The sequence below is a fragment of the Gymnodraco acuticeps genome, unplaced genomic scaffold (assembly GCF_902827175.1).
Source record: "Gymnodraco acuticeps unplaced genomic scaffold, fGymAcu1.1, whole genome shotgun sequence".
NCBI lineage: Eukaryota > Metazoa > Chordata > Actinopteri > Perciformes > Bathydraconidae > Gymnodraco > Gymnodraco acuticeps.
The window spans coordinates 1,137,743-1,373,183 of NW_022990270.1; the positions used below are offsets into that span (position 1 = coordinate 1,137,743).

A 235,441-nucleotide genomic window follows, 5' to 3' on the forward strand; every position below is an offset into this window, starting at 1 on the left:
GAGTCAACTGCAAGAAATATATCATTTTAAAAGCAGTTTGTCGACTAGATTATGTTATTGATTACACTTGGGTCTCTTTCTACTATGATATGCCAAATATCTGCTTTAAAAAAACGTCTATTATGTATCGTCTATCACCCTGTGGCCATCCTGTCGTGTTGACCACGTTTTAATTCATTTGCTAAGAGAAAGCCAATGTAATTCAAAGTCTGTGTCTACTTGCATCTAGCTACCTGATCAATTTCCCCTCATTTGTATTGACCAGTTTCTTAACCTCTCTTCTTCTTCCTACCTTGCTATTTCCCTGGGATGAGCCACCCATCAAAATACTTAACTTTATCTTAAAGTCCAAAGTAGGATATCTTAGCTTTCAAAGAGGGTTTTTGTTGAAAATGTAAATTATTTTAGCTTCCAGATCATGTGCTTTCCAAATGTTTTTTAATAAGAGCTTTATACATAGAATACATATTCTAGTATAGAACAGTCAGTCAGTCTTTCTGGTGGCACATTTTTAGTTTTGTTTTTACATATCATTTCATACTGTTCATTATCTATGTAGTTTGTTTACAGAGGTAAGTCCCCCAAAGAAAGGCACCCTGATAAACGTGAAAATAATACTCTTGTGTTACCTTCATTTGAATGTTTCAGTGTACTGCACAGGAAGAGTCCCTCGAGGGTAGACACATCCAAGCCATCTGTGTCACACATTTCTTTAGTTTTGACCACGCTTCATTGGCAGTTCATCCTGCTGATTGATTGATTTTCTAACAATTACCCCTAATTATTTTTTCTGGGTGAGAAAAAAAACTAATTTAATGCATGGGTGGTTGCATTAATTGGGAGGAATGACATTGTCCAAGTTTCAGAGTAAATACAAATGATTGACTCTATTATTGTTATCTGATTGTATATTGTCCCGAGTACACTTCACTGACAAAGGTAATTAGTGTCCTGCTTCTCTAGTGGGGCGCGGAACAACACAAGGTCACCATCACTCTTTTGACATGTACAAATCAAAGACCACCTCAAAACAAATAAGTTTATGCCTGCTTTGCCTTCATCGACTTTGAGATAAACTGTGTGACACAAACAAGGGTGCAAATATCCACACCATTGCTTTCGTAATGAGTTTTTTGTCTTTGCCATTGATTCTATATCTAATCAGCTATTGTGACCTTGTTTGGTCAAACAAATATACTAATGAATGTAATTAATGTATGGAGATTAGATTAACTAATTGAATATGTGACTCGCTGGAACTGGAGTTTCTTTTATGCTGGAAATGTTACATCAACTTTAATAGGAGGAAGGTCAAATAGTATACCCTTTCTTGGCTTTAAGTTTATTTCAATTAAATATGTTTGTGTGGAAAGATACAAAAATAAATCTAAGGTGCAGCTGAGAGCTACGATAAATACAACGAATCTAGTGCACACATTTAAATAGTAAGCATCATATCAGCATGAGATCTTTTTATATTTGCGATGTAGATCAGTGATGTTTTATCGTCTTATTGTTCCTGTCGCAAAGATTTATATAGTGTGGTTCCAGCAGCAGCATTTTCCAGCTACATGCCGTCAGCCAGAATTCAAATGTAACATGAAATATGTTCTCCTCTGTCGGTCTATTTCTTCAGAGAATTTTAGTCCCACTGATTCAGGTCTACAATTTGGTTTAAATGACAGTTAAAAATTACAATTGGCAGTCCCTGGTGAAACCTGTCTTGACAGCGCAGACATAAAAAAGTGGGAAAAAAATGACTCCGCGTCCAGATAATATCTAATAACAATGTTAGTTTGAATGAAGAAAGCCAAATCTAGATTCAAATGTAATATTCATTTTGGAAATATGAACAACTGGGGAGTAAAGGATACAAAAAAGACATCAGGCAAATCCTTCATATAGCAATAGTCTTTCCTTATCCCTGAGGCTATGGCCTGGCTAAAACCTCAATGCAGCAATTATTTGCTGTAATGACTGCAGTTCAAATAAGCCTGGAGATTTTATTAAACCAAATGAGAGAATCATCTGTGTATTATCACCTTGTGATTGACAGTGACAAGTGTTGGGCCGACTGGGATGTGAGCATGATGAAGAAGCTCTTGGCAAAGCTCTCGATAATGTTACCCCGATAAAGTTCCCTGGAATACCTCAGCCAACAAATGGAGAGGGAAAGCTCCACGCATATTAATACCAATTGTCAGATCCTTCCAGTGGGGGAGAGGGGTAATCTGGCAGGCTTCCCCCCTCTATTCACTGAGTGGCATTTTACACAACTAATGAAAAAGAAATCCATTGTGCTGATCATATGCATAGATTTAACTCTAATATAACGATGAAATCGAAATATTCATAATAAAAGGAAAGGTCACTCGCTGCTGCAGCTAAGCTTCCTAAGCTGCAATCTTTGCAATAGCAGTTGTCAGGTTACAGCGATAAAACAGGGAAAAAAGGGAAAGACGTGAAGTTTTAACCCCGCAGAGGCCGAGAGGTGAGACACTGCAACCAAACTACTACTTCATATTGTACATTGATCATGTATTTATCTCCCTCCTCTAACAAACAGTGCAGAGTTCGGTTCAAAGATGGATCCGAGGTCAGTCTCCTCCAGCGTCCAATGGAGAGGTTAAAGGTCAGCCACATTTGTGATTTACATAGTCCTCTCTGTGACGTGCAGTACCAAAGCTAGTGTCTACATTCTTCAGGGATTTGTCTATTCTAGTTAATAAAATACATGGAAATATGAACAGCCGCGTCTCCTCTCTCCAGCTCTCCCATCCTGCCTATCTCCATATGTAGGTCACCTGGGCTTCTGAGGCATATGAGCATCGGAGTACAGGGCTGGAGAGAGTCATATCTCACCTCTGAACAACATTCACAGCATTATTATTGCCCGCTGCGACTTCCACACTGAGCCCCGTCTTCATATGCATCATACATTGGCATTTATTAGTGCCATGCACTAAGTACAGGCCATGTTATTGAATTTGAATATCAGCTCCTAGCCACATTCACAGGCCATGGAAATATATTAAGATGAAGCAATCTCATTTAATAACACCCAAACTAATAAAAGGAGAGCAGATTGGAAATTACATTTATGAATATTGCTTGGCTGCAGAAGTGATCCTAAAAAAGCCCAGCTTGGTTTGTCATATGTAGATATTTCTCTTTCTAAGCCCAGGTGTAAGAGACATTTCCAACGGTCTCCCCATGAATGTAATGTTAAGGCAGCATGTATGTTTTGGTCATTTCTTCATTTTTACATTATTCAAAATCAGAATAAAAAACCGCTGTGTGATACTTCAGTTGAAGTATTTTGATCAAATAAAACAACATTTACATTTTCATCCTTGATATGGTTACAAATCAGGACCCTCATAGGCCCAACTGCAGTGCAAAAATGAACAATGCAAAACTAAAGTGTGTGTATGTGTGTGTGTGTGTGTGTGTGTGTGTGTTGTGTGTTGTGTGTGTGTGTGTGTGTGTGTGTGTGTGTGTGTGTGTGTGTGTGTGTGTGTGTGTGTGTGTGGTGTGTGTGTAGTGTGTGTGTGTGTGTGTGTGTGGTGTGTGTGGTATGTGTGGTGTGTTGTGTGTGTGTGTGTGTGTGTGTGTGTGTGTGGTGTTGTGTGTGTGTGGTGTGTGTGTTGTGTGTGTGTGTGTGTGTGTGTCATAAATCAAATTGCTGGGAAGCATATTTGTTTTCCCCATGTTGAACTGAGTGTCTACATCCTTGATAAACTTATACCACAAAAGTAATTTGAAACCTACAGTATAACCAAATATATAAAAGCTTTTTGAAAAGCCCATGCCCTTTTTTTTAAAATCTTGAAACACTGTCTTTCTGAGATGGCGTTCATCCAACAGCAGTCATATCACTCAGTGCCAGGGCTCAAATTATGGAATGCCACTTCTTCACTTTACTGACTCCTCGCCTCACACAGACCCGTAATTTCCCCTCTTGTGTCGTTGATGGACAACATAATGTTGGTCAGTGTTTCACTGTTGTGTGCGTGTGTGTGTGTCTGTGTGTCTGTGTACAGCAGCCTTTTGCCAAGACATGCGAGGGCCTGGTCCATCTGTGTGTAAGTGTTGACTCCCGGCGGAGCTCTGACTGTCACTCACCGCCCAGTCAGTGTAGTGCCAGGCATTGATCGCTCCATATATCTTGTTCTGTACTTCCCAAACCTTCATCAACAGATGCGGCTGCAGAATTGATTAGCAGCAAGTCAATGACCAAATCTCTTTGGAAACATTTTTATTTATGTGTGTGTTTATGTGGATAGCTTAGAGGGCCATTAGCGGGATTACCTTTGAGGCTTGGCGGAACAACAGATGTTCAAGGACGACTCAATCAATTTGACTTACAAGAGGCAGCAGTTGCCGGAAACAAGTGATAAGTCTGTGAGACAGGAGGGGGGGTTAAAAAAAAACACTACACTGTGGTAACACACAGGTACAGCATACAAACAGCAGAATTACAACTAAAGTAGGTCCATTATTTAAAGTGAAAGCACTCGAAGGTTCCTAACAACACACAGCTAATGTATTGAAATCCTGACGTTTTTAAACGATCACAAGATTTGGCGGTTCAGCTTTAAGCCCATATAAGTTATTGCTTTTACATGTTCAAGTTATTATTCACCCCACATTTGTTTTGTAGAAACAAAAGTTTTTATTTAAGTAAACACATTCTGAATGACTGTATATCATAGTTATGTGCTTGGGTCTATATTGGAAAGATTTGGCTGACTCTTACACAAACAAAGTTAGTTTGGCCATTTAATATAATAAATACGTATATCACAAAACATGCTAATTAAATGGATTTCAGTCCAAGCAAAACTGCATGGGTGTAAGGAAAACATTTTTTAATATAAGCAGCGGCAGCCTTCACAAAGGCCTGTTTTAATTTGTGCAGAGTAGTGCATTCAATTATACAAGCATCTATATTGAATTCAAATGAATGTTGGATATGGATATTTTTATTATATTTAAATAATTTCGATTCAGCACAAAATGTATTATTTCTCAGAGAAGATCATGTTCTTTCATTCTTTTCAATTTCCCCCGTTCCTCTCGTGAATCGAATAGAGAATAAATGTGTTGCAGAGACTCGCGATCTGCCTTTCAAGTCAGACAGTGCTTATGCTTCCTTATCTGCAAACTTATTAAAATTAAGTCAGAACACAAATGGTATTTAAAAAGTTTAAGTGAAACAATTTGCATTGGGAGTGTGTGAAAATGCTAATGCAGTCTCTCACTAAGCCTCGCAATCACTGTCATCCATTTCGAGCTCTGATTGTTTTCCACATGGATGCCTTCACTCATTATTGCAAAATTATAAACATAAAGAAGATCTCTGTATTAATATTTCTGCTTTTTGTAAAAGCTCAATCAACCATAATGTTCTAATTTTTTCTCTGTGAACCTCATTTTATATTATCTCTCTACTCAAGGAATGGATGTCCCAGAAGGGATTTATTTCATTTATCAGGATTATTGAATTAAATTAAACGAGACACTTACCGCAAGCAGAACAGAGGTACCTTATCCACTTAAAAGGTAGGGCTGCTCTTCACTGCTATTTAGGCAAACACATTAGGCAGCAAATGCCTTTTGTTGGCTGAGCCTTGGTTACTGCATTATTCATTTGTTCATTAAGGAAAAGCGTTGAAAGTGCTTGAGGTAAGTGGAAAAGGTCATGAATTGAATGGATCTTTAATTAAGCTACTTTACAACGACAGTTACACGACTGTTGACATATGCGTCATGTTTGTTTACACACAGAATTAGTGTGTGCAAAGACAATAAGTAAGGGAGAAATGATGCACAAGAGGTAGGCAAAGTTGAGTTGACCCAAATATTTTAAATTCAATCGATTTACCTCCAAATATAAATGTTAAAAATGAAATATGTTTATGATTGTGTTTGTAATATGCATTACAGTTTAGAATCATTTTGTATCTATCTTTTTAGATTTTGGTCTCCCTTTTTAACATCCAGAAATTGCATATGTTGGTCTTAAATTATTTCAGTAGAGCAGAGGTTTGGAAAATACATTCCAAGAGCCTGTCTGTGATTCTTGTGTCCAGCAGCAGATGGCAGGCTGTTTCCACTGATCATCTGTCTCCTGACACAAGCACATGCTGAACTTCTGCACCCCGCCGCTGTGATGTTGGCTTCCCAGACCCAGTTGCTCTTGCCTGTGAAATGCATTCCCATTAAAAAGGCATTTTTAAAGCCAACACCAGTGCTATAACAATCATCTCCCCAAAGCCAAGCCTCCACACCCAGGAGCTCGGCACTGCCACACAGGCAGACATGTGGCGGCTGCCACAAACAAAGACCCCGGACTCTCCTCCCCATTCCTCTTCCATAAGCTTCCACATGGTTACAGGCCGGCCTGCCATTGGCAATTACACCCACAACCCAGTGTGTGAGGTCTCTCAGAGTCCCCAATCACCACTAACAAGATCAAGGCTAACTCCTTATCACATGCACAGTGTACAAACACCCATACACTCGCATATGTGCAGCAAACCGTCGGTCCCCTCGTCGCTCTTTCTGTCTGGCACGCTCTGAAATCATAACACATTTTGAGTGGTTGTGGAAAGTATATAGCTTTTTTAAGAGCAACAAAAATAACAGGGTGACAATCACGCTGTCAGACGTGGCTGTCTCATTTCACTGCATGTCATTAAGTTCAGGACTTTGTCTTGGTGACACTGCTGCAGAAATACATCAACATGTTTCGTTGTTATACATGAAACATTTATATTTAGAAAAAACAGTCACATGACTAGCTGACACCAAAAAAGAGTAGGGCTTGGTTTTAGGTTTTATGAAAAAGTATTTAAAAGTATGGACATATTTCCCCCTCTGCTAAATAAAGAGTGTCTGATCTGCAAAAATATCCCAATGTTGCCCATCAGACACTTGTGCCGCTCCCTGGCATGTCTATAACTATCTATAACATTTGTTCAGACCCTGTGGAATCAGTTCTCCTGATGTGGTGTCTTTTTTTCAAACATAGGTATCTGATTTTGTAAGGACACTTTTTATTTTGTTACATCTGAACCCTTTGCTGTTCGTAACAAGGTTGTATATTCTATCCTCCTTATCTGGCCCGCTGCTGGATGGGTGACCAGTGGAGGAAACCATACCTTTGTACTCTGATACAGCCATCAATACCCATGAGGCTGTGTGTCATGCGGCAAACAGCCTGAGCGGAGGTTCACATGCCTCCTATGATACCTCAGTGAGAGCCCATGCTTCATGTCCTCACACCAAGCGCTGATGTGGCAGCTCGCTAAATAATTTGTGCTTCTTTACCGGGGTCATTGGATAAAGAATCTGCTTGTTGAATAATTAATCGAGACACAATCTAAGCAGCCGACTTCTGTTTCCTTCTCGTTTCAGCCAGATTGTCTGCCACTGTCACCGCAGTCATACTACTTGCCGTCTAATTCATCTGGATTGGAACCTCCATCTTAATATTTGTGTAGGCAGACTGGTGTCAGGAAGAGCATGTCCCGAGCGTGACCCACAGAACCTCGAAAAAGAAAACCACACACAGCCGCAGAATCTATTTTTCATTTTGTGGATAAAAATAAAACAAAAGCCTATTACCGTCTTGGCTTTGTTTAGCTACATAATTGCTTTTCATTATTCAGTGCACAATTGATACCCACAGTGTAGGTTGAAAGAGGCGCAGTTGTTCGCGTGCGGCTGGAAATTAGATCTTTTATTGATACTGCTGTGTCTCAGATCTGATTCGTACAAATGCTGAGTGATAAAACCAGAGCCTGATTGTCTGTCTGTCTGTCTCTGTGAATACTAATGTCACTCTTCAGACTGTTACATGGGCTCATGGTAGCCACGAGGTTGGACCAGCAGACTTGTTACTGAAACATTTCCCACTCACTCAAACTGGCTGCTAAATATGGAGCAGGCAAAAGGAAGAAAATCACAACTCTTGCTTTGAGGAATTGTGTAACATTTGAGGAAATACGTTTATTTATAACTGATATATAACTGTGGGTTTTCTCCGTAAGTTTTTCCTTGTACGATGTGAGGGTCTAAGGACAGAGGGTGTCGTATTGTCATACTGATATTCTGTACACACTGTGAAGACCACTGAGAGAAATGTAACATTTGTGATATTGGGCTATATAAATAAACATTGATTGATTGATTGATTTGCTTTCTGGCAGAGAGTTAGAGGAGAAGATTAATGCTATACTCTTGTGTCGGTAAATGTTACCACAAGCAGCTAGTTAGCTTAGCACAAATACAGGAAATATATATGATACAACTAGCCTGGCTTTTTCTTATCGTAATTAAATCCATCTTTTATCGGCACTTTACTATCGGCACCATTTAACATCACATGTTTTGTTATTTTGAAACGAAAAACAAATTGTTTAAATGATAATTCACTTTTTACTGGGTGTTATGTGCTCTGCTATTTGTTGGCTAGTTAACGCTACAAATATAAGTTGTACCTCTTCAAATACTTTTTATAAGTGCGATTTAAAGGGGCTCGTACATGTATGTGGATTGTGTTACCTAAGGACAGAGTCAGGCTAGCTATTTCTCCCTATTCCCAGTCTTTGTGCAAAGCAAAGCTGCGTCTGGCTGTGGTAGCCTACTGCTTATTATCAAACGGACAAGATGATGGGCCTATGTTGTCATCTAAGGCGTTGAGAAAAAGCTTTATTTAATACCACTTTAGGTTCCTTAAGCAATATTTTGCAATAACATTCAAGTTCTGTACATTTTCTTGGAAGAATTTCTTAAAATTGTTTGTATCCAGATGGAAAAAATAGATCACAACTAGGCACCTTTGACTAAAAAACACACAGTACCTTGAATGCCAAATATGTTGAGCAAGAGGGGATTTCACTTCTAAATAAGGTCATTTTAGTTGCAGCAGAATTGTCATTGTGGAAGGAAACACCAATAGCCAGTTCCTTGTCAACGTGGCTTATCGACATTATATTGGACCCCAGAACCAAAGCTCTGTATCTTGTGCATGCATTCCTCAAATACTTTCCCATCACTGGAGATCCCACTAGCTGTCCCTATAATCATCACTGAGCACATGTATGTAAATCTTCACATTGATTTCACTCCCAAATTTCATCTTTGGTTGTTTTGAGGAGAAGTACAGTGCATAACTGGGGCTCAGGATAATGTCCCAACATGGTTGTCATGGTCTGTGTCCATTCAGAGCACGCCTGAGGGATCGGGCAATAAGTCTTAGGTGCACGTTAAAAAGGACAGTAAGAGATAGAGCTCTTTAAAAAAAAAAACCAAGACAGGAAGAATGACACTTAGCCCTTAATCATCTCTGTGTCTGCAGGGATCCCCTGTACTTTTGTGTCTATTGCAGATAATGGTCTTTCCTTACTTGACAGCATGTCTTTGCTGAGCCAGAGCTCTGTAACCAATGCTTAAGTGTATCAGGGTGACAAAGCGTTGCTAGATTCGGTGGTGTCACGGCTCATCATGTAGTGACATTGCTGACAGCTGTGGTGTTAAGACAGGGAGTCTGTTGAATGGAGTCAGAATATATTCTAGTGTAGACCCAACTTCCATAACAATGCCTTCCCTGAGGATCATGCTGCAATATGCAATCCAACAACACCAGCTGGAACCGCTGGAAGACAGGGAGGGGAAGTAATGGAAATCTTGGAGTACAAACCAAGATGCTGCTTCAGTTATTGGAACGCATCAATGCTTGTGTTTTCAGGAGAAAAACCAGAGGCATAAGGAGTACAAGAATGACAATGTTTTTTTGTGGGATAGATCTCTCATGCGCTATTGTGGCTGGCAGGCTGTCCTAGTGTGCTGGCTCCTTATTGAGAAAAACTGGGAGGGAAAAGTCCCAGCCATCAGATATAAATGCAGCATCTTGAAACTGTCCAATCCCATCAGTCCTCTTCCACGAGCCTGTCGGAGGAGACGCGTCCTTGCCAGTTCCTTCAATAGTTTAAAGGGACTTCCTGTTTGTTAAAAACAGAAGAGACACATTGTATAATGACAAATGGTGGACCAAACATCAGCGGAGCGTGCTGTCCCAGAACCTCAAACTCAGTTGCAACTAATTTAGCCTCAACCCCAAAACAAGCGGAACAACATGACAATGACCAGGCTTTGTCTGTTTCTACACAAAAATGTTCCCGGAGGTTTGGCGAGATGTGAAGAGAACTACACTTGTAGTTATCCACTTTCTGCTAGGCTGTGAACAGCTTTTTAAAGGATTGCATTCAACATGACAAAACAAATATTTCACCTTTTTGCATTGAGGTCATTTGTATGAACTGAAGCGGAGGCTAAGGCACTCAGTTTGGCGCCATAGTGGGTGTGAGAGACCACGCTAATAACTGGATGATAGTGTTCATACTGCTGCTCAGGACCCTGGAATAGATTACTGTCATCCTCTCTTAGAGGTCAAGACGAGAAGAAATACTAATGTTAAACAGCAATGTTCTCAGTCATCTTTCAATCCATCTGTATCAAATGATACAGTCTTGCCTGTGTACTCTGTTGTTGATATCTTGAACTTTATCCTTATTTAGAGTCTGTTGCAGTTCCAGTGCGTTTCATACTCGCATATTTCTAAGAACTTAATTGATACATGACGTATGCCAGTCCAAATGCTTTCCACGTCGTATAATATCAAGTTCGTATGCTGTCAAATTGTCAAATGTTCAGTTATCACGCAAACTATTGTTTCATGTTTTGTTTTTTTAAACGGGTGATCACGCCATCCATCATTTTCTCAAAGGATGGTACCACTCTCGTGTCTGTTATACATAAGAGGCTTGAGCCAGGAGGCAATTAGCCTAGCGATGTGATAACTTTCTTCAGTAACTGCTGCACATGCTGAATGTGATACATAATTAATGACCATAGGTTTTGTCAGTCTCTCTGGATGACAGTTTAAGCTAAATGCCTGAAATTCAAAAGCCATTTAATGTTTGAATATAAATCATCCTGATTTGAATGTATTGTATCAATGGCAACAATATAGCGGTATAAGCTTCTCCTCAGCCCATCGCACCAGGACCTCCATTTAATCGTCCGTCGTCATGTATGTTTAAACAGGCCTCTGTAATGATGGTGCTGAGCGGGTGCTTATATTTGGCTGCTCAACTTTGTCGCTGAACTGTAATGAATGTTGTGGAAATCTATTTCATCCCCCGACCATTAGCAGGCTGTGAACACTCGCTAATACCAGTGCGGGCCTCATTTTCCAGGCCCCTGACTGCACCCAGCAGTGGGCACCTAATTCGCTCAATGAAATGGGGCTTCTGATTACTGAGGCAGAGATTTGATATATCATGGAAAATTAGGTCGATTTCAATAAATTACCCATCCCACTGAATACTCTACATATGCTTACGGCGGGGGAGGGGCTGCTTTGTCAGTGGGAGGCCTAGTTGTTTTAATATGAGCATTTAAGGATGCGGATAAGTGACGGAGGAGATGGAGTGTGGGTTGGCTTGGGGGTGCCCTCAACCAAATAAGGTATATTAGCTCTTTCTTGTTGGTTAGTGACTTTAGAGTATAATTTTTTTTAAAAGGCCCTATTATGCTTTTGGGGGTTTCCCTTCCCTGTCATGTCTTATATAGGTTTGTGTGCATGTAAATGGTCTGCAAATGCAAAAATCCCAAACTTCCGTCCAGAGGGAGTTGCTCTCCCTGCTTGAAAACGCCTCGATTTGACTCCTTTGTTTACTTCCGGTACACAGTGACATCACTATGTAACACTAGCACTTGGTTAGCAGTTGACCAATCACAACAGAGCAAACCAGCTGACCAATCAGAGCAGACTGGGCTCTGGTTTCAGACAGAGGGTGAAAAGAGGTGCTGCAGCACAGGCAGTATGATAAAAATAAAGACCTTTTTGAACATTAAAGCATGTAAGCATCTTACAGTAGAAGCACAACATACAAATATATGAAATTGAAAATGTGCATAATATATCTTCTTTAAGGATTTGGCTTAATCTTTAGTCACCTAATGGACTGCGTAACCTCCACATCTAAGTAATGTATATTTATAGTTTCCTGGACCTCCCAAAAAGCCAGTGGACCTTCCATTGGCACACAGCAACTTGTCACACAATGCACGAGTAAATAAAATATGAGTTAGTACATTTTCACCATGTAGCACAGGGTGTATTTTACTTTTACGGCAGCATATTTTGCTCATGATGGAGGGTGAGCGCGAGAGAAGCCGAAATGCCTCTATAAATCATTCCCTGCGTTCCACCTCAAAAATAGTGCTCTCATGATAAATGCGAGTTTACTGGAAGCATTTTAACTCTGAACAATGAGTCTGTGTGTGTGTGTCTGTGTGTGACAAATCTGGAAGCATTTTATGGTCAGCCGCAGAGGCCTCTGTGATTGGACAAACTATGTCACTCCTGGTCTTAAAAGGCTTTGCACAACAGCGAGGGCATCCGCAAGTCATCCCGCCATTTGTGGGATGAGAAATTCCACAGGATTCACCACGCAATTCGTTTCTATCCAAACTGCTTATTCTATCTGCAGGCTGTTATAGACGATTCAGCTCGGTAATTTGTGGTCCATAATCAATACCCCTGGCTTTCTGGAGCTTCACACTGGCTAATCTGGAAATGGATTTGTCAGTGTTACAGGAGCACTGAATCACATCTGATGTGTGTATATTATTGTGACGGAGGCACTCAGGTCTGAATGACTTAGACAGGGTACAGTATATCCTGTGGCAGAGGTTGCACATTAGCTAGCTTTAATTCAGTAATAACAAGATTTACAGTCCCATTATCTATTATATCTAAGACTTCAATTGTAGAAGATTTAAATTGTAACTCTACTGTATGTGCCACTTAGTGAACCTCGCTTTAACTTTATCCTTTCGCTGATAACTCACCTTTTCAAGAACAACCTCACATCATCGGCATTGTATTAAAACTAATCTAAGATAAGGATTTATCCCATGGTAATTATTACTCAGATTCTTGTCTTAGCACTTACCATTAATATGTTTGCAAAGACGCTGTAAAACTTCATAGCAATGCGGGGAATTACATTTTCTGAGAGCGACACTTTTCACATTACACATACAATTGGATCCTTTTTTAAATACAATTCTACATATACAGTATGAACATATTATAAAGGATTATTGGGTTGTGTTTAGATGTAGCAGTCAACAACTTCAAAATGACAGCAAAAAAACATGTATTACTACCATTCAAACATAGATGTATTAGAAAAACAAATACATGGCATTGTAGATAGTATAATAGTGAACTTCACATATAACAACAGTAGATTATACAAAACTGCATGATTATGTAAGATCAGGTATAAGAGAAAATTATATCTCAAGTACTTTTTTAAAGATACAGTTTTGACATAAAAAGTCATTAATATGTTTACACATTCCCGATTGCTAGTTGTTGTTGGGGGGTTTGTTATAAGCTCTGTGAAAGACACGCAGGGCTCCCACATTTCTTCATATCACCACACATTGCTCCTTCTGTATTTCACAAGCCCATTCCAAACAACCCCCCTCCCCCTCTCCATTCAAGATAAATATGAAACCAAAAGGAGAAATGCATGCTTGAAGCAAGGGAACTAATCTCCCTTCTGCCTGTTTCATTCCTCTGTGTTTAATTGATAGAAATTGCACGCATCAAAGAAAACGCACACTGAGATTTAATGGGCATAAAATGGACATTAGCATTTTAAAGAGGTGGATTAACACATTAATCCGGGCAATTTTCATCCAGCACTTCCAATGAGATCGTCACAGCGCGCGGGCTCCTAATGGAGCTTAACTGGCTTTCTGCTTTAGTGCTGCTCACAGGGATAACAGCAAAACTTTTAGTTTTTGGAAAGGGGAAACGAAGGGGCTTAATTTGTGTGATGGCTCTTTCAGAACTGAGCTTTTACTTCTGAGCGAACAGACGTCCACATGACACGTTCCACAAGTTGCAACAGTGCCATGGGTGTACTCTGGAACACTGCGGAGACGTGGGTTTCGGACGGTGAAATTGCCCGTGCTTGAAAAGCAGTAATCAAAGGGCCTGTTTAAGATGAACATCATGGAGTTGACTTTTCATTCATGCTTAACACATGTGGTTTTGCAAGGAGAGGCGCACTGGGTAGTTGAGCAAAAATATAACAGAAAAGAGTACATGATTTTACCACGATGTGGGACGTTGGGTCTTGCATTATGATCAAAGCATGTCCAAGATGCTCAACATCGAGCCAGATGAAACTCATTTGGGCTGATTTTCTGTGCATCAGATACACAGATGCACATCGGTATGAGACTCCCACATCTATCCCCAAAGGTAAAAGACTCGCTGTGGATTGTTGTTACATATAACTTGTCAAACCCGAGGAAGGAAGTGGCTGCCAGTTGGTCCCAGAGGAGCGTTGGCTGTGTTTCAAGTGTGAGGGACGAACTCATGATGAGCACACACACGGGCATGTTCCCACATACGTCCTAGCAGCGCAAGCCATCATTAGTGACACAAACCCTCAGTGGCGGTGTTTAGACTACACTGAGCTCTCTTGATGCGATGTGTCCCCTACAATGGTACACACTTTCATTTCAATCCCCGCACGGCTGCTCCTCCCTTTTGTTCGAGTCATTTACACTCTCAGTTTATGCACACACAACATGTAAGCCCGCTGTACCTCCATGCAAAGAGAATGTAATGTAGGTCATCAAACAGAGCCGACTGGGAGAGTGCTGTTGTTTTGTGAGCGGCGAGGCAGCCTCTAGAGTAAAGGACTGATGTGGAAGGAGGGGTGTACAAAAACAACAGACAAAAAAACACAATGGAACAAACAAAAGCTTCTTCGACAAACTGTTAAAATGTAGAGTGCATCTGTTTTGGGTGTCATCGGTGGGTAGAGGTACGGAAATACAGAAACACTGCTTTCTCTCACTCCCTCTCCTCCTACCTAATGCGCCCTGGTGAATAGTTTATGCTACGTATACCTTCTATTCACCTACGCCGTACTTTCCCGTCCATTATCGCTCCAACATGAGATTGCACTCAAGACAATGTGGGAATTTTTGATAACATGGATTGTGAAACTGAAACACCGTTTTGAATTAATAAACAACACAGTCTGGAGCTTTTAGTGCGGAATCCACCCTTTTCCCTGCTGCTTGCTGTATTATTAGCATTAATATTACTTCTTAATCCTTGGCTTGTAGTCCGGTACCATCTGAGGAATATCCGAGAAAGCTCTCAGCTTCCTGGATGGGGATCAGAGACGAGTGTTTCTTGTAACATGCTCTGGCAGGGTGCTGTGATTTGAGTAACCCTTGAATCTGCAACACAAATGACACCTGAAAGGACACTCAAAGCAAGGTTTCCCCATTCTCTCTGCTATCTTTGTCTGAAAGCCAGCGACATCTCCATACACAGGTGCTGGGCTGTAAGTGACGGAGTTGTGCTCTGGCCTAGATTGGGAGCAGAGTGGATACACGGCAATACCATCCACGGAGAAAACTTTCACTGCAGTGTATTCGGGTCAAAATACTCTTTTGCCAGCCATACATTTGGCTGGCGGTGGTGGCGAAGTCGATAGGGACTTGGCTTGCCAACTGGAAGGTCACCAGTTCAAGTCCCGGCAAGACCAAGTGCTACCGAGGTGTCCCTGAGCAAGGCACCGTTCCCTACACTGCTCCCCGGACGCCGTTCAAAATGGCAGCCCACTGCTCCTAACACTAGGATGGGTCAAATGCAGAGAAACAATTTCCCCACGGGATTAATAAAGTATATCAAAATGTATGGCAGTTTTTTATAAAGCTCTTGCCACAACCTCGCACTTTCCTGAACAAATACAGTAACTCAATCAGACTGTTATTTCCAACACATGTTTACCAGATTAAGAAAAACAGACCCCCTCGACCTCCTCTGTGAGAGATAATGTTCAAATTCCTAAGGCAACCGCTCTGTCAGTGGTTTCTTGCCAGACAATAAAACACACAAATATAGCATGATGACCCAAAATGTCAGTAACAACAAAAACTCTAACCACTTTCCCCCAAAGTACACATCTAACCTCGCTGATCACGATCCACTTTTGTTGCCACCTTTTCCATGAAGTTCCCAACAAGGAATCTCTTTATGCAAACTTATTAAATGTTTGAACCTCAAAATGGAAAGGCTTCAAATGTAAAAAGAGGTCTGGTATGGATTTGATCAGGGAAAGAAAACACATACACACACACATGAAGATGATGCCCAGGGGCTAACTATGGTCAGTATTTGAAACACCATCAAAGATCTGGTCTTTTCTTCATCCTTAGAGGAAAATTACACATACTGTATCTGCTACTCAGTCTGATTCATGTTAGCAGCTTGAGGGACAGCCAAGGCACTTGGACGAAAAGGACAGAAATGTATAGTGCAACGCTTGTCTTCTCGTTTGCCTTGGCCAGGCTTTCGACAGCCTCAAAAAGCTGGTAAGCTCAGTCACTTTGATGATAAGTATGATAAGGATCAGCTCAAGTCAGACAGACGCTATACTAAGAAGAATCCAATTTTACACAAGGGCTTTCAAAGAAGTGCGACATCCGTAATTGAATATAGAGTACCCCGATCAAGTGATCAAAGCGGGGAGCTTGCAGAGTTAATAAAAATAAATAAAGCAAAAAAGTGCATTTCTTTTCAGTGACAGAAGGTTTTAAAAGGATGGTGTTTTATCCTCAGTGCTGAGACCTGTCTTTTAATAAGGATCATAATGAGGGGTTTCCTTTCTATTTAACAAAAAAAAACACAGCCTGTGAACAGCAGAGAATTTGATTAGGACAGCCAGCTCAGTTCGTGTGCAAGTGTTCGGATGTGAGTGTGTGGAATAGATCCATCCATTCCTGATGTGGCTCCCAGCAGTCGACAGCTCTGCCAACCGTTGTCATTTTCTGGCAGCCAGATTACTCTTGGGGTGGCATTTTCACAGTTGTCAAGTGAGGATTTAATGGCCAATTATCCTCAGATAAATATATCTCTGCTGAGGAGAGGGAGCCATGGTAGGAGTGGGAGACTATCGCTTCTAATTGTGGGCTAAAGAAAGAGGGAAACATGTCTGGTCAAAGCCTCCAGAGACTGCACAACTTCCTATATTCCAACGCTGCTACTTCATCATCACCCGAGAAGGCAGTTGGATGCCTCAAAATAAATTCCACTGTACTGTAAATCACTTATTACACTTGCAGCACAAAGTACACACTGTCGTTAAACAGGGTGTCGCCATCCTCGCTTTAACCAGAGCGGTGCTGTCGATAGCTTTTTTCCTCGCCACTGGTGTTCATGACAGGGAAGGAAATCGCACACTGAGGAGAGTGTTTAGGCCAGGAGGATGACTGAAGCACAAGAATGATGGGATTATTGAACAAAAACACAGGAAACCAAAGCACCTTGCTGCTGGGCTATGACTCCAAGAGAAACACTATAAGATGACATGTATATGTTTTACAGTTAAAGGGAGGGAGATTTCTTACATAATATTACACTTTTTATCAAAAACCTAAAAAATCCCATTATTTTGGATAAAAATGATTCATTTAAAAAAAATGATCTTCACTGAAATCTGTGTATGCCTTTTACTTATGCAAATGAAGCAATATACTCAGAGTACCAAAAGTAAAATTAATCAGGCTCATTTCACGTATCTTAAATTATTTTATTATAACAATGTATTAATTAATGGCTTTATCAAAAAGGGGGGCTGTGGCGCAGTGGACTAGTGTGTTGGTGTTCGGGGGAGCACAGGTTCAAACCCCACTGCAGTCAGCATGTCGTTGTGTCCCTGGGCAAGACACTTCTCCCCAAATTACTCCTGTGGGGATTGCCCACAGTATTGAGTATGTGAGTCGCTTTGGATAAAAGCGTCTAACAAGTAACATGTCATGTAATCAATTCAATGTTTCACTTGTAAAGGTGGCAGGGTTTTGTATTCTTTATGGGTAGCTTGGTCTATAATCATAATTTGAGTTTATTTTGTATAATAACCTATATCTGCAAAGTACCTAGAAGTTTGAGCTGTGAAATTGTGAAAATTGCCTACTAAATGTAGTGTAGTTAAAAAAGGAAGTAATCATCGTATGAAGACACTCAATGTGAAATACAAGTACCTCAAATGTTCACACTGTAGGCTACTTGAGTAAATGCACTTAGTTACAATCTAACACTGGCGACTCTAGAGGGTTTGGCTTATACTACAAGCAAAGAAAAGTTTTGCTGGAGAGAAAACGTGACATAATAAACAGGCTGGTTTCAGTCCTGAGCATTAGACAGACAGACGTCTCTGTTGCTGGCAGGTTAGCAGTGTGTAGATGTCACCGGGGATAGCGGCTGAGCGGCCTGCACCGACGTCACCTCAGGTTAATGACAGTGACAGTCTCAATCGCCGGGGTGGTGCAGAGGATTTAATGCTTCCCCTTTGGCACCAGGAAGTGCTGATAATGATGCTGGGTGGCATGGAGCGTGTCCCTTCTGACATCAGCAATGATTTAAACTCCTGCAATGGTGAGCAAGTTCATATACACACACACATTCACACACACACACATCACACACACATCACACACACACACACACACACACACACACACACACACACACACACACACACACACACACACACACACACACACACACAGCCATACAGCCATACAGGCAGTTATTCTGTCCAAATGACGCCTCACATAGCCTATTATTGTATTTATGTGTTACAAGGACAGCACACTCTTAAAAAAAGTATTTTTTGTCTTGCCACCACAAACTAATGCATGTTACACCTGATCATTACCATATTGTTGCTTGACTTGAAATACACAAACCATAGTAATTACAAACATCAAAATGACAATGAAAAATAAACATGATTACGATTTCAAATGCTGTTTTATGTTATACATAGCATTTACAAGCTACATTTGTAATAGGACTATTCTCCAGTAGTGCTTTACCAAGTGTTAGTAAGCTAGCTCTGACATACTGTTGCGGCAGGAATATTGATGGTAAGAATGTGATGGCTCTTTAGATAGATTTTAGTCGGAGTAATTGGCTTTGTGACAGGAGTCTTCCGTTTTGGTGCAGCATTTTTTTGCTAATAGCTACCTTGCTAACCAGCTTTCAGATACAACCATGTGCAATGACCTGTGCTACACATGCCACGCTCTAACCGTGTCAAACCACGAGTCAGACATATTTTATGCACATAGCTCATTATTTCAGATTGTAACATACATTCAGTGGTGTGTTAGAAAAGACCAATTACAATTCAACTTTAGGCTGTCCCAATGCACGTCAATAAGCTATTAGATACTGCTTCTGTCAATTATTGAACATCGTATAAGTCATATAATAGTAACCATTGCTAATATTAGCTTGACTGTAACGTATAACATTGATTTATTAAGGATGAAATCTCAAACTTAGCCCTATTTGCATCACTTAAATATGTTTTTCCAAAAAGAGAATGAAGCACGCACAGTAAATCCACTTTATTTCAGTAGCCGTCATCTAATGCTGACATGTTTGCTAAAAGTTACACCTAACTTAAAATGTAACATGGGATATTTTCTTTGGCACAGGTGCGGTGTGTGTGCTTTTCCCACCTGATGTAAATTAACCTCCCTGTAACTGATCAAAATGAAACTGAACATTTTCCTCACCACTGCTGCATTGTTCGTGCTCACAGTTACTATTTCTTCCCTCTAAGCTGGTGCTATGCCCAGCGATCTTTGCTACACTTATTTCCTCTTCTTTCCTGCCTCCACTCTTTATATTTACATTATCGTCATTGACACTGTAATGACTGGTGTGATTATGCATGCGGACGGGGCTGTGAACGGGTGTGTTGACACGGTGTTGACAGGCTGGCGCGGTCACATCTCTCCCACTGTCTCAGGTGGGAGCTCTGGTTATGCACAGCCTTCATTTAGATTCGATTACAGTGATGCACGCCTTATGGGTGTCACTTCTCTTCCGCTTCACAATTTAGGGAGAGAGGATGGGGCAGTAATTGTGCTACCTGGGTGCAGAAGCCCTGGTGGCAAATCAAGCAGCGGGTGCTCAGTGGCATATCGTCTGGCTGCCTTTTCCCTGCTCATTTATTTGCCTCCAGTTGTCAACGCGGGAATATCACTGTGTGCAAATTAGCTAGCCGGGCTTTCAAGGACCGGCTCCTTCTGCCCACCCCGCCCGAGTGACGCCTGTTATGTCCAATTACACAACCAGTAGCTGTGATTAGCATGTAGAACTAGCAACTCCAGCAAGAGCACATGCACACATAGAAACCACACGTGCATACAGGCACAAACAAACCTCATCTGCACCTGCTTCATTAACACTGCAGATGCAGAACAGCGTCTTCTTCAAGCTTCCTAGACTCCTGGTGGTGGTCCGATGGAGGTTTCTACTCCTTCAGGTACTGGGCAGGACCTTGTAGGTTCTAAGGTTTGTGTGGCTGCAGCTTTCGACAACTCTGGAAAATGGGTGGCCGCGGACTGTGGGTGTCTTCATTGTGCTCTGCAATAAGCTCAGAGAAGCTAAGTGACATGCTATATAAATATATATTTTACATTACATCTGAGGCGAATCATTTTCTTGAAGGCAATGCAGAAGAGCATACAGTAGATATCACACTTATAAACAATACTATTATTTGACACATGCCACTATGACACATATTCCCAAAGTAAAAGAATCTTCTGGGAAAAGAGGATCACAGTTTCTTTGCTAGCATACAGAGTGAATTCTCATCTTACCAGCTCCAAAGCCTTTGGGTATTGCATATTGCAAATAGCCTACAGCAGCGCAGTTATGTGGAACAGAACAGAAAAGCATGCTGGTTTTGGTTGGTAAAAAGTGAAACGTTAGATCTGCAGCGTTTACTGTCGTACAGTTGTTGTTATTTCAGTCTGGGGATATTTGCGGTGCGTCTCTCGACATGGCCTGACCAAAGAAGCAGCATTACTCAGGCTCTGGCCACATGTGAGCCGCACATTACGCCGAGCTGCGCTGCCCTCTGACCGCCCCCGCTGTTAAACTGCAGCGAAAACAAAAGGAGTCAGAGAGTTCAAAGTGGTGTCTGTTTTGTGTGTAGTCATGGTGGCCTGCCTTCGGATGCTTTCATCATTTCTCTCAGTGATGCCACGGTGCCTAGAGGGGGTGATGTCACGGCAAGGTCAATGTCAAATATGAAAGAAGGAAAAGTGGCTGCCAAGGACTTGTGGGGAGAGAATCATTTCAACAGAAGTGTGGAAGGCACCATGTGGCAGTTTCGCCTAAACGCCTGCACATCATGGCCTTGAGGTCAGGGGATGCAGATTGTAAACCACATGCTTCTGTTTACGTCTCTGTCACTCTTTGTCTCTTCTCTTAGTCTATCTGGAACATAATGTGGACAAAGTGCTCCATGAACAAAGGGAACATTGGTATCCTCAGTTCCACGCTTACTGCTCGGAGCAGCTGTGGAAATGTCAAACAGGGCTGAGATGAGAGAAGTGTCGCGAGTGGAATGAAACTGCTGACACCTCATTTCCTTTCATTCCCAGTTCTGAAGCTACTTTTGTCACAGAATGTTTTATATATGTGTAGATCCTATCTCTCGTCACTTGTGCTTTTCACCCGACATCAACCATAGAAACACAACACGTGCTATCACGCAAACGGCTTCTTGTGAGCCATTTGTTCTGCCGTGGCAGCATGCTCTTTGTTTGAACCATTACCGTCTTTTCCTCGTCAAATCTACTTTTTAGAGGGAGACGCTGTTATTCAGACCGGCTAAAGATTGCTCTGTATGAGTGTGTTGTGATTGCTGTCTCTACTATCACAATCCTTTTCTTCCCGAAACGTAAATCTCATGTTTTAAAGATTCCTTTAATGGGAATCAAAGTCTAAATATTTCAATACAGCTATTTTATTATTCAGTAGACTCACAGGCATTTGCAGCCATCTGACTGCAAGAAATCCATGTGCCTCACGTCTTAGCGGTGCAGGTACATGGCTTCAGCTGGCAATATTACAAGGATTAGCATGGCATATGAAATATTTAGTGGATTTCTTCTTCCCTCCCTCTAAAACCTAATAAATCAAATGACTGCCAAATGTCATTAAAGTGATGGTCTTTGACTGGGTAAAAGAGAGTCCCTTTTCATATTCAAATTTGGGGTGGAAGAAATGAAAGCGCGGAAAGGTTACTTGGTTTAGCTGACAACCCCCAGTGCCCCGACGCTGGTGGGTGAAGACTCGACGAAGGGCAGATGGAAGGAGGAAGAAGGAGATGTGGCGCTCTGTGACAGGGAAGGTATTGTCTGACATGCCAGCCGGGCGTCCTCGTGGCATTGGTCTCCTGTTGGCGTCTGGCCTGCTGTTTTGATTAGTGAAAGATGTTTTTTTCGCCACTTTTCTTTCCTTTTTTTGGGCGAGTTGTCACCTCACAGTGGATCACAGGCAGGGGCTAGTGGGACAACCAGCTGTCTCTGTCACCAACTGTCACCAGCATTGTCTCTCCTCCCTCACTGGCTTAACAGATGACGGACATCTGAATGGCAGGCACCGTTCTGCCCCCCCACCTTTTCCCCGAACTCGGTATACAGAGGAATCATCGATATTCATCCCCTCGCCCACCTCCAGCCTCCCTTTCTGTGTTTTGAGTCATTCATATGTAAACGCGGAGATAAAACATATGGTGCTAATTTGCGACAAATCAACAGTGACCCAGGCCGACTTTCCACTCTGGATATTCATAGTGAGAGTTAGCCTACTAGACGCCCAGCACCTGTCTGTGTTTGAAGCCTTGCCTTATTCATTACCAAAGTGTGTTGGCAAAGAGTGTCAACAAAGGCACAGCAGGCCTATAATTTGCATACTTCCTACAAGGTGACATAATGATGTAAATTATCAAAGAAAACTGATTTTGTGTAAGACGCTACAGTTGTTGTAATGCCATTGGCGTTGGTCTCACGAGACTATTTGAAAAGGAAATTATAATAGATACACAACGCACTGTTTGTTACCTTAACTCCAAAGGGAAATCAGCTTCAAAATCATCCGTACATGAACTCATTGAATGGCAGCTGTCCTCATGTCGACACCTCATCAGAAATGACAACATTGATCTAAGAGGGATACAATGAGCCAAACAAACTTTGATTTCACTTCACTTACATCATTAGAGCCACTCATAAGGTCACAGCATAAGGAATGAGATGGAGGAACATCATGAAAAACATAGCTGGATTCAAAGGAAACAGCGTTGACAAAGTTAATATCCATTATACATCAAATTGATAATGTTAATTTTGAATAAGACGGAGGTGTGAAATATTCATGTGGAGCTGTCCAAAGTTTTTTTTTAAATTCCTTTTCTCTCCTCCTTCTTCTTCTCTTCCAGTTGACTTGTCTTTCTTCTCCATTAATTATCATGCCCAGGAGGTTTTTCAGGGAGAGGAGCAGCCATCAGGCTGAATCATCTTGACAAGGCGGCATGGCCCAATTACACCAGTGCTCCGCCGGGCTTTGATGTGGCGGAAAAGCAGAGAGATAGGGGCAAATTGCACAGCCATATTATGGTAATGATCTGATTTAATCCTGCCACTAAACTTTATGTAGCTTGTTTAAAGAAGATGCTAACGCTAATTACAGAGGTGCACAGAGGTGCTGGGTGGGATCGGCTACAGAGGGCTGAGCCGAGGGGCCTGTGGCTGGGGGAGTTTCGAGTCTACAAAGTACAGCTCATAAATGTTGTAAATGAAAATGAGACAAAGTGGACTTATTTCCGTTTAATTATACATCCGGCACAGGTGAAAAGGTCAGGGGTATAGGAGGGCATGTACGCCAGCTCCGAACCTGTTGGGCTACCGTTGTTAATTAACACATCGGAGAATGGAAGTTGAAACAGGTTTGAGAGAACGGGAAAGAGATGAAGACAGGAGGAAAGGGAGAAGCGGGGAGCGGGTTACAGAGGGGTGTTACAAGGAACGTACGATAATATCAGCCTGTAATTAACTTGTCACTTCAATTACAGCCCCTCAGATTGGAATTGTCTTGGGTTATGGCGCTGGGCCCTGTCTGTTTGGTTAATTAGTCTGACGAGTAGCCACCATGCTCCTCTCCGCTCTCCACGCCTGCAGCGGAGAGCGGATCAAACTCCAGAGAGGGAGCGCGACTGATCAGCTGTCATAGGTAAACAGACTTCATACTGTCCTCTGTTATTTTTTAGTTATGACTTTAACCTCTTTGCTTGCTTTTCTGTATCAATTATTAATGTCTGTGGAAAATGTAATATGATCAAGAATGTGTTTGGAATAAAGTCAAGTTGATGTAATGTTAATACAAGAGTACACAGACAGAGTGGCTACCCAATCAGGGCCGGTACAACTTAAAGCTTATTTAAAGAAACACGATGTATTTTTTGTGATTTGGTGTCCTAACAGTCTCAGGGTGTAATTCGCTAATACACCATTAGCATGAATGTATTGTTAGTACACATGCATTTGTTAAATAATACCATTACTATGGATCAAAAACTAGCGAGTGTGCAACTTCAAGCAAGTGCAGCAACTAAAGACATCAGATTCAGATTTCTTACTAGTCCAATAGCAGGAAGACCAGCTCTGTATCTGTCCAAGATTCATTCTTATCCGGCGGCGTCTAGTTCAGTCCCTCTCTTGCTTTCGCTTGTTAGCATCCTTCATCAATGATCTCTTCAGTCTCTTTTCCTCTGCAATTATGTTACTGCCTGGCTCCAGCATTTGCTTCCCGGCAGCATTCCCTCTACCCGAGAGATAAAAACGTCCCTTGACAGATGTCTATATCTCTTGTGTTAACAGAGTAAACACCAACAATCCCCTAGGCACCATGCTATCGGTCCTTGCAGCGTAGCTAACTGAGCTAACAGCTAACTAGCTCACGGCAGCTAGAATTAGCAGCAGTCAGAGGTTAGTAAAGCTTTCTCAGACATCAGATGCAAAACAAGAAAATAACACCTTCCAGTTTTACCAAAAATCTACTTGGCGTCGTCTTCCAGGAGATTGCACAATCAGCTCATTGAACAATTACATTAAATACACAATAACAAGGCACATAAACATCAATGTTCATCACATCAATTCACAAAAACAGCTCACCAAAGTTACAAAGTGAAAGCACAGGTGTTTGGGGCAAAGAGTTGGACATCAATCTCACTATTACAAATCAGTATACTATGAAAAAATATGATTTTGCAGCTGGTATTTTAAAGTAAAATAGTTACATAATGTTGTTGTTTAAAGTTTGAATGGAGCGATCATTCACAGCTTTTGGTTCAATAAAGGAAGAGGCTGACCTTGATGTGAACCCACCTGTGGACAATGAGATAATTAAAAGAAAGAAATAGCTAAACTAATACATTCATTCATATAGAAGTGTATTGATAGACCACAAGCCATTAGTGCAAGTGGAGATGTGAAAGCGAAAATAAATATCACACTGACAAATTGAAGACTAGAGAGCTGTAACAAAGCTTCCTTGTAGAAACAGATTTTTCTTTGATACTGTCTGTTATATTCATAAAGAAAACTGTGTACATATCAATAGGAAGACAAAAGTAAACACAATTATCTCTTTGCATTATGCTCAGGAGGAGATCAAAGATATTTAGCATTCTCAGATAGGTTTTTAAACTTTTTAAATGCAAGTGAAGTGCTATAAATATACATTAGAGAGCTAGTTGCAGTATCTGCGATGGTTTGTCCTCTGCGTTACCTCTCTCCGCGAACACGAGGACATCTCCAGGGACGCTGAGGGCCTCTTTGTTAGGATTCATCACTTACACAGGCAGTCGTGTGTACTATCACAGCTCTTGGTGTAAGTCTTTGAAATGTCACTGTTAAGCAGAGTTTTCACTTTTGAAGATGTATTGAGCATTTTGACACAGGTAATCCGCACTGGGCCCGAGTGGATCCGTGTGTTTTATGAGGAATTATTCTCGGAGGAAACTTTGACAGTTATTGTTTCATCGAATACTATGCACTTTTTCTAGAAACAAATGTTTGAAAAAGATTCAGAACTTGCAGTTGCTTGACATATTCAAATAGTATTGGGCTTTACCTAATGGCAGCAAATACTTACCGTACAATCAGGGCCGGCCCTGCCTACACGCAGATCACGCAGACTGCATGGGGCCTCACCTCGCGGAGGGGGCCTCACCTCGCGGAGGGGGCCTCACCTCTCGGAGGGAGCCTCATCTCGCGGAGGGGGCCTCACCTCTCGGAGGGAGCCTCATCTCGCGGAGGGGGCCTCACCTCGCGGAGGGGGCCTCACCTCTCGGAGGGAGCCTCATCTCGCGGAGGGGGCCTCACCTCTCGGAGGGAGCCTCATCTCGCGGAGGGGGCCTCACCTCTCGGAGGGAGCCTCATCTCGCGGAGGGAGCCTCATCTCGCGGAGGGAGCCTCATCTCGCGGAGGGAGCCTCATCTCCACTAGCGACACAGAGGGCCTCATCATATAACTTTGCGTGGGGCCACAAGTTGGCCAGGGGTCGGCCCTGTGTATAACAGTACATGTCACGTTTTAAATTTTTTTATAATATTACGTTTTTTGTTCCCTGCCTCAGTTATCTGCATTTCATACTGTGGTACTGCATAATCTTTATGTTTGTGCTACTTCTGTCTTGTTGCAGATTAAACAACATATTTTAAACTCTCGACAACATAGTCCTTGGCAATCAGATCAGTTTTTTGCCCAGAACCCAGAATATTGCTGAGCTGCAACCACCTTGCCGTCCACCATTATTACAATTAGTTGACATTTTGCCAGTTTGTTCAACCCCTTTTCCCACCAATTTTATTATAATTGTGCTACTCTTAACATCCTATGGCCCGTCCACACACAGGCATGAAAAAAATCTTGAAAAATCTTGATACTGGGCGTGTCTGAAGCTTGGCGATTTTTTGCGAGCAACGCGACCAACAACCAATCACATGAATCTCCCGCCCCGACATACAAAGCAATAGCAATGTTAAAACGAAGTAAACTGGATATAAAATCGCCAAACAGGCGAAAACCTACCAGTTTCACCTCCCTCCATGCCTGGTTCCTCCGGTTTGTATCCCGGTAAATAGTCTGGTCGTAAAGAACCGGGTGATTTGCTACCGTAATTTCTCGTTTGGAATATGAGGAAATTAACTGCGGTCTGGCTCTCCCAGCTTGCACGCGGTTTGATTGGCTAGCGCTTGTACTGGCGGGATTTGCATAAACGGGATTTGATTGGCTGATGCCAGCTTCGAAAGCATCAAAAGTTGAACATTGCTCAACTTTTGATGCTCAAAATGCTTGCAAAGCATGCTCCGCTCCCCACAATGCAGTTCGGCGAAGATTCAAAATCTTCTACGTCACCCCATTCAAGTGAATGGGCGAAGCTTTGAAAGATTTTTTTCATGCCTGTGTGTGGACGGGCCGTAACTGTTGTAAAGCATGTTGAAGTGCATTTGATTTGTTCAATAGGTGCTTGATTGAAGTTACAAATTCTGATTGGTGGGGGACATGATTTGGTGGATTAAATCGTCATGTCATAATGTAATATCGTTGCCTTTAATTACATCGTTTTTGAAATATTTAAGTATCGACCAAAATGGTGGACCAATGACCAACTAACTGACCGACAGACATTTCCATCCTCGGAGCCATGCTGCTAGCTTGGCTAAAAACAAGCATATACTTTAAAAAGCATAATTTAAATCTTGCTCCAAGACCCTTAGCTAGCCAGTATTGTTTAGTACTTCATACATGCCAGGTGTCAAAGCACAAGAAGAACCTATAAGACACATATTCAGCCATTTACATTTTTGCACTAGGCTACTTTATAACACCTAAACCAGGGGTGGGGCCATTTCAATGTTTTCAACATCCTCCGAGGGCCGTACAAATTATTGACCTCTGCTTAAAAAAACTAAAATCACAGCCCATTCATTTGGCCTTTCTTTCATGCTGTGCAAAGAAAAAGCAACCTCTTAATCCAGATATCTTGCCATGACTCACGCATGCACGTGCACGGTTGTGGCATGACCACCAAAACAGAAAGATATGGACACTAGATGTGTGCAAATGTATTTAGTTTCCTATCCATGTGAACATGATTTAAGTGTGGGGGGGGGGGACCTAACCTCCTCTAGGGGAGTCCGGGGGCTTGCTCCCCCGGGAAGGTTTGTTTTTAAATGTTGAAGTTAAAAGCATCAATCTGGTGCACTTTGAGAGCAACATTAGGAGATCTATGGAAACATCTCTCAACACCCATATGAAACAGAACTGTAAGCAGATTTAATTTTTCTTTATGGATATTTTACAAATCACTCTTCTTTCAAACTGTATTCCTGTTTATTAATAACAACTTTTTTGTTACTGTCATATAGTATTTTATACCTGTTTACTTTATTCTCTTATTTTTTTATAACTATAATGATCATATAAAGATGTGCCTTTACCTCACTGGTTGTAGAAAAAGCTTCTTATATTCGTTAGCATAGCTAGCTAACCAGATGCTAATAACAACAAAGTTATTGACTGTATGATCAGTATGACAGATCGCCACTGGGCTTTCAACTAAAGACACAGATACGCAAAAACTGCAGCATGTGTACGGCTCCTTATGGGTAGGCCTACTGCAATTTTTGGAAGTGCCGGAGCGGAGCGGCGTTCTGGTGCTCCCAGTCAGAACTACACCCCTGTCAGACGAGACATATACCACGTGATGACACGTTAGGTTTGTGTTGTGTTCAAGGACCCTGACCTTGGCCAGGAAAATCAGGCACTGGCTTGTTTAATTATTTTGCGGTCTAGATTTATTTAATTTTTTTCTTTTTTGCGTGTGTTTATAAATTACCTCGAGGGCCACACCAAATGGTCTCGCGGGCCGTATACGCCCTGGGGGCTGGAGGTTCCCCACCCCTGACCTAAACAGACATTTATTTGAACTTTAATAGCCATGTTCTTTGCTTAAGTAATGGAAGCAATACTTGACATTGACATTCATCTTTAAAACCAATTACAACAGCAGACACAAAACAGTTTCACAATACTTAATCAGCTTAAATTTAAAGCAAAGATTTAGAGGTTGATATATTTCAGTCCCTGTGGAATTGCCGGTGATAGAAACGAGCTGTTACACCCTTGAACACTAACATTGCTTTTCTGTGAGCGTCTGCCATCAGAATATGTCATCCTCTTGAGGTTACGCTATCCCGGTCACTGAAGAAGTCTTGGCTTTGAGGGGCACGGGCGGTGGTTGCTCGAAGCTGTAATGAGGCTTCCTCTCTGCCTTGTTCTCCTTCATGTATCCGTCAGCATGTGGCCTTCAGAACTCGAGCCCAGAAAGCCCGCTGAGGCCCGTTCTATCTGACATTGTCATTACTGGACGACATACAAATGTCGTAGTTTACACGATTGACAACACAAATAAATTGTGTTTCTTTGTGTGAAATGATCCATGAAAAATGGCCGACCCATCGATCAAATCTGAAAACAGCAAGTAAATAAAAAAAGGCTTGTTGATTGGACTCAAACCGAAGAAAGGATTTATGATTCTTAAGACCCCATTGCAAACTCTCGGTATCATGGTTTAGGCTTTTTTATTAGGACAATCTTTGTTTCTTTTTTTAGCAACTTTCAGTTCAAAGAAAGCATAAGCCATCAGCCCTAACAAGTGATGATTGTCATAATGCTCTGGTTCTGACATGTGACAGCAGCAATGGAGAATGCACACCTCGTGAATAAGCTGACTTCATTTAAATGAGCTCTGTTATCAAGCTTTTCCATGGTGGCTCGCCAATGGCTGGACTGCTAGCATGGCTGTTACCCAATAGCACAAACCCTTTGATCAGTAATAACCAATATTACAACAGCTAACTCAAGCTCTTTCATTTCTGTTCATCTCACAACTTGTTTACAAGTCATTATAGGGAGCCTTCTCCCTCTTTGTTGCCGTCAGTCTGTGTAATTGTCATTGACAACGTAGTTTGGCCCACGACACTTGGGACATGCCTACAAAACATGATGAAGACAAGGCTTTGGAAAAACTCAGCATTTGCAAGGGAATTGGGTTAAAAGGCAAAATTAGTCTGACAATTACTCTGTGACGTTGCTGTTGAGTCCATGCAACAAAAAAAACACAAGGTATTGAACTGATTAAAGTGTTACCCTCTTTTTTACTCCCTGGGAGGATCAAACATAGGAGTTCAGCCAGCTTCTTTTAGTGCTGCCATAAAAGTGTCCCTTCCTCGCAGACATGATGTGAAGCTGGAGAAGTTCAATGCTTCATATTGTTTGAAGATTACAGTATCTTTATGAGCATGTAGCAAATGTGCGTGTGCCATAACAAAGGTTTATCCTTTATATTGAAACCGCCAATGGCATTTGAACCTGCCTCATGTGAATTTTGCTCAACACATGTTGGTACTTTTAAAATTAAGATTTTTATGCATTGTTTCCACATCAGAACATTGTGTTAAAATTAGGGTAGTATGTTCCTACAATACAAAAGTAGTTAAAGAACAAAAGGGTATTCTAGTCTTGTCCGAGTCCAGTCTATTCTCAGTTTGTTATTATGTGATGTGAGAGTATGTTCATATTGAAAAGTTATCCTATGGAGAGAATAAATACAATCATAAAGTTGTCACAGTTCACAAACTCTGCAGAGCTGCTTTAAGAGATGACGCCACAAATACCAAATCTGTCTGTTATTGCAAGTGACATTGTCATTATGCACTGACACAGCATCCCTGCTCTAGTGGGGCATAACAATGTCCTACTAAATCGGCAACATAAACACGCTGATAAATTACATTTATATGCCATCAAGCTGCGACATTTGCTGACACCAAAAATATTTCTCCAGATCTGCCGAGGCGATGGTTCTCATTATCCAGCTGAGGAGTGAGCAGCGGTGGGTTGTTAATGAAAAATACATAGACAGTGACCTTTGTCAAGTCTCCCAGCAAATGACAGAGTTAACTAACTCCAGTCTGGGCGCAGGGAAAGCTGGAAACAGAGGGAAGGGGCCTTGCTGCTCAGGATACATTAAAATAACATTTTATCCATCTGAATCCTCAGGTTGTCGCGTGTGATGGACGTTGACAGGGTCAGAAAGGTCAAGGTGGTCCCTAACTCCTGTCTTTACTCCAGAAATCACAGCTGCAGACGGCGAAAACCTCAGGCTTGAGCTCTGCACAGGCATCAGGGGAGTTGGCACAAGTCGAAAGGCTATGGTTTAACTCCACTAAGAGTGTGGAGGAATTTCTATAATGGCTATTGTCTTAATTAGCCAATAAGAAATAATAGAGGCCAGGACTGAAACACAGCCCGCCAAATGGTGACAAAATGGTGGTAACGGTTCACTTGGATTCCTATAAAGCACGCAACTCATTAAACTTTGGAGTAACAGCCTAATTTCCTCTTTTGCAGACAATTCTTTATTGGGCAAAATCAAATGCAACATTTTATTAAACATAGGTGTGTCTAGCAGACAGCACATAAAATTATATTTTGTTTCCTTTTATGTTTTCAGATATGCAAGCTAGTATTCTTGTGGTAATATTGTATAACTGGGCGCATTGAAAAATAATTAGAGGATTTACTGCCAAGTATCAAATTAAACCGCCTGTGACCTCTGGGTTCACTCAGTCATTTTCATAAATCCTTACTTGGACTGATTTATTGAAAGACCTTAAGACGGGTTACCAGACGAACTGTGAATTTGCTGAGTTGATGATGGCACCATGTTTTCTACACCACAGCCTATTTGGCTCCTTTGGAGCTTAGCTGATCACTGCTGATGAAGGGGTCAACACAATGACAGTTGCTATATGAGATGCAATCAGCCTTGGGACCATTAATGCTGTGGTAATCATCCTTTATAGTGGTACCGGTTTATAAAAGATGTACACAGCAATACTAGCACACTGCGCAAAATGAATATTGTGAATGCAATCAACTTCGACAAGCCAAGGGTGGAGCTCACCACATTAGGATAATAAACAAAGTGTCGTCAATCCAATGCAATATTCTAAAGTTACATTTAAATTGTCTTTATTCTGTCACACATTATCAATCCAATCCATCTGGAGCCCCAAGGAGATTCAAACAAACTCTAAAAGTTATTTTTTAAATCCTTGCCATTGCACTAACACCACCTCAGAAGTGCTGGGGAAATGTTTCAGCTCTTTTTCGGGTTGTTCTTTGCTCCTTGGCAGGTGCCCTTTCTCACGCTCTCACTGGGACCATATGGGCCGTCCAGCCTCAGCCTCAGCTTGCACCAGGCTCGCTGCCTGCCAAAACCCTGTCACACCTGAGTACTGAAGATCAAAGAACCCTGCAGTGCCTACAACCACACAGCTGCTGCACGTGCCAAACTTCCTTCTTTGCTCCACTTCCTTTGCTCTCAGCACATGTGTTTCCAAGGTTGACCACTAATCCTCCATTTATGTGCATTCTCGGGCCTCTAGAACTCACTGGAGTGACAGCCCTGGAAACTGTCGGCCATGTCGTTGCGTGTTTGGCGTTGTTATCCCCTGGTTTGTTCAACTTTTTCTCTCTTTGTCTGTGTGTTTGTTTGTTTGTATGCCTTAAGTGCTGAAAGCCACATTCGGAGAAAAGCAGCATGCGGAGAAGGCTTCTGCGATCTCACTCGGCCAAACCGTAACCAGAAAGGCATAATTGTCGTTGGGGTTTCCACTTGTAAAACAATGGCTTTGGCCAGCTTTGGATATTCATACCAGCCATCTGTAAAGAGGAGCTCTTTCTGCTCAGCGCTGAATATAAGCTCCACATTGGGACTGTCATTAGAGAATTCCACAGGGACTGCTAACGATGCAAAACGCTGACTCAAACCAAAGCAAAAGAAACCCCTGTTGCACACATATTCTAATAAAGTAATGTATCTGAGCAACAAACAAACAGATTACAGATATTGCAGTGTGATTAAACAGCACAGAGAAAGCTATTGATTGTAACTTGGCTTGCAGAGTTTTTATAAATGTGTGTCCACCACTTAACGGAACGGACATCGGCACGAGACGAGCGACTGGAGATTAAGTTCATGTCTCCTGCAGCTCCGTCGTCATCTAGTGTTTAAGTGATCTTATTGACTTCTGCAGATGCACTAAGTTAACTTTTTTTTTTGCTGCCAGGATTGATTTTGAGAAAAATCACCAGGGGTCCCTTTAATGTTCTAAGCCCGTTAATTTCCACTGGGAAATCCATCTTTGTCCTTTTACATCAAGTGAAATGGAGATGAATTTGTACTCGGCTATCCCCTTAATGAAATTAACCCCGAATATAACCAAGTCTGAATGGTGTATGTAGTTCTACTGAATCAAGACTGTTGTACATAGGTCTATGTAATTGTCATACAGTTATGGTGAACAGTAATAGTTTACTGTTTTGTATACGCAATTTAGGTAACTGTGTTAAATTATCATTCATTACTGTATTTATCGGATCTTAAAGGGGTAATTTAGAAATCTAATGCAAAATTGTAGGACCCACAAAAGACGAGAGACCTTTAAATCCTACATTTTACCACAATGCAATTCCATAGTGCCTTTCCTCGTCTCTCGAATGACAAATTCTTGTCACACTGAGCAGGTTTTACGTTAAAAACGTTCCTTTTTTATGAATATTACCAACCCCAGTCGGATATTTGTACAATCAGGTTTTTTTTGCTCCCTCTTAAAACATATTTTATTACACAACATGTTTCCTTTTAATTAAATTAATTATCAAACTTGGTTGCCGAGTGTCACATTTGAAGATGTAGGATACATGTGACTGGTTAATGAATTAAATATGTGACTTTAAAACCTCCTCCAAACACAAATATCAATAGTCTTTTCCGCACTCTACGCACTGACTAAGGACAGATGCTGACCGGCTTTATGATCAACAACTAATTTTGTTTTGTAGGAAGAAATGTTGCTCAGATGTTTGGAAGAAATGAAGTACATCATAAAACCCAATCATATGTATTGCTATTGTAGACAATGGCAGCAGTGTTTATGGAGCTGCGTAAGAAATACTGTAATTACACTGATAATTTACTAATCAGCCCATGTAAAATGTGGAAACCATGACAGAGCTCACTCAATATGTGCCCAATATTAGTATCAGATGTAGATGTAAGCTTTGAATTAAACCATAATTCGGTGAAAAGAATTGCTTGCTCGCATAACTGATACTCACTGTACCATAACCGAGACGCAAGCAAGGCCACGCTTTTATTTTACGGTGCAGATGTTTATCAGAAATGAGTCACCGCTCCTTGGCACTAAAAAGCAGCACTGTGATGTACCGGCGTTGTTGTCTGACTGCCAGATGCAGCGGTCTCAATTTTAATCTTTTCATGACAACTGTTAAATCCCCGGCGTTAGCATAGCCCCAAGGTCAGATATGGACCATGGTTGCAGAGTTTATTTCCGTTAAGAGTCGCATTCAAGATGTTGCAGTTTTATTCTGAAATGAGATATCTGGTATTTAAATGAAATGATGCATAACCTTGATCTATGTGCCTGCATCTCTGCATAGGATGGAGACAATATGGTGTGATAGCTAGTAACTTTATATAGATTAAAGAGGTTTGGATTGTAAAACTGATTTACTTAAAGGTCTGTATTTTTTCCTTTTTCATGACCTTTCAAATGTAATAGATCCCAGGAAAGGAGTGTATATTTCTGACTGATTTACAGTTTATCACTTCAAAACTTCAAAAGCGTACACTTTTACAAAACAACTGAAAAGCAGCATGGTCACTTTTCCAGGGGATCATTGGCAAACTACAGCAGCCCCACTGATTCGTAATATGTGACCATAAATCTGCCGGGTGAAGGCATTCCAGAGAGCACATCTATTCAAATACCAGAAACATGACGGACAAAAAGGAACAATAAAGTTGTTTAGGAAGAAGTTTTGATGCATACATTTCAGCAAGTTTGGAGCTTTCTTCAAGAAGAGTGTCGATACAGGTCACAAGCCATGTTTCTGTGTCCTTATTAAATACTCTTGACCGAATCTTGGATACATGTAGCAAAAATCACTAATTGCCTCTCATTTGGTAAATTTAAAGTGACATAATAAAGTATTTTAATAGTGTATTTTGAAATGCTATAAAATTGGAAGGGAGTATTTGGAGCCGGGTTTTATTGGGGATTATAATATTTTATATAGACAATGTTCACTTACATTGCAAAATCCAAACCACAAACAATTCTTGGAAGTACTGGATGCGTGCATCATGGGAAAATTGGAAACCAACATTTACAGCAGTGTTTTTAACATCATTTATGTACATTTTAAGACTGATCAATGCCTTGTGAAAGCTGACAGGACTTTTTTTTTTATATAAGAAAGACTTGCTGCAAGAAATATAAGTAAATATAATTGTATCTGGTCCGTCAAAAACATGTTTCTTGTGTTTCTACAATATGCGGCTTGTCGTCTAAGCTGTGACGGGGTGGGATGTGATGTACCAATAGGAACCAGAGGGTTTAGGGTTCATTTGAGGAGCAGTGACAACATGCCACTCACCAAATCATCTCTCTAATGTAAAAATTAACCATCCCCTTTGTGCCGACCACAGCGGATTTGAGAGTGGCTGAGCTACACGGTTGTCCAATGCTTCCTTCACGATTCAATAAGGATCGGTTTCACTACAGAGAGCACAAGAGTCAAAAGGGGAGTAATCTATAGATCAACGCACAATGAAATGCAAATGCTGACTATTGCCGAAAGGTTTGGATTTTGGTTGTCATGCGCTCTGTGTTAGACTTTGGTTTACAGCATTTGGTCCGTCGTCTAATGTTTTCGTGTTGGCACTCGCCTTCTCGCCCGAATGGGTGCCAGATGTCTTTTTTTTCCTGAGCTGAGGACCTAAAGCAGCGGTGACTCGGTGGGCCCTCGTGCTGCTCCAAAAACCACCGGCAATGAACACGCAAACTGGCACCACTTAATGAGTCACACAATTGCTTCAAAGTGAAATTACATCCATTTAAACCTGTCTTACACATCACCCAAAGAGGCAGAGAAAAAAGTGTCTACCTTCAATTTATAGCCGAATGAAAACCACAAAGACAAAAGTGGGACATGTGCAAGTTATTATGCATACACTCCATTCTCAGTGATGAGAGCAGCATGTATAAAAAGGGGAGGGGAAGGGAGGGGTGGCATAATCTCTGCCCGGCATATTTGTATGATACCAGACTTTGAAATGGAAAAATCAAAGGAAAGCTTTTTAGAACAAAATGTGAACTTTCTTACCGTCTCTTCATGACCAGGCGTGGTATATAATCATAATTTCAGCTGTTGGTTCAGGCCATCAAAGGCTCTGCGCTCGATTACTATATCACAGGTGATCACAGGAAAGTTGGGAGACATGCTCTGTGAATAAAAGCAGCACAGGAAAGTACAGTCTGAGCTGCTGACAGAGTACAAAGAGGGCAGATTGCTTTGGCATGTAAAGTCTATGCTCACATATATGTGAATATAGGGCAATAAAGCCTTAATACAACACTTGGGAGTTATGGAAAAAGTTGGTGTAAGGCCTATAGTTAGAGACACAGGGCCGCCGTGTCCCAACAGCTGTCCACAGCTGTGTGGGTGGCTGAAACAGTGGCGACAGCACCCACACTGACATTGGATTTATCTGGCATGCTTTTCAAAGCCAGAACACGGATACAGCCAGGGTACTGTCAATAGCCTGAAAGCTTGGGTGTGTGCGCAGTGGTCGGCCTTGTAACCGGTGTCAAAACGGTTTCCAAGACACGGATAACATGCTAAGGCAATATCTATTATTACCAACTGTGTAGAGCTAACATGTGAGAACACCCGCTGGTACACCACACCCAATAAAACCATTTAATAAAGACTCAAATGTACCGAAAATAAAACAACCGAAAGGTCAAGCCAATGGAGGAGTGCCATCTCTAGACACACTATAATTTAGTTGCCCATGACACAATCCAAGGGCCTGGTGCCCAAGTTACATATTCCCCAACTACTAATACCACCACCAACCTCTTTACAAAATATGTTTTATACAAAAGAGGAAACTTGTAAGACTAATTCTGTTTGACCTTCACCTAAACATATTTTTTATGTTCTCAGCATGGCTATTCCAGTAGAAGCTGTGGCTCCTTTTCGACAAAGGAAATAGTGTAATAAATGTGCTGCTATGCTTTTGATGTGACTTCTGATTTCCTGGTTCTCTCATGTTGAGCAGCTGGGCAAATGAGTTAACTTGAAGGCCTTTAATTCCTTCCATCCCAGCGACCAGCAGTGCAGCCTCCGTCGTCCTGCAGAAGAAGAGAAAGAGCTGGAGGAAGTAACACCTGGTTCCCTGGAGCCCTTTTAAGGCCCCTATAGGCATCGCACATGCAACGCTACACTGAGTGGCCCGGGTGTCGCTCAGCTGCCGCTTGAAAGACGTTGAAGTACGTTACCAGAACAACAGCTGAGCAGATGATCTGAAGCAAGAGGCACTTAGCAATGACATTTGAACATCTAGGTGAGAGGGGAACATGGGGAAGTGAGTGCGTGTCTGTGTTTTAATTGTGTGTCGGGGCGAGCAGGGTGAAATCAGGTAACCTGTCACTAATAAATCCTTGTGTCCCTAGCATATGCTCTGCAGACAGCCCATCTTTCTCTGGCTGTTGCTGTAAAACCATCAGACACTAGAAGAAAAAGTCCAGCCAACACGTTCTCCAAAAACACACGCACATGCGAGTTGAAATATTTGATCAAGAAGGTGGTACCATCACACAGACACATATGGGAGCACACGCTGGACTTGGCGCATCAACTTCACAGAACGTGTTCCTCTCCCACCGTGTTTAAAGTGGAACCACACAATGCTGCGGCCCCCGTCTGCACATCTGGAGGCGCTGCTGCACAGTCCTCCTCCCCATCTCACTGTGTCCGTAATTATTCCACACATGCTTATGCAACATACCAGTAGTCAAGCCAAATGACAAACAGACGAGTCATAAATTAAGACTTATTTCTCACTTTAATGGCTTGCACTCTCATAATGTTTGCCACTAATTCTGTGCTGCAAAAGTGGCAACAGTGCACTTTTTTCTTCCCCGTGCATCCCTCTTAACACCACGTATCTAAGCAACAGAGCAAAAGGTGTGTGTTTTGTGGGATTGCGAAGAAAAAAACATTTGTTTCCCCTTTCGTAAATTATTTTTCTTCATTGGTTTCAACGGCTATAAAGACACAGTTACCCGTGCAATATTTTTATAATTAGTGTCGTGAATCTTCATACACAAATATCAGTCATCTCACTTGAGACTTAGAAAACCAGCCAAAAGAAAAATAATTCTATGTCTAAGTGGCACTATAAATCCATATCAAGTGTCAGGCACTTTCTCAATTATGTTCAATTACAGAGCACCGCATAAATCCTTTAAAATCTCTCTATTATACCACTTCTTCTCATGCCATGACGTATCCTGTGAAAGAGAATTTCCCCTGTCATGCAAGCCTTTTCTGACCCTCCTCTCAAAAAGGAAATCTATCAGACCACTTGACAACGTGCACCGGTTAACCTCTTGATTACATCACCCGACATCTGAGAGAGCAGCATGAATGGGACCAGGAGAGCAGAGAGAGGAGAGGAGTTTCTTCCCTCAGCTCGGGGCTTGTCACTCAGCCGTAACCAGCACTCACTTAATCAAGCAGGCATGTGGCATGGTGTGGCAACTGCCTGGGTGCATAAGTACATGTCTTGTGGTTTACGCTGGTTTAAGACAGGATGGATGTGGCACTAGTGGCAGCCTGTCTCAACTTGTTCCTGGTATGTTTGTTTTGACAGTCAGCTAAGACCCCATGGGCAGACCCTCTTCTCTCCAGATGATCCAAACACATAATACATTTGGTTTTTCAGGGCCAGAAATAGAAGCCACATTATCCTTCAAATATGGAAAGCTGTTGCCCAGAGAATTAAAAAAAAAAGAAGAAAAGAAAGTCATTTAATTTGCTTTTATTTCATTTATTATTATCCCCCTGCCTTCTGGCTTTTTTAGAATAGAGCGGAAATACTCACACGGCCTCGCACACCATATGTATGAGCATTAATCAAATGTTCCTGGGCCTTGCCTGGCCTAGTACCCGACTCACAATATAACAAATATTCCTCCAAGCAGCACATCTGTAGAGGATGTCAATAAAGGACTTTGAAATGTACACCAACGCCAACACTCTGCAGACAAGAAAAGGGGGATTTGAAACAGTTCCCAATGGATGTGCTCGCTGAAAGAATGACCAGCGGGGTATTGAAAATATGTCAGTTTCCCCCAACTTTTTCGATATGTAAATCCACGTTCCCTACGGCTTCCGTTTCTCAGCGAGGTATCTATATATGGAGCCACTTTACGGACAAATCCTCTTTAATGTTCTTGTCGTTGGGAGAACAGCTGGAGCGGAGATAAAATGAGGAAGCAGTCTGCACCAGCTGTTGAAGTATTAATACAAAAATTAACTACTGTGTGTTGGTTAATTGCTTTCTGCTTAATGTGCTTTCAAAAGCCTTGATTCCTCTTTTCTGTTACACAATCGCAACTGCGGCGGGATATCAAGAGGCCTGTGAAATTAAAGATTCCATTTAAAAGAGCAGCCGTCCCTCCCCCCCATTCTTCTCACGGCTCAGCGGCCATAATGGACTCATGTGTTGAATAACCAAAATAGCCACATTAGACACCTGCTACTGGGGTCTTGGTAGACACGGATAGGGAACTCTTTTTAGACAAACACAAGTGCAGCTCATCCGTCAAGAGTTCATGCAAACATTTCCATAAGTGAGACTGTAAGTTTATCACACGCCTACACAGCCGGCTGAGTGACGACGAGAGAATTCAAACAGCACAGCTGGCGCTTTAACTGCCATGCCTTTTATTTGCCTTATTATCTGTTGCCACCTCACTCCTCAGATCCACACTGACGGAGGCCACATGGAAGCAGTTAAGACCGACGTGTCCCTTCGCAGAAAACAAAGAGACGTTTTTTTTTCTTTTCCTCTCAAGAAGTCACAGCTCTCCTCCTCTGGGGCCCATACATGCACGGGTCGTGTCTCCAGCACATTTAATTCCATGCTGTAAAAACATTAATCAGAGCCAGATGAAGTGGGAAGAATTCTAAGACATTAGGTTTTTATGGATAATTTGAGGTTATTTATGCAGGATAAAGAAGAAAATAACGATCCCCAGACAGAGGACAGTGCTTGCTGTTTTGGACATTCATTCACAGCAATTACTCCACATCACTAATCTTTATAAACCCTATAAACCCAATAAAACTCTAGGAACCCTGTGTAGAAGATAGATGGAGATGTAGAGATAGATAGATAGATGGATAGATAGATGGATAGATGGATAGATAGACGGATAGGTAGATAGATGGATAGACAGACAGATAGATAGACGGATAGATAGACAGGTAGATAGATAGATAGATGGATAGATGGATAAACGGCAACATTGTTTCCATTGTTGTCCATTAGATGGCTTACTTGTACTACAAACTCCCAGCAAATTGGTGAGGTTGGAGGCTCATAGTTCATGATCAGGCCACGGTCGACATCTTCCAGGAAAACAATGCTGGAGAAGAGGGCTGTGTGACATATGAGAGGTCAAAAAGAGGGCTGCCACTGCACAGCAAGAGCCAAAAGACAAGGAAGGGGGCGAGCCAATTTGACACACATTATTGCTCTCTCACACAGACACACACACATTAACACACACTGGAGCATTCTCATGTTCGGCACTGTACGGCATGTGCATGCAATGTCTGTCTGTCTAGGAGGGCAATTCTCAATAGAGATTTTTAAATGAATTCGCCATCTTTATTCATCTAAAAAAAATCTGAAAACAAGCAATTCAATAGTTAGAAGCTTTTTGGTATTAATATTGTCAAACTCTTTAGTTTGTTTTATAAAAATAAGCACATTCAGATAAGTGAAAGTGATGTGTTCAAGCCTGAAAAGTCTAAAGGAACATTTCTGAGGTAGAAAATGATCCCAGAAAAAAATTCAATTTTGCTGTTGATCCCAGACTGGTGATTAAAAACAGGATAAGATAGAGAGGAACCCTAACCTTATCATACAACACAAGTTTTAAATGGAGAACTCCCCTCCTCCCCTCTGCTTTGATATTGCATGTGTTGTGAACATGGAGTGTGTATCTCTGTTCCAGCGGCACCACCCTCAAACTGTCATTAAAGCGCATGTCCTCAGGTGGAAAATGACTTCTGTGGGGGAGCTTCTCCAATGATAACATGGATTTGCTCTAAAATTCGTTGCTTTTTCTCAGAGCATCATGAATAAGTAAACGTTGATGAAAACCCTTTGCATTTTCGCTATCATTTCTTATGCTTTTGCTTTTAAGATGCATATTGAGGCATGCATAAAACATCCTCTTTCCCCCTCACCACAGCCGCAATGAATGATGGAGGAAACTCGTGCACACAAAATCCTCTTCACGGCAAAAAAAGAAAAACAGATGAACAAACAAAACAAGTAAATAGGCGCAACGCCGAGGCCTAAAATGACATGTCTCTCCTTTTCCATTTAGCCAGGCGTGTCTTCATGAATTGCCCTGGCGTCACTGGAATTTACTTTGGTTGAATGAACTTCATGCGATCTTTAAGTTCATCCGTATCGTCGCTGTTGCCCTGGAAAACGGGGCTGTAATTTTGGTCCCAGGCATTGATAAGTTTTTCACTTAGCATTGAGAGGATTAAATCAATTATGTTGATTCTGTATTTACTGCTTGCATGCCCACAGTCGTTTGTAATTAGCTTATTGCTTTTGATCTGATGTAATGTGATGAAATGCCTGGAAGCAGCTCTGGGAGCCCGCTTGGCTGGAGCAACTGGGGTGGGCGCCACGTCCAGGGCCCCCACTGAAGCCCATCCGATTGTCCGGCCTCGGAGAGAGGAGGGGGACGGGGCGACTCGCGTGAGCAGCCTCAGACAGAGGGGCAGGGGGATCGGTGTCAAAGTGGAGGGAGGGACCACCCGCTGAGATGGCAGCGTCCTCCAAACCTCATTACCCTCAGAGGCCTTTCCTTCACATGCATGTGTAATTACACCCCACCCTGCCCCGCCCCACCCCCCGCCATCGCTCTCACAACACCTGATACCTGCAGGTAGATCGCCACAGGGGGGCTTTTGCAATGATAGGGCTCCAAGGCCCGAGGGCCCGCTTATAGAGTAACTAGCATTCAACTCTGGCCACCCACATCAATCAAAGAGCCATAACACAGAGACTGATCATCTGTTTGGAGAGAAAGAGCTGTTTATTCATGGAAAGCTAATTGTTCTACCTAGCCACTGTTCTGCATCCAAGACTTTACTACAAAGCACAAAGGATACAGGGTTGGATTTAGTCCAATATATTTGGACTCGCCTGAAGGACTGGATGCTGCCTGACAGTTTAAGGACAGGGAATCCTTTTCAAGTTAATTCTGTCAACCTTCTGGTAAACAGACGGATGAAGTATTTGGCTAAGCTAATACAAGAATGAGCTGGACCTCAGTTAAATACAGAGCTTCAAGTGCTGCCCATCTTTCCTCAAAGGGGAACGGCTCCAACATGACTTCCATTCAAACTGCCCCGACTGAACCCCTCCCAAAGCGCCCCTCTATCACCCCCTTCTCTTCCTCTCCCAAACGGGTGAAACAGACCCATGATGCACTGCAGACTGTTCTGTTTATGAGAGAGGTCAGGGTGCCACATATGGCCGGGCTCCTGCCGCGGCTGCTAAAAATGTATTGCGGCTGTCTGTACACGCAGGAATAAAATAAACTCTGAATGTTTCAGCCAGCAGTGCTGAGAATTTAATGATTGAGTATTTGAAACTTTGGTCAGTTTTGAACATGAAAAAGCAGAAAAAAGCACACGTCTTTAAAAGTCCAAAGATATTGGGTTAGACGTCAGCAATATACAGAGATGTTTGACTTGGCAGGAGGGGACGCGCAGATTCACCCGGGATAAGTGTGTGTCACACGCCATCTGAGAGGATAGCAGGGGCACAGTAAGCCGTAGGAAACTAGCGGTGAAACTAAACACATGCAATGACAGCCACAGGCGGTTGATGTGCGCCAAGGAGACTTAGCTCCCAAAAGACTGGCCCGAGGGAAGAGAGGAGGACTTCTGATAAGTGGAATAAAGAGCAGAAAATATGAATACCTTCCCCTTCAAAGCAGACCATTATGCACCACTAAATTCTGATTATTTTCTCTGCGATTCAGATGCTTATTTTTCTTGGCTCCACAGAGCCTTTCCCTGGCTCTGTATCAGATTTGTGGCTCTGTTTCACCTCTCCAGCAAATAGACTGTGCTTAATAAGACAGAGGTTGGAGATTACACTGTAGATTGTGTGGGCATTAGACTTCTCGTGGGTTTTATGATCGTCTCGCCATCATAAAGCCTCCTCTCACACCAGAGACAAAACTCTAACACTGCGCGCTTCTGCAGGCGCCAGTATATGTGAAGAAGAGGTCAAGAAGGCATCGTGGCATGTGCTGGGTGTTCTTGCTTTTTATAAAATCACGCCTAGAAACAAACATTGTAAGGTTGCAAGTTTAATTCCAGATATTCATCCATCAAGATTCAGTATTCGCCGAACTGCTTCAGCTGGCTGCCGCATTAAGCCACTGTGGTGAAAACACAAAATTCCTATTCCTAATTGCATTCTGTGATTAAAGTGGCGTACATTTAATACAAATATTAAAGCAGTGAAACTCTCCAGACAGCAACAAAACACTATCCCTGATATTTGGCGCCAGTGAGCGTGAATGCAAGTTCAAGAGGGCATCGCTGGGTGTTTCTCTCCGACACCCTGTCTTTACGAGATCAGGCCTGCTTCTGGGTAATCTGCTGTGACCTGTGGCGGGAAAACTGTGTCCACCTCTCAGCTCTGTGATCCTTCCTTACACCTAGCAGTTGTGGGTAATAACCAACCATAATCTATCTCTTGTGGGGCAATGAAAAACCTCCACCGTTGCTCTTTGGTTTTTCCAGTTGCAGGGTCATGCACTAGCAAAGCATTGTGGGAAGAGAAGGGTGATGGAGGTGGAAGAGGAGGAGGAGGAACGCTTTAGGGGTGTGGGTTTGGGGGGTTTCTTGTATTAAAAAAAACATGTGTAATGAGAAAACATGTGGTGTGTAACTATTGGAAGTCATCAACAACAGAAAATAATAATTAAAGTGCAGGATGGAGAAAGAAAAGTGAAGCTGTCTTTTCGTGGCTGGGAGACCACTGTCATCATGTCTCAGGAATTAGGCAAACATATGCTGGTCTGCTGCTGTTGAAACCGAGGCGCCTCGCTCAGGCTGCGGTTTGGGAACATGAAAGGCTTTGTGGGATGAGCAGGAGGACTGGCCCTAATTCAGGGCCTCTTTGCCAGGGAAGCTGGCAGCAGACTCCGATTGTGGGACAGGGAAAGGAATTCGGTTACATATTCCAGCAAGGACCGCAGCTCCAAACAAACCAAAGCAACAGGCTGCTGAGCAAACCATTCTGTCCGCATTCAAACCCCCCTCGCTCGCTGCTGCTGTAGAAATGAGGGGCTCCGTCCCACCTGACTGAACCCCAGAGGAGGGTGAGCGGGCACAGGTTAGGTGTAAAGTTGAACTTGTAGCCCCTTTTTCTTGCTGAGATCCTATCCATGCTATGCATGCAGGGCTTAGGAGACTTTCTTAGTTTGATGGAATACAAAGCTGCCATTGTGTTGTTTTATTGCAGCCAATTAAGTTTTAGAGGATGCACAGAGGTCAACATGAGATGTGAGAGCGAAACAGAGAAAGGGCAAGAGTTAACTGGTCTAAATAATCCCCATAGACTGGGTTAAACGCAGCATGCCCTCACTGTAACCTGATCAATTTAGCAAATTGGATAAAAACTATTTTGCTTCTATCTTTTCACAGCTGTTGCAATGTATATCCACAGGGCAAGCCCATCTTGATTTCTTTCCAGAAAAGGGACGGTTTCTGGCATTTTCAGACACGCAGGGATTAGATTAATCATGTCTCCGATCAGGGTACATATGATTATGGTTGACTGTTTACAAGTTTTCTCAGATGTGCACATCATGCCAGGACATGGTGGTAGAGCTCAGAGCCTGAAACTCATTCACGCATGTGGTGGTCTTGTTTAAAATGGAGCTGCAGTGAAAAATCATTCATTCTCTGTCAGTGGAAAATACAGATGTGAGACAACATTGGATTTACACCCTCTTGTTAGCATTTATTTAACTTCTTGGAGTTCCAAAATGGTTGAGGCTTTCTATTTTTGAAAGTGATTTATTACAGATCAGTGGCATCTGATGTGTGTTGAAGCAGCTAACTCGAAGCAGGTCAACACATATTCAAAGTGAATTACTTAGTTAAGTTCATTTGTCTTTCAAGAGAGGATGCTGTGTCAGTATCATGCCCAGCCAGTGGGAGGCAGCACAGACTGGAGGATTATAGGATGGCACAAACACACTTTTGAATGCATGTATACACAATGCTACATTAGTGGTTTTAAGGTGACCATATCACACATCTGGAGAGCAGACCCAAATGGCCGGTGGCAGAGGAGAGGATCAGCGGACGGAGGAGCGGTGACATGTGGCACGCAGAGCAGCGAGCCGACCGCATGCAGTCTCTGTCTGTAATCCTGCGCCCCAGAGAAACGTTTGGTTATGGTTAAAGGCACTGTTGTCCCACATTTCCATCCACTTCTAATTACAACATAGCTGAGGCTCAGTGGCAGCCAGCGTAACTGTTGTTGTTGTTGTTTGTTGACATTACACAGTGCTCCCCCACAACACACTTGTCACACGCACACGTTCAGACGCCTACAATCAAGGCCAAGTCGTTCGCACCCGTGTGCAACACCGCTGTGTGTGCACGCAAACAGGAGCACTCAAAATACACACATATGCTACAGGCGTGTTTTACATACACACCAAGAAACACACATCCTTCCACAAAGTGATCAACAAAGTAGTGGTAACCATTGCAGAGCCAGATATAGAGTAAAACAAATGTTTTGGTGCCACGCAGAGATTACTACGACCACACTGAAAAACACAATGTGTAGACGTTTCAGTGTAACAGATATCCCAACTTGTACATATGTGAGAGAATTTCAGAGCAGTGAAAGGAGTGAGTCACTTGGAGGCCACATGCTAACTGTACAAGACAAATGAGTTACCACTAAGCCATAGGAGCCAGACACGGAATAACCTAAACGCACGGTTGGGAGGGTGACTTTAAACATTTATTTTGTTATAATTACCAGAAGTACCACATGTAGTCAGTAACCTAATCTAAATAACAACATATAGAAGTCTTTTTATCTGGCTATTTCCCGTTACTTTTGGATTGCTATATTATGTAAGACAACATGACCTTAAAAAGAAGCAACAAGAGTATCAACAATAATTGTATTTATAGGCCTTTCATTCAGCATATTCAGGCCTATACACCAACAATGAAACACATGAGCACATACAGATATAACATCTGAAATAATAGATAACGTTTTAGTTTAATACACACAGTTAAGCTCACACACACCTTTTATGAGAATATAGGTTCACCTGCTGAATTACAAGAACAAAGAAAGCCATAAAGCAGATTCAGGCAGTAGGCGTATTGATTCAGAACAGTACAGTTTACAGAGAAGAAATATAATCTGATCCTTTTACAGCAAACACTATAGGCTCTTTTCAGTTTTTAGTAACATTGTAATACTGCTAGTGATCACCAATTATTTTAAATCTAACAATTCAATTCAATTCAAAACCTTTATTTATCCAGGTAAAATCCCATTGAGATCAATGATCTCTTTTTCAAGGGAGACCTGCAGCAGTAATCTGATTACATATTTTACAGCTACCCTTTTTTGCATCCTCAATACGTAATCTTGCTATATGTAATATGTCCTCCCCAAGCCTGGTGAAATGGTTTAGTGGGATAATTCATCAATAATAAAGCTGCCAAATAAAATACTTTTAAATATTCCTCAGGAAAAAAAGGCAAAACAAGCAAAAATAAAAAGTTAGATAACATCCAATAACCCTTATTTGAATTAAAAGGTATATGGCATTTGAAACAACCTGAAGATGTTTCAATAAACTAAAGTTTATTCATTAAAGCATGTTTTTATAACAAAAAAGTTACCTAAATGATATACAAAAAACGGTAAAATCTGGATGTATCATTGTTTTATTTGTTGTAAAAATTACTTACAAATTGTTTGTGTTTACCCGAACACATTTGGATAACAGTCATCACATCGATGTCTTGATGACGCTGACACTTATCAGGACCAGAGCAACAGCTGCAAGTCTGTCTAAACACATACTGTACTGAACACGCCACAATTTCTCAGTCTGTAATTTAATGTTTGCAATTAAAAACTCCTGTGCTGCCTCTCAGAGCGCGTAATTTACTGAATCAACGCCTTTAAATCAAGCGTTTCCTTCTGTGACAGACTTGTGTCTCCCGGAGGAATTTGCCATTCCAAACCACAGTCTGCGATCCCCACGTTGTTTTCACTCCCAATCACACGCTTTATCTCCAATTGCTGACTAATTACCAAGAGCTAAGGGTTATGGGAAAGGCCCCAAAATGGCAGACTGATGTTTGTGTGGTTTTGCATTTGGATTGCTGCTTCTTTTTTAATTGTCTGTCGATTTACAGTGTGTGAAACTGGGGTCAGATGTGAGATGGGTCAAAAATAGGGACACGTTTATTTTCTTCTCTCATAGAGGATCTTGTGCAGGCAATGAGCATCAATCTAAAGAAGTACATGAATGCATGTTTGCTGGAGACTTTTGCATACCTGAAGCGTACAACTAATTTGCAAGACATGTTTCCACTATGTCTGTTAGCATTCCCATTTAGTCGTATGTCATCGGTAGGGGCAGACGTATAATTAAATCATTCACTTGAATGAAATAATGACAGGTTCAGGAACAAGACTTTTAAATAAATTCACCGCCAGTCTAACAAGATGTGGTTTGGGTATAAAGTTGAGGCCTGGGGGCCAGATTTTACCTTTAGCATGGCTGTAAGACATTATATTAAAGTGAGTTAGCCAATGTTAAAAATCTAGCAATAGCTTACATCCCTTTTTCCAAGGAGTTTGTTTTCTGGCAGGGTGTGAAATGTAGTTTTTGAGCACTAAAACAAAGAAACACTTAATTGAAATCTTAAAAATGTGTCAGTCGTAAGATCCTCAAGGAACAGGAGAACCTAACCCAAGTTTTTAGCGGTGAGGGAAACTCCACGACAAAGTGAAGCATCATTGCTCGGCATTATCAATCATATCTATTTCTCTGTGATCTCAGATGGATGAAGTAATCTGACGACATGCCATGCCTTCGCTGATGTGCGTGCGAAACACCTGAGGTGACTGACTCATATAGAGGCACTGTGCGGTGTGACATGTACGATTCTCCGGAGAGAGAAAAAGGGGGGCGCTTAATGCCTCTGTTCATGATGAAGCAGCGAAATTATGGAGACAGGGTGTGTCATCTCATTCTCTGCTCCTTTCATCATAATCTCCCCCACTACGTTCTGAGAAAAACCCCACTGGAGGCCATCAGCCCCGAAACCGCAGCGGAGAACATCACACACAGATCTACCTATGGCCTATTTCAGCAGTTCACCATACAGACAGCTTATGGATTAACAGCCACCAGTCTTAAAGATGGAGTGGATAGTAAGTCAAATGTACAGAAGTAGAAGGGACTGTGTGTGTGTGTGTGTGTGTGTGTGTGTGTGTGTGTGTGTGTGTGTGTGTGTGTGTGTGTGTGTGTGTGTGTGTGTGATGTGTGTGTGTGTGTGTGTGTGTGTGTGTGTGTGTGTGTGTGTGTGTGTGTGTGTGTGTGTGTGTGTGTGTGTGTGTGTGGTGTGTGTGCTGTGTGTGTGTGTGTGTGTGTGTGGTGTGTGTGTGGTGTGTGTGTGGTGTGTGTGTGTGTGTGTGTGTGTGTGAGTGAGAGAGATTCTGACAGGAGGGTCACCTGCCGTGAAGCTGTTATGTTGTGCACCAACTGAAGACTGACATGTTACACACACACACACACACACACACACACACACACACACACACACACACACACACACACCACACACCACACACACACACACACACACACACACCACACCACACACACACACTCACACTCCATGCTAACAAGTAAATCCTGTTAATTAAATGTTAAGTCTGACCTGAAATTGAATGTGAAAATAAAAAATGGTGTTGTCTGGTTTTGACAAAAGAATGATACTAGAACTCACAGGACAATTGTTTTCTGTGACACTTGAAATATGTCATATCATGTTAATTGACTTGAAACTAAAACAGTGGTGATAAAGTACTTAGAAACTTAACTAGTAACTACTCAGAACAATGTTTTATCTGCAAAATATAAGTATCAAAAGTAAAATTAAAACATTATGCTGGTTAATATATTTTCAATTATCATCAATCATGCTTTGATTTGTGCACAGCTTTTTACTATTAGCTGTCTAAATGGAGCGGAGTTCAACTACTTTTTTGAGTGAAAAACTAAAGTGATCTAAAAACACTTAAAACAAATTATAATCTGATAATAGTAATACATGTTAAATCAAATCTTCAATAGCAGCTGTGGCTGCCAGATAAATATAGAACAGGACTACAAAAATACAGCATTTCCCCCTGAAAAGTGGTGGAGTATGAATAAGCATTGAAACACTCTGAATTAGGCCTGCAGTACGTGGGTTATGTAATTTGCCGTTGCCGCACAGTAAAACTACAGTTTCCCGCTTCTTGTGTGTGTGTGGCAGCACCTTTATCAGCGAGTTCAGTCTTAAACTTGGCCACTATCCATTACAACAAAATTGTTGCCTGCTTTTAACATAATTACATTTCTGTTGCTTTGATTCCAGTCCGAAGTAATAAAACACTTCTAACCCAAACCTCAAAATCTATCCCCAAGTACAATTAAAGTTAAAAGTGCAGTTGTTTTATGATCTGCAGGGGCTGAAGCCACCAAGCCCTACCACCTGCTTCTGATTGGCTAGTGGCATGTTATTTTCCCCTCACACATACCCCAGCATGCACTGGGGTTTATTTATTAGGAATACAAAAATGGAGTCACTAATCTGTGTTCGGTTCAGACAGCGGGCTCCCCCAACACACTCGCTCTCTCTCTCTCACACACACACACACATCTGCGCACCAGCTGAGCAGGGAGCAGTCCCACTGTTAGGCTTTCACATATCAAAGAGCCCGGGGTGCTTTGGCACTGCCGGGGTAGTTGTCCTTTTTTACAAAAGACAAACAAGCAAAGAGCTCGGGATGCGGTCCAGAGACGCCTTTGACACGGTGTTGAAATTGGGACTTGGCACCGTGACATATATGATCTACATGTGTAAAAAAGCTGTGGTGTTCTTTTGTTTTTTTAAAGACATTGTCAGTTGCTTATCCCCAGCCCAGAGCAAAGCGGTCCACATTCTCTATTAATCTGCTTTAACCATGTACCACAAAACAACATCATTTGTGGAATTGTTCGATGGTAAACTTCGCCTTGAGGCTGCTTTTGTGTCAGAAGTGCATGGAAAGTATTACCTCTAGGTGTGTGGTAAATTTGTGATGAATTGTATACAGATTTCCAGAGGTCAGGATGTTAGTCTGACACCGTGACATCACCAGAACATAAGCAATTACACATAGTGTGGTGACTGCACCTCAGAGAGATCATCAATTGACAGGCTTTATGAATTATCCTACAATCCCCACATATTCCCTTAGAGACTAATGTTCCCAAAACATCCTTATTTCTTTCATCAGGGGAAACAGTTATTGATGAGGGTAATAATGAGAACAAGGACATGGAGAGGGATGACGGCAGGCCTTTTGTGTCTCACTATGATCTTGCACGACATTGTATTTAACACGTATTAACAAATCGCAGAGGTCCGATTCATGTATCCTAGCCCAAATACAGAACACTATTTTAAGCAAATGGAAACAAGGCCCATTTGGGATCAAAGCATCTAATGGGTTCTGGATAACCAGAAGCTGCTGTCAGTTGCTGGCCAAACCAAACAGACATGCAAACACATGCGGCGCTGCGTCCAGAAGATTTCCAATCCTGCTCGGAGAATTCTACATTATATTAATCACAGTCCCCCGTCTTCAAGAACTTATAGCTGCAGGAAAGGACATTTCTGCCTGGAGATTTGACTGGATACAAAAAAGGCTAACAACCTCTAAAAAAAATGACTGGACTGAGTGTAACAAGAGGTTGTGCAGCTGACATTTTTAATGCAAAATGAAAAGATTCCATATATTTTGTTGCGATGACGGACATTTTTCCCAATATGCCTTTTTCACTTCTTATTCTGTCGTGAAACACACCTCATGTGAGAAAATAAAACAAGGTTAACAAGGAAAACAAATGAGAAGTAAACCAACGAAGAATGTATGATACACAAACAAATTAATTTGACCTTTGAGGGTGGAGTGTAAACTGTCCCGCTGTAAGTCAACCTGCCATTCAGTTGACAATACAGTAATTACATGTGAAGGCGGCCTCCAGAAGAATGTAAAAAGCTCTGTATATAGGAAGTTGGGTGTGATTTAAACTTTTCAGCCAGTGTTAAATGTAACTGTCACCATTGGCACGCTCCGTAATGTCAACTCATTTGGAAACGAGGAGAAATGTGCGTGGATAAATAAACACGTTTCAGTGTTCATGTCAGTGGTCAGGCTGCTGGGTTTGGGTACAGTTTGGGCTGTCAGATGAATTCTTGATCCCTTGCCAAGTTGAAATCAGTTTCACATTCATCAGCGTGCACTTTTAACATTTATTAGTAACAGATTAACTCAATAAATGTGTGTAGCGGCGTCAATGCACCAGTGAAAATGGCATAGAATAGATTTTTATGGACGCAGAGTGGATTTTGATTTGCACATCAAAAGGCTGTTAGTTTCCTAAAGAACCAATATATGTCCCGAATGTGTACTAACAATCAATATGGGCGCCGTATGTGCGTCCTTCAGCGACTGGTCACACAACAGAAACGTGGTAACACTGACTCAAGGGGGAAAACATGCACATTAAAGAGCAGAAAAACCCTAGTAAAAAAGCCTCTAACGTGAAACAGTCCCCATCAAAGAAATCCCTCCCAATATTTGTTGAACTCTTACATATACCATTAATGCCATTTCAGCCATTGTTCACTCAGGCTGCGTTTGATCTCCTCTGGGGTAATAGGAGCGCTAATGAGAGGAGTTGGCACTTTATAAACACTGTCAAGCAGGTGGAGTGAGGGGTCACACTGGGCCATTGTGTCCACCTCAGCTGGTCCTATTCAGAGCGACTTATTTTCTCAGATCTTGGGGGTATTTTGACAAATCAGCATATTCCAAGCCGACGTCTTTGTTAGAAGTTAAGTCCGGGCCTGTGCGATTGTATCGTGCTGAACAAATGTGTGATTAATCTGCAGCACAGGCTTCTCCAGAAAACAGGTCATCTCTACAAAAGATATTCCCTCCTGATGGTGAGCGAGGCAAGGACACACACCGCGGATGTGTGCTTCCGTATGGAGTTTTATTACGTCTCTCAGCCTGACATTGTGCGTGAGATTTAAAAAGGGGCTCTTTTGTATGTCAAAACCTCACTTTTAATACGTTTCTTATAAAAGTGCTCAGTGATCATGGCATTCAAATCACAGAAAGGGCAAAGCGCTTCCTCATTTCGGTGTCTGGAAGTGATCCCAGCCCAGGAGGTGTACCACATCTTAGGCTAAGGCTGTACGCTCTTTCTGTTCGCTAACCAAAGGGCTCTTTCCTGCGGTGCTATACAATCATTTATTGAGGCTTAATCAACATGTATTGAATAGTGTATGTACTTTTTAAAGCCATTTTAAAGGCCCCTCTGTGCATTTTAAGCAGCGGCCATGGGGTTAAGGTTTTAACGATATTCCAGCTATAAGGGCTACAGAGGCAATAAATAACTTCTGTCCCCGAAGAGCTTTCACTGTGGCGAGAAACAAGTCTTTTCCCTGAGAATTAAAGAAGGTCTTTATATGAGCTAGACGGCAGGTGCTACAGGTCTGCCACTTCTGTCCCTGAAGGATTGCCAACTGAAGTTTAAGATTATTTGCACTGATCCAGTCTGGGCCTCTCTGTTAACAATCCTTATAAGTCAAAACTGTCACATGTATGATACAGAGGAAATGTAGAAAGAAAGCACCTTTTATAAAATGGTAAAACAAATATTTCGAACATGGGTCACAGTAGTTCTGTCTAAATATGCAGAGAAGAAAAATATTCAATCCAACATGGAACCTCAAGCAGGCTTTAATAAGCATGAAACACAAAGGAGGTGTTAGCATAAAGTGTGACAGAAGAAAATAAATCAGTAACAGTCAGAGCTGGGACCAAGTCATTGTTTTGCAAGTAAGTTTCAAGTCCCAGGTCCTAAAGTCCTTTAAGTTTTGAGTCCTAAACATGTTGTTGTGCAATTGTGTTGCAGTACCATATCCTTGAATCTAGAGTCCTTTAATATCCTACAGAAAGCCTATCTTCCGGCGCAGACTGAAAACACATCTCTTTCGACTCCACTTTGAGCGATAGAATTAATTTCTAAACAAAGCACTTATATACTAATAAAGGACTGGCTTATCTAAAGCCAGTTGAGTAGCACTTGAAATGTTTTGGCTCTACAGTATGAAACCTGATGTACTTTTTTTCTTCAAGTTTGTATCTTCCTGGTCGAATGCACTTATTGTAAGTCGCTTTGAATAAAAGCGTCAGCTAAATGCAATGTAATGTAATATTAAGTCAAACATGTTCACTTTACCAAATGGTATTCAATTTTTTATAAACACCAACTTTGCATTCTGCAATTCAATTATAATAACCATTGCATAGTTTTTATTGGCACACTTTTTAAATAACATATGACTAACCCTAACCCAAATAAAGGATTTGAATCGCTTCGGGGAGGTATCAAGTCTTTTCATATCAAAAGGCTGAAGTCCATGTGGAGTCACAAGTTATGGGTGCTAAAGTAAAGTCTTCTTAAATCATCAAATGTGTGACATGAGTCCATATGTCCTCTGGGAAAACAAGATAACATTATTTTCACAGTTATCAAAATGACATAACGACAAACAGTTCTGATTGTTCAAATGTAGTATATTTTTTTTAGTAAAGTATTAATTTATTTCTATTACATTTAATATGCAATTATTTACACAAACAATACGTTTAGGAGATTCCCCACGTCGTCAGGTAAGCTGTCCCAAGCTGACCCCCACACACTGAAATGATTTAGATCTAATACAACCATGTATGTTATATCTGAGTGAATACTGACTGTGACCATTTATTCACATAACTTGCTACTAAACAGTTCATTGTTCAAATTGTCCTAGACTTAATAGGGCTCTTCAATGCAATAAAAAATGCGACATATAAGTAGTTGTGTTTCTCCACAGAAAGAAGAAAAAAGGTAAGAATATAAATGACATGTGGGTTCACAATCCGATGAAGGACTGTCATCATAATATTATTCAAAGAGGCAACTCTGATGCAACACTTTTAATGCTTATTCTCAACTTTGCACCTTTGACACATTCTTAATTTTGCCAGTGTTCATGTACTGCATGTGGCAGGACCTTCAGGACCTTCAGGACCTTCAGTTATATGTGGCTCCAGTGAGAAATAAATAGCAAAAAGTTTGGAGAATTTCCCAAATCTATCAAGTTCTACCCACATAGCTACACAGGACATTTAATCTTTGCCATCAATATGGTAGTGCCTCTTTTAATGCCCTGTAACTAATAGGCCACCGGGTGTGAGCCACACAGGTACCCTGGTGCTACAAAGAGACCAAACAGGGTGATGTGGGGGCGCTTCAAAGAAAGAGGGCAAGGCGACAGAGAGTATGGAATGGAAAAAGTCAGCAAGAAAAGAACGAGGACATAATCGTTCGGAGGACCCCAGCACATAAACTAAATAATACATTTCAGGTTTTGATATAACTATTACTGCCTGCGAAGAGCTCTTTGATGTTAATTGAAACCACTGGGCAGCAATCTGCTTTAAAGCACTGACAAATAACAGTTTCCTTGGGCTAAGCATTGAAGGTTACCAAGCGCATACTTGCTCCATATGCTCATTCGATATAAATAAAAATCAAAAAAACGAGCTTGTCTTCGCCGAGGCGGCACAAAATGCTGAGGATAGATCCTAGCTCAAGTTGTGGTGAGTGGAAAATGTTTACAGTTCTTAACAATACCTTCACCAGGGGTCCCGTGGTGTGCAGGACAAAGCCTATTGTTTTCAGTTTGCTTCCTTTATTTCATACAGGAACCGCAGCTTAACTTGATAAAGTAATAATACAAATCTAGGTGGCCCAACAGAAACTCCTGCATCGGAAAGATATCATTATTCACAAAGAGGCCTGTCTCTTGTATTTCTGATTTTTCAGGCCATACAATAGTTTGAAGCACAGGGGGAGAGATGATTGTGGGCTCTGGTTTTAATACAACACAATGGTCTCTGTCTTCCTTTGTGCTTTAGTACGTTCTGGCACCGTGCACTTCTCATCTTTTATTCTTCACCAGCATTTTTAGACGCTCATTATATCACAAAAAAGAAGCCTTGTCAAAGGGTCATCCGGATCTGATGCAATGCACAATAATAGAAAACATACTCTCTCGTGAATACGTGCACATTGCAGCGAGGACCAGGAGAGAGGGATATATAATGATAGAAGAAGTTCAAAGTGTTTTTTCCCCCCTCCATCCCATATGATACCACATCAGAGTGTGTACAGGGATGACCTTGCCTCATGCTGAGCCCCACAGGTCGGACATGAGAGGAGAGGTGCCTGTTTTAGGGGCTGATTCACTGTAGGACAAATGACAGGCATTGTTGAAGGAGGTAATTGGCTTGTTTTCATGTAAAGAGCCTGTACATTATGATTGTTCACAGAGCCTCGGATCTGACCGGGCGGACGAAAAATATCCAGAAAGAAAATCTCCTTTTTGACATGTTCCCCATCACAATGATTGACAGTGAGAACACATGAATATGGTGTGACCACAGGCATTTATAAAGAGTGTGACGCGCTTCCTGAAGTACTGTAGGCTGACATCCTGTAATTATGGTTAGAATCGAGTGGTGTGGATTAAAAAAAGATTGCGACTGACAAAAAAAGGGGATGGTAATCTGAAAATAACAAGAAGGAATAGTCTGAAAACATATTTCCAAAAAAAAGTTGTTAAAAATGGCAGTGTATGAGAGGACTGAATCTGAAAGGGTATTAATACCTACGGTGGCCGACTCGTGCAAACGCATTATGCTGGTCCAAAATAGTGTATTTTCCACGATAGCTTATTATCAATGTAATCAACTAAGGAATATATTTATCATCACATGACCAGAAGGTTTAATAAGATAACATGTAAGTGTATTAAAGTGCTTTCTTAAAGTAATGCACTTAATTGTGATCAAAGCCTTTCCCTTTACCCTTGCTCTGAATGACTCCACAAACCCCCATTACTGAGAACTACATGATTTGAACGGTTTATATACTTTGTGAATAATTTAACAGGACCCACAGTGCACGTGTGATTCTTCAGACATGGGGGTTTTGAGGACACCATCCCACCATCAGGCCACCAGCGATGGAATAAAAAACCAAGCTACTGCAGGGGTTTGTTGGACAAGGTAAAGTGGCCTGTCTGCCATTAAGAGCCCTATACATTATTTGAACATAATGTACACTCAAAGTCCCAGATCTCACAGACTCGGCCAAAAAACGTCAAGCAGGGAACCCTCTGTTCCTTGAAATGTTAACCATACAAATGATTGACAGCGGGAATATGTGAATGATAGTTTGATGCATAAAAGGAACATAGTGTAACGATGGATCGGGGTGACAGAGGTCGGATAAAAGCGGATTTTGACATTAAAAGATAAAAAAAGGGAAATTATTTACAACATCATAAGATTTGTTTTCATGATAGTAGCACTCAAAAGGCACTATAGGCTGACATATGTTAATGTTCAAAACGATATAGCTATGCCTGCACATGGATCTAGTTTTCACAAGATGATTCCAAGGATATTTTTCAAACATACTCTCCCCTCGTAAGACCAGAACAGAGGAGAGGAAATGTACGTTATAAATAGGACTCAAAAGAACCCCCTCCGTTTATTAGTAAGGGATGCCATGACACCGACATCCTTGAAAGTGGGAAAGCTTTGGAGTATTTTACAAGACAGGTGAAAGAAACATGTGTGTTGAATCATTGTAGCCGCCTCACTTGGGTCAGCTCTACCATAAAAGAAAAGCGATTACAAAGGAAACTAATGAAGACACTGATCAAAGTCTGTAATGGTAATATGTAGCAGGTGTTTTAGACCCCAGCAGTCCGCTCCATGCACCACCCTCCCACCACCACTGCTGCCCCATCTGTAAAACTCCCTTATGTATATCACATGTGCTTTGTTAGGAACAATGGACAGAACACATTTCAGCACTATTCAAAACATGTTATGAGCAATGTGGATGAACTCTGGGAGGGTATTTCAACCGTGGGTGATACATAAAGGCAGCCACATGGAGGCTGTACGTTTATGGTGCACTTTCATGATGGGTAGTGAGTTGAAAAGGGCTGACGTGGTTGAAGCCCACACCGGCAGAAAAGCACCTGGAGTTGAGATCCATGCAAAAGTTGAAAGAAGGATGGCGAGACTTGTACTGGAGCACGTTCAAAGCATGATTGCTATTTTTACACATAGTCTAAGATGAAAGTGTAACTGCTATTGATTACCAAAAGGGGTAAGCATATGGAATATCTAAGCTAAAGAACAGGATATGTTGAAGAAAATATTTAGGATTCGTTTTCAAAAAATAAAGATGTTTGAACTGCAGGATTACCACCTACTACTACTACAACTACAACTACTACTACTACTACTACTACTACTACTACTACTACTACTACTACTACTACTACTACTACTACCAATAATAATGATAAAAAAAAAAAAAATCTAAATAGAATCAAATTGAAAAAACATTTTTTCTAATAAAATAGGAAAAATAAAAAATAAAAAGTAACATCAAAAAAGTGTATTTGAAATAAAAATGTAAAAAATTAAATTTAAATTAAAAAGTTGTGCAGAAGCAGTTAATTCTGATTATAATGTTTCATATTCTTCGTTTTATTTAAGAGTTGTAAGGTCTTTCTTACCCACCACAGATGCATTTTGTATATCTGTAGATCTGTACCTGCGCCGCATCTGCGCAGTGCAACGTGTAGAGCGTGATGACGTACCTTCCGCCGCGAACACTTGTCCAATCTGGGATTTGTAGTCCTCAATGCTACTCGTGTCGCGTGTTCTTTTTAAATATCTCCACTAAAAAACAATTTGCACCGAAAATATTAACCATTGGGCTCTCACTTTAACAACACGTAAGTCTTCACTGCCATGTGCCCTTTATAATATGAGAAGGCATTAGTACCGTTTTTTCGAGTACTACAACAACCACCGTCGCATCTAATAAAAGCGAGACAGTGTAAACACAAGTCCAGGAACATGAAAAGATCGGGTGACAGTGAGGGGGAGAAGAGAAGAAAGGTATTGATAGCGTTTTTCTCCGTTAGGGCTGATATATTTCTAAGCCCTGCTGCTGGTTGAATATCTAATGCTCCTTATGTGACACTGCTGGAAGCATTTTGGAGGCTAGCAAGCCGCTAATGTCAGTGCATACCTCACCATGCCTGTTTCCTTTATTGTGTTTTCTATTCCCCCCCCCCTAGTCTTCCACAATGAAGAGCGAATTACAGTTGCAGTATAACGGTGCTTTATCACGTAAAGCTGTAGCTTGCAGGATAACGATGTTGCAACATTGCATATTAAGTGGAAAAGGGTCTGTTGGAGAAAATAGTAAAAGTGAGGACTCTACCGGAGGATGGATTCATCAGCATTTAAATACAAACCAACACATGGCAACACATTAGGCATTACAGCCTTATTCAGGATGTCATGCTGTGAAGACTGAACAATGAATCAATTGTTTATTGTAGCAATGAAACAGCCCATTATAACTGTACAAAACAAATGGTAAAGTTTGTGTGTAGGGTCTCCAGATTTGGCATGGTGCCAGCCCACATCTGCTTCAGTATTTTCTATAGATACATGGATACTAACTAATGCTTTACAGTAAACATTTGAACTTATTGGTTGATGTAGTGATTATTTTTCTTGAATAATGCTGTAATTGTCCATAAGGCATGCAAGTGAGTTCAGGATTGTTTGCAAATAGAGATGGGTGTGTCTATAACCTGGGATGACCATGTTTTGTTTGTGCAATAAGCTAGTTCGTGCTGTCCTGTGTTTAATAGGGCTTTTTCTGAATAACTTTGCGGTTAGTTGAGATTCCTAAGCAGAGGAAGGAAAGGGCTCAGCTGTGCCCATGGCATCCTGGGATGTGTTACGCCTACAGTCATTCTGTCTGTCTGTCTGTCTGTTCCTAGTCTTATCTCCTGACTTGGACGCCGTCTGCTGTGGCACATATGTTTGGGTCATGTTAGACAGCAGTGAAACTATGTAAGACGTGGTTCCTCCTGTTTATGAAAGCAGCCATGGCGGCCAGATGAGCGGCTCAGAGAGAGAACTCATTCCAGCTGGCCCTCGGGCACTAAGGCAGCACTGCACAGACCTAATGGCTTAGCTTCCTTTCTCTTTAGATAAATAAAAGGATGAGCAAGATGGAATTGCAATTTAAAAAATGACTAAGACTTTAGAGCAGCCAAGGGAGGAGCTGCATGCATTGTCAGTAGCCTACTTTTATAACATAATATCAGAGGGTTGTATAATGATACAGATACAATGATAACAAATAACTTGGATTCATCCAGTATGTGAGTGTGTCTGCAATGCTGCACAAAGTGAGAGATGCGCTATGATAGGTCCACTGTCATTCTGAGTTAGGGAATGCAAGCACCAGCAGATTAGTGCCAAATGAATACACAATCTCCTTAGAAAATCCCACCACAGCAAGTCACTATAGCAAACTGACAGGTGGGATGCCATAGTTTATATTCTTTAAGTGAAATAGAAGGATATTGGCCTAACAACCCAGGAGGAACTACTTTTTTTACACTAGCTATTTTTCCAGCTACAAAAATGCAGACTATTTTTAAATGTATTCATTGCCTTAGGTTCTCAAATTGCTACTTTTTTCATTAATATCTCAGCAATATCAACATTCCACCCCCTTGTCTTGTAATTAATTGAAAAAATCTTTATGTTTATCAAAATTGTCATCACAGGATGAATTTCCACTCATGCCTTGGCAAGTGTGAAAGCGACACTCACCCTGTTCCTTAACCCGATGTTCTAATGCTGTCTTTGATGCAAGCTCGCCATTTGGACAGTGATGACAAGTATAAAGTGCTGTGTCGAAACAGGAAGTGTGTGTGTGAGCGGCAGGCTAAGTAATGATCACACAGGGTCACCAGATGTTGTGAGGTCCTGGGCTCAGCCCGGCCCATTGCTTAGATCAGCCTCATTGGTTTGCTCTGGTTGTGGCACATAGTGCAAGCTGTTTAGTGTATTTAATTTCTGAACACTCATTAAAATGGTTTGTGTTTCCCTTGGCAATTCTGTTAAATTAACAACTAGCGAGGTAAAAGCTGATTATGTGGCCACACATCCAGACATGGTTAATCAATTCTCCCACACAAAATGTGAGCTTGTGAATTAGTGTAGAGGAAACGATTTATGGCGACTAATGCCGACGTCCTGTCATGTCAGGCCTAGTGTTTTAGCAAGAGGGGGGTGTCAGATTCAGCACATTCAGCAGCTTTGTGCTCTGCCGGCCATCTTTTTCTCCCTTTTAACCCAAGCTACATGCTGCTTGCTCTATTAATGAGCCAATAATAGAGAAATAGTGTTGGGTGCTGACATAAAACATGGATATGGATACCTAAGGCAGGGTAGCACATAAGCTCCAGCAGAGCTAGATTTACACCTAGGCTGTAGAATGGTAGAAATGGGAACGCTCTGCATGGGGGCCCTCACAGCTTCATCAGACCCCCGTCAGTCGAGCCGTGGAAAAGCCAGGGCCCAGAAAAATACGGCTGTGGCAGATAATGATACCATTACACTAATGGAGCTGGCAAATGAAGGAGAACCCAGATGCCCTGCTTTATTACCGGAGGGGGTCATTTCCTCACTGCATTCCTAATGGCCTGAGTACACAGTATTGATCAGGCTATCATTCTGCTAATCCTCTACAGAATTACTTATCGCTGGCTAGGTGTCGATCCACCGCATGCCCTGCTCTGGCCTTGCCGCTGTGTGTCCAGCAGGGACCCACCGGGCAGTTTATCCAGGCATGATTTAGGGCCATGCTGGGATGGCGTCTGGGAGGTCTTCACTATAGTGGTCTGGCCAGTTCAATGTGTAAAAAAAAAAATGGCAAATGAACCTTTCATTTAATTAAGGAGCAGGCAATGATGTGGTTCCTCCCTCTTTATGGCCCCATTGGCCGCTGTGGAGCAGGGGAAGCTGTGAGGTTGGGTGTCGTTCTCACTAATTGTGTTGTGCTGTAAATAAGAACAGGCAGCTCTTGTGCTATCAGCAGAAGCAGCAGCAGGCAATACTTTTACCACGCCATTGGCCTGATTTGATTACTTAATGCTCTACATATTTAACTCCACTTCATTCTTGCTTTATGTGGCTGAAAACTGGGGAATTCAACATGCAAATGTGTTTCTTCAGGCCCAATTATACTGGACCCTCCGAGCTCCAATTCTTATTACTACAATTAGAAAAGTGGCTTTATTTCTAAATTATTCATGGTATGCATTATTTGAACATGACCGAGTATGATTTAGCCTTGGACCATCATCATTACAAATGAATAGGAGGGTCAGGTAGCACAGAGCACTTTGCCCAGGGCTTGTGACCTGTGATATCCTTGGCCCCTTTACTAGGCCCCTGTGTGCATTAGCATCCTCAGGCCATTGGAAGCGTGGCATTGTAGCATCAGCAGAGCCCTCTTGTCACCTCCGGCCTTGGCTAATCAAAGAGTTTACCTTAAGGGGGGCATTTAGCCCTGTTCGTTAGGCCCACTGCAGTGGCCATAAAAAAGTATTTATACATTTCCATCTGGAACAACCTGTCGTGGCTATTGATCCAGATATTTAGTCATTTCTTTCTGCATGCGCCATCAATATTGTGCAAACATCCGTCCATGTGAGTGTTGACCTCAGCCCCAGCCTCTATTTTCCCTCCCATTGGAGTTCAATGATATACTATTCTGAAAAGTAAAATCAATGAATGAATATGAAGTGTTGGTGTGTAATATAGCGCAGGCACCGAGGCCCAAGGTCTTTCATTGATCTGCTATGTGAGCGTTGGAGGGGGCTGATTAGTCTGCTGCTGAGCTTTTCCTCTACATGTCTTTACCTTGTCTCGCCTATTTGATCTTTGGCTCATATATTTGGACTGAGGTGTTTACAGATCAACTTGGTTATTGAAGCCTCTCTTTAAACTACTTCAGCATACTTCTTAGAATGTAATGCAGTCATTTTCCTGCCCATATGGAACAAGAATGTCAGAACTGAGATTATATGAAATGCATATGTGTTGCACACTTGCAATATTACATACTATGTTGTGAGTGCCTTCATGTTTTAGTGTAGAAGATATGCCCTTAGCCAACTTAAGTGCAACAGGAAGTGTGATGGTGGGGAATTGTTTGTTTTAAAGTTGTCATTGATAGAAGGATGGGATGGGTTTCTGTATGTTTTCTGCCGTTCATCTTTGATTTGCAAATTCATTATATGTTCTGCAACTTGTGACATAAGCAAGATGTTTCCATGAGACAACATGAAGCACTGAGTTACTTTTAAAGATGGGTCTGTATTAATGACAGTGGTTATCATCCATTTAAATGTTGTGTAAGCTTCTCACAATCAATCTAAGAAACTCTGCATGTCGTTGTCTCACTTCCTACCACTTGTTTTATAGAGGTCTGTGTTGAATGCATAACATTTTAGAGGTGCATGATGTCTGCATTTGGTTTGCATCTGGAATGGTATCAACTTTTATGGCCCTGCCTGCATTGTCTCAGGGAACATGACTCAGATGACCTGTTATGGACTCCCATATGTTCCTAAGAGGACCTGTGATCTTTCTAGACATCTAAATGGAAAAACAGATATAGCCGTATGCTTGGCATTGCATATTGGTGTGGCCATAGTACTGTAACTGAAAGGTACATCTGCAGAGGTTTCTTTTAAGAGCTAAGCTGAAATGTTTTCACTTTTGACTAGTTGACTATATGGCATGGAGCAAGATGCGACATGGAAAAAAAAGGTTCTACCAAAGGCAAAAATCGGACACATTTCCACAGACATAAGGCAGCAGAAAACATGCTATTCTGCTTATATTCATTTCCTTTCGCAGTTTTCATTCTTCCAACAATTATATGTAATAAAAAAAAAAAAAACTGCTTGTGAAATACCACTTTAGGGAACCAATAATTGCTACATGCCACCCGGATGGATTCTCCTATGGATGCAGTCACTAGGATTGTCCAAACAGCCCTTGACAGCTCACGTGTCTGACAGCTACTACCGAGCACCTCATATTAGTGTTGAGGCATTAGCCACAGATGTCAGCGTACTCGCAAACAAGGCCGCAGTGTGGATCATGCAAACTGGCCGACCAGATCCGCTGTCAGATTCAATGAGATTACATCGAATATGACCTGCCCAAGTAGGGTTCATCTGTCATGCATGTGTCCCGTCACAAGAGAGACATAGAATAATCAGTTCAATCAATAGATGGTGGTGGCTCATTGGACTGGTGCTGAATAAACATGGGAATGCCCCTCTCAACTCAAACACAGAGGCTACCGTCTCCAGGGGGTTCATTAGCCACTCGAGGCTATGATCCGGGCAAGTCGTTATTTTTCCTTTTCTATTTGTTTGCATTTTGGTGGTTTGTGTCTGTCTCTGTGTGTGTGTGTGTGTGTGTGTGTGTGTGTGTGTGTGTGTGTGTGTGTGTCTGTGTGTGTGTGTGTGTGAGGATGTGTCTGTGTATACAGTATATATGCAGGCCATCTGTGCAAAACGTGAGTCTTTTTTTGTAGGTTGATAGGTATAAGATTATATTAGTTTAATTTAGATTAAATAAACGTTGTATTCCCGAATTGGAAAATTATTTTCATTACAGCAGCATGTAAAAAAGGCAGTGCACATAAAAAAAGATACAATAAATATATGTACAAAAAGATGTATGTATAAAGAGTACACAATATAGAAATATACAGTATAGCATATATAAGATATGGGTATCTTTGATAGCACATACTTCTCTTCTCTACGTCTGTGTGTGTTTCTCAATGTCGAGTACGCTTGCTTGGTAGCACACTGTCTTCCGAGTCACTTGCTTCAGAAGCGAGGCAAGAATCCTTCCTGGCATTCGGAAAACGGAGAGTGGAACAGGCGAGCAAGTGTGCGTCATATGAGAGGCCTCGCCTTACATTTTCCGCCACAGATTTGGGGAAATTGGTCCGTGCGCAAAGCATTGTGGGGATTTTAAGACCGCGGAGTCTACACATGTGCAGCCTCGAAATTTCTCGCTAAGAAGAATTCCAAGTATGCTGGACATTGGAACAGGCCTTCGGCGGCACTCGATGACGTAGGATGCTTGAAATAGTGGCTCTGGAGCAGCTTTACTCGACATTGAGAAACACCCTACGTGTGTGTGAATGCTGGTTGCTGCTAGTTTGAGCTATCTCTAGTTAAAAAGATTCCACCATGCACAGCCACCTGCTTAGGACATAACACTGCTCGTGCTGTTTATTTGTGAATTTATTTTCCTTTGTAATGACTCACCTTTCCAATAAAGTAAAAGGGCCCACTGTTACGGTGTTGCCTAACATCTGGTTCCAATGGAAAGTCCAAAGCCCTTCATTCACAAAAGCTGCAGGAGACCAGGTTCACAAGGCGCTGTAAATACTAACTGTTAATTTGTACATCATAAGCTCTTTTCCATAAACAGGAGCAATGAAAGTGTGTTAAAATACCTGGCGTTCAGCTCGTTGCTTTGTAGACGCTGAACACACGAGGTGCCTTCTTTTAGCCAGTGCCAGGTTTTAGCATTGCAATTAGCTTAGCCAGCTGGAGGTACACTTGCAAACCACCAACAAAAAGAATACCACAGGTGTATACTACTTGTAAAAAATATTGGTAATATGGGTTTTACTTAATAGGAAGGACATATGGTGTCAGATATATCGGGTTCAATTATGTATCTTTCAATTACCAAAGAAAGTTTGCATTTCAAAGGTTATAAAGAAAAAAAGAATTAGATTTTTTTTTTTTAATACTATCTAATGGAGCGTATCAAATCTTTAAAGCTTTTCGAAAAAAGTGCCAGTAAGGGTTGCCTTTTTTTCAATAATAAATAACTAATTGCCATTATGTTGACAGATTTTGCAGTTGCAATAGGATTTATTATATTGGAGGGATTTTTAATTGTTTGATCATTGTTTGACCCATGTCATGCTTTTCTGGTTAGTACCCGTCCCCTTGTGTGTTATGAAGGTTTTTATGCATGTAAACGGTGTGCAGAGTCAAAACCCTCAAAGTACACCCTCAAAGTACACCCTCAAAGTAAACCCTCAAAGTACACCCTCAAAGTACACCCTCAAAGTACACCCTCAAAGTACACCCTGTAGCGAGTAAAACTCGAACACAGAAAATACCTCCCCAAAACGCCTCGTTGGAGATACGTCATTGTCCATTTGATTCTTCCGGGTACGCATGATGTCAACCGTACCCGGAACGAAATGGACCAATCCGTGGAGCCGTTATGTTACGCCCCCGCTGATTGGTCCAAATTGACCAATCCACGGACTTCCTCACACACTCAGTGCATGTAGCTCTGCTGATCTCTCCTCCCTGCCTGCAGGCTGATAACAGACAGTTGGGATCGCGGCGAAATTCTCTCTGCAGACCCATTCTCTCTGCAGACCCATTCTCACAGCGTTTATCAACCTTTTTCTTACTCAATATCAAGCCACACTTATTGTTTTTACTTCGGCTGTGACTTTGTGTGCTCAGGGTGAGTTTGGCTGTGTATCGCTAAACAAGGAAATCACACCTCCACGGAGCTCAGTGCGATTCACAACGTCCCGACCAATCGGAGCACACTGGGCTCACAGGGAGGGGGGGGGGGCAAGAGCTGCAACGAGCCGTTTAGTGGAGAGAGTGAATACTGCTGAATACACATACTTTACAGAGATGCTGTATGCGAAACCAATGTGAGTTTGGAAAATTGCACAGTATAAATCTATTCTAGTAGACCTCAACAATGGAATTATGATCAGTGGAAATGGCCATGACATGGGACCTTTAAATTGAAATGTAATTTAATGATTTTTTTTGTGATTCTTTTAAAGAGAATCTGTACTAAACAAATATGTGTTGGATATTTTAGGCTGGGATATCTCTGCAGCTTCCAAATACTCTCGTATTTAGCATCGAAAAATATTGTGCTTCTTGCAATTTGAATATTGCAGTAGTCCATGTTATGAGTTCGATCATAATTTGATTAATTGTGCAGCCCTTTAGTCCGTGTGGCATCAGGTGCTTTGGTTTCCACCTGAGGACTCTAGCAACCATACCAACTCCCAGTCTGGCGTAGGGGTCCTGGGTATCCTGGATTTTCTTTCATGGATCTTTTTGTACTGCTCGTTCCAGCATTTACTCTGCATCAAGCCTTTGAGAAGTGTCTCCTCACTTCAGGTAGCCTGTTCATGTCTCAGGGATTTTTCCTCTGAGCCCCGTGTGTTTTTTCTTCATCAGCCTAACTTTTCCTTGCATATGCGAAGGAGCCAACGACAGCTTGACTGGCATGCTGTCAGACAGGCGATGCCTTTCCAACGGTGGAGCATCAGCCCTCTCCTGTGCACGTGTATGAGTGTTGATCTAGGTGTGTGTGTGTGTGTGTAGTAAAGTGGGGGTATTGTCAGGACGTGACCGGCACACTTTGCATGTTCTTCTCGAGACAGGTGCTTCTGGGCGAGCACTGGTGCATGACAGTTGCCTTTCATCGCTGTCTTCTTTACACTTAACCCCTGACCAGCCCTCCCTCCTTCCTCTTCCTCCTCATCTTCGTCTCCTCTCTCCTCCCACCTCTTTTCCTCCACGTCTGACCTCTTCTCACGGCACTTCCCTCGGCCGTCCTGAGTGATGGACTGCGAAAGGCTGGTGGGCGGGTTTGTATGTGGTGGTGTGGCGTGGCAGGCTTGTCACGAGCCTTACACTGTCAGGCCACGGAAACCCAGCTGTCCAGACTGAGCTGCACACACACCCTCACACACACCCACACCACAACTTTTTGTTCAACAGTCCGTAATTCCATCCACTGGCGCTGTCAAGCACTTGATCAAACGTGCATAAAGAAAGGCGCCCCTTGGCTGAATCCCATCTTCTCTCTTCCTATCATAATGTAGGCAGATTTTCCCTCCTCTGCCTGTTTCTCCAGCTCTGTTTATTCAGATGAGCCTGACTGGGGGGCAGCGGGTCACATCCACTTGCCTGGCTAAAACGTTCCTGAATTGAGGGTTGTCTCCAGTGAGATGGAAAGAGAAAAAACACAAGGAGGGGTTAGAAAGGGCTGCTGAGCGGTCATGTCAGGGCTGTTTTCAGGGCTTTGTGTGTGTGTGTGCGCCATGGCAGGGGTAGGGGTTAGGGAGTTTGAGGGTTCACTTGTCAACCCCTGTGTCATGCTTGCCCTGTTCCTGTTATGTAGAGGGCATCCACTGTCATTTGTTGCAGGACTGCTTGAAGTGGAGTGAGCCACAGAAGCATAAAAAGCAGCCGGCACACTGCGAGCTCTCAGGTGCTCGAGTAACACACATTCATTTCAAAGTACAAACCCTACTCTGCAGGAACTAATCCCTTAATAATTTGACACCCTAAAGTTTTCTTTGTAGAGATTTATTTTAGGGTCGGCCTTTTAATCTCCGCCATACGAGTGTTTGTTTAAGATGGATCCAGATGTTTTCCATAGGGCGTCATTCATTTTATGTTGTTTTCCCCTTTTATTCTTTGAGCCTTATCATGTTAAGTGAAGTAGGTGGATTAAAGTCGTGCCAACTTTAGGAAATACATAAACTAGGTAAGCTAACAGCCATTCTTCACTTTTTTTGAAGTTTATCCCTGTATGTGTGTATCGGCGTGTTTCAGTGTAGGCATCTCCCACATTCTCTCCACTTTGGAAAAACAGCGATTGGTTAAGACTCCTTAAACTTGTTGTTGGAGTGTCATCGAAGCACAGCGCGCACCATGAGCTTAATCTAACAACAGCCCGTCTGCCATACTGTGCGCGCTATGTGCCAGCGAGAGGACCCCTTCCTTGCAGCCATTGTCACATATAGGGGGCATTGTCACTTATGAGATGGACTCATGTAAATGTGGTGACAGGCTACTGTCTCGGCTGACTGACAGCACAGAGGGATTGGGCTAATCTGAGTGACTGATTTGAGGCGCGCAGCAGCTCGGCTGTCCCCATAACTCCTGAGAAATAGACAGCTTCAGCGGAGTTATCTGTGTTTGTAAGTCCTTCTGCTGCACTGGGATGACAATAGGGATTAGTGCCAAGGTTCTTTAAACTGTTTTTTTATTTTATTTTTGGGAGGGGGGAAGGGGGCCTCTTATCGGTGTCTCGGCAGGATGCTGCCGCAGCCAGTTTTCCTTGACTGTCAATTAAAGAGGGGATCATTAACTTCAAGGGTATAAATGTTCTAACACTGGTATTACGTTGGGAAGCTAAGTCGCTGACAGATGTTCCAACTTTAATTCTCCACTTGTTTTTTTGTCCTTTAATTAATTTATGTATCACTATTCGGGTTTTAAATATTTTCTCCCCCTGTCTGCTCTTTGTTAGCCTGTAATCTCAGTTACCATGGTAGTCGCAAAGACGATTGGGCCTTGTCACTCGCCTGTGTTTCTTAGGAGGTTCAATCGGCTAATGTATTCAATATCACCCAAACTGAAAGGTAAACAGTATCTAATGGCGCGTGTATTCCTGCACTGCCTCAATGCAGCCTGGAGGCGCTGGGCGGGCGGAAAGCAGCGCGCCTGCCTCGAGTTCTCCCGGCTTTTCAGGAGGAACCAGCTACTTAGAATGGCGCTTGATAAAAACAAAACGAGTACCTCTGTACATGTGTGGGATTTTTGGGCAGGTAAACAAAAGTAGTGTACTACTTTGGGGGTTTGGAGGTTGTGAAGCGTAAGTATGACAGCTGTGGTTGAGATTTCCTCAGAGTGGTGGAGCTGCGACTGGGTACAGTAAGGTGTACTGCAGGTAGTGAAAGAAAACAAGAGGAGGAGAGACGTTAAGGGGAGTGGGAGAGAGATAGGCGACGGAGACTGCTAATGGGCAAACTCTCTTCATCCACTGCCACTGCCATCAGCACCACCACCCTGTTCTCTCATGACAGCTCTTTCCCTTTGTTCTCCCCCTCGGCCCACTCTCTGCCGGGGATTCGTGACAAGTTTTCGCGGGCTGATCAAACACCGCAGTGACACCTGATTAGGATATAGTGCGTGTTTACAGCCGTGCATGGCGAGGACCCTCCCCCCACCCTTTCCAGACAACAAGGGAGACTTCACCTTGACTAATTAAATTTGCACCTGCAATGCCAGCTGTGACAGCCACTGCAGGGTTGCATTTATTTATGTCACTCTATACATACTTCCTGTGACGTTCATGCAGGCTGAGTTTGCAGTAGCTCCTCTGTTTACCCACAGTGTGGGGTTTTGAAATTTCTGCGTGTAATATCATGGCTTTCAAAATTGCTTCTGACTGATAACTAAAGAAAATATTTTCCCTTGCATATTTTGGTGGCGTTATTTGAATATTTATGATTTCCGGTTATATTTCTGGCGATTTCTGCATAAACATTGCGCTCCTCTGAAATGACAAAATTAAATGCAAGGTTGACTTAGGGATAGCAGGTGGCACAACATGCCATATCAAATTAATTTGCAACATTATGGCATTCGGTTGGAATATATAAATAACTTTTGTTTTTGCTTATACATTTTATGAATTATTTTAAAGTGTTAAGTGGTCGGGAAGACAGTTATAGTTGATTTATTCTGTGTTATTACTTGCGGAATCAATTTTTGAAATGGGTTTTGAACCCTTGTTTAACATGTGATTTGTGTCTTCCTTGCTTAATGTGTGTATTTATTAAATCATGGATTAATTTGCGTACATATGTGTGCTTGTACATGATCTGCCTTTCAGAGCATGCGTGTGTGTGTATCTATCTAAATCAGTGTTGAGAGTGTAAAAGGCCACAGCTGAAGTGAGCAGGACATCAGTCACCAAGGAGCAGGAGACAGGGCCTGGTAATTTGTGGCTCTCCCCCCTTTCTCCCTCACTCCCTCACTCTCTATCTGTCCCCCCCCACATCCTCCCTCCCCAGCCTCAAATTGACCAGGCTCGACTGCTGGTCATGCTGTATTACATGGGTTAGATGGAGTAATTATTTCTAGGCCACTGACTACAAGCAAGATTAATAGTTTTTGAAACGGCCATAATGGAGGGCTGACCCGGCGTGACATAAGCATTATTTCAAGCTCACCTCCACTCTCATCCCTCTCACCTCTGGGCACTGGCAGAGTGTGATTTATACCTGGGTTAATGAGGGGGAGGGGACCTATAAGAGCCCAGGTCCAACAGCATACCAGTGCAGTGCGACAGGCCCACTCCCCCGACTCAAGACAGCGGGGTCACTGGAGGAAGTTTTTGCATGATTGGGTTTTGAAACAAGATGTAGAATGATTAAAATCTACATTTAATGTCATATTTTTACTGTAAGTTGTAATTGGATTTGAAACCTAAATGGTTTAGGCTGTTCATTGCATGATACATTGATGAAAGAATGAAACATATGCCATGATATCCGATCCTATAATATCCCGGGTCGCGTCATCTGTCTAATCCCCCCCCCCCCACCTCACTCCTGACGCTCCAGAGAGAAGCTGGGATGCTGTCACTAGGTGGCACTTGGACATCATGTTATCAGATGCTCTCTCCCCTTCACCCCACCATCCTCTCCCTCTCCCTCCTTTCTTGCCTCCCTCACTTCCTCCCTGTGCTAAGTACACCTCAGATGTCAGGGTGTTTTATTTTTATTGGATGAGGGCAGTGTGTAATGCATTCACCTCCGTTCCTGCCAGCTGTTAAATGCCCCAGAACATGGTCTGGCCAGGCTCCGCCCCGTTAACCCCTCTGATTGGCTGTAATAATTAGCAGAAGTGAACAGTAACTATGGGGCCTAGCGAGGGTTTGGGACAGCTTGCGACTCGCTTATTCGTACGTGACAGAATGGTCCGTCCTTAGTTGGGCTTAGTTGACTTGGGTCCGGCCCAACCTGGCCACATCCCCCCCCCCCCCTGACTTTGTGTGTATTTTAAGCTTTAATATTAACCCTCAACACATGCATGCGGTGTGGCACCAGCAATTACATTTTCAAATGGCTGGGTTTGTAAACCTCCAGTATGTTAATCTGTCACCATTCAAGCTACTGGGAAGAGTGAAAAGAGGATTAGGCTATTCAATTCCTGGTAGAATATTTCCCTTTGTTCAGAATGAGTGAAGGAAAAATAAATAAAGAAATGAGGTGGCTTCTCAAGCAAGACAAGTGCCGTCTGCTATACCTCAGGATTTAGCTAATGCCATTATAGCAAACTTATCTGCCTCAGGATTCCAGGAAGACAGACTGACGACAGTGTAAACAGCCACAAATGATATACAGCCCTTAATTTAATATTAATCTGAGGTCCCATCATAATGCCAGTTTATCTGGGTCAAAAACTACATGAGATAGAATTAGACCTGTCCTAGATGTTCACCACACATCTGTTTTGTCCCATGTGTTTTTCTAGTGGCTTAGGTGATTGTTAGTGTTTAAACTTATGCCACTGCTCTAGCTTGTTATTTAATACCATATTCAAAACCAGTTCCAACAAATAATTCAAGAGGTTGTCTATCTAGTTATATTTATATGATATAGATGATAGCAGAAAACTAGTCACACACTGGACAGGAAAACATGTAATAGACAGGATCTTCTCTATTTTATGTTATATTTTTTCCCCCTACAAATGGCTCATTTTACGTGTCGTGTGTGTGACTGTGACACACACTTTACTTGATGGTAAAACATCCTTGAAGTGTTTTGTCAAGCAATATACTTTATCAAATCTTATGTTTAGCATAAGGTTATAATATACCACTTGATAATTGTCACAGCTGTCATCCAATCCGGCACAGTACCCCAGCCTCAGCCCCTCGTTTACCCTTGACTCCCAGCCCCTCCGGTCGGATTGCACATCATCTTTATCCCAGATGAAGTACCAGACTCGGTAGTGTCAGAAGATGATCTAATATGGAGCCGGAAGGACACAGAGCTGGGAAATCATCGTCATTTGAAGAGGTTGCTTGTCACATGATGGGTTTGATCAACCCGTGCTGCGGTACACAGAGCCGGGTCTTTGCACAGTCTAACAGTGGTACTGGATTAGAGACACAAGCCACTTCCACTGTGTTCAGTCACTCACACACGGAGACACGCGGCAGGACTGAAATCCTCCTTGCACACTTCATCCACATCATGTACAGACGTCTTCGTCAAGCCTACTGTATGGAAATGAGGAACACTGCTGTTGACAATGATAGTGTGCCAGTTTTCCCCTTTTTTTAAGGCATATTTCATGTTTTATAAAAGCTGAAGCCTGCAGAAATACTGAGGAGTTACAGTTCCAGTTGGTCTGCCTGAATGCTACTGATCTGTGACATGTTGAGACAATGGCAGTGTGTGTGAAGAGTCTGGCTCTACACCCCTCAGACACTGTGTATGGCTAAGTGCTATTGAATTGTTTATTGTCACAAATCACAAACCTTTCAATGACTAGGTGCGACCAGCCCACTCATCCATCCATCCAGCTGCTCTGCCCTGAGCCGTGTATTGGTCTGCTCGGGCTCTGAGGAGCGTAACGCCGGCCTCCGGTGCTGCTGGGGATTTTAAATGCTCCACCTGCTTATCGATCTCTTCTGCCCCGCTGAGCCAGCCAAGCCTGGCCAGCAGAAAGAGGGAGAGAGAGGAGAGGGGAAGGGCAATCTGGTGGCCTCAGTCCTCTGGTACTCAGGTCTGTCCTTGACACTGCCTGTGGGACGCAGGCCTGGAGGACGCCTCTTGTCCTCCCTGTAAGCTCTGTATCCAGCTAGCCAGCCCTCCCCCTAGGCCAAGCTGCACTTTGCACAGCTATATTGATTTTTTTGGATGGGCAGGAAAAAGTGTGGCTGGATGGTGAGAGCGAATGAGAGCGGGAGGGGGAAATTGAGGGAGCTTTCTAAAGCACTGACTTCTCCTTGACTGCACCTCGAGACGCGACAACCCTGTTAGAACAACTCAGTGGCCCCGGTGCCCCGCTGAAAACTGCTAATCACAGTCTTTCAATCAACGTTCTCCTTCCTCTCTTCTCTTTCCTCCCTCCATCCCTCTCCCCTTCCTCAATTTCTCACTCTTTCCATTTACTTACCCCTTGCTGAACTGCTCCTTCCCAGAATACCAAGGGACTGCGTCTGCATTAAAACTGGCCATTCCACATGGAAAACAGCTGACCTCATGAAAGCATATTTGAAGGTGAAAACTAAAAAGCTTTTCTCTATCGACGTAATCTTAATGGAAACATAATGGCCTGGCCACAAACTAACAATTAAGGCAAAACTGCAAAATGGCCCTTGCATATCAGTGGTGGTGACCAAGAGCTCACATGGCTTTTGTGCCAACAGGGCTGCTGGGTGGAATCCTGCCCTGGGTGTAAAGCTGCCATTAAACAAGACATTTAACCTCAGGGTCCTCCAGCGGATTTTTTTTTTTATTGTCGATCAGAAATCTTTAGATGTTCTGGGCCGCTCCTGTGTGTGAAATTGTGTAAGTGTGTGACTGTGAAGCTGTGAGTATGTTTCTAATAAAGAGCATGCTCAGTCAATCTCTCCCGGATAAATAAAAAGGTTATGTAAGGCGTACATCGACAGATCTCTTAAATTGCCCTTCTTTCTTTCTCCTCTCTTCTTCTCTCCAGATTTGACACTTGGTAAAGGTCACAGAAACATATTTTTTCCCCATTTGAGGTGTAGATAAGTGTGAAATAGATGTTGACACCACAGACACATTGAAAAGCACTTACACAGAGTGGCCATGTGCCAACCTGTCTGTGGCTGGCTTTGTGCATTTGTAAATACTTTTGAATGATTGATCCGGAGACCGGGTCTCTCTGTAAGGTGCGGTGAGAGAGATCAAAAAATAGATGAGGTCCAGGCTTTTTTTTTTTCTCCATCTCTTCCTCTTTCACACGCATGGACACATACTCTTCCTCTGACAGAACTACATGCACCCTGGGATGACTGGGAACTTTAAGTAAGTGTTCATGTGAAAAAACTGCACACAAAGTTCAAAATACGACAGGACTTTTGAGGCTTAGTTCAAAAGGCACATCGGATGTGTGTTAGTGTACCTTATCTTGCACCTGTGACATTTTTCAAATGTGACCGGCAGCCAATTAAGTTGTGTGTGTGTGTGTGTGTGTGTGTGTGTGTGTGTGTGTGTGTGAATGTAATTAATGAGTGGCAGTGGTCCCCCACAGCTCTGGTAATGTGCTTGGATCAGTGTTATAAACAGGGCGTGAAAGGTCTGCCCAGCGCCAGCCCTTTAAGTGACTGGCCTCGTGTTCAGGTAGATGGATGGAAATGTTCTAATATTAATGATCACGTCCCCTGCCGACCTGTCGCGAGGTGAAATGAGCAGCGAAGCCTTCAGCCTCCAACAACAATTAACGGTCCCGAGCCATCCTGTCTGCCATTTATCATCACGTACCCAACCTGTGGACTCCCACTGAACACATGCTGAACGTGTCTGTTAATACATACTCAATGTTCACGTCATTGATTTGATAAAAAGATGGAATGGTTAATGGCATAGCTTTCATCCGCAGTTATTTCTGGACATATTTCCTTTTTTTGTTTCCGATCCTAAAAAGCAAAACAAATCATTGCTTCTGGATTTAATTTATGAATAAGACCCTTTCTTGTAATGATCCTGCAATATGTCTCAATATGTGAAATATGCTAAGGATTATATTCTTAATAACTGACCTAAACATCTGTTTTGTGTTATTTGCATGATGATCTTGGATGGATGACCTTGCATTAAATGTGATTTGTGAATGTAGGCTAGATCTACATGCCAAATGTAATCTGTAAATACATCTCAGGATAATACAGATTACCCAGAAAAGAATTGATCAACATGAAAGGATCTGAAGCAATTGTTTTTAAATGTTTCTGGTGACGTCATCCTGATTGACCTTTAGCTCTCACAGTCTAATTCATATTCATGAGCTGGTCCTGAGCATGAGAGTGGAGACATGAGGTTACACATTACCAACAACCCTGCACTGAGGTCAACTCCCACACATTCCAGTTAGCCATTGACTTACCCAGTTAGCCGTCACACAGTCACAAACATCTTGTCGTTATTCTTCAAATAAATGAGTGTGGCTGTAAACACAATGTCAGAAGTAAGAAGTGGTGAATTTTTGCCTTGAATGATTCTTTTTATGCATTAACAAACAAGATGTGTGAAAATAGTTGAACATTTCATTTCCAACATTGTGACTAGTGCTAGGCTTCTGTTTTTTAGCATGTGTATAAGGTAGACACAGCTGTAAAAGTGGAAACTCTGCGTGTGTGCTTGTGTCTCTCTTGTGTGTGGTGGCACCTAGGTGCTGTGTTATCTCACCATAGTTCAAGTCAGTGGCATACTCTGAAGATGAGGTAGACCCCGAACTGCGGCGACCTTTATGAACACCTGCAGGTAGCTGAAGAGCCTTGGGTTTTTGATTAAAGTGTTTTCTTAAGTTCCTCTCAGTTCAGGTCAAAGCTGAATTCTTTTGAAGACTTCCTTTCTAGCTATGCATCACACATGCAAACACAAATGTTCTGATGGTGTGGGCACTCCCTGCCCTTCTCTACGCCCTGTGTCGCTTCACACAAGCTCCCGACATTCTGCGATCCGGTGCAAAATGGACCGGGACGGAAGCGCCTTTGATGTACACGGTGTAGTCTATGTGTTTGAGTTCAACGTTTTACAGCCGACTTGTCAAAACTGTTGATTCACCATCACTTTTGCAGAAGAAGACCAGTTCTGAAATGGGTGTCACACAAGTACCAATAGCTTGCTATTTCAACATGGAGCTCCATTACACAGCTATCTCTCATCACGTCATCCCGGAGCCAGACAAGTCCTGTTCCAGATCTGAGGTTTATTTGTCCGTCTGAACTTTTGGCACCTGCATCAAAAGGGAAAGTGCTGCCTTACTTTGGATGGAGGTCTTAAAGAATTGTAAATCGTAAATGGTCTGCTTTTATATCATAGTTTTCCGATCTTTGCGATCCCTTCAAGTCCTTTAACATATACAGTACTAGTCAGCATTGACCCATTCATACTTGGGGTTGAGTATCTCGCTCAAGAACAAATCAACATGTTGAATGCAGGGATAGAAGCTACAGCCTTTCGATGGAGGACGACCATCTACCTTCTGAACCACGGCCGCACTTATATAAGAAGATATGGTGTACCTCTTGCCCTACACAAAAAGGAAATGTAACTAGTATACACCATGATGGTAATAAGAATATATTCATGCTGGAAAGCACAAGAAGAGATTTCACATGAGGTGACACGTCTACTTATCAAGCCATCGTAAGGGCTTACTCTACATTGTAGCTTCCATCTAGTTTAAGACACATCAGCCAAATCCAGATAAGTCCAATGGGACACATTTGTCCTCCCTCAGCAGTCGTTTCACACACAGCACTTTCCAATGCACACTCTGGGGCAGACACAAGTTAGGCTGCAAGTGTTTTTATCCCCATAGCGGCACAGTTATCTGGCTTTTTTGAGCTATTGATGCTAAGCGCTGGACATTAATCTACTCTGCCAAGAACGCTTTGAAGAAAGTGTCCGTTGAAGTGTCACAGATAGGGAAATAAATGAAATTAATAAATATATGGTACACAGTTTGATATCTCTTATAGGCCAAGATCAAAGCAAACCCATTGAGTTCTATTCTACCTAATATGTTTTTCTGTGATAAACAGTCCGGCTGAGGGAATAATCCCATCAAGGAAGAGAGAGATTAAAAAAAGCATCAGATATATCACTCAGCGCAGACTGTTGGCGTGGCTACCGTGTTATTATGGGATTGGTAATCTCGTTTCCCGGGTCTGAGTGGAATCGCAGACCTTTTTTTTGCGCCTCGTGGCTTTTCCTTCTTGAATCAGGTGCAGACACAGAGACAGCAAGACAGACACAGCGGCCCTCTGATACTGAGAGAGTCCATCTGCTTCAGAGGGCTCCGGTAACTTCTTGTCTCTCCTTTTTTCTGTGGAATTTCTGAGTAGCTTGATGTTTTTGACATGTGTGTGACAGCCCTGGTTGTGTGCGATTGGCGTTGAGGCATCATGCTCCCTACCCCGGCTGCGCTTTTTTTTTTAGGATGGGCCTGTATGTTTGTATATCTGTTGGAGCCTCACACACATACAGTATGAAGGCACACTTTCATGCTTGTGTACACAGTAGTGGTTTGCGCAGTGTGACTAAAGCTGACTGTAAGGTTTTTACTTATGTGTGTGCATCTACAGTAGATGGATGCCAGGATATGGATCTGTACAGACTCACAGCGGCAAACAGATAAACACACACATATACACACAGACACACACACGTACAACACTAGCCCAGAGCCTCACCTTGATATCTTGAGCTTCTGTCATGAGTTTGAATTTGACACCAACGAATGTATGTCAGCTTGTCAATTTCTTCCAACAGCCTTTGAATGCAGTCTGGCCATGAATAGTGCATGTTGTTTTGTTTTTTAAGATTCCAACTGTCTGCAAGTCTGTTTTTGTTTGTTCCGGGAAAAAAAACTTGGAAGGCCTGTATACTCAGGTGCGTCCTTTAAGAAAACTTTCAGCAGGTGTTGTGTTGTTTAGCCTAAGGTAAAGATTCATCCCTGAAGGTAAATTCACCAAACTTGCTTCTGATCTGATGCCCTCCCATTTCTTCCAACTGCGTTATTGGGATCTGTTTTCCTCCCTCGTGTCTTTTAATGCACATACTTTTCACCACTTGCCCTCTTTTTGATCCAGCCCCCTTCAGAGTCGGGAGGACACACATCTTTTTATACCTGGACTTTAATATATTAACGGGACATTTTATATCACTCTAAAAGTCAGGACATGTTTTGGCAGCCGGTTCCCATATTGCCTGCAGTGTGCCACATGAGGTCTTTGGCATTATTAGGGCAGTGGAAATATGAGACGCCTGTTGTAAATGTCTCGGAAATATACACAGGGTCGGTTCTCCTTCAACCGCATAGTGGTTGAAGCACAGGCCATTCATGCAAAACTTTTAAAGATGTAAAAAGACAGTGGCATGTCGGTGACATTTCTCCTTCCCCTGCTGTGGAGACTCCATGCAGAGACTGTGTGTGCACCTGTGGGGAATGAATATGAGGTTCTAAAACCACAAACGCAACGCCTCCACCTACACATACCATCGCAGGGAGGGAAAATAGTTGTGAAATTTATTTGGGCATATATTTTTTATGCCAGTTGCCATTGGATTTACAGGTCGGAATGGAATGCATCCCAGTGAAAAGCACTTTGATCCCCCCACCAGGTTGACATTTTTATGGAGGGAGCGCTGTATGGCACAGGGCATCTTTTATAAGGTTGTGAGGAACCCCATGGCAGCCTTCACAAAATCATAAAAACGTGAGACGTCAATAAAAAGGACCAAGCACCATAGATGTCTCGGCTCAATCTGAGGGCAACGTTTGTTAAGATTAATTTAATAATTGTATTCCCAAATAGTTTGTTTGATTTTATGTGAGTCCTGCAGTTTGTTATTGTTAGCCCCTAAACTTCGGAGTGTAATATAACTCTGCTTTTCACACTTTTTGTTTCTATATATAAAGTGAGGCAGGGTGGGATGTATGGAAATGTTTTCACGTCAGCAAATACTATGTTCCCGCAAGTCAAAGATAATGTTTCCAGTACTTTAAAGCCAGACTGGGAGTGGCGGTATAACCAGACTCTGCCTTACTGTATGTACTGTATGTATGTACATGCCTATTAGACATTTGCCTCTCAAGCACTGCATACTTTTGTAAAAACGATCATCCCAGGAAGTACATTTAGTGCCTAATCAAAGCATTTGGGCGATGTATTACTCATATTTATTTCCATGAATTCAGTCGTATACATTTTGAACTGCTACTTATCAGCCTATTTACTGTGTGTTGTCTTCTACAGAGGCGGAGGCTTCTGCAGGAGTTGGGAAACAAGAAGATTCCCTTTCTCAGACCTCCCGATCGGGGCTATCAGCAACTGGTGAGCCTGCCACAAATAAGAATGATTCAGATTTCTTTTGTATGTTTCTGTACGTCATGATCCTGATGAGAAACGTCTTGTGTTTCCAAGTGGGACTCCAGTTACTCAGGCCTGGTTCTGAGGAGATCCTGCTCGGTGCCTGCTGAGCTCCATGTCCGGGTGCAGGCCGCTCTGCTCACCCTGAGGAGAAAGGGCTGCCTCCTGAGGGATTTGGTTCGCATCCGAGAGCGAGATGTATTCACCGCAGTTTCACGGACTCTTCTTGGTGAACCGGGCCACACCTACCGCTATCTGGACACACGGCTGTTTGCCATCCCCTGGCACAGCGAGGACCCTGAGGTTAAAGGACAAAACTGTTGCGACTCTGACTTGAGTGCGGCTTGCAAGGCATTGTGGGAGCTTAACACCTTCTTCAGTTCAGATGTGTCTCAGCGGAAGGAAGGGGACAGGCTAACACAGTGTTTGAAGGAGGAGGTGGAGGTCAAACTGAGCGATGAAGGGGACACAGGGTCTAAGAACAGTGAAGACTCCAAGAACAGTGAAGGAGGGGACTCGGAGTCCAAGCAGAGTGAGGAGGGGGAAACTGAGTCCAAGCACAGTGAGGAGTGGGACATTGAGTCGAAACACAGTGAAGAAGGCTGTTCTGGGTCAAAACAAGAAGGGGAATGGGAGACTAAGTCAAAACCCAGCAGTGAGGAAGGAGAGTCCTCTGAGGATAAACCAAGTGGAGTCTCAGCTTCAGAGCACAATGAAGGAAAATGTCCCAGCTTGGCCCCTAAGGCCCTCAGTGGCACACAGAATAAAGGTGTGGGACTCACGGCGCAGTGGAAACCTGTGGCCAAAATGAAGCACATCTCCTCCGATCACCACGTTGAGGACAGGGAGGAAGCAGCCAGCAGGCAGGGCTGTTCGCAGCCGAGTCCTCCGCCTGTATGCACCGGTCCCGTTAAGTTCAATGTCACGTTGCTTAACTACATGGACCCAGCAGCTATGAGCCAGCTCAAAGAAGAGCCTTACTATGGCATGGGGAAGATGGCAGTAGGCTGGCACCACGATGAGAACCTCATCAGTCACTCTCCAGTGGCTGTTTACAGCTATAACTGTCACAACGACAAAGGTAAGGGTCAAATCTAAAGTAGGTTACTTGTCGTTATTTTGCTAATTGGATACCAATTGTCGAGAGGTGGATTTTAAATCCAAAGTTTATCATGCCTTTTGCATGTTGTTTCAGAAATTAAGATATCTTTTTCTCTTCCACTTCAAAATCCCATCAACTTATCTCAGTTGCTTTATTGTAGATCAGATACAGCTAACCTTGTGTATTATGGCCCTACAGCGGCGCGGCAGCAGCTGTAGACATGGCCTCTGGTGAGGCAAGCATCAGATCCATCTATGTGATAGTGTCAGGGCATTATCAAATGTCATCACTGGCTTGCTGCTGACAGCCTTATCGCCGACCGTGCGTTGGGAGATCACAGACATTTGGATCTGAGCTCTTAACATGAGCTCAATGCCACAGTCTAACCAACAGGCCTTATCACAGACGCCGCATCTCATCTAAATCATTTCCCCAAGAAATGATCGATGTGCAATTATCTGATATGGAATAATGAGCCCTGCTTTGATAAGTGTTCCTAGACTGTACTGTATGGATGATACGATGGCTCCTAATTAAGGAATGTGCACTCTTTCAAGAGCTGATAGCGCTCGCTGATCCAAGTGATAGAGAATCTCAATGAGAGGAACTTTAGCTAGAGCAAATGCAAAGCTACCATGGAATCAAGATTACTTCCCAATTTGTCTGTCTTGTTTTACATTCCAGACTTAAATACAAAGCAAAACACATCCTTATTTTTATTGTAAAAACAATATTGTACACTTAATTGATAAAGCTCCTTTTTGGGAATTACATTTTTACAACACTAAATCATTCCTTGCACCCTCCAAAGGCTGAAGGAGGGTGATAAAGGTGCAGCTGTAGTTCAAGTGTTGCTAAGAATGGGAGCTCTACACAGTCTGTGTCTAGAAACGGTTCTTCTGCCATACAGTATATAACAGGTGAAATGCCAACCGCTCTGACATCCCACCCCACTTTACAGCTGGGCTTTCTTCATTGGTGTTTGTTAACCAGAAACACCTGCTACAGCGGTCTGTTTCAATGATTTGTTCTAGGCCATTTCAACTCTGACCCTGTGAACACGGGCTTCAAACACCATGGCGTAACACCTTGCAGTGCTTAGCAGCTCCAGACTTGAAAGAAACGTGTGTATAGAGCGCTGTGGTGCTGTATAGTGGCTGACGCAGAGGACTCCCAGAACTAGCTAATGAAATGATTACCTTGGGACATTTTTACAATAACTTGCTGTATCTTCCATTGTTCCTGAGACAAAGGTCCACATATGACACCTGCTTTCATTGGTAGACTGTTTGCTCCTTGAGCAGCCTCACCTTGTTTGTATGCTTCAGCTAGAGATTTGTTCAGAGTGTTTTTCCCAGCTGCGCTGATCCAAAGGAATCTGCCACGACTGAGCGTTTTCCGGCACGGAGGATGATATTCCCCCATTCCTGAGGCCTCGGGGAGTACTGTCATTAGCTGGCTCTCAGAGCACAATGGCTGGAAATTAAGTTACTATTTATCCGTGCTGAGCAAAGGAAAAGGCAGCTGTGGGGCAGAGAGGCCCGGAAAGACTTTAGTATTGATTTTGCTGAAGGGTGTTGGCCAGCCAAGCCAAATCTCGTTTTCTTAGTTTGCCGTGTAAGAATGGAAGGAGAGGGGAGGTGGTTACAGTGAATGGGTTCAGAAACTGGAATATCATAGGACTCCTGCTGTCCAATAACACACTCTCACACACTCACTAAACAACATCAAGGGCTTTTATCAAACTATTTCCTCTTGCACGGCATAATGACGGTATAACGATCCTGTGCTAACAGCCAATCTGACCACGGCAACACATATCATCTTTGCTCTGCTGTTAAGTGATTCTTACTTGCTGGAGACAAAGGCTTACATCTTACATCCTTTGTTTGGGAGCTATTGATTTAATCATTGCACTCCTTACTTTTTATTTAATTTTCCAGGGCATTATCATAGTGTTTTAGAACTGCATTACCTGGCCAGCACTTGTATTCGAGATGTAAAGTGTTTTAAACTAATATTGTGTTAAATAGCCTTCATTATATAGTGATATATATATATATATATCAGATTCTTTACTACTAAAAGTACTAATACCACACAAAAATACTCAATTTCAAGTAAAGGTACTGCATCAACAATGGTACTTAAGTATCAGAAAAATGTACTTAAAGTATTAGGAGTTAAATTACTCATTGCAGAAAAAACTAAAACATATAATATTTAAACATTTTTAAATATTTTAAAAGCAGCACTTCTTCACATTCTTGAAGCTGGAACTGTGAAATATTTTTAAATAAAAAACCTCTTAGCAAAATTGCTGCTGCATGTTCTGTTAAATATAATTGTGGATGGTTTAATCAATACCAAATAATCACATTTTATAATTATTTCCTAAGTATTGTGTGTCAAAATCTGTATTTGAAGAAGTAACCAGTAAATAAATCAAACAATAAGTGTAGTCATATCAAATAAAAATACTCTGGTCAAATTTAAGTACATAACTTGAGTACATGAGCTTTGTTACTTTCCACCCCTGGATAAATGCTACCCCTAGAAAATGTGAGGACTTCACTTTTCCACTTAGCTGAAGTCACGCTGGGTGAAACTGTCAACCCAAAGGCCTGAAACGTGAATATAAATGTGAAATGCAAATGTTACAGTGAGTCTGGCTGTGTGTGACTGACAGGTGAGAGCAGTGAGGGAGGCAGCGAGGAGCGGCCATGCTGGAGGATCGGGCTGAAGGTAGCCTGGGACATCCACACACCTGGCCTGACACTGCCGCTGGAGTCTGGAGACTGCTACTACATGAGAGGTACTGAATCTCCTCCACACACACGGACATACACACATGTAAACACGTCGCTCTCACAACTATGTCCGACTTTGGAGGAAGGAACACTTTTATTACCCTGTGTTTTAGTGTTTCTTGTCCCAGATGACCCATGTGAGCAGGATACTCTTCACTCACACACTCTTCTGGAGAAGTGGAGCTGTGTGTGTGTGTGTGTGTATATGTGTGTGTGTGGCAGGGGGGAGAAACTTGGCCTGAACACAGAGCTTTAAGGTTCCATGAAATTGTGTGCATTAGAGAGGTTAGAGAAACCAAATGTTATGTTTTGAAGTCCTGTGACCCACTACCGACTATGTCTCTATGGAGACGCCAGCCAGCGGGCCACAGGGGTGTAAATCACAGCTTAATGCTCTGGGCTGCAGCGGACACCTCCACCCTCCTCTCTCTGGGCCCTCCTGAGCTTTCTCATATTCTCCGAGTGTGAGGACGTGTATCCATGTCGCAGCAGGAGCTTGTGTTTGGATGTAGAAGAAATTAGGGCCTCTGGTTCAAATGAACACTATAATGTTTTAAAGGCACTCCGATTTCATTAGGATATAAAGATAGACATGCAGTACACTCTTGAGTCAATATTACGGTATCAGCTGGATACATTACTGTTTTAAAAAATAAAACAATCTGTGATTTATTTATGTAATTTGCCATTTAAATCGAATTAATTAAATATTTTAGCTGATAATGATCAGCCTGAATGCCATATCTGTCTATGGTTTCTATTTAAAAAATGACAGGACTGTAAGTTTTCTGTATGTTTGATAATATTTGTATTTGACCTAGTGATTAAAGAGATTTTCTTGTGATTAAAGGATTATTATTTTGATCCTACCAACAGTAAATACTTATATCAATCTAGTTCACAATCACACATGCTTTCAGTGTTTTTTCTATGAAGACGCTGAAACCCTTCCTGTGTACTTTAAAATCATAAATACATTGCTAAGATTTACAGCTGCGTTCCGCTCAGAACAAAGTTAGGAGTCAAGTATGAGACTGACTTGACCTACTGTACAGGCATATATCAATTTTGGAGGAGATACGCTGTATTTTAAGCTTTCTTTTTTGTATTTCTTTTATGTTTTTGTTAGGTTAGGTACGAGGCCCATTCTACAACATCAAAACAGAAAACCAAACTACAAAATGTGCATTTACTCAAGAAGTGAATTTGGTTACCGAGAAGAGATTTTCTAAACAATATTTAGCCTCTATTTCACTATTTTTCTATGGATGTGCCTTCACTGTTTTCCTAGGTAGGACGTCACATGGGAACTTATGGAACAAAAACCTTGACAAATGAAAAAGAGGACTGATTTAATTTTTTTATTTCAGTATGGATACATCATATATCAACTCATGTAGGCAGACAAAGGCTGTGATATAAGTAATTGTTTCTAGATTAATTGCTACAACATCTTCTGCTCTTTTTATAGCATCATGGTAATATGTTAAATCCAAACATGTTTTTGTTTAACAATCTATTTTGACCTCCATCCGTAAGCACAAAGCTTACATCTAATCACAATCTAAAACATCTTTCTCACTGAATATTAAATTACTTATCCACCGTATCTCCGTTATGTCTAAGTGATCTTTTTACAAGTAAGGAATAGGAAGGTTTTAATGAATTCCTGAAGTTGACTCTTTGAAGCTGCTGTGTTTTCATCTGAGAGCAGCGATGTCTGTACCTAATATTCAGCCTGACAGGGCTTGAAGCCGACCTCCTTTAGCTGCATAAGATTTACAATAGAACAGTCAGTTTCAGGCCAGCCATGATAATAGAGTGATGGGCTGTTGTGCAGACCACTCTAATGGGACTTGACTGTCGCGGATCAGTGGGGATTTATGCTCCACTTGGTGAGTACGCCCTTGAGAGGCCAACTGCTGCACCACGATAGCAGCTCACACAGTCCTTGGCTGTCTGTCGCTTTGTCGGTCCACCTGAATTAAATACTTGGCACAACATATGCACGCACCTATAAACTCACATGCACAAAAACACACACTCTGCTTATTGTAGAAAGCACATGCCCTCCCTATCCTGTTTCCACATCACTGACAGCCACCACTGAACCATGTGTTCAAATATATTGTACCAGCGTTTGAGTGACATACACCATACGATAGACGTTTCGCGGTATTAAAAGAAAATACAACGTTGTACAACCACAGACACCATAATGTCTTTTCAGCACCATTTGTCGCCGGCTGGCCCTTTTGAACGGCTAATGTCTAAGCTGCTGGAGGCAAATTGAATCACCATCATTTCCACCCAAATGGAATTTCAGTGGTTAAAAAAACAATGCAAGTCTTGACACCGGGCCTGTTCAATAATCAGATTTCCTGCTCCCAATGCACAGGGGGACTGGAGAAAAAGAGTTGACCCAATATATTTAAAAGCCTGCTTCCTGGAAAAGGAGGACAAGTGGCAGCAGGCGCAGGGGTTGAAAGAAAGATAAATATTTATTACTGTTATCGAGTTTGCCTCTACTCCCTCCTGATCCCCACTGACGCATCAGACGCGCCAAGAAAAGAGCAGATTGATGGAGATAATTTGTTATTGGATATAAACAGTTTTAAAGACGCAGAGTAATTCTGCCCAGAGACCTAATCCCTCACAATCTCATCAGGATGAAGAAAACACCGGCAAGTTGTTTTGTTTGTCACCATTTTTTTCCCCCTCCTACCAAACAATAATATCTTCCTCCCAAAGCATTTGGCTGTTTGACTTTCAAATCACAGGCATTAGCCAGTGTACTCTTGCTCAAGGCGGGTGTAAATATGCACATGTGCTGTGACTGACAGCTCTGTCATGGCTAAATTAATTATTGGTATGAGGCAAATAATGGCAGAGCTGCGAAACATCTATTCACACAAAGAAACACATGGAGGGATACACAGGAAACAGCAGTAAGGCCTCTTTGTAAAGCTCCTGTGATATTGGACAAATGTTTGTTGGTGTGCCTCTTCCATCTTGACAGATTGAGTGCGATCTGGTTTTGTTTGGTAATTAAAATTATAGTACAATGCCGCTCATTCTATTTGATTGGGAGCTGGACCGAGCGCAGTCTGTCTGAGCGAACAAGATGATTTAGTTGTCATGTTTCTCTACGCCTTGCTTTTCATCTGTTTTTCTTTTGTAATCAGTTCTTTTGCCTTTTGATGAGCTGCTTTATTCCTGATTATAATTAATTAAAAACACAAGATCACAACATGACAACTTATTTCATTCCGCAGTGCCTTTGTGCTCTACAATGTTTTATTAAAGAGTCTGATGGATGAATATTCTCTTCTTTCCCAGGCTGTGCTCTCGTTTGATATTGATGAGTGTTGTGGGTATTGTAAGCATGTTCTGATAGATTTGATCTTTTCCTTTGTTCCTCAGATGACCTGAACAGCACCCATCAGCACTGTGTGCTCGCTGGGGAGAGCGCACGCTTCAGCTCCACACACAGAGTGGCCGAGGTGAGGAGCCAACAATCCTAAAATGGGAATAAAAAACGTTTCAAATTGTAGTAGAAATGCTGTATAGTATGCCATGTATATGTTTCAGTAAGAACTCCTGCTAGTACTTACACGCTATATTAGAGAAAGTCTGTATATAATGAAAACTTTAAACACTGTCTGATAAATGTTGAAGAAATCAAATGGAAGGTTTCTGTGTAATAGGCAAATTAACAGTGTATAAATGGTCATCCAATCGAAGGGTTGGTGGTTCGACCCCTGTCAACATGTTGAAGTGCCCAAGTGGCAGGATAGAGAACCCCACATTGCTCCTGAAGGCATGGATAAAGGTGTTTCTGATATCCATAGAAGTCTTTGTAAGTTACTGTTGATAAAAACAGTAGGTCAATTAAGTTTAATAAAAAAATGGTTGGAAATAAAGTTTGCCTAAATCATCCACTGACACCAATAACTGAAGAACAAACGCAACAAATCAATTGCATATGCAGTACATAGCTTATGACAAAATGAAAAGAATATGTATTTTTGAAAACAAAATAAACGTGGAATACAATGGATTAATGGATAGTTAGTCTGTTGATTGACAGACCTTAATATGTGTGTAACTATGGGTCCCTGCCTCTCCTGCCAGTGCTCCAGTGGGACCCTGACCTACATCCAGTCTCGGTGTGAAGAGGCGCTGTCCAACCTGCGCACTGACCTGGAGACCGGCTCCCACAGCCTGCTGGCCCTGCTGCCCACCACGCTGAAGCACTGTGAGGAGATCCACAATGAGGTGGGGACATGGCGATGAGTGCACCTGCATTTACACGTGTGTTATCATGTGCGTTTGGGTATTTAGGTTATATTTTTGGTCTAGTGAGCAGCATCCCATGTTGACAACGTGTGATCATAGACCTACCCTAGCCCTAACCGTAACCCTAAAAACTAAACGCCATTTCAACAAATACCCTCAGCATTACTGTGTGGCCAAACATGATCAATGGAATTTATTTGCGGATACATGCAGTATACTACATACACCTGGTCTACATTTCCTCTACATCATGGGACTAACAGAGCAATGTGTTTGTCCTCTGATAGCGGGTTAAAACTCTGTAAACATCACAATATGAGCTTGCCAGCTTTCTACCTTGTTACCTTGTTGTTTCTGCTCAGGGAAATGCCTCCAATATGAAATCCAGGTTGTTCTCATTTGTCTTGGCCTGTGATGGATTGTGAGGCAATAGCCTCTCCATATGTTATCTAAAGATGGAGTCATGCCCCGCTCCCCTCGCTAACCCCTTTTCACACACAAGGAGTGATGCTGGCTTGGGGTATTGAGGGACAGAGCGAGGTCAAAGAAGAGGGACATGAGGGGGCCGCCTGCAGAGCCACGAGCCCCCTGTGCTAGCTTGCCCGCGGGCCAACAGTTAATATAGCACTTCACCTCTCCCCCTTTACACCCCTGGCCCCAAAGCACACATCCTAGCCGACGTTAGCACCCAAGACCCTCAGCGGGACGCCATGACAGATGAGTCTGACGTAAGGTTGTTTAAAGGTTGTCGACAATATTAATTATTCAGCTCTGCCAAACAATGGGGCTGTCTTTGTTAGGAGGAGCTCTGCGCTAGTTGAACTAGCAACACCTGCTAGTTTGCCGCATAGCGCCACAGGATTAGCAAGCATAAGCCCCCACCAGCAGGGCAAATCAGGTTTATTTAGGAAAACAGTATGCTATTTATAAAAAGCAGGTGTGTATGTGTGAATGTTTAAGGAAGGAGGGGGGGCTCTCGCGGGCTACACCCTACCCTCACTCACAATGATAGATGTGGCCATTTGTTTGGAGTTGCCCACGAGAGCAGAACACCCACTTATATGATGTATTGTTGGTGGGGTTATTTATGATGGCGGCCCACTTTGGTGCTTGGCGGGTGCATATTGCGCAGGTCGTGTTTGACATGGATGACCGGGGAGAGAACAAGCCTGAGACGTGCTGGCAGTCTGACCCGAGCAGTGCCTTATGGGCCTTTTCTTAAAAAGTGCTAAACAGCAAGCTAGCACGGGTTGACATGCCACGGATATATTGTGCAATGTGGTGCAACGAGGGGGGGGATTGGAGGTTGACACTTGTCAGAAGACGTGGGTGGGTCTGACGATGATGAAGCAGAGCGTCTGCCATCTGAGAATGAGTGTTCAGGGATGGGGCGGGATGTCGAGTTGAAGTAAGGGTTGATGGGAGACAGAAATGAAGAAAACCGAAGTTCCCACCTGTTTGTTAAGCTCGGTCCCTCTCGCTGTCTCGTTTTAATCTTTCCTCCTGTCTTAGGTGGCGGAGGGGGTAGTCGAACATAGCATCGCCACACGGCCCCCGTGTGCATGTTTGGCTTTGAAATGCTAATCCCAGATGCAAACGTCTTGTCTCATTTAAAGCCACTGTGTCACTTCCCAGGTGGGTGTGTGACAGAGTGCCCTCAGGGACCCCCTCTAATGATGCTAGTCCCCCCACAGTAAATATTGGAGGGAGGGACAAGGTTTCCCCACATGTTCTGGCAGAAAGTAAACTGTGTGGAAGCAGGTGTGTGTGACCTTCCAGTGTCCTGCTTTGAGGGCAGAAATGTCTCCACAGGCTCTAGGTGTTCGCTTGGCTTTCAAACACCTCTCTTTCGGGCCTTATGCTGGCAATATCATTGTAATCTTTCAAATCACCTCTCAAAACACATTTCTGCCAGCAGATCTGTGCAGCGTGTAGTTTGAAATTGTGTGTCCTTTTGTGTTTACCAGTTGTATAACCCTTTAAAACGGTTTTCATTTATGTGAGACATTTATACTTTTGATTTTAAGAGTTCCTTTATTGTTTTGAATCTCTGGGTAGCTCAAAAGGGATAAAATGTGTTTCTCTTTCTGAGCTCAACAAATGTTGTTGCGTTTTTTAAGTGTGTGATTGATTAAACTGTTATTTAATGACACTAGTCACATTGAGATTTAGGTGTTTTTCTCCAGTGGCAGCTAAGACAGGAAGACCACTTTTAGCAATTTTTAAGGCCAGAGACGTCCAAAAAAACGCTACTATTTTATGGACAAAGAAAGAAATGGAAATGTACAGCAATATGTGCATGTACAGTGTAACCTAGCTTGTGTGTGATGAGTGTTAAATGCGTGTCTGCTTGCTCACAGAGGCCTGGTGGCACCAGTCCTCCTGGCTGATGTGTGAGGAGGCCGGGAAAGGTAAACAGAGGACGGCAGAGTGGGATCGATCCCACTCTCACCAGCTCCCACCTCTGGGCCATGGCCCGGAAATTGATTGGACCCGCTCAGGGAATACCATGAAGGTGTTAAAAAAAAAAAAAACGTGCCTCATTAAATGGGAAAACAGGGAGCTACTTGGCTCTAACTCCAGAGCCTCCACGGTGGGCGGACAGTCGACTAATGTGGGGCTAATGTGTAGTTAGTGTGTCCATCACCTGGAGAGATGACAGCGACTGCCGCAGGGGAGCCACTAGCTCCCCTCTCGCTCCCCCATGTCGTCTCAGAGAAAAACTAGCCCTAACAACCACTCTCTCTTTCGCACAAGTTTCGATCTGTCTGCCTGGAAAGGTGGCATTTAGTCCGAGTTCCCCTCTTGGTAACTCTCAGCTGGGCGGCTGGACTCCAAATGCCACATAGCCGGCGCTCCTCAGTCGCTTCAGATGGCCGGCTTTGTGGCGGCAACTGGCCTGCACAGTGGGGGCCGGGCAGCCATGTCGGCTCAAAGTGGAGACACAGGTTGGTTTCTTCTCCATAAAGGACAGGCAGACAATCAGAGAGATGGAAGGAGAGACTGACATAGAGGAAAGGATGTCCGATATCGGCGCTTGGCGGCTTTGTTGTGTGTTAGTGATCGAAGGGGAGTGGATTTGGGGAGTGTTGAGGGGAACATAAAGGATGACATTTCTTTGAAGGGTAGGGTTGTATGGAGTGACTGAGAGGCTGCTGAGCAGTGCCACTGGCTGTGTATCCTCGCTGACATGCCCCAGTCCTTGCATGTCATCCCCGCTGTGATCAGAGCCTTTTGGAAGCAAATGGCAGGATGATTCCATGCACAGCTTCTATCCAACGCACACCTTACTCAAGTTGTTTGTGCACATAATTCTTGCCCTTTGTTTGAACTTTCTACAGGGGCAAGATCGTAGGGACTTGATTCATAACACAGAGCTATGACAACATGCATTCATTTCAGCAAGAAAGGATGTCGGGAGAGTTGTAGCGTTTTAAAATGCGTTCACCACAACACTTTTGCAAAGTTCTGAAGCTTTGTGACCGTTTGAGAAGCAATTCTGACGGAGTAAACTCATACAATGTTGACAATAGACCTGCTACCATAGAATTTGCTCAAATACGTAATAACATTGTCTTTTGGAAGTAAATTTGATGCTACCCAAGATGTATTTGCTGTTAATCTGTTATCCCCATGATGGATGATCAAATCAAATCAAGTTTTATTTATATAGCACATTTATAAACGATTTTTGGTCGAGCCAAAGTGCCGTACATATAATAAAAATAGCCTACAGTAGAGACACTTTACAGCAAATACAACAGCACAGATTGTTCAGAATATCAGTATGAGAAAAACGACACCCTCTATCCTTAGACTATGATGGATGCCACGCTCAATAGAGACCTATATTTGCTCATGTCATTGACACTATTTACTTTTTTACCTAAACAAAGAAGACAAAGAAGTGATATGTTTCATGGTACCCAAAAAAACGAGCTAATGCTAATTTATTACGTTATTCGTAAGATACAGGGTTAAATGAGTGTGGCTTTACACAAGCACCTTTCCCATTGGAATTAGACTTGTTAGGTATAATTCACGTGCTTTAACCGTGTTGCCACTATGTGAGTGCGGCTCTAAGACGGGCCTGTTGACGGGCTAATGCTCTGTTAGAAGAACAATAAACTAAATAGTTTTCAGAAAAGGAACAATAGCTCTCTCTGTCCTATTTGATATGCGACTCCTTTGCATGCAGCGACTTTTTGTGTCGTACAGTTGTCGGCGTCAAAATGAAATGGAGCGCGCATTGTTTTCGCTGGATGATTCTTTGTAGGACGTTTTGGGGGAGGGCAACTCGCAGCGTCTCGCGTCTACGTTGGCGGCAATTGGGGCAATCTTTGACACGCACATTGGAAATTGTATGCACAGACGTTAACAAAGCCACTCACACACCTATGTAGACAGATACGCTGCTGCACATAGGTACAAACGCACAAACAGGCACATGGAAAGACACACTTAGAAATAGATAGGCTACACCTGGCTACATGAAACATCCTTGCAAGGATTAAATCAGCACTTCAAAAGAGCAGGAAACAAAAACACTCCAGCGGAGGAGAGGGAAGAGGCTCGGCAGCCGAGACTGTCATCTCCAGACGGAGCGAGGGAGTGGGAGAGGAGGAGGGGAAGGAGGGAGGAGGGTGGAGTTTTCAGGTGTGCTGACTGGGAGGTGTGTGTGTGTTTGTGTGTGTGTGTGTGTAGACATTTATATGTGTGTGATGAACTGTGGGTCTGTTTTCTGTTTGGTAAGGGTGTGATTGTATTTTACCGATTGTATTATTGGTAAAACAATGTACACATTTAATTAAAAAAACATTTCTTGACTTTCTTGTTCCTTTCTGCCCATGAACTGAATGAGTTAATGTTATGGAAGATATGCAGCAATTCAAGTCAATGTATATATTTCCAAGGGAAAATGTAATTTCCCGCATGCCAAACATCATATACAAGGGACGTAATTTCTCATTGAGAAAATCTTACATCTTGGAAAATACAACATTCATTCCATTTTATTTAAAAATATATATATTTACCTTGACAAAAAATGTGTCTTTATATTATATTTAACTATGATAGCGAACATTAGAATATTTCAATAAGAGATCAGATTGAAAATTACATTAAAACATGCAAGGTTATATTTGACTGCAGGTCAGGAGGTTGTGCTGCTTCCACGGATTAAATCTTAAAATGACTAAATAATAATTATAATATATGTTTTATATAATTCGTCAAACTTTATAAACCATTTTGATTTTAAACTGTCAAATATTGGCAGTTCTCAATGCATTTGTAAAAGACATGTCAAAAACTATAAAATTCCCTATTTACTTTAAAAAAAAAAAAATGATTATTTTAATATTTATAATATCAGGATTTGATGTCAAATATTTATTCTATTTTCTCCGTGTGTGTGTGTGTGTGTGTGTGTGTGTGTGTGTGTGTGTGCAGGTGGAGTTCGAGTGGCTGCGGCAGTACTGGTTTCAGGGCCGGCGCTTCGCCCGCTTCTGCAGCTGGTGGACCGGACCGATGGAGCAGCTGGAGAAGGACTGGAAGCTGATGGAGACGATGGTGAGGCCGCTCACACACACACACACACACACACACACACACACACACACACACACACACACACACACACACACACACACAACACACACACACACACACACACACACACACCACACACACACACACACACACACACACACTGCAGGTCACACTGCAGCCTCACCTTCATGCTTCTTCAGTGCCACACACATCACTTCACTTCAATGTGTTTCCATTTTATTGTGTACCAGCAAACTTTTTTTTTTTCTCAGTTCAGGTTTACAGAAACACTTCTCTCAGTTTTGGGTTGCCATTCCTGAAAATAGGAACAGTTTTTTTAAATCCTGTTTCATATGAGAATTTAGAGACATGTCTATTGACCCATATTTCTTTATATTATATTTTAGAAGTCAATATTTAGTATTTTTTTAAAACAGACAAAATGTATACTAAAACAATGAATAATAATCTTAAATCTTAACCGGATAATATTCTAATAATATAAAAACAAATACATACAAATAATAATAAAACCATATTATAAAGATGATAATAATACAAATCCCACGTCTGCTAATCATTATACTGAGCAAATAGATATGAAAAAAACATATCATTGTATTATAAATGTATCTCAAAATCTTATAAGCAGCTCTATGACTACAGCAGGCACTGTGTCATTTCATAATAAGGCTTTCCCCCGCTCTAAACGCTCAACATGCCTCTGCTTGTGCTTCTTATACAAACTACACAAGTGAATCGCTGTCCAATAATGCGCCTCGCAAGGAAGGGAGTGTTTAAAACGACATGATGGATCGCCCAACTTCTCACCACGCTGCATTATTAAGGATGTGTCATGTGTTTAATTGTTGCCTCACATAAGTTTTATTAGAGAGGAGCGTGGGCACGCAGCTATTAGATAGACACCACAGTAAAGGATTCACTTAGTAATGTCAGACTCATAATTAAGTCACCTTAGTCACAGGCCTTTGCAGTAGAAACGTGCCACACACACGCACACACAGACGCACGCACACGCACACGCACACGCACACACACTATACTGGAGATACAATGGCTCACCAACACACTCTCCCTCCTCACACCTGATGCAGTCAATTCAATTCAAATAGCTTTATTGGCATGACCATGACAAACAGTATTGCCAGAGCTTTGTACAATCCTTTGAAATGTACTGTTAAGTTTATAAATATGTTTGAGCTAATGCAAGAATAACGAGAACTAGACAATTCATTAAAAAAACAATACAACAGAAAAAGTTAAGTTGAGTTATAGATGAATGTGCAGGGTAAAGCTCAGTCAATTCATCCACTACATGTATAAGAAAATGAAGCGACGTGAGATGTGAGACCTGGTGTATCAGATGCAGTCCGTGTCTCAAAGCTCGCTTTCAAACAGTGTGTGTTTTCATGTCTGTACGTGTGTGTTTAAAACGCAGACGGCAGAAGCAGCAGGGGGCACTCTTGTATCACTGAAGCAGGGAGCGACAGAGCCGTGCTCCTCTTTTCCTCTCTGCTCCCTCTCTCTCTCCTCCGCTCTCTGTGTCTCCTAATGTCTCTCGCCCTCTCCTCCTGTCTCTGGGAGCTCTGTCTCTGTCAGTGTCGAGCGCTGAGCAGTAATCACATCTAATGCTCAGGCGGGGATAAAGACAGGGGCTGGAGGAGAACAGTGCTGCTGCTTAACTCATAGTCTCTCTCTCTCTCTCTCTCTCTCTCTCTCTCTCTCTCTCTCTCTCTCTCTCTCTCTCTCTCTCAGTTAGTGGAACAGCCTGGCACAGGGAGGGGGGTGGAGGGGTTCGTAGACAGGGGCTAAACTCATCTAGAGCTCCACCTCCGGGCCCAGATGAAGTGTGTGATTTGGACCTGTATTTAGAAAAGGGCATCAGTGAAATGTGAGGTCTTTCTCTCCCTCTGTTGCCGTGTCTCCATCACTCTCAAACGGGCAGGCAAACCGTGTCCAGTGTGTGTGTGTGTGTATGTGTGTGTGTGTCACATGTGGATTCCCGTCATGCAGTAGAAACTTAACTTCCGATTTTTTCACAATACAGCCAAAAAAATGTGAGCCACTTTTGTTTATAAACTAGTAAAAGAAGAAATGTCTTAATATATATTTTGAATGCAATTAGTTCTACTATTTTTTTAATACTGTTTATAGCTCAAATAACTCTTTATCTCACGGTGTAAATGATTTCATTTGATCACATAGTGTCACATCACACAAAAGCAAGTTTATCGTCTGAAGAAAATCATATTGAACCTTCGCAAAAATAACAAGCTGGCGAATGCCTAAATGTAATCACTCTCTATTGTGATGAAAGACAACATTATTGCGCTCGCAAGCAATATTTACATACATGCATCGACCTCTGATATGCTGATGAAAAGCACTTTATAGATGTGACTTATAGATTTTCCTTTTGCAGGTTTCGATAGCTGTGGCTTTCCTGCAGTAAGATTAAAACACATTCCTCTAAATTACCTTGAGTTATTTAAATGACGCCGGTCCCCCCCCTACATTCCTTTATTGCATATATTTTACATTTTGAAGCTTGCAATTGACAGTATAGTGTAATTTAGTGATATGCGAGTGACCTACTGCGTGCAGATTTATTTATTTTCCCTTCTTGCCTGCAGAGTGTATTTTAATACGGCATTATTTTCGTCAAATCTGATATCACCACGGGTGTTTTAAAATAACAAATATATGTCTCTTTAAATAGGGTTTATAAATTGATACTGTTGTTTTATTCTCCGCGCTGTAGCAATAAAACAGCCGATTGTTTTATCCTGCTAAAATAGTAATACAAACAGCCAGCCTTCCTCTCTTTATTGTCATATTTAGCACACAGTGTTGCGGGATGCGCTGGGCTGTGTATGCGTTTGTTAGTGTGTATGAAGAATATTGCAATATGTGGGGGGGGGGACCGGCTCCTGCTTATGGATACTGTCTCTCCCTGGGGCTCCCTCTCTGCTCCTCAGCCTGTTGTCATGCAAATGCTCTCCCTTCCATTTGAATGACATTCTGATAAAATACATAAATAAATAAATAAAGAAACCCGACACAAAACAAGTCCACTCTCTTGCTCGCCTCTTTTAGGGAACCTCATGAATTTTTGTTCTTGACGGAAACAAAGGGACGTGCTGTGAAACTTTGTGTATAGGTATTTGAATGTACAGCAAAGTGTGGGGGTTAGTGTATATAAGGTAAAGGTTGTGTCTGGAGAAAAAGCGACATTAATTCAAAGGCTTCACGTCCCCCTGTGATCCAGGGTGCTGAAGTCCGTTTAGACCCGCCTCGCTCGCAGCCTCCCGTTCCCTCAGGACGCTGCTATCATGGCTATCACACAAAAGTGACATTTCCTTAAACTAGCAACAATGAATAGTTTCCGTCTGACTGACAATAGACAGAGAGTCTTGGCTTTATGCAGAATATTTTAAATACCGGTGTGGTATTTTTTATCTTTCCTCTTTTCTCTGTGGGGGAGAAGCGACAGCTCCTAGCCCATCTCCCCTTCTTTCTCGTGTGTGTGTGTGTTGTGTGTGTGTGTGTGTGTGTGTGTGTGTGTGTGTGTGTGTGTGTGTGTGTGTGTGTGTGTGGGTGTGTGTGTGTGTGTGTGTGTGTGTGTGTGTGTGTGTGTGTGTGTGTGTGTGTGTGTGTGTGTGTGTGTGGTGTGTGTGTGTGTGTGTGGTGTGTGTGTGTGTGTGTGTGTGTGTGGTGTGTGTAGTGTGTGTGTGTGTGTGTGTGTGTGTGTGTGTGGTGTGTGTGTGTGTGTGTGTGTGTGTGTGTGTGTGTGTGTGTGTGTGTGTGTGTGTGTGTGTGTGTGTTGTGTGTGTGTGTGTGTTGTGTGTGTGTGTGTGTGTGTGTGTTGCTGTGTGTGTGTGTGTGTGCCCTTGATGTTAATGTATGCGCTTGGCATGACTTTAATTGATTTAGCAGCTCTGCTTGCACAGTACAGCTTTTTCCCTAATTTGTCACTTTCCTGACTTCTGTGGCTGCTCATCTCACAACTTCAAAAGCCACCGCGGGAAGCAAAAACACTCGTCCTCTCCCTCTCTCCCCCTCTTTATGTTCTTCCTTTCTCTTGTTCTCTCCCGCTCCTGCTATCTCGCCACATCTCTGTCTCCTTCTCACACTTTCTCCCTCATTTGACAGGAGAACGAGCCTAGATGGAAATCTTTTCAACACATATCAAGGAAATTAATCTACTTTCATAATAAATGGGATCCACTCAGTTGAATACATTTGTATACTTCAAGATGTACAAAACAGGAAGTGGTATCGGGGCCATGTCTTCCTCTACTCCCTTCACCCAGCCTGTCACTCCCTGTTTTCACATGGTTTGGTCACGCATGCATATCTGCTGTATATATTTTTTTCTCCCTCATTGTGTGACAAAATGTACCTCGTCTGATTTGTAATAGACGCTGACTTTTGTGTGGGAATGGGCTTAGTGACCATATCATATCCCCCCCCCCCCTCTTTAATAGCTGTCTTCGGATACATTGCGGGCCGCTGAGGAGGGTTGCACTACAATCACACACAGCGTGGCCCCTTCGCCATCGATAGCTGATTAGGTTATTGACCTAGCGTGTGGAGGGTCTGCGCTGCGGAGTGGGTCGGGGAGGGAATGTACTGAGCTATAGAGACAGAGGGGGAGGAGGTAAAATAAAGAGAGAGGGCTTGTGTGTGTTGGGGAGGAAGGGTGGGGGGTCAATGTAAATGTTATTGCTGTGTGAGCTCATTTGATCAAAGTCCTGGAAAGGTTAAGCGAATCCAATCTGGTTTTGTATGGCAGAGTGGAGACACAGGCGCTGGGGAAGAAACCCCCAGGACGGAGAATGGATTATCATATTGGCGCTGGAGTAGCAGGGGCCTCCGATGGACAGTTTACCCTGCCCGTAATGCGTTTAGACAGCAATTGGCCTTAATAACCTTTATTGACTTCAGCGGGTCAGTGCCAAGAATCTAATTATCAAAGTGTATCAATTTCATTGGAGTTTAGAGTTGCACCGCTCAAAATAATTATTTTAAGGTCGGGCCGGGGCAATTAATCCCCTCTCCACTTATTTGATGGCTTTGTAAAACATTATAAATGTTATGGTTTCTGTTGTGCGTTTCACCGTAAATTATTCGAGGTAGCAATTTTTTGTAATGCATTATTTGGAGAGCTGCTTCGGGAGAGAAGAAAGCCAGCGTATTTCCAAAGCCATAGGCCAGAGCTGAATCGAGGTGCAGATGTTTACCAGCTCTCATTTTTCTCCTTCGCTCGCCGGTTTACTTTTATACCCACTTTATATGCACACATGGAACCCAGATTAATTATAAGTGTGAACTAAGCAGTAAAGTGTTTAAAGACCATTTATATTGCTCATTACGAAGCCATTTATTATCTCTTATATTAAATCACAGTGTGTTTATGCATCATATTGTTTTGCTTTTTAAGCTCTACACTGTGCAAATAGGCTTAAGCATTTTCAAATTATTTGTGGTTCTTATGCTCGCATGTGGGTTTGTTTGTGTCCATGTGTCCTCGTGTGTGTGTGTGTGTGTGTGTGGCCTAGCATTACTATACTTGTGGGGACCTACATCTGTTTACACAGTCACGTGTGGGGACTCGCCTCCCTTATGGGGACAAAATGGAGGTCCCCATGAGGGGAATCATTCATTTTAGGGTGAAGACTTGGTTAGGTTAAGGGTAAGGGTTAGGGTTAGGCATGTGTTGGTTATGGTTAAGGTTAGGATAAGTCTCCAGGAAATGCATGTAAGTCAATGTAATGTCCCCTGAAGTGATGTATACATTGTGTGTGTGTGTGGGGGGTTTGTGGGGTTTGTCCACAGTGTGAATGAAAGAAGTCAATGTGAAGCTGCACAGTAGTGTATCCTTCATTGGCAGTCGATACGTGCTGTTACCTGGATAGTAGCAGCTGTTTTTCCTTATCGCACAACGTAGACTAGAGGCCTAATCCACACGTTCATTATTGCACGGCCTTGTTTACCCGCGGCTCTATATTAGCTCGCTTGCTTTGCCCTATTTAGACGGAGCCATATAAGAAAGAAATTACTCAAAGATTATTGTTATTATTCATTTAAAGAGGAAATATATGGCTGATAATACATTTTACATCACGCAGCAGCTTGTGTTTGGAAATATAAAATGAAAAGAAGCAGGAAGAGACGGAGAGAGGGAGCGGGGAAGAGAGAGGGGAGAAAATGTAGCGGTGCAAAGGTATTTGCAATTCTCTTTGAAGTCCCTATTCAACAGGGTAAGCTGAATTTTCGGCGGTGCCTGATAGTGTTCTGCGTAAATGCTTAAACCCCTTTAGAGAATTTCATGGGCAGATACGCGGTGGCTTGAAGGGAGCGTTTATGTTACCTGGAGCCAATGCAGCCCGCAGCTTTGTACCTAAAGATGTACACTGGTAGTGAATGGAATCCCACAGAGGGTTGTCGATGACAGAATCTCACTGCAACATCGGCGTAAGCTGAAGCGAGGGAGAGAAAAGAGCCACGAACAGATTTAACCCTGTCACTTCTCTGCTGGCGTCTCACATAAGCATTTAAATACATGGACAGTGACATGGAAGAACAAAAAAACCGAGACACCAACACAAAACAAAACACACTTGTGTCTTCTGAGGTATGTTAGACATTGAGTTCAAAAAGTTGATTGAACAGTGATTGTGGAAAAGTGGAATATTAAAACATGAAGTGTTCTTGCTCTTGTTGACACAGCTCAGAGTTTTTTGGTGGCTACGACTTTTATAGCACATTTTGACTTCACCTTGTGTTAATATAAACATGTATTTTTTTGTATTCTAATATTGGTCATCTGTCACAAAAACCGAATTTCCCCTTGTGATTACAGTAATAGAGTATTTTGATTGATTGATTGATTTATCAATACAAAAATAAATAAAATACAAATAAAATATTTTCGTAACACATACGAAGATAAAGCGTATATTACTGTCTATTAACAAGCACAACTTTTCTCTAACTTATCGTCTTTATTTATTTATTTTACAAGTCCTTCTGGGTCACTTTCATTCTCATTTAAAATAACTACATCCATTATTTTTTCTTTCAAATTTGTATTGGATTTTAAGCACACACATCCAACATCATATACAGACTCAGAGAAAAAACAAACCGTACCAAATAAATAATACAAAATAAAAACTGAAAGACAGGCAGGTAAAAACAGGCATTGACAAGTATCCATACATTAGTGCATGATATTGTGAGTGTCCCACATCTACTTATTAGTGTCTCCACACGGTTCCACCTTCCCCGGACATGTATCTACTGAAACTATCCCATTGTTCATTAGCCATGCCACTTTGAACATTCAACCTTCCCAGCGTCTTTTCACATGCAGCAGTCTCCGTCATTTGAACCCTCCACATATTCAGAGTAGGAGTTTGGGGATCCTTCCAACATCTTCAAATCATCCGTGCACACGTTATTAGGCCAGTCTTTAACACTCTAAATGCACATTTATTCAGATGCGGAGTCACCGTCCTGTCTCCAAGGAGACACGGTAACTAAATCCATTCTTGTGATGTGTGTATGTTATCCTCAATAACAGATGTAGCTGATTGTCCTGAAAACAACGGTGTGGACAGTTGTTGGATTCTCATTCCTAAAATAAACCTGAGCCAACTTGCTTCAGGGCGTCGGATGACAACATTTCTAATGTATTAGAGGAACTTTGACTTGATGTCACAGTGTGGAAACCGCAAGTGAGACAATGGGTGTTTCTCAATGTCGAGGACGCTTGCTTGGTAGCACATGTCTTCCGAGTCACTTGCTTCAGAAGCGAGGCAAGAATCCTTCCTGGCATTCGGAAAATGAAGAGTGGAACAGGCGAGCAAGTGTGCAGGTGTGCGTCATATGAGAGGCCCCGCCACAGATTTTGGGAAATTGGTCCGTGCGCAAAGCATTGTGGGGATTTGTACGAAATTTCTCGCTACGAAGTACGCTGGGTTCGGTATAATTCCAAGTATGCTGGACATTGGAACAGTCCTTCGGCGGCACTCGATGACCTAGTATGCTTGAAATAGTGGCTCTAGAGCAGCCTTCCTCGACATTGAGAAACACCCAATGCCATTATTTCCACCTACGTAAATGAGCTCATTGAAAAATCAGTTTGGAGTACACCTCATCCTAACAAGGAGGCTTGGTTGAATGTTATTGACAGCGGTTTGGATAATTTATTTTGTTTGTGTGTGAATGGTGATGTTGACTGTGTTTTTACTGTATCAGCAGGCTTTGAAGGCGGCTTGTCTCGTCTTCTTGGAAAACAAATGAGCCTTTTACAGAGACTGATCTGCTTTATCCGCTTAGCAGTTTCCTCAATCCCCGCATTTATTTATTTACTTACTTATTTACTTACTTATTCGTTTACTTACCCCTGTATGGATTTAGTTTGATTTCTCTCCCCCTCTTCTCAAAGCCACCCCCCTCCTCTTCCTCTCCCTCTCCTCATCCTTGGCCCCGATCAGCAAGATAAGCCTTCAGAGGAGGGGAGATAACATCCATTAAAGTGGTAAAGAGGAATTATGGGGCAGCCTAGATTAATCACTGCTGAGTTTAATCGCATTCAGTGCGGACGGCGGGCTTGGCTGCAGGGCCCAGCTTTTTCCTGTGTCATACCAACACAGAGAAGGAGTGTGTGTGTGTGTGTGTGTGTGTGTGTGTGTCTGTTTATGTGAGTGTTTGTGTGTCGAAAAGTGCCTTGATGGGGTAGAAAGTATAAAAAGATGAAAGGGAGATTTCAGAACATCTCATAGCATAGCCCGCCCGTTATATCTGAGTATAAACATTACCACTAACCAGCGCTTGATATATAATTATCGCAGTACTTTGATCCAGGTGTAATTGTTTACTCTCGCAGGCAATCGTGTCAAAGTGGAGGAATATGAGATATTACCACAGACACATGAAAACACATTAATTTGTCACTTAAAGCAACTTTTTTTCTATTTATGCAAGTTTACTGGCATATTATTCTTTTTGAACTCATAGCCAGGGCTTCCCTCGCACTTGCTAAATATTTCTTATATTCAGAGATAATACATACATAGATATGTGGTGAGTATTCAGACACTTTTATTGAAGTCATTTGAATCAGTTCCAATCCAATCCACTTTATTTATATATCACATATTAAAAACACAGGGTTTTACCGAAGTGCTTTACAGCAGACATAACATTATAATAAAATATAATATTACAATTATAGATAAAAGGCACACATAAGAATAGATAAAAGGCACATATCGAGGAAACAATCGATACAACATAGCTCAAACTGACTCGAAAGTTCCTCATTAGTTTGTGCGGTTGATATCCTTATAATTGTTTATCTGGATGTCAAATTAAATTAATTTCATATTTATTTGCACAGCCCTTATTCACAGACAAAGTCTCAAAGGACATCTTCTACCCAAAGTAAAGCAATTAATTAAAACAGATTCATGAAAAGGAATACAGCCCAAAACCATAGATCCTTGAAGTGAACATTTTCTTTTTGTAATCCTTTTTTTTAAAACAGGAAGTGTCAATAACAGAAAACCAAACCCAAAACCTAATTAGGGTTAAAAATAGAGCAAACACTTGGAATACAATCAACCGCATTTCTGGCATTATTACACAAAGGCGAGGTCAAAAGAGTTGTGCTGTACACAAAATAAGCAAAACAAACAACAACAAATCAGGATATTCATTCAGATATCACTACATCATCAAATTACACTTTTAATCTCCGAGGAAGTCTTAAGCATAAGGTCTCCAATGTGTTGAGAATTTGATCCTTAATCTGCTCTTTGTTTGAGTGTTGCATCTAGCACATCAAAAATACTAACCACTTAATGCCTCGGTACGTCGCTAATTCTTCAGAATCAGTGGAGCAGCGATCGTGTTGGGGCTTTTAAGTACATAAAGCCTTCTGTGAAAACAATGAGTGCAGAGAATGGCTTGATCCTGATGGGAAGACGCTGTAAAATTGTCTGATTCGCTTCAATAAACGCAAAGAAAAGGATGGAGAATGGGGAAAGATTGTTGATGATAATTGTATCAGTTTTCAAAGGAGGTGGAGGAGGTTTAAGGAGGTGGAACAAGGGGGGGGAAAGGTGAGGGCATTTTCAGAGAGAGATAACGGTAAAGATTTAAGTTGGAATCAGAGCACGCGAGAAAAAGTAAACCAGAGAGAGATGAAAAGCTGTAGACAAGGGGATGTGAGTGCAGTCAGGAGGAAGTACAAGTCCTCGGAGCATTCTGGGAAGTTTCATGCCTTGTTTTTTTTGTCTGTGCCCCTTTCAAAACATGGCATGTACATTATAAAGAGGATAAGCCAACAGAGATCAAACCTGAGGTGTGTGTTTTCTGGTGAAGCAGATTCTCTCCCATGTGAAGCCTGAAAAGAAAATCCCATTTTTTACAGCTCGGGATCTGTTGTTTGTAGTTTGGACCGTTAGTCTTATCAGTAATGTTTTAACTCGCCAATGTCACTGCTGGGATGCCAACACTGTAAGCTACATCTTTAGAACAGAGCACTATTGGACATTTGTATTCTGACAAATCTCCAGGTATTTTACTTTAAGTGTTTCAAATCATTTTAAAACCAGAAGCGCACACAACCAACGAGTCTGTTATAATCTCCTGCATTGTTAGACTGTGTGCATGCACAACTATAGTACTCATTCAAAGTCATTCAACGTTGAACCAAGACGTTCCTGTGCAAAATACTTTACTGCGGATTGTTCGAGTCATTTAGTTTTCACTGGGTTTTAAAGACTGATCATTCACATACATAGTGGCCCTACTCTGTTGTAAAGCCATCCTTCCAGTTTTACTCCATACATCAAATCAGTAAGTTTATGAGAAAAACATTTTCATAAATAGACTATGCAGATTTGTTCTTGGTTGTCCTTTTCGTACACATCACTGCACAATGTATAACCAACTTAAATGGCCTTCATTAAATGTAAGAAGACACACACATTGGCTCCAGCTGATATTGAAATGCATTTATCTTAACTATCCCCCTTATTTAAAGCAAAATGTTGAACCCTACTCGCCAAATCATCAAGTTAGACATTCTGTTCATTTCTCTGTCCCCTCTGCAAAAAAAGGGATTGGCAGAAGAGCATTCATTTTCAAAGCCCCAACAGACTGGAATACTTTACCTGCTGCTATTAGATCTCTTGCATCATTGGGTATGTTTAAACATGCATTATCATCTCACTTTCAACTGGTCTGCACTTGTTATTAATGAAACTGATTTGCTCGACTGTCTCTCAAATTGTAATGATTGTATGTATTACTTGAATTTTACTTAACAGACTGTACGTGGTGTTTCATGTTTTGCTTTTTGTCTTTTTGTTTATGTATGTCTGTAAGTAGTTGCTATTGCCGGGACCCCCTTGAAAACGAGATGGTGCATCTCAAGGGGTTGTTAGAGATTTAAAGGGATATCTGGTCCGCTTTTCAAATCTCCGCGCGTCCCTATCAAGCTGGTTAATACAGGAAGGAATCCAGAGCTACCAAGTAACCGTTAATCTACTTTAATGGTAATATGGCAATGCAATACAATCAATACAGTACAAATTCAATACAGTTAATCTTTGGGATCCCGAATTTACCTGCACGTGAGCCAGCCAGAGGAAAGAGGCTGAACACCGCGTGTGTGTCTGTGTTTATACTCTTTGACAATGGGAGGAGTTATCAGATCCTCCCATTTGGACCTCCTTGATTGGCAGCCCCAAATATCCCTAACACCTTAGACCTTAGGTTTCCCCAATCACTGTAGCTAGATCTAAGTTGAATGCAACTCAAGACATGCTCTCACCTTCCCCCATCTTCCTTTGTCCTCAAAAACACATGTCAACAGGCCCCACATCCAGCTCACAGTTTTACCCAAATTATTCCCATTTTAAGCTTATCCATAGTTTGCTAACATGAATAAATACAAATATTTCACTACAGGGTTTATCCCAATAAATACATTTCTATATATAAATAAAGGAAACGATGGGTAAGACTGATGAGAATTATGAAAAAAAGCCCAAGACATTCACAAAAATAAAGAAACCCTACAATGATTCATATGATGTATTTTGAGGTTATTCAGAGCAATTCAATTGGTTAGCATACATATACCAAATAGATAGTCAATTTGACTCATGAACCAAACATATGTGTGTGCAGGACAGGTCACAGGAAATGTTAGAGTGCAGTAAAACACACAAATCTCACTTTCTGATTCTACCAATCTGGTGTAAAGTGGTTATTCTTCCAGGTGGTGGATCCACTCTCCTCTCCTCTCCATGCAGATAGAGCGATCTGATGGGTGGTGTTAAATGGGTGAGATGTAGGACAATGTAATTAACGCTAGTCCTTTAGCGGGCCCCGCCTCGCTCCGCTGGGATCGCCTGATATAGCGCTCATTAATTCCTATTTGTGTGTAATGAGAGGGTCATGTTGGATGTAATAAATGGCTCTTTTATTTGGGCGAGAGCTGCGGGGCGGCATCCTTTCCTGCCTAACAGTCTCATAAACACTCTTTAGCCGCTCTCATCAGCCTCCCTAGGTGGGGAGCAAACACACACACACACACACACACACACACACACACACACACACACACACACACACACACACACACACACACACACACACACACACACACACTAGTGGGGGAGGGCATGTGTGGTAAAACAGGTGTGTGTAGGAGCACTTGAGTATCTAACGTAATCTGTTTTCTATAAATAAGTAGAGTAAAGAAAATTAGCAGAACATTAGCCAGTGTTTATTTAAAGGACCCCATCAGTGTTTTTGATGGTGCTACCTATTTCCTAAAGTAGAGTAAGAACAAAGCAATACAAAAAACACAAGAAGCGCTTTATTTATTTAATAAATTGTATGTATTTGAATGATTCTTCCAATTGTTGGATTGTATGGTTAAAATGCGTCACTTTGGGTAAACACTTTAGCTGTAGAAGTGAATGCTATCCATTCTATCCGTACTTAATTTCATATGATTTCAATGTTTTTGAATGTCTTCCCTGCGACCAGTGATGTGTTGTACCTTTTGTCATTTGAAATAGGTTAATCTTCATTTGGATTTGTCTAGAAATCCATATGAAAACACAGATTGAGTAAAAAATCCTCAGGGTTACACCCTAAAAAGAATATTAATCAATTAAGAGTTTATTTTTTAGATATAATCTGAAATACAATCTATGATAAGCAAATATAAATATCATGAAATAAGTTTGAACTTCTGCCTTATGATGCCAAGACACAATATCACATAGCATTTGTTTCATTACAATATTTAGATATGATGATGCAATGTATTAATTCCCTTTAATTAATTAGATCAATATACACCACAGTGTTAAATCTTTTTCAACATATACCGCTATGTCTGACTCATTTTCCAGATTGAAGAAGACAGGTTTTTATAGAGTCTTTGAGTTCATAATCCAGTTATATGTTCAGCTTCATGGTGTGTGCCATTGTGTATTACTGTACGGACGCTTAGTGTGGAGAGAATGTCTCATGGCAACAAGACCGTCTAATCACAACTCAACTATAGGGAAGCAGCAGATTTAATGTCACTTAATGTATAGTATTTTGAAAGATTAGAAGTAACACTTTAATTGGTTTTAAATTAAGCAATTCATTGAACTGCCATGATTGACATCCATAATAATATCAATTACAAACAAAACAGATGTGAACAATGTTGGTTTGTCTTGAATCACACAAATCCAAAGTCATCCTTAAAACCAAAGATTGTTTATTGCTGAAACTACTAATAAAGTATTTTGTAGTAGTATTAGGGAACCTGCTGATCCTAATCTGTTCCATTTTAGACATACTTTCTTTTTCGCTTTACCTCTTTAGATAATTCACAATTGATGTCAGGGTAGTCACATATAAGAGAGTCTATTTAGTTTCGCCCCATGGTTTCCAGCCAGTTGCTGAAATGGAGGAATCACTACATTTCATACTTCTTGTATTCAATCAAAACTTTGTTAGCGACACTATTCAGCCCCGGCACACATATTCCACCTTTAAAAAAAAGACCCAACCTGTATGCTAGCGTGTCTCGATGGATGGAAACCCTTTTTATTGGTTTAGCATTTTTGAAGAGCTGAAGTATGGTGCAGTGTGTGTTACACTGTAACTCCGGGACTCAGAAAAAGGCTGGCTTTGGCCCCAGTCAGCAAAAAGCTTTTTACTGGCAGGAGAGTGAGGTGCTGATCACAATCTGCTATCTAGCTAGAATCTAGACTCAGCTTTCATATAGTGAAGGAGAGTAAGAGGGTTTTAACAGAGCAGAAGGTGCTTGAGTGTCACGCTCATCGCAACCATCTCTGTCCAGCTCTGTCTTCATTGTCCTGAATTAGTCAAAGCGCCTCTCAAAGCTTTCCTGTGATGGATGGATGAGGCGTTTGTGTGTTTGTGTGTGTGTGTGTGTGTGTGTGTGTGTGTGTGTGTGTGTGTGTGTGTGTGTGTGTGTGTGTGTGTGTGTGTGTGTGTGTGTGTGTGTGTGTGTGTGTGTGTGTGTGTGTGTGTGTGTGTGTGTGTGTGTGTGTGTGTGTGTGTGTGTGTGTGTGTGTGTGTGTGTGTGTGTGTGTGTGTGTGTGTGTGTGTGTGTGTGTGTGTGTGTGTGTGTGTGTGTGTGTGTGTGTGTGTGCTGGACAGCTCATTCAGACTAAGAACTATGTGGTTTAGCCATTAGTCCAAACTGGCCCACACTCCTTATCATGAGACGGAGACAAAAGCCTTGAGAGCAACAGGCTGGTGAATTTTTATGCGATATTTGTGGGCCCATTGGACTACAACCCAACAACAGATTTGCCTTTTCTTCTCACCACCAAAAGGGAGCCCCACAAAAGCCTGTGAGTTCTGCTTCATTTGACCCTGTGGAAAGCATATGTCCTTCAATCCCGCTTGTATTCTGCCCAGAAGATGGAGTGCCGTAGGGGCCATAGAAAGCTTCCCTGCCCACTTGAGTGTCTTACAATGCCTTCAAACAAAATCACTTGTCACTAGTCTTCCCTTTTTGGGAGTGTCTCTACCCCCCACCCCAACCCATTGTCACTTCAAACATGTTACTGTGGTGTTTCAGACACATTTTTCTAATGTTTTACACTCCATATAATCTGCTGTGTGTAGCAAAGCCCATTTTACTGGCTGACATAATTGATGGTGCCGGCGACCTTGTGAGGGTCAAACCGGCAGAAGGGTCTATGTTTCCATCACCACGGCGATTGTGTGAGAACACACACACACACACACACACACACACACACACACCACACACACACACACACACACACACACACACACACACACACACACACACACACACACACACACACACACAAGTTACTGATCTCTAGAGGCCCTTCTTGGTTGGCTAAAAATATTTTCTTTCGAGAAGTTCAATCTTTTTTTATTGTAGTGTTGAAATAACAGACCTGCCATATTATCTATCTTTTTGACGGTAAATATATTTAGTTTTTGGTGACATTGTTGAAAATTTAGAAAATCATATACGTTTATTATTAAAGTCGTCAGTGTTGTACTAGGATACATACTATTACTATTGCTATGTGTATACCATATTTAGTGTACTATATTAAATATGAAATATAATGTACAACACCAGTATGACTTCCAGGCTTAAACATTTCATTTAATTACACCTTTTGAGAATTTCAACAACATGTTTTACATTAAAGCCATCCTAAGAGTAGACCTAATAGAACAGTTTTTGAATGCATACGACTCTAAAGGTGCACCTAATACATTGGACACTTTTAAAATGTCTTAAACGTTAGCATGGTTTGTTTGGATTAACTGCAAGAAGTGTTGCAAGAAACCTTTTTGAAAGTCACTGCTCTGTAAGTTTCAGCTCTGAGAACTGTTCAAAGTTGTACTGATAATTCAAAAGAAAGTCACACATAAAAATAAATAACTTTCTTGAATCATCTTTTTACAGAGCTCGCTTCCCTCATTGTCTTCACTGTTTCCTCTTTGATAATATCAAAGGTTCTGGAGCTTCAAAGTGTGGAAGACAACCCTGACCAGCAATGTTGACAACCTCACTATACACACACACACTCACTCACTCACTCACTCACTCACTCACACACACACACACACACACACACACACACACACACACACACACACACACACACACACACACACACACATACACATACACATACACATACACATACACATACACATACACATACACATACACATACACATACACATACACATACACACACACACACACACACACACACCATGTATACATCACTTCAGGGGACATTACATTGACTTACATGCATTTCCTGGAGACTTATCCTAACCTTAACCATAACCAACACATGCCTAACCCTTACCCTAACCCTAATCCTAAACCTAACCAAGTCTTCACCCTAAAATTAATGATTCCCCTCATGGGGACCTCCAATTTGTCCCCATAAGGGAAGCCAGTCCCCACACGTGACTATGTAAACAGATGTAGGTCCCCACAAGTATAGTAATGCTAGACCACACACACACACACACACACACACACACACACACACACACACGCGCACACGCACACACACACACACACACACTGTATGTATTTATCAACCAATCTTACGTAATGGAAACTGAACAAATTTAATTTCAGATATGCTTCAATTTTGAACCATCTGTAATCATGTGACAGCAGGCAGACGGCAGGAAAAAAACACACAGACGTTCAAGCACACACACACTTTTTATGACTTCAAGTGTGATGTCACAGAAAAGTGAATGTGGTCTGGGCTTATTTCTTCACAGGCTAATATAATTTTTCCACCGGCGGAGAGTCCCCCCCCAAGAGCAATGTAACTCGATGGTGGCATGCAGCAAATACACACGGATCCCTTGTCCAGACTGGAACTGGTCCTGGCAGGATCACAGCTCCCCAGTTGTTTATATCAGTGAGCAGAAGCTATCCATTACCCCGAGCAAGGTGCCTGATGCCTTTTTCCACCAGCGGTCAAAGTGATATTGGTTTCTTGTATTAGAGGAGAGAGGATGGAGTCTGCCAAACTCCCACTCTCAGGGCCTATAAAATCACATGTCTGAGCAGCTGAGCTGAAACGGTGGAGGAAGTCAGAGGAGGGTCTGAAGAGTTGGAGAAAAGGGTTTAACGTTAAAGCTTGACATACATTGGAAGTCAAGTAAGGGAGTAATTACAGTTAAACATAGAACAATCTCTCAAGAGACATTTTAGAAATGGTAATTTAATTGAACAAATCACATGTTATTGCTATGGTCAGAGAATATGGTTATTTTCTCCTGAATGTTGCCCACAGTCATTCACCTGGTGTGTTTCTGGGGTGTATTATGTCTTAAACTGATGGCTAAAAAAGCAAGCACAGCATTAAGTCATTGTTTAGCTACTTACTGATGATTATAGGCCTCAATACATTTAATATATTCCCGTATTTTCCTTACATGTAGTCTTGAATCTCAAATGGCTATTTAGACGACATTCTTGCCTTTTATAGGGTTGTTACCAAATATTATCAATGGATGACCAAAACAAAGAATACCTATACCGCAGAGGGAAGTTTATTTAGCCTCCAGATGCTTTGTAGGCCTTCAAAATCATCTTCACATTTGGTACTGAGCATAATCAGTCAGAGATGAAAGGTATTTTGTCCGAAGCATTTCTCACTCTTTGTAGTTGATTAGATTGCCAACTTAATGCAGTGAACGTATTGATAAAGAACCGTTTTGTGGTGATTGCATGCCATCAGTTAGTCACAAATTGGAGGATTGGGTTAGCGTCATACCTGCATCCATTTAAGCCAATAGTGGCAGGGAGACAGCCGTCGAAGTTGCCAGTTTGACGGACAGAGGTGCAGTTAGGAGAGGAGGAACCACAGTGGCTAAATAACACCAGCCGCCAGCCAAAACCTGGGAGATGTTTGGTATGACTGGTGATTTTGTTTAACACCTACCTTTTTAGATAACCACATATCATTTGGATGGTCTATTCTGGGCTAGGAATCACCCATGTTTTTTCCAAATAGTTAAATAGGGAGGTACATTTAGGGATTTTGAAGTGTTTGCGGCCTGCAGACGTAAAAAGGTTTCCTATATGAGGGAATGCCAGTGAGCTTAAGAGTGCTCTGGGTCCCCTGAAAGCCCTGGTCTAAAGTCAGCTTCCACATTTCATGGGGTGTTAACAGTCTCTCAGACACTCTGGTGGGCAGCTAGTAGCTCTGTTTTATGGAGTGTAAACCTTGAGTTCTTCAACATCTTTTTTTAACCCTCTTACCTTTCAGCCATTACGTGACCCGGGACATTCTATTATGTGTTATAGTTTTAAGGGATGTACACCATGTGCTGCAACAAACCGTCTTCCCGTTCGGTTAGTCTGTGTAGAATGAGTGACATGTTGTTATGTGATGGAATAGACAGATGCTTGTTGGTGTTAAGATACAGTCCTGGCTCGAGGTGTTAGTGAGCCGCCCCAGGCTGCCCTCCAGCCAGCCTTCGCTTGGAACGCTATCATCACTCCAGTTCCCCACCAACCAAAATATCACCTCAGCCTGGCTACGTGTTTGTTTACCTACCCTGCTTCTGCACAGGGCCGGAAATGTTTAGTAAAATAGACAGGGTTGAGGTTTTGTGTCTTTGGACCAGGGATGGAGGTACCCAGGTCCTCCTTGTCCTCGCTTTCACCCCGGGATGTGTCCTGGGTCAGGGACATCTGTGGTCAGCATCAAGCTTGGAGAGGTGGAGGCTGAGGATAGCTACTGTCATCATGGGGTAAATAGAAGGAAAGAGGGGGCTGATTAGTGTTAACACAGACCCGGAGATAAAGGGTTGTAGTCTGACTGAGGCTGGGCTCGACCAGTAAACAACCAGTGGGGTGTCTGAATGGCCTGGAGATCAGCCTTTGGCTAAACCTGAAGGCCTCTCTCAGCACTGGGTCTTCTAAACACGCATCCAAACACACATGCTCAACACACATCTCATGAGAAGGAAGCTTGGTAACACACATTCACTCTACGAGAGGCACACCTATACTCTCAAAAAGAGAACAAATATAAAAAGAGACTTTTAAATACACACCCACAAATGCATACACCGGTGTGTTTAACGTCTTAAATAGAGGATGTTAGCTGACTTCAATGTGTTGGCAGGCGGTGGGGTCATTCGGTGACTTCTGTCATCATCATTTGGTTGGGAAAAGCATTTGTCAAACATTTTTAAGTAATGGATAATGTGCAGTGAGGCAGTCATTATTGAAAAAATAACCATCCCCTCGATCCTCCATAGCAACGATCATTATTTTGCTTAACAGCGGTCTGTTATCGAGTATTAACAACCTCTGAAATGTCCAAATTGACCAATCAGAATTGAGTATTCAACTAAGCCGTGTACTAAGCTGTGATATACAACAAGATGATGGTGTTCAAACACGATGGGCTCATTTTAAAAGTGAATTATTTAGCTCTTACTAGATCTTTTTTGATGCAGCACAGTTAGAATAAACTCATCGGACTGAGCTGTCTTTCCTTTCCTGTTATTCATTTTATTCCTAGACCAGCTTTGGGAAGAACTAAAGTGATCTCACAAGCAGGTTTCAGATCAACTAGGAATCATTTGCTCATCAGCGCTTTGCTCCAGACACTGAAACTGTGCTGCACGGCCAGCATGGCAATGTGATGTCTACTAACTGAGATGGTGATACAGTCTGAATGCACTTTCTGCCACTTTCTTTGCCTGACACTCATCCCACGAGGACAGTGTTTGATCCAAAACGAAAGGTACAGTTTCCATAGGGGGTACAGCCAGCCCTGCTTCCTCCTGGTCACCGTAATCTTTGGTGTCTCCTTCGAGTCAGGCGTAATCAGTCACACACCGCCACATGTTTTGACACCTGTCCTGTGTGGTGTGCAGGAAGTAAGCATATTACTGCGCTGCAATCACACTCCCTTCCTTTGGAAACACACACACAGACAATCAAACCCATCTTCACGTGAATTAAGACAGACAGGTGGATAGTCAGGAAGGGATTAAAATTGAGGCAGAGGAGAAGAAATGAAGGTTTCCTTACATTGTGGGGTTTTTTGAAAAGAGGGTTGGATGACTTGGGAGGCGAGTGACTGTTAATGGGAAGAAATGAACGTGCTTTACTGGTGGATGTGACAGGAAGAGACTGTTCTTAACAAGGCGTCAGAGTCAGTCAGAGTTACAGATCCATCACTTCTCAGAGGCTGCGAGAAGGCGGGGGGAGACATTTAAGGATATTCAGAGAGGGAGAGAGTCTGTGAAGGGTAGAGAAGAAGAGGGAGAAAGAGGGATTTGAGTGTGGCTGACAGCACTGCATTTAATTTGGGCTGCCAGATCCTTTTTCATTTGACTCCCTCTCAACCAGCTTAGAGGCTGCGGAAGACTTGGAGGCGAAGGTTTGCCAGGATGTTTCAGATTAGCACTGATGTGCCACGTCACACTTTAAGCCGGCCTGTAATTCATGTTCAACAGGGGGATACTCACACATTACACTGTGCTGTGCAGGATGTGATTAATTGACTCACACTCTAATGTTGGGTGTAATTTGCCCATCCTCTGATGTGAAACTGACTTTATACTAGACTTACTGTATGTCGCCGTCCCAGGGATGTTATAATGGAGTCTTGGCTCTGAGCTGTGTAATTTTTTAAGTGAGGATAGGATGAGGGAAATACTTCAGGTAGTCTTTCCACTCAGTTAAATACAGTCTAATACTCAGGTGAAATGTAATGGGGCAGAATTGTTGTTTTACTCTAGGATGAATGCTTGACCAACTAATGTCATTCAAGCTGTCTCTATGAAAAGTTAATTAAATGAAGATAGGGAATGGTGTGTTCTTCCGTGATCAAGGTCACTCTAGCATGTCTATCATGAGTTCTACTTGATACAGCTATTTTAAACCTCTGCTCTTCTTCTTTTTCCAGACTATGCTCTTCCTGGGGACTCTGGAGGAAGAGGAGGGCCAGGAAGGAGAGGGACGGAGGGAGATGGCAGAAGCTCTGCTGTCTGCCCTGACAGACAGACACCAGCAGAGACAGACATGGAGAGACAGGTAACACAATGTACAACCAACTTTGTTTCTTTCTATCGGTCCCTCGAGAAACACATGTTTGACAGATGTGTGGGACGGGTAAAGTAGGACACTCTATGAGGTACAAGCGAAGTTTCATATTAAAACTAGTAACCCTATCACTCACAACTGGGAGGAATAACATGTTTTGGTGTGGGCTGCCTGGTGAAATAACTTCCAAAAATGTGAATGACATTCATGTTTTGTTCAGAATATCTCAGAATTGTCCATTTCAATTATATTGGCCCAAACTGCAGTGCAATCGAGTTGTTTGTGAAACCATTCAAACTAATGGTGATTATTAACCCTTTCAGTTAATGACAATATGGGCTTACAACATGCTCACAACAAATAAATAACACACCCATGCATTGGGGTCAATGGTCCTCACCCAAGCAAATATTTAGGAAACCCCCAATTTAAGAAAATCAGACACATCCAAAACTTTGACACAAACAAACGTTGCTTAAATTGCCAAGACATCACTTAAGGAGAGGTTGCAGCCAAGCAAAAAGGCTCATTTTGCTTGGAAGGACCAGAGCGATTGATCTGTTAAAATATAATGAGTAACACCAAGTTATTTGTGTGCAGGACTAATTACACAGTGGGGACTCAAACTCAAAACATGACTCAAAACTCCAAACAAAATAATCATTAATCGACTATTTACTTCTGCTTTGTTTGAGAAGCTAGCAAGAGTATGGTGGATCTTGAAATTATCCAACCAAAAATGACACAGCCTGGTGTACCAAACCCTTTTCTAGTTAGAGTTACTGTATATCAAACAGTCATCCGAATTGGCAACAGTCACAGCCCATCCCTTCGGACCCCCCTCCAAAACATTCACCCCAAAACTTTCATGATGAACGTGATCATAATGAAAAGATAATACAATCATTGCTTTCGATAAATCCAACGGCTGTCAAGCTTGTAGCCTGCGGAAAAATCCTGTGAGTCGCAATGAGTCCGGGCATGTAGGGAGGTTGTTTTAAATGTTTTTTTTTGTCAGAGCATTTGATTTATAATATGATGTTGGAATGTACAACAAGTAAATGATTTTGGAGAAGATTGCCCGCCGTTGCTGTAAGTGTGCATTGACAAAGATTCCTTTTGAAGCACCGGTGTGGATCCCACAGATACTCAGTTCTGTAGTTTCTGTTTGTTTGTGGTCCTTGGGCCTGGAAGCTATCACAGCTATCACAACGACACGTGTGTCTTGGATAAGCCCGCTCACTTCCTTCCTTCCAGATAAGGACAGAGAGCTCAAGGATTAGAACACTGGCCATTCATTCAGATAAAGGAGGGCCTTACACACACACACAGCCACACCCACACACAGTGTTATTTTAGCTGTTCATTCTCTTAGTCAGTCTCTCCCTCAGCACTAGCAAGGACACACACAAACACTGCCATGCATGTATACACTACATCTGCATTCACATGTGTTTCGCTGCTTATTGTCTCTATCAACAGATTTGACCTCAGTGTCACACACACACAAACACACACACTTTGGACCAGACATGATCCAGAGCCTAAAGAGTGCCAGGGGCATAATCCAAAGACTACAAATTCCTGAAAGCAACATCTCTCCTTCTGAAAGATGTATGTCGACTTCCTGCTGTTTTGCCGCCCTCACCGTTCCGCGGCGCCCCTCTGTTTTGAGTCGTCCCCCTCAGTTGACCCTTAGCTTTGCCCCATCCAGATGAGTCTTGTAAACAGGCTGTTTCCACACACCTTGCTATGCCGTGTCGACGCCCACCGCCTCACAACTCTGATGTAGGGCCTGCTCTGATTGTGCATTCCAGCTACAGGTGCTGAAAGCTAGAAACCATCCCACCCCAAACGTAACATCAGCGCTATCCCCCATCATCCCAAGTTCCCCCACCACCCACAATGCACTGTTACCAACTTTTCAGCCATGTCTAACCCCTCACCCTAAGATCCTGACAACCAGTATCACAGACCAGGACAGGAAATGCTCCGTCCTTGTCGGCGGGGCAGACAGACGTTTACTCTATCAGCAGTGAAAGACTGATTAGATTAGTTTTGGAGGAGGGCAAGAGTCCCACACAATGTGTTTGAACTCCAGCTGCTCCTGATACCTCTTCTCCCCTTTAAACACATGAAATGTCTCTCCCTAACCCCCACCGCCCCCACTTACAAAAAAGCCGGAGGTCATCCTGTCAAGTGGCTGTCAACAGATCTCATTTACACAAAACTAAACACATGGCTGTGTGCAATGTTAAGTGGGACGTACTGGTACTGATTAGAGATGTGCCGCTGATGAAGGTTAAGGATGGACTTGCTTGTTCTTTGAGGAAGAAGGAGGTTTGTGTTTTTGTATGGAGACTAGAAGACAAAGTTATTGTTTGAAAATGAAAGAGTGAAAAATCAGAGACAGAGTGAGGGAATCTGGTTCACTCAGATGTATTTGAACCTTCATTTATTCTCATGAAAGCACTCTCCATAAGATTACTTTTCAAATTAATTTGCTGATTATTTTTGCCGCTTTTTTTTTTATGCGCCTCCTGATTAGGTTTCCACACAATATGCAACAGGCAGGCTTTTATCATAATACTGCCTTTTGTTTCCATGGTTTCTATTCAACACATAATGCTTGCAAAAGGATGGAAAAAGAAAGAAAAGCATGATTGATGACTCTTGCTAGAGGCACATACACATAAACAACCAGCACTGATTGATTAAGTTTCTCTCTGACTTTTGTTTCTTAAACACCAGTTAAAGCAGCACTCTGCGCGCTGGAACGTGGGCCCGCTCGCTGCCATTTTCTGCCTCCGGGGAATTTTTAGCACTATCAAGAAGGAAAGGAAGAGAAATTGGACCTGGTGACCAGTGGTTCTTCACGAGTGACTTATAGGCACTCAAAGTGAGCGATGCCTCGACTCGACCCGCTAGCAGAAGCAGTCCATTCATTCACTCTGAGCCAACAAAGTTATGAAAGCTTTTTTATTCTTATGAGCTTTTCTGGTAACTGGGTTTTCCCGATGCACATGGTGCATTCTTTGATAGATGCTGCCCTTCGTGTCCCTTTGGTAAATGCCCCGTGAGTTCCCTGGGAAGAGATGGATTATTATGTGGGTGACTCGGAGAGCAGTTGAGTGTGCCACACAGGAGCTGCAGATTTAAGAGCAAAGCACAACCTCTAGGGAACACGCCTATGATGCTATCTTGGATCAGAATGATTACATTATTTCTACTTTTGAATCCCCTGGATGCAGTGACCTTACGGTGACCTTCCAGTGCCTAGAGGTCACTTCTCTGACCAACATAAAAAAACATAAAAAAGCTTTGTCACAGCCGGCGAGCAAACACTGAAGGGAACAGCTGCGAGTTTTGTACTGACCATGCAAACTGCTGTAGGCTTTGTAAGGTCATTATATGATAATGAAAATCATTACAGAATTACATGGGGGTTTAGGACATGAGAGCAGCGGGGAGGGGAGGGGAGGGCCACATTGGGTTTGATAAATGGACTGTGAAGGTGCCCATCTGGCCCTCTCTATAGCTTTTTCTTCCTGCTCTTTTATCCACTCTCGTCCTTTACTACCCCTCTTTCATTCCCCTCCTCTGTTCTCCAGCGGGCCAGTGTAAAAGCAAGCGGGCCTGTAGTGAAAGATTAACAGAGTGCAAACCCAACTCACCTCTGTGGAGGAGAAAAGAAGAGGGGAGACAGGCGGAGGTGTTTATGACCCAAGGCAGGGTTTGCGCATGACTTGGCAAACCCTGTCCTCCCATCTCTCAGTGTGGGCCGGTAGGAGAGTAGGCAGCCATTGACCTTTGGCATCGGAAGCAGTTGGACCGCTCAGGATGTGAGAATGCTGCAGTTCGGAGGCACTAGGTATGTTTTCTTCAATGGGCTTTGGAGGTAATACATAGCTAGGTTTCAAAAAGTCATTTTCACATACCCCTCCTCCTCATATTAGAATTGTTAGAGGAAATGGATGTTTGTTAAAGAAACCGCAAATTCTTTAGCAGTTGCAGCTTGGGATAAAAAAATACATCATATCCACCTCTATGAGAAATTTGAAATATTAGACTCCACTCTATTTCTAAGAATATCATTTATTGCATATTTTCTATTTTTTCTATAATTCAAGAGACTGATTATTAGAGCATCTAGTTCCTTTAATTTCCAAGTATTTTTAACATTTTTGTTGATTTTTGATTATATCACATATCATATTTTTACCCTTTAATTTGTACAATTTAAAAACCAAAAACATTGCCATTTTTCTAGTCCGTGGAATGTTAAGGCTCTATTTTGAATGCAATTCCATCCCAGTTGCCCTTTGAAATGACCTGAGCCACATGGTACAGGTTAGGGGTGTTACTATAATAGCTGTACACTCAGAATTTGTGGCGTAGTACATCTGTCGCCTGTGTTTATTACTTTTCTCTAACTTGTTGGGAGTTAGTGAGGTCTTTATCCCAAGACAAAAGCTACATCAGCTGACATGGCAAGCAGATCTAAAGGACAGAGAAGGAGGTCCACGTGTCCACAGCTGCACTCATCACTCAGCTGTCCATCTTGACCCGTGACCTGTAGGGCTGTCCGCCGGCATCCATTGGCTTTATATTTCCTGCTATTGTCATCCTCTCTTGTCCTCACCTGGACCGGGCGCTGATACACAAAAGGTCCAGTCTGTCATCAAAACCAAGGGGTCACCGGGGGCCAGAGAGCCGAGGTTGAAGCCGTGCCCGGCCGGGGATGACCCCACCAGTGATGTCAGCTACCAGTTGCACCCCTGTGGAGAGGCATAGAGACAGAGAAAAAGCAGGAGAGAGACCTTCATTGGCTGGCACTTCATTCCAGTAGTGGTGACATTTCTTTTGTGTGGCCCCTGACAGACCCCGCCTCGACTCCTTCAGTGGGGTGGGTCAGGGAGTTAGCAGACAATGGAGGTCCCCCGTCCCAGATGGGAGTTGGAAAGATTGTCAACGTCGTGTCCACAATAAAGACGGACAGACCACAGCCTTGTCTAATGTGGCCAATGACCTCCTCAAAGGCCTAGAAATGGAGACGCCATACTGCAGGGATTACTTTCAACCCATATACAACTCACTCTCTTCATACACTCAAGGGTTTGCTGGGCATAGGTTCCCATAGATCTCTAGCAAAGCCATCATCTGTCTAGCTGTCATTACACAAGTATATGGGTAGAGAATATAAGCAATCATCTTTATTTCAGTGTGAGGAATCTGAGTTGCTGTTACATGAAAGGGTTTTGGAAAGAGAGTTTGGGCGGTTCAGTTAAAACAATGTTGCATCAAGCTTCCACTTTTAATGAGCAAGACTGTTGTTTGTGTTTGAGCTGGAATAAAAAAAAACAAGTTCTGGTTGGCGTAAGGTCAGTCCGGGCATGTTGTCAAGCAGGCCTGTGTGATGTAAGTTTCTACCAGAGTTGACAGGTTCATCAGATCTCCCAGACCCCACATTTGCCTCTTCATCGCCCCTACAACAGTCCTGTTTTGCAAGCAGGAGAGACAGGGGGATCTCAGTCTGTTTACCTTGGCAGGAGTAACCAGCCAAAAGTCTATCTGGCAGCTCCATTGTTTCTCTTTACCTCAGGGGTTTCTGTCGGTGGGCAGACACCTGTGTGCGGTGGGTGGAACTCCCATCCCACAACCATGTTCTCTAACTGTGTTTTTCTTCCTACCACCTACTTTTGCCGTCATCGTCATTGCTGTGTTTACTTGGTTCAGGGCACTGTAGGAGAAAACAAATAACTACATGTCATCTGTCTCTTTCATCGACGGCCAGCCTGTAATTAGTGCAAGCGCTGCGGTTAGCCTGAGACGCTGTCGTCTAATTTGTCTGTCTTTATCTAAAACATGTCTGTGTGGTCCCTTAGACCGTATACATGCGTGCAGCGAGATCGCCTGTGGCCTATGTGTTTGTGAGGTGTGTGTTTGAGTGTGCTTGATTGTAAATTATGAATTCTTCTCTCATGCACCCGGCCCTGTTTAGCAATCACTCAGATATGCATGACATGTCCTGACCTCAGCAGAATCTCCCAGCTGCTGTTACCGTAGCAGACGCACTCCCATCCTAGTTAGCTCCCAGGCTGGAAAGTACTTAAGATTATGTCTTATTCTTGCAGGAATGTGCTTTGATGAGATGACTGACGATGCTACCTTGTTACCTTCTACTTACTGTACAAACAAGTTATTCTCGTGTAAATATACTCTTATCTCTATCTCGCATTTTCTCATACAAGTCAGTAATTGGCTGTTGAGTTACATGCTTTCTCTCGTTTTGTGGTTCGCTGTTGGAATGGCAGACTTGCAACTGGCAGCGATCAGTATCACGCTCTCTCTTTGTTAATTGTCTCTGCTTATCCTTCACTGAGTCACAACTGCATTAAAACGCTCACAGGCTTTAATGGTAACATTCATTTCATAATTACGCATTTCACAGTAAGAGCTTGGCATTGCCATGTGGCACAGAAAGGGAGAAAGAGAGAGTTAAAACTGTCATTAAAAAGTCCCACAGACCTTTAAACGCACTTGTTGTTGAGAGACAGTTGCCCATTAAATGCTGCCTTTTTTAATATGGAAACAAGATTTGAGTTTGAAAAAGACAATGTGGTGAGCAGAGAGGGGGAGTGTATGGGGTTTGGACCTGTTTTACTAGTTGTCACGAAAACCAGGACATTCTTTCTGGTCAAAACCAACATCCCAGAGAGCTGATAGAGCATGATTGGCTGAGGATGTGTGGCAGGCATGTGAAACGAACTGCAAGAGCATAGCATTATGGGTCGGCGGAGGGTGTGGTCACCAAAAATACAGTTATTACAGTTTAGTTCATCTAAATCATGTTTGTTTTTGGTTTGCTCATTAAAACACACATTTGAAATGATATTTTGGATCTTCCACTGAAATAATGTACATGTGCTTTTTCAGTGTTACGTACATTCATTAAGCCCAATAAGAAGGTCAAGTATTAAATGTAAAAATCTATAGAAATACAAACAATTGTCTACACCTCGGTTTTTTTGTGTTTGATTTTTAACAGCAACTATATCACAGAAATAACTGAAGAAATGTATGCTTTGTTTAAACCCATGTACATTATACATGCATATACACCACATGCCCCATCATTCTCCCTTTTTCTCCACCTCATCTAACACAACCACACCACCTGGGCACCCCCCTTCTGCCCACACACCTTCACCCCCCTCCACTCTACACACACACACATCTTTCTCCCCTCCTCTGTTAATTATAACCTACACCGCTGGAACACTTCATTTCATATCAAGCATATTGTCTCTTCAAGGCTGGCAGGCAGGTCATAAATTATCCTGAAGGTGAGAATGGAAGTTGGAGGAGATAGTTATGAAAATTTCATCTGTCTGCCGTAGCGGCCGCAGCTGCTCCTGTCACCAGCCGTGTGCTGGAGGAATTACACCGGGTCAGCGTTTGTGTGTACGCGTGTGTTCTTCAGTTTGTGCATATGCGTATGAACACATGTGAACAGTTGCAGTGTGCACGTTTATACAGCACACACACATGCAGCTCTTTGTGTATCTGCAAATGTGTCCCCTCTGTGCGTGTCCCTGTGCGTGTCCCTGTGTGTGTCGCTGGGCCAGTGTGTGCAGAGGGTTGGCCAGGTAAGACCCTCCTGTCAGTGTGTGGAACATCTCTGGCGTCCCTGTCACCCCGGGGCCCCCGGCTCTGCCCCGAAGCAGGGAGACTAGGAGGGGGGACAAGCTCGCAGGGCGGTCCCCAAGCTGTCTCTGTTCATTACCGCTACAGAAATGGGACGTGGCCGGCAGGTGGCCAGACCTTTAGTCCTTACCTACTGTGATCATCTGCTGCTCCACTCTGTGTACGTGTGTCTGTGTGGGTGGGTCTGCAAGTGTGTTTGAGAATGAAAAAGAGTCCCATAACTTATGTATTCGAGCAGGGAAGTGCATATTTTATGTTTGACCTATGAATGTGTGTTGCGTCTTTGACACATTATTGCATAGCAATGTGCCAGTGCAGGCACATCACGTAATGGCTGTGCTTACATATTTACAAATGTACAGAAGTTCTGCATTTGGAGAAATGGGAGTGCTGCTGTGTGCACTTTTCCTGACAGAGCGCAGAGCATCTTTTCTCTGCAGACAGCCACTCCAAGTGGCAATTAGTAAGAAAAGAAAAACACAGTAACTCCCCCCTCGTCCCCTCCTATGTCAATCTGCAGTTTCCTGCAAAAATTCTATTAGGGCCAAAGTCCATAGCTGTTAATTACAATTCTAACTAGCTTGCCTCCTGACGAATGGATGACTTCAGCAGCGATGTAGGATAAAAGGGATATCAGCGATTTCACTTCCCTGTACAAAGGCAGCCTCTGAAATGGGTCATCAATCCCATAGTGATAAATGTCTGGTGGAGTAATGACTCTCTTATCGCCGCCGGATTACTGCAGATATTTGTAATTAGTGTAGCCACACAAGTCCCCGACAGATGTTTTTGAGGCGGCACAATATTGAAGCCTTGTTTTACTGCTAAATGGGAACTTTCTGCAAAGAATAGGGATAGTTAGAGCTATTGTAATGCGGCAGCCGAGACCCTGTTGTGTCAGTGGGAAAGTGTTCTGCTGCACACACACCTTCAGAAGTCACATGTCTATGGAATCACATGTACACACACTCACACTTCAGCTCATGACCTGATAACTAAATACACAGCCTGGTCCACCCTTCAGCTATTGAGCTCAGTCGTCACATGACTGTGAGAGCCAGGAGGCCTCCTCCTCCTCCTCCTCCTCCTCCTCCTCCTCCTCCTCCTCCTCCTCCTCCTCCTCCTCCTCCTCCTCCTCCTCCTCCTCCTCCTCTGCTACGCCAGGGGAAGTGAACGATTCACTTTTAACTTCCATTTCTCATGTTTTGGGTCGAGATTCACTAGCCGCCCTGACGTTTTTTTCTCCTTCCTCCTCTTCCAGTTCTCATGAAATCACAATGTGATGTATTCAGCCTGAGGTGTAGCTCTATTCACAATGCAGTTTGACACTACCAAGCCCTGCTCCCCTCTGCTTTCACAGTGCATCTGTACAGACGGACTGCTGACAAGTCTCTACCACTAACACAATTGTCCTGGCTCTAGTCGACAGCTACTTTGACTAAAGATGTTTAATACACACTTAAAAAAGGGAGGCCTGTGATCCAATTCTGTCCCCCTCCATAAATATCTTTAAATAAAGATATATGTACTCTAGAGAATTGATTCTTATGAACCCTTTGTGTCTAGATTTGGTTGGGGGATGCCACGATATACACTCACCTACCTACTGTCCCACACACACACACACACACACACACACACACACACACACACACACACACACACACACCACACACACACACACACACACACACACACACACACACACACACACACACACACACACACACACACACACACACAGGCTGCTCGCCGCTCACCGCTGACAGACGTGTAAGCAGATGCAGCCAGAACTGGTAATGGCAGGTGATTATAAGTGGCACACGTGCCAAACTAATTAAACCCCTGGGTTGACAGCAGCATTTGGTGGCACTGGCATTCTGGCATGCTGGCATTAGAATAATTGTAGCAGCACATTTCACCTGCGAGACTGCAGCTAACAAAGTCATTTATTTTACAGCAGGCTGCACTGGATGTTGCTACAGAGGCCTGAGTTAGCTTGCCTTAGCTTTGACATGAATGGCAACCTCTGGCACAGATGGGACAGCTTCTCTCCGTCTGTTTGAGACACATTTGTGTTCAGTTTAAGTTTAAACAGTTAAACATGGCAAAAATGGTTCAAGATATAAATTTTTGTTGTGTTGTAAAAACTTTACTTTTTCAAAATATTTAACCGATTCCCCAATATTTGACTTTTTTGTTTTGATTTGTTGACTTGTGATAGTGATACTAAATCTAAGAATAATAATATTATATTTATTATAATTTAAGGAAAGTATTATACACAATTTTAAAGAAATATCATACAAACAAAAAAGGAAAATTCTTTACCAACAGAATAAACATTACCTACAATAAAATACATGTCCAATACCAATACAAAAAATAGCTTGGGAAAAATAGGTTTTAGAAATAGATAGAAGTTTAAAAAAGTTTTTTTCAAGTGAGTTGAAGGAAAACAAACAGTCATCTGGTCTGATATCCTCAGGCAGGTTGACCCACCTCTGCGTGTCCCCTACTTAGGACACATTGCAGCACGCAGGCAGGAAGGAAGGAGACAAGGACAGGAGGACGGGTCCCTCAGTTCGTTCAGTCATCAGGTCATCACTTCTCCAGCTGGAGGGCTGGAGCTGTGAGCCCACCTCACAGAGGTCAGCGCTGTGCCAGGAGGTCAAAAGCTGCACAAGGAGGCCCACCTGCACACATTCTGTGAATCTCCACACGTACAACTATCTCTCTCTTTCCCACCTAAACACACGCACACCTGGATGGTTGAGTAAGAACTCTGACATACCTTCAGTTCTGTGGAAATTAGCCTCTAACCGACTTGACTGATTCATGTGATTGCCTTGTGCTGCAGGTGTGGCTGGGCCAGGTGCACACTGTGTGCATCACAAAGTGTGTGCACTCAAGGCGAATCAGATACAGTAACACAGAAGTGGAAGAGTGAGTCGGTCGTTGCATTTTGTCAGATAGATTTATGGGCTGTGGCATGGCATATCCTACGCTTTCATGTGATCTCCAACCAAGACCTTAGACAACCATTCTCTAGTATTTCCATGCTGTAAATCACAGTTGTGGCAAATGTATTCAGATATACGTTTTTCCTCCAATAGGCTGCACTGTCTAGTCCGCTTGCACATAATTGCCTTCTCAGATATCACTTGCGGAAACATCACATACACTTTTCAGGTTTTTATTGCACATGCACAGACTGTGTTCATTCTCGATAGCTACTGTGTTAATCTGGTTGTAGAAGAAGTGAAAAATCAGCTCTTTGAAGGCACAAGTAAGTGGCCGATGGCAGCTGATAGCTGGGGCTTAGTGGATCCTCATTATGTGCTGTAGCAAGCTGATTAAAACATTTGATTTGTTCCCAGTGTGTGTGTGAGCGTACAGTCAAGCGTCTGTGTGTGTCCTGTGCGTGCGCGAGAGTGCACGTACATACGCATGTGTGAAAGAGGAGGCCTTTGGGCTGCTGCGGTGTGTTATCTGTTTTTTCAACCTTGTCATACTAATTACAGTCCGTATTTACTTACATTCTCTTTTTGTTTTCTGCCCTCGATAGGCATCGGTGAGTGCCTCGGCCTAGGCTGTTCTCATTAACAAACTGATGATGTGTGATAGGTCTATCTAGTGATGATACAGGGAGCTTTTCCAAAAAAAGAGGTCATGATACAAATGTTGTCAGCTTTTTGCAACCACAAAGAATGATGCTCCTGTTATCAGTGGCGCTGTGATTGTAATTGTGCCAGTGAGTCTTGGTTGGGGGAATTCTCTACATCCGAATTAAAGCCGATTGAAAAAGGCACTACATTAACATAAATCAGAACACTTATGAAAAGCTTGCTTCTTCCAAACTTGAGGTAGGGATGATTAACAAGAAGAATAAAAGCTACACTTTATTTTGCCCTCTGAAAATAGGGATTGTTGTCTAGTTTTTTTTTGTATCACCGACATGAAGCATTCTGAGATTGTTTTATTCCTTGCTTATACAGGTCAGATACATTTTCTATTTCCTCATGTTAAATGGGCTCAAGCCAAACGTTTTCAATCAACTGACCGCATGTTTGTGATGTACAGTATTTGCATTTGTTTTCAAATAACATTATGAGGAGCTCAAGCAGCTAACAGACCGATTTGCAAGTCAGGAACAACTCCAATGGAACATATTTTCGACCCTTCTGTCTCTTGTTTCTAATGTGTCGCTGACTCCACGACGAGTTTACCAGTGTTGACCTTTGTCAAGTTACCGATCATGTTCGCTGCACGGGTCGCTCACCACATGTCACCCAAGAAAAGACGGATGGATCTGACCACACCCTGACTTTTTGGAAAGGCTGTTTCTCATTAACCAAATCCCTTCAGTTAACTAAACTGGTTACAGCACAATCAACAACATCATTATGCGAGTCCGTGTGTGTTAGAGAGCCACAGACACACTTACAATAGGATTAGTAAATGGTTAAACTGAACAGGAAGCTGTGTGAGGATGCATGGTGGGGTGAGCAGGGTAAATCACCGACAGCTGAGTTTTATATGGGAGAGGTGGGTGGTAGGGTTTGAATGGTTTTTATAAGAGTGCGAGTGACTGATTCCCAGACACAGAGCACAGTGCATCCTGAATGGGTAAATGGCATTTATTCAGCCGGTTAGTCTGGGAAAACATATGGTGCCATTTGGAGGCCCAGACTGGTGCACGCTGTTCTCCTGTAATTAGACTGGCCCAGCAGAGCAGCTACATAACTGCTTCATGATAACCGCCCTACTGTAGCCTACAGTGCTGCTGCCACACAGCCCTGGCTGCAGCACAGGACCAGGACACCGCATTACACATCCTGTTAACACACTGTACAACACCAGCGAACAGCAGTCACACCACAGCTCTGGCAGCTGTGCACCGAGGGCCAGACTTACCGGGATGTACGTGAAAGCACAAACAACAATACCTAATTCTATTTGTGTCTACTACATGCATTATAGCTTAGTCTGGTTTGCCAGAGCAGCAACTGGGAATGGGACTGGTGTATTCTGGGAAAGAAGGATCACTTAATACAGTGCAGTTCAGCAGTGGGTTTTCAGAAAAGAAATTCAATATGTTAGTAAAATTGTAATAAGTATTATGTACGAATCATTCATAGAGAGGTTGAAGTAGGAGTCGTTAAATACACTTATAAGAAAATGGCAAACAAATATGCAAGGGAAAGTAACTAGTAAAAAACTAGCCGCTGCTATATAAATGTCAAATCAAAGCGTCCACAGCAGCTCTTTGAATGTCAAGTTCAAGTTTAATGACAACACGCCTACAACCTCCCATCTACACTTGGGTTGGTCAGTAATGATTTCATATGTTATAAAACATTGCGTTCCTTTATTAGTAGTCCTTTTTCTTATTTGATATTTCTTTGCCACCTTCGAACAGCTGCCCTCTAATTCATTTGAAGAGCTCTCCTTCTTTGTTGTTAGTCAGAGATGTTTCACTGTTTATATGAAATGATTAAACACACAGACACAACTTGAGTTTAATAAACCTGCGCATATTTAAACATGAACAGCCAAATTGACAGTGTGGAGTTTGCATTTTCACCCATTGTTTACCTGGTTTTCCTGAAGAAAAATGGTAAACTTGAGTGTAGCATACATCTAGTTGTATACGTGTTAACCCTGTGATAGACCAGCAGCCTGACCAGGATATACCCCGTGCCTTTCCGAATGTACTCCGTGATAAACTTGTACTCCAAGTCCAACAGAATGCAGAATAAAGCCCTTTCATCTTGCAGTTAGCCATCACTTGCACCTGCTTTGTGCAAGATGGTCTTTCTTCTCCTTATTATCTTTGCTCTCTCCTGTTTTTAATCACTCCCCTCCCTCCCTTCCTCAGGATCAGAGGAGCAGATTGTGTGTCGGAGGTGTGGGTTGTGTTGGCAGGGCTGTGGGGGCGTCAGCTGGGCTGTTGTCCCGTCAGGGGGGAACAGGCTGGCAGCCCGGCGGGAAGGCCCTGTTAAGGATACACTGCTGGGAGTCGGACTGAGCCAGAGCCTGGTCCAAACCACACATACACACATACACATACACACACACACACACACACACACACACACACACACACACACACACACACACACACACACACACACACACACACACACACACACACACACACACACACACACACACACACACGAACATACACACTGGGAGGGATTGGTAAGGAAAGTGGTGGGGGTGTCCAAACCTGCGATAAAGACATTTCCTCCCTCATTTATAAAATCTGACACCAGCAGTCTGCCCTCTTCTCTTCCCTCATCAACTTCCCTTCACAATGAGAGACACACACACACACACACACACACACACACACACACACACACACACACACACACACACACACACACACACACACACACACACACACACACACACACACACACACACACACCGTTAACCTACAAGCTGTGGATTCTTTAATGCCAGATTGAAGTAAGCCCGGAAATAAATGTAAAAAAATAAATGTAGAAATGTCCCACTTTTCTGAATTTCAATCTAATATTTTTAATTTAAACTTACCTTTATTGCTTTCAACTAACCTAATACAGTTATATGAAATCTGTGACATAATACAATTAATGAAAGTCAACATTTCCGTTTCTTCAGTGTGTGGTTCCTCTAATCGCATATTTGGCAAAAAGAAGCAAAGCTACAATACAGCTTCACAAGGTCCTTCCAGAAACCTTTTTTTATACACAGATGCTACTTTTGTGTTTCTCCTAGTCAGTTAGTAAATCCATACATAAGATTTAAATACCTCAGTGGACTTGGCGGTCATTTAAGGGTAAAGCAAGCATTGTTGCATGTTTCTCTACACATTAAAGACTAATTATGTTCGACTAACACTCCCTCAACACGCACTGGTACAGTAACACACTGTCCTACATACGCTCTGTGTCCAGAAGGGGCTGTCTGCGTGGCATGCTATTCTCTTGTTGTCTGTTTAGCAAGTACAGCATGTGAGAGCACTGCCAAATTTGCATATGCCGCCATGTATATTTCAGCAGCGTTTAAGACACACATCACCGACAGTGAATTATGCATGGGGCTGGTACAGTGGAGGTGCTTGTTTTCTGCACTTGTGAAGGGAAATTGAACTGTGTTTTCTTCTGACGCTCAAGGCCCAAGGCCCATTAAAGCGCACGGAGCAGGCAGCCGCTAAATGGACTGGTGGACTACATGATATTCCCCTCCAACAAAGGGAGCCTGGCATAGAGGAAAGCATTCGACAGGTTATGACAGCTAGGTAATAGGATTCCCACCTCTCCAAAGGGACTGTCTGAGGTGCTGTTGTAGTATCCTTGTAGACCACTCCGTCTTTTTACATGTGAACGTGCATGTGTGTTTGTTAAATGCGGTGCTGTGGCAGAGATGAGTGACTGAATAATTCAAAACTGGCATGTCTCACAAAATGATGCAAACCCGTGCATGGATTGTCAGAGGGAGGAATAGAGTGTTGCAGTAAAGACAGCCTAAAAGGCTCTTATGCATTATAGACAAGCCTTTTGAAACTGTTTTCTCATATGCAAATGGAACACACACACAGCTGCAATCTCACCCCCGTTCACTGCAAATCCAAATGAGGCATAGGGCTGTTTATGTTATGTGCCGGAGAGGAGGGAACGGGTGTTTGGTCGAAGCACATGAAAGATACAATAAAAGGCACAATTGGCTGCTACCAATGTTTACTTCAAAGAATGGCGCTGTGGCTTCGCCTGCACGACAGCAGTTGTGTTCTTGTAAGCCACCTCTGGACCGAGGGAATAGACTGCGGAGGATGAGCATAATTAGAGATGTCATCTAAGACACCTATGCTCTCCCACTGCTCTATATTTATCCACTTGGCGGTCTCTAACAGGCCCCCGGGTCAACACATTGTGTCCCTACCTGTCAGCTCAGCAGTGGACGGGACATATGCGGTGATACCGACAATATGAAGCCACCTGCTAGTCTCTCCTCCTCCCCTCTCCTCCTCCCTTCTGCCTCACCTTGCCACTGGAAGCAATTCTGACTATTCATATATTCCTGTTACAGCAGCCTTGTTTAGCTTGGCTTAGCACCAGTGAATCTGCCATTTATAGAGTTCGTTTTGAGCCACCTCTGCGTGGCAAATGATGATAAGCCTAGCCTGTAATAAACAATCTCGTAAACAGCTCTTGCAGCTCAGCCCTTAATGGCCTTAGGGGCTTGTAAGAGCTTTATAACACATTTATTACCCCTTTAATAGCTGAGAAGCTGTGAGCCATAACATAAGCTAACACTAATTTAATTTCCTGACATATATGTTATCTTTAGGTTTTGGTTATGTTGCCAACTTGATTGATTTCATACCTAGTCTTCTTCAGGGGGTCTTGCTTAATGCATTGGGACACCAAAGGGAAACTACATTCAACACTTGCCTCAATTATTTTGCCACTTGGTATTCAGTGGTAAGAGAAGAGGAGAAACCATTGCTTTGTTAGCCAAGAGCACACATCCAGAGAACAGACGAAAGGGCCAGCATGGGGAATAGAGATATTTGATGTTGAATCTCCCCCTATTTACAGTAGGATGCCTGAATAAACGTGTTCAGAAGCTGGAGAGAAGCATTATGACCCATAACCCTGAGGTATTTGAAATGGAACAGCAGGACTTAGTTTGAAAAAGAATAGGAGATGTGCTCTGGGCTCACTGTTTATACCTTGATGTGATTTGGACTGAAAATATGAAAAAGCTGTTTATCTGTTCTTTCCCTTTCGTCCATGGCTGAAAATGGCTGGGTTTAGGAACAGATACAGTACACTGACTGCACGGCTGGCAGCGGCTGGAAAAAAGGATTTCTCCTCTTTTGTTGTAGTGTCTGAATCTGGTAGAAAAGGATTCAACAAGTATTTATATGAACGTTTACGTCTTATCTTTAGCTATATACACATTTTGATATTATTTTTGAAGGATTTTATATGCATGTTCTTTACAGATTTTAAAGTGCCCTCTCTGCAACATTTTCCCATTATGGTTTATTAAACTAACTCTAGGGCCTGGCTATCTGCTTTTAGTTTCAGTACTTCTTTCTCCAAACACCAATTTCAACCCTTCCTCAATTATTCTTTTGTCTGAGAAGAAGTAAGGTATCAATCTTTTATGTTTTTTGAAAAATCTGATGAGTGCTATTTGCCGGATCTCCTGCTCGACAGAGATTGTGGAGCTGGAGAGAAATACGAAATTGCAGAGTAAATCAATACTGGGCCAGTAATGTTAGGGGGGATCCCCTTTCAAAGAGCAGCGCTGAATTTGTACGCCTTGTGTTTTTGATCTCTTACTGTAGTCATTTCATTCCAAGCACAGTTGTTATCATAGTTGCTGTTGTTTGTATGTTATTTCAGCTTCTTTCCCAAGTAGCTATTTTGCAATTTGGACAAAAATACAATTAAAGGCCCATCTGTTTTCAATGATCCTAACGTCAGACAGATGGGGTCTGTCTATTGAAGCCATACTCAGATCCTGGCAGGTTAGAGGCTTCGCTAATGAACATGCTAAATATGCGAGCAGGCTGATTTTATCATAACAAGGCCTGTATGGGCTAGAATGGATAAATGTTCTTTTTCATGAAGTTAAGCCTTTGCACTTTAGCCTTGGCGATAGTCCGGGAAGAGTAAAGTACTCATGTTTATAGGTATTCGACTTAAGTTAAGTACGTTTCAGTTGCATTTGGGATGCCAAGTCTCATGAGAGTTAAAGTAAGAAAAAAGATCTCAACACGATTGGAAGCAATGTGTCCAGTATTCCACAGTGGCGATACAGTACGCATATAAAGCACGTTTTCTGCAATATTGTTTGACTGATGACACAACAACAATTTATTTCCTATAGCACATCACTTCAGAGTACCATGAAGGCATGTTTTCTGCATGAGAATCCCCAGTCCTGAACGGGCCCCTAACCACTAAACCTGACAATGTTAGTTAGTATTTTGTGGGACATGCAATCCTGATTCTGGTTGAGCTCTCCCGGGCCACTGTAAAGACCACAGTACTTACAACCTTTGAGGAGTCATGGGATTTGTCACAAGCTTTCACTTTCAAACTCCTCACATTAAGCTTCAAACCACTGACCCTATGCCTGCCCAATTATACAAGTCAAAGGAAATCTCACAATCTCACACTGATCCCTTATGCATAGCTCATGTATGTACTGTAAGCAGCTTAGCCACAATCATGTATGTTGAAGAGTTGTCGTCATTCTTCCAGTCTGATCCTGTTTCTTTCTGGCCAACACAGCAGTAGTCAAGCAGAACAAAGGAAGTGCTTTTTTGTACTTAACTTTTTAGATACATCAGCTTCCAGAATTGCTACTAAAACTGCGAAAAGTAAACAGGTTAATCCCATAGCCTTAAGGTAATAATATATCATACGGACAGCTGTCCGAAAGTGTTTAGGTAATTGTAACAAATACACTGCCCCACCCCTTTCTGTCTGTGGGGGACACTTGTGTGAATGTTAGACAAAGTCGGATCAGGTTTTGTGGGGACTAAGACAAGGTCTGCGAGTGATTGATCACACCGCGTCGAGCCTGATGGACTCAGGTCTTCACTGAAGAACAAGCACACACCCACTCCTCTAGCCTCCCAAGCATGCAAGCACAAACATTTCCAACACAGTTATTTTACCTAAAAACAAGCCTGAGGGCTCTGACCAAAACACTTCTAATATAGGAAAATGGAGCTGCTTTGAACTTTGGTGTTTTTGATAACTACTTGGTATGCTTCCTGGACGATAACCTGTGGGCTTGGCTTCCCAAGCTTTAATCCCTTTGATTAAGTGCCAGGGCAAGATAACTCGGCACTCAATAGGCCCTTTACCTTCCTAATATCCCCACTGTCCTGGGCTTGAAAGCACCAGTGCTTTCAACTCTCAGTAGGTGCATTTTTAGCCCTCCCTAGACTCCTCTTCATATAGTTGTTTTCAAAGTTTGGGCCAATAACCTCCTTCCTGTCTGTGCCCTCTCCCTTGTCCCTCATCCTGTTTTAGGTCAAGATGTCCTCTGTTATTTTTGCTCTGTTTATGCATTATGATTCATATCAGCACAAGGGTGTACGTGGTACAGTGTCGTGCCTCCTTACCTCCCTCTCAGCTGTGTGGAGCTGACGGCAAGGCCTTGGCCTCCACAGATTAGCTGGGCTCAGAGGAGAGGAACAGTTGCTGGGGTAATTATGCTGAGAGTTGTGGGTTGCCAGATGCAGGATGAGACTAGGGCCTTGGTTTCATACTGGTGGATCAACCCTAGAAAGCTGCAGCTAATTGTGCATACAAGGTTTAACCCACCACAAAAATCCAATCATCACAACCATCTTCCAGGTCATGTTGAAGTATGCAACGGTTCCGTCACACTGTCTCTTGCCAGAATGCTAAATGAAGTATATTATTATTAAAATCATGTCCAACTGAACAACTTTATGTATGAGTGTTACAAAAGTTGTCAAAGACAGTGTATTATTTACAGACTGTGATCAAATGTATATTGAACTACATTGTCAAACCATTTACTGTTTGAAACATTTTGAAACAATTATTATTCATTTATAACTATTTATTTTTAAATAATAACCAAGCATTCTATTCCATGACACCAACTGCATTTTGAGATTCAGGTTACAAAACGGTTTGGCTTTTGGCAAACGTGTGTTTATGGCCCTTAAATTCAGAAGACGTCTTCAGAGTCATAAACCCATCTCAGTCAAACCGCTCAGTTGCATTTGTACATAACTGAAGCTGTGCTGTATCTGTGGAAGTATTTTTCTCATCTGTTTGTGATTCATACATATTTGAAGTGTATCTGGATCTGGGCCCAGAACCAAGCATTTGTTTTGTGCAACTATTTTTCTGCTTTTTTATGGGGAATTGTCATAAACCTTGAAGAGTAAATGAGCTTGTTTGGTAGGAGAGAAAACCTCAGACTTCGAATAACTGGCTCATATTTACTGCATCTAGCTCTTGATGCCTGTTATGATTGGCTCTGCGTTTCTCGGAAAGAGCTTTTGTTATGTATCTCTCTGCAGCTGCCCAAAGACAGCCGCTGGATTTTGATGCAGATAGAAAACAAGACACTCTCTGAAATTGGCTGACCCTTCCCGGCACTCTGTACCCTCTCTGCCCTCACCGCAGAGATATGAGGGCACTCTGACATTCTTCCGAGGCATCTTTTGTTGTTTCTCATGGGTCAATTCTGCCCAATGTTATTCCCTGTGAACCCCCTCCGCTCATACTAGGGTTGAACGATTAATACATTTTAAATCGAAATCGCGAATTGAAAATGATGCGATTTCTTTTAACATTTTTAATTTATTTTTTACAATTTTGTTGTTCTTCTTGTGCGTCAGTCATCCACACCAATCAGAAGTGCTGTGCTCCACATGTACCAGCCATTGTTAACCAATCAGAAGTGGCCCATGATAGAAGGTGATAGACAGATTGATCCAATCATCTGCCAAGTATTTTTGAAAGTGCCTGCCCTTTCCAAATGGCTTCCAATGGAGCTTTAGATGGTTTGGTGAAACCATCTGAGTCAGGTTAGTAATACTCCATCACATGTTTCTATTACAGGGTGAGTCTTAAACTGAAGCTCGACTTTAAAGCAACCCAACGGAAGTTTCATGTAAGTTTAGTTCTTTCACTCGTAGCTCGGGCTGCGGGGGTGCTAGAGACGGGAGCATGTTGATGCGACCTTCCTAGCCGGAGATATGGCCGATATTTATTTTACAATAAACTTCCGTTGGGTCGCTTAAAAACAAATATCGCAAATCGAATCGCAATATTTGTCAGAAAAATCGCAATTAGATTTTTTCCCAAAACTAGTCCACATCTAAATCCAGAGCATTGCAGTTCTCCTTCACACACATCAAATACAGTTAAAGGATCACAACTGGGACCATATTTAGATATTTGCTTACATTCATAATCTGAGACAGTGGCTTTAACCAAAGGGCTATAATGGCTGTTTTTCTAACTCTAACTGTTTTCTAATTCTTCCGTTTGCTGTCATTATTTCTCACGGCATCCGTCTTTAAAGTGATTTATGCCTTGTTGATGCTGCAGATTAAAGTCGCAGAGAGGAGAATTTGAAAGCATAAACACGTAGAAAGACTTTAATGTGGAGACTCCAGAGCTACTGTGTGCTTTCTTAACTAAAAAATATATATATATAATTTATAGCCATTACTGAACAAAACATTTGCACATTTGGGTAAAGTACATCCCTAGTACTTTGAACGATGTCCAAAATAGCCCATATCAAACAGACATCGCTGCAATGATTGTCAATTACCCACGAAGGCAGATTCATTAAGAAGCCTTGGAAATCAAATGAAAAGGTAAAGATGGTGTGGGTTGCTGATTAAGATATGTAAGTTATCATTGTCATTTCATCAATCGATTGGTGAGTAGCCCTAAGAGTTGTAAAGACCCCTCATTTATGCCCAATATCTTATCTACAACTTTAAAACAGACGTACGTTTCGTTGGCCTCTCAGTCGTCCCTTTGTGGCATTCATCCTGTGCCATGCCATCACTCTCCAACACCAAAGCAATGTCCCATATGGCATCTAAATAATGTAGAAGGGTAAGTCATCCACCATGGCAGATAGCAGTGTATGAGTGCTCGTTTACCTGTGTACATAAATATGTGCAATATTCAAGATGGGCTCCATTACTTCTGCAGCAGGGTATCCCTTAACTCCTATATTTTTTAAATTATTTATTTCATGAACAGTATATATATTTTGTTGGGGGTTATTGGGGCATGAATAAGCGCGTGTCACGGCCTTTTCACAATCCCTTATGAGCAAATCCCACCCCCATCCCTGCCTTGCCCCCAGCAGGCCCAGCTCAGAGTTCTTCTGATAGCCATGAAGGGATTTGGGCTGGATGGGCAGACCCTGACTGGGCTGATTGCTTTGAATGGCGTTGGCTAAAGCTGCCTTTGAAAGCAGGGGCGTTGATGAGCGCCTTCTCAGAAGAGCCTGTGTAGTCACTGCCTCTGGGAGGGACCCTCTCTAATACCCCGGCATAAGATATACAGGAAGAGGCAGGGATCACTAGTCACCCCCAGCCATACACGCACACACACATACATATGCACACTTTGACAACAACAGAAAAGTACTTTCAGTAAACTTTTTGACTCTTACTTATGTTGCCTACTAGTTGACTGATATGTAAGTCACTCAAACTATACGATGCAATGACTAATTTTACCCTACCGTAGAGGGGAGTTATTCATAGTATTTAAGTCCTCACTAAATTTGATGAACAGCATGCCGCACATCTTTCTATTTGTGCCGAAAGCTCATTTGAGAATACTCTGTGTGCAGCTTGCAAAGGCGGAGGGAGGATTTCCGTAGGAGTATGTGGCCTTGCTTGTTTTGTTCGCTGTTTCACCTTGTCCTTTTGCTCTCATAAAACACCTTGAACATGAGAGAAGACAAATTACAGCTTCAGACGCAGGTGTCCCGGTGCGTTTTTATCTCTCAGCAGGCCCCCAGGGTACATTACCTGTGTTCCACAGGGCTGGCTGTGACATGGGAGCTGTCACTGGTGGGGCCCCTGAGGCCCAGACTCTAAACAGGGTGGCCTTCTCTGTTTGATGGCCTGTCCCCTGGAGCATAGAGCTCTGAACTTAGGATGCGTCCGCACCCAGCACCCCTGACCTCAAACCCAGTAACCCCTTGACTTTGCTCTCACCTTAGTCATGGGAACAGACATGTCCACCATAAGCACCTTGGGTGATAACATGCAAACATAAAAGCTATACAGCTTCATGCTCATTAGGGTGATTGGTGCAAGTTGAGGCACGAAGGCATCAGTGCTTGAGACTACACATCTTTACTGTGTTCATATGGAAAATTCCTTGGAAACGCTTGTTGATGTCAGTAAACCTTGTGTCAGAGAGTTTGGGATACGTGCTTGTCTTCCAAGGCAGTCGAAAGGCTTCAGGCGAAACAAGCTCATTTTGTGTGAAAGACAGAGAGACAGAAGGGGGAAAAGAAGTAGCAGTAAATTACTGATAAGTGACAGAGAGAGCAGCTTATCGTCTGACAGCATCAGTGTGGAATGAACGAAGGCCTGATAGGTGTGAGTTAACCCTTTGACACATCTCATAGTGAAGGTTAAGGTGAGCGAATCTCACAGAAGACGCACCTAAGAACAGCCGTGGAAAGAAGAGAGGCGGAGAAGGAAATGGGAAGGATGGCAGGAGGGGAGTGGGTGGTGCATACAGCGTGCCTGGCTTTATTTTCAATTGCAGTTTACGATTTTTCATGGTCATGTCTCCCCTGCCTCCTTTTCAAAATAATCGTGTGTCGGTTTTTGCAAGTCTGGCCGCCTTTCATTTCAGAGGTTTGTTTTTGAAAAGGTTGCTATTATAGCCAAATGGTTTCTCTGCTTCTCTAAACACGGCAAGGCATTAGGCAGGGCTCCGGTTTCAGGGCCTGGCTCTTAATGAGAGACCCAATCACACAGAGGAAAAAGACGGATCAGTCCTGCTACACCAGACCCAACCTGTGGTTTACATCTTGAAACATAACCACACTCATTCGTTCTCTGTTTTTCCCCTTTTCTTTTCCTTCCAATTCATCGTTCTCTCCACCTCCTGTCATGACTCCGCTCTTTTACAACCAGACTTGATCAAAGTTGATTTTGCAGCTGCACTGTTCAGCACAGATCTATAAATAAATCCGTTAACACCAGGGCCAAAATCTGGCCTGACAGCTCGCGTGGATTGCATGCGTGTTGCTAAAATACTTTGTTTCAATTCATACCGAGGGAGGTTTTTCTCTTCTGCTGCTTACAGCAACTATAAGTCAGAGCCGTTAAGCAAAGATATTTGAACTGTCGACTACCGATCCACCCATGAATGTCACAGCAGGGAGATACCAAGGGTGTTCAGGTGTTTAAGAGACTATAAAATAAATAAATAAGGGAATTGTGGGAGTGCCCTCTTACTATAAAATGTGTTTCCCACACTGTCATTAAGTCTGAGGCCAATTAAAATAAGTGTTTCACTTATTCCATCGTCAGCTCACCCACAGCTCAAACGTATAAATATAAATAGTGATACATATGACTAGACTTTTTTCCCGGTGAAATTTGTTACATATTTGACTGCTAGATTCAGTGGGCATCACTATGGGGTCAGTACCAGTATAAACGGTACATCATGTGTCAGTGTTCCTCTATGTGTTACAGGCATTACTCAGACAGATTTTAAAAACATACTAGAAACTCCAGACTCTCCATTTCTCTCTCGTAGGTTAAAATGATGAAGCAGTCATACAGTTTTGGGACTATTGCACATGTTCTGCCCTAATTAAAACATTCCCAACCTGGGAAGGACATGGGGAAGGTGGACATGTCTTAACACAGATTAACATTGCCTACAGCAAACTCATTCATGTTTCAATCAAATCAAATTGGCCTTGTTTTACAGTAAGTCTGAACACATCTTTTGGCTACTTTACACTTCAAAGTATCAACCCATTGAGTACCGTGAGAAATATATTTCTTTACTTAAATCACAAAATTAAAGGTGGGGTAGTTAAGTTTGAGAAACCGGCTCGAGATGCACTTTTTGTTATATTCCATGGAATGCTCTTAACATCCCGATAGCAATGAATATCTGAAGTGCTTTGACAACAAATACATAAAAAAATCTCATCAGTGGAAGCCGTGGCGCTGTATAAAGCACGACCAATCATCTGAGCCGGCCCGGCTAAAATAACTGGATGGCCTACCTGCCTGTCAGCTTTCCATCTGTGCACAAACTTATCTCGTGTCCTCATTGGTCATGTGCGCGTTCTTGTGTGTTGGAGGAGGGGCTCTGTAAGGAAGTGGCAGATTTGTTCCTGTTGTGTATTTTCAAATTCTAGCGCACTCGAGCTGGTTTCTCCAAAATTACCTACCCCACCTTTAAGTTTCTGTTTGCGAGTGAGTTTTGGGATGGTGTGGAGGCTACAGTATTGCAGCTGTGATCCCAACTCCTGCTGACCCCAACCCTTCCTCCCATGTTCACACAACTCTCCTGTATTTGCTCTGTGGACGTTTTCTGTTCAGCACTATTGAGTCACAAGACCCTGTCAGCAAGGCGGTGTCTTTGACTCCTGTAAAGCTGTAGTGGAAGAGAGTATGGAGAAGAAGAAAACGAGACGGCGAGCAGTATGCAGAGTCCTCTGTCACTGCCAGCAGACACTTTTCTGTCTTCTTGCAGTGGGGACTATGATTTATGGAGGAGTCTCCATGTTGTAAGAACCTGAGCAGGATCACTCGCTTCGGCAGGAAGAGAGAAGAGGAGAGAGCAGTCTCTGTCCCTGGTGCTTCTCTTACTCACCTATCTTCGCTGTTCTTATTTCAATTTCTGTTTATAGTTTTGACGGATTATGAAAAAGCAATGCCGGATGGATACCTTCTCTTTTTACCCCCTTCTGTTCTCTTCCCTATTTTTTCAAAGTGAGTGATTGTTAAACAGTTTATGTATTCTCTTTTTGCCTTTGTGTTTATTGGAGGTAGTGAATTAGGTTTGAAAACATCACCGGAGGTTGTGTTTGAAACTTGAAAGGAAGCCCCCATAGCAAAAGCCCCCTCCTTCTCGCTCTCTCTTTTGCTTGCTTTCTCTCTCTCAGTCGCTAGCACACAACCTCACACTCTCTCAGCACAGTTGTCACACTGTGGCGCCACTATCTGCACATTATTAGTTATTACTTTATCGGCTCCCAAAGCTGTCAGAAGACACCCTCCTGGAATATACAGCAGGCATAAGCCATCAGTCCTCATTACGTTAGACTCGTGTGCAATTTACACCCAGCTGCCGCTCACACACGCATGACAACATGCTAATGTGTATGTGTTTTTCTGAGTGTGTGTGTATGCAGATGACAGGGCTGCACACATATGATATGAGCACACCTTTGAGGGAATGCACTCACATGTATGAACGGGGCAGGGCTAATGTGCAACACGATAAAAGCAGCCACCGAGGCCTTCATGTTTGCGTTTGAAGAGAGCTAAGGCTTATGTTTTTTCATACTGCTGCTCCGAGCCACCAGGAGGCAAAGACAACGTTGGAAAACCGCCGCTCAGGACAGCTCAGGTTGTTCAACACAGGTGTGCGGTAAAAGCCCTGGAGGCACCTGAGGCAGAACAGGGCCCAGCAAGTCAGGATGGGTGAATTACTGCGTATCCCAGTGATAGCGATCAACACATCACCTGAATAAAGGTGTGTGAGGGAGGTGGAGAGGTTGTAAAACAAATTAAAAATAGCATCATATCAACATAATGAATTATGTTTTGATTCAGCCCTTGCATATTTCGCCTGAGGTGGCTGTCAGGAACAGATGTAGGAGTCAGGTTCTCACCATTATTGTTTGTGTTGGAGTATAAAGATTGTGCAAATCAGACCTCCTGCACTGACATGCCGTTGGATGCGTATTACCCAGTCCTGCTGCCAGTGACTAACCTCTCCACTGTTTGATCTAGCAAAGTGGCCACATTAGCACTGACTAATTCCCCCGGCTGTGGGTTTGGAATCCGCACACGTTCTTGAGGCCTGCTATGATTGTAACAATTGAGTCAAGTCTTTGAATCCGCCCACTCCTCCCCACATGGTTCTTCTTATCGTGCATCAGTCGGGCACATGCCAGTCTGTCAATCACAGGACTGGTACCATCCCAAAAGTGGGTTATGTCTTTGTTCTCGCACATTTCAATTATTGGGGAACATTAACAAAGTGTCATGAACAGTACAAAGGAGTTAGTTATCTTAAACAGTGCACATCATCATTTAAAGGATGACTCAATTAATAATGATCGTGTTTTTTTGTTTTGTTATGTCACTTAAAGCTGATGTTTAGACAGCAATAAGACATTAGTTATACAGCAATAAAGCACAAAGCAGAGTTTTTCGTAATGCTTTCTGTGCAGATGTTATTATAATTGTTATGGAGGACACACTCTTAAGACGGTCATGAATATAACATTGCAGCATGCATCCCTTTGAAGCAGTGCTGTATCCAAATGTGGTTATTGCAAGAGAGACATGTCCCTATTTGTCTACTCCTGCATTATCGAGTGAACGCAGGAGTTTGGATGGCCAGCAGCAACAGGAAGGATTTGCTAAGTTGCTCTCGGATAGCAGAGCCTCCATCTCACATAATGCTAAACACAATTATGCAAACTTTTTTTTTGTCTTCAATGAGAACAACGCAAAATAATGGCTGTAATATATGCCCTTACCTCCAGCAAGTGTTTTGTATGCAAATGAGGTGTGATTTCAGGGACGGAGAGGCGGAGTGTCTCTTGCATCCATCTTTTGTTGCCAGGCGGATTAAGGGAGATCTGTTATGGTTTGTTAACATGGGAGCTTTTGATTCGGATAGAAACGAAACCATGTGTAGAATTAGATTAAAGACAATGTGTGGTGAGTGGCGGCTCAGGCATGTGCTGGACTTCACCCGCCCGCACGCTCACCACTGTGTGGGCCCATTGTTTGGCCGGCTTCTGTTGTGAAGTGGGTTTTCGTCCGGTTTTTGTTCTGTAATGGGCTATAATAACTTATATAAATCACAGCGCCTGAGCCGGAGCTCCACAGTTCTGGCTTGGCATTGATGGAAGGCCTGGTTCTCCAGAGGACTGGTGAGCAGAAGGTATTATGTGTGCGGAGGGAAAGTTTGAAAGTCAGCGGGTTTTCGGGTTTGACAGTGTTGTTTTGTTTTGCAAAAGGAAAAAGCCTGAGGTTTTTCTTCTGTGGAGGAAGGTCAAACAAAGAGGAAGGCAAGCTTTGATAGTGATCTACAAACACTGTGTTATACCAGGACAGGTGAAGATATAACACATATAAAAGGGAGGTACATTTGTGTGAATATCTTCCCTGTCTTTTGCCTTGCCTGAAGGGCTGTATTTTGATATCAAAAAGAAAATGAGAAAAATAATGCTGCAATACAAAACCAGGCTGTTCTCATTAAAAAGGGCATAGAGACATCAACAAAGGGAGAGAACTAATGTGTTCTTGGAAACTGTGCTTGTGAGTGTGTTGTTAACTGATCTTACGTGAGGCTGTGTGATAATGTGAGGGGATGATAAATGAAGGAATCAGGAATTAGTAAGAGCACTCACCGTGTTCATTACTAGTCAGTGATGTTTTGTCAATAGCAGGACTCGCATCATCTTGTAAGCTTTGGGCGGTGCATTTAGTTACACTGCAGGGAATTGTCCGTAACCCTGTTTTACATTGGAAATAGCCCAGAGGAAAAGGGGTAAGAGGAGGGAGAGGAGGGGGTGCAAAGACTATCCACTGATTAATTATGCACATCCCTGATTGTGACATGCTATCTGCTGCTATTAATGGGCAAGGATAATCACTCTGGATTGTATTTCCAGACTCCGTCTTCAGAAGTGTATTGTGTCCAACATCAGTCTTTATTCCAGACCGCCGCAATTTAGAGAAGAACTTCATTTGCGACTGTTGTCGAGTCTCCAACTCAAGAAAAAGGACGAGGGGTTGCTTTAAATTGTCAGCCAAGTTAGAACAGGAAGCTGTGATATTACTGTACACTGCTTGGGGTTATGAAAAATAATTAGAGATGTGTGCGGTAGAAAAGAATATGTGTTTTGAGGTGCCATATGAAAGTCCACAGCTTTCATTGTTTGAACTTTTAATTCAGCTCTAAATGAGTGTCATTATTCTCACTCACACGTGGTGTTATTGTGGTGGGAAATATACGAGAGCTTGAAAGAAATATCATTAAAATGTTAAATATGAGTTAATGAAAAAGCAGCTGATTTTTAGGCATTATCAAAGCTGCCACAGAGACACTTCAGGTGCAGTATTTGCCATGAAATGTCTTTCTGTAAATGTAAATGTCTGTTTTATGTCATGTGCGTAATAACTCTGCTTATTAGAGGGAAGATATACAGAAGATAAATGGACGGTTTATTCCCCTTTTTATCCAATTTCAGCACATTTCTTTCATTACAAACTCAAACCTTATAAAAAAATAAAGTGAAATTGAGCCCAGCTTCTCCTTTATTTTTTTTGCCATCTCCAAAAGCTTCCCTGGCAGTTTGTCTAAAACCTGAAATGAAACGAAGAATGTAATTAGAGGGAAGGGAAACTTTTAAGGGGGAATTTCAGAATGCCGAGCAATCAGAGCCTTAAAAGCAGCTTTTGGTCCCCCATCAGAGAGACTCCTGCCCAGCCACAGACACACAGTGTGAGGGCCCCCTTTCCACAGACACACAACGTCTTACTGTTTTGATTCTACCTTCTATGGAGTGTGCATTGCTGCTGTCACACCTCCCCTACATTAACCTCACTGTGTGGCTTCCAGATCCAAGAGGAAACCACAATATTCAGGCTGCTGGAAAGGGGAGCTTGGTGGTGGGTGATGGGACAAAGTAAGAGAGAGGAAAGAAGATCAGGTGTGAGAAAACGGAGAGACCGGGCGGGACAAATGCATGAAAAATAGCATGAAAAACTCTGTCCTTTGGTTCTTTCAGACCCATTGGCGAGGCTAAACAAACAGTGAATGCGTTGGAAAGACACATTAACTGTAACTGCCCTTGATCTGGCAGTGTTTAGAGTGCTGTCGGCATGGCTAATAAACACTTCATTTAGTTTTAATGGTGCCGGCGCCTCTCCGCAGCCTTCAAAAGTACCCTTTATTTGGGTCATTTACGGCTCTTCCTCGAGGAGCACCCGAGGGACGGCAGATCCAGTCCACATCTCAGTCTGCCGGAGCACTCTCGGCCTGGGGAAAATTAATAGGGCTATCAGGGAAAAATAAATAAGTGATGGGCTTTACCCCTGCCAAGCAGCCCTGAGAGCTTATTAAGGCAAAGTGAAGGGAGACGGGGCAGCAGAAAAAGAGATTTTAATATGAATTTGCCACCTTTTAATGTAGGGCCAGACTCGTTCCTTTCTTGTCCTTTTTCTTTTATTACATTTCCTGTGCCCGCTCTCCTATCTTCTTCTTGCTTTGCCTCTGTGTTACTCTTCTACAGTAATTGTAAACACAGCAATTATGGATTGTGTGAGACTTAATTATAGCTTGTGCAGCGCCCTGGGGGAGCTCTGGCGGAATGCTGCGGCTGATAAAAACGCCAGCTCATCAGCACCCCTCCAATGGTGGCGAGCCCCAGCGAGAGTGGACCAAAGGGAGCCGTTCCCCCAGGGCCCTCCCAGCCGAAGGACCAATTAGTATTAGCCGGGAATTAATCTTAACGGGACACAGCCACTCAAACAGGTCCTCCCAAGGTGAGGGGGAATTAATTCCTTATTGGTTATTGCGGCTGTTGTCTTTTAGGTCATTCCCGACTCAACGCAAGGGCTTAGGCGTCTCGAAAGACCCAACCGGCCCGCCGCTGACATGTGTTCTTCGGCACGCGTCGTATCGAGACACGAGTTATAGGAAACTCCTGGATTGGGCAAAAAAAGCATATCGAATTAGAGGAGAAAATGTGCCATCACATTTTTTACTGTTGATATTTGCTGCTGCTCCATTTATCCTTTCCTGGAGAGTCGTTTGGAGGGGGTACGAATTTAAGGCAGCAGCCAAAACATTCTAGTAACTGCTCCTTGTATTTAGACATTCAAAGCCCGGCCCTGATGTCAGATCCCATCAGGAGGGGGCTCATATAGTGATCCATGCCCAGTTTGAGTATTGATTTCTGGGGAGCATGGCTCCATTAAGGTCCTGCCCGGGGGTGTGGAAGGGTCAGCCGGGGAAGTTGTGGGCTGCCGTGACCCCAGCTGCAGTTTACAATCGATTAAGTCTGACTGGGAAGGGAGAGAGTCCTGGGGAAGTAAGCACAGGGCCCCACACGCGATTAGGCTACATTAGCCCTCTGGTCAGAGCTGTTCCAGGGGTTGCAGTAAGTTAATTAGCACTTTCTTATGATATCAGTGATGACAGGGGGAAAGCAGCTAGCATTGATTCGGCTATACTCCATTTCAGCCTTGGAGACCAACCACAAAAGCAGTGGATACTCAACATCCCTCCTTCTAATCGTGTACGTCACTACCTGGAAACGATTAGCAAGCACTTACTAGTTATGACCGCTAATAGGCTAACGGGAGGTGTTGATCTTGATACTTCTTTTTGTCCTTTTAAAAACGGATGATCGTTAGAGGGATAATGGATTTGCGTGTATGGCTTTTGATCGTCTGCTGTTCGACTGTCTGACAATACCCATACATAAACACGTGTTTTTGCTGTGACTGCTCATTGTCTAGGCCCTCTTTCTCAAGAGAGAACACAAAGAGCCTGCACTAATTTCTTATTTCGGCGATTAAAGTGTAAAGGTGTCAGAAGATGATCTTCTTTGTCTCCCTCGCTTACCGCATAACGAACATCTCCCCGTCTCATCGTGTCTCTCCAGTAATCCCTTTGTTGTTTGCCTGCCATTTTCTTTATTTTGCCTCCTGCTCTGTTTCTTGTCATTCTTCTTAACGGTTCCATCTCCATCTTTCTGTCTCTCTTGCGCTACATCTTTCCCTCTCCTCTACCCTTCTCACAGTACTCCCTTTGTTAAATGAAAGGTTTGCCAATAGATCACTCGCATTCTTTGTTCCTTCGCTCTCAATATTGTTTGTTTTACCGGCAGCTAAACTGCATTACACCTTATTTTTCTCTCCGTCTGTATCACTCCATTCCTCCTGTCTGTTTTCGCTCGGGGCCCAGCCAGGCAAGTGAACAGCGATAGATGAAACACATTGTCTGTCAGCCATGTTGGAGGGAATTAATCACAATTCAGTAAGTGCTCTGATGCAGATTCAGAGATGCTTGTTAGAGATATAGCCATCAGGTGTGTCTGATCCGTCATGCTGTGGCAGCAGCCTGGGGCGGGACACTGAGCCAGGTACTAAGGCCTATTTAGGGGCGAGTCCTGCCCTCAGGTGCTAGTGTTCATGATTGCACAGGACTTAAAATGAACAACCATTAACTCACCACATTGGGGTTCAAATGAATTTGAAGTTTTGACAAGTTACTGGCCAAACTAGCGGATGTGTCACTGTCCGTCACAAAGTGTCAGACCATGTGCTCAAGCTCCAAGCACACCTGTTATATATGAGCAGTAAACAATGTTCATCATAGGTGTGGGAAATGAAAGGATGGCACGGTGTAAAAATGCTCTCAGCTGTTTTTGTACAAAAAGTGATCAGGAAGAGGAACCCATTACATTATTTGGTCAAATCCGAAACATTGGGCAAATAAACGCAATGTTTGTTTTGACTTGGTTCCGGCCTGCTTTTTCCAATGGTGTTTACATATGGGGATGCTTAAAAGTAGGGTAGGTAAGAATTGTGAAACCAGCTCGAGTGTGCTAGAATTTGAAAGTATGCAGCCGGAAAAAATCTGCCCCTTCCTTCAGACCTTCCTCACAGAGCCCCTCCTCCAACACACACACGAACGCGCACATGACCAATGAGGGCACGAGATAAGTTTGTGCACAGATGGAAGGCTGACAGGCAGGTGACATGTTTTAATGTATTTATTGTCAAAGCATTTAATATATTCATTGCTATCGGGATGTTAAGAGCATTCCATGGAATATAACAAAAAGTGTTTCTGAAGTGAATTACCTACCCCACCTTTAAATTAGCAAAAATTGGCATGTAACTTCAAAATCTAATTGTCAAAAAAGTTCCCCATATTAATAGACACACACTCAGCTGCTTAGTCATATAAAACACTATTAATGATGTTATTTTACTGTGTCAAGAGGGACAGACGCTAAACAGTAGAGCTCCTCTGCATATTAAAGGCTATATGTGGCCATGTCTTCACATGCCAAGGAAGAGCCTCTGCTCCTTTGCAAAGCCACAGTGTATGTTATGGCTTTGTGACAAATCTCTGACATGACACACTAATCAGATAAGAGCTCAACCCTGAGGCCAGAGAGAGCCACTGGGACAAAAGGAACAGGTTGGAAAAATAATACGTATCTCTAAAATGTTACAAATTATAAGTGCTCTGCTATTGAGGTTGGACATTCCTCAGGGTAATTTACAACATGGCTCCGAGCAGCTTGTTTAATTTCAGAGCCCAAATGAAAGCGTTTGTGGCATATTGGCATATTTTTCTTGTTAAGCAATGTTTAAGGTAGAGAAAGACACGGCAGTAATTGCAGGTTTGACTGAAAGTAGGAGTTGAGTTAGCAGACATCAACACTCCCCCTGCCTTTGGAAGAAAATGAGAATACAAAGATAATGTTGCAGATAAAGCACGAGAGACCTATGTCATCCACTTAACTATTTCACTGTTGGGATCCTGCTGTAGATGCAAATGAGTTTCAGAGCACGACGGAAAACATTTGAGCAGAATATAAACAAGAAAGCAAAACAAAAAAAGGAACTGGGACAGAAATTAAGAATGAGGACACATCAGCCTGTAATAGCGGTAGAATAACAAACACAAGCCAAAATTAGCCTCTCACAATAAACTGACATGGGTATAAAAACAAGCCTGTGTACATGATGTGAGATTATAATGAGGCATTGATTGTTTGTCCTCAATTTCAGTTCCCTCTCAAATTGAAGGCAGACACTTGTAAACATCCTTACCTATGTCTTTGCTGTGCTCATTAGCTTCTCTGTTTATTTCCCCCACACTTTATTGAGGATCTAGATGAGAGGCGCGTGTCACTTCCTGTTTGCGGGAATGCTTCCTGTTTTCCTGACCGTGTTCTGTTCGTCTGTTCCCGAGCTGGTGTTTATCGCCCGGTTTGCAACCATCTGAATATTGCAGCCGGGGTCCTTGGGGATGTTTGTTTGCGCCGTCTTTTATTATGCCTTTTTTTTTAACTGCCATTGTGGCAAGACAGGAATGTGCCATTGCTTGTTTCTGGGAGTGAGAAAGCCCAATTACCACGGGTCCCAGTGCCTGGTTGTAGTTGTAGTTTGGGCTGTGTGTGTGTGTTGGGGTTGTTCTGGTGAGCAGCTGTCCCAGGCCCCACTGGCAGGCGATGGTTATGGTTGCAGCGGTGACAGCGAGGAAGAAGCAGACTTATACTCCTCATGTGTTGTGTGCTGCCACCTTGGCTCAGCAGCTCCCTGTCTGTCTTCTCACCACTTTTAACTGCTGTCTGATGTTGTAAAACCTTGTATTGCGACTGAAGTCATGTGCGTTCCTCCCGGTTTACACAGTATGTGTGGCCAATTAGAGCTGGGGTTATGAGGCTGATGTATGGATTATAGTCTATTATTCCTTCTTCCCTAATGTTGACCATTAACTGCTGTGTCATTAGTTACTTTACCAACTGTGGTGGCGGCACAGGAAGGCACACCGTCTGTCATACAGATTTCTCTGTGGGTACATGGGGCACAGGAATTCGCCTTAAAACGCTGACAGTATCCTAGAGAATTTTAGTAGGGTAAACCAGGAACCACATTATACTGTATGGTCGGCATCTAATTAAAAGAAAATAGCAAGTACATTACATTTACTTTTTAATTATTGCATTTAAAAAAACACATTGCTGAATAGTTTGTTTTAGCATAAAATCATTGCACAAACCTTCAATTTAACAAGAAAGAAATGATGAATTGTGTGTTTTCTGCAGCTGCAGTGTGTAGTATCATGATTCCTCTGCTGTGTTGTTCCACTGTGGGCAGTGTTGTGTGTGACAGAGCATTGACGTGCTGTCTGTCTGCCTCATATCCAGTGTGGCAGCGTAGTGAGCGGTGTCTAATGGAGCCTCTGATGAATAATGAGGCCATACACTGGTAATGTTCTGTGCCGAGTAACGGCTGCATTGGTTTCTGTCCTGTTAACTCCGCTGCTGTAAGATTGATTGTGGTGTGCTCCGCAGTCATACAAAGACACTTCATTGCTTGGCAATGAAAATAAAGCTTCTCCCGCTGAAATGAAGAGCAATGGCACCAGGGCAACCGAGGCAGACCAGCGCCAGGCCTGGAGACAACCACAGCCCTGCATCACCAGCATGAGTGAGTGACACACCATGAAATAGGCACCGCTCCAATAAGACTTATTTGTTTACACATAGCTTTCTGCTAATTGAGGTGTGGCAGAGTTTGTTATTTTTTCCCCGGCCGAGATGAACCATATTCGCCCCGATTAGGCCTCTCACTGTACTTAGAAATCCTCCACCAAGACTCTCCTTCAAATTACACTTGACACTGTGAAGAAACATCTAATAGAAGTGTGTAATGGGCTCTGATGACAAACTACACGGTTGGAAGACCATGTAATCTCCCCGCAATTAATTAAAGTGCGTCCTGTGTGTGTGTGTGTTAGCAGTTTTTTCCCTCCGTACTCCCTTTCTCTCGCACCCGGCCTAACCAGATGCCACCAAATAACTGAAATAACATCGCCTGTCAACGGTAAAAAATGAAGACCCATACCCTAACAAAGAAAGGTACTTAGAGCTGGCAGAGGGAGGCAGATGCAGGGTTATTTATGCTCCAGTGCTTCTCAGTGTCCCGGTAAGGGTCCTCCACAGCTCAACATCTGTACCTCCAGCCGCCTAATTACCCACAACACCCCTGCCCAACCGCTTCCTAGTCTGTCACCACCTCAAAGCTCGCTGGAGACGAGCACGAGAAATAGAAGGTAGCTTTCGCCGGTCTTCATCATACTGTATTTATTCTTCATGCTACAGAAATGACCAGTTTGGCTGTATCATACATTGCTAAGTGAACATTTGTGTACGTTCTAATATATTTGAGCCACCATTTCTAACACTTTTACCTGAAACAGTTCTCTCAGAAAACCTTTTATTATTAAAGAAGAGGCTCTCACTCGTTCTTTCTCTTTCCCCTTTTCACACATTGTTCTCGCACTTAACTTTTGTTATTTATTTATTACTAATTCCCAGCCTAGTATTGATTTGAAGACACACAACAATTAGGCCCATTTTGAGGATAATTCCCCCGTCTTCACTTATTTTTATAAGTAAATGAGAAATTTGCCATGCTTTATGGAAGTTTTGATGGGAGCTATGAGTTTGGAGTAGCTTGTGCCATTGATTTGATTAAAGGCATTACGCATTGTCTAATGAGTTTTACACATGGCTGAGTGGTGAATAATCACCCAGTGATTTCTGACCCAGAACTCTTCACACCCCCTCCTCTTCTCATTTTTCTCACTTTCACCCTTTCTCACTCTCTCGGAGCAGAGGACCAGACACTTGGTACTTCACAGAAGAGGTAACGGAAATCAATTGAGAGCGTGATTTGAAGAGTATTTTGTTCCCCCCTCTCTCAAGTCAAATTGATTCCTTTGCTTATTTTGCTTTAATAACCATTTTCGGTAAGGTGTTCAGTAAATGTGCACAGAATGAATATGAATATTAGGTGATCAGTTTTGAAACCTATACATTTTACCTGGCTGCAAATTACCTAGCAATTAAAGTGTATTGTGTGTAATAAGCAGTGTCTCTACTGGGTGTTTAGCTTCATCGAGCCTGTCTGGAGATGGAGCTCATACCTGCTGCTCTCTGAATTGCAGCACATAAAAGATGGACTGAATATGTTCCCCGGGAATATTGCCCTCTCCAAAAGACCAATCCGTCTTGCTTAGAGAGGCAATCTTAGGTGCGGTAGATAAACTAATATTTGTGTATAACCTCAGTCAGACAATACAAATGATCGGATGATTTTTCATCTCCTTATGCATACAGGGAAATATGAAAAATTGAGGTTTAGGAATATTTGCAGGGTCTGCGAGGCGGCTGGCTCGGCCGCTGAGTGCCCTGGGCCACGCTCCTCACCAACGACTGCAGAGCGAAGAGTGATGAGAATATTATACCCGTCTGTTTCCCGTCACTCCCCATCCTCCCCTCCCACCTTCTTCATTCTCTCCTCTCACCACACTAATTCATACGGCCACAAGATGGAGAGAGAGGCAGAGAGCGAGGTGAAATGAGAGCATTAAACAGGACGCCCCTTTGGCTCGCTGCCTTTAACTTTCGCCTTCTCCCCCGCCACCCATGATTGACAATCACACTGACATAATACTCCCGGGCCCTCTCGCTTCTCATTGTTGTCCCTCTCGCCCTAAACCAACAACTCTGCCACCACTGCCAACTCCTACCACAGAGAAGCTGGGACTCTCTTTATCCTCTGGCCCCCCACGCTGAAGACATCTTATTGGGTTAATCTGCTGGTGCTACCGGGCCAAACTATTCATTTCATTGTGCAGCTAGTGGGCAGATGGGGGCACAGTGAGATAATTGAAGTTTTGTCACACTGAAACTCTTGTTGATTTTAGATGCAGAAGGAAGATATTAAAGAGACTGCAATGCTGATACTCCATCTGTGGAGAATTGTATGATTGCATTAAAGGGGCCATATTATGCTTTTTGGAGTTTTCCATTTCCTGTAGTGTGTTCTTTGTGCATGTAAATGGTTTGCAAAAGCTCAAATCCCTGTGTACCCTAACATTGTGACATCACTATGCAACACTCTCCCATCTATTGGCTAGCGCTCCAACACATTGTACGTGATAGGCTAAGGGGTGGGACATCTCTAAGCTTAGCCGGCCAGCTAACCAATCAGAGCAGACTGGGCTCTGGTTTCGGACAGAGGGTGAAAAGAGGTGCTGCAGCACAGGCAGTATGAGAAAATAAAGAGCTCCATTAAATCATGGAGACATGTCACAGTAGAGGCACAACATACAAATATGAACCTAAATAATCACAATAGGGCCCTTTTAACAAAAACACCCAAAAGATAAATTGCTGCAGCATATAAGTTCAACAATATTGCACTTGGGAGCATGGGACAGTATGTTTACTACTAGCATCAGTCAGGAAAAGGGCATGTTTTCCAATAAGACAGAGTGCATTTGGTTCCCTTCAAATATAAAAGCCAAAGTCCCTTTTTATCCTTTTTCCTTTCCTTGAAAAACTGCTGAAACCCACACAATCCAGCCGTCAAGTGCAATTCCCCTCACCACCACCCCCTGACATGGAGATGGTGACATTTACCCCCACAGCCCGCTCTCCGCCTCCTCAGGTTTTGGGAGTTTTTATTTTTAGTTTATTGCGTCGCCTCACGCCAAAGCCTCCATGTTTTCCCTTGAAAACCTTTCTGTTTGCTCACTATATTTCTGCATTATCTGCCTTTGCCCTCTGCTTTTCAATATGTCTATTTTTCTCCCCCTTCTTATTTCATTTTCTCCCTCGCTCCTTATTCTTTGGATCTCCCCCGCTATATCCCACTCCCACCCTCTCTTTTTCTATTTTAGCCTTACTACGGTGAGGAACTTCTCCCCTCCCCTGTTTGTGATAAATCAGGGGTCTGAGCGGCGGCACTCGGTCAGAGGCATCAGTAGCGAGGCTGATGAGATAAGCGCCGCTCATCTCTCGGCCCTGTATGGAGATTTATTGGGCTGGGATAAGCAACAAGCTTGCCATCACTCTCAGCCAAATAGACTCCCCGCCTGCATGTGTTTATTCTTATTGCACTGCCACGACCACTGCCGCTGTCAGGGGTGGAGTAGCCCCCGGAGGCCTGCTCCGTGCTAGAGGAAGCCTAGCCCTGCTCTCTGGATCATTACCTTCTATTAGATCAAGAAAACAAGCCTCCACTCTGGGGCTCTGAGTGACACTGATGGCCCAATTTCTCTCTATCTCTATGGACCACATAGGCATATATAAAATAAGGTTATTGTTTATATTGGCTCCTCACATCCGAGTGTCAATAGTGCTGTCTTCCTTTTGTTTTTTTTGCAAGGTATTATTTTGCTGAAATGCACATAGAAGAACATTCCTAATTATTTGTGTACAAACATGTATTCCAGTGGCTGGGTGAGATGTCAAGGGGCATTCAGGGGCAAGTACGATTTAAATAGATGTACATATTGGCTTTGTCAGCATATATGTGAAGTTTTTAACATGTTTGCGACAATCATTTCCTCAACAACCTAATACTTACCTAAAGTTTCCATCACAATCTTCATCTTACAAATAACATGTTTAATTCACAAGCAAATAAATGTTGGAATTAAAACATTCTGCTACAGACTTATGTGGCCCTGGTATGACCCGTAGCTCACGGTGGCTAACGATAGCTCTCGTTGGCAAACACATGCTGGATATTGATATCTAAGTGCTAATTTACTGACGACTCTGACTGTTTTTCACCTGTGTAACTGTTAGCATTGCAAACATTATATGACAAATTAAAGCACAAAGTAAACCTCACCAGAGGCGTTGTTACCGGCTTTAGGGCTTTCTTAGCCACATGATATTATTGACACCCAGATCGCAAATGTTGGCAATGTCACATCTCATGAGGAATTGTAACTCAATAATTGCAGATGCATTTGTGCAGGGCGGTATCATGCTCAAGCACAGTTGGGAAATAAATATGTCAATATTAACAGAAGACAAACTTATTTCATGTTGCAAAAGTTGTCAAAAACTGACTTTAGGACACGTAATGTTAGACAAAGTGAAAAAAGGGCAAGTGATTGGCATTCAATTTATTTCAATTCTAATCGTTTAATTCACAAAAAGTAAAAAATTAAAATACAATCATAAGACAGAATGAATATAGGTGAAATATAATTCTTAAGAATCAGCAAAGAATCACTGAAGAAGACAATTTGTCATTCACCATTCTCTAATCATATTTGTTGTACTTATTTTTACGTCAATTTCATGTTAATAGTTCTCCAAATGTTGTTATCTAATGTACTTTTTGAATAAAATAGGCTATAAAACGGCCTAATGAAAATATGTGGTCACAATGGGAGCTTATTGAAATGCAATTGCAAAAAAACAGCGTTCATATTACAAATATACAGGGCTACATGTTGTTTATTATGTGATTGCGGTTAAGTCGTCCACCGATATCTTCACGGATGCCAGGAGGATTTTTCTGCTTTTTCTTGTGTTTGTAAGTGAATATAATTCCTAAGGCGGCGCTGGAGAGCCAAGGAAACCTGTCTAATAGCCCGACATGCAGTTGTGCGATGAACATTAATCGTGTCTCCCACAGTATTAAAGTAAAATCTGAGCGCCATCAGCACCTGCAAGGTTGGGGAGAGCGCAGCGTTTCTGTCTGATCCGTTCTGTTGTTGAGGGGAGATCTCCTCGATTAAATCAAAAGGGCTTGTCTGCCGAAACGAAACCTCTCTATCAGCTCACTGAATAGATGTCCAGTGGGTTTGTTCGATCACGGACGGCTCTCTCGTCTTAATGCCCTTTCGTTGTTACAACATGTAAACATTGACATGACGCACTGCCATAGTTATTTTCCTTCTTGCCTGTTTTACGTTACTATGGATACTAGTCTGTCTTTCAGATTTACGCCTGCTCCATACTAGGCGTACAAGTTACACCCGGGCGCAACGCATACAGGGCTTAAGTCTAAGTGGAGCACTAGTCATAACTTTAGTTTGGTCTTAACCTTCGGTTCTATGTCGGACGTAGTTACGCCCAGCTGGTGCACTACACTCGAAGCATAAAATAGTGTCCCTAGCATTCGTTTTTTGCATCGTCGCTTTTCTGCAGTGTGTTTTTGTGCATGTAAATGGTCTGCAAAGTCTAAAATCCCAAAGTTACTTCCAGAGGGAGTTTCTCTCCCACAACCTCCCCCCTCTTCCTGAAACGCCTCATTTAAACTCCTTTGTATACTTCCATCAAATAGATTACAATCACTATGTAACACTCGTGCTTATATTGGCTAGTGCTCTCACAATAAGAGGCAGGACATTTCTAAGCGGTTGCCCAATCACAACAGAGCCGGCCAGCTAACCAATCAGGGCATACTGGGCTCTGGTTTCAGACAGAGGGTGAAAAGAGGTGCTGTAGCACAGGCAGTATGAGAAAAATAAAGAGCTTTTTGGACATTAGAGCATGGAGACATGTCACAGAAGAGGCTCATAACACAAGTATGAACCTGAACATTAGTATAAAAGGGCCCCTTATCTATAATGAAAAGTATACTGAAACCCATCCTTTGTCACATATGACCACAGTGGCCGCTGTTCAGCAGGAGTAACAAAGTCTCACTCGGACTGTTCTCCTAGCAGCTGCTGGTGACAGCATTAATTTCGGGCTACCAGCAGTCTAACACATTAACTGTCGCCCTGCTGGTGTCAGAGAGCCGCAGGCCAGGATGTGCACATCCAGCTCCCTCCCCGGTGCCACGAAAACACACTCCACTTACCCAACAAGTTCTCCTCAAATTGCTTTTACCCTCCTCAACCTTTTGAGTGTACACACGCGCTGAAATACACACACAAAGTTAGGCCTGGGCGGGGTAGCGGGGGTTAGTTTTTCAGCACTCAGGTTATATTTAATCATAGCTGGCGGATGAGGAGGCTTTTCTCTTTATGAAAGGTATTAGAGCAGCGCTGTGTTTTCACTCAGCTTTACACTCTGCCCCCATGCTTTTCTTCCCCTGACCTCTGTTACCATGTGCCAGGGACGAATTTGATAAAGTGACACCGGGTCCCCACTATCTCTTCCTCTCTCTCCATCTCTGTCTCAGATTCTAATAGTGCGTCTGGCAGGTCTGGACTGCCTCTCATCTCATCAGTGGGGTCACACCTTTGGGCTGCCCTCGCTCTCTTTCCCTCAGCACTTGCCTTGTCATTTATTTTGCTGCTGAAACAGCCAGCGAACCGGCAGGTCTGATTCAATCTCCTACATCCTTAGGCTGATGTACCGGACAGAGCCACCACCTTCTGCGATAGCTAACATGAATGAAGGGAGGGCAGGGTTGTACACTAGGCCCCCCTTGTTTTGCAACTTCCTGCTCATCCTTTGCTCTTTCCTCACTGAACCCAAACCATCAGGGAGGATTTTCTTGCGCCATACATTGTTAAAACACACTTTCGTTAGCCGAGGAACCGCACTCTGACAGAATATACTATCATTCAGCCCTCCTTATGTGAGTCACCCCAACCCTAGTTGATCTGTACTACTTCTACTTAAGGGTCCCATTCTCTTTGATCTAACTAAAGTTACAGAGGAAAGTGTGGAGCATTGGGAAAGCTCCAGCAGGGGGGTTTATGCCCTTTCAACACTTTGAGAAACTGGGGATGCTCTCCATTCTGCTTCAAGTTGCACCCGGGGACTCTCCCCACTTCACTAGCATGCATCAGCAGACACTTGGTCATTAGGTAGATTGACAGTGATTGTCTGGCCTGCAGAGCTGAGGCAGCCTCAGATGCCTGCTTTGAAATGCACACATATAGATTTTGTGTGGGTGAACAGAATTAACAGAAAACGTTACAAGCGAAGGTAATCGATAATGGTGTGAAAGATGCGGCGGACAGTGTGGAAATCACATTTTGGACAGGTTGCTACTCCATAATTGATTGGGTGTAGCTTTAAGCCGCTGCTCTTTTTTTTCTTCTTTAACTTAAGGGCTGATGGTCCGCGCTGCACTGCTACTCAGACCTCCAGCACTGAAGAAGGGTTTCTGTAGGAGATTGACAAAATGAAGGCGCTTTTCGGAGTGGGAATGTTTGTTTTCTTCTCCATTGAGAGAGTGAGGAGAGTCATTTGCTTTACTGTGGGGTTGTGTGAGTTGGGCATGTTTACCACAATGCCCCTAGAATCTCATACCTCTTCTGTTGGATGCAACACTAACAATAGTTGTTGATCCTTCACCATTTTGGTCAGAAAAATGTCCTTTTGACACCTATCTTGATTTGACTCCTGTCCTCATATTCTGGCAGGAGCTTCTCGTCCCGTGTGTTTTCATTTGTGGCACTGTAGAGGACACCAATCTTGAGGAGGTTGGGGGCTGTCCTCTATTATTCATCAGTGGTAATGAGTGGAAGGAGCTGGCAGCATCTGTGGACTTATTGATCCTATCCTCTGGTTTCGTGCCTCACCTCCGGTGGGGGAGGAGTAAGGGGAAGTGGGCTCAACCCAGACGCACACCTCTTCTGTGGAGCCTAGGGAACGTGCCCGACCCCCTGCCTCACCGCCCTCGCTGCCCGGCCACCTGGCACTGAGACATTAGCGTCTCATTGTTTTTGGATGGGAGTGCCCTATGCTGCGATGTTTTTAGGGATTGACTGTATGGTCCAATCATGTTATTACAGAAAATCTGTCTTTCTTTTGCTGTTGTTGAATGGAAAAATAGTATCGCTAACGCATGTTAGGTTTACATTTCTATCAGTATTCAATTCTATCTCTGTGAAAATTACTCTGCCTTTAAATGGTTAATGGACAGTCCTTATATAGTATAGTAGTCAGCAACTACCCATTTAAACACATTCACACAGAGGCAGAGGCTGCCATGCAAGGTGCAACCTGCTCATTAACTAATATTAACACACGGTTGACCATGCCTTTAGGGAGAAACTTGGATATGTGTCTTGCCCAAGGATACATGTTAACTGCAGGGACTGGCAATCAAACCACCCATTCAGATTGGTATACGCCCACTGTACCTCACAAGTACAGTTGCCCCATTTATTCTTTTAAATTTAACGCAAGGGTTTCACCTCAACAAAGTTAATTTTGGAAACAAATAAAATGGTGTGTAAAATGTTGATTTTTATAAAGGATGTGTAAAGACCATTAGGCAGTAACCTTCAGCTGGCATGTTGACCAGACAGTCTATCTGAACCTTGCAGAGGCCTCCCCCTCTCTCTCCATGCCTACGTATTCCCCCAACTCACCCATTTTACTGCCTTAGTGCACAAACGCAAGCAGTCTAAATTAGGCCGGCCCCCTTTTAATACCACAGAGAGGGGAGAAGCAGCCATTATGAATTATCCTTAATTACAACCATTTCCTAAACTAATAAAGCTGCTAAATCTTTACTGCAAAGGTTAGTTTGTGTGTGCCTCTTTCTGTGAGTGTGTGTGTGAATGCACATGTAGGTGTGCGAGCTCATGCATTCAAGCGTACATGCTGGTGATTGGTGTTTGTAAAGTCTGTGTGCATGTGTGTGTGTGTGTGTGGGCGCAGGAGAGCTGGCTGGCTGACTGGCTGGCAGCACCCATAGTCCCATTAATTTCATGTGGGCTCCCTATCACCAGCCACAGATGCCTATAGACACGTAAATGAGTCTCCAGCGAGCGGTGGGCCGCCTTAGCCAGCCAGCTCGGGCCTAATGGGCTGGAAAGCCAGCGTATGTGACGGAAGGAGATGAGGGCCTTATTTACACTGGCAGACATTAGTGGATGGACGCTGATTCACTGATTAACACGTCAGCCTCCCTCACACACACCTCCCCCCACGCCTCAAGCACTTCATCTCTCTCCCTTCAAACCTTTACACTACACACCCCAAAAAATCCATATTCAAACATATCCTCTTGCTGTTGTTTTCTTCCCTTTCTCTTCTCTCCTCTGAACTTCCAACACCATGCACATGCCCCCACTAATAGACACACACAACATCCAGTGTTAGAAATGCATGGTGGCAGGTTGCTGAGAAGGGGGAAGCCATCTGTGAATGATAGCTCCTGTGGAAAGATAATGTTTCTCATGCAGCGCCGAGTGGGGCGCTGATGGAAGAAGATGACTTTTTGAATGGTTAAGTGGGTAAACGTTAGATCACGGCCACAGCGCTCCCGTTAGCCTCACCCACCATCAATCCCTCCCTCGCTCTTTTCCTTCCCTCCCTGGCTCTGCCTTTCTCTCGCTTTCCGTCGACTAGATTGTTTATTGAAAAGGCACAAGGAGGCCGCCGATAAGAGAGGCAAGGCTAATGCCATGATTTGTGTCAGTCACGCCGTACAATTTGTTACAATCGCGACACTTATCACAATATAATATGTTTATTCTGGTCAATTAAGTGGCGCAGGGAGGCTCCTGCATTTGAAGTGTCACATGCAAGATGGGACGGGGTGAGGCCGATCAAAGGAAATGGAACTAATCTAATTGCACAGCATCTCCCGCTTCTGCCGCCTCCATCGCTGTGCCCTTGCCAGTCAGGCTATAAACTGATGCATTTTGGGAGAAAAGAAGGGACATCAGTACAGGTTTATAGGTACAGCGATGGCCAGGTGCTAGATGCATAAAAACAAACCATTTTTGAAAATGTCTTAACAGCACAACCCTTTGCACAAACAGACACATGCCTCGAGTAGACGTTGGCACTAGAAGACCTACGTTTGACAAACTGACAGGCACCAACACATTATTATGCATACCATAGATATGCTCATAAACACAACTTGTATTAGTAACCAAATTGAGGCCAGCAAAGCCCTGTACTTAATCCCTTTAAACATATTTAAGACATCCTTCTAAATACACACATACACAAAGAGACGGCACATGATTGAACAAGTATGACATACATGCTAACAAGGAGTGCACATTAACTGTACAAATAATCATACTATTACGTATAGGTTTGCATAGCAATAACATTAAATGTACGCCCAAACTTTTAATCAGGAGTGTAATCAGAACTGTACACATTTACAGTACTTTTGTAAACACACAGACACACGCAAAATGAGTCAACACACATTTATCCTGGCAGTTTGTTGCACACATGGACACACACACACCTGGACACATTGTTGTCCAGCATAGATCCCAATAGAGTCAGAGTATACATAAAAGCAGGGCAGGCAGTGGGGGCAGGCTGTGTAGCGGACCAGTGCTTCCATCGATCTGAAAGGGTTCATTAGGTAAGTGCTGACATCACAGATTGATGTCTCTTTAAACCAGTGCCTGCCGAGGAGCTGACAAGGAAAATCAGCACTATTGACTCCCTGAGTTGTGTGTGTGTGTGTGTGTGTGTGTGTGTGTGTGTGTGTGTGTGTGTGTGTGTGTGTGTGTGTGTGTGTGTGTGTGTGTGTGTGTGTGTGTGTGTGTGTGTGTGTGTGTGTGTGTGTGTGTGTGTGTGTGTGTGTGTGTGTGTGTGTGTGTGTGTGTGTGTGTGTGTGTGTGTGTGTGTGTGTGTGTGTGTGTGTGTGTGTGTGTGTGTGTGTGTGTGTGTGTGTGTGTGTGTGTGTGTGTGTGTGTGTGTGTGTGTGTGTGTGTGTGTGTGTGTGTGTGTGTGTGTGTGTGTGTGTGTGTGTGTGTGTGTGTGTGTGTGTGTGTGTGTGTGTGTTTACCGTTGCAATATCTGTGTGCGAACATACATGGTTACGTATTTTGAGTACATCAATGTCAACGTGCACATATGCCAATAAAATGAACATGTGTGCAATAGCATTTGGCAAACAGGTGTGTGTGTGTGTGTGTTTCCCCAGACGCCACGCTAGTTAGCCGTGTCTCTGATGGGCTCCTTGGGTGTAGGTGTTCACTAATGTTGCTAGTTATACACTCAGCCATGCGGCTAAGGAGCCTGTCAGCCCGCTTCTGCTATTTTACGCCACCATTCATCCATCTACCATGACAGAGTGGGGAGGGGATGGAGTGGGAAATGGAGGTGAAGACTAAAGGAAAATATAGTGCGGAGGAGTCAGCGATGGACTCGATAGCATCTCTCTCTATCCATATTTTAGCGGCACATATAGGAACACTTTTAGATAATTACGTTGTATAAGATTCTGACTCATTTGCAATCCAGAGAGATGTCATTTCATCTGAGGCCTCTAAGCTGTGTAGTGAAAATAGGATTCAGGCCCTACATTCTCCTGTGGAAAGTCCCTCCTGAAAGTTGTCTCTGTAAATGACCCCAGTCCCCTCACCCAGTACTTGTCGATTGATTTGAGGTGTCGTTTGTACCTGATGTGTTTCTCTAATTAAGATCAGGGGAGAATCATTGTCATTGAGCGGCTCCACAAGCCCATCAATTGGACGAAGAGAATGTCGGTATTTGTGAGGATGGTGTGGACACGAGTGACAGGAAGTCCGTGTATCCTCCAGAGTCAGATATTGTGTTTTCTAAGTCGCTTAAGGTGCAATTTGGAACAATTCTATTGAGGAACATATTTCTAATCATATCATGGATCATGTGACCTGCTGCAGAAAGATATGCATACAGTTTTGCTAAACAGCGCCTTGCCTCAATTCATGTAGCACCGAGCTACATACATTTCCTATTTTCATGTTCCAGCTGTAATAAGCGATTTGTGTAGCTGCTGATCTGCATCTATTGGAATCCATAACACAGTATTCAATACTTTGTAATACAGCTGGAGATCAACGGCACATACTCAACAGTCTTATGCCTCGATACAATACACATTACCTCCACTAAATGCTGATGCTTTAAATTAGGAATTGATCAGTTTTTGGAACATAAACAATGTGTCTTCAGGTCAAGTTGAAATGTCTTTAAATGATCAATAGTTTAGGAGAAACAAAGGCTTATCTAGCTCTAATATATCAATACTTAATGGTGTATTTTCACAAATAAGGGGAAAGTGAAACAGTTAAGAAAGTTTGCCCCTACTTTATTTTAGCCTGAGCTGAGCATAATGCAAAGTTTGGATTGTGGAAAGTGCAGAACTGAAGGCGTGAATCCCTTCCAGGCCGCCACCACCGGAGGCACATCCCCATTGGCTGCCTCCAGGAGATTAAAGAGAATAATTGCCAGCTGATTGGCTGTTTAATTTTTCATGGACCTTTGATGCACAGGGTGTTTGTATTACCTTTATCAGCAGGCATAATAATGGGATAGAGTTTGACACACTTTAGTAAAACAGGCTTCTTCTCAGAGCAGGGGAGCTGCTCCTCTCCGTCTCCGAAGACATGAACAGACTGCAGTGGGACGTCCGTATCTTTCAGTGCCGTTCAAAATGTTGCACATCATTTGAAAAGGATTTGTGCAGGTGATTAATTACAATTTAAGAAAAGGACAGTACCCATATGTAGGTGTCACAGACAAATTGACCAGACAAATACAAGTGCATATTAATGCAAACAGAATATACACATTCAAGTTCAATATATACCAGCGGACATTCCATTGACTTTTTATGCTATTCAAATATATTTAAGTTGATTAAATCTAATATTTATTTATGTTATACTGTATATGTAAATGAAGTGAACAGCAGAGTGGAATCACTAAGTGTATGCAGTGTAGTATTACACAACACAAACACATTGCACAACCTCTAAGTGTACCGTTGCATTTAGTAAACAAACAAACATTTTATTTTATTTTGGAACTCGTTTATTGCACCATAAGATTTGAGGTTTTGACCAAAAGTTGAATGAAAAGACGTCAAAATGCTTAGGTCTCAAAACTGGTCTTTTTACTGCATATCTGCTATATATTCCATTGCACAGGTGTTTCTATTTTCCTAGTGAGCTGTTGTACATTCAAATGTATCTGACTATTTGAAATGGACTGAATTGTATCCCCACATTATGGTTCATTTCGTATTTTGGGAATCCTCCGGTCTCACCTCCAGCACACTGAGTGTTTTGCCATCCCTCTGAAAGCAGTATGAAAGTACTTGAGAGCTCGTTGTGCCAGCTCCTCCCAGAGAGGGACAGCTGCAGTTGACAGTCCCATGCTCATACCTCTGCCTGGTGACACTAATCTTTTCCTGTAGGTGACCTACCTTCTCATTCCCAATCTGCGTGCAGGTGTGTGTGTATGTGTTGTGTGATAGTTGCAGCACATGTCTCCTCTGCGGTTCCGCTTCGGAGGTCCAGGAACGGTGAGCTTCTCATGGTTGTCACTTTGAGGTGGGGGAGCAATCATTTCCTTGGACAACAGTCCCATCCTCCTCCCTGCTTCCCGCCCGCTCGGATTAGTTCCTCTCGCTGAGAAGATTTGCATCCAAAATATTTTCCTCTTATTTATTTTCCGTCTTGTTTTCTGTCTACCATCCGTGTCTCTTTTCTCTCTGCCCTTCTCTGTTTCCTCCTTCTCGTTTTCCCCCGGACGCTGTAGAGCATTTTATTACAAATGTCAGAAAGAGTAGCAATTCTATTGTGGGGTGATTACGACAGGGTGTTTTACCCACAGATCACCAGAGCAATTAAAATCTGTAAATAAGGCTACCCATGATGCCTCAGTCCAAACAATGGGGTCCCGTAGGAAGTGTTTGTTTGAAGGAGATCTATGCAAGAGAGTTTCCCTCTCTCTTTGACTCTCGCTCTCTCTCTCATTAATTAGGAGACGCTCCTTCACGGCTGTGTCGATGGGCAGCTTTGCACAATCGTAGTGACACATATTTCAGACACAAGATGAAGTTGTTTACTTTTGTGTAAGACCTCGCATTACGCCACTGCACTTTGTTTTGCAGCATGGCAAAGATAATGCAGGCCTACAGTAATTGTCCTAGCTACAGCTGTTATGATGAGGAAATAGAGAGGCCTGCGCCAGCCACTGTGCAGAGGGAGTAAACACACTTTGAGTTTGAATTCAAGGAATAGATTGATAGGCAATACGGTCGGAGATCTGTCACCAAATTAATCAAACATATTTCTGAGAGATCTGATTATGTCTGGTCTTCTGGCCTGCTGTCTTCTAGTCCCTTGGCATTGTCACATCTGTAGCCTGGCATTACCAGAGCACAATGCTGCCAGGTAACCAAGACAATGCTGCCAGAGCATGTCATAATCCTTGAATGAACAGCTTAATTAGGGCTTGAGCTAACCATTGGCACAGAGAGCTGCTTAAAGTCTGGTGTATCTGCTTTTACCTAGTTCACAGCAGTTCACAAAGTGATGCAAGCACCCCGAACGCCGAACTACTTTTTGCTGTTTCTTTTTCTTTGTAGAGACAAAAGGGCTCTTTGTAGTTTTGTGGGAAGACATGTGGTACATGTCATGTATTTGGTGTCAGGATGTGCGCGTACCGCTTCCGCAACCACCCCCACCCTGCTTCATAAATTACTCAATAGTGGAGTTTGGGCAGGTTGGAGCTAAGGAACCAGACAGATAGAAGGAGGGACCGTGGGAGTATTGCAGCTCAATATAGCGCTGCGATGATGCCAGGCTCCTTGGGCCTCACCAGAGGCTATATGCCTTACCAAGATCCTGTTTACAGTCAGCCAAAGAAGCTGCCAGCCACCCATTTCCATATCGCTGCCCGCGGTCCTGTGCGGAAACTAATTCTCTGTGCCGGAGATGCACCATGATGCTGCCTGTTCTGTATCCATCTCACTTTGCTTCCTGTGTCTTCTTGTGTGTCTCGCTTTTGTTTCCATCTGTTTGACTCCCATCTCATCTTTCCATCACTCCTTATTTGCTTTGTCTCTATATCTCTATCTATATGCCTCGACTCGGCTTTCTCCCAGACCTACCCTTTGAATGTTATCCTCTCCTGTTCATCCCTATCAGGGATTGTTGGAAGTGTTTCAGGGAAATGTTGTCACTCAAGTTGCAAGCAATTACATTGGTGTCAAAATAACAAGGAATCCCATGTTGGGGAACTTAGCATGTAGGTCAGTATAAAAGTTGCATATAAGTTGCTGTGTGGGTTAATATTGAAATAAGTGGAGGCAGGACAGCTTGTACCTGTCCATTGTGAAGGAAGTGTATACAAATTCCTATGTGCATGACTTAGGAAATATGTCTGTAATTGTATTCTTGTGTATACATCATTATTTAAAATATGTATAATTTGAATGACTATATGACAAATGTACAAATATCTTTTTAAGTGAACATTGTTTTTAGAGTTTCTCATCTGTGTTACTATTTTGATGGTGTCTTTTTCCTCTACGTGCATGTGCCATGTCCGTTCTGCTGTGTATTTCTGGTTGTGTTTCTGCACACACATCTCTGCGTGAGCCTGCCATCTTTAGATTTTTCTCTTGTTCTTGTCTGTCATATGTTTGTGCAGATTCTTTTTCTGCTTCAGCCACTTGTGTAGTTGCCATGTTCCTGTGCCTGTACATCAGTGAGCATCTGCTCTTTCAACAAGGTCCCCATGGCCTCAAATGTCAGAGCAAGCAGCTGCCAGACAAGTGCATTGGGCAGCAGGCTTGTGTTCCGCCTCCTCCCATCCCTCTACTTCTTGTTCTGTGATGTTAACTGTGATTGAAAGTAAGTACGCAGTAGCAAGAGGGGGGAGAGATGAGGTGAAGGGTCCCTGCTTTTTAGAGACTTAGATTCCTGCAGCATAGAGGAGAACTGTTGTTTCTGTTGCTCAGGGCCTGATTTCCTCCAGGGCTTTAGGGTCAGGTGGGGGGAAATGTGTTCTGTTGTGCATTAGGTACTGCTTCATCAGCCCTCTTGTGTGAAAGACCAGTACATTGGGAAGCCATTTGAAGCTTGTCCATATTGTAGTCCATGTACTATAAAGTACCAGGGGACAGAAGGTGTGTGCATTTATCAATATGTGTCTCTGTGTGTTTGTGTCTGTGTGCAGGCATAGGTTTGAATGTGCTTGTATATGCTCTTATATACCTTTTACAAGTCTGAAATTGCACTGTAACATCTTAGGCAATGTGGATCCCCTGGTGCACTTCATAGTACAGATGGCGCTACACCATGTCATAGGACGCCTGTATCAGAGGATATGTGTGGGCTTGTTGCTCGCATGTGTGTGTATGATGGAGTAGTCGCAGGATGGGAGTGCTGAGGCAGAAGAGATGGAGGGTGAAGAGACAGGCAGGTACCCCCCAGGAGGGGCCCGGGGGGCAGCGGGCCAGGGGTAGCCCCTCCAGCTCCCCCCCAGCACACTCTGCTCTGCTCTCAGACACTTCTATTGATTTGTCCGGCAGATATGACCACAGGTTAGCTGCTCTGCTAAGTACTGCTCTTTTCACCTCCTTTGCCTGCAAACAAAGGCTGGACACATTTGATGTCAGGTGATGTTGTTTCCCTGGAACTACTTTTTCTAGGCACCCTGTCCGCCCCACCTCAAGCCTCCCTCCCTGGCACAAATCATGCATGAACCATCAGGGGGCACTGTTAGACTCACTCCTGCCCGATAAACCCAACCCAAACCTTGCATAGTTCTCCATTGTCTTCTCCTGAGGCTGTAGGAATCCTTGAGTTCTCAGCTATGTCAGGCCTACAAGCTGGCACTTAAGGTGTCGATCAATCCTCTGCCTTCATCTCAGGACGCCAGAAAGTAGAAATGCTGTGTTAAATCAAGCCTAAAGTGGATTAGTCCAAACAGAAGCTTGAATTGTGCCTGTACTTTGCCATATGTGATCAACATGTGTAGCGAAGTGTAAAGTTTGAGCCTGACAGATGTAGATGGAAGCCAAAGCAACTCTTGATCAGCTTAAGACAGTTCATATCATTGCCAACTCTTATGTGATCCAGAGTCAGTCGGCAGTACCTCGCTGACAGGGGGATGAATCGAGTCTTCAAAAGGCCTCATTGGTGACACATTAACATGTGCCGAATTTCCTGGAAGACTCTGAATTCTGAGCTGTGGCAGATGAGATAAATCTATGCTGCTCTACTTGTTTCGTAACATATCCCAACTCATGTTGAATAGAAAATTGGCACTTGCTTGACACCTATTCAAAAGCATATTTGAAAGAGGGATGTTGTAACATGCCTTGTATTATTAATTAAAACAACCTCCTCTTAGTCATCAGCCTTTTATGTGTCCGCCTTCTGAACAGGTGTGAAGGTAAAACAATGAACAGTGAAAGAAGGAACACGAATAGGGTGTGGGTGTAAAACAACTTCCCACGCTTTGCAAGCTAGTCCTGTATGTCCTAACATACGTAATGATTGTAATTAGGTACTTTCTTTCTAGGACAGCTTAATACCAGCTCGCGTATTGTTTGTTTTTCTTTCCATAGATGTTACTTTCCATGGCTGTTATCCAGACTAGTTAGTGTGTGTTAAACTGGTCTTCTCACAGATGAGGAATGGAGCCTATTACCAGCCATGAAAACCATAAGACACACATTTTTTTATTCCTGGCTGACAGCTTCAGTACCCTCAAGATGTTACCTAGCGGGACATCTCAAAAGATTTCAGTATATTTTAATTGTCCTATTTCGGACTTCTATTATTCTGAAAACACAATGAAAAAAGATCATTTTTCTTTTGACTTATAGTTTACTCTTTAAAAAATCCCCTCCCCCTTATGTTTCTATTCAACGTAGAAAAAAAGCAATCTCGGGTTTCACAACAAATTGGACTTTCATGTCAAACTGTAACCAAAGCAGGGGCAACATGACATCACACCAGATAGTTTTGAAAAAAATAAAACAGTACAATCTTAAGTTTTGTTGATTAAAGTATGAAAAGTTCACTTTATTAAGTTGGATTAGCCCTCAGTAGAATCATGTATACCCATTTGCTATTAATGGTCAATTCCTCAAGTAATATAGAGACAACGTCAACCGTGCCCAAAGTGTTTCAACAAAATAATGAATATATATGGCACAGTTGTTAAAAACAAAAATATTGAAAATAATTAAGGTCAGGCACACATTTAATTATTACCACCAGAAACAATATAAACATTGCAGTTAAATGGTATTTTGGCAAAACAAATGTATGGCTTGATAATATACAGTATGTGACCCTTTTTATGTGGTGTCCCACTTTACAGAGATTGATTTATGAATCTGTGGTAAACCAAGGTGTTGCTGGTTGCATAATTAAATATGCAGGATGCTTTCTGGTCGCACACAAAGACCTCCTGCTACATTTCAACCCTTCGCCCTTCGCCCAGGCTCCCAGGCACTCATAGCTAATGCTGTTTTGCTAGCTACCAATACCACTTACCTGCAACATGAACAGGGAGGACAGGGACTAATTGCATGGACAAATGTTCCCGACTGCAGGGTGTGCAGTTGTCTGGGCCCGGTCCAGGCCCTGTTTAGCTCAACCTCTGTTGGCAGTCACACACACACCACACACACTATGCTCTGATTTAACCAGAGGCAAAGTCCCCGCCAACCCCCACTCTCTCTCATCAAAGATTCATAAAGGCAAGGTTCTCAATGATTTTCTGTCTCTTCCCGTATTCACAGCTTGTTGTCCTCACCCTCCCTGTCTCCTGCCAGTCAGACAGCGGAAGTCAGGCGGAATTACGGCTGAAGTGGCCGCTTGTGTGTGTGTGTGTGTGTGTGTGTGTGTGTGTGTGTGTGTGTGTGTGTGTGTGTGTGGTGTGTGTGTGTGTGTGTGTGTGTGTGTGGTGTGTGGTGTGTGTGTGTGTTGTGTGTGTGTGTGTGTGTGTGTGTGTGTGTGTGTGTGTGTGTGTGTGTGTGTGTGTGTGTGTGTGTGTGTGTGTGTGTGTGTGTGTGTGTGTGTGTGTGTGTGTGTGTGTGTGTGTATTTTGGGGTGTGCACTATATGATGTGTTGGTGAATAGAGACACAGGGGTAGGACATGGGCAAGAGGGCAAGGGGACGAATGAACACTGACATGTTGATGTTGTACTTAAAATGTTGTGAGCCCCCATGCAGGGACAGCAGTTAGGCCCCGCCCCCTCCTCTTCTCCCCTCATGCTCTCCTTCCGCTGTTCTTTGTCTTCCGCCCCAACCCCTGAGCCTGTGCGTCGTGACAGCTTCCACACTGGATCTAAAACGAGCTCATTCAGAGCCCCAGTCACCAGGCCCAGGGCTCACCATCTGTAGCCCTCCGAGTCCTTCCGTGTGTGCGTGTGTGTGTGTGTGACTATGTAAGAGTGTGTTTACCTCCTTATTTATGTGTGTGTCCGTTTGCGTGCAAGTTTACATGCTGTGTGTGTGTGTGTGTGTGTGTGTGTGTGTGTGTGTGTGTGTGTGTGTGTGTGTGTGTGTGTGTGTGTGTGTGTGTGTGTGTGTGTGTGTGTGTGTGTGTGTGTGTGTGTGTGTGTGTGTGTGTACCCAAACCACCGTGCCTCAGCCTGTTAGTCTTGCTACTTACCAGGCTTAGCCAGATGAGGGCCACTCAGCCCAGATCTAATTCCTTCGACTCTGGCAGCACTTCACTCCTGGCTCTTTTTGCCTCTCAAGTGTGCATCTGTGACCTTGGCTGACATCGAAGGGGGTTAAACTGTGGACTTGGAGATGTGACCACAGCGATTGAGTTGTAAGCTAGTTTTTGGATCAGCGCTATTGCACAGCCATCTGGGCTTCTATGGGGCTCATAAAGAGGTTATCCCTCTCTTACTCCCCACAGCTGACCCTGGATCAGCAGTAGCAGCAGTGGCTTCAGTAAGAAGCATCCTCGCTGGGATAGGTAGTGCAGAGCCGGGTTGTATGTGCAGGAAAAAATCATTAAGAGAGGAAACTAATGAAGAGAGTTCTCTTTTGGAACTTCAGTTGTAATCCCCCTGTCTTTATTATGTGAGGCTCTGCTTGTGGCTGCTGTCTTGTTGTTTTCCTTTGTGGCAGACAAGCTAAGCCTTTGTATTTGAAACTTATTTGACTCCTATCCCTATCAATATGACAACGCCACTATGCACAAAGAGCCCTTAGCCGTAGGTGATGCCGGTATTACGGTTATTGCATTAAGTTTTGATGTTGTCACTACAAACAGAAAACTAATAAGTACCAGCTAGACCACAAACAGTTTTTCATTCAACACCCACAACAACTTTCAATGAGTGATTTGCACACACACCTACACAAACAGACGCACTACTGTAACTCATCTACATTGGCAGGTACATATGTACTCGTACACACACACACACACACACACACACACACACACACACACACACACACACACACACACACACACACACACACACACACACACACACACACACACACACACACACACACACACACACACACACACACACACACACACACACACACACACCATTAGTGTGCGTTCCATGGCTTGCTGTGTGGACTCTTTGCATCCTGTTAGGTGCAGAGCCTCAGGGCCTGGCCTGGCTGCTCTTCCAAACAAATTGCTGGCTGTTCACAGCGTTTTAAATGCCGAGGCCCTTTAATTACACTATTTACTTAATAGGGTGAAACAAAACTCGTGTTCACGCAGCAGGAGCACCAGGTGATGCAGAAGTTCAAACACCTGGCAGAAAGCACTCCTCTGGCATGGACGCACAGCATACACATGTGTGCGCATGAATGCACGCACACACTCACACAGTTATGTTAAAAATGCTATAGGCTGCTCTCATGCTTTGGAAGAGTGGCTTCACTGCGTCTGTTATTTGTTTACTGAAAAGCATTACTCCTAAGTTACTGTGTATCCAGCCTGACATTTTCATAATGAGTTCACCCTGTTCTGTAAATAGTATGGGAGTTTTGTTGTTGACTTTTTGTGGATGCCAATCGGGGAATGTGAACATCTTCCACTGTTTGCCGCTCCTTTGTGTGTCCAATTAAAAGCCTAACCAAAAGGAAACAAACCAACTATAATTGGACCAAAAGTCGAATGTCCTACCAAAAAAACGAACAAACTGTAAATGAGATTTTACCTGATATATAAAGTATTAAGGATGTTATGTAAGGTCAGTGGGCTATCAAAACCAAAGTGATTGATGACCTGTCAAAAAGAACACCCTGGGTCTCCTTCAGTGCATGCTGGGATGTCAATCTGAGAATTGTAATTACAGTTGATAAAGTATTAGATGTGGGCTCAGAGGCATTTGCTTCATCTTTTGGCATACACTTTATTTAAAAGTACTATTTATGCATTTCAAATAACTTATTTTGTGTTTATTTTATATGATTCATTAAAATACAAATGACAAAGTGATCCTTAACATGTGATGAAATGTTCAGCTTGTTTTTTGCCATTTGTTTGTACAGGAATGTCTTGTCCGTGTACATGGTCATGTCTAAGAGCCTACGCCTAGACGTGTCCATTTTATGGGATTTAAGATTTATGACTGTTTCAGTAGGGTGTGTTTACTATCATTGGTTTGTTGAGCCTATTATGTGATTTCATCATGACAAGTAAGGTTAACAATGAGGTGACATTTAGTATGAACAAAATATGTATCCAAACAATTGCTTATAAAGAGTTGATTGTTTGTTTCCGTGCTGTGTCGAAAGGGAACAGCACATCCAGTGTGCATCTCTTTCTTTGTAAAGCAATTTAATAAACATGTTTCAGTAACCCAATATCTGTTGGGCAACCGTTTCAAACTTCTATCTCACAGTTTCACTTTACACAAAGTCTTCAGAACTTAACACCACGTCCCCTGGAGCTTAAAGGATGACTTGTAACCAGGCAATTGAAGTTACAATAGACTATAATTAGCTGGGCCAGTTTGACCCCGCCATTGTCACCTGAAGACAGGTGGGAATTATGCCCACGTCGGATCCACCTTATCATGTGACTGGGGTCAGGTATCATCCAATGACTCGGCTCTATAGCTGTCGAGGCAAGCCTCATCCATCAGCAGCTTTATTGCAGCGTTCAGATGATGCCCACAAGGCACTGACGCTAGGCCAAGAGGGAGGGTGCATGGAGGAAATGGAAGAGGGTTAAAAATGATCGTTTTACAAGAACGTGTTTTCACAGCAACGGTGTAACATTGCTCTGGAAAACTAAGAGTTAGTGCTCCCAACGCCACAGTAACCCTCTTCCTGATTCCCTAACAGCAGATTTACAGCTTACGAACGCGGAGCTGTACAAAAGTGCAATCACTCGCAGGCTCGTAACCTCTTTACCCTAGCCATCAAGTTCTCTTATTGCTCCATTTTCGTTCTCTTGGGCTTTATAAATAAACAGCGTCATCAGGAAAAACTTCAGTGTCTCTTTAGAACAAGCTCTAATTAGTTGTGCGTGTATATTTCATAATGTTTCACTATGGTATTTGGCCACGTGTGGCTGATTTGGGCCGATGATGGAGAGGGTTGTTTTGTTGAGCTAGGCGTCCGTCCCTACTTAATGTTGGCTTTGGGGTGTTACTTGCGGGGCCCTGAGTAAACGTTTGTTTTTGTTGTTTTTTTTCTCACTTTGCCTTCAAGCCAGCTGCTACTGTTGCGCTAGCCTGTAGCCTGGCACAGGTGGCTAGTAGGCCAAAAGCCACAGCCTCCCTCATTCCTCCCCAATCAGCCTGGAGGACACAAACACAAACACACACACACACACACTAACAAAACTTTCCTTCTCTCTCAAACACACACACACAGTTCCCCAGCCTTAGGGCGTGATCTGTCTCCCCCCCTTGTCGGAAGAGTAAACGGCCAGGAGGGCCCTATCTGTTTGTCCTTTTCCTGCCTCCTTTTTTATTAGAACCTGATTGCATTTGAACAATAGTTGTCTGCTCGTAAATTTTGCGCCTGTTGTTGACATTAGGCCACATTCCATCCCATCGCCTGAGGAGGCGAAGGAGCAGGCCGGGGTGTTCGGTAATTTGTTACGCTGTTAAGCACCTAATGGACGTCCACCTGGTTTTTGAGAGCAGTAGCTGTAGTTCAGGGGCTTGCCTCCTTTGCACTTCCAGACTGCCATTGTGTTTTATTGCCTCCAATTATGAAGGCTATTTAGAGGCTACCTAGCTTTGTGTGTGTTTTCTGTTACATCTGGTTCACCCTGCTCTAGACGGGGCAGCCAGCCAGGCCACATCAAACACTCAGGGTGTGAAGCAGGTGGGGGGGCTGTGCAGGTACGACGGGTATTCAGTTTCTGCCGTAGACTACCAACTCCAGTACATGCCATCAATGCAAACTCTGGGCCCTTCTACCCGACTAGCTTGAAATTCGGATAAGGATCCTTATTTGTTTCATGTGCTTTAATGAGCAGCCTAGACTGCAGCTGGCAGGACGGACACCTCCCCGGCCCACCCAAAGGTACCCACGCTCCCTGGCAGAATCATTGTTCCCAGCAGAGTCACGGTGGCACAGGGGCACGTGGGGGAGTGTTAAAAGCACCACTCAGCACCCACCTCTTCTTCTACCCCCCCTCTTATTGCTAATGCATTTTTGTGTGGTTTCCACAACCATTAATTAAAGGGAGAAGGAGTGCATCAGATGTTAGTTTTATTAGCCCAGACTCCTTAGAGAGAATCAAAATGAAAGGAACATATGTCATGCATTTGATGACGCCCCCCCCCCCCTCCCCTTCTCTGTGTTTCTCTCTCCACAATTTCCCACCTCACATACTCACAAAGTGTACAGTCAGCAGCTGTCTGCAGACACAATAGCGTTTGATTGATCCTGAGGAAACGGTTAAGACGCAGCCCTGCCCACGCTCTCTGGCTGGCTCACATTCTGCACCGCTTTACATGTAACGCTGAATGTGGCAGCGATTGGGATAATGGGAGCAGAGGATGGTGGGTGGGGATCTGAGGCTCTGTTCAGGCTCTAATGAGGACGGCCCTGAGAGTTCACAGGACCTTTGGAGTCTTGGGTGGTGGAGGTTGAGAGCCAAAGCCGAACACTTCTCAGGTCGGGCCTTGTTCTTAATATCTGTTATATTGCTCTCGGCATGACATCACTAATAACTTACACAACACAGTGGAGAGATAAGTATGTAGATAAATGCCTCTCTTTTTCTCCCATTATATATCTGGATGACATCCTATACGCCCTATCGCCCATATCTTACTCAACATTGCATACATGTAGATACAGAACGTACATGCAAAATGTACTCCTCTTTCTTCTCTCTCCCTGCTACGTGATTGCACGCCGTACCTTCAGGGGCAGGCTGATTTATGAGACACATGCCTGTTTTTTCATGACTTGTTTGATTGCATTCTCAGCTATCGGGCACTTAGGTTGCCAAAACCATAAAAATGCACACCTGCAAAGGTTTGCTGCAGAGTCAGTTGAAGCGCAGGCCGAGCATGAGGAAACAGGTGATCCAAGGTATTTTGCTTCCCCTTGATCAGAACACCTTAACATCAACATAGGTGATTGATTGATGTTCCGTTTCATTTAACTTTGAACTGGGTTTATTTGTTCTGGTAGAGTAATGCATAGGCATGGCACATATTTTCTATTATATGATTATTAATGAACTGTAACAATGTTGCTTTTATCAAATCTTGGTTGACACTTCTTTATCTTTTCTGATCTATTTTCTATCTGTCTTGATGTCATTATAAACCAACATATAATGTGTTACTATCTGCTCAAAGTTATACATTCTTGTAAATAGTCATAATGCTGAAAACCAATATTCATATGCAAGGATCATGGTGAAAGTGAAATGGTCATGAAGGATGGGTCATGACCGAAAGAACGAGATCGCGGATACAAGCGGCCGAGATGGGTTTTCTCCGCAGGGTGGCTGGTGTCTCCCTTAGGGATAAGGTGAGAAGTTCGGTCATCAGGGAGGGACTCGGAGTTGAGCCGCTCCTCCTTCGCGTCGAAAGGAGCCAGTTGAGGTGGTTCGGGCACCTAGTTAGGATGCCACCTGGGCGCCTCCCTAGGGAGGTGTTCCAGGCACGTCCAGCTGGGAAGAGACCAAGGGGTAGACCTAGGACCAGGTGGAGGGATTATATCTCTTCGCTGGCCTGGGAGCGCCTTGGGATCCCCCAGTCAGAGCTGGTTGATGTCGCCAGGGAAAAGAAAGTTTGGGGCTCTCTGCTGGAACTGCTACCCCCGCGACCCGACCACGGATAAGCGGGAGAAGATGGATGGATGGAAGGATCATGGTGTCTTATTATTCTTTGCATTATATTTTGTAATGCATTTTAATCACTGTCATATTGCATTATATTTTGATGTAAACTACTCTTAAGTAGTCATTGTTTGCTTTAAAAAAAAGTGAAATAATTAAATATATTCATGCTAGAACATTACACATTGCATTGTTAAATTAATGTTTAATTTATTGGTAAATGTAACGCATGATACATCGTTTTGTTCCTGAATATGTTAACTTCTCCTTTTTATTTGCGAAAAACAAGATATTCCATAAATATGGTAATCTTTCAGGCAAAAGGTTTAGCTTTGAGTTCAACTTTAGTTTTAAAATACCATATATAAGTTGTATTCTCTACACAATTGCAATATAAACAGATTTTATAAGGTGGATTTTATTTTGACTGGACTTAGATGTGATGAAATTCTAATTGACCTCAACGAAAAACCTCAACGTAGGATTGTTTAAGGGCACAATGTTAGTATTTTAGAAAAAAAATTAAAAGGACACATTTTATATATTTCCATCAGTATGACCCCACCCTTATCCTAAAAGGATGTCCTCCTCCTGAGTCGAGCATCCCGAGCTGTCTAGCCACATGTGGTTACAAATGACCTCCTGTAGCATAATGCAATAAGCGTTGTCTCTTATCTGCGTTCTCTGGGTTCTTTTTCACTTGGCCTGACACAATTGTGCATTTATCAGTGTAATTGCAAGAGTTGGAAGCACTGATGTTGTCTATTAGGCGGATTTCCATCCTGTTAAGAGCAGAGGGCCTTTTAATGTATTGTCCTGCTTGAGTGAACTGCTACACAATTACACGGCGGCCAGAGATTGAGTGTGCTGATGATTGTGATGCCTGCGATGGTGGTGATGGCACTGATGATATTGGACCACCCTGCACTCTTCTAACAAGCCTTTCAGAGAGAGAGAGTAAGAGTGAAACAACAAAGTGAAACCGAGGTTAATCATTTTATTTACTCGTTTTTCTATCCCTCTCTCTTTCCCTCCTCCTCCCTCTTCCTCTCCTTTTCCTTTCTGTAACCGAGTGATGGAGCTCGGACTGTGGAGCAGGGGCGGCAAAAATCGATGGCGAGCGCATTACAGTAAAACGTATTGATTAGGAGACCTGCGAGCAGTGTGTTGGTCGCGGAGATGGTGGAATGATGCAATGCTTAAAGGAATTTATCCTTTGACTTTTACATTAACCTTTTATTGACTGCTTTGCCTGTCCATAATTAACACTCACTTTAGCTAAAGTGGTTAGTTTGAATGCAAAGGGGGCTCCGGCCCTTATTGCAGCGAGGGGCCGTCTGAGCTCGCGCCGCAGTTCAAGTGCACTGTGCTGCATGGAGGGAGAGGCCTCTGTGGAATAGAGGCGATAGAATCCTAGATACCTTTCACATTAGCATACCATTTGAGCGGGGGCCTGCCAGGCTATAAGGTTTCAGGGCAAATTGAAATGAGTGATTGTGTTGCCAATCTCTCTTGACCGAGCGCCAGATGGGATAGTTAGGCCCATATCTGTCTGGGGTTAATCCATTGGAACAGCCTGTACTCACAAACACATTCGCTCCGTCCACAACAAACCTCTTTGTCTTTGACCTTAACTTTAAGGTGGGCTGTTGTGCCATGGGAAAGTCTCTTGGTGAGCCTTGTTTGTACGCCACTGTGGCTTACACTGAATTTCTAGCAGGAGCCCTGGAGAGCTTAAGGCACCTCGCTTGATATTGACTTTTTGTTTGGTTCCATTTTAGCAGTCGAGGGACGCTACTCAGCGAACAGTGGTAAATTGTGTAAAAGTGTGCGCTGAATTACCTACACTATATTATCTTTGATAGTCTCCCAGTCTTGATATCTTTTTATATCTCCCGGTAACCCAGGAGCCTTCGATTTGCAAGCTAATGTGCAAGATCCCCTGTCAGATAAATGCGGCAGCTCTGTTGGTCTGGTTTTTGCCGTATGTAGCCTTTCAGAAGAGTCAGGGCAACAGAAGAGAGGCGAGTGTTTTCTCTCATAGCTCTACGGCATGAATACTTAAGCAGACCAAATCAAAGGCCTGGGTTCCCTTGGCCTGTGGTGTCCTCAAGCTGATGTCAGCAGAACCACACAGTGTGTGAGTGTGTGCTGTCTGGGTCAGTTTGCTCTCTCTCTCTCTCTCTCTCTCTCTCTTAGACACCCTGTAGATATGTATGCCAGCCATGTCCTCCTCCTCCTCCTCTTTCTCTGAAGTGGCGCTTCCTTTAATTCGCACCCTAAATAAATGATGAGAACATTTAAACACACGGCTCGTCGCAAAGCCCCAAGGTCGCCTAATCGTATTATTTATGAAGTGATGTGCTACATAATGGTACTTAGTGCATGTTAACAGATGCTATTATCAGGCCCTGATCCAGAGCGCAGAAGATATATTGGAACAGTGGATGTTAATGCTGCTCCTCACCACCGTAATGCAGCAGCTCTTTAAAGGGCTAACCGCACCAAAATGCAGCACTTAGGCCGAGAGCCAGTCGAACATTAAGTGGCTCCGGTGAAAATATATAACCACAAATTGTGGCAGCCCCCGGCTGTCCCCTGACAACTTTAACATCCCCTCAGCTCATCCATAACCGGGACCCTCATACCCTTCTCTTCAGCTCTCTGTGTCCTCTTCATCCCCTTCTGTAGTCGCTGGCCACAAGGTGGTGGTGGTCTTGTGTCTGTGTGTATCTGGGGGTTGATTGAGGGTTTTTTAGGGTGTGGGTAAGGTAAACGGATATGATAGGACAGACCCTGTAAAATGACTGATTGGGGAGTATAACTGGCCTTGTGGTTCTAGAAGGAAATGTTCGGCTACCACTCACAAGCACACACACACATTACACACACAAAGCACAAATGCCATCCTCCTCCTCTCCCTCTTGCACCTCCAGGTCAGGGGTCACTCCCATCTGTCAAGAGGCAGAGGGAGGGCAGATTTACAATGACAGCGGAGAGCAACACCAAGTCACCGCAGTAAATATTTACACTGGTCTGACAAAAGATGTGGTGAAGGTCTGTGGGGGTTCCAAACAGTGTAGAAATTACATCTAACCCCAGATTATTAATCACTATGAAAATCACGCAGCGACATGAAAAGGCTTTATTTCTCACGGCTCTGTCACGATTGCAACAGCAGAGAGTGATGTTCTTGTGAAAGCATCCTGCTGTGTGTGCCTGATGAATAGGGCATTAATCATGATACATGATATCACGGTTCCTCATCAGCTTGATCCTGTTGCTGCCATTTATGGCTCTTGAAACGCATTCCTGACGCATCACTTTCTCCCTGTCTCTCAGCTCCATTTAGCTCACTGCTTAGAATGTTTTGAAGGGGAAAGAAGGAAGTTCAAGGTGCACAAGATCAAACGTGTAAATATCATTAACAATATAAGGGAAAGACAATGACATGTCAAGCATTTTGATGCAATATAAAATATATTCCACTTTCCTTTGTACACACAGACACACTTACCCTCTCATATCCTGGAGGTCCTTATTGAGCCCACTGTTATAAGGTGTCATAAAAAGGAGAGGAAACACACAAGCTGACTGCCTTCTGGACATACACACATTTACCACACACACACACACACACGCGCACACACACACACACTTACACACACACACTTACACACAGACACTTACACATACACACATCAATGACTTTACAACTTGACATTTCTGGGGCTGACCCCTTTAAAACTCCCGTCAGTCAATACAGAGAGACTCGTAAGACATATTTCTGTTTATCTTCACCCATACAATCCCTTTTTTTTGGTCAACTATCACTTATTCCTAAGCATTCGAGGTTAAACACAGGATTTTATTTAAAGTTACAAGTTATAGAAGGCCTTTGTAAGAACGAGAACGCACACTACATTCTGCTTTCTATAAATAATAACAAAACATAAAACTATAGCAGTCCATAAGCAAAACAAAACGTCACAAAAACGATATAATTATAATTCATTTGAGTTAACTTAAAAATAATATGCAAATGGCTCACCAAGCCATAAATAATTACCATAAAATAATGTGCCTAAATGGCTCCTACATGAGTGTTCCCCAAATATCTCTAAGAAAAAATCATAAAAGAACTGCGGTTGAAAGTGAGCGAGCTGAGCCGTGTGCCTTTCTGATGAGTGTCTCCCAGTTGGTTTTGACGGGAGGGAGGGTTTAATGGGTGCGCTTGTTTCCTGTGTCCTGTCGCCTCAGGTGCCACTCCAGTCTGGCCCAGACGTTACCCCCCGAGGAGGCCCCGGTGGACCGGCCCTTCTGGGGTGTGGATGACCCCAGCATGCCGCTGCCCTTTGATCTGGCTGACATCATCAACAGAGTGGAGTCACTGCTCTGGAGGTGGGCCCGACATGTTGAAGTGTGGAAATGTGCTTATGTACGCGTTGTAAACATGCATAGCTCATAAAGCATGCATTCATTCACAGGTGGCAACTTGTTTATTCTTTACTCACTCTGAATGTCATGGTTGTGATTGTTTTTGTTTTTTCATTCCTACATTTATTCACTCAGAAAGTTGGATACTAGTGTGGCTATTCATAGACCAATGCATGAGTTAAGAGTTGAAGAGTCAATCAGACAATTGTATAATAACTAATAAATAGTATAGAATGCTGATTTGTGCATGCATAGCAACATATGCGAAATAAATGGCCCAAAGTAAGAGTGAACTAAAACTGCTTTCTCCAAAAGGAAAAGGACAAATATTTTAATTACTGCGAAGGACAGCCACTTTTAAAGCTTTGGGAGCTGCGCGAAGTCTCAAAAAGTGTGATGTAGAGAGATACACAACACACACATTTGCGGTCACACCTACTTACATACATTTACACTCTATCAATCCGCTCAACAAGTTGTCCCAGACTCCTGTGGTAGAGGGATAGTAATTTAATAGTATTGGTATTTGGTCGTGGCCAATACAATGTCTGTCTTTCTCATGTTAAGCAAGGCAACTTTGTTTTTGTAACACATTTCAACACAAGGCTATTCAAAGTGCTTTTTAAAAAAAAACTAACATAAAAAGCATTAAGATTTATTGTTAAATTATAATACGGTTTATGTCCTGGGCCCCTCTAGGCCTGCATTAAGTCAATTCCAACACTTGTTGTCACATAGCAAGCCTTTGATTGGACAGCATAAAAACCTAAAAAGCTTTACAATATATGCTTACAATTACATCTAAAAGTTAGGAGGCCTCATGTCCAGTCATGACGTTTTTTTTAAATGACAAAAATATATATAATCATCGTCTCTTTTTTGGTCTTTCCAACAGGATGTGAGGGATGAATAGATGTGAGAAAGTAAAGGAAAACGAGCAAAAAATACCAGGTTTTTTGGAACGGCCCCAACAACAACTGAAGGGAGATACCACTGAAGACACCACTGTTGTGATTCCACCAAGATTAATTTCCTTTTCATGGGTTCATCCACATCCCCCCACTCCACCCTCGACTACCCTAGTTGACGTCGACATCTTTTGTCAACCCTGAGCTTTTTGATGGCTGGAACGAATCCAGACCACCTCAATAGAACCAGAATAGTGCTTCAGTATCATGCTAACACGCTAACCAAGCTTAGTGACAACCTCCTAGAAACACAGCGGTCTAACGAAACATAAGCGAACCTGCATTTCAGCATTAGCATACATTGCTTAACTATTTATTATTTCAGTGTATTCTCTTAATCAATCTCATGTAACCCAAACCTGCTTTTATCAATAGATCAACTCATTCTCACCTCTAACCGTAGCCTCCAGTACACACATATGCTTTCTACTTGTCACACAGTGTTATAATACAGTCTAGAATGGTTAAAAAAAAACCTCACATGGTATATCATTCTCCACTTGTGTATAGTGTAATCCCTTTTATTGTGTTCGGAAATGGAAAGAGCCAGAAGAGACCAAAGAAAGATTATTTTGAGAAAGTTATGAATGTCATCGCATAGAGAAAATGAAGAATGTGATGTGTAGTGTTTACAGTGCGATAGTGTGTTCGTACCATATGGAGGCGTGTCTATGTGTGTGTTTGTATGTGTGCATTTAGCCTTGTGAATAGTAGTTGGCCTGTATGTTTGTGCACGCTCACTCTCTCCCACATGTCTACATGAAGGCGAGTGTGTGTGAATGTGATAGTGTGTGTGAGCCTGTAGGCAGCCTGCCAGTTGTTTGTTCTTGAAGATATTCATATGGAGAAACAGAGACTAGCAGCGGGGCCCCTGTGCCTCTGCTCTGATGAAAGGCAGCACTGATAGAATGACCCGGAACACAACCGCCGTTTCTCATAATTACAGCTGTTCAATCGCTTTTAATTACTCTTAAAGTGTGTAGAGCACCACGTTCCCCTGTAATGCTGCAGGCCATCCGAGAGAGCGGGAGAAAGATCGGGCACTTCTGACAAAATCCACTTTCAAAACAGCTAAAAAAGGGTGGAAACGGGGACGACGTCAAAGCAGTATAGCAGCCCTCCTCGTTTGATTCCTTTCTCTATCTAGTTCATGATGAAGTAGAGACGCTGTTTACTATTAAAAATGCAGAATGCACTCCTTTTTTTACTTCTGAAGTTGTTTCCAAGATGTTAATGGTTGCCAAACGCTGTTCTTCTTGCTTCTTCTTTTGCAGCGCCTCTTGTTTGTTGTTGTCAGAGAGATTTGTTTGTAGATCGGCAGTAGCGTTGACTTGTTTGAATCACTCTGTGCTCCCCGCGCCACAGCTTGTCTGTCTGAAGCAATAGGAATGGCAGTAAATAAAAAAACTGTGTTTTATCCAAACACCTGCGTCCTTCTGTTCTTTCTGTGCTGTTGTCCATTATTTATTTTTTCGCTCCAGGTGGATAACACACTTATGACAGGTATAAAATTATTATTCTTACTGTGTTTGTGTGTTTTATTTTGGTGTTGATTGGCTTTATTTATCTGAATATTGTTGGACTCATACTTAGTGGAGCCATGCAACCATGTGTCTAATTTTTCTTCCTCTCAAGATAAGTTATTGTTCTCTGAAATAGCCTCTCCCTAAATGCTTTCTTCCTCAAGATAACGAGGACAGCTGTGGACAAAGATCCCTTTTCAGTGGTGTAACTCACAGCAGCTAAATTAGCTCAAGTATATCCACAGCAGACCAAGGTCAAACACTGTTTACGTGCACAGTAGGCCTATAAATAATTTCTAATATTTGAATGAATTTGCTGTGAGTGCCCGAAGGGTCAGGTTTATTGTATCGGGACAATTTACAGTTCCAGTGTCACACAGGAATGTTTCCAGAACTTATATACACATAAATACATCCCTGTTAATTTCCCAGGGGGCAAACAATGATTGGTTTTCCAAGGAGGTTAAACATAAGCAAATAAATGTGAGAAAAGCGTATTTGACTATCACTAACCTTGCGCTGCTTTCGTTTAACATCCTGTCACATCTCCACAAGATCCAGGGCAGACCTTCCATTGCTTACTAATAGAAACAACTTCTATCCAATTGAAATCTAGTTTGAATGCAACCATCTTAAATGATACAACTATGCAATTTAGACCAAATATGGTAATCATCAGCAGTGCTGCATCATTCAAGGATTTGTCTTGAATTAGTTGGGTCAGTTTCTGTTTTTGGTTAGTTTGTAATTTTAGCCATTTAGCTGCATGACACCAGGGCGGAAGTGTTTCTCTGTCACTAGTCTATCCCTTTGGTCAAAACGTTTTTATTGAAAGTCATGGTCGCCAGAGGATAAATCATGATTTTGCTGAATCCCTGGCTAGATTAAAATGTTTTGGTTTTGAGTGAAGTTGCTCAACAACCATAGGAAATATTTTTCAAAGTATTTGATACACACAATCATGTCCCTCACAGAATGCATTGGAAGAACTTGGTGATCCCTTTTCCTCTAGCGCTATGTAAACAACATTTTAATTTGGGTGCTACTTAGAAAATGTTGCCATGCTAACACGGCAAATGTAACATGGTGAACATTAAACCTGCTCAGCATCAGCGATGGTGGCACGGTTTTTGTAAGTATGTTAGCATGCTGATGCTAGCATTTAAGTATCAAGTATAGCTGCTAGCATGGCTTTAGACTACGTGTCTGTTTATTACATTTGCTATGTGCATCTGCTATACTCAACAAGAAAGTATTTGCATTAGGTTTGTTTGTTTTTTCTCCAGCCTTCTGTGTTCTCTCTACTTCAAAGGAGCCCGCTGGATTAGCAGAGCAAACAACTTCTATGACAGATGGATTGATTGATTGAGTGATGTCAGTCCCAGTGATGAAGTGATGGCTAATGTTCTGTGTGTGTTTCCAAAACCTCCACTCTACACCAATACCAACAGTGGACTGCCATCCCGAGGTCGCCCATGTTAACCACTTCCTGTAGTGGCTGAGTGACTGAGTGATGGATGAGTTTGGAGCGCTCTCCCCTCGGGGGACTAGAAAAAGCGCCCCACTTGAAGAGACAATTACACAGTGCTGGTGAGAGCCACAGGTATGCATTGTTCTGACTGGGGTCAGCCGCCAGCCAACCAGCCAAGCCACCCTCAATTAGGCCAACAATAGAGATAAAATAACCAGGTGTGTGGTGGGGAAAGGTATCGGTTTGGGGTCATTTCCCAGTCAAATGTTTCAGTGGGTGGCTATGGGGCCTGGGTTGATTGTAGTGCAGATTAATGGAATCAGGAAATGGATCGCAATTGTCTCTATTTCCAATTTGTAAAGTAGGGTGAAGGAATGAAACAGATTTATTATGTTATGTTGGGTGGATAATGGCTATCAATGTCAGTGAAGGACACTTTATGTTAAGAATGAAGGAAATCTGACCTTAATCGTAATGTCATAATATATAATGTTATATACGATTGCATAGACTTTGCACAAGTATAAGATTGCATAAATTGTACTTGATATTTGTTGATGCATACTTTTGTGTTTTTCTACAATGCACGCAGCAGTATTTGTGTTGTGTTTGTATGAGAAGGAATACATGTGTAAAGGCCTCCGAGCCTGTTTTTACAAAGGAATATATGTGTGTAATGTGTCTCAGTGTGAGTGTGTGTCTGTCCCAGGTTCCAGAGTGCAGGCTAGTGTTGGAGGCTCCGGGGCCAGAGAGGTATAGTAATTGTAGAAGCCGGCTGCAGAGCTGAAGATAGCATCGCAGCTCTGGGGCGGCTGTCAGCAGTGGGACGGGCCACACTCATTTGTCACCAACACAGACAAACAGCACTCGGCACCTTCAAAACACTGACTTGATTGACTACATGTGAAGCAACACCAGCCCTAATGTTTTGCAACTGTTAATTGCACTAGAGGTCATAAAAAAGGCAGACCCCAGGAGGTTCCCTTCAGTTAAAATAAGGCAAGATTTACAGTGACACTTAAGGTCACACTGACAGGCATTTGTCTTTAATTCCTGCTGTCTGACTTACAGTACAATATGCAAATCTGTATTTTAAGTATGTTTGTTAAATACTACCTCGTTCGGTGTGTCTTCCATGTTAGATTTGAATTAATGCATTTCCATAAAATGTGTGTATTAAATGGATTGTAATTAATAAATATCAAGCTACAATGAGATTTTCCAATATTTGTTTAAGTATGTAACTCCAAATCAAAATTTGTTTTGATATCAATAATCGGTAGAATAAAAATATGTTTTCTTACTCAGTCCTTGGTCACACTTAAACAAGGGTCACCAGAGCAATTTTAGGGTCAATGGAGACTATGATAGATTTCTAAACTACAAACCAATCAATCATATAATTTTTTATAGTGCAATATGACACATTTCACCTGGAGCGCTGTACAATCTGTCCAGCATACAACACCCTCTGTCATTTAACCCTGGCAGCACACAACGGAAAACATGGCACTAAATAAACCCAATTAAAGGGGGAAATGTGAGAGCTACTGAGTCCATATGAAGCGCCTCTTCTTACAACCCAACCGTCCTCTCTGTCAGCGGCCTGATCACTGCTGACATGCTCACTGCCTGCAGTTTACGGAGTATTAGAGTGGAAGTGAAGCGATGGTGAAGTGTGGATGCTGATGTTGATGCTGTCAGGACGCCTGGCAGCTGAGCGGCCCTGATGAGTAGAGGGGATGGCATGATGAGTGTGTGTCTTTATGAATAGTGCAGGGGGGGGGTCTTGCAGATCAAACAGCAGTCTGATCAAATATAGAGCATGTTTTTGGGTCGTCGCTGTGGCCCTGGCTCCAGTGACCAGTGGCCCCGATATCATCCGTCCTGCAGGACCTCGCTCTTTTATCTATTTCTCTCTCATTTTCAATCTGAAGTGGCTGACCTAATTTTTGCCCACTTCTGTTCAAAATGTGCACTTCAGCTACAGTCCAATGAAAATGAACGCCCTTAAAAATTAAGTTTATTTTGTTCCATTATCTGAATTGCAGATAAATACAGGCTATTGGCTTTTCTGCCAATTTGGCTGTTAGCATTTAATCTGCTAGTAGAAATCAACTGGATTGCTTTATGGCACCACATAAGAGCCAGTTTAATGTCATTCTCAACTATACTGTAAGTCCCTTTCATTATTTTCTGGAATAATTTCAATTCTATCAGCTGTAACTAATGTAAAATTAAGGAAAAAATCGTATTGAACATCAGAGTCTCGATGTTATCAACACCCTCAAATCCTTCTCTTCTTTACAGTCGCTCCTCCTTTCCCAAGGCCTTTCCCCTCTTCTCTTTTTCCCACCCTTCATATTCACTAAGCGTTGTTTTTACACAGTGCCGATGATGCATCTCCGCTCATACCAGTCTCACTCTCTTACCGTTGCACGCCCTGTTAGCGCCCTGCCATTCATATCAGTGGGATTAAATGGATCGTTTTCCAGCGTTAGCAGCTTCTCCGCCAAGTGGTCTTGATGTCAGGCCAAGCATAATTGAGGCATCTGCATCTCATCTAAAATGGATGAAAGGATTTTTTGATATCGCCAGTCTATTACCCCCACCACACACACACACCCTACCCAGCAGGAGGGAGGAAAGGCTTAGGTTAGCATCACATCATTTTAGTAAAGATGGAGCAAGGGGCGAAAGAGGATAGGAAGAATTGTAACACATTATGAGCTGCCGCTACTTGTGGAATGGCAACACAAGAGATGAGCCAACAAAGAAGACGGATCAATAAAGTGACTTAAGCTAGTAAGACTAACTTACAGTATAAAGAAAAACAGTTGACCATAGATACCAATCTTAACTTACAGTCATGTTTTGTCCCTTTTTATGACCTTCCTTGGTACTTTACTTTGCACTACAAAGAACATGAAGCTATTTCCTGCTTTGGCACTAACAGTTAACCTGCACAAACGACCAATGCTTGTTTTACCTGAGAGGACAGTTTATTTTGCGTGGGAGCACAAGATGAGTGGCAATAGTTACCCCACAAGGGATGCATTCCACCTTTAGGCAACAATGGACAAAGGAGAGTAGTGGTGTCATGCATGTTTTTGTCCAAATCTCTTTGATATAGTGGATGTACCAAATGGACAAAAGAACAAACAGAGACAACGACTAATCCTTAGATTTGCCAGATGCCAAAAGAGTTGAGACTGGAGGAGGTCAAGATGAAACAAAGAATGACGTTTGAAAAGTAAACGCAACGAGCAAAAGGTGTCACAATTAGAGGTAGCAGCTCAGAGGTCTTCACACAGTAGTTAAAATCTGAGACAGTTGCACAGTATTAGCAGGAATAAGGCAACCACAACCTTTCCGCCTTGTTTAATGCTCCACCAGAAGACGGTGGGGTATATTAGTTATTTGATGGGCAGGGTAGAAGCAGAAACGGGTGGATATTAGGAGGGTGGATGGACAGTTTAAACGAGGTATTAAGGAGAGCAGCAAGGTGTGATGTATTTATCAGGAGAGACGCTCACCATATCTGCTCCAACCTTGAGGATGAATTGCTGGCCAACCCTCACAAACACACACACACACGCACACACACATATACATATCCTCATAGCCAACTCTGCTGCCCCTTGATTGACAGCTCTCGAAATGAGTGTCTGAGTAGCACTGGGCTCTAGCCCTCCAAGTAAGTGGGCCGTCAAATTACATCCAGGGGACCGCCTGGCCCCCTCTCCCATGGCAAAGAGGAGATCTATTTATTTGTCTGTTTATTTGCTTGGTTTAAATATTTGGTGGGGAAAAATATTGAATGTTTGTCCCCCGGTCAAAGTCCCCCTCATATTTAGTTAATAAAGAGCAGAGGAGGTTGTTTGCCCAGCGAAGTGCAGGTTAGGGGACTTTATTTAAGGGAGTCCTCAGAGAGAGCGGGTGACCTTCTTCTCTTGGAGGAGACGCTGTGTACACTCACTCGCTCTGCCTCCACCAGCCCGCCATTCTTCAGTCCGTTTATGTACTTAGACATGTTTCCTTCCATCTTCTTCCCTTCTCAATTCAATTCAAATAGCTTTATTAGTATGACCATAATGACGTACAGTATTGCCAAAGCTTTTTACAATTGCGATATAAATAAATATACAATTGAAATGTAAAGTTGAGTTCATAAACACTTTGAGCAAATGCAAGAACAACATGTTTTCTTAACATAATATAAGAAATCTAAAAACACATAATAGAATAAGTTAAGGTGAGTTATTGATTAGTGTGCAGGATAATGCTGATAGTCAATTCATATAAGAAAATAATAATAAAAAGACGTGAGATGTGGTGTAGCAGGTCAGTCAGACAAACTGCAAAAAGCAGCTTTCTTTCATTTCCCCCAGTACTATGTTTAGTTTTTACATTTTTGGGAAGAATTATTTTCGTACGGGTTTGAATGTTGCGCTTTGTACGAGGAAGTGCTGCTCTGTTTCCACAGCAGTTCCTCCACACTGTTGGCATAATCGCTCCTCTTTTGGCAGCCATGTTTTCTTATTCAACTTCTCGTCATTTGCCATCCATTATTTCCCTTCTTTTCTGTTTTCTTCAACACCCCTGACCTGCCTCTCCTCTACCTCCCTTCCTCCCTCCTTCCCGCCTCTCTTTCTGCAAAGCCTTGCTCTATTTGACTGGAGTCTCTCTCTGGATTCCCCGGGCTGCATCCAGGTTAAACTCTTAATTGCCTGGGCGGTGGGTGGTGTGAGGCGCTGGCTCACTGCAGCTCAGCCGGTCCCTGTGCAGGGGGCTCGGGGTTATTGGGCAGGGCCAGTTGTTCTGTGTTGGACTGAGGCTGGGAGATGATAAAAGACTTATTAATATAGATGATGTAGATGACCTCTGACAGCAGATATACAGCAAGAGACGAGACATGACATGATCCCTGTGTGCTCCACACCTCCGTCTGTCTATATCTATCTATCTATCTATATATCAATCCATCTATACATCTATATCTATCTATCTATCTATCTATCTATCTATCTATCTATCTATCTATCTATCTATCTATCTATCTATCTATCTATATATCTATCTATCTATCTATCTATCTATCTATATATCTATATATCTATATATATATCCCTCTATCAATCTATCGATCGATCTATACAGTATATCTATCTATCTATCTATCTATCTCGTCTCTTGCTCTATCCATCGATCTATCTATCTACATATCTATCTATCCCTCTATCTATCTATTTCTTCCCTCTTTCTCTTTTCTTCCCTCTTTCTCTCTGTCTCACACTCCCTTTAAATCTAACACTACCGTCGCTCCATTACTTATTTTTCTCGTCCTTTTCGTGCACTTTCTCACTCCATTCCTTAAAACACGGATACATTTACTGCAGCAGCACGCCCACAATCAATACCCACTAGTGGGATGAATTTAAACTACATGCCGTTAATGTAAATGTGGACATCTGCAGTGTCTGCCTGATGTCCTGACTTTCCCATATGACTGCAACAGTGTGTGTTTGTGTGTGTGTGTGCATCAGTCAATCTGACGGCTACAAGACCCTCTAACCTTGTCACATACAACCACAACACACTTCGATCCATGATCCGAGCTTCCTACTAATGCTTTTCTGCCACTAAAATAAAACCCACAAAAGGACTGCAGGGCTAATCAATGGGATTGAAGGTGTATTGCATCCGCTTATTAATACGTTGACAGCTGTCAGGTCCCTAAGTCACCAATAAAGTCATATTGTCCCATGACAAACAAACAAAAAGCTGTACACTTTACAGTATGCAGGCTTTGTAGACTGGGAGAAACCAGCCTCAGAATCCACAATACAACCCGTGGTCATTTCATAAGGCTATATTAGCGAGTTAATGCCCCCTATCTCAGTGCTCCAACCCTGTCATTGATTCTTGTTTAAAAGGCTATGGGTAGTCGATATCACCTCCTCATCGCCATCTGTCTCTATTTACTAATAAATAAAGTGGAGAGCATTGACTGCTTTGGTCCAGGCCTGTAAAAGCATGCATGCTAATGAGCACTGGGCCTCTGTGGCCAATGGAGTAGGCAGAAGGTGGGGATACTCCACCTCTCCACTAACTCTGTCTCTGTCTCGATGGCTCTCACAAGCCACAGCACTCCAATCATGGTAATTGCCCGCCGGTCCAGTTGTTGTTTAACATCGCTCATCAGACGAAATGCGGTTTCACTTCAGCTGCATAGATTTTTCTCCCAGGCTTTCTTGTACGGTCGTTCGTTCGTTTATTCCTTCTGCTAGTTGTGTGTAGGTCAGCTCTTAAGGTCGTGTCTAGTCGTTTGTCAGACGTGGCCCATGAGCGCTGCCACAATACACTCTGTCACGCTGATCAATTATGGATCATACAGATGGGCTTGTTTGGACCGGACCCAATGACGCATTTGTTCTAAAAGGGCCCTTAATCTTTTCCACCCACCTCCTTTCTCCCATTCCTCTTGGTTTTGCAATATCAACATAGGGAGAAATTAATGTTTATATTAATAAACATATGTGGCGGAGGAGAATAAATCAATATTTGGATTGAAGGAAATTCTTCATGGGAAGTCGATAACGGCTTGATGCACACACTGGCTCGTGCACAAAAGTCTCATTAACATCATGATAATATTAGAATAAGAACTATTAATATTCGAATTAAGATTTAAAGGAGTCCGCACACATTTACACGGCCATATTTTGACACTGATTTCCTGAGTGAAGGGGTGGTGCTGATGTGTGGAGGCTCTCATAGCTCAGCATAACACAGTACTGCTGTGTCAACTGTGACCCCAGCGACCCGGCAGGAGCCAGAGAATGGGTTTCGGGGTCGCTGTGAGACTCAGGTGAAATGAGGGGGTCAAGGGTCAGCTGTCCAGTGTGTCAGGCTTGCTGATGAGGAAGTGTAGCCTCTCGCTTCAGGGAGTACACAGGGAGTGTCATGTTTTGGATGACACACTCGCAGCCTGACATAAATCTGCTATGCTTACATGCAGTGGAGCTCGGTGTGATGAAGGGCAGTGGTGGTGAAGATGCCAGAAACAACTACTCAAAGTGTCCGTGCAGGAGCTGATTATTGGACTTTAAGTGCTGACTGCTGTCTGTAGCTCAGAGGGCAGATCATCGTTAATATTGCTGAGAGGATTGATGGTTTATTTGCTTAGACAAGTGAAGATCCATTAACTCATTACTGTAAATGTTTTGGTATTAAACAAATTAAACTCAAAACTGATTCTACATATATATGTACCACCTACAAATGTTTGGCATAAGTAAAGCTAATGCAGTAGCACTTAATCTGGTTAGGCTAATAGATAATGTACCTGCAAGATTGTTGCTTTTGTGTTTGTTTCTTCCTGGTTGAATGCACTTATTGTAAGTCGCTTTGGATAAAAGTGTCAGCTAAACGAAATGTAATAACAATATTTTTTAAGCAAAGTTTTGTCCAAAAAAAACTCACTCAATCTTCAGTAAACCTGAACTCTTAAAGTATGTTTGTCCTCCCATCTGTGGCGCTCTCATATGGAGTCAAACGGTGCAAAAGTTCATGTTTGTTTGTCCCAACCCTTGCTCTCTATCTGCGGCTCACTCCCATTGTAGACACATCCAAACGGACCCCCTACCTCCGCCACACTGAGGCAGTCCTTCCTTCCATCCTTAACCCAGAGTCTTGGGTTAGAGAGCTCACTGTTGTTCTGAGCCACCCCAGCATCCTGGTAGTGCTATGAAGGGAAAACAGCAGCGCCGCAGTGGAGTTTCCTTCCCGCGTCTCATCTGAGGCAGGCTCTGCTGGCTGTCCGGATCAAACCGGCCCACAGTGTGCTGCTGAGTCCTGTCTGATAACAAGAGGAGGCCCATGCATTAGAGACTTACCACAGGGGCACCACTCCTGGAAGTTTTACTCTCCAACAGCCCGGGAAAGGGTACAATTACAAGGAGAGTTTAGTTAAACTTTAGTGTGTTCACCTGAGTGTGTGTTTGAATATCAGGCTCTAATAAGTCGTTTTTTTTCTTGATTTTTTGGTTCAATCTGCTACACTCTGTATAAATGATACAACTTAAACCCAAGTTATTGAAGCTTTTTCCCTTATCACATTTCAACACAAGAATAAATGGACAGCATGCACAACAGAGCTGCCTAGGAAATCAATCTTGTTATAGAAAACCCAAGAAAAGGAGTTTGTGATCTAGGGCTGTCCCGAATACCATTTTTCGGGCTCCGGATATTCGGTAGTAATCAGCCTATAATAATTCCTATTTTGTATGGACATGCTTTTATTTTGAAGGAGATTTAGCTTTGTTGACAGAAAGTTGTTGTTGCTATGGAAACAACGTGACGGAGATTAACGGAGAAAAAGTCATACATATACAGATATAATATAAAGACGGACAAAGTAAACGATAACGTTTATGGTTAAGTGTTAGCACCCCCCGAAGAGACACAAGCTCTTACGTTGATATTGGAGTTTTCAATAAATTCAAAAAAACGAGAAAAAAAGAAAATTGAAACCCGAATAGAGGCGAAGTCCCTCCCCTTCCGGTCGAGCTCCATGGGACCTTATTTCGGAAAAATTATGTATTGAAGTCAATGGGGAGAGAAAGATTATCTTTCGATCCCGAATGAATTGTGCCAGGAATTACAGATATGATTTTTGTCAATTTAAAAGATAATTTTGCAAGTCAAAAAAATAAGAATGTGTCGTAAAACTGTGAAGTAACACATTTGTTGTGTGAAGCCGCTCAATGAACTACATGTCTCTGGTCTCGCACAATACGCCACACCAACATAAAGATGGCTGTCACGTTAGCACATTTTACCTCTTTCTTTCAGAACGAGGCGAAAATCACTACAAGTCTGGGCATGTTGAGAGCTGTACATACCTATGGTACATACACGAAAGGGGAGTTAGTCGGTTCTGTAGGAGCCAGCATGCGGGACCGGCTTTACAAGGTTTCGGTGAGTTCACATGAGTGCAATGTGTAACGTTAATGTCAGCTAGCTAACATTAGCTAACAAGGTACACTAACGTGTTTTGTTTTATAAACTAGTTTTCGTGTTAAGAACTTCGTGGTTTCTGTGTATGCTGTGGATAACATTAGTGTTCACAATAACAAGGTACACTCCCGTGTTTTGTTTTAGTTGCTCTTCAGATTGAAGCGGCCAGTTTTATATTGACTATACTGTATGTGTCATCTCCTTTTACATCTCGTTGTGTCATTTGAGTTTATTTGCTGTGTGTAGATTCAAGGATTTTGGTTATCTTGTCAATTTGTTTGGTTATCTAGGCACAGCTGTGTGTGACTCCCTCTGGTACACTGGTATGTGCAGTGGCGAGCCGTGACTTTTATACCTAGGCCCTCTGATTTACAGCCATGCTCCCTTTCTCTTTTGTCCACTCAAATAAACTTGGCCCTTTGTCTTTTCCATGTGGAAAATGGCAGCTGCATATTCCGCATTTCTCATCTGGCTCCCTGTCTGCTCGTCTACAATGAGAAAATGATATGAATTACTATTAATCATTTAAACCTGCCAAATAGTCCCCCTAGCCATAGTTTAAACAGTCTGCACTCTTCTATTTATCTTGTGAAGCACTTTTAACATTCAGCTTGTGTGTTTTGGTTGTCTTTATTTCCAGGTAGAAGAGGACCAAGAGCGAGGAAGTAAGACAGAGCTCTTAAAATGCCAAACAGTGTGTTTGGCTTTTTATGTGTGACACATATGTAGTGATAAATGGCTTCACCTGACCACTGTTCCTAAATAAAACAAGTTTTCTGCATCATCAGTCATTTTTTCCAAATAATTACCAATATTTCACAAATTCTTCATGTAAACTTAAGAGCACAGCTGTAAGTTGAGTATGTCAGCCTTTCTTGGTTCATCTTACTGGGGGGCAGCTACATGGATGTCGGTGCAGTCCACAACCATTGTGCAGTTGAAGGCAGAATGAATTTATGATTGACTCAGAATGAAGCACAACTGCATGCCATACAATACATTGACTTCATTTGTAATTGTGTAAACAAATATGAGCATTGATTAGCAAGCAGGACCTGCAGGAACAGAGAATGGTGATGGATGGAGCTGGGAAGAGAGAAGAAAACAGATCAACTTTATTATCGGATATTACAAATTACATTTTCAAAACAAGTTGCCGCTCCTACAGTTTTCAAGTGTGAAAAGATGATTTCACATGACCTATGCAAAATATTACACTCAATACATGTAATACTGCGGTGTGGGTGGATTGGGATGAGGGGCGCTTGTTTTTCACTCGGCTCCTCCTGTTTTGCCAGTACTGTGGTATTAGTGGTTTATGAAGAGGGGAGTTCTTCACAAATCCATCGCTCCCTAACTCATGCCTGGCTGTGACGTAAATGGTGTGCGGCCGTGAAGCCAGGACAGTAAACAAACATGTCGTCGGTGGTATGGGCGTTGGAGCTATGTGCAACTCAAGGCATATGCTCGAACCGGAGCTGCCTGGACGCTGCAATCATGTTGCGCACTATCCGTGCTGAGTGTGCTGACTTTTCGTACAATGTCCCACTGTCTGGCTGCCTGCATAAAGTCAAGTGCTCGGTGCAGTTGTGGCGAAATGTCGCTCCTCTGTTTTCATTTAAACAGCTCCTTATATCCGTTAACGGATATAAGGAGCTGTTTAAATGAAAACAACAATGCACGTAAGGTCTCTCTCTCGCTCGCTCGGGCCACACATACACACACCCTCCCGGTCCTCCCAACAGCCAGTCGGTGCCTGCCGGTGAGCGTGGAAGTGTGGTCTGCCACAAGCGGGCGGTAGGAGCGGGGCTGTCAGCATCAGCTTGTAGATGGTATTTTAAACTCGATGCGCTCTGAAACTACGGGGCGGCCGAGGAAAAAAAATACACATGCGTTAATCGCGTTAAAATAATTAGTGGCGTAAAAAAATGTTTATCGGTTATCGGTATCGGTCTTGAGAAGCAGGAAGTTATCGGTATCGGTTTCAAAAAACCGATATCGTGCATCCCTAATATAAATAATATACCATAACCAAATACGTGCCAATGATTACCAATACCAATGACTCACCCTCACTATCATCACAACGAAACATGTCCAGAAGAATGTCATGCAAAGCTGCCTGCCTGCCTTCCTTCGACTCTCCCTGAACTGCCTGGTCTTTTTAATGTTCAATGTTAACCATTTATGCAGATAGCATGAAGGAGAAAAGATCGCCCCCTTAGCACCCGAGGCCTGTACTACGAAGCTGGTTCAACCCAGTGGCGTAGCCAGGAATTATTGTGTGGGTGGGCCTGGAGAAATGTAGGTGGGCCAGGGGGAGACATATTAAGCGTGGGGTCTGAGCTGAAACTTCATTAATGATTTTAATGATTTTTTAATGCACTAATAGAACATAAGCATAAATTAGCAGTGAAAACAAAAAACATAGGCACGGCGGCCTCAGAATGTGTGTAAAACATATCCCTATGTGTAAATCCACATAGGGATGGGTATCGTTAAGGTTTTAACGGTACTACTACTTTTATCGATAGCGCTTATCAATCCGGTCCTTTAACGGTACTTTTATCGGTTCTTTTGGAGAAAAAAATAAGGTAAACTAACTAAACAAATTGTGAACAAAACTAACATTGCTTTTTATTTAAATTAAATACATAATATTTCACATCAAAAGAAACAACAATGTTTTAACAAATCGTATTAAATAATCTGATGACAGAATTGTAAACAGAATAGCTGAAACTTTAACAAAATAAATAACTCAGTTACCTCTAATCATTAACCCATGTTTGTATAATGTAGTTAACTCCGTGTGTTGCTGCTAGCATACATAACACCTGACGGGGAAACGTTACTCGTGGATGGGGCTACAGAGCTACTAGAAAGACAGTCGAACCCGGTGCATTTCTCCGTCTGAATGTGGTGCACTTTTGCAAGATGTTTAGACAAATTGCTCGTGTTACCGCCCTTACATGCTAAACTGTTATTGCACTTTTGGTAACGAGTATTGTCCACATCGACACGGCTATAGTTTAACCACACCTCGGAGCGCGTTCTCTCCGCCATCTCTCTGTGTGTGTGTGTGTGTGTGTGTGTGTGTGTGTGTGTGTGTGTGTGTGTGTGTGTGTGTGTGTGTGTGTGTGTGTGTTGCATGTAGCATGTAGCAGCGGCGTGTGTGTAAACTGCCCTGCCCCCTCGCACACGGACGGGGGAGAGAGATCTCTTGTCTGGATTGGAAAGATCTAAAATACTAAAAATAATCAGACGCATTTTGCAGTCTTTTTGCATATTAGAAACGGAGTTGGCGACACTTAAACTGCAATGTAATGTTTGTGTAGCAATAATACATACGACATATATCGGGGGCTACAGGTTGTTTATCCTTGACAGTCGCACAGTGGGCACACACTGAAGCCTCATCCCAATACCCCTCCTCGACTCCTCCTCTCCCTCACTCGCGTCCCTTCCTTGCATCTTAGCTCCGCCTCCGTAAGATGCGAGCGAGGGACACGAGGAGGTGACGCGAGGACAGAGGAGTCCTCAGATATTAATTGGGATGTCCTCGTTCACTCAAACGTCACTCTTAAACGACGTCTGTTAATGATGACATGTGCACAGCTGTATCCCCTCTCATCGGGCTTAACTGAATAACCCCTTAGAACCGGCCCATTTCTGGTTAAATATGTATTTAAATGAATGAATCTTTCTCTTGTTAGTCAAGGAATTCAATGATGGTTGGTCCTGCTTTTGTGTTCCGTTTTGGTGTAAAATGTAGCCTACATTTAAATAAAAATATAATTATAGTAATGTGAAAGCCTTTTAGAAATGAATTGCACATAATAATTCCCACGGAGCTGTGAGCACTTATACATTTATGTGACGCTTTTCCACTCATCTTCCAGTTGTCGGTTTTCCTCTGTTGAAATGGACCAGCTGTGAAGGTGGGGGCGGGGCTTTTATACGCGAGTAGTGAAAACACTTCCGTGTAGTCTGCTCGCGTGTATCCTCCCTTTCGTCTCCTCCCGCACCCCTCCTCCCTCACCCCTCCTCGACTCCTCTGTGTGCATTTCAGCTATTGGGACGTCCTTCAAAATGGCGTGTCTTGATCGATTTCCGGGTCAAGTCCCGGAGGAGGGGAAGAGAGGAGTCGAGGAGGAGTATTGGGATGAGGCTTGAGTGTTTTCATATTCAGCAAATGTGTACACGCTAAACTGCAGACCTCAAGAAGAAATAATACTTTCATTCTCTCACGGCAAAAGTTACTTTACTTACTATAAAAACTCACGGTAAAAAAATGCACTCCCTATTCCATTGTCATGAAGGTGGAATCTAACTATATCCAGAATAAGTTTTATTGGATCCAGGCTAGAAACATGTTTATTTCTGCTGTAAAGTTGGGCATTTTAACATGGGGGTCTATGGGAATTGCTCCTTTTTGCATCCATCCCCTGTCGGCCACTAGATGAACTGCAGTTTGTGGCACTTCCTTCTGGGCTTCCCGGCTCTGCGCTATGAAGCGCTGATTGGCTGTGGGTGGGCCAGACATGCATGTGGGTGGGCCCAGGAAAATCCTGCTTTGTAGTATACCCCCCCGGTGGAGGGGGGCAGGCTACTCTATAAATGTTTCACTTACCATCATGACTACCCTCACTGTTTAACATTTTGGTTTACTTCATGTTAAGGCTAATAAAAATGACACGGCTAAGTAATGTAATGCTAACTAACGTGCTCGCTACTAGCTAGGTAGCTAACTTGATGATTCCATGCACAACATGTATATTACCTGATATGTTTGATCCAGCGACTCCTGGTCCTTTCATCAGACGGGAAGCGAAAGAACGAGCATGAGGTATGATTACTGTTGTGATTACAACCTGTTACAAAGCACACAGGCATCTTGTGAAAGTTCATTTATTTTAGCAATCTCTTATATTTATTGGAGGGAATAAATCAGTTGACATCTTCTTCTTTGCTTTAATTGCGAGTCGCAACCGCAACCACTTGGAGCATTATCGCCTATGACATCACTTACGCGACCCAGAATGGGATCTGGGATTTGTGGTCTTTCTAGTTGCGTATTTTTCATAGTCTTATATTTCAACAGTTTTACGACAAACTGTGACTTTTTTAACATGGAAATTATTGTTTTAAATTGACAAACATCATATGTGTAATTCGTGGCACAATTCAAACGGGATCGAAAGATAATCTTTCTCTCCCCGTTGACTTCAATGTATAATTTTTCCAAAATAAGGTCCCATGGAGGATCCCGGAAGGGGAGGGACTTCGCCTCTCTATAGTGATCTAAGGGAAGAGTAAAAATTGCTTATTAAAAAAACAATATCCACTTTAAATTCCTCACTTTATGAGAGTATGATGAGGCTTTGTATAAAGTGGTTTAATAGAAATTATTATTAGAGTGCTGCAGGGTTTTATATATTATTCAATTGTTTTTTCTTTGTCTAACATAAAAGGGATACATATCACCAATGCAGTTTATTTTGTTCTCATTGCTGTCTACACTTTGACATTTTAAGCACTATAGTGTGTCACTACTTATCTTTATACTTCATTCAGAGAACAACTAAAGTTTGAAAGTCTCAGTTCTGCTTTTTTCATATTTTTTCATCCTTGCTTCTGACAAAAAAGAAGACAGGCACTCTTCACTCTCTCTTCTTACTCTTTTCCCCCCGCCTCGCCTTCTTCCTCCACTCACTCTGTCCAGGGAGTCATTATTGCTTTGGTAAATATTTCATAGGCCTCAATACCTTTCGCACACAGCCACCTGCCAGCCGCCTCTCCTCTCGCACACAGACCATGGATAGACAGATCAAAATGAAAGAGAGCAAAGTGAAGGTGGAGTGAGAGGAAGTGAGAAGGAGACTGCCGAGGGTGCATTTACATTTTCTGTGAGCCGGGTCTCTCTGCTCTGTATCCTGGCTTCATAACAGTCCTTTCAAAAGATGGAAAGATTCCCTGGATGTTGTCAAATCTGTGCCCAACAACGTTTTGTTTTTCCTTTTTTTCGCCCTAAGCTTTTCTCGTTTTTTCACATAAAAGGTGCTGTATTAGTTTCCGAGATGCTAGGAAAGGAGAGAGATAGGGAAAGAGCAAAAGCCGGCGCAAGCTCAAGACAAGACAGATAGAGAGAATACTAAGCCTCTCCTTCTTCTGACCTTGAAGAGGCCTGTAAGCTCTCCCTCCTCCCTCCCTCCCTCCTCCTTTTGCTTTTCCAGCCCCACCTGTTTACTTTGACTGGTTAGAGAAGGGGTCTTGCATCACCTGCAGTGTCCTCTCTTTCTGTCCATGCCTATCCTCACCCTGTGTCATTCCCCTCTCTTCCTCAAAAGGACTCAAAAGTAGCGATCTGGAGATGAAATATTCAGCGTGGATATAAGCGATTTAAGTTGTTTCAGAGTGGATAGCTTGTTGCCGCAGAGCTTTGACTTCATAAATAAATGGTCAACAGTGGCCTCTTCCACTGCCCTGTCTCCTGTATATATGTGGCTGAGTTGTTCGCGTGCCCGGGGCTAAGCCCTGTCAGTAAGTTCCAAGCCTTAAATATGGATAAGATGTGAAACGCCTCTGGACACTCTCCTATGTAGTCAGTATAATGCTGGATAAAGCTCAGCTGTTCACACGGCGAGAGAAGTCGAATATAAAATGTAAAATCTTCATGCCATCTTGGGAAATGCAAGGCCGTTGGGTCTGCAAAAAGTAGTATTAGTTTAAATGTGCTTTGCATTCACATTGTGTGCTTGTATAGAGCCAGCATGAAGATATTCAGTGACCACGGTTTAGCTTCTGTCATTTCCACTGCAGAAATATATGTTGATCAACTCAAGAAGAGAATTGAACCTGGGAATATTTGTTTTGCACTGCATTCAGCCAAAGCATTATTTAACCGTGTCGCCACGCTGTGTTTTTGTATTCCAACAATGTTAGCTGACCATTTACCCCTCTCTTTTTCTTTTCAAAGACCCCCCCCCCCCCCTCCCAGCCCATTTCCCCCAAAAGCTTGAATCTGCTCTTGTTTCTGTTAAGGGAAACGCTTGACGCTTAGTTTCCTTTGAGCTTTCCTATGTAAACGTGTGTTCTCACATTTGCCTTGCAGTGTTGGACATTTCAACCAGGAAATGAAATGAGTCCGTAACAAATGTTTTGGCTTCTGTTGAACTCTTTAGCGATCAGCAGCTTGCCAACAGTAGCAGTGTGTTTGGGTTCCCAGAAACCCCCTGGGATGGAGACTCTCTAAGCTTCCGGATGGAGGGCGTACACTTTCTCTCTCTGATTGAAAGAAGAGAAAAGGCGGAAAAGAATGTCGCACAGAGCTGCATAGGTATTAGGATAAGACGGATTGAAATAAAGATTTTCCTTCGTAGATGCATAGAAGTCCATTTGTATTTAATTTGTGAGAATAGAGATATGGTCTTGGTCTAGCCAGGCCATTTAGCCCCGGCGCTAATCTGCAGGTGAAAAAGGGGGAGGGCGAATGTGATAAAGGCACCCTTGAAGACTTTGGTTTCCTCTGGTGCAGCAAGTAGAGCGCAGGTCACGAACAATTTGTGCCTGGTCGATTTGGTGTGTTCCTATGTGTGTCTGAGAGTGTGTCAATGTAAGAATATGCTAACACCCTTGAGCCTTGTAGCCATACATCAGCAAAAAGGAAGTGGTGTGACACAGGCTACAGGGCCCTGCTGATATGGACTGGAGCAATAACAGGCCCTGTTTCAGGTGGAGGAAGACATCAGCTGCTCTGATCTTTACTCCCCTACAGGGCCCTGGAGATTACTACAAGAAGAAACACTATTCAGTTCACTCAGATGGTAAAAACTTTTCTCCGGGATGCCTGTACCACACACAATCGCTCCTGTACAGTACGCTCAGTCGAAGGCTTGACAATACTGTACTGCTGCATGAAGGATGAGCTGCATTCAAGCTTTGTTCAATGTGCGCACGCAGACAAACAGCGTTTGTTATTCTGTCTGTTTGTTGCAGATATGGCCTGGGTCTTGTTAGCTGTCAGGCCAAGCATCCACAAAGCTATTCTCTCACTTATTGATGGGGATCCACTAAATTACAGGCTCGAACAAGAGAGGCGTCTGCAAAAAACAACCCTTGTAAAAGTTTCTTCTGAGCCCCTCACATTTCAGCATTGTGTGTGTACACAAAGAAAAAAGGAGAACGAATGTCGAGAAGATCCCCAAATGCATTTTTCTTTATTTCGCTTTCCCTTTTCTTTTGGCCGTCTCTCTTTGGTCAGACTCTGTCTGGTCTTGCTATTATCCTGGGGCGTTATCAGTGTGTAGCTGCCTCTTCAGATCAGGCCTGCGATAAGGGCTAAATAAATGGAATGCTTGGCTAGTGGACATAGGTCAAGCCTTGTTTTTCGTCCCAGTTTTTTCACATGTTGTTGTGTTTGTCTGCAGGGGAAGTGGAGGGTGCAGCACGAACAGGCTCTGCAGTCTAATGAACTTATTGATTTCAATTTCAGGGTTGTTCTCTCCCCGCCTGATGCTTCTGAAGCTTTCATCCATTTCTGAACATAAATTAGTAACTCTGTCTCTTGTTCGGGGACTTTTTCTTTTTTTACTCATTGCTCATGCTCGCTCGCTCGGTATGTCTCTCGGAGACAGGTTGCTATCTTGGAAATGCTGTTTTTAAATGTGTTAAAAGCTTCTGCGGTTAGATGGATGCTGTCTCTGTGTGGGTGTTTCTGTGTGGCTTAGCATACACCTGTCCCTGACAGAGATGAAGCTTACTTGTGTGTGTGTGTGTGTGTGTGTGTGTGTGTGTGTGTGTGTGTGTGTGTGTGTGTGTGTGTGTGTGTGTGTGTGTGTGTGTGTGTGTGTGTGTGTGTGTGTTTGTGTGTGTGTGTGCCAGCCATCGGCCATTGGGGGTCATTGAAGATACTGAGTGATCTCTTCCCAAGGGGGTCAGGGAGCAGCTGACAACTGCTTGTGTATGTCTGTGTGTGTGGATGTGTGAGTGTCCATGAGTACATGTGCAGCCACTACTAATATCATGTATCACAAGCACAACATGTTTTCCCCGCAAATGTGTGCACGCATTCAAAGACAGAAGCCAATGCCAACTGAAGTGAGCGCAGCACATTCCCAAATGAGAGGCCACCGGCGCTGGGACAGGAAGCCTCCTCGGCCCGGCTCTAACGAGCACTGTGGGAGCCTCCACTCTGGACCCGGTACATCCGATACCCCCGATGATGTCCAAAGGCTAAACAGTTAAAAGGTCCGGTTGCTATATGTAGATGCGCAACACCCCCCTGCTCTGAATCTGATACTCTGGGAATCACAATAACAAGGCCGTGAGCTCTAGTCTGTTTTCCAGAGCTACCAGTCGGCCTCCCAGCGTCGGGCACTGGCTGCGGAGACCCAGAGAGAGAGAGAGAGAGAGACAGCGTGCAGAGGAGAATTGATGCTGAGTAGCACAGGTTTTAATAGGGCTGTCAGAGTCATATTGTTTATGTCGTGTTCCAGATTAATCCATTCTTCCTTTATGAGCCTCTGCAGCCACCGTAAATTGCAAGCACGAAGCCGGTCCACTGTTGAGTTACGCCTCGGGGATCAGTGCCACACATGGGCGGAAAATAAATCATTTCCCCCGGATTTAACGCCGGGCAATACCTGGGCCCTTTGTAAATAAAGCCATAGATGTTTTTACACCCCCCTATTTTCTCTCTCCTGCCTCCAGGGCTCTTATTGAATCTCAAAAGGAGAGAGAGGGAGAGAGAGACAGATAGGGAAACATGAGAGAATAAGAGAGAGCATAGTTGAATGGGGACCGGGAAGAACGAGGGAGTCGAGAGAGAGGGTGAAACTGAAGGAAAAGTGAGGAAAGACATTCAAACCAGAGAAACAACCCAAGATAGCTTCGCAAACAGACAAGAAGAGAGAGAGGATGGTTGGCTGGGTGATGTAGTGCTGATTCGCCGGGTTCTCGGGGTTCAGGTTGAGATCTGTCAGACTGTCTTAACACAAGGCCCGACTGTAATGCACTGCTCTGGAGCAGCGGGCACCGAGCAGACAGCCAGATTCACCAGCGCTGGACGGGGCCGAAACGCAGCTCCCCGCCTTCCCTCCAGCGTTCCCCCATTTCCATCCACGGTAACCTCTTGCCCACAGAAGCAGTGCCAGAGCCCGGAGAGACAGAAAAGAGGGAAAGAGAAATAAGGACAGAGTGAAAGGCCGGAACAACTTGTTCATCCTGGTTTGTGTGGAATGCCAGAGACTGCCAAAGGGAATGGGAAATGTGCGCTCTGCTCTGTCAGGACTTCATGAAGTATACATGACGTGCTATGTGAAAATGCTTCCTGTGTACTGTGCGTATCATGCTCTTTTCTTTTTCCCTTTTTTGTATTCTTTTACCCCCTTCCTCCCTCACATCCCTCTTTCTCACTGCCGTTGCTTTAGAGAGCTCAAAGTTTGCTTTTATTTTCTGTGACAAAGTATTCCCTGGTTGTAAAATGTTAATCAGTGGCAGGCAGCAGGGTGACAGGAGAGCTTCTGGTGGTATTCTGCAGCTCAGCTGGGACCGCATTGGGCTGCCACAGATGCACATGGACCACAGAGAGATCAGCGCTAACTAGAATAGACACTGCATCTTATTCGACACCATCTTTGATCCCTTTGAATCCCAACCAAATGATTACATAAATACATCTTCTGAACAGGCTCTATACTAATTCATTCTTAACACAAGCATTTAACCTATCCATTATTCATATCTCTAACAATGCCAGGGGGCAAAAATCAGTGTTCCCCTCGCCCATATATATCTGCCCAGCTACAGAGAGGGTGATGCATTATTCAGGGTGTGCCAGGCTAGACTGTTCTCCCTGTTCTCCACTGCTGGAAGCAACAATCATCAGGCTGGGACACTGTTGTCTGAAAACTCTGTCTTTTTTAGCTTTTGCCTCTTTTAACTGCTGTTGCATCAATATTTTCCATCCTTCCTATTTATTCAATAGCCTTGTGGATTGTTCTCTCTGCCCCTTGCAGTACATGCATAATTATATCTCTCTGTTTGATACTTGTTGATGAAATGGCCTTCACTTCCCAGGAGCTTTTGAATGTTTACAAGTTGTAATGATGTTGACCTTGGCAACCGTTTTGCATGCTACAGTATATTGTTGCATCTCTCTACCTCTCCACATATACACATATGTACGTGCATCTCCTCAAATTTAAACCGCTTTCCTATAATTTAGCAATCTTTGCTTTTGTTTCTTGTTGATGTGAAATGTCACTGAGAAGGAGAAACAGATCCAAATGTATTTTTCTTGTTTCCTGGGTCTGTTGTCTACTCACTCTCTGTTCTGTATCTCCCCTGGCTCAATTGCAGAGAAGACATTAACATTTGAGCAGAGAAGGGAAAAAGGGATCCAGGGCCAGCCTGAGGGTCCTGGTGTACTGCTGCACACTTTTGTCCCAGAAAACAGAGCATGGGACGACAAGTTGTGAAGACTGTGGGTAGCTTGTTTGTTTAGGCTAGACTTTTTCTGCTGGCCAACATATTGAGTATGAGTATTGCTGTAGCATTCAGCTCAAACTTCTTCTCAGGGTAGTTTTGAGGGCAGGAACACACTTTACAAAGTAAGGCGAGGTGAGGAGGCAGATACTATTCACCACACATGCATAGATAACACATGCAAATAAACTCAGATCTGCATTTGTCAACATTAAAGCTCTTTAATTCATTTTAAACATGATACCAGGTGTTGAATTTCTGCAAAATGAGCGTTACAGACTGCTCAAAAACCCTGCGCACCAAAGTCTGAAATCAAAATAAAGCAGAGTGGGTAAAGAGACGAGGTTGGTCTCATTTCGTATTTAAAATCAGCTCCATAATTTGATCTTTGTAAAACTTGAGTTGCTGCAGGTGTTCGGCAGTAGGAATGATAGCCTAAGGGCTTGGAGCTACCGTGAGGCCCCACGGAGATTTCCCATCATCCCCACAGTCTGGCAGCAGCTTTTCAAGCAGCGCCCCTTCTGAAGTTGCCCTTGGTTCTACATGTGTAGCAGTAATTATGAATGAGGGGGACTAAGATCTGTACAAAACCATCAAACATTTTACAGCTTGCTGCTATTGTAATAAAGATCAATAGACACGGTATCAGTCATGGTTTTGAAGGAGAGGTGGTGCTGTACATTTTCCCTCGCATACTTCCTCTCTTTCTTTCTTTCTATCTCCCCTGCTCATATCCACACACTCATTTCTCTTTTCTTTCTCTCTCTCACCATACAGAACCGGTGTAGCACATCCTTTTTAATTGCCGTTTGTAGGGCTCTGTGATGTGAGCTGCCTAAAGACACCCGTCCTGTAAAAGAGAATAAGATGGAGACAGAGAGAGGCATTGATAGTACATTCCCCTCATCACTGCATAGTTCTATAGCGAGGGCCAAGGCCACGTTTCAAGCATGATGTGTGTGTCTGTTCAACACATCCTCACTCCCAGGTCGGCCTATGTTGACGTTATGTCAAGTCCTGTGTCGGCTTTTTCCAACGCAAGGGGGGGGCCTTAGCGTCCATTTTCAACGCAAGGGGGGGGGCCTTAGCGTCCATTTTCAGCTTTCCGGGATGTCCATATGCTTCTATGGACGCTCATGGAAGCACGGCATTCGTTTGTGTCGGCTGCTATTAAAGGCAATGTGAGCGTCCATTCTCATTGGATAACGGAGAATTGTACACCCGGAAGTAAGTATTCCCCTTACTGTCGATTGATTTTACAGTGATATCTGCACTACTCATCGACTAAAAAACACCAGATTATCCTTGTTAATTACACAACATTGATTGGTTTAAATTGTGTGCAATGCTTTTGTATTTTTCCCCTTCGATTCGGAGAAACAAATATGTTTTCGGAGTAAAGGATGGCAGAAGACACTACACTACCCAGAATCCCCAGCTATCATTTGGACTACACCATGTGCTCTGTTTGACAAACCCCGTGATAGTCCTCAAGCTCTGTGATTGGAGAGTGTGCTCCGAGGGTTACGCCGAGCCTCGAACGGCAGACTGTCCAAAACTGGATTTGAACGGGACCACCGCGTCCCGTCCCCCCTCCCCCTCCCCCACCCCCACCCCCACCCCCACCCCCACCCCGTCCCCAGAACTACACATGCTGGCTATTCTGTTTCGCAACATGTTCTCTATCTATGGCACGTCTCTACTGGGAGTTGTAGTTTTAAAAGACGTTTTCGTATTTCCCATAATAAGAAGTTGCCAGTATTAAACTGTGTACATCCCTGGAGGTTTAGGGGGTAGGAAACACTCACATTTAAAACATATAATTAATAAATGGGTGAAAATTGCTTGTGCCCATAATGGGCAGCATTAATATATATACACACATGCCAGCTAAGGTCAGAAGAGCTTTATTTAACAGCTGGTCTTATGTTTGTGACCCCTGTTGTTAATTGATAACATTACATTACATTAATTGATAAGCCTGAAACATGCACTTGTCAAGGTTCAGAGGCACATTTTGCAAATATGGCAGTAGCCATCGATCAGCTTAAGATAAGATATACTTTATTGATCCCAAGTTGGAACATTTGCGTTACATCAGCATGTGTTACAGTTAAATATGCAGTGGTGTTTATTTGTAAATCATTTAGTATAATCACACAAATTCTGTGTTTTATATTCAACAATTCTGTGTTCTTTATTTATTGATTGTTCAATACCTGACAAGGCCGGAGATGAAATATCTACATACATCTTATAAGAGTATAATACATTATATATAATATCAGTTAAAATAAGTGCTTCAACATAGTTAACATTGCTGGAGGTATGCACAAATATTGATAGATGTCTTGTAATGCACTATTGAGGAACCTGCGACCCAAGTTTTTCATTCAATGCATAACTACACCATAGTTGTGTGGGCCTATATGATATGTCAATAAACCTTAGAAAATCTTGAAATCTTGAAAGGGATGTGCAAAATAGTCATTATATACAGTCTTTAATTAACTATTAGTAGAGAATAACGAGTAATGAATATACTTTATAGGGATCCTATTAATATTTAATAATACAAATAATGAAATTCAATAACATGCTTTAACCACTAGGTGTCCCTTTATATCAGCTGTGCACCTTTATGGTGTAAATACAGCCTATCTACCAATTGGATCAAATATAAAAATCAGCCGAATTAGTGTTGATACTGCAAGGAGACGTATTGTGTGAAAATAAATGTAAGATGTTGTTTAATGGCTGATATATTTATGATCCACGTCACGTTTTCAGTTCCTCATGTTTGTCTAGAAGTCTTCTCATCAGGGCTCTATAAATACAGAACTACGGCAGATATGTAATATTTAATGCAGCCGAACCGTGTATTACAATGCCGTTATGTGATGACTTTCAAAGAGAAAAGCAAGCACACTCGGAATAAAGTATTATTATTATTTTAAAAAATGTTTTCGGTCTGTTTCCGGTATTTGTTAATGACGATGTGCTGTGAAATGTGAGACTGTAATTGCACAGGGGAAAATAACGTAGGCTATCTTTAGATGCGGATTTTGTTAAACTAATAAGTTTGCTCTGTGGACCAACACTATACATTGACGGGGAAGGGGGTAGCAATGAAGATAACACCATTAAACAGTTACACAACATAACATAAATAATATCGATAGCAGCGTCCCTAGCAACCACCTTGGTAACAATGAAAACGTTATGGACGCAATTTCCTGAAGTAATCTTCGTAATAACTAGCAAACTAAAGATCATGTACATCCACTGCACACATAATCTGAAATAACAACTCATATGTATCGCATCAAATGACATCAAAACGCATTTTAATGGCCAAACTAACTTTAAAATAGGCATTTTCCACCGAGAATAAAACGAAGTTCGGCCATGTTTTTTTTTTCTGCAGGGAGAAATTTGAAGATCACGTGACGTCAAACAGAGCACAAAACGATAGCTGGGGATTCTGGGTAGTGTAGTGTCTTCTGCCATCCTTTACTCCGAAAAAATATTTGTTTCTCCGAATCGAAGGGGAAAAATACAAAAGCATTGCACACAATTTAAACCAATCAATGTTGTGTAATTAACAAGGATAATCTGGTGTTTTTTAGTCGATGAGTAGTGCAGATATCACTGTAAAATCAATCGACAGTAAGGGGAATACTTACTTCCGGGTGTACAATTCTCCGTTATCCAATGAGAATGAACGCTCACATTGCCTTTAAGGGCAGCCGACACAAACGAATGCCGTGCTTCCATGAGCATCCATAGAAGCATATGGACATCCCGGAAAGCTGAAAATGGACGCTAAGGCCCCTCTCTTGCGTTGAAAATGGACGCTAAGGCCCCCCCCCTTGCGTTGGAAAAAGCCGACACAGGACTTGACATAACGTCAACATAGGCCGACCTGGGAGTGAGGATGTGTTGGTCTGTTAAGTGTGTGTATTCCTGCAAATGTGCATGTGCAGTACATGTTATCTAAAGTACACTTATAGTGTACCTGTGTGTATGTAAAGGCAAATAACTGTATGTGCATGTATGTGTGTCTGTGTGTTGGCCCATGCATTAAACATACCCTCCAAGCCAAGATGGACTTCAACACACTTTCCTCACACTTTCAGCAAACCTGGGAGTGTTGGGAGCCTCTGCTATGGGCTGGGGTCATTTGACCAGAGATAGAAGACATGGAGAAGCTGCAGATCAAACAGTATTCTGTCTGACAGGAGGAGATAAAGAGGCTGTCAGAACAAAGCAGCCCCTCACCTCTCTGGCCCACATCAGCTCCCTGACGGCCGCCGATGCAGTGGTAAAACAAAAGGTGAGTAAACTAAGATGAACGTGTAAGATGATCACAATGCAACATCCACCATAATAAAAAATGTATGGTTTTAGGAAGGGTTTTACTTCAAGGTGTTGTGTATACGGTTGGGAAAAACAATATACCTACAGTATATCAATATATCGGAAGGATATAAGATATTTACTGTAACTGTGGCCTAAATAGTATGTAGGTGAGTGTTCAAGCTTGCTTTTGGAAAAAAGTGTCTTCACACTAAATTCAATATAAGTAGCAATGCCAATTTCTAAACCAGCAGACACACCAATAAATTATAGCATATCCAATAACAGTTCATCTTTTTCCATGTGCATGTGTAACCACTAGCTTTATGCAGCAAGTTCATGCACGTTTTCTTGGGGCCGTCTAAAGTATCACGTTTAAAAGACAGGTGTTGATATTAGGTGAATGAGCCAACACATTTTAAATCACATAAGTTGCAAATGAATGTTGGGATAGTCACTTAGTTGGCATCTTGCCCTGAGGGTAAAATGCTGTATTTTTAGATAGCTAATCTTCAGGTTAGGTAATTGAACAATGGAGAATTACCAACACCGGTTTGTTTTACACACAGTTCTAATACATTAGGAAATACATCATGATTAATAGTCCCCTTTAAGTATATGTCATTTGGCCAATAGAGTTGCAATATGAATCCTCGGATAATCCACCTACAATACTCTTATCATTGTTTTTGGTTTGTTGATTCACAATGTGGTTTTTGCATAATCCCCATTTAAAATGATGCTTTTGTGCTCTTTGAAAATGTTTTCGGAATCAAAGAAGAATAAACCACTTTAAACCGTCTCACTTAGGTTGGTGTGCACACACTCTTTTTGTAGTCGCACACTAATGCCATGTCCATACTACAGTATACAAGTTTACCACAGAGTGAGTGATTATATATGATATCATGGAGCATCACCTCTCATTGCAAGTAAAAATGTACGTCTAAAATATTTGAAAATGTGTGTTTCATAGACTCCGGTTAGCAAGATTTACAATCAAGTGTCTTTCATCAGAGCTCTATAGGCTGCATTTACTAAAAACCCAAGATCTTCAGTTATTTCCTACAACCTCCTGTTGGCAGAACACAGCTGGAAAACCCACTGCTATTATTCAGCCTGTTCTCGTCTAATGCGAGCTGATGGGTCACTGTGAAGCTGCACGACCGAGGAGAATGATCCAATTCGCCTTTATTCTCTCACTGATCACTGATGATATATATAATATTCTTTGCCCAAATGAAAGCATAATGTGACACGCCGATCTCCGCAACACATTACAGAACCTGCTCATGCATCAAGACTTTGTAAGTGTGATGCTTTTCAGCTGTGATCTGCTGTCACACAGCAAAAAGTCTGACTGATGAGACTTTATCTGCGATGCCTCTTTCAGAGTGGAGTTACATTCGCCGCCTTGTCAGTAAGTGATTAATGGATTCAAAAGGACATGATGGCTGGGATATCAAACTGTGTACTGTACAGAGAATATAGATTTTCTGCTCAGCCCTAGTGTGTCTGTTTGTGTTGATAAAGACTAAAACTTAATCTGCCTCTTATTATATGGATACTTCACTTCCTTGAAGAGGGCTATGGATGGTTGCTTCACAGTTTATGTGTCACTCATTCGAATAATCTACAATTGCCCTTGATGCTGCAAGGCTTTGAGCAACCAATGCATGGAACAAAAGGGACACAAAAAAAGAAACACACACAAATGTTAAGTTTATTAGACAACAAGAATGAACTCCATCGAGCATAACCGCACTTCTCAGCCAGTTTTCTTTTAGCATAGTGGGCTTTAAAATGTGGCAATCGATGAGGTTTGGCATTTGACTGTAAACTTTATAAGACAACCATAATCTGGCTCCATTGTTTTTAATGGCCACATCAACTGCTTCCGAGGATAATCATTTTATCTGATAAATGAGGATTTCAAACACTCTTATCAGCTGTGCACTTGCAGTTGTTTTTTAATCCTTCCATTCTGTCTGGTTGCTTTTAATTGATTCTGCAGCACAGAGGCTTTCTTCCAGAGATAATGCATTTGTGAGAACAGGTCATGATCCCTAAATGAGGGAATTTCACTCCAGTGTATTTGCCAAGGCGTATCTACCGTCCTTCAGAAGCATTTCCAAACTGCTGGAAAGTACAGATTGACTTTGTTTTTCTGCATTTCTACAGCTCCCTCTCTCACAACACCATGCTCCGCAGCAAATGGACTCAGCTAAGAGCTGGTGGTGCTGATGCTGTTTGGAAACGCTTCCACGTATGTCCTACCTCAAGGCTTGAACCAAATCTCTTTGTATTAGGATCAAAAACAGTGTCTACCTCTTTCCCTATGTCTTTACATAATTGTGTAATGTGAGCTCAGCCAGGCATGGAAAGTAGACCACTGTGATTATCCAATAATGTCGCCAACCGAAGATATGGAAAAACATATAAATAAATAAAAACAAGAAGTGTTCCAGCATCTGTGCTGTGTTGCACTGTGATAACGGCTCATCCAATAAGACCCCCACTCACCTCTCCCATCGTCTCACCAATCCAGCACCGGTTCCACTCTCAGGCCCTCAGAGGAAAGCTGTTTATTTCACACACTGCCTAAGTAGAGGTCTTGGGGTTGGAGCGGCTGTGTAGCGCATGGTGAAGACAAACAGGCCTATTTAGTCTGGTAGGGAAAACCATGGTAAACAGAGCAGAATGGAAGCAGCTGGGGATTTTTGTTTTCCTGTTCTTTTTTTTTTACTGATATGCTCCTGATTCCACGTTTTTTGCAAACCACAATGACACAATTTTAGTTTGATCTTGAGCTTTACCACATTTGTAAACCCTGTTGGGCTCCACTTTGCGGCGTTGCCGTTATGTAAATGGTTACAGTTAGCATGCAACAGTTTTTAAAGCATGATGATTCCATCATGTTAAGAATCAATAGCTGACGTTTCTTTTTCACAAGATAAGGACATTGATGTGTTGTTTGCGCCTCCTACGTTCCCGTATGTCAAACAGGTTGGCACGGTTGTTTTCACATTGTAATCAGGTCCTGATTAGTGTTGACATGCGGAAAATTAAAGTCATAAACATAATCTAGTTGTCAAACTGTGAAGTTGAAGTGTTCATTATATTTAATGTTAGTATTCTGGTGCTCAGAGCATGAAGAGAAACAATGGCATGTGTATTTTTAACCTTATAAAGGAAACCAATTTTACTGAAAGACGTGCTTTTGAGATTTTTTACAATGGTATAGTATTTGTAAACTATGTCAAACCTAATTTTGATGTATTCCACATTTGAAAAACATATTTCTAATCATCATTCCATTATTTTTAAGTATTTGGAGTATGTGCATGCTTGCATGTGTGATAACAGAGTGGGAATGTCCTGTGGAATGGCATGGGGAGACCCCTGTCTGCCGCTGGGCCTCTGAATCCCACTTGGTATGGGGACTCGAATGCTGTCCCATCCTTCCCACTGGCACCTGTCTAGAGGTCAGAGGTCATCCTGTTAGGGGTAATCCCCACCGTAACCTGACCAGGCCAGGGGATAGTGGCTACCAAATGTGCAATGGTGAACCAAGCAGTCCCTCTAATACTCCCACTAATCAGATTTTAATTGAATTCCAGCGAACATGTAAAAACCTGGTTCAGTTTTGTTATTCAATTTTGCTAACAGATGTCCCTGTGATCCCTGTAAAGTGATCTGCAGTGGTGACATCCTCTGTTTGGAAACACATACATGAATTGGCTGATCTTGACGGGAGAAAGTAGAACCATGTGCTTGTCCTCAGGATGGATGCCATGATGTTTGAAGTGTGGGGGTGTGGTGAGTGGAGGTTAGATTTAATAGGGAGGGCCTTAAGGATACGAGGAATCTCACTGGGACCTCATAAAGAGATTACAAAAACATTACATGTATTTTGGTGAATACTTCCATTCCAAAAACCTAAAAGCATCATTACCTCATAAATTCATCCAAGTTCAAACTGGAGATCTTACCAAAGACTGTATAAATAGATGGACATAGTTAGCATAATATTTTCCATTGGTCTTTTGACTAATATTTTAAAGGCTTAATATAGACATTTTGGTCATCGCCATCTTAGTACATAAGATGGGTTGAGCTATGGTTAGGGTTAGATCCAGTATGACCAGGTCTCTTCATACATTCATGGGCCAGATACTGTTAGCATAGCAAACATATATTTATAGGGATGTAACGATATATGGAATATCGCGGTAAATAAATGACTCAATACCGTCGTGAGACTGACAAAATCTACCGCGATTTTTATTTTATTTTTTAAATATTTTTATTTATTTTTTTAAATATATCTTTTTTTTTAAACCTTTATTCAACCAGATGGTCCCATTGAGATCATCGATCTCTTTTTCAAGGGAGACCTGTCCAACATGGCAGCAAGTAGGTTACATCATGAACATAAAACAACAGATAACACAAAAGGACATCGTATTTACAGGGCTACATGTACAGACCTAGAGACATTAACAAGTACCACCAGTATATGTATATCTCGCCCTGTCAATAAGCCTCACCTTCTTGGCAAAAACTGTATTGTTTTTGAAGTGGTGGAGAGACAATGCACAGTTTGACCCACTGCTGTCACCCATGGCCAAAGCATATCTCTCTGTCCCAGCAACATTAGTACCAAGCAAGAGAGTTTTTTCCACAGCAGGGGATATTGTAAACGCCCAAACATCCCAGCTTCTACCTGGAAATGTGGACATGCTCATATATATTCCTAAAAGATAACCTTGATGATGCTGAGTGAGTGAGTTAGTGAGTTGAGTTACTTGAAAGACTAAAGTGAAACTTGATTTATCCTATTGCCGGGTCTGATTATTATATTGTTGACACTTTAAAATACTACTATCCTACTAAAATGCTGTACAAATCAGATCATAAAGAAACAAAAATTCAAGTAAAAAAAAAAAAATCACATTTTTTTCTTTATTTTTCAATATTGCGATAACTATCGTACCGTGGACTTTTTATCGCGATATTATCGTACTGTGAGTTTTTGGTATCGTTACATCCCTATATATTTACCATCCAATGATACCACTAGCTTGGTTAGAAAGGTGTATACTATAGGTGGTACAACACCATGGAAGCGGAGCATCAATCACAGAGGGAAACACATCTAAATACACCCTGCTTTTATCTTCTAGTTGACTCTATATAAAACCGTGGTTCATAAATGAAGATTGTGCTGTATTGCAGAATACTTCAAACTAGTGATTAACAACACTAACTCTTTAGGAAAACGTTTACCGAGTTTAATAAATCATGTTAAAAGTAGGGTTATTTTCTCATAGAATCTACATCATTTAATACATTTTTGCAATTTCTCTTGTAGACCCATGCTCGTAGGTCTTAGGCCCGTCTGCATTAGCTTTAGTTTTCAGATTCAAAGGTTGCTAGTTTGATTCTTACCAGTTAGTGCCATACTTGACGAGAGGACTCATCTTAAAGCAGGGTGTCAAACTCAAGGCCTGGGGGCCAAATCCAGGCCCGCGACTTCATTTTATGTGGCCCGCAAAAGCTTGCAAAGAATATAATACGTTTATTATACGGTTACATGCCGATTTACAGAAGCAGGTTGCCCATAAACGACATGTCCCACAATGCATCTCGTTTTGTGACATGCACACTGAAGAGACTTGCAATTATTTGCCCTGGACTTCTGCTTTCAGACGTAGTTGGTAGTTCATTACTAAGTTATTATCCTATCCAATAATAATCCAATTCAGAGGCAATAATGTAATGTAATACATTATTTTATATATATATTATATATTTATATAATTATGTATATGTATATAGTTACAACCGGCCCTTTGAGTGCAACCATAATGCTAATGTGACCCGCGATGAAATTGAGTTTGACACCCTTGTCTTAAAGGATAAGCCGGGTCTATTTTATGCAACAATATTCAAATTTTCGGCAACCAAATATGTGTATGAATATACACCTGTGTTTCATATATGCAGGAGTAAGATTTGCCGTATGTTGCTGTACACAAAGGTACAGCCAGCAAACAAGGTAGCTATCAACAAATGCAGTGCAAAAATCAGTATAAACATGAATTCCTCTATAAAAAGAACCCTGTTCTGTGTGACCATTAACTGATTGCAACTGTTGGTCACGAGAAGCACAACACAATCATCAAAGAAGAGCTGTCACAACCATAGACCCCAATGTTTCAAATTTCAACAGGCACGCGCAGAGTTTACACACAAGCCGCAATTACATATATGTAGGGCTCGCTGGTGAGCATGTGAGCGTGCAAAGATCAGTTCAAAAACCATACAGGAAGCCTTGGTGGGCTTCACCATAGAACCATTGTGTAAAGGATACTTTCTAGGAAAATAACAACAAGAAAAGGAGCTATGATGTGGGAGGTTTTGTTCTGCATTTCTTCAGTCTTTTCACTCTTACCTTTATATCTCATTTTATCTCTCATCCTTTTTGTTTTCCAGACCGTTCTGCTTGTGCTCCTCTTTGGCTGTGGACTCAGTAATAGCATTTAAAAGTCAGTCGTGGAACTGAGGGTGACCTCTGAAGGGGGTAGAAGTTGTGGGAGAGTGTCCTGCTGGGTGAACTGTTATCAGAGCCCAACATAGTGTTGACACAGGAGGGATTTTTTCCGTCGCAAAACCAATGGATAATCAAAGTGGTCCACTTTCCATGCTTGGACGTGATCAACATACCAACTTATGTAAAGACATAGGGAAATAAGTAGACACTGTCTTTGATCCTAGTACACAGAGATTTGGCTCAAGCCTTGACATAGGACACATGTTTTCTTATCCCTTCTCCTCTCTGCACATTTTTGCAGGAGTTACCCTCGGTAGCTGCAGTGGGTTCTGGGAATTTGCCGAAACCACATCCATACAGCCCCAATGCAGTGATGGATGAGCGCCTTTTTGATACCATTCGTTGAGCAATCTTTACTTCATGTCTCACAGTTACAGGCTGAGCAAATTCTAGTGTCCTGGTTTGGAACATAAATCATATGCATTTCAGGGATCAAGGTGATCTGTCTAACAGCTCCAACCCACCTCACACCAAACAGCAGCCTCAAGTCAAGCAGGGGGATCCTCCCACATGCCTCCAACTCTCTGATTAACCACCGCAAGAAGCAGAAAGTTGTGTGTCTGCAACCCACTTGCCTGTTACTGAGAGCTAAATCAAAGGCCTGCTCTGTTATTAGAGGCAATGTGCTTTTGAGGAAAACAAAATCCGACTGTGAGTTTAAAAAGGAGTTGTCTCATTTGATCATTTATTACACATTTTAAGTGGTTTGGAAATAACTGAGGCCAGCGTGGTCTACATCCCTAATTGCTGCTCTTTTTCTCCCATTAGTACATCCAGACTTGTGATCCCACTAAAAAAACAAGCAAGAGCATTTCCCCCAAACAAAGCGTTTGTCATCAGTTTGCAGTTGCTCCGTTCTCGAGCATAGTTCCAATGAGCTTCAACGTGCAGCTGTCAGTCACTGAGACTGTTGGACGTCCTGGACCCCAAACACAAAAACCAGAAGAGATTAGTGTGCCATGTCAACCCACTGCTTCCGCAGATGGCACGGATGCTTTTAGCCTACTCCCTATAGACAGCTACTCATTGATCTTTCATACTAAACTCCCCACAGCAGGACTCTTGATACTGTTTTATTTATCACTCTGGCATTTACTATTGAGGCCAATAAAGTTTGACATGTGTGGGTTTTAACTGTAGGGGGCACTGTGGTTTCTGTGCAACATGCTGGGGGTGAGGGGGGTAGATTTATAACCTGGCAGTCAAAACTGTCATCCTCAGTAATATCCCCTAGTCCCTCTTTCTTTCAGCCTGCCCCTATCCCCAATTCCCTAGGTTCGAATCCAACCCATAATTCACCAGTGTTGTCTCTCACCTTGACATACACCGAGTAAACGTGTAAAACATTCCGGTGGGATTTGCTCCCATTTTAATAACAGAGTATTTCAGGCCGTGTTGGGAAAAAGGGCAGATATCAGTTACTAGTTTTTAAGGATCCTGGCACGAGCTCCAGGAACCCCTAAGCCCCAGCCCAGAGTCCTCATCCAAAACCAACACAGGGGACAAGCAGGCAATTTTGGAAATGCGGTTTTCAGATGCTACACATATTTTCCAACGCTGCTGCAGTCAAGCTGACCATGATGACATTTGGTTCTGGCCCAAATCCAGGACATTACCTGTCTGAGTGTCAGGTGATTCCCTCCCTAATTACCCTGGAAAGCAAACAGAGAATATTTTTCGTTGGGACTTCACAGAGCCCTCTGCACCAGTAAATGTGTTGCTCCTGTGGTCAAATGTGATCTTTCAGCTAATGAACGACACGCTTCGTTTCCTTAACTGAATCACCCTCTAGTTTCGACCTCTAGGGGGAGCTTATTTCAGTTTTTACTTATTTTTACTGCAGTGGGCACTGGCAGGAGTTTAGGTGGACCTTTGTGCCTAAACTGATTTATGGCCTAGGCTGGAGGTGTGCATCTCTCATGGGGTATTCAGCCTGCCCGGACACAAGCGTGTGTGAACGGTGGCTCTTAGACATCACTGACACTCTGTCCAACCACTGAACCAAGAACCACTGATTGGAGTCTGCGGTCTGTGTGTGTTTCATACACACACCACAGTGGACTAAAGCCCTCAATCACTGGGTCTCGGTCCAGTCCATGCCCCCGTGTTTCGGAGTTGAGTGACGCGCTGCCTGCAGAGCACTCATTAGAATCTATGTTTCACAAGCGGAGCAGGGATAGTAAATCGTTCATGCCTCAATGTTGCTGTAGCTGGCCTAACAAGCCACTCTCTGTCTACTTTATTGGAGTTTAAAAGTGGATTTCATGTAGCTTTTTCCAACTTTGAAAAAATATGACAAACAATGGAAACTATTGGTGTAAGAGACACGACCGCAACATGATGCAAACGTGTTCAATCTTTCAAAGAAGCCCTTTAGCTTTTCAAGCCCTCTGCTACTTAGAGACTGACAGAAACATCATTAGACAACAACAATATCCCATTTATGTTTTCAATAACATCAGCGAGGGGAAGTGTGCTATGGGAATAGTGTGGAGTTTTGGGAGGGTGCTATGTGATCTATCATCACATGGTCAAGGGCCCTGCTCTGGTACTGAGTTAAAGGGGTTTCTCCCTGCGGCCCCACTCCTAAATCAGATCAGCTCTTTTTAAAATGCTACATCTAAGGGCCCCCATCCCATGTCTAACTACCTAGTCTTTTGTTTGCTCATGTTTTCCTTTTCCTCTGTGTATCGGCTGGCTCTGACCGTGTAATAGAGCGCATATTGGCCAAGAGAGGCAGCCTGCTGTGACCAGATCAGATGTGTGCTCCTGATTATGAAACTCCCTTTTAGTCACTGACAGACATGGTAATAAATGTGTCCATAAATTGAATTTGGGGCTTTTGAAAAGAAGCAGGAATATCTAAGCAGCATTTCAGCTGATTGTCTCCAGCCGACATGGCAGCGCTTCAGTGGGATTCTGGGGGGAAAACTGATCCTGCTGTGGTGCGGTTGGCGGGCTGGGAGTGGGGGGGGTGGAGGGGGACGGACGCCCAGCCAAGAAAAATAAGGACTGCTTTATTGCTATTCAGAAAATCATTTGATTAAGTAGGCACAAATAAGAAGATAGAGAGTAGGAGTTCATATATAGCTTTGTGGGGATCTGTGTCTAAATGTAATAGTGTTAAGTGTGTAAACTTTCAAGTCCTTTAACACTCTCTTTGAGATATATTGCACAGGAGCACGTTTCTGACTCATTCCACTAACTTTAAAAAGGGATGTTCAGTGCACTTACAGTTACTCAAATCCTCCCTCTCACAATAACACTACTGAAGTTGGTAAAGTGGTGTTGACAGCAGCACTTGGATGTTAGGCCAAAGCTTTTCTACTTCATTCCTCCAAGGATTAGGCCTTGGATGCTCTTTCAGAAAAGGCAAAATATGAGAACTTCTATTACATCCAGTTTTATTTGTTATGACAACATGATTGGACATTAATACTTGTAGCAATATTGGCGATCTTGGCAAGTTGGGTTTGTCATATATATATGAATGTTCCCTATTTGTTTCCATATTCTATGAACAAATGGCAAAAGTTTTGAGTCCAACATCTTCACAATGCATTGCCATTTTGTTAATAAGCCTGTGAACACAAGAACATGTATGAATTATAAGATATTTTGGGGGATTGTATTTTTGTTTGTAATGCTTGCATTGCAATATTGTCATTAAGGACAATCTTGAAAACATTATGTTTTTCAAAAGGTTATACCTGATAAAGAACTATTTATTAACTTCTAATGGCTGACCTAAACTATGCTAAGCTAAGCTAGAGAGTCCTCGCTATTAACTCAAATCCAGTAACATAACACTGATGCTCGCCAAGAGAGGAAACAGTGTGTAAGTGCTCGCTAAAGTGTGTATATTTAGCCCGGTCAGTCATGAGGGAGGGACGCAACTTCTCAGAAGAGTGTGACACACGTAACTCAGCCACCAAGAGTCACACGTCCCCATGTGTTCGCCAGGCCTATGCTTTAGGCTTGATTTTCATGGAGACGTGAAGTGACGGGTCTGGAAGGTTCCCCTGGGGCGGAGGGCGGCCTGAGTCACTACCAGAAATAAAAGTCAGAGACCCTGTTTAGAATTGGCAATAACACGATGTTGTGAAACAGTTACCCTTCATTATTTATTCACTATAGACATATGTCTTGGCAAAGGGAATGGGATTCAGTGTGTGATTTTTATCTCGGCCCTCCTGCCCTTCCTTTGTTTCTGTCGTTACCTCTTTCTCCCGTCTCTCTTTCTATATTGCCTTTGTCATTCCGTCTGTCTGTCTTTTTCCATCTCTTTGTTCCTTTCTGTATCTCTCTCTCCTCTCTTTCTTTGAAATGTTATGATTCACTGGCTGTGATCTGTGTGCGCTGTCTCCTTGAAGTCTGTGCGTCTCCTGAGTACAACCACAGAATGGTACATCACTTCTATTACATGTAATTTTCTTGGGTTTTATAAGGTACGTTTACTCACTCTACAATGGTGAAGACTGTTCTGTTCTACAGTTGAGTTTAGAGTATCTTACACCACGGCCCTGTTCATGGAAACCATTATCTGGTGTGGGAATGTGCCAATACTATGCTGCAAAGTTGTCTCCCGGTAACATTTCAAAACTTGGATTACTGTAAAAGTCAAAATCCTTAACCGAGTTGTTGAATTATATGATAGGAAAAAAATACTGTAAGTCCATGTAGTGGCAAAGCTGCTGCAAGATAGACTGACATTATGTTATAATCTATAATGAATAGTTTAAAAGTGGTTTGATGAATTCAACCAAGCAAGTAACTCTATGAAATAAATCAAAGTACATGTTTTGATAAGCTTCAGGAAATCCTGTTAGACAACAAAAGTTCTTTACTTTAATTTGCCATAAAACCAAAACCCGTTTAAATGCCTCCACCTGTGTTACCTTTGTGCCGAGCTACAGTTCTGACGGTCTCAATTACACTGTTAGTCTTACTTATATTTCTCTCCCATTCTCTCTCTGGCCCTCTCAATAAAAAGAGGCCAATAAATCACTTAGCTGTCTCTGTGGGTTTGGGGTATTGGTGTTGGAGCGAGTTGTCCCACTCTCCCAGCTGAGTAGACTCTCAAAGCATCAAACTCCCCCACTCCCCTCACTCTCAAAAACCAACATGGTGAAAATTACATTTCGGTTGAAGAGACGAATAAATCTTGGCCAAACGTGGCTAGAGGAGTGGAAAAAAGGCCCTCCGTAGCGGCTGCAGTCTCAGTGATGTGGATCCTGCGCAGGGGGAAAGGGAAGCCACATAAGAGGAGGTTTGTGTTAGCACGGGGTAGATGAGGTGCAAGGGGAGTCATAGCAAGCATGCAAGCATACAAGGCCCAAAAGTGCTGGCCGATTATAGGGAGTGATAACTGTAATGTTGAATGTGTGTGTGTGCAAGGCGAGCAGCTCTTAAGATTTGTGTTTGGATAACAGAGGTCTATTATGATCTACAATTTCAAACTGATGTGTAGATGATGTATGAGAAAAAGCTTCCAAGCCGCTTCTCATGAACAAAAGTTAAATGCTTAAAAAGTCGTTCGACTTTAACTTCAGGAAAGCTTTGAGAACCGTTGCTTTTAGATACATTTTTATTTCTGTATATCGTTTTAAGCCGAATAACTTAGTATTAACTTTATAAGTTACATTTTTGGGCAGCTTTCTGGTGTGTGGTCATTCATCTATGGGAGATTGTTATAAGAAATAAACTTGGAGCTTATTCCGATCCACTTTAACATGTCCACATTGTTGATCCCTGTTGGTTTTCCATCTCTGGGGCCTGTTAGACGTGAACCACTTGTATAATGCCATCATCAGCCTGTCGAGGCTAATTAAAACACACATCTACAAATCTGCCAGCAATTACTACACAGAAACATTTGGTGCCACTCACAAATTTCAGGCAGAAAAGGCTGTGTTTACCGCGCTAGCTTTTCATTTCTCAGAGCGTTCCCACAAAACAAATACTGGTTAGAGCTTTGTTTGATACAGCAACGCTCATATTTATTTTGCCATTTAAATGTTACGAAAATTTAGGCATTGGGAGACATGATAATGGAATCCAGATTCTGGTTTTATTTAATTTGTAGCTCTGCATGGAGTCATCTCATTTTAGATTATAGCCCTGTGTAAACCGGACTGCTCGTGTCTATAAGGGTTACATTGTGTAACAGTGTTGTGTCCCCGTCATCTGGATGTGTTTTGCTGTCCTCAACAGAACACACTCCTTATCTACACCAACCCACAACCTCATTATCATGTGGTTCATCAACTTTACCCAGTGACAAAAAGAGCAACGTGGGTCATTTGTATAGAGATATGCTATTTGAATGTCGCTATCTTTTGCATACTATTGATAGCACAGATGGAAGTACATCCATACAAAGCTTCAGGATTCCACAGTTGTCTTTCAAGATATAATCAAAGCAGGCGCTAAAATGCACATCTCAGTGTATCATTAGTACAACAGTGTCGAGAACATTTGTAACAGCCTAAAATACACACCTATATGCAATGATATGTATGCACACTCACATTATAGCACTTGTTTTATATTCACTTTTTTTATAATGTGTGCCCTCTACAAAATGTTTGTTTGTTAAATATTGATTTACTTATTTAATATTTTCTGCTCTGCTTTATGACCTCGGAAAAGCTGAAGACACTAGTTGGAAAAAAACAGGTGTGTTATACATGTTTTGCCAGCAGGTAAATTAGTTTAGTAATAAGAGAGGGATGTCTGGGAATTAACTCTCACACAGGTGCAGTAGAACAGGTTGACATTTGACAGATAGGTAACAACTCAACTAAATGTTAGACAAAAGCAATCTTGGTATCTGAACGTCTTTTTTTCCCTTTATTTAAAAGTCACTTATCTATCGTTTTCATTTATGATAACAATTCTCCGACACACTTACATTTTTTAAGAGGGAAAAATCGAAACATTATCAATCAATAATTCTGCGGCCCCTCTGCTTTGACAACTTCCTGTTAAAGACCCCTGTTCTAAGCCATACTATGTCAGTGCCAATGGTTTGAAGCCATACTACTTGTTTTGGAAAGCCACACACATAAGTCATGATAACAAATGATCTTTTTCACTGTTCTCTTTACATTGCAATATATTTTAATATCAGACAATAATTCTGGTTTCACCAATGATCACTTCTTATACATGACCACCGTCAGCAACATTGCTTTTAATTGCTTTTCTCCTTTGACAATAAAGCTATGTGTCAAACGCAGTGATGTCTTTATAATCTGGTTATGTTACAAGTTCCTTTTTAGTTTTGGCGGGTTATCTAAAGAAAATTGTTGTTGTCTTTACTTGGAACTTTAACCACGTCACCTCCTTTATACCCTCGGGATATTTCACAGAAAAGCCGCACCTATTTACAGGTGCTGACAACAAACAACTTAAAATAATTCATGATTTGTAACAAACTGAAACTGTTGTGTTATGAATCACGTTGACAATAGAGAGGTGTCAATCCATGCAGTTATTGATGCGTCAATGCTATCAATCTTTGTTTTGACAATGACATACATGACAGTTGCCTCTGTTCAAGATATAATTACCTGATGATCAGTCAACTGACATTATGTAATTTACAGTGCAATGTACATTTTACTGTGCGCTTCCCAGACCAATAAATGCCTTATGGAAATAAGTTAAAGGCACAGTGTTGTTTTTGATCATACTCAATTATGTTTAGTTGGCCATTACAGCAAGATTAGTGTACTTTTAGTGTAAAATAGGAATATACTGCATGTGTATTTCCCCTGTGTATTGATCTATACAGGGTTTTCTCTCTGTGCATTGTACCTGACAGTTCCTACTGAAAGAGTAGCTGCCATCAGGAGTCGCAGTGTAAGCATGGAGTTGAGCCCTGCGGGTCTCTGAGCAGAGGGGCTGGACGAGGGATTAGTGTGACTGCTGAGGAACACCTGTCTGTCACTGACGGATCCCCTCCTGCCAAGCCCCAGATGGATCATAGGAGCGGTGGGCCCCATCATAACTTCCTCCTTCCTCCTCCCCATTAACGCTAATGTTTTTTTTTCTTCTGTCTTAACCCCTCTTCCCCCCGTATTCCCTTACCCTGCATGTCTGGCATTCTGTAGGGGGGGCTGGGTGGTGCCGGGGCAGGAGGAATAAGTAGCTGGGACAGTTTAGCTGGATGGCCAGCTGTGTGCCAGCTGTGTGCCAGCGGAACGCTGAGTGGCGTGGAGAAAGGCCTATTATCTCCCACATGCACACACTCTCTCCCTCGCCTTTCACACCCCAAACCCTGGCCCTGCGAAATCAGGCGGACAGATTCTGCTAAAACCATCACTCCTCCTTATACATGCATGTGGTCTCCTCCTGCACACACTCACATCCACACACACTTATTCTAAGTGCTGTGCAGGGAGTTATTTTCCCTTTCTGCCCTGTCTTTGCACACACACACACACACACACACACACACACACACACACACACACACACACACACACACACACACACACACACACACACACACACACACACACACACACACACACACACACACACACACACACACACACACACACACACACACACACATATGATGGCCCAAGAGCTTCTATGCCATCCTCTATGTGTCACTGCTTCTGACACACAGGACTAAACAAGTCATTAGAGCATGGGTCGAATCATCCATACACACAGTCTTATCTGTCTGCTCTCAGTCAGCCAGCCTATTGCACAGCGGCCGGACGCCTCTCACTGCTGGTAGGATATGAGCAATTAGCAAGAAAGACCTTTTAGCTCTGCCAGCTGATTTGCGGCCAGTTTCTGCATATGCCTGTAATTCACTTTGACATTTCATCTCCTCACTTGTCACAGACTTTATTGTGTATTACCACAATATAAACAATAATGATGAAGTAATAATCAAATCGAAGGCAATATAATCATTTCTTTTTCCCCATGCACTAATGTCCACTGGTTGAACCTGTGGGAGACAGTTGATAAGTGAACGTTCTTGTGCAGAATGGAGGTCTCTGGAGAGAGAGTGGATGCAGCCGGGGGGAGTCTTCCCAAGTCAGCCCAGGGGAAATGGATGACAGTTACACTACCCTCCGGCCAATTAACTGTCATTCTAGCTGTTGGTTTAACTTGCTGACCTTACCTCTTCTCGGCTGTTTGTCTTATCATTTCCGGCAAAGAGGACCTCATCTGTGTATGTAAAGTGGACAGGTGACCTTCAGGGAAGGGGAACAAAGGTCACAGTTCATCCGCAGTATATTTCTTTCGAGCGACAGCAAATATACCGAGAAGTCTTCTGGGATTTGGGGGCGTATGAGGAGAGAAGCCCTGTGGGATTGAAAGAGAGCTATCTGTTATTACTTCCAATTACTCCCCAATCTCCCGCTCTATCTACCTGTAAAATGACATTAGACATGCCTGTTCTCATGGTCTTTTACACATTAAGACTATGCCTCTCAGTGATGAGCCCCTCGGGAGCTCGGGGTCTACACTCTTATGCCTTAAAGTCATCAGCTCACTGAGCGTATTCACAAATCCGAGGGAGAAAAGTTGATTTCTTCGGGAATCACAGTGGGTTTTGTCTTTGAGAGGATGCATGGGCGTTAGGAGGAAGAATATGAACGCGCTGCCCCTGGGTTGGCGTGGATTTGAGGTTGATGTGTGAATAGGGGTACAGTTCCAGTGAGTGCTGCTGTCTTAGCATGACAACAGGAGGGGGCGGGCTGTACTGGCCCTCCTGACACAGTGCCCACCCCTCTCTGTTTGTCAGAGCGCCACTTCATTGTGCCCAGTCGCCACTGAGGGACAAAACCTAGAGAGCCTCCACAGCGGGAGATGGCAGGGAGCATTCAGACTGAATACTTGGCTTGTTCAGGCCCTTTTCTGCCCTGTGTCTCACAAGAAACCACTTCCTACTTCCCGTCCTGTCACTGACAAGAGAAGGGTAGACAGTTTTACTTCGTATTGTCTAGATTAAGTCCTTTCTGGATGGCGGAAAGGTTGCTAGAGGAGTCCTTGTAATTGGTAATTATTAACTTTACTTCCCTGATCTCACGTCTGTAGCTTTCTCCTTCGAACAAAAAGGACTAGCTGTGATTGTGTAGCATATTTTAAATTACCGACATACTATTTGTCGTCCATAGGATGTATTCACAATCCCTTTACCCTCTTATGAGAAGTTATTATGTCTTCTAAAGGTGGGACTTGTCTTGTTTAATTATGTTATCTCGTGCAGTCACATAAGGACATATTATTGCAAAATTATTTGACTTGGCAATTTCTGTGCCTCTGGTAGTTACAAACTGTCATCTTTAATTTTTCTCTGTGATGTCTTAAGGCAACTTGTCTTGACTAGATGAGAGAGATTTCCCAGGAGTAGATGAGAGTCGGAACAGAATTGGGCTCAACATTCCTCCTTCAGCATGCATTTAGTTTCCTTATTATAGACAAGGCACCAATCTATCCTCATGCCACCGCTGAATCACTATGTCGCCCACCCTTTCATTCTCTAATAAACACTAACAAAACAGATGCACGCATGAATGCACACACATGCACATACACACACACACACACACACACACACACACACACACTGGTGGTATAGCTCTCACCATCTCTCATTTGCATGGCAATGCCATTATCTGGCTGTGAGGTGTCACGCTGGAGTGGCTGACAATGTGCCTGACAACAAGTTTATCTAAGCACAAAGAAAAGTTGAGAAGAATAGAGTACATTCTCTGCCTCCTCTTTTCCTCTGGCTGTAGCATATACACTTTTAAACTCCCCATGGAGTATGAGGAAGCATGTCACCCAGCCTCATCCTGCCTGATAGACTGGCAAATCCATTATTTATGCCCCTGCTAAAACCTGTAGTAAACACTTTGTATAGACACATATTTACGGTTGCTTTCTTAGTCTGGGTTCGGCTTCTCTATTATGTTCCATGCACTTTCCATTTTCTTAATATAAAATGTGTTTATTTTTATTTCACTTACTGTAAATGAATGCAGCCAAATGTGCTGCGGTCTTGGCCGGGTCTTCTTCGGAAACAGGATCTGAGCTCTCACTGGGACTAACTTGGTTAAATCAAAAATCAAAATACAAAGGTTGAGCTGCTTGTCAGTATTCATTAATAGTGGCAGATATTGGATTCTATGCAGACACATTACTGCAGACTTTCAGGCTTGGAAGATTGTGGAGACTATTGGCTGAACTGAAGAGAATCAATAGCAGGGTTTACAACTTAGACACCGGTAGGCATCATCATTACACAGCGAAGCCCTCTCACCTGCTGTTATCGACCCCCCTCTCTGGTTTACAGCAGCAGTGAGCAACACTTGGCTTGTCTCGTGATGTCATGTATGGTTGTGTGTGTGCGAGTCTGGTTTTGTAGCAGTAAAGCGAACAGAACCTGCTTGGGTCACGCTGTAATGTGCCGTGACGTGTATAGCCCTATCTGCAGTATCCGTGTTTGAATAAATCACTTGTGGTGATGTATTGCAAAATACAGCATGGTGATAAGTTGGAGCTGCTGTGTCCAGTGCTTGTGGAGTCTCTGTTGTTCCTGTGTTGCACTGATAAGCAGGCTCAGCTATGGGTAGCTAAACAATTTCCTGTACATGGTTTTACCCCCCACCAAACACCACGCTAGCAAGAACAATGATGATTAGCTAGCGAACTGTTTGGATACAGACACCAATTCATGGAAGCGTGGAAGACTCCTGTGAGCACACATGCTCACAGGAATGTGTATTGTTTGTTTGTATATTCCACTTATCCACAGAAACTTAAAATAGCTAAATCAATAACTACACGAGTAACCAAGCGTAAGGAGGTCAAGGATCATAACATAGACTTTAGAAAGATTATGTAAGATGGTGAAATTCTGAGGAGAAATCTAAGAGAAACTGGATAAGGAGCTTTGTTTTTATCATTCCCTGAAAACATTAAAAAATTTACGAGAAAATATACACATGCTTTTAGAAAAAGACCATGCCACAATACAGGAATCACGTGCAGAGTTATACAGTCATCACTTCAGTTTCTGATCCAAGGTCTATTAAAGATGTTTCATGGATACTGAGCCAATTTCATTTAGCTGTAAACTGCGAGTTGGAATCCAAATCAATCCTGCTTCTCACATTACCCATGAGAGACTTTTAAAAGAGTTTCATATATTGGCAGTGTGCAGGCACAAAAGTGAAAACAGTATATAAAAGGAACCTCATATCAGCGCTGGGTGGCACTGATAGGGAGGTGATGGATATAGCCAGTTGGAGGTTGAGAAAATGAACTCAAACTGAAGGGGATGAGGATCAGAGAGACGGACAACGGCAGTGATCATCGTTAGACTTCCTGCGCTCCCCCCCCACCCCCACACCCACAGCGCCTTCCTTTACATTACCATTATTAAAAAGGAGAGGACTCTCTTAATAAAGTCTATTAATCACACCGGGGGAGTCGGTTCATCGGTTCACCCTCTTGTGAGGGTCTCTAATCAATCAAGCTCGCTGGTAATGTATTCATGGGAGATGTAAGAAAGGACTTGTTTGACAGTGTTCCAAGGAGGAAGAATTTATTAAGTTCCCTTCACCAGTCAGCCAATCGTTAGGAGTCATACACCCCCACCCCTAGCCTACTCTTGCCCTCTGCCTGGTACTGTGAATAAAAGAGCCTTCATAATGTATGAAGCCTGTACAAATATTGGAAACGTCCAAAATATGTCCTCTCATTAACAGTGATGAGTGAAAGCTGGAGTATTGGCATTTGTCAGATATGCTCGGAGTGTAAAGTCACTGTTGTACAAGGCCTCTGCTGTGTCGGGTGATGTAGAGACATCACTCTCCTGCGATCCTCTCAAAAGCTGGAGAAAATGTGTCTTATTAGTTCACACGAGGTGGCGAAATTCTGTGCTACACCGCTGACTAATGTACAAAGCTGAGAAACGAAGGGTTGATGGTTTGCTGGGCCTCTGTTAGTGACGTGTGAGTGGAGAGGGGACATCAGGCTGGTAAAAGTGTGCAGCTGTTGGAAGAAGCTATGAGGTTTTTTATAAACCCACCCCCGTGCTCATCTCCTCGGTAAATGCTTTACAAGCAGATTCAAATTGTAAGGAGATGGTGGAATGCAGCTTCTCACCAGAAACATGTGGAAAATGTTCCTATAATATTTCTATTAAAAAACTAAACAAAGCTCCTACAATGTTATTTTTTACTTATGTTAAAGGAAATATATGAATGTCAAAGGTTACTATATTGTGCGAGTTAGAGAAGAAAAGTTATCAATGTAAATATACCAAGGCTGAAACATGTTTTATAGAGGAGGGTGCATAAAAAGCCCTTATTGCCGTTGCTTTGTCCTGAGGAAGAGCTGAAAGACGGCTATGCTTGGCTTCAAAGCTGCATTTCCATAATTGCCCTGTAACTCTGGCCTGTCTGAAGGATCTGAAGGGGCTGAGAAAAGCACAATCTTTCAGCTGGGTGAACGGCAAAAGCCTCAACGCCTCTCCCTCTGGCCTGTCGGCCTGTCGCCCCCTTCCCCACTTGTTGCCTTTCGGATTCAGTGAAAGAATTCCTCTCTCTAACCTCCATCAACAAAAGGCATGAAATCAGTGCCCTCCCTCTCTCCCGCTTCGGCCCCAGAGAATGTCACTCCTTCTGGGCCTTTTGTCCTTTGCTCAGCCCAGGGAAACACAACAACCCCTCTCTCCCTGCTCCCTGGCTATTCTTTAACGTGTTGCTGCTGCACTTTCACTTACATTGTTGTCAATAATGAATGTGCCATAAAACATGCAGGAGACACAGAAGTTGCATATCTTCAACAGGGGTAAAATTGAGCTTTCCACCTCCTCTCCTTTCAGCTCTGGAGTGCGACCACTGTAACAAGTTGCCGTGGAGTGCCGTGGCCCTGTTAGCCCTGTGTATGGAGGTATGTGGTGTGTGGGACATGTGTTCAAGAGAGCAGATCCCCTCTCCTCCTGCGGTCAGCTAACACACAGGCCGAGTGCCTGCTAAAAGGGCAGCCCAGCTCTTGGCCCGGGCAAGCTCTGGGTGGGGGGGCGCGGTCAACAGTGGCTCATAAAAGGATTAGTCCAGCGCACAAAGACAGTGGGCCGCTTCTAAGCCTGACTAGGTCCACAAAGGAGGTGACATTTGTCTGTCGGTGGCAGGAGGGGGTGTGGCTGAACGGGCCAGCCTGGGGGTAGGAGAAGGAGGAGGTGGCACTGGTGCTGGGCCTTCAATGACAGAAGGGGTGGATGAGGTGAAAACACAAGGCTGACCCCCTTTATTTGCAGCGGCCTCCTCTTTCACAGGGCACCTCTGGCCCTCTCCAATGGGCCGCTCTAGTGTTTATTTACTCCATGGTTTCTCCCCATTCACACATGAAGCTCTGATGGCTCCATTGGCCAGACCCTTTCAGCCGCCTGGCTCTGACGTCCACCTTCTCGCAGATCAATGAACACTTCGAAAGACGGATTAGATTTCCCTTTAATGATTCCATCTTTCTCAGATTTTCCCCCTTTTAAATGGCTGTCGAATAGGGCATTGCCTTCTTCTCCCATGTAGCTGAATGTAGTCCTGCCTCATAGTATTGAGGGCAAAGAGCAGTAGCATTTAACAGGACAATATAAATTATTTGAAGACAAATTAATTTCCAACCATTTTGAAATCTTTCCCACACTCTCCTTCCTGCAGAAGCAGATTCGTCACATATATCTATTATGACAATAAGCAGTATTTTATTTCCCTGTACAGCATTTAATTTTACACTCTATTTTTAGCTCATCTTATTCTATTTTACTTCACGATAAACTTAAATATATGTACTTATATATTTAAACATCTACTGCACATTAGTCATGCAAAATTCTCTGGCACTATTTTATTTCTTCTTTGTTTCTTCTTGCAGCACTTTTATTGTTTTTTATTTGTTTAATTATTTTATCTCTTATATTTATTTATGTTGCGGTGTTGGACTGAATATTTTCATTTCCATAAATACACTGTAGCACTGACAATAAAGCCTATGAACTTTGAATAAGCATTCACTAATTTGTAAATAATTACAAAACATAATTGAGGATCCATTTATAATGTGTGTGAATTGGAATAATCCATACTATCATATTTTGATTATTTTGTAGCTGTTTGAAACTTCTAGCAAGTATGTTTTAAATATTTGTAATTCCAGTTTGACTTTTCTTCCAGGTCCGGTGTGAAGCAGATTAGCCTATGTGCTTTTTAGAAGCACTTGAGTACAGCAGAGCTACAGTGAGTCCCGCAGACTCTGAGCATTTAACGCAGCATGGACCTCAGAAATAAGAAGAGGAGTCAATGTTGATTATTGCTCATTAGCCAGGAGAACATCCACTTAACGTGCGAGGAAACGAGTGACACACCATGCCCCACTGGAAATGGTCCCTGTGTAGCTCAGAGCGAAATGTTAGCTAATGCATTCCATTTGCTCTTTGTAACCGGGAGCAGGTTGGACACGTATGGCGACATAAGCAGCCATGATTACTTTGTTTCTGCCGAGGCATTTTAATCCCTAATTTCATGCACTGATCAGAGGAGAGGCCCTGAGCTCCAGACACGATCACTGGCCCTTCAGTAGCATTTCAATTGAATCCTCATGATCAAGAGGTGGCTTGTTCTGGGCCCCTGAGGAGCAGAGTGTCCATTGAACAGTGAGGAAATAGGCATCGTTATTTATAAGGTGCACTATGTTCGCATGCTGCCCTTACTGCCCACCTTTTATTTATAGAGTATATTTTATTTCGGATGACATAAATCTTGAAAACGTTGGTGTATAATACATGTCATGATAGGCCACTTTTTAAAAATGTATAAAGGGTTTATAACGTTCTTTGTATTGTATTCTTTATTTGTTGTATATCACACAATTTTCGTTTGTGTTTAATAATAATGAATATAGCTGGTCATTCAAAGCTACTTCCTTTAACAAAAGTGGGCAAGAATTAACACAAAAAAACTACAACATCAATCAGCTGCTTGATTCCTTATGAATATGCATCGCGCAGTGAGATGGGCTCTGAAGGAAGATAATTGATTGGACAGGAAGGCAACATGGTGAGAGGCAAAATGCTCCAGAGTCTTTGCCTCGGCTGAGTTGGAGTTTGTTTAAAACATATCCTAAACCTAGAGAGGATACGGCTGCAGCGAATCAGCGCTTTTCATCTGCCTTTACTGCTCTGAATGGCAGACATTAAAACATATTGTCCTCGCTGACCATCTGAGGCTGGTCGAGGAATGTGTGACAGACTGCGTTTTAAAATGCAGTCATAAAAATATATAAATGCAGTCATAAAACGAAGTCCTCACAATTTTAATAAAAGAAAGCTGAAATTAGAAAAACAATATAAACGGAAAAGTTTTAGGAATAAATAAGGAAAATCGCAGGTTGTCTCCAAAATGTATTTCTTTAGAAAGTATTAACATGAATATATTTTTGTATGCAGTTAAAAAGGTGGGATAAAAGATCAAACTGTGAATAACTAACACTTTCATTTCTCATCTGAGTTTTTTTAAATGTTGACGATTGGTTAACATATTTTTACATTTTGAATTTAAGGAATATTGACGAAATTATTTGTCTTACATTCAATAATTTATAGTAGGCTAAAAAAGTAATTTTACCTCACTCTAAAAACAATCAAACGAATTATGCGCTTTCAACGATATGAATTGAGAAGTCCTATGATCCTAAATCTAACCATGAAAGCCATAACGAATTGTTCAATAATTTAGTGAGAAAAAAACTAAATGTATCTAAAAGTTCTGATTGTTATATGTTACAATTTTGGTTTTGTTGTGTCTTTTTTGTACACATTTGTATACATGACAAATGGTTTGTTGCATGCCAACCCAACTGAAAATATTTTCTAACATTTGGGGAAAAATAGCATTTAAATTAATCTTGTCTTTTTAAATGCCTTTCAAAAATTGTTTTGTTTTTGATGCATGAAAACCAAGTCCACTGATTTTGACAAATGCACTGCGTTTGTGCATCACAAAATCACACCACTAAGGCCTGAAAACACCTTCAAAATGTATCATATTGTGACAGATTTAAGAGAACAAAATGTTAGTATCGAATTTTGAATAAAAACGGATAGATAAATTGGAAATTGCCCGGGAAAAAACGAGAGACCAGGATCTGAATGTGAGTGCAGCAGAACATGGCCGACTGCATGTGACTGTAGAGGGAGCTCCAACACTGAGTTTACATAACTTCCTGTGATAAGGGCTCACACATGCAAATGATCACATCACGGGCAAAGAAAATAAATGATGTTATTATTAGTTCCACAGCGACCATATATTACAATTATACCGAAGAGCAGCGTTAGTTGAGAAACATGTAAGATAAATGCGAAGAGCAAAAACATTACAAATTGAGCATTATGAGATATGGGAGTTGCACTGCAAAGCTAAAATCCATCTTGAGGATCAGCTCTTCCCAAATACCAATAACAGTTCATTACCTAAAAGTCTCTTTAAAGACCGTAGAATTTCACACGCAAAATTAATGAAAGAATTATTCATTTTAATACGACCGCTATACGCATAAGGATAATCCCACAACATTAATATCCAAATGTATGCCGCAATACTGGCTAATTAGCCTTAAGTCCCTCCACTACAAAAGTGTGATAAATCCCTCTCGAATATTTACTTATCACTGCCACGGAGGAGGAAGACTGTGCCTCAGGCTGTCCACTAACACACACACAGAAACCAAAGCAGTGCAATTCAAGCTGCAATGCACAATAACAGCCACCATCAAAAGCAGCTGTCAAAATACCTCCGCCAAAAACCGACAATTTCTTAAAGTTGCAGCAGTTCATTTATTAGCCAAAATATAGACTTTCTTGTACAATTTGGTTCACAAGTATGTACATATTCTTAACTTTATATACAAAACATTTGAACATCAAATCCTCACAGAACTTACAAAAAGAAAAGAAAAACTCACAGACTACAGGTTCATACATTATTACATTAGCAGTTTTACACAGGACATGCTTACAATGTAAGTATACAGAGATGTATTATTCTTATTTTACATTCCATATTCAAATTAAAATAAAATAGAAAGAATAAAGAGGATGGGTGAGAGAGGTAATGCAGAGGAGAGAGCCGAGAGAAGCACCGCTGCTAGTGGGTTCAGAGGCCTGCAATACACAGGGGTAACATAACAAAAATGTAGTGATCTTACAAAAAGTAAAATAAATCCTACTAATAATAGCCTTAGGAAGAGCTAAAAAACAAAGTGATATAAAAGTGACAATTGCCTTTTAACAACGAGCCTGTAGTGAATTTGCATTGAGCTCATTTGCATGACCAAACAAGTAAGTGTAACATAGGCCTTGACGAAATAACACAAGCGCACACACACAGGGATAAAAACAAATCTTAGAATAAAAGCTAATTTGGGTAAATATGGCGTTTAAAAAAAGAATAATGTGAAATGGCATCAAAAAGAAAATTCCCAAATGTCATTAGTGACAGCCTCGCTATCTTTGAAGTGGGTGGAAAGCTGTTTTAACAACTTTTCCTCTGCATCCAAGGCACTAGATCTCTCTGAAATTGTGGCAATCGAAATTAAAAAAGCAATAATTAAAACGCCTATTATCATACCCCATCCTGGGTTTCAGTGAATTTAGTGTCGAGTTGTTTGGTTGAGGGATTTATGTAAACCATTGAATACAAGCACATGGGCCTTAATAGCCATATGGATGTAACAATACCAAATAAAGAAAGGAAGCGGCATGAAAACAGTTTTCACCCAATTCAACTTTTTTTTTCATAAATGCTTTCTGATGAGGTTTCAATAATCCTCTCGGACAAACACACTCCACACACACACTCATACATCACACACACACTGTAAACTATAACACTGTTCATCTGTGTGGCCTAGAGAGAGAACAACAATCCATGTACAGGCAAAGGAGGAAACGGGAGGTCTAAAATAATAGAAATGAATGACGGTCAATGGGCTAGTGTCTTTGTTTTTGTAGTAATTTATACATGCGCGTCTCAGTGTCGGGGACATGTACCTGTGACTGAAGTCTCTGAACTATGACTCTTGTCCTCCGTTTGCCTGCTGCTGCTGTACAGGGCAAGGCCGGTGGCTGTGGCCTGGTTTGCGAGTCCCAAGTAATGGTTAGAGTTCAGTAATGCCAGCTGATGCGCCGAGAAGGTTCGGTTCGTCCAGTTCTGGATTTTCCCAACGGGACAAGAAGAGATAAGTCTATGAGGGGCCATTATGGTCTGAGCGCCGACGGGCCCTGCGGAGTGGCTGCCGTTCATTTGTGGCGATTTGCGGGGATTGTCAGGGGCCGTGGCTGTCTCTGCCAAAGACCAGATCTTTGGCTTCTGGACCGGGGCAGGGATGTTTTCCGGTGAGCTCACGGATACCGCGTTCAGTTTGAGCTGCTCACCGTTTGCTTGGGACGCTTTTGTGTCCAAGTTATGATGATGATGGTGGTGGAAGTGCTCTGCTCCTCTCTCAACGTCTTTGCCCTCTTTCCCCACAGCCTTCAGAAACCTCTGGTGGTCTGGGGGCCCTTGTAAATCCTCATAGCCGTCAGAAATCTCAGAGTCACTCCTCCCGTCTAGTTTCATATCTGAATGCAGGTCGTCCTGGTCGTCCAAGTCGTCCTTGTTTTCAATATTTTCCGTGTCGATGTTCTCCAGGTCGATCTCCTCCTCGTCCTCCCTCTTGTCCCCCTCCTCCCCCTCGTGATCACTGCCGTAAACATTCCCCTCTTCGTCGGTGCGGTTCCGAGGGGCCCAGGTCATCTTGTTCTCCTTCTTTAGCCTCCGCCTGGCGTTGGCGAACCAGGTGGACACTTGTGTGAGGGTCATTTTGGTGATGATGGCCAGCATGATCTTCTCTCCTTTAGTGGGGTAGGGGTTCTTGCGGTGCTCGCTGAGCCAGGCCTTCAGGGTGCTGGTGCTCTCCCTCGTGGCGTTTTTGGGTCTGGACGGGTCACCGAACTGATATTGGCCATATGGGTAAAACGCAGGGTGGTGGTGGGCAAAACCTGGGTGCTGGACCCCGGGACTGTCTTTCAGCTCATACTGAGCACCCTGCAAAAAGACAAAGAATCAAAGAGTCAGAGGGATTTATAGACTTAAAATATTAATGCCATGTCTGGAATCCTTCTTTGAGTTAAACATAATCACGCCTTATGTGGATTTACAATAATAAAACAACAATCGGGTTAGTATCAAAGTGTAAACAAACAAAACGGATAAAATATATTTGTCATAACTCAAATCAGTATTTACGCACCACAAGCTTAATCATGAATAACATATTAAACCACTTTTTAAATGTATTTAAAACACTTGCACCGCCATTATTTTACTTTTATACACTTATTTCTTCACGTGTAAACCTCCCACAGCAAGTAGAAGCATTTTATTAACTCTTTTGCAATGAGTTTCAGGAAATGGTGTGCTAACAATAAACCCTAACCACGGATTGTTAATCTGTTACTTTTTAACCACTTTTACCTACATTTCCTAAAGATTCAGCGTCAAGTGTCATACACCAAGGCGCTCTAAAAAAAAAGTTGACTTAAAAACGTCTCCATAGGGCACATGTAGTTTATTTATTGTCTCTTTCTTTCCATGCGTAAAATAAAAGTTATGGATAGTTAATAGAGAGCAGAATGACTCACCAACTGATTGAAAATTGATATATCGTTTGAGTAGGGCAGAAACGCTCCATAGCCCTGCGCTGCTGCGGCAAAAGGAGATCCATACATGGAGGAGAGGACGTTGGAGAGCGCGCCGGACGGACTGAGCTCTGCCCCGGCCCGGGCATTGCTGGAGATCCCCTGGCGCTCCGG

The 235,441-nt window shown here is 42.7% G+C and overlaps 2 protein-coding genes across 2 annotated transcripts in view; one reads left to right on the forward strand and one right to left on the reverse strand.

Moving 5' to 3' along the window:
* Nucleotides 1–55,894: 55,894 nt before the first annotated feature.
* On the forward strand, nucleotides 55,895–181,491 carry fto (FTO alpha-ketoglutarate dependent dioxygenase). The gene is made up of 12 exons (XM_034220839.1): nucleotides 55,895–55,923; nucleotides 56,701–56,788; nucleotides 58,583–58,708; nucleotides 79,556–79,633; nucleotides 79,724–80,750; nucleotides 83,461–83,586; nucleotides 87,005–87,084; nucleotides 87,716–87,859; nucleotides 93,335–93,454; nucleotides 114,484–114,611; nucleotides 178,924–179,064; nucleotides 179,996–181,491. Exons 1-12 carry the CDS (start codon nucleotides 55,895–55,897, stop codon nucleotides 180,000–180,002), a joined length of 2,094 nt encoding a protein of 697 aa, XP_034076730.1. The 3' UTR covers nucleotides 180,003–181,491.
* Nucleotides 181,492–232,403: 50,912 nt separating this feature from the next.
* irx3a (iroquois homeobox 3a) overlaps nucleotides 232,404–235,441 on the reverse strand; it is a 3,355-nt gene continuing 317 nt past the window's right edge. The window contains exons 1-2 of the mRNA XM_034220779.1: nucleotides 235,271–235,441; nucleotides 232,404–234,674 (exon numbers count right to left, since the gene is read on the reverse strand). The exon at nucleotides 235,271–235,441 is cut by the window's right edge and continues 317 nt beyond it. Of these exons, the coding sequence (XP_034076670.1) occupies nucleotides 233,619–234,674; nucleotides 235,271–235,441 (1,227 nt within the window). The 3' untranslated portion in view covers nucleotides 232,404–233,618. The remainder of the gene's footprint in view (nucleotides 234,675–235,270) is intronic.

What these genes read in the sequence shown, in the direction of transcription:
- fto (XM_034220839.1), top strand. Translation starts at nt 55,895, where the DNA reads ATGACCTTGCCTCATGCTGAGCCCCACAG. An exon ending in CCTCATGCTGAGCCCCACAG is followed by an intron (nt 55,924 to 56,700) that starts GTCGGACATGAG and finishes GTGATTCTTCAG; the next exon opens with ACATGGGGGTTTTGAGGACA. An exon ending in ATCGGGGCTATCAGCAACTG is followed by an intron (nt 79,634 to 79,723) that starts GTGAGCCTGCCA and finishes TGTGTTTCCAAG; the next exon opens with TGGGACTCCAGTTACTCAGG.